The following is a 288,358-nucleotide window of genomic DNA, read 5'->3' as shown; positions in this document are numbered from 1 at the left end:
ATGCATGACTAGCTCTATTTCTTATATTTAAAACATATACTAGCAGCTTTAGGGAGTCAGTTATCCTTTCTCTGTTTTTAATTTTTAATATAGTTGAATTTTGGTATCAAAGAGATGGACAGAGAACTCTCTGGGAGTTCAGCAAAGGCAAGCACAGGGTCCTGCACCTGGGGAAGAAAAACTCCCCTGCACCAGCAGAGGCACTGACCTGCTGGAAAGCAGCTCTGCAGGGAAGGACCTGGGGCTGCTGGTGGTCACCAAGTGTCCCTGAGCCAGCAGTGTCCTTGTGCCAAGAGGGCCAGTGGTACCCTGGGGTGCACCAGGGAGAGCACTGCCAGCAGAACAAGGCTGGTGAACCTGCCCCTCTGCTCAGCCCTAGTGGAGCTCATCTGCAGTGCTGTGTCCAGCTCTGGCTCCTCAGCACAAGAGAGACATGGAGCTCCTGGAGCAGGTCCAGAGCAGGGTGACAAAGGTGCTGAAGGGGCTGGAGCATCTCTGGTACAGGACAGGCTGAGGGAGCTGGGCCTGTTCAGCCTCCAGAAGAGACAGAGAGGGGAGCTCATCAATGTCTGTCAGTGCCTGGAGGGAGGGGTCAGAGGATGGAGCCAGGCTCTGCTCTGTGCTGCTGAGCAGCAGGACAAGAGGCAGTGGGCAGAAACTGATGCACAGGAAGCTTCACCTGAATATGAGAAAGAATTTCTTTATTGACCAGGTGTCCCTGCACTGGAACAGGTCACCCAGGAAAGTTCTGGAGTCACCCTCACCAGAGATATTCAAAAACCATCTGGACACAGTCTTGTGCCATGTGCTCTAGAATGACCCTGCTTGAGCAGGAAGGTTGGACCAGATGACCCACTGTGATCCCTTCCAACTTGGCCCATTCTGTGATTTTGTGACTGTGTCACAAGGTGTTATACTTACATAATTTAATAGAAATTCTCGACATCCATTTTCTGCAGTATTCCTTAAGAGGTATCACCTTGTGTACCTAAACATAAACCCCAACCCTCTGATTTTCTGTTGTTTCATTTGGTTATTAATTCCAATTTCCAACAGAATATGCTGAGGAATACATTTAGTGCAGGTAGCTCAGTGTGATGCTGTGGTGCCTGTTGCAGGTTGAGCTCTGGGTGAGCCAGAGGCAGAGGCTGTGAACTGGCACTGATCTCTGCATTGAAAATTGTGTGAGAATTTGTGGCACCAGTCTGGTGGGCAGACACTCAGACACGGAGAAGCCAATTCCCATAGACTCTCATGAGCTTGGACTGTGAGGGTAGGAAAGCTCAGTGTTTCCTTTGTTAGGGGCAGAAACACCAGCTTGGGATGTTATTCTGTTGCTGCACCATGATAATATTGCTAAAAGGGAAATTACTTAAAATCATGTATGGGAAACCCAGTGTTGAGCTGGTAGGAAAACCTGGTTTGACTGTGCTAATGTGGTGAGGCAGGCAGTCAAGAGGGTCACTGGAACAATTTAGAACTTCAGTCCCAGGGGTTAAATCCTCAGGTGGTGGGACTGTGATTGCCAGAGTGGCTCCTGAATGGTCAGATAGGAAGTTTTCCCTAACAGATGTTCAAATGACATAACAAGACATATCTTAATTAGGTATTTCTCAATACTTCAATTATCCTTCTTATTAAAAAAATTGACCCCCTGAAACCATTTAAAAGAAAAGTGTATGTCCTTTTATTTGCTTAGTTTAAAAAATGCACTTTCTTCCTTTGAAGCCTTGGATTCTTGTACCCTATTTTTACTTTTGAAAATATCCTCCTTCAGTATTTGCATATGATTTGTCATTTCACTTTACTGCAACAATCCTGGTAACTTTTCTATTTGAGTAAAAATTTTCTGCAGTAACCATCTGAATTTGCTGCCTTTGTGCTTTCAAGTTTTCTTGTTTTAATTTGTTTTGCTTTTAAGATGTTTCTTGTCAAGATACAAAAATAAAAAAGGTGTAAACAACTGAGAGAATTATTTTATTATAATAATTATAACTTTAAAATAACAGGAGAAAAAGAATGATATTGTATATTCAGAGCAATTAAAAAATAATTTCCAAGTAGACAAATTAACTGTTCCTTTGTCTGTTCCTATGTTTTTTTTTAATTTATTGAAAGATAAAGTATTTGGTAAGAATCTCTCTCACACTGATTCCTAGAAATCTAATGTGGGCTCCAGAATGTAAATCAAGTAAAACTGATGTGCTGTGGAAGGCGTGAAGCCTGATCAAACTCATAGCACAGCTGGATCTTTTACAGGTCCTGAGAAAACTGGATGACACACTGCATGTGCACCAGATCTTGATTCCCTCCTGGCAGGGCACCAGCAAACTCTGCAGCTCTTCCCTGGATGACATCCAAGTCCAGCAGCTACTGAGGAGAGCCCAGGGGCACAGGCAGAGGGAAGCACTTCTGGGTAGGGAAGCAAGGGAGAGTACAACCAAGAAGTTGAAAAACAAATTCAAATGATTGCTAAAGGATGGTATCACAGGGAAATGACAGTTTTCTCTGCTGAGAGCACACAAACATATTTTCTACTTCTCCTTTTATTTATGCTTTGTTGGAACACAGTTAATGATTATTTTGACTATTCAGAAAAAGTCACTGCTGAAACATTTGAAGAAAGTGATGGCAGTTTTGTTTGAGCCTTTAGCTTGAAATATGCAGCCCATAAATCAGGTGATCAGTCTTCTAGGGTACATAAAAATGCATTATGCAGTGATGTAAAGAAATTCCTTCCTACAGGACAGAGGCTCAGGAAGCCTATACAGACTAGACATTGTACACCAGCTTTTACTCCTGAAAAAATGATTTTCCCATAATTACTCCCTCTCTGAATTTCTGAATCTTATCTGTGATTTTTATTCATTGAAAATATGACATTATTTCATAAAGCAGTGTTAACCCCTTATTTAGTTCTGTTTTTTTTTTTCTTTTTATATTTATTAGAAATACTAGATCAAGTCTAGAAATTTTCAAACATTTTCATAATTATCTTCTTTCCATAAGAAGGTCAACTGTGCACATATTTTTTTATATAAAACATCTACTTGAAGTATGTCAATATGATACAGATTCCCAAATGTTGTAGATATATAATGGATAAATAATATGACAAAATAATACAATTAAAAAAATTAACAGACTGAAGACAATATTGTCATCAATATACTAATTATTATTTAGTAAAAACTCAACACACTATTATCCATGTCCAGAAAAGTAAGTACTCAAAAAATATTCATAATACGCAAATTAAATACTCACATACTTTCAACATCTCTCAATACAAGTCAGACTGGGGAGAAATAAAAGAGGGGGATTTTTTTACTTTTACTTTCTTTTCAAGAAACAAAATAAATCATCTATACTGCTGCTTGTTTTGATCCTTGTATTGAATTTTTGATGATATTTACACCCTTGCAAGTTTCCTGGACATTAAGGAAGAAATCAGTGGGCTGGTAACTGGCTACAATAGAAACATGATGCTTTTGGAATAAAGCTGGTTTAACAGAAAACTAACAATCTCATCTCTATCAGTGTCAGTCTAATATTAATGGACACTGCGATGTTTCTGAGGCAAGTATTGACTTCATTTAAAATCCAGGGAACCTAGAGATAATAATCAGTGTCTAAAACTTATAATACAGAATATACTTAAAACAGAATAATAAATAATACTAAAAAGAGAGCAATGCAAGCAAAGCCTTCAGCTTTTCAAAATCTTTGAAAGTTTCTAAGTACCCCTGGAAACTCAATAGACCCTTTTATGCACTCTTGGGCTCCCACTGTTTCTTTCTCAAAGCCTCTTATTTAATATTCCTTTCTACTTTCTTTCCTTACAGCCAGAGAGTTCATCTTTGCCTACATTTCTGAATACCTGAAACAAATCTGACTTGTGAAATAAAACTGAGGACTAATTAGATTATATCCAAATGATCTGACTTTATTACAGAGTTATTACTGAGACAAAAAAAAATTGATAAGAATGAGCCTTGGGGTGAAATATCTTTTATATTATATGGAATAAAATCTGTAGCATCACTTAACAGCTCTCTGAGATGATTTTTCTTGTCTTTTTTTTTTTTTCTCTGTCTTAGCAATATTTAGGTATGTCTATAAATTTGGGTATGTAGACTAATATATAGAATTTTCTGTTAAAGAGCTAAGTTTATTATAGCTCAACATCTTCAACTTAAATTAAGATTCCAGAAGAAAAATCTAAGAGACAAAAAAGGGAGTTTCGATATGCCAAAATATAACTCAGTCCTGGAAGTCATAACAGAGGGTAGTGAATGTTATATTTCATTGGTAATAAAATGTAACCCAGCCTGTTAAATTGTGGATTGGCACTATATGTTTGCATTGTAAAGTGTGTGTTGCTGATTTTGATGGACAAAATAAGACAGACTTAAGATCAGCTGGAATGAAATGACATGTAAGTTTCTTTAAGGTCCATCAAGTTGCTAATTTAAATTAGAGGATGTATCCATCACCTGCATTTTTTAATTTAATGCTCACTTCCAGTAGGACTTTAACTCCAATTATTAGTTACTTACTGAGGGACAATTTCAGTGGACTTAATCAAGGCATATAATTTACACACATATTTAAATTCTAATGGTCTAACATTCCTAAAGAGATTGATTCACTTTCTCAAAAATAAGGATATATAGATCAAACACTTGAAACATTTACAATATTTCAATATATAAGACCGTTTCATGGGGGTATCAGATGCTGAAGACTTTTAGGGGACCCACTGATCTCAGCAGCTGGAGGACAGATAATACGCCCTTGTTACTGCCACCCATCTCAAAAGACATGAGAAAGCCATCAGTAACCTCTTTTAAAGTGGTTGGATTTGTAATTAAAGAAATGAGAGAAGTATCTTTGAAGATCAAAAGAGTACATTTCTGTTCTTGATTTAATTGCCATATCTTAGGTAAAAAATGTTGCTTTTGTGTAAACACTAAGAGACACATAACTATTGACTGTCCCAGAATGTAGAAAATCAGTAACAGAAATTAAATGGTTAGGTAATACAGAGTGGATCTCAACTTGTGCATTTAGTAGTTTACCATTTTTTGTTTTCAGTTGTGTCATTATCATCTCCAATTGCAAAACAATTGGATGTTCTTTTTTTCTCTCTCAATAACATTTTTCCTCAAATAAAGAAACATTTTATTACTTTTTACTTTTCCTTTGAGCAGGACACTTCTGCAGTCTCTTTGATGTTGTGTCTGAGGGACAATCTGTGAAGAAAATGTCAACAAAAACAAAGTAACAAGAAATTTTTCCCCAAATGTGCTAATTCTTCAAAGTTGAAAGGGGGGGTAGCTTCTCTTATTAGATTTCAGAAAAGAATGTGACATGTAAGCATTAGCATTTGGGGAGTAGCCCCTGGAAAGAATCTCAGAAAACCTCTGTTTGAATGATAAATTAAACTCTTCCAAAAAATACAATTTTGGTATTGTATTAGGAATCTTCATTATTCATTTCCCCACACACACCTGCTGTATAAATGAATTACTGAGGATACTGAAGTGCCTTGTTTCTTTTGTGCATACACACACACACACACACAAATATATATATATATATATATATATATATATATACATACATATATATATATATATACATATATGAGATGCACTAATGCATTTTTTCTTCATTTACTGCTTTCTCTTCTTTTGCAATGTGCACTTTTAATTTTGACTGCAATCTGTCCATCTGTAATAAACTCAAACAAGTATTTTTCTTTTTTTTTTTTTTTTTCCTAATGCAGCTGCTTGTAGATTGGTGTTCTTTGTGCAGCAACTTGACATTCCTTGCTAAGAAATACAGTCTATTTACCAGCTCTACATGCCTGCTTTTCTGCCTTGGTTTCAAAGACTTGTGAGTTTTGAAGATGGCAATGTTACATAAAGGCTTTTGTGCTTCAAGTTACACAACTATATATTATGCACCATAATTTAATGAAATACTGTGAATCTGCAATTCAAGAAAAGCAAGTGGTTTGTTTTGGCTTAAGAATACTTGTAGTGCTTCTGTTCTTTTTTCAGCAGTATGTTGTATAGACATGTATTCTAGCTCTAAATGAATGAGATCAAATTCTAAAGTGCAAGGAACAGAAAAATCCATATGAGTTGATTAATCCTTCCAGAAAGGGTTTTTCTTTAGTTTTTTGTTTGTTTGTTTGTTTGTTTGTTTTAATATCTAGTTTGTACTAAGAAATGGGACAGCTTCCTAGAATCATAGATTCATAGAATCATAGAATGGTTTAGGTTGGAAAGGATCTTGAAGGTTATCTATTTTCAACCCCTCTGCCATGGGCAGGTACAGCTTTCACCACCCTGGGTTGCTTAAAGCCCCATCCAACATGGTCTTGAACATTTCCAGGGATGAGGCATTTACAGTTTCTCTGGGTAACCTGTTCCAGTGCACCATCATAGTGAAAAAAATGAACCTAAATGAGCTGTGTTTATTTCACCTAAATAATCTTTTAACACACGAAGTAAATTAATTAAGGGAAATTTATGAAAGATTTGACATCATGTTGCAATCCAGATTTTCTGTAGCTATATGGGGCCAACTTTTCACAGGCATTTAATAGTCCAAATATGCAGCAAAACCAAAAAGCCCCATTCAAAAACATAATTCTCAATAGGATCTAGGAAGAACTAAGTGTATATACATGAGTTAAGAGAGTAAAGTCCTCGTGCTTCTGGGCCAAATAATTGCAAGTTTGAGGTTGTTATTTATACACTTTTAATATCCACTAGAGGCCTATCTGCAGCAGAATAAAGACCTTTGAAAACTATGCCTGTAGGAGACCAAGTTAATGCATGTATCCCTTGGAACAGGAGTTATGCCTTGAGAAAAGGTAAGATGCAATCCACCTAATGTAGTCCTCAAAGTTAGATGCCTAATCCAAGCTTGCCAATTTTTTCTTCAAAGTGAAGAAACAAAAAGAGATGACTCATGAGACTGATTCATCCATTCTTAAGACCAACATTTAAGTAAGGTAAGATAAATTGTCCTCTAGAGAAGCCTCTCTCCTTCAGTTCCAACACATAAAGGAGTTAAGTCAAGTACCTTAGACTACCTGATTAACTTCTGGCAGTGAAAAATTAGATGAATCCTACCTTTTTTTTCCCTATGACACATCTTCAGAATTGTTTATTCCTTTTCTTGCTGTTCCCTTCCCACAGGGACTGCACTATATGCATCATTGTATAGACACCAATTCTCTAAGGTACTGTAGTTTGTTACTGTGATCTTTGAAATATTTTACATTATGCTTAACTTATTGAATAAAAAATTATGCAAGACAACTTTGCCTCTTTTTTCACCTACGTCCTGTCAATGTATATGGACTTGCATCATATTTTTCTAGAATTATATAACAGCCAGAGAAAGAAACTGAGATTTTTTTTTATTTTTTTTTTTGGTGTTTTTTTTTTTTCTCAGTAATAAATGAATTTATATCTATAAACTCCTGTAGACAGAGTAAAGGATCAATATAGAAAAATATCACAAAGTAAAAGTTGAAACTCCTTGCTTAAGACTTAAGTCTTGAAATCTTGCTGGCAAAATTATATGAGAGAAAATGCCAGTCTTCAACTACAACATTAGAGACAATGATTATAGGCCAAGGCCCTGTTCCTCCTTATGCCAACAGAGGAACAATGGGATTCCATAATTATTGTAAGTAAACAATATTTTTCAGTGATAATAGAGACACCAAATAGCAGAAGCCACCCCTTTCCCTGGGGTTTATTCTGCTCTGTATTAGTGAATTTAACATCTGGAAATATGGAAATCCATCCTTTTGTTGTGCCTAGCTAAGCCTGCAGTAGCTGTGAGTCTTTATTTAAGATTTTTGTTTAAGAAGAGACAGTCCTTGCATTGGCAGTGATGGAATTTCTGTTCTATAGATTGGACTTGAAATTTGTTTTTGGAGTATATGCAGACTAAAAATAAAAAAAAAATCACAAAAAGTACACAAAAATCAATACATATTATTTACTATTTTTATATTTTAGAACAGTGATACCAAATACCCCAAGTATACTCAAATGGCCAGAGGCAAATATTTTAATTTTGTTTAGTTGCCAGTGTTAACAATGTAACTGCAAAGATTTTCCTCAACTGCTTCAGATTTTCTCAGTCAATTTTTCTGCCTGCAACCAAGCATTATATTTACTCTTAAATAACTATAAGTTTATTGATTTTTATGGGGTAGGGGTGGAACAGGTCTGAATCCAAACTGCTGGTAGCTAAAGAAAGAACAGTAGATGGTAAAACTGACATCAGATCAAGTACAATTAATGCATTTCTGTAGCTGACAGATGATCTGGTTACATTCAGCTCTGAATCACCAGCAATACCTATTCCAAAACACAAAGATGTGGCAAGTTCTCAAAACCAGAGTCTTTATTGAAAAGGTAATTTGTAATTTGTAATTCTCATAATGTGACTCCACAGATATTAATGTAACTGAGAAAGTAAATATCATACAGGATATGTGGATCTACAGAAAACTCAATGTAAAATAAACATGATTAATACAGAGTAATGAATTTGACAATTCCAAAGGGTTAAGTTTCTTCTTGTTTCCATTCATGACATGTAATTAAATGTTATCTTTATTGATTCAAAGCCAACAAAGGGAAAAGGAAGATCAGCTACTTCTGTCTGTAATGTTTGGTCAACAATATTTCCTGCCTCATTTGGAGCTCAAGGAATCCTGAAGCAAACAGAATTTTGATTAGTCAACCCCTATACTACTTTACGGTTTTATTATTCTTTCACTTCAGCAGGAAAAAAGTTTTTACAAGGTCTGGGATATTATCAAGGCATTCCAGGTGTTGAAGACAAATTCCCTGGCAGATAGCTTTATGCTGACTAGTTCTAGTCCTCCCTTTCAACTATTTCAGGTGAAAACTCTCAGAACTACCTCATTAAAATAAAACAATGTAAGATTTTCCCCAACATAATAAAATAAAACAAAAAAAAAATTAAAATTATGTGTATGTTTTCTCCTGTAATGTGAAAGTAATTCTTAACCAAAAGATGCAGTTTTTGAATTGCTGTGTCAACACCATAGACATCTCTACTACATTTGCAGTGTGGAGTGGAGAAGAATTACAATATAAGACAAGAATAACATGTTTCTCTCAAAGTGTCACCTTCATTTTCTGAAATAGCTGATATGTGATAAATGTGCAGTGCTGTTATATATATATATGCATGATAATTTTAATGAAACACATAAGACCCTGCCAGTTAATAAATGTGTGACACATGGATGGGAATCCCCAGGCTAGATTGGTGCTCCTAGACTCCCTGCTTTGTGAGGGCAATGAGCCTTAGAAGAAAAGGCCAGAGTGGAGCTGAAGATAGATCAGATTATTGGAGTGTTGTTGGGGCTGAAGGACTCTTTGATAACTTTGAGGATGGTGGATAAGTGGAAGGTGGAAGGAACCAAGGAGGGCAGTTGAACTCACCAGAACTGTGGTTGATAATATAGACTGCTGACATGGTCAATATGCATTAAAAAGGGGGATGAATGACAAGTGAATTGGTTGTTATCATATGAAATAAGAGATAAGTTATTAGAGAATAAGATATAAATTTGCTCCTTGCCTGAAGTGATCTCTTCTGCCACTGTAGCCTATGACCACTACTCTTTTACTCTAGGGGGCAAAAGCAGAACTACTAGAATATCTTTTGTAAAGCAAATTTGCTAAGGCCCTGTAAAAAAAAAAAATCACATTACTGAGTAAAAAATACATATTACCTTCATAGGTAATTTCATTTACATTTTGCAGATAGGTGGTACTTACATACATATGTATTTTCTCCCATGGAAACAGGCAAGCTAATAATTTACCTGCATGTAATTCACCTCAGGAAAATTGTTTTGATAACCATGCCTCCTTTGATTTTTATGAAAATAATAATTTCTTTTGGGATTTGGGTAGGGGACCAAAAATAGAGAATCACACCTCTCCATGCCACATGGCGAGCTACATTATTCAGTGGATTGGGAATTCATTTATTAAGCAGGATGGCTCAGATAAAGAGCAACTTCTAGTCTAATGTTTCTGTCTTTCAAATCATTCACCAGTTATAGTCCCTTTCCCTCTGGTCTGGGTTAGACTGGCTGCAGGATCCAGGCTCACAGGACACTCATGCTGGATGTGTCCTTGTCCTTGTTCTGACTGATGGCCCTGTGCAGAAGGGTTTCATCTTGGTCCCAGCCTTTGGTATTTTGTCTGAGGTCCACACATGGTGTGCTGATCTCACCTCCTATGGGGTAATTGTCTTCTCTATTACATTGTAAAGTGGATCATCAGCACAAGCTGCTAATGGCCTTGTTAATCAGGCAGCCTGAGGCCAATCACTCCAACTTTCTCTGTATCTAGGGCTGATTAGCAGTTATCACTGTTATCTCCATGGTTTCTGCCATTCACCTTCCCTGGCCCCAAATGTGTTACAAAAGGGTGAAATCAGCAATAGGCCCATTAAAATGTTCTTTGTTCTGGGCAGCATGAGAAAGACATATTCATACTCCTCAGTGTAAGGTTTTCAAAAAGTTACCAAGTCTTTCTGAATGTAGAGTGGAGAAGGAACACTTCTGTCTTTTCCTCATTTCATCCATATACATACCTCTGCATAATGCAGTGCATTTACTTCCCTCATGCTCCAAAGAACAAAATCCTCATTGTGATTTAGCCTATGGCAAAAAAATCAACTGGTATTTTTTTTCTGACTAATTGAAGTAAATGTTCCAGTTTTTTGATATTAAAATACATCTGTTTATATTTTTCAGATGTATTAAACTAGTAAGGCTTGGATTCTGAGATTTTGTAGAATAAAATAAGATCTTTGAGCCTTCACTCTTTTCAGATCTTGTGCTCACATCCTTCAAATAGGAGGCTTCTTCCAAGTCCTAAGAAAAAGTCCCCTAGATTAAAAACCCCAAACCATAAAAATTTCTCTCTGGTTAATAAGGCTGGAAAGCTCTGATGTTTCTGAGGCAGTTTTAGGTATGAGGTGAGTACTCATCTTCTCCACAGCCTGGAAACATTAACTTGCTGCTGCTGAGGAAAGGTCAAAGTATATGACCTTTCAAAGGTTGAAGTATATGAGCTGATAGCTCCTGATGGGTGTCTAGGCACCATTTATCCTTTCACCCAGTACTGGCAGGAACAAAAAGTGTGGTTCTTCATGTCTCTCCTGCCAATAACAAGAGGAACTGAGGTCTTTTGGAGGAGTTCAAGTGTCATGACACTTTATGGAAACACCATATATTCGTTTCTTTACATTTAGTACAGTATTTACTTTAGACAACAGTGAAGAAATGAAAACTGATGAAAAAATATCATCAAGGAAGTAATACAAAAGTATTGAAAACCTTCAATTTGTATTCCAGATTAATTGTCCCTTCCAGTCTTTTTAGTGGCCTAGAAATGCTAATAACAAATGAACTGACATAGGTATATGTGCGACCATTTGTTTCTACACTATTGCTAACTGAAAGTTACAGCAAAATGATGGAAAAACAGTCTGTGATCACAGAATTGTCATCATATTCCTCCATCCCCCTGGTCTCCTTTGAACCCTTTCCTTGTTAAGTCCTGATGTAGTAGGTTCAATGTATTTTTGGGCAGGTGTGCATTGCTGTCCCATGTCTCATGTACATTTTTGTACTGAATGCAATGCATCAGAAACAGAGGAAGCAGAGTTGTCAGGGCAGACTAATGTAACTGATTAACTAGTGTGACCACCTGTATTAGATGGATGTGGAGGAAGAGATGCTGAGGTTTGAAATGCCTCCTGATTCTTATAGGACAAACAAGCTGCACAATTGCAGTGGAAGGCAGGGAGGTGCAACGTTCCTCTTTCTCTTTTTTACTGTTCTCCCACGCTTTTGAATTCCCATAATAAAATGTGGCACCCTTTTAGGTGGAAAAGATTTGTGTCACCTGGCTTCTTCTTTGCCCTCTAAAAGTTGTTCTTTTCCTCCCATTACGGTCAGCTTTCCCAGTCAGAAGAATTAGTATAATTATCTCAGTACACACCTCAGTTCACAGTGAAGACAGTCCAGCTTAATGCTCTGAGACACAGACAAACTCAGATACAGTTAAAATTATTTTTCTCATAGTCTCTTTTCTAAAGTCACTGTTCCATGAAAACAATATTAGAATAAAATTTTTAGCTCTTACTTACCCACTTGGTTCTCATGTCAAACCAAAATTTTTATTATTACTATTTTATTATTTTTTCTGCCCACCATCTGATCACCTCACTGTGTTGCTGATCTCTCTCCATCAGCCAGACTCTCAGATGATCATCATCTTAGAGTCTGAAAAGCAATAGCTCTGGGCTAAATTCTCTTCTGCTATGCAGACATGCCTGTGTTAGTCTAAAGTCACTTAATTGATTTTCTGGTTAGAGAGGCATTGGAAGTGGCTAAACAAGAGGCCAAGTCTCTCTCAGCCTTTGGCTCCAGATGCTGGCTATTACTGATAAGTCATTTCATAAGTTGCTTGCCTTTTTAGATATTTTACTTGTAAGCACGAGTCTTGCTTTTAGAAAACTGTAATCAAGTAAATGCTCTTGCTGTCTAATAGAAAACAGTGATAGCTGCACAGCACAGTTAGTGTAATCTCTTTCACAGTATGTCCTCTTTTAATCTTTTATTTGGTTCAAAGGAACTGCCAGGTCATAACATACTATTGCTTTCTCTAAAGGAAAAGTTTGCTAAAGGTTTCCAAAGATGACTTAAAAAATTGTGTTAATTATTCTATGCACACGTGGTTGTTTTTCCTTCCCTCCTATGTTAAGCAGAGTGAGTTTAAGAAGAAATTTGGGACCATGAGACTCAGTGTATCTGAATTTCCTAAGACAATGGAAGGATAAGGAAAGTGGAAGTGGAAGGATAAGTGGAAGGATATGGAAAAAGAAACTAATTTTGCATTGTGAGCTTGCTCATCTGAAAGTCACAGCACCTATGCCTTTGCTACTTATAACAGAAGATTTTTGTGAACTCCCAAGCTGTTTCTGTTCTATTGTGAAACTCTGGAGTAAGAAAGGATTCAAAGCCGTTTTCCCCTTGACCTTCCAGCTGTAAACATCTGAAAGCAGAGCCCAGTTAACCTAAGCTATATGTTGTGCAAGCCCACAAGAAGTAGGGACAGTTTCATTGTATTCTATATTTTCCCAGACATTAGGGAGAATTGACTGTTTTTAAGTTAAACATTTATTCTTAAGTATGAAAACAACAGCTGAAGCAGTCACTGGTGGCTAGAAGTCTGAATTCCAGAAAGCTTCAGGGCACATTTCAACATGTTTGCATGAACAAAATTCCCATAAGAAGCCATGATAGTTTGTTAATATTTACCTATTCACATATTTCTCCATATTATTTGTAAACACAAATGATGTGACAAATTTTTACAGATGGAGGGATACACTTCACTTGTAATATAGAAGTAGCAACACATTTATTAATATAAATTAGCAATGTAACGAAGTTTGATGGCAAGTGAAACAGTGATTTAACAAGATTCTACAGCATGGTACACTAAATTATTTACTGCACAGAGGACTGAGTTAAAACTGTCAGGGTGACCTTTTGAGTCTTGAGGTTCAGAAGGGGCCACCTTGTGTTCTAAATACTTGTTTGTCCTTCTCAAAGGGGAGTTTAGGTGTATTCAGATTCAGGCGTATCCAGAGCTTGATCAATGGTTTATATCTAAAGGATTCTGTGCAGAAAATAAATTCTTTATATCACCTGGCTAACATTTCAAAATTTTGCATGAGAATTTATTGAGAATCTCTTGTGGGAAGGACTCTGTCAGCCTCAAGGAATAACTTTTAGAGGCACCACCACTCAAGGGGACGTCCTAGTCTGCATCCCACTGCTGTGCAGGAGAGCTCAAAGGGCCCTGGACTGTCCCCCATCTATGGACTAAGACACTTGCTTCATAGTCACAATTGCATACCAACTACAGAATCAGTATCTTCTAGCTTGGCTTGACTGGGCTCTTGACCAGCACCATGCTTAGGGGAGGCACATTGCTCAGATTAGCTCTTTGCTGTTGTATTTTTATCTGTCTCCCCAAATCCACTACAAGTTGGCTGCAGCCATCACGACCAGATCAGACACCTCTATCACAACTGCTACTGCTAAATATCACTTGAGTAAAGGCACCTGAAATTAAGGTCAGGTGGGGGGCTGAGCACACCATCACACAAATAGGCAGAGATATATTAGTGTAGACATATGGACAAATTAATAAAAGCGGTAAGAGAAAACATAAGTATATTTAAAGTTTCCATGTAAAAAGCGGTTAAATTCAATATTATATTTGGCAATGTAATGCTTGTGTTTTATGATGGCCTTTAACAGACAGCAATACTGATCAGTCCTGCTTTCTGTATTTGTTATGCTGACTAGAAAATATGTAGAAATGCAAAAAGCACAGCTTAGATTGGTTTTAGACTTGATGTTCCATTCCACATAACTCAAGGATTTTAAGTGTCATCAGATAGCTCTAGCTGAATATGTAACAATACAGAAAAGGAAAATTACTGAAGAAAAGTTATTTATTTAGTTTATAAAAGATTATAGACATGCAATATATATATTGCAGCTGTCTGGAATCTACTAAATTCTCAAATATTTTAATTTTCTTAAATAAATATTTATTAAAGAAACAAAACAAGACAACAAAAAATAATAATCTTTCCTGGCCTTAACAATGAAAATCACTCTGCCATCTTCAATAAATGCAGAATAAAGTCCTCTTTCATTCAGATGTATGTTAAGCATGGAACAACGTTGTTTTTCTTAGAAGTGACTAAGACCTTTGGTATTTACCTCAAAATTATTTGTGCTAAAATGCCATTATTTTATTACCTTCAATCAATGGAACTGATATCTTTTTTTGTTGTTGTTTTGGTTTTTCTTTTTTTTTTTTTTTTTTAATTTTTGTAGCAACCTTAATAAAGTCAATATTGGTATCAATATAACTGATGTCAGTATAAAGGAAAAGTGAGACCTTGGTTGATTTGCAATAACTGGGCTCAGGTCTGCAAGCTGAGAATATTACAGATTTCTATACAAGAATTGAGAAAGTCTTTTTACCTGCCTCTCCTGGTCAAGGGGATTTGATCATTAGAATGGGAAAAATTCTAGCTGAGGCTGAGAAAGTTTCATGGCTTGAGAAAAATACTTAGAACTTGAGAAAAAGGCAACTGTGAAGTCATAACCATCAAGACTAAGATCCCCAAAAGATGATCACAATTAGTGTGGCAGTGTAGGAGTAGATCCATGCTGTGACATGGTTGGTCTGGAGGACCTAACAACAACAACCTACTAATTTTGTGGGGTTTACCTCAGTCTACTGCTGTGCTTCAGCAGGTGGAATGAGTCTCCCAGGGATATGTACTCCAATGTAATCAAATTTCTGCAGTCAGAACATAAACCAGAGGATGGCAAGAGGGTAAAATTGAAAGATTCTCTTCAAAACACTCTCCAAACCTGAAATAAAAAAATTAACATGGATACCCTAATCTTAGAGATTCCTAAGTTTCTTTAATACCCAAAACCTCATTAATAAATTATATTTCCAGTCATTACCTCACAAATACTGAAGGCTGTTTAATTCTACAAGGCTTAAAAAAAATCTTTAAAACTTCAATATAAATAGCTTTTTCTGAACACACATATTTAACCAGACCATACAAACCTCAGAAATGTGGAAATCCATAGTTCTTAAGTCAGCTCCTGTATTTCAGCTGCTGGAGAACTGACCTGAGTTTCAAAGGACTTTGTAATATTGGTTTTGTCCAATTACAAGTAGATTGAAAACTCTACTTTTCAGGATATTTCCTAGTAATCAAAACTAGATTTCTTGAACCTTTTCAAATGCAGAGAATTGAAATTACTATGTTTTGCATTGAAGTATAATGAATCTAGTTGCCTATCTTGTTGTCAGGATTTTCAGAGGCATATTTTCAATAGATGAACTTGAGAGAACCTCACAGTGTATATTTAATACACGAGTTATAATTTGTCAGCACCAGAATGGATCAAATTGAATCCAGGCTCCTAACCTGAAGTGGATAAGGCAACAAAACCAAGAGAGTTAATGCCTTTCATATTCCAAATAACTTCCCATGTTGCATACCTGTGGATGAAAAGGTAAAAAGAGACTCAAAAAATTGGAGAAATGGTTTCATTACTTTTGTGAAAATTCACCACTGGGCTTCCTACTTCAAAAAGGGGGTTTTCATAGTTGAGAAAGATGAATTTAATACTTTTCTTCTCCTCTCAGTGTTTTTTTACCACTAACTACACATTTTGCAAACTGGATTTTTAGAGGACTCTATATTTGCCTGTTAACACTCTGCTTTCATTAAAGTGCCTAGACCAATTTCGGTAATTTGCTGTAGCAGAAGATTAATTTACACTGGAACATAACATTTGCCTGGAAATGTAACTGTTTTAATTATCTAGTTCAGCTTCCTAATGCTATTTTTCCTTCATGGATGCATAAGGGTGTCACATACCCAGAAAAAGTTCAGCATTTATTAATCAGCAAGCAAATATGTAATTTAGATATAATTTATTATTGTTATCATAGGTTGAGCAGCCAGAAGGTTATTAAAAAGCTCGTCAGAGTACAAGAAATGTGATTTTCAAATGACCTCAATTCTTGTAAATTTTTATTTCAAATTATTCAAAATCTACCATCATATTTCTGATGTAATACAGAATTATATAGAAAAATTAAATACTTGTGCTACAATTCTAGTATGTAATTCATATTCTTTTGTTCTAACAATTCACAGAGCTAAATAGGGAAATTGCACCCAAGAGATATTCTGCTTAGGTCAAATGTAAGTAAAAATAACCAGGCTGCTAAAAACTGTCTGTGATTACAGGACCATGATTTCATAATGAGTTCTGGTAACATGGATTTAATAATAGATATGTCCTTACATTAAAACACCTGTCTGATCTTCAATGCTTTTGAATGTTGAAGTGTTAAGATTTCTGCAAATGGAGTGTGAATTAAAATTTAAATTATGAAGCTTTTAAAACATGCCATGCCTAACAAAATGAGCAATCAAAACCCTGCAACACTTTATCTGCCACCATCATCTATAATAATCCCTTATCCCATTGCAGAATGTGAAGTTTTCCTACATGGAATTGGTCCTTTGTGTTTGGTAGCAACAGGACAGTGGAAGCAAAATAAATAACAATTCTCTATCTCGTTTTTGAGCCTGTCAGCACAAGTGAACAGAGGATAAAAGCCACCTGCAAAGGTTATCTTGGGTGACCACTGCCCAGAGCTGACCAGAAGCAAAAAACTGTGGACTAGAAATTTCCCTTGCTGTTAACATAGGAGTTGTTTTATGGCATATATCCTGGAGATGGATTTGTGAATATAACCATTAGAGGATCAGAAAGAAAAATATTTGAGATCAAAGTGATGAAATCATACCTGTGGATTTTTGACCACTGTTTGTTTTCCCTGTGTTCAAGAGGAATAAACTTTTTAATGCAAGATTACATTCCTGCCACTGACTTTTGATACTAAATATTTTATTCATACAAAAATATTCTTGAAATGTGTAAATATTGACTGTAAAAGGGTCAATATGGGGCTAAGCCTGAAGCAGTATTGGTTATCTAAGTTATTATTCCAATATTAAACTGCAAATGAACTCAAGATTTAAGATTATAGGTACTGTAGAGTATGTGGGAAATAGCTGAGATCAAGAGGAGATTAAAACTAAACATAATAAAGTTGCTATCAGTTTAGAAATTGTTAATCACAAAGAACAAATAGTCTTCAAGCAATTCATGTCAGAAAATATACTATTATATTGATGATAAAAATATGATTGCAGAGTTAAAGCACTTTTGAAAAAAAAAAAGATTATTTTTCCATCAAATAAAAATATTAGCTATTCTATACAAACTATCATAAATTTCTGGCAAATTATTAAATTTTATTCACATCTTCACCTGTGGGACCAAGACAGGAATCCAGACAGTTAACAGACAAGCCCTTGTATTTGGATAAGGATCTCACCTGTTTCCTGCAGTGCTTTCAGCTGAAATAATTTATCACTTGATAGGTCCATGTGAGCAGCAGCAAAGGCAGGTCCTGATATACCTTTGCAGCCATTTAAAATTTACACTACTCAGTTGTTTTCATTAGTTTTCTCTCAGTACTTCTGTTGTATCATACATTCACATAAAAAATGAATTCTATATTTTTGGACTGCTTTTAGAAACCTTTCAAAAAAATTCTGTGATTTCCCCTTATACTTTAAAGGAGGTATGCTTTTCTTTGTCAAAGCAATTGAAATTAAATTGTGTTATTCATATTGTCATGTTTATTTTTATACTGTTTCTAAATGGGTTCCATTCTGAGGAGCAAAACATGATAAGGCTGGTCAGTGATAACACAGTACTGTACCTATCTATAGCCTCTGTAGATATATTTGAATCTCAGCTAAAAAAGTCCAATTCTTTCTTTTGTTTTATGTATGACTGATTTAAAATCTTTGCTTAAATATTTTGTGAGCTATAATGTTATAATTATTGCCCTTACAAAACTCAGTCAAGAACAGAATTTCATTGAGCCTGTAGGAAAGACTTATAAATACTCTTAATGCATTTTCTAATATTCTATAGTTTTGGACCAAAGAAACAAAAATAGCTGGAGGATCAGATAACATGATTTCAATATTGTCTATTTACAAGCTGTCAAACAGTTATCATTTTGAGGCTGAGACGTTTTCTTCAGATGAGAATTCATTAATCCTAACTTGCTCTTAATATGTAGGCACTGTAATGGGAATTGCTGAGATTTAAGACTGTGAAAAGCACTGAACAGTAACAAATTGTGTGTCTACTCTGTAGTTGTCACCATGATTTGTGTAATGCAAAATCTGTACTAATTTTTAGCTAGATAACTTGGGTCCTCAGAACATCAAAGCCCAGTGAAGGCTGTGGACTCAAACATTGCATTTGACAGGTTTGCTTCCCTGTAACTCAGATCTGTCTAGATCTCACTGTAATGACAGCAGCTGTATTGCAGACACTGGTGATGAAGGTTCATACATATCCTTCCTGCTGTCCAGGACAATTTTGAGACTTGTCTATGTGAATCCAAGCTGTCTGGAAAAACATGGGCTCAACTGTGTGCAGCATACAGTGTGCATGCAGAAAAATCCCAGGTGGTGATGTAGTAGGTCTGATGAAGGAACAAGTCACAGCTCTGTTGAGAAGAGTTGAATTGGTAATTTGTTTCTATTGAATGAACTAGGAGGTTTTGTGGTTAAAATAGGGATTGAAAATACACCCAGAAGCCATTTTTTTTTTACCAAAATCACCAAGAGTTGAATAATTCTATTAAAGTTCTCGTGGCAGAATATAAAACATACTCTGGTTTGTAGATTGGGTTAAAGCTTTATGCTCCTGCTTTGACCCCTTCTGCCTATGGTACAATACAAATGAAAAGTACTACAGGAACTCAGGCCATACACAGACAACCTGACCATTCCAGATTAATTATTTAGGCATAAAAGTTAAGAGAAAGAAAAAAAGTTCACACAGGAATGTACAGATGGAGGTGAGCAGACTAGAATTTAGACTGTAATACAGAAAATGCTGTGTTTTATTAAGTACTCACAACATTGATAATGTTTTCAGTTATTGCTCTAAAAAGTTTACTATTTTACATTTTTTCATCTTGGGTACTGTGACTTCATTTTCTGCTGTTGTTATGCTTCAGAGTCTACAGAGAAATTGAATTCCATGAAAAAAATACAATTATAAAGTAAACACTGTGCTAAAATTTATTCATCTTTGACATTTCTATTTCATATCTTGCTCAATAAATTTATTGACTCATTTCTTGGCACTCCTAGTAAATAAAGTTTTATTAGACATTGAAACTCATTCAAAGAGGTAAGAGAAAAATGAACTACATAACTGGAAGAGTGGGTTTACTGGATGACAGTCAGGTATGGTTTTAATCTGATTTACCCATCTACCCTTCCAGAGAAAATATAATTTTGTAAGTGGATGAAATGTAAACTTGGCAGCTTATATTATTTATTATAGATTTCTCTGGCACAAAACCCAAAAGTTGAGGTTAAACTGAGACATCAGGTCCTTGCTTACACATTTTCACAATATCCGGAGGAAAAAAAAGTTACAATACTTTTTTCTGAATAAAAAAGATTTTTAAACAAAACCCTAGAGCTTTCACCTCTTTGAGTTATACATATTTTTTTCTTAACTATTTTTTTCACTCACATAGCATAAATATCACTTTTTGTCAAATTCTTGAAAATAAAACTGTGATGAATTCATTAATTCATTAACATGAATTACATAGTTGTTCTCAATCACTTATTCAAAGACTGTGCCCGTAGAAAATAAAAAAATCAAATACCCAATCTTCCCTGTTTAAACCAAAATAGGAATGGTAACAAGAGTTACAAAATTAAATGTAAAATATTCTTTATATTCATAGCAGTCTGTAATGCATAGCACATATAGTTTAAATATACAGCATGTCACATCTAGGGGTGGATAGGAATTATTGCTGGTGAATTCCTAAGTTCTGGTTCACAGATTTCTGCTGCCTGTTTCTACTGCCTTATTATAATACAGCTCAACACATCATGTGTTAGGCTCTGACATGGAGAGTTTCTTGGTGGGTTTTCTGATATAAACACTGTTATAACCATAATAAAATTGGGTGCAATGACATTTCCTTCTCCCTTTGCCATGTTGCATCTCCAAAATCCTACATTCACTTCACGGGACTAGCTGCTGGAAAGGACAGAGATTCCATAGTGTGCTTTTTCCCACCACCAAAAAGGTCCTAAAAGGAGAAGAACAGGCCAGAGCTTTTTTGTATTCATTTAAAATGGAATTATTTTTGCTGATATTTAACTTTGAAGAAAAAATTTGTTTATATTATTGACTGTGAAACTACAGACCTACTGTGAAGTCAGTGGAGTAGGTTCATTACAAAAGCAGGTCTAATTGAGCAGATTTACTAAAATTAAAATACAGTTTTAATTGTCTACATAATGCATGAAAAACAGGACTTGAAGTTTCACAAAGCTTAATTCATCACTTGTTGTCTCTGAAATTAATTCTTGACTCTACATTCTGCTTAAGGAAAAAAAAGGAAATCTATTTGCAGGTTGTGTATTAGAATATATAAATAAAATATTTTATCACTTAAAAATGTATATAAATATTGCATTTGTAAAAAAGTCATAATAACAAGATGTGTAGGCATATCAACATGCATAAAATATATCTCTATACATATATATGCACATTCATACATGGACAGATTTTCACAACATCTATTATATATTTTGTATGTCAGATATATATAGCTTTTCTTGTTATAAAAAAAAGATATCTTTAGGCATAAAAGAGAAAAAAGGCATAAAAAGGCTGATTCCAGTGGATTTTCCACAGTGATTCATTGAGTAATGCTCCTAGAGATCATAATGGTAACTGAAAAAGCAAAATATTTTTGAATAAACAAACTATTTTAGTACCTTTACATATAAAGTTACCTCATCTTGCCATAAATGTTCATTGCTATCCTTTGCAAGCTGTTCCTGTATTAGTTACCATGATTATATTCTGTTTAAGATTAAAGTTGTTAAATTGTACTCAAGGGACTTCATTCCAGTAATGCCTGCCACAATATTACCCTGACAGCTCATGGTGAAGCAGCCTTAAAAGGTGACCTCCAAATATTTTATAAGTTACTGCTTTCTATGGACAAGAATTCTTAGCTGATAGTACAGCCCATGGATCTTGCAAAGTGTATTAGTCTGTACCTGCATTTTGTTGGATTCTGACAATCTGACCAAGTGGTTTAGATTAAATTCTAACAGTAAGCTGCCCTCTTTTTTTTTTTTTTTTAGTATCCCATTAATCTTTGTGTCATATGCAAATTTAATCAGTTAAGATTTTATTTCATCATCTAGATTGTTTCTAAGAATGTACTGAATAGTGTTGGACCTGCAGTCTCTCTCAGGAGGCCTTTCTTGGACAGCCCTGCTCATTGATATCTGCCAATAAGATCTTTTTTAATTCATCTAATGTGTTTCCTCTTGATTAAAATCTCGCATTATAGAAAATTAAAATGCCATGGACAGAATTGCAACAGCCTTAGAGAAGTCTAAAATTGCTGTCTCAACACAGTTGCCAGTTTTGTTTGACAAAATATACTTTTCCATGAGACTTGAGCAGTATTCATGATAATTTTTGGTTTATGTTCTTCAGTGAAACAGACCTGAAAAGAGCTATTCTTTTGTAAAAGCAGGGTGAAGTACCTTCTGTTACTTCAGTCACTTCATTTCTTTAAAATATTTTTCATGGCCTCTTGTTTGTTTCTGAATACTCCCATGAGCTGGGACAACATGATTACGACCATTGATAATGAAAAGGTTTTCTTTTAAAATCCAAAATATTGTACATACAATACACAAGCATTTACATACATGTACAGACACATGCACTGTAAGTCTGCATCATTTTTCCTTAGACTGTGCAAAGATGAGTTTGAGCATTTCAGTTTGTTTCAAGAAGAAAGACATTAACATCCAGTGTTCAAAATGTCATTTCTTTACTTGGAATATACTCCCTTCCTTGCAATGCAACAATGAATGCAAATGCAAAAATCACTTTAGCTCTCTGTGATCATTGTTCTGCCATATTGGAGAAACATATATGTGACAATCTTGATTTCTGCCTTGACCTACAAGATTTGTGAATTATTTTTTTTCTACATCAAGGAAAGAAAGTAAACTTCAATATGTAATTCATCTTCTCCCTTTTTGAACTTAGGAAAAAACTGGCCTTTGACATGTCAATTCATTATATTTAGCATTTAATTTATTTGTAGATTATGCAGTATGATAACAAGTGAAGTTTCTGGTCCAATGTGTCCTTATCTTTTGATCTTTACTGGATTTTTACTTCTCTTTAAAATGAAGCTGCAGCTACAGCAGCCTTCATCAATCCTTTGAATACTACATTGGATCTTGAAATAAATATGTGTTCTAATGTAGAGCTCATAACAGACATAAAAATCTTTGTAACCTGTATTAAGATGCATGTTTTAATTACATTAAAGAGAAAACTAAATTTATTTACTATTTGAACAGTTGACTCCACATGAAAATCAGAAAAGTCTGAAATTGACAGTTTCTACAAAAGTTAAAAGATTTTTTAAGTTTAAAACCTACAGACTTTGTACAAATACACAGAGTAAAAACAGTGCAGATACAATTGTCATCAAGATGTAAACTCTTTACAAATAATTAAAGCTTAAAATAAGATATATTAAGAGACAAAAAGGTCAGATTAATAACAAAGCTAAGTAGTATCTTAAAGGGAAGGACAGATATATGATAATAAATAAAAACAGAGACTTAAAATCAGTTTTCACAGAATTAATGAAAAGCCTAATTAAATTAAGATGGTCACTTCTGATTATCAGGCAAAACTTATCTCCTAGTTGCAGCGATGCTGTGGAAACTTTTTGTTTTCACTTTAATTTTAATAAGCTGGTAGAACTTGGAAAAATAAATATTAAATCTGGAAGAAATCTGGAAACCTGTGCCTGCAATATTAATGGAAGCATACAGGAAAACAAGGCATAGAGCTAAAAAATAAAATAGAAATCTGTCTTTTGTTTTTCTTTCCCTTCATTCATACACTAACACATCACATGTTTAAATTAACCTCTTCAAAGGGTAAATTAAGAAGAGGGTGTCAAAGGAAAGAATGTTTCCCTCTCTGTGCACAGCAAACATACCATATGTACTGTAAAGCAAAGGGTGAAATTCAACCTTTTAGTCTTAGGGAATTATAACAAGAAAAGTTAAATACTTTTTTTTTTCTTTCCCTCTGCTTGATGGTGGTTCAGAAAGATAGGGTAGGCTTCTGCTTTGAATTTAGGAAATCTGACACTCCTACCACACTCTAAATGGGCACCACTTTGTGCATCACTGGAAGTGGCTTCCAAACCAGGAATTTGCTCAGCTCACTTCTTTCTTTCAAAGTGACATTAGCCTGTTTTAAATGAAGTCCAGTTATTGGTGAGGGACAACCATTCAAAGAGATTATTTTGAATATTTTTGTGGTAGTAGAGAAATTATTTAAAGATCCTTGAAATAACAAGTATAGAGAAAGTGTAAAAAATAGAAGGGAAATTTACTGTCTATTGCAAATGCAGCCTTTTTGGTAATTACACACCAGAAATTATGGGCTAATTATTAGAGACTCCAGACTCTGTGGGCTATGAAAAAGACCTTGCTCATACAGCCTGATGGGAGTAAATGGATGGCAATAAATGAACTGAAAGATGTATTGTAAAGAAGTTTCAGTGACACAGGATCAAGCTGCTGTTCCTACCCAGGCTAGTACAGCTCTAGCAACTGCTCAGTTTTGTATTAACATTAATTGGGGTTGGTGCAAATGAAGATGCACAGGGCTGTTATTGCAGGTTATGAACACCTGAATTTTGGAGAAGTGTCAGTCCAGAGAGCTCTGGTACTATGACATTTTCCTTCAGCAAGTTCTTCATCTTCCTGTCACACACATTTGAAGCTGCTGTTTGAGGTGTTATAAGTACTGTTGTTGGAGGTTCTTTCTCATGACAGCAAGTCCATGAAAACTACTGCAGGAAACATTGTCAAGACTGAAAATCCTGAGAAGATCTGAGATCTGGCCTTAACAAGCTTGGACAAACTGGTATAATATTAATTCCCAATCATTCAGCCAAGAGTAGGGTATCTCAGCTTCCTCCAGCATTGCTGTAGGCCCAGAAACCATATTCAAAAGCAGTAAAAGTGTTGTATAAGTTATTTACAGCAAGCCTTTGAAAGACAGACACCAAACAGTTCTGGAGACTGGTGTCATTGCTGTGAGACTCTTGAGTAATTCCCAGAGTCTGGAATTTGTTCACATTCTGCTGCCTACAAAACAATTCTCGTCTTTAATTTCATAATGTAAAATAATGGATGTTATAACCAAGCCACTCAAGTAGAAATATTAACAATGTATTCAATTTGCTATGATTAAAATAAACAAAAAACCCCCCCTGTATTAGATTAGTTTTAGATATCATTAGACATTCTAGGGAAGATTAATTTCACAATAGGTGAATCACCATCATCATCATAGGGAACTATTTCATCAGCTGGGAGAGACTGCTTGTTTGTGTTTTCCATTTTAATGAATGTCTTTTGGCATAGCACAGAGGTTCTGCTATCTTAGAGCACAACACACAGCAGCCAAAACTGTAAACACAGAGATCTATTCATCCTGGAAAATTATGCAAGAACCTACTCAGATCTGCCAAGAACTGAACAGGAGTAAAATGTGTTTTAGACTATGAATATAGGGATTTACTGTTTGGATAATAACTTTGTATGAAAAACAACAGGAATCTGAATGCATTGATATTCTGATATGCCTTCAAGCATTTCACCATTTTCACCATTTTCCTCAGAGAAGAAAGCAATAGAAAAAACACTTTTAGAGTGAAGAACAATTATAGGAAGAGCACTTCTGCAACCCTTTTGTTTCTATACCCACCTAGGCAGATATATGTATTTCATGGATTTAGAATAATTTACCACACTTGTCCCCAGTGACATGAAATAAGTATTTTTTAAAAATAGTATATACAGTCTGTGAATATTTAAGAAAAGAAGTTTTAGAAATATTCAGTATTAGAAATTTAGAAACTTTTAGAAATTTCTGAATTTTCAATTTAGAAATTTTTCTATTTAGGAATATTCAGTAGTATTTCTCTTACAGAAGAGAAAGTTTTTAAATTGGATATATTGTAAATTGCCCAGTAGTACTCTGACATAATTTGTGTCAAGCACACCGGCCTTCACTAAAAGACAATCAAACAATTTTGGAATGCAGGAAAGCTGGGTCTCTAGTCCTCAGCAAGAGCTCTGGAGTTTCTTTTCCCTTCTTCATTTTTGAGTCACCAAACCTGCTTTTTTCTGTTGGTAACTTTTAGTGTAGATGGCAAGATTTTATTTTTGTTCATTCCAAGGGAAAATATATTAAAATATTTTTCATTTATATGAATGAATTCAAAAGTTTTTTGGAAAATAGAAGAACATAGACTTGCAATTATGGTGATGTTGTGGTGACATCAGGGCATCCTTGCTTCCAGACTTGCACAGACAACCTTCTGCCTTGCCTCATAACAGAGCATTATCTCTAATTTTCTTACTTTCACTCAGTAAAGAGGCAACAACAACTTACATTTACCCCTCACACATCCTCCTCCTGAGATCTTCTTCATTATTACATTCTTTAAAGATTCAGTTTTGCAGAACTGCTCTAAGTACAGAATCTACATGAACTCCAGCTTGCAGAAAAAATCTTAATGAAATTCCAGGAGTGTTTCTGTAACAAAATTTTGCACAAAATTATTCCTCTTTCTACAAATTAGAATGGCCATGATATTTAACTTGAAAATAAAACATGGGTGGAATAATGAAAGAAAAAGTGTGGTCAAAGGCCTTTTACAATGTGTTCCATTTCATAACTGCAAGTGAATTCCTGCAGTTGCATCTTAAGGCTTTACAATCCACTTGAGTTGCCCAGCTGATGTTTTTATGCTTTCAGTGTAATTGATCCTCAGGTGGTCTAGACTCCCTGTTTTGGAAGCCTACCTTGAGATTTAGGTACTGAATTTTAAGTTTTATCTACAAGGATTCTGCTCAGTTTCCATCCAGCTCTGGGAGGCATTTACTCAAACAGCATTTCAGTAGCTTATTCCCAGTCTTTCCCAGAGTATTTCATTTTTGGACCATTGTGGTTTAACCCTGGTAGGCAGCTAAGCACCACACAGCCTCTTGCTCAGTGTTCTCCAGTGGGATATGGGAATAATCAGAAGAGTAAAAGTAAAAAATACCCTCATGGGCTAAGGTTTAGCAAGTAAAGCAAAACTGAATGCATGGAAAGTAAAACAAAGAATTTATTCACCACTACCCATGGCAAGGGAGGTGTTCCTCCACCTCCAGGAGAGAAGGGTTCCATCAGGCCTAACAGTGACTTGGGAAGACCAAACATCCCCATTTATTCCTTCTCCCTGCAGCTGTAGGTGCTGAGCAGGATGCCTCAGGGTATGGAATATCCCTTGGGTCAGCTGGGTTCAGCGGAGCTGGCTGTGTCCTCCCCAGCCCACTGTGCACCCCCAGCCTCCTCATGGTGGCGTGGGGCTGGAGCAGAGGAGTTCCTGACTCTGTGTCAGTGTGGCTCAGCAGCAACTAACCCAACCCTGTGGAACCTGCAGGGTCATAATCATCCATCAGCACTGAGCTCTGCCTGCTCTCTGCAACCAGGGCAGTCCCAAACCCACAGAACAGCCCTGCTCAAGATACTACAAAGAAATTTAACTCTATCCCAGCCAAACCTGTCGATTATTTGTGCCACCAAGACAGCTGATGCCATAAAAGTTAATGAGTTAGCAACTCTTAACTTCTGCTAAATCAAATCTGGAGATTTAAGACAAATTTTAAAAACTTCTGTCTCACAAGTTTCTCCAGTCTTTTCAGCTTAGTTTGTGTCATGTGGAGTGGGGCTCCTCTGGAGAGTATACTCACCAGATGAACAAGAGGTATTACCTCCTCCACTGTTTCCACTGTCTGCCTTCTGCTCTGGGCTTGGCCTCAGGCTCCTCCATTCTAATGTATCCATTGAGAGAGCTTTTTCCCAGTCCCCTGCAATGTGTGACTCACTACCTACCTGCATCACCTTGATTCAAAATGTACTCTTCCCTCAACAAGGTATTGTGGGTGGTTAGATTTTTGAGAAGGTAGCATATTTCGCCTCTGATCATTTTTAAAATAAAGTAGTGGATATTTTTGGAGCTGAAAGAATTTCTGCTTTAAATTTTTCTGGCATTTTTGATAACATTGTAATTTGAAAGAGTGGAAAAATAAATCCCTCATTTAAATGTAAACCGTATCCTGATGCAAACACTCCAACAGTTCCCAGCCATCAACTAGAAATCATCCCCTCTTATGAGACAGATTTTCCATATTGTCACACAGGAGCAAGCAGTAAAAATGTTTTGTACATATGTGACAAAATGGCTGCAGTATATGGTTTTTAAAACCAGTGAAATAATTTGTTTGCATTTCACAAAAACCCAAATATCCATATGTGGAATTACCACAGACTGACATTTACTCATAAAGGAAAAATAAATCAATGATTAAAATAAAGCATCCTTCTATTTCTCAAAGGCTGCTCTCTTCCAATAATGAAACTAAGAGAAATCACAATATTAACAGGACAATCATCAATTCTGTTTTAGCTGCTTTGGGACACTTCAGCTGAAAAAACAAAAGCAATACTTAATATTGTTCAGTTTCTAGCCCTTGCATACAGGCACTTTTGGGAGAAGTGGAGAATGACCTTAGGCTCTGGTGCTTCTCAGCTGCCAGAATAGCTTCTTGGGCAGCCAGGCTGCTGTAAATTGCAGTATGGATTAGATTGCCCCTGGCTGATTCCAAAGTCAGGGGAATAAAGTATGGCTTTGTTTCCATTTTCTCAGCTGTGCCAGCTGAGGAGCCAGCCTTAAAAGTTCACTGCTTGCTGAAGGCAAAGAAGGGTGTCAGAGACAGAGCTGATAGTGGTGTGTGCCTGGAGGACTGGAGGCTGTCAGCTGGCCTGTGAACCAGCACATACACTGGTGTCCTCCCGTGTATTTCTGCTCTGCTTTCTGCAATGGATGTCTGACACTTTCTGGTGCCTTTAGGTACCCTTGGACTACAAATAAATAATGCTATTGTAAATATATAGGAGCAAGAGACAATATTCCTCAGTATTCGAGCAATAAACTCTCATTTCACAAATATTGACTATTCTGAGAATAATTGACATTCACATGAAGAGAATATCTAAGGAACTCAAGACAGAATGATTTGCTTAAAAATTTAGAAAACTATAGTCTTTAAAAATATCCTATAATTATCTTGTTTTCTAAGAAAGAAACTTTTAAATGGTCATATGATAATGTTTTGGAATGCTCTTTAAGAACTGCAAACTGATTCATTTTTCAGTAATTTATGTTCAACAAAAAGAAATCTTCTTTAAGCTAAACTCTGGGATGTTTAGTTTGATGGATTTCAGCTCAAAGATGAGCTAGCCCACAAATTCAGCTATTTCCACTCCATTTCTGTAACCATTCAAATCCAGCAGTGGAATCCCTCATGTGACCTGGCATGTGTGAACTCTGCTACATGATGAGCCTTTCCTTGGCTGTCTCAGGTCAACAGTGAACTCTACCCAGTAAACATAAATCATGGATATATCTCAGTAGTCTTTCACATTTGATTTTTTTATATCTATGTTCCCACGGAAAAGAGTATTAAAAATCTTTCTATTTAGAATTTGCACTATATGGATTCCTTGAAAGTATATAAAAGCAAATTGCTGTGAAGTATATTAAATAATACCAATGTCCCATGATATATCTATTATAGAAAAAGTAAAATAAGAGGTAAATATCTATGTATGTCTTCCTATACCCCTAGGAACTTAATCCCACAAAGAGACAGCTCAAACCTTTTTCAAGTTTTATGAGGGCTTCTTTAAATATTTAGAGTTGGGAAAGCCACTTCAGGCTGATAAAAGAGGAACTTTCCTTTAGTCTTTTTAAAACATGAAAGGGGCAAGATCCCTAACATCAGAAGCCTCCTCCCTTTTCTCTAAGAATGGTTCTTTCAAGTCTTCAAACAAGAAAATACTTTCCTCTGTAGTTCCTCATTTCCCACCAGATAGAGTGCTTTTAATCCCACTGGGCTCTGTGTGTGTGTGTGTGTGCTGGTGTGCCAGTGCCTGTGTGTAGGTTAGAGGGAAACTAACATTAGTCTACCAGTTCAGAAGCATGTACAAATGCTACAGATGCAAGTATGCACAGATACAGTGATTGAAGGAGGGAAAAAAATCCTGTTTCTGTGCCCTGTCCCAGGTTTCACATCCTCAAAATTCAAGCTCGGGGGAAGCATGCTAAGGATCTCTGTGAAATCTAAGAGTAACAGTATAGACAACAGATGGGGTTGATACTCAAGCACTTTAGACCCATTAATTCAAGTAACAAAATCTTAGTTTAGAGCTTAAATTAGGCTTCAGTTGTAATTAGCTCTTCAGGCCTTGCAATGGTCCTGCAAACTTTCTCCTTCTGTGTCCAGAGAAGTGTTTTGCTTACATAACTAAAATGAGATACTTTCATACACTTTTTAAGCATGTTGAAAAATACCTTACATAGGCTCTTAAAAGAAACAGTGGTGGCAAAGGGTGATTAACTTCAGTTACATGCACTTACTGAACTTTTCAAAGGGCTCGACACTAAAAGCTACTTATACATAATTTATGTCATACTTGCTGGCTGAACTCTGTTCTTCCTCTTCATGCCTGCCATTCTCATGAGCATAATAGCAATAATCCATCATGTATATGTATGGCATTCTGCTGCTGTTTGCAGGTTGATAAGGATAAAGATACAATGAAAATATAAATAGATGATGGTTGCACCAAACCTGGGAAGTTATTTGATTTTTAGGAGGGTAAACTTTATTCTTTCATATTTATATTAACTCTTGGGTTAATATAAAACTGCTTTATACAGCAGTGCTGTACTATAATGGTAAATGTTAACTGTCCATGTCTCTTTATAGGACATGACTGATCAATGCAAAGTCCAACTGACTTTTATTCTTATTAGGGCAATATTTCAACTGTCATTAATACATTAAATCCTCTTGGAGCCACTGGAGGCTTACATATTTTTAATAGCTATGGAGCTGGAGTTTATATGTATACTTTATTTTTCAGTAGTATTTGGGTAAATAAATAAAGATTTGTATTTAAATATCATCATCTCAAAAGGGTTTATTGGAATTTAGCTGAACTTAGCATGTGGAGCAAGTTCCATGTTTGTAGTATATAAAACTTCAAATTCATTTCTTATCAACATATTTTTGGAGGTCAGGAGGTGTGATACTTCTCAGTGAGTCTTCCTGAAAACTGTACAACACGAAGGCAACATCTGATGGTTTAAACTCTAGTTTGTTTAATGTATGCCTATCTGTCTCTTTTTACAAACAAAACCAGAACTTATGTATTAAAATAATTGAACAGGAAAAGAGTTGGTTTGGACAGAAAAATTAAAGAAGAGCTGACTAGTTTTGTGAGATATGAGCACTGAACTTGATGTTTATAGTATTCAAAAGAAAAAAGGATCATCTGAAAATTACATTCAGTAAAACATGACTGAAAGTAATAATAAAGAGTATTTATCATATGCATTAAGTTTTTTAGGGCTCTAAGTGATTATTTTTGAATGTGTTCAGAATGTGTTACTGGTGGCACTGCTTTCAGAGATTAGCTCTGAATAAAGTTAATTGGCTGTGAATAAATTTCTGTTAATAAAATTAAAAAAAGTTTTGTGAAACATAGTAGCTTCATGCAGAGACACTGACAAACTATGAATCAGCTTCCCACTGAGAGGCAACCTAATTAGACAGGTGGAGAGCTGCCCTGACACGGCTAGGCTGCTGTTTTGGGTTTGCAAGGCAAGGTTTGCCATGGGGGGTCTGCAGGGCAGGCTGCTGTGCCATGCTGCCAAAGCTGCCCCCATGTCCAGCAGAGCTAATGCCAGCCAGCTCCAGGATGGACCCACTGCTGACCAAAGCCTCTGGAATGACATACCTAGGTAGAGGGAAAAACCTGCAGTGGAACAGCAGTGAGAAGAGACATGAGGAAGATGTGACAGCAAGAGCTCTGCAGACCCAGGTCAGAGAGGAAGAGGGGGAAGGAGGTGGTTTAGACTCTGGAGCTGAGATTCCCCTGCATCCCGCGGTGAAGAGCACGGTGAGGAGCTGTGCCCCACAGCCCATGGGGTCCACAGTGGAGAGAGATCCACCTACAGCCCATGGGTGCCCAAAGGAGGCTGTGACCCTGTGGGAACCACACTGGACCAGGCTCCTGGCAGGACCTGCAGGAGCCCACATTGGAGGAGGTTTGCTGACCTCCTTGTGACCCCCTCTGGGATCCATGCCAGAGCAGCCAGTTCCTGAACAGTGACCATGGAAGGGACCCACACTGGAGGAGTTTGTGAAGAGCTGTAGTAGTGGGAAGGATTCAGGTGGAAGAAGCTGGTGAAGGACTGTTTTCTGTGTGAAGGACTACACACTGGAGCAGAGGAAGAGTGAGAGGAATATCCTCCCTCTGCTGAGGAAGGCGTGGCAGAGACAGAGTGTGTTGAACTGACCTTATTCCCTGAGCACTGCTGGTTGGGGCAGAGTTAGAGAAACCAGGAGTGAAGTTGAGATTAGGAATAAGGGAGGTATGGGTGAGGGGAAGATGCTTTAAACATTTGGGTTTATTTCTCATTACTCTACTCTGCTTTTGACTGGCAATAAATTAATCTACCTGAGTTGAGTCTCTTTTTCCTGTGACAGTAGTTGATGAGTGATCTCTCACTGTCCTTGTCCTGATCTACAAGCCTTTTTTGTTTTCCCTTCCCTATCCAGTGAGGAGAGCAGTGTGGCTTCAGTGGGCACCTGACATCCAACCATTCTCAATCCTCCACAGCTGCCTTCAGTTCTGGGGTGTGATTGGGATTTTTCTGCTCCAAGGGCTGTTGTGATTTAACCCCTGCTGGCAACTAAACTTGTCTCAGGGGCTTTGCCACTCCTCTGCAGTGGAATGGGGAGGAGAGTTGGAGAAGTGAGCAAAACTCATGGGCTGAGGCAACAGGTAAAGCAAAATCTGTGCAGGCAAGGAGAACAATAAAAGGAATTCACTGTTTCCAAATGCACACCATATGAAACTTGGGTAAAAATGAATATGAGAATGTTCCTCAAATTCATAAAAATAAAGAAAATATGAAAGAAATAAAATTTATATTATTTAAAAGAAATAAGGACCAAATAACAGATGACATAACAAAGTGCAAAATCTTCACTATATTTTTTCTTCATTTTTCACCAAAGAGGTTAATTGTGACCAGAAGCTTAACATAATTAACATTAGCAACTAAGTGCTAGAACTTTAAGCCAAAATTGGTTAACAGACAGAAAAGTTCTTAGATCACCACAACTTAACAACATTTTTCCCTAAAGTATTTATGATCTCAAATCTTCTTTGAACCATTAGCAGTCACCTTTGAGAACTTTTCAGAACAGCTAAAGGCTGAGGGGACATCTAATGGAAAATACAACTAGTAAATTAAAAAGAAAGAGAGTATTATGCACCATCCCTTGCTTACATTTAGAATGTTAAGGCAATAAATTATTAATAGGTGATTTTTCTCTCTGAGCACCTAGAAAATTAAAAGTAACCACAAGAGAGTTATTGAAATCACAACAGAGCTGCAAATCACAACAGGACAATCTGATACCATTCTGTGGCAGCACAATTAAGTGAAAAAGTATTTACGTGTTTTTTCTTTGCTGACATGTGACAATTCCATATGACACTGTCAGAAGTATGGTAATATGTTCTCATTGGAAATTACTGTAAAATCAGCTGAATCACTTAGAAATGTTTTAACATCTGTTCACTGGCAATCTGAAAGAAATAACTGGAGTGCAGCATTATGCAATATTTTTATTACAATTGAAGGACAAGTATTTGTGGACAACATTAATCAGGAAGGTTATAGAAATTCTGGAAGGTAGAAATATATTCAACGTGATTTTGATAAACTGAAGAAATGGTACAAAGCAATAAAATAGGATATAACAAAGACATGCAAACTGCCTAGGAAGGAAAATGGAAAATGCAGAATGGCTTGCTAGGCAGATATACTGCAGGAAAAGGACTCAGGATTACAATGGCTTGCAAATGGAACATTAGCCAATATTGCAAAACCAGCAGAAAAAGGATGATTTAAAATATGTAAGTCCTGAGACATACGGAGTAACTATTTCACTCTAGTCAGCATTTGTGAAGCCTTAAGAGGATTACTGAATGCAGTTTTAAGGCCTAAGGAAAGGAGGGGATGAGATAGAAGCAACAAAAGGTTAATAGATGTGGAAAATATGACCACTCTCAAAGAATGAATGAAAAATATTAAAAGCCTTTCTTATTTAGTCTTGAAAAGAGAACCTTGGTGTCATATGTTAACAGTCTTCCAATATACAAATTGTTGCAAGGCAAGCAATCATTGTCAATGCTGCCACCAGACACAAAACAAAAATAATTGGTTGCAGTAGGAGGGGTTTGTGTTGTGTGTCTGGAACAACTTTATATTACAGTTAAGAACAGCTTACTTAAGTCAGTTGTGGGCTGTCTGTCTACCTGTCCAGTCTACCTGGACTTTAATAAAGCCTTTGACAGTGTTTCCCACAACACTTTCTCAGAGAAATTAGTAAAAAACTGGCTGGATGGCTGGGCCTGGGGCATGGGGGTGAGTGGAGTTCTTCAGGAATCATACTGGGGCCAGTCCTGTTTAATATCTCTATCAGTGATCTAATGAGGGGATGGAGTGCACCCCAGCCAATTTGCAGATGACACCAGTTTGGGTGGGCATGTTGATCTGTGTGAGGGTAGAAAAGCTCTGCAGAGGGATCTCAGCAGGGTTGGTAAACCAAGAACAAACCAAGTTTGATCAGTTTAAGCTGAAGTGCTGGATCCTGCAACAGGGTCAGAACAACTGCAGGCAATGCTACAGCCTTGGGAGACAGCAGCTGGAAAGATGTATGGGAATGATGGTTGGTGCAGATCAACATGTGGACAGGTGGGGTCAGCGTCTTCTCCCAAGTAATGAGTCACAGAGCAAGAGGAAACAGCCTCAAAGTCATGCCAGTGAAGGTTTAGATTGGATATTAGGAAAAATGTCATCACAGAAAAGCTTGTCAAGCTCTGGAACAGCTACACAGGAAGAGACTGAGTCACCATTCCTGGAGATGTGGTGCTTGCAGATATGGCTTAGCAGTGAACTTGGAAGTGGTAGGTTAAAGATTGGACTCAATTATCCTAGAATTCTTATCCAGCTTAAATTATTTTATAACTATGAAAATCACAGCTACTTTCAAAATGTCTTTTAAAAAAATTTACAACCTTGATATTAGAAAATTTAATACTTGTTCTACTTGGTTTTTTAGTGTATCAATGTGTATAATGAAAGAATAATATTCTCCATATACTATAGCACAAAAGGTTTCAGTAAAAGAGTTTAGTAAACCTTTTTTTCTCACTGTGCTGAATGAAAGACACAATCTTATGGCATAGCAAATATAGTAGTAATAATTTCTCCAGAATATCTTCTGTAATATATTTATTTATATTTCAGCAGGAGAGGTTTTTTCTGGGTGACCCTGGATCTTGAGGTTTCTTGAAAAAAATCTCACATTATCTGTACTTATAACTTCTTTTCAGTCTCCAAACATATTAAAGGTCACTGAGACAGGAATTGACTTTTACTAACTTGTGTGCACATGGGAAAAAAAAATCTTTGATCAAAACCTTTAGTCACTAAATAATTAAGGTTTATCAGAATGGATAAAATCTTGGAAATACTTATCTGAAGGTCAGTGTCACCCTGATTTGGTTGAAAGGATTCAACAATGCCTTTAGAGGTGTTTTTGTTGCACTAATAAAATAAAATTGTATCTAATTGTGGGAAGGTAAAATGAATTGTATTTTGTTTTGGTGACTTAATCATGAGGAGGAAATGAACCCTTGACACGTGGGATGTCCCAGGATGAAAAAAAAAGTTCAATTTTGAGTGGTTAAAAATGTATTTCTTACATTGTATAGAACATATCAAAATGACATATATATCAAATTATTCCTAATAATGGCACTGGAATGAACAATATTCCTTACACTCAGTTGTAGTTAGCCGTGCTTTTCATTCCATCCCTGGTGTTTGTGGGATATTTAGAGTCAGACATAATTTCATTACTATTCTGACTTCTCTCAGCTACTCATTGTCAAGCTGTGCACCTGACATTGACCTGTAATGTGACACCTCCACCAGGATGTGATCTGCTCTGCCTTAATTGGGAATGTCAAGTTCCTTACAGTGAACAGAGACCACCCTACACTTTTCAGTGAACTCACAACTTGTTTCTGAGTTAAATCAAAATGAAAAATGATTGATTAAACTGCCTCACTCTCTGGGGACTCCCTTAGAAATTCTCATCATTTTAACAGGTTCTGGCATTAATCAGACACTCCAGAGTGGCCAAGTAGTACCAATGCAGCCTAATTTTGGATTTGTTTTTTATGATCATTGCTTGAACCCAGTCTGGACAGCACATAACCAATGAATATAAAACACATTCATCTACAACCCCTCACTTTTCAACAATATATTTCAAACATATAATTGAAATAAAAGAAACATTTCATAATCAAATTCCCCTCTTTCCCATGTTTTAATAAACATAAAGAAATATAAATAAGGATAAATTCAAAATTAATTTAAAATAGGTTTTCCCAACATTAACTTTATAGTTCACTTCTAAATATGTAGCTGTCTAAGAATATATTCTGAGGGGAATAAATATTGTATTTTACCCCTTTTGACACTGGAAATTATACATGTGGATTTACCATTAACCAAATGTGACTTATGTTGTGGACTAGGGTCCAAATAATGATATTATTGAGTCCCTATTCATATATATAATAACAAACATGGAGAGAATATGATATATAATTATTTATATAATATAAAACAATATTATATTATATTATATATAATATAATATATAATATAAATTACTATTAATCTAAGTGATTATTCACAAAAGAAATAGCATATTTATTAAAATAAAGTTTTCCTTTACAATACAGATGAGGAGCACAAATTTCAAACCTTCTTACTGTCCTCTTATTTAGGCAATTAAATAAGTCAGAAAGAGATTGGACTGTACATTTCTTTGTGAATACAATATTTTTAAATTAAATTAATTGCTCTGAAACATGACAAAAGCAATTAAATGATGCTGGCCAGTGTATCTTGCTGTAGCCTATTCCAAGCCTCTGGCTTATAATATTAAAGGATTGAACAGATTTAAAATTTGTTAAAATTGCCTTCGCCTTTTTATGAAACAGTGTATGATCAGGGTATAAATTTTGTATAGTCAGAGATAAAAGAGACCAAAATATAATATATTTTTGTAACAATCATTACTGATCAATATAGCCTGAATTTTTAGTGAATATTGCAAAAAAATTTATTCACTTCTATATAATGTATTCAATCAATTGAAATTACAACAGTTTTAAAAATGGTTGAAAATTAAATAGGTTGTGTAAGGATGCATTTTGTGAAATCTGTTTCTAGCCACGGAATCACAGAATTATTTAGAAATTATTTAGAAATTATTTAGAAAAGACCTTTGGGATCATTGGCTCCAACCTTTGACTAATCACCACCTTGTTAACTAGGCCATGGCACTGGGTGCCACATCCAGTCATATCTTGAGCACCTTCAGGGATGGTGACTCCTCCAGCTCCCTGGTCAGCCTGTTCCAATATTAACAACCCTTTCTGAGATGAAATTTCACCTGATGTCCAGCCTACACCTCCCCTGGTGGAGCTTGAGGCCATGTCCTCTTGTCCTGTCTCTGATTGCCTGGGAGAAAAGACCAACCTCCACTTTGCTACTACCTCTTTTCATGTGTTTGCAAAAGCAGTAGGGACACTCCTTGGTCACTCAATGGAAAAAAGGAAGAAAAAGATAATGCCTTCCTTATACTTTAAAAAGTAATTTTACAGTCTTTAAAAGTTTTTACTTGGATAGCACTTTGCACAATAATAGATGCTGGAAAATATTAAAATTAAAAATACAATTTTTGAAAGATTATATGGAGCTTTTAATTAATGATCCCAAATTTATTAAAAAAAAAAAAAAAAGACACAGTAGATTCACAAATTTTGGAATTACTTGCAGCTGGGTCTTGGGCACCACTGATAATGTATTTTGTTTAGCATCGTGTTTCTTTTGAAAAATCTCTTAGAAAAATGACACATTAGACTTTCCAGTATGGATTTCTGTTTCATGTACAGAGAGACATTTTCCTATGGTACATTGAGAACTACAATCACATAGAGAGTTGAAAAAAAATGTGTCACAAAGAAATACAAAAATATACAAAATGCAGAATATAAAATAAGACAAAAAAATAATACTATTAATACTATTAGCAATTTTTTAAGTTCTAGAAAATGTTTCCATTTATAAGACACGATTTCATTATTAAATAGTGAATGGGTAACTTTCTCCTACATGACAAAATAGGAATGTATACATAATAGAAAACATCAATGGAAGCGTGGAAGCAGTGACAAACCAGCATTTGTTGGTTGTTTGGGTGGGTGAAATGACTCCTTCATGCAGATTGTTCATCAGTCTCAGGGAGAAGTGGCCCTAAGGGAGGGTGGTTCCAGAAGGATCTCACAGATATTTCTGGCACCCATTCTAGGGCCAGCAGATGTTTCTATACCCTGGTTCAACCCAAAGACAAGTCAGGCAGGGTGGCTGCCTGGCAGAGTAAAGCATTGTCAGGGCACTAATTCAGATGCTAAAGTCAATGCAGGTTTAATACCAGTGCTGACTGCACAGAGGGAGCCTTAAGGAGGCACTTTGGGACTGGTGCTGCTGTCTCTGCCAGCTTTGGTGCTTGTGTGTGCCATGTGGGACCCTGTGCACAGACTGCTTGTTCACAGGGGATTTCTTTTGAATCTGTGGAAATGTCAAGTGTTATCTCTTTCTTCAACATTAAAACTCGATTTATGGGAATAAAGAGTACTGGAAATAACAAAATAAAACTGTTATCAGGGCATATATGACTTGAATTATAAAAAATAATTGTGAAATAAATTTTAAAAATTGATGGAATAAAAATAATGTATTTTATTCATATCAGCTTAATAAGATGAACCATTTTCCCTATATCCTCTCTAGTCTCAGCATCATTTTAATTTTTAACATCAATATACATTTTACTCAGAAAAATGTTTCAGATATTACTTTGATCAACTGTAATTATAGTATAATCATATAGGATTTTTAAAAACAATCACACTGACCAGTCAGCAAGGTCAAAATTGTTATTGACTTTGCCTATGGCAAAGCCTGATAATAAGTTGATCTTCCACAAAGTGTTTTCAAACCAAGTTTCTGAGAAATTCAAAACAATAAGGCTTGAAAATTTCTTTTATATATACACTTCTGCTGAATTTTTAATCCTTTTATTGTAATTACTAATCATTATTTATTGATATCTATATACTGCTAATGTTGTCTTTGAGGTCTTTTATTTAGTTTCAAGCCAACTACTGCAATCTGTTTGTTTAGCATCCTATGCTGAAAATATGCAACAGGAACAACATGTGTTATTTTGTGTTAGATTAGATTTCAGGCAATAGGTATTTTTAATCACCAAGTTTTTATATGTTACAAAATAGAAAAAAAAAATCTTAATTCCTTTCCTGATTATCTGAGACACTGGAGTGCAGCTGCAAATGTTGTGTCCATGTAGTAGAAAACACATAAAAATGCTACCTTAAAAATGCTATCGTGTTTTTTTTTTTTTAGAAGCACTTATATGTTTAAAGACTACCAAATGTTGAAGTCTGCACTTTTTGTATTAGAGCTGGCTTTGTCACATCACCACAGCCTGGAATGTATTTAGCACTAAGGGAGGCTGACACAGGGCTCTGCTTCAGGGATTTTTGAGGCTCAATTTCATACTGTATGAGTTATAATTACACTTCTTGAGAGTAGGAAGATGCTTTGTCAAAATCTTTGGAATGTGTAAGATATTTCAAGACCTATTTGTAGCTCTGGAAAAGCAGACAAACAGATATATTGAAAATATAGTCAGGTTCTGTTTGCTGTACACTACCCTGAGACAGCTCTTTTTATCACAGTATCTATAGTTTTGTGGGATTTCTATTGTCTGCTTCTATTTATAGAAGTTTTCATGATGTTCTATCATAATGCTTTGCAGCCTAAATAAAATTTGTACTAAATATATTTTAAAATGAGATACCCCCAAAATTGTTTTAGGGCCTTCCTTCATGCCCTGGTAATTGCCAGAAGGTGGAAAAATAAAAGGATATTATGTAGCCTTACTGCAGTCAGTGAGCATTCATGATTGAATTACCCCTAAATTCAAGCTTTTGCACATGTGGCAGAATAAGACAAGAAAGGCTATAGTTTGATAAACATTCCTTTCAACACCTGTGCTGTCTCAGGCAGTCCCTACATTTCTGATGTTTCTTATCTTCACTTCCCTTTGTTAAAAATAACTAGGAAAAATGGCTTATTTTTCCTCTGGATCAATTTCTCAATCTCACAGTCCAGACCTGCAAACAGTTGTGCTAGCTTAGCTGAGAAAATGGCATAAGGACTACACTGATAGCTGAGAACTCCTTAAGACAAACTAATGCTGAAAGAAGTGTTCTTCAAAATAAAGGTAAAGACAGTCATTAAATAAAATTACTTTTTCTGTTGTGTGTACATACGAAAAAGTCAAAAGGAAAATCTGTTTGGAAACAAATATTCAATGATTTTTCTATTGTGCATTACTAACTTTTTTGCAGGCCTCACACTTGTCTTGTAGTACATATCCCATTTTATTTTGTTTTGTTTTGGTTTTTTATAATAATAAATATATTAATTGTGTTTTATTTGTTTTTTAGGTGCAAAACCCCAGTTAAGAAAAAACCTCCTATTTTAACACCAGCTACTTGTCCTATCTGGGAAAACCATGCTTTATTAAACTGTCTTTTCCATGTTTAAAAAAATAGATAGGAACTAGCTTAATTCAATTTCAATTTTTTTTTTTTGTGTATGTGTCTTCTGAGGGCTTATTATTTTTTTCTTTTTGAATTCCTGTGGCATGATTTAACATGATCCTTCATAACCCCAATAAATCTTTAATAGACTTTCTTACATGTAAAAGGACTTCGTTGATAGCTTATCAGTTACAGAACATACTCAGAAACTGGATAATAGATTCACCAGGAGCCTCTGTTCTCACAAGAAAATGTGACCTGAAAACTTCTTTTACTAATGGCTAAACCCAACAGATTCCAGAAGTTAATTCTCAACTACATTCTGGGTTATTCTGCATTATTTAATTTATATCAAGATATGTTAGGTTAATGCAGCAGGGTATATAGGCAAAATATAAGATCTTTACAATGTGTGGTCTTACTTCAGACCCTGAAGAAGTAAAGCAATGAAACCTCCTGCAGGCTGCCACATATTGGATGAAGGAAGTGTTTGGTTAAAGCCAACACAAATTCACCAAGGATGAATTACACTGATTGCTTTCTGTGACAAAGTGACTTGCTTGGCTGCTGTGGGACAAGCACTGAACATTGCCTACATAGATTTCTTTAAGACCTTCAATGTGGTTTTCCCGTTGCCTTTTCCTAAAGAAACTGATGAACTGTGGTCTAATGGTCTGTGCTGTGGGTGGGAAACTGATCATACACATCCACAGTGTGCTGGAAAACATCTTTTCAAACTTTCAACCTGTCACAAATGTTGCCCCCCAGGAGTCAATATTGGGCCCTGAAGTGTTTAATCTGTTCATTTTGGATGGGATTAAGTGTACCATGGTGAAATCTGCTGACAAATTGAATGGGGAAGTGAACACTTCAGATGGGAGAGTCACCCTGTGAGAAGACCTGGATAGGTTGAAAGAGTGAACCTTATGAAGTACAGGGACAGGTCTTTCACATAGGGTAGCATAATCCAGGAGTGAAACACAGGTAGTGATCTACCTGGCTGGAGAGAGGTTTTATGGAAAGACACCTGAAGGACGTGGAGGACAGCAAGCTCCATATGAGTAGACAGTGTGCTGCTGCATCAAAGAAAGGCAACAGGATGCTGGATTGCATCAATGTGGGTATCACCAGCAGAGTTAAAGAATTCATTATCCCACTCTACTTAACGCTTGTCAGGTCACATCTGGAGTACTGTGTTCAGCTTTGGTCCCCACCTGTACAATAGAGGATGTGAACAGGCTGGAGAGGGTCCAGAGAAAGGCCAGAAATAGAGAAAAAGTTTATATATGAGGAACAATCAGCCATTGGAAAAATCATCCCAGGGAAGAAGTGGATTTCCCACAATTGGACACCTAGGATTTTGTGGGATATGAGGCTAGACTTTCTTGTCTAGACCATGCTTTTGCCAAGAAAGGTTGGAGCAGATGAACCGAGAAGTTCCTTCCAACCTGGTCTTCCATGATTCTATGATCCTATGAAAATAAGATGGATGCAGCTATTTATTTAAAGTCTAATCCAAGTACTCTAAGGGCTTAGTTTCAGGATCTTATCCTATTCAAAGAAAAACAGATAAAAGTGTTATTGGTTCTTTTAATTAAAATTTAGTCACTGAATGCTTTACAAGAGAAATACAATAACAAATATAGTTGTGTACAAAGGAGTCTGCAGATTGCAAAAATACTATGTCAAATATCTTCTTTTTTAATCTTGATAACACAAGCTATTTATTTATTTTTGTTTGAGTTCTTCAGCATTTCCAGTCAAAGTTGGATACATCTCTTTTTCAGTTATTTTTTTCTTCAGTAGGCTCCTTTTTCTTCATCTGCAGGGCATCTTGATTTTTTGAAAATATGATCAGACAAGACCTATATCTAATTTTCTATATAGTAATGCCCTATTCTTTCACAAGTTGGGGTTTTGTTAGCTTGTTTCTTTTTTAATGTAAAATTAATTTTATATCAAAATATCAGAAAATTAACACATTTAATTATGAGCCTCAGCACACATGCAACTTAAGAAATAGAGTCCCATTGAAAAAAAAACAACATCAATAGGACCAGGGCCACAGGAAGAATTTTAAAATAAAACTGGTTTTTGCAGGCATTTACCATTTACCTACTTCCTTTTCTTTTGTAACTTGGAGAAATGTTCTGACAACTGTTTTTAATTTACGTAAATATAAATTTTCACTGTTAAATGAGCAGAATTAAGGCATATTCCCTTGTTAAAGGACATTTATTTTCCTCTGTATTGTTTTAATTACCACTTCAAGAGACTATGTACCATCTCAAGTACTTAAAAAAAGGCTTCATGATGACTCTGGAACAGAACTGCTCATGTATTTATTCCAATGTCAGGGTTGAAAGTCATTATTCCATTGCTGAGCTAGTTACCTCTTTTCCTTCCAGGAAACTAGTTGATTTTAAGAATTATTTTGAATAGTCAGTGTTGTACATGGTCTAGATGAGATAAATCTAAGAGAAGGAGGAGGAAAGGGGAGCATTTCTTATCTACAGTTGCCTCCCAGAGAAACTGCTCTGTGTGTTGAAGCCTTGCTTCCCAGGAAGGGGCAGAACATCACTTGCAGATGGGAAGGAGAGAATAAATTTTTTATTTCTCTTTGCTTGTGCATGCACAACCTTTCACCTTTGCTTTAGCAAACTGTCCTATTTCAACCTATGAATGGTTTTCCATTTTATTTTCTCTCTGTCCAGATAAGTAACAAAGCACCTTGGTAGGCACCTGGCGTCCAGCCAAGATCAGCTCATCACAGTGCTATCCCTTTTTGCACCTTGTCAAGATATATTTACCCCCTCAGCTCTAATCTTAGCAATTTTTATTTTCATCCTGTCAGACTTAGGTTTTTTTGTGTATGACAAGCATTTGTCTCTGTGTAAGCTACAATGTATGTGCTTTTAAACACCAAATTAAGAAATACTTAGATGATATTCCATGTAACAATTCCATGTAACAGATAACAATTCCATTGTTCTCTTAATTCATAGCCGGTAATTTAAAAGAAAATCACTTTAAAGAAACAAGGGAGTGTATAGAGGGCAATAATAATGAGTCTGGGTTTCTCCAGTGGATCACACTTTAGGAGTCTGAATCACAAATATGGTAACATCCATGAGTTGCTGCAGAAAGTCTTGAACTCATTGTGGGGCCTGCCTTACTCTGTCTGCTTTATGAATAAACAGATCAATCAACAAAAGATGATGAAACATCTTAACTCAAGAGTTTGATGTGTTCAGGGAAAACAGCTCCAGTGAAAATTTCCTTCTTTCTAGGAGTTTGTAGTTTGCTCTCATTGCAAAGGATTACAAACCTCCAAATTAGGAGCTGAGTATACAGCTGTGGATAATGTTTTCTCTAGCTATTGATAAATCTGTTCATTCATATATACAAGGGCTAGTACAATTCACAGTTCAAATATTTTTAATGGTCACTTACTACTTTCTTCTCTGCAATGACTTTAAATTTGCTGTGGGGTTTTGCTGGACTCCATCTCTTCAAAGACCAGTCTTGTATATATAGCACACTTTAAAAAAGTTTATTAGTGATCTAGTTATATTTTTGTAAAAAATAATAACCACTACATGCTGCTTGTTTTTGTTTTCTAGTTAGTCAAATATTTTACTTGCTGTAGGCTATAATATCTGTCATTTATTGTAAGAAATGGGGTGGAGCAGAGTTCTTCCAGCTGATGACACATAATTATACACCAGAAAATAGAACTCCCTGAAGAAAAAAAATAATTCAGATCATGCTCAAGTGAAATTGTTTAAGGCTATTTTGGGTGGCATGGGTATTTATGAGCTCTATTAATAATAAATGAACTAATGTTGTAGTTCTACAATTTGGAGACAACCTCATCTGACTGTTGAGAAGATGCTGGCTTTCTGGCAATAATGAAAGTGCATAAATATTCATATCTTAAGAAAATAAAACCTCCTATCATTCTATAATGGTTAAAAGTACAAATGTAATGGTAAAAGTAAAATATAATGAAAACATGAAAAGCATTGGGTACTGAAATTTGTAATAGCTAGGCCTCTACATCTACCATTTAAAACCACATTAGATATTCTTTCAGTAGCAGAAACTATTAACCCTTCAACCAGTTATTTAGCCAAGAGTATTAATTACTTGTGGAATTGCAGTGCTCTAGAAATATGCAGATGCACAGAAATTTTGTAAGCCTTTGCAGATAACTTTTTGATATGCTTTTTATACCTGTCCAGAAGATAAATGAATGCTGCCTTATTCCAGGTAAGTTAAAAAAAAAAGGAAATAACACCATTTAAAAGACCCAGTAAATGTCTTCTCAGCACTTTTCTGTTTTAAAATTTTTGTAGTTACAAAGCTAGTTAGTATTCTTTGGGAGGTGATTCTTGCTTTAAAACACAGTTAATTCCACAAAAATTGTATCATATGTATCAGGAAAGTAATTCCTTCATGTTCTCTATTTTTGTGATCATCATTAAAATTACTACAGACCAGACAAAATATTAAACTAGGATTTGCCTATGTTTATTAAAATCTGAGGACATGCATTTTCCTACACTGATCAAATTAAGGATCAACACTTGTAGCATAATGCATAATTAGGGAAATAAGAAGCACCCTCTGATTTGGGAGTCAGGATAGTTCTATTCCTACCACTTGGTTTTACAGCAGACAAAGTTTATTCCTGCTGAGGGATTTCTATGCTGGTGTGTGATGTAGGTGCATCCTGGGAGTCCTAAACATCCTGGGAACTGGATCAAGGGGGGAGAGAAGACAAAAAATGTTAGAAATCTTGTGCAACTCTGCAGGTCACATAACTTTATGTGAGTCCAGCATATCCCTGGTGAGTCCAGAAATACTGTGCAAGTTTTATTTATTCTTTTTCCTACATTTAGGATGTCAGTTGTATCAAGCATGGAAAGAATGTTTTAATGTCTGGGTTTGAACAACATAACCAGGAATGGTAAAGAATTAAAAAAGCAAATAAACAAGAGAAATGAGTTGCTAATTTCTCCTGTCAATGAACTTAGTAATTCTCTTCAGTCACCTAAATATGTGTCTGTATCATTATATAATTTCACATGAATACTCACATATTTATTTATCTCGAATATATATATATATAAGTGATTTAAATTAAATAATTGAAAGATCCCCTAGGAGGACAGGACAGGCATAAAATAATGAGGTTATGGACAATTTTGTAACATTGATGCCAAAAAATAAAGCAGTACCAATGTTACAGCTACAGATCAAAGTCTGAAGTAGCAGCTACAAAACAGATCTGGCTTTTCCCACAGCTTGATACCACTCTTTATATCAAGCCACTTCATGAACAGCACTTCAACCAAAAAATACAGCTTGGAGAATGATAGCCTGATAGAATTAGAATATTAGGAGAATCAAACACAAAAATTGCTCAGGATCTAGGAAAGAATATTTTATTGCAAATTACCACAATGCACATAAAATGTGAACAAACTTGCCTGTGTTGTGGGCCTGCTGTGTGCCTGGGATTTTGCTGGTTATACCCAAGCTAACAGAATTAGGCAGTTGATAATTCAGGAATAGTGTAAAAAGTGACACCTGGCAGCAAGTTATAAGGTCCTTCAACAAGGAGGACATTATTTCTTTTCCAACACATAACAAACAATAGTCTCTTTTTGTATTGTCTTGGTACTGAATAGAATCTCCTGATCTTGTTTTGTGTGGTGTTCTTTAAACCTCTCTTCTGTTATATGCATGGACATGTGTACATCCACATATAGACACACACAAAGGCTATTTCAAAATTTCTGTTTAGTACCAGTAAAAGTTCCTAATGTTAAGTGGTTCTAACAATTAAATAACACTTGCTGCCTAAGTACTCTTGTATAGCTGCTGTAATAGAACTGTATGATTCCCAAAATTCTAGATATCCATCTCATTTCTAACAAGGCATTAATAGGGTCAAAGATTCACCCTCATTCACTGAGCAACATTAAACATGAATAATTGGAGATGCTTGTGCTATTTTTAAACAGCTAAGGGAATCTCTATACCAATAATTTATTTAAACCATTAGCAGTATGATGGCAATCTTGAATCCATTAATAATTTCAATTTTATGAATTTCTGTTTTACTTTTCTGGATCAGAAGTATAAACCTATCCTAATTATAACAATTTCTAGAAATCTGAAGGACTTTTCTACTTTCTGTTAATTATGATAAAACATGGGTACCATTGCAGTTGACCAGTACATGTTGGAGAGGGCAGGGTGTACTTTTTTTGAGATATTCCTAATAGGATGAACAAGAAAACTATAAAATCTGTAGGTAAGTGTTGGTAACACCAAGTTCTACTAAATGCACCATTCTTCATGAAAAAGTCATTCTCAGGGCTAAATGTAGATGTTCTTGTCCATGAAGAACTGAGTCTTATACCTCTGAAGCTGATGATCCAAATCTTCTCAGTCTAGCAATCTCAGTCCCACATCTTCCTGAGGTTAAAAGAATTTCCTTCACTTGTGGGAATTTCCTTCACTTTCTTTGTGGGGCAGGATACTCTTGGGGCAGGATACACACAAAAAGGAATTATATCTGCCCAAGTTTTCTATCATCTTTATTAATACATAATGAAACATTTTCCTGATTTTAAAATGCTACACACTATAGTGTGTTCCCCCCAAACCTTGTAACCAAATACTCTAATTTTGTTTCAAATCACTGCTTGCTATAGCAAATAATGTACTAGAGATTAAATATAGAAGTATAACTGTCATCTAGATAGATAATATCTGTGTGTAATATGCAGATATTATTTTAAACATGTTTTTTCTGAGATATTGAAATCTTTCCTGTTTTCCAGATGCCACTTACCTCCATAAAATATTTTTGGTTTTTAATCACTTACTGTCTAAAAGTATGACAAATAAGTCACAATTTGAAGTCAGGTCCTGAATATAAAGCATTTTTTTTTTCGGTATTAGGAGAGTCAAGCATTTGGAGCAACCAGACAAGTTATGAAATACCCATCCTTAAGAGTTTTCCAGACCCCTCTGGATAGCCTGGTCTGATCTTCCAGCTGACCCTGGTTTGAGAAGGAGGTTGGATTAGAAAACTCATCAGGTTCCTCCCAGACTGAATTTTCTGAATTGTCCTATTAACCTATGCTGCCAATTCAAGTAATTATTGAGTGTTAGGTGTATTAAACTTTTCACTTATTGACTCGATCCTAAACTCTCTCCAGAGTTTTGTTCAGGCATACATACAAAAACAGGACTGGCAAAGTCTATCAGTGGCAGGTACTGTGGAACTTAGCACCAGTGTACTTTCTTAGAGAACAGAAAGTATGTTCCTCCTTTCTTAGTGCCTAGACCTTTTGCATCCTAGGTAAACTCAAGTAAAAAAAAAGTTTTCTATCATACCCCATCTCACCATATCCAGGTGGTTATAGACAGCTGCAGGTTTAATCATATTTTGGTCTACTTTGGCTTAAAAAGAAAAGAGATTTCACCATGACAGTTTTACTTCATGGCCTAAGGATAAAATGGGGATTGACAATCAGGCATAACTTTATGTGAAAAAATAATATCTCTGGCTTTCCACAGTTTTCCCACCTTTATCCTTAGTCTCTATGACAGTTGAAACTCACGATCAGATTTAAGTTGAAACCTAAGATTGGAAGTTTTCTTCTCATGCTACCTGTTCCACTGCTAACTTTATATTTTTATTTCCATTCTATTCTCTTATTTACACTTTCTGGTCTGTACTGGACTCTATTTCACTTGAACTGGCCAGTTTATTTCTGTCACATCTCCAGAAGAATACAATCTATAATTGCTATTTAGCAATGTCCTGGAGCTTCAAATTAAAAGGAAGTCCACCTTTATACTAGAACAGAGAATGTTCTACATAAAAAAAGACATATGTGTTGTTAATCATCTTTATATTGTATATTAACGTTGGGTTTGAAAATTTTTAGCGTGGCAGATTTTCATAAAGAAGACGAAGGAGCTATCTTTAAAACAAAGGCCCCTCCCAACCAATTTCTAAGTACCTGTTCCAAAGTGTGATGTTTTCTGATGTTTTCTAAAAAAGTCTGGCAATTATTTAACATTGGCAAACAATATATTATTTTCTGCTTTAATTCTCAGAAATAAATGGGCTGTGTTATATGACATTAAAGCTGAAACAACAAAGGAAAACCACAATGAAAATCAATCTGAAGCAATCACTTGCAATGGAAAAATGTACACCCAAATAGATGAAGTTTATTGATGTTTGGAACAAATGAAAGTAGAACCTTATAATGAAAAAATCACACTACCTTAAAAAAATGGGTATTACCATCATCTAGGAAAATATATGTTCAGATATATTTGGAGAAATTATTGCTTGCCATTACTAAAGTACAGTGTGGTTCAGAAACTAAGCCAAATTAGACACCCATTCCCTCTGCCTCTAAATATTATTGTATTGCAATTGTACATTTATTGAAAATTGGTACTGAAATCCTAGCAGTGTCCTGCAGTAACCATCTCTGGAGTATTCTGTGCACACACACTATGGCCATTTTGCTTTCAGTGGCTTTCAGTCACTGTCAGCCATGGATCATTAAGTGCTGAGCATAGCATGCCATGAGAACAGATCCACTCTCAAGGTCTAGTTCTGGACGAGACCAGTTAGTATGCATGGATGAAATATTGTAGGATTTGAGATGATGGGTAACAAGAATAGTTTCAGCTTCTCTGTATGCAAGAAAAATTCAGGAATATATGTAAAATCTGGCCCCTTTTCTAGATCTCAGTTTGTTATCTCTGGGTGAAGAGTTTCTGTTTCTGTGCCCAATGAGTTCATATGATCAATATGTATGTCACCCAAAGCATACAGAAATCCAAAAGTTATGATCTGTCCATAGCTGAAAACTTTCTAGATTTTTATAGAACCATTGCAGTTGAACTGAAGCTATTTTCATGACTTACTGGAAAATAAATATGACTCCCACTTCCATTCAGTGTACTCCTGCATCTAATTTAAAAGACTATCAGGTTGTAAACCAGGAGGAATATTTTCCATGCACAAACTTCAAGCTCTCTGGTCGAGGGAATGAATCTTGTGTGCTCAGGAAACTTGTACCATCTACAGTTTATTCATGTCCTGCTGGGGATCTTATAAAAATTCAATAACTGAACATGGCTTAGGCTGGCATAAACAATTTGGACTATAATTTCTATTGTCCTCCTTGCTTTCTCTGTTCCTCTGTAGTTTGACACTCTTTAAAACAAGAAGAGAAACAGAGTCCTATCTGAACACTGTGAACTATATCTCACTGATCCTTAACATTCAGATGCTTTCTAAATGAGTGGCGTCCTACAGTTTCCATTTGTTGCTATCTCTTTCCCATGGTTAGCTTCCTTGACAGGGAATGCCAGCTTCTTCATTCCTTCATTATCACTGTCCCTCTGACCTACTACAGCAGAGAGAAAGCCCTTTCCTGAGCAAAGGAGTTAGAAAGGAACTCTGTCTTTTCACTCTGTGACCTAACACCAGCTTATATATGTGCAAGTGGGAAGAGGGTTTGGTGTCTAGACCTGAGTGGATATCAGCTGAGGGAGTATTTAAACATTTGCAGCATTAATTTGAATTAAGCCAGATCCTAGGCTTTCTGTATTTTCAGTTTCCCTTTTGCTTTCCAACCCCTGGCAGAGAGGCAGATTTTTTAGCATAATTCTTGGTCTGTTTTCCAATCTGTAGATATCTATTTGTGATTTCCCAGATGTGGTGGTGTACATATAGCAAGTGAAATGGCTCTATAAAGACATAGGAGAAAAAGATCTTTGTGATGATAAAGATCTGCACTATTCCTCTGTCATTCGATAAAACCAAAATCAGTTTTTCAAGAAATTTAAGAAATGGTACACGTTTTCTTCTTCAAATATTAACTATTAAATTCAGACTAATAGAAATAAAAAATACTTTCAAACTATTTCAGCTCACTAGTAGTAGAATAAGAACTGAGTAAATTCTACCACTCTCCCAATAGCTTCTTCAGCTGCAACTTAAAATGCCCTGATTAGATAGTGGCTCAGACTATCTCCCTAGAAGGAAATAATTTTTCTGTCCTTTTTCTGAGCTTTCAGCTTCTGCTGCATACACATGAACTCCAAATACTGCTCTCCATAAAACAGTCCCTTTAGAATGCAAATGCCTTCTATCTAAATAATTCTGCCATACTAAATCTGGCTCCCCTGAGCCCCACCCTGTAAAAGAATTTATTTGTCATTTATATGAAATAGATATGAAAAATACCTTGAAAAAATGCCAAACTAAGAGCTTTATTCTTAAATGCTATTAACTCATTAACTTCCACCAACTCTATAAAATGTCTGCAAAAAATGTGTTGCACAGCTTGCTAATTCTTTGCCCAGTCATCCTTTATTTTGAGTACTAACCTAAACTAATTAGAGTAAATAATGGTACTGGAATCTCTGGATATCATCTGGTCAAATCCCAAAATGTAACACAGATTGTTTAGGACCTTAAAGAGCTAGACTATGTCACATCTATCTATTTCTGGTAAAACTGAACAAAAAAAAGGAAATCCTCTGTAGTCTGGTATGATTGTGATATTAACATTCTGATAAAATTGCTAAGACATATATTATCACAGAACCCTGAAAACTGCAGCATATTTCTATGAGTTTTCATAGAATTACAAAGCCAGTGCAAACTTAAGGTTTTTCAGCTGCATTTCCCAGCCCTTATTTAAACAAAATATAAATCTTGCACAATTTCTCCTGCTTTAAAGCAGTAAAAAAAATCAGGACCAAACTTTTATGATTGCTAACAAAGACTGTGGAGCCATGGCAATTTACATTACACAAATTACAGCCATTTGGCTTCTGAGAGTGAAAAGAGTCAAACAAGTGATTGCAATGTTATTAACTGTTATTCGAGTCCACAAAAAGAGTTTGATGTCAGTGTCTCAGTCAAAGTGAGTGAGCAGATTGCAATAAAGCAGAGGAGAGTCAAGACCACCTCCTCTCCCCAGTGCAGCGTGGAGAGAAGCATCTTCCTATACACAGTCAACACAGCTTGTCTTCTGGAAACCTCCCTCATGAATTCCAAGCAGGGGAACAAAACATATTGAGAAACTTTCTGACTGATGTAATAAATTTTATCATCAGGGAGAAAATAACCAATGACTAATAGAAATATGAAGTTAGGAGAGGCATGGGAACATTTAGTATGTGTGAAAACCCCAGATGAATTTGAATCTTGATAGTAGGTTAAGGAAAAATTATTTCTGGAAGTTACTTGTCTGGTTAATTGTTATAATCTGTATGACTTTCAGCTTCTGGTTAAAATGTGACTATCAACTATTTTTGAGTGGTTAGATAGGTGATACAGCCAGCATACTTTTCGTCTCAATTTAGTCAGAATTTTAGAATCTTATCTTTCAAATTGTCAAGGAAATGTGTCAAGTTGTTAAAGGAATATTTCTACCCTCTAGCCTTAAATCAAGGTACACTTCTTCCTGCTGACTTGCAGTACTTAAACTCATTCATTCCTACTTACAGACAATCCACATTAATAGTAATAATTTAAAACTGTCACTCAGCAAGTCCCAAGCATCTCCCTTTTTCAAAGAATTGCAGAATTGTGGAAGGGCAAAGGCATAAGGGGACCTACATCATCGACCTTAACCCCTCTGCACAAAGGTATGCTAGAGTGGATTGATTAGTGCCACATTTTCCTAGGCTTTTAATATCTCCATGGATGGAGACTCCAAACCCTCTCTTGGCAACTGTCCAAGTACTTTATCACTCTCAGGGTGATTTTTTATTTTTAAAAGTTTAAAGAGAATTCCTGTGTTTCAGTTGATAACTATTGTCTCTTGTTCCTTCACTGGGCACCACTGAGAAGTCTGCTTCTGTCTCCTTTGCCCTCTCTCATCAGGTATTTATACACACTCATAAGACCCCTTCTTGAACCCTCTCTAGGCTGGAGTCCCAACTCTCTCAGCCTCTCCTTATGTGACAAGTTCTCCTATCCCTTAATCATCTTTCTGATTCTCCACTGGATTCACTACTTCCAAGTTTCCCTTGCAGAACTGGACCACAGCACTGCAGATGGAGGCTTGCCCAGGATGAATAGAGGGATTAAACGTGTCTCAATCTGCTGTCTTTCCAGTTGCTAATACTTAGAACTCTTACACATATATACACTCCTTATAAATCAATTATTTTCTTCCAGCTTCATTGCTTCTACTGAGTGTGTTAAAATTAGATGTTTTGCACATTTTCTCATTGTTACTACTGAACAGGTAAAGGGATGGAATTGGACAAGAGCCCTTGGGATTCTGAGAATTAAAACAGCCTCATAAAGTCCAGTGCCCTGTAAGAGTATAATCAATGTTGACAAAAGAAATAAGAAAAATTTTTACTCAGCAAATGGAACAAAACTGCAATCCTTCTAATCTGCAAAACCTATGTGGTCTAAAGCTGACTTCCCTCACGACTTTTCTAAATTGACAAGAAGAAAATTCCCTGGTTTTGCTTGCAGTGCAACACTATTTTTCACACTGCTAAGCTGTAGCCAACATACTATCAAAGCTTCAAGAGGAAGTCAGTGTGCCAGGTCTTTCTTCTCAGTTTAATATCCCTGACAGTAGAGTGAATATCGATGACAGCATTAAACGTCTTCTGGCAGGGCTTTGCTAAATCTGAAAGCAAAAAAATTGAAAAAATATATAACCACTCAGTAAAAGCATGCATGAATCTTTAAAGTCAGTATCTCCTTATGTGCAAATTGAAACATGAAATAATTTAAAACTCTGTACTTTTTTTAAAAAATTTAACTCTTTCTGGAATGACTAGTGTTGAAGCAACTGTGGATAAAATATACAGTGGTGGAAAGGGGCAAAGAAGAAGGTGATATGCCAATTTTATCACAGTTCTGAATTTTTAGTAGATACTTTTTATAGTGTTTAAGGGATACTGAATAGAATGACAGTAAGAAAGTGGCAGGTATTGCTCTAATAACTCCCTTAACAGTTTTCTGAGGAGCACATTGAAAAACACATTAAATTTTCAACACGATGGTTAAAACTCCTCCCGCTTGAAAATGTGTGAGTTTTTTATATATGGGTTTTAATAAACACAACAGAATACTGAGTATGAGAAAGTCATATTCCCTGGTTACTATATCTTGTGTAGAGGTAATAATTTTTCCAGTACTGGCAATCTGGACAGGATTATAAAGATAGGCAATATGACTCCTAGTGCCCTATTGGGCCATAATCTAACACATAGAAAAAAACTCACATACTCTACCTATGACCATCCCTTTGGTTTTTTGTCTCTCTTTATTCCTCTGACAGTCTGAGTAACTTCAGGAATAAATTGTGGCCCAGATCTGAGAAATCTATATATTTTGCTTTTATATTAAAGCTCAGTGGATGGTTGCTTTTGTACTGTTGGAAGTCACTTAAGCAATAATACAAAAGCAGTATGGGAAAATGCCCCTGCATGCATTCATTTTTGAATCAGAAAATATAGTGACTCTTGAGTACAAATGCTGTCATGTATTTAAATTACTCATCTCAAATATTTATTCAAAGCTCATTTTCACAGAGCAGGTGAGGATATAGTTACTAGACACTAGGCAAAGCCAGAATAATAAGAACAGTTTTACAGGCAAAGAGAAAGATCTTTTCAGTCTCAAAGTTGCTATTGTTGATTGGGGCTGTTGCTGGTGATACAGATTTATGATCAAGGCACAGGTTATTTATAGCATTATTGTAAAATAACATTGAAGATTTCCCATGATTTACCGTGTAGTTTGTGCCAGGTACCAGGTGGTATTTTACAGTAGCTGGGGAAATAATGTTACTGCTCACTGCAGCCTTCTGACAGTGACAAAGATTTATTATGTCACCTGAAGATGAGAGGTTATGGAGTGAAAAGAAGGCCTTTAGTCTTGTATCTGCTCCTGGCAACCTACTACCACTTTACATGTTTTGACATTCTGAATTAAAGCACAAAATAAAATGGCCTTGCATGGCACAGACACCATTTTGCTTTAAGACCAGTTACATTTCACCCATGGGAAATTTTTTATTAGAAACTCATTGGCATGATCCTTCATGATTTCTTAAAGGACTAATGATTATTGGCATACACATTTTTACATGCCTAACCTAGCACCCCTTTCAGAAAGAAAACTCTTTACAAAATTAGGAACATTTTTGGTGTTTTTCTTTAACAGCCTAGTAGTGCTGTGAATCTTTCTTATTAATACAAATTTTCAAAGGCTGTTTGAAATATGTTATCTAGAAATAAAAGGGGTGTCAATAAAAACTTAGGTATAAATTATATTAGAAGGAACTCTTTCAAATGATAAAGTAGCTGCAGGTAAAAGTAAAATCCTTCTGTATTTATAGGGATTCAAGCTCATAGAGTACAGAAAGACCCAATACTTAAATTTTCAGGAATTTCAGAAGTAGTCCACAGAAACAAATATTGCTAAAATGATATCTAGAAAATAAAAATAACCTAGTATTTTCTACTAGGAAAGCAATCTTTTTTAAAAAGATGTGAGTGAAGGTAATAGTGTTTAGGCCATGTTTCTTATCTGAGTACCTACAGCAGGCTCACAAATGGAGCTGTTTGTTAATTTCAATAGAAATGTCAGATGCAAACAATGTCTTTATGTACTAAATCTTGTATATGTACCTTTGGATCACTCACAATAAGTAAGTCAAGTACAGTTTGTGTTGATCTCAGAAGATAAATTAAGGCTCAATAGTTCTGAAAATCAAAACACTAACTCAGAAATTTGACCTACTCTGATTTTTTCTTCTAGTATTTTTCCTTGACTGTCTTACACAGCAATGAAAACATTACAAGTTTGCCTGCTCTGTGTTCACAGAAACTCACAAGGTGGCACTTGCATTCACATCAAACTTTCTTCCTTCTACCTGTTCCTGTTCTCTAGCTCCCCCCCACAAACAGAAGAGCAAGTGAAAATTCTTCTTGAGGTAAAAAGATTTTACTTTAATTTTTAGAAAAGGACAAAGCAAGAAAAATGTAAGAATAAAACGGGAAGTATCACAAACTAACCAGCTTGAACGACAGAGATGAAAGAATAGTTTGATAGTGTGATCACATCTGTGAGTGTTCCTCTCCTCATTGGCATCTTGATGCTTGAGGTTTAAGTTTGTTTCTGAAACTCATGTCTTTCTCCCCCATGAGACTTTTCCTTAGGTTTGGTCTAAGTGCAGAACTGGGCTGTATGATATATATGTAGGTTCCTAAGAGGTAACTTGTAGATTTAATATTCTGTGGCTTTGACATTAAGAGGGTTCTGTTTCCTTTGAATATGAACTGTAGAATCTGCTGGTGTTACATCCTATGAAAAGAGGCTTTGCAGAGGTGCTAATTTTCCTCAAGATGTATCTGGGATAACTAAAGTGGCAAGCAGTCCTTTTTACCTTGACTATATCACAAATTTTATTTTTCCAAGCCTAAAGGCATCCTGAATCAATCCTGAGTAGATATTTGAATGTATCCTGAGTGGGATACTTGTTCACTCCTGACATGTTTACAGTCTAGAATATTAATTAATATAAGCTACTTATGAAAAATTAAGAAGCTGACATAAATCTGCTGGTGGACTAAGAAGGACCAATGGTACTTTAATATTCTGCCTGCATAGTGTGATGACCCAGGAGTGAGCACACATTCTGCTGAGCCATGTCTGTGGCCAGGGTGGTGCTTTGTAAATGGAGATGGGCTCAGGGCTGTATTCACTTCTACTGATTTACTTAGCACATTACCAACTATGTCAATGTCCCTGTATTCAAATGCATTCCAGGTAGCTTCTTTAACAGATACACAGGGTTTATGTCTAAATTAGAGGGACAAATCCCCAAATATCGAAATATTAACAGTCATGACATGGAAAATGTTGAAATAAATTGAAATGGATTTAATAAATAAAATAATTTAAAATAAACCTCTTTAAAGTATTTATTTTAACACTAGAAATTATTTGAATATGTTTCTTTACAGTGCATTAAATTGTATAATGAACATGAACTTTGTTCCAGAAATAGAGGTCTTTTCTTTTCTTTAGGAATATATATTAAACTCAGTCTGCTTTTCTGCAGTTATTCAGATAACTTAGGTTATAATAGACATGATTTTATGGAAATGATTAATACTATAATCTGAAGAAAAGCTATTAAGTGTAGAAAAGATAGGGAGGAGCTACAGAAATGTCATTTCCCACTGAATAATCCTCCTGAAGGAAAGTAAAATTAATCTGATACCTTTGTGTTAATGGCTCAGAGTGGATCAGAGAACTGAGATCTGTGAACTGGGAGATTACCACTAGAACTGTAGAAGTATGGAATCCTCTACAACAGACCAGACATTTGAATTCCTGTTTTAGGAGAAGTTGTTTTACTTTCAATATAGGCTCTAAAGCATAGGTTTGACAGTGTTATGATAATTCCATTTTATTGCCTCAATATTTTTTTCAATACAACCATTTTTCCACAATCCAGATCACCTTTGATCCAAGTTATACAGACCCCATCCATTAGCAAAAGTGAACAAACTAATTAATTTGTTGTCTCAGTTAATATTTCTTATAAATCAAAACATTTCTTATTTCTTTGAATTTGAGCAATAATCTCCATTCCATTCTTCTGATCACCATCACCAGTTTAACTGATCTAACTGTGTAAGTGGAGTGAAGCTGTTCAGCTCTCAAGAGACTGGCTGAGAAAAGGATTTTGACTAAAGATATTTTAATTAAATCACTTCATTGACTGAGTAAGTGAGAGGAAAAATTCTGCTTTCATTTTCTTATAAGTTTATTGTTTCTACAGTTCTAATAGAAATAAAAGCAATCTAAATCTTATTGCTAATAATAAAATGCATAGATACATTTCACAATTAGATCAAGGTGAATATTGGTGAATTGCTAACTAACTAAAAATACTAGCTGAAGGATTTTGCTGAAATGTTTCAAAATTCACTGAGTAATGTTTTCAGTTATATAAATATTTGTCTAGAATAGTTCCTCCAGAGTAAAAATAAATATCATACTGCAAGAATGAAATTCTTCCATTACACAATTCCACTACTAACTATACAAGTACATTAACCTTTGATTACAGAACAAAGATTGTATTAAAGACATTAATAGAGTATGGCAGGTGACTATTGATGGTGTTTAGTCTAATATGTGCACTGCAAAGAACAAAAGTGGGCAAAAATGAGTAAGGACATTATCTTTTTATTTCATGTAGTGAAAATCTGATAATAACTTAATTATTAATATGTTCTTGCCAATACAAATGCATTGAATCATTATTGATTCTACCTGAAATATATGCTTAAAATCAGAATGATCTAACAATTTTAGTTAAAGAAAAATTCTGTTTAATCAAAAAATATTGTCTTTTTTTTTTTTTTAATCTGGTCTGTGTATATTTTAAGTCAATCTATTAAATACTTTTTCTACCTCAAACACTAATATCAGTAGATAACATATAATTTCTTCATGCAAGATATGCCAGAGAAATTGAATTTTCTTCTGGTTTTTTCATTTACTTTTCTCCCCACTGAATGCAATCTTTTGTTCCTGTGCCTGTATTTTAATGCAGTAAACAGATTTCTTGTTTAATGAATCAGCATTGCCAAACTTCACATAGTTTAATGCCCAAAATTATTGGAGCAATAATAAGAAATGCCACTTCCTAAACGGTGATTTGCTAATCACAGTGAAGAAAGGAATCTTGCATATGTATTTTTCTGGTTTGGGTCAAAATATATTCATATAATATCCATGCCAGTTATAGCTGAATAAATTATTTCTTTCCTTATTTTCCTATCTATGCTATGAATTATGGGACAAAAGAACAAATCTTTAATTACAATTTCCTCAAAGCATCTTAATCATTAACTGTGAAGAGTCAGCTAATAAAAAACTTTTGCTGGGTGGTCTCTACATATCATGGGCAATATAAGGTTTTCTACCCTTACACTAAGGCTGAGGCTAGTACTCTATTCCTTTGTCCTTTTTTATTTCCCCCCAGTTTATGCATGTGTCCAGAGTTGTTATTTTAATGACACTACCAGGAGAAGACGATCAGAGGGCTTGAGCACCTCTTTTATGCAGACAGGCTGAGAGAGTTGGGGCTGCTCAGCAGAAGAGAAGGTGTCAGGGAGATATAACAGCAGCTTTCCAGTACCTAAAGGAAAGCTGGAGAGGGACTTTTTACAAGATCATATAGAGATAGGGTGAGGGGAGATAGCTTTAAACTCAAAGAGATAGATTTAGATTAGACATTAGGAAGAAATTACTTGCTAAGAGTTTCTTAGGGTGGTGAGAGGGTGAGATACTGAAATAGGTAGCCCAGGGAAGTAGTGGATGTCATTTGGAGTGTTCAAGGCCAGGTAGGATGGTGCTTTGAGCAACCAGGTCTAGTAGAAAGAATCCCTGCCTATGGGGTCTGGACAGGATTCCAGCCCAAATCATTATATGGTTCTATTTCTAATTTAGTACATTACTTGATACTTTTTTCATTACTATTAATTTATATGCCTTGAAAGCCATCTACCACCTTTTCAAGCTGTATTATAAGATTCTTCTCCATCATCTTTCCCTTTTAGTGGCATTTAACCAACAGAAAGATGCTACATGAATACAATTCTTCCTAAATGGGACTTTGATTGATTTGCTCTGTGTTATTATCTCTCTAGGTCATGTTACCCTGTGACCTGAACAATTTTTTAACCTCAGATTTAACTGTTCAGGTGATTTAACCCAGAATATCTCCATGTAGTTGCTATTTGTTCTTGTTAGCATAGTTCTCAAAACACAGTTGTGCTATTTTTTAGTCCCTTGTAGTTAAAACTGCCTGTGGCAGGGTGATAATGGGTATGATGCCTTGATGTTTTATTCACAGTTCAGTGTCACTCTATACACAACCTGGTTTGTTCCTGCTACGCTTTATGAGACTTTCCTCAAGCTCTCTCTGTGACCTCCTTCAGCTCTGTCAGCCTGCAGTGCCTTCACCTAAGTGGTGGTAGCATGTCTTCCCAATGCTCTCTCCACACTTCTAAGGCTATCCCTTAAATAAGGTTGGCTACTTTCCTATTTCCTGTATACTGATTAAAACCATTCCTAGCTTTATTCCTATCTTGCTGCTAGAGTTGGCCTATTGCTTTTTGTCAGCTGGTCCATTCCAATCTGATCTAGAGCTCACATGGAAAAAGCCTTTTGCATTCTCAAAGAGTTCTTGCCCACTATTTGCTGACTCAGCAGATCAAATAAACCTGTGTGAGACCAGTAGATTTATAAATCTTGTGTGAACCTTTTAACTTTTGCAGCAGCCTCACTCCTAACCTACTAAGCTGGATCAGGAAGGGTCAGTAATGACTAAGACCACAGCTGAAAATAGAATACTTTACTCTTGGAGTTATAATAATCATTCACAGAAAAAAAAGAAAAAGGAAAAAAAAAGTTAGAGGAGAATCCTGTAAGGTGATCTTGCCTCAAACCAGATCCAATTGATAAGTCAAGACAGCTTGTTCAGGGCTTTGGCCAGTTGAGTTCTGAACATCTCCAAGGATAAATATTCCTTAATGTCTCTGAACAACATGGTTCAGCATTTTATCCCTTCACTGTGATCTTTTTCCACCTAATACCTACTCAGAATTTTTTTTTGTTGTTTTTTGCAATTGTTGTCTATTGCTCAAAAAATCAATTTCTTTGTGCCTCTGACAAGAAGCTGATTTTATTTTTGCTGTAACCTCCCACTAGGTAACCAAAGAGACCCAGAAGATCCCCTCTTAACCTTTCTTACTTAAGCCAGCTCCCCTAGCACCTTCTCACTCTTTATGTAGCCCAGTTCCTTTTATCATCTTGTCTAACTTCTGAAGGGCTGTCTCCAGGATGTGATTTTATTTTAAACTGAGGAGCCAAAAAACAAACGCAGTACTCTAGGCATGGCCTCCCAACTGCACAATAGAGAGGAATAATCACTTCTCTTGAAGATCTGTCTTCACTCTTGTTGATAGAGCCCCATATGGCCTCGTCCTCCATTGTCAAAAGGTTGCACTGCCAACTTGATATCTCTTGAAAATAAGCACTGCATTACAATATTGACTGGGAATAGGTGAGAGCCCTGGTTACTTAATTGACTTATGCTGTCCAAGCAGAGAAGATCTTTATATACAAAATTCACAGCTTTACTGGGTTCCTTGATGCTTAATCTATGCAGGATCATGTGAGATGAGGCAAGATAAAAAATGCAGAGATGCTAATCTAGGGTAAGTTAGCCTCAGATTTGAATAATTTTTAATAGAAGTTACGTAACTAATCCTTTCTCACTTCTTCACATATGAAGAAAACCTGTAAAATTGCTTGTCTTATTTCTCATCTCAGACAAGTTTTGAGGTAATGTAGACACATTTTTGTGGTAATGATGTGTCTGTGAACCAAGTATTTGCATGGGGCCCATTGGCACCATGCAGATAAAGCTTGTTGTCTTTAAGGAGAGTGACAATCGTGCTGCTTTCCTAATTATGCAGTATCTCACTTGCTACCCTGACAAAAAATGTAGTTGTAGCACATTATGTTACATTTTCTAGCTCACAGATAGCTTATCTAATTGGGCTGGCTTGCTGGAAATCCACGAAGAAAAAAGCCCAACAACCTTCTACTCAAATATTATTACTCTTGTTGCATCATTGTTTAATTATGTCAATAAAATTGCATTAGAAATAAAACACAGTCTCTGGTTCCTCCACTAAAAAAGTAACCCTAACTGTGAAAGGAAGCATTAGATAAACAGAATTTTGAATAATTATTAATACATTCTTTTCCAGGTCATTTGAAACCTCTTTCTTGAAATGTCACTATAAAACCTTTTTCTCTCATTGTCGTAGGGATAAATTACATGTAATATCTTTCCTGCCCTTTCCTTCTTTAGTGCTCTCAACAAAAGCAAATATAAAATCTCAGATATATACTGGGGAGAAAGGAGAAACTTCCTCATCAGAATCAGAGCATAGCCTGGGTCAGAAAGGACCTTAAAAATAATCTACTTCCAGCCCCTCTGCTGTGGTGAGGGACACCTTGCACTAGTCCAGGGTGCTCAAAGCTCATCCAGCCCATCCAGCCTGGCCGTGAACACTGCCAGGGGCGGACAGGGAGGCAGACTGCTCTGCTGGGGAGGCTGTGCAGCCTCCATCCCTGCAGGTTTACACTGTGACTGCACACTGATCTGACCTGCTCTGACCCTCTTTTGAGCCTGAGGCTGGACTGGATGAATTCCTGAGGTATTTTCCAGCTCTATGACATACAGACTAACTTAGAATGGTAAAATATAAAATGAAAGAAAGATGGGGATTAATCAAGCCTGTTCCATAACTCCTCAATTCAGTTGGACCATATATCAACCCAATGCCCAACATATAATTTTATATACCAAATAAAAGAAAATTGGGAAATCGAAAAGTTTCAAGCAAACTAGGTTTGAGGATATTTGTTTGGAGATTTAGATTCAGTTTATAACTGTGTATATCTAGGGACTATTTTGAAATTATTTCCTAGTGTTATCCCATCAGCCCATCAAGTTAAGACAATGGACTCTCTTCTAAAACAGCAACAAAGGGAAGCACTTGAAAAATATCCGTAATTTATGAGCCAATGTCTACTAAGTCAGAAAGGTAGTAGTCTGAACATTCTAAGCATATGGGACTTTTTAATTCAGCATAACCTAACAATAGATTATTTGAAAGATGATTCCTTCCTCTTGTACATGGCCAAGGACAGCAACTAATTAAAACTCACTTGTTATAAAAGATTCATAGTTATGGAAATTAAACTGACTACATCAAGATTTTTTTAAGAGATTGAATTTTCCTTTGTATAAGGGGATTAATATTATAAGAAATTGAATTCACTATAAAATGCAGTGCTTTTGAATACATGCAACATTATTGAAATAGAAGGGAAGTGTTTTAATGAGGTGAATTAAATTTCATTTTAATAGCAGGAACAAATGTGTGTGCATTTTTCCTAATGATACAATTTTTGAGTTCTTATAATGTTTCACTGTGCAATACATATAGATATAGCTAATTCTTTCCATAATGCTAAAAAAATACCTTTTCAGGAAATGACCTAATGCTTTATTATTTTATGTATCATGATGATTTCAGTTTGCTCACTGATTCAGATCCTGTGCAACTGTTAAATTAGTTTCAATTCCTTGACAGTGAGATGTGTAAGCATCCAGCTGAAGGTATGGTTAACTTGAACACTTATTTTTGAACTTATTGGTAACATTAGAGATGTTGTTTAAGATTCTAATGGAATGCATATTAAGGAAAGTGTGCTCCCCAAAGCATTCAGCAACTAGGACAGACAAATTGCAGCCCCAAAGATTAAAATTCTTTGTCCAGTGATTTTTCTCTTAAATCACTTAATTTAAATATACCTTTCATATATTTAGATGGAAATCAGATGCAAATGCTAATAATACCACCACCAACACAACTAACTTTAAAGAATAAAAATAGGTGTGTTTAATAGATTCTGTAGCTAGCAATGTTTATTCAGAAGCATATGTACCTTATAGAATAGCTTTGTCTTTCACATGGGTGCTTGTGATTGTACTGACATTTTCTCTTTCATCACTGTTTGGCTGCCCACAGTGTCACTACATGCAATTCAGTGAAAATCATTAGTTTTACACAGCTTTAGGTACCTCTGGATTGTATTCCTAAAGCAACACTCACTTCATTAAAAGTATTACTGCATATGTGAATAGTAACATAGAAATGAAAAGAGAAAGGCTGCCTCAGGAAGTTAATTTTTTTCTTCTGCTATTAAGACTTAACACAAATCTTGATAAGAAGCAAGAATAGACTACAAAGTACAAACTGAATCCTTATAAATATAAAGCATGCTTGAACCAAATCATAGGAGTACAGAATATTTCTAATTAAAACCAATTGTAGCTAAAAAGATTTTCATGTATTTTAAACAGGTGCAGGGTTTTTAAAGCATCAGAAATACACAGCAGAGATATAGCAAAAATTAAGTAAAATAAATTCTTAATTGCCTATTTTAACCACAAATGAACATCATCCTATGATAATTTTTGCACCTTAAAATAATTATGCTGAAATTGCCATCTTCATTTATTATTAATTCTACTGAAAATAAAAGCTTCTGGTTACTACAGGAAAGAATGGCACAAAGTGTTTAGCTGCAACCATACTATGCTAGAAGGAAAAAATGCAGCACCACAGTAACTAAAAAATGAGATTTCCTCTGAGTTCACATACCCTCCAAGCTAAAATGTGGTTTGATGTCTCCTGGTCAACTCATGTACTGGGGATTAAATTAATTAAGAGTTGCCCTAGTCTATTAAAGCTCCCTGTAGACTAATTATTAAAATGCCTTGGACCATTACAAACCTACAGCAAAAGAAAGCCAAGAAAAGGGTTGCTTATATTATGAGAACTCCAGTACCCAGTAGATTATCTTTTGCACTAAAGAAATTTTGCAACAGAAGGAGATTGCCTTCCCCTTTCCTTTTCTGCCATGTAAGGAATAGAAAAATGTAGCAATAGGAAATATGCATATTCATTAATGTTTACTTTTTATATATTCATATGCATATGCTTTTTTCAGTTGTCATATTTTTATAGATAGGAAAAGTCTGCTTTCTGATTTTTCTTTTCCTAGATTAAGTTAGCACATATGCAATGCTAAGGGATTCTAAAAACTCTAATTATGAAATTAAAAAAAATTATAAATCATTAAACAGAATTTCTTACAGAAGTGCTGAAGCTGTCAACAAGGTCACTACTTACAAACAGCAGGACATGTTCCCATACATTACAACTACCTAATTTTTTTCTGTCCTTCCTTTTAAGAAATCAGAAAAACACAAGGGGTCTGGGCAAGTGATTCTATTATCTCAACTCAGCTTCACACCCGTGTAGCTCTGCTCATTTCACATTATCAAAACCATGGTGCAGAGAGAGCAATAAAACCAATGAAGTGATAGAAGTGATCACATGGACTATGTTCTCAAAATCTAATTTTGTTTCCTCCTAATTTCCCTCTTAATTCTTAACTAAACTGAATATCTCCCTAGCATAGACGCATTACATCTCTGACAAATGATTTTCCCTGAAGGGCTTTACTGTATCTGCCTGCTTGTCACCTGAGTTCATCAGATATCTCAGGAGAAGCATGTAGGACAATTTTGTGTGGTTTGCAAATCCATTTTTTGATTTCACATAAAATCACTAGCCATAGGTACATCTTGTGATGCCACTCAGCACAAAAGAAACTTGAGGGAGCAATTATGTGGTCTTTCTTAGGCAGAATATTCATCTTCAAGTATTTTACCAGAACAGAGAGATGTAAGGTCATATGCAAGAAGTAAAATATGTTGTTCAGTATGACTGAGTTATTCCTGTGTTTTGCTGTTGTACTGTGTCGTTTAATAGCTCTGTTTACTTGATAAATATGGACCATTTAGGTTTGTACTAAATGGGTGAGAATGTTGTCTCTCTCACATACACATGTAGTGAACAAGCCTGACTTTGATTGCAGACACACAGAAAGAGCTTTCTGTATTTAAAATACTAATTAATCTTCTGATCTTTCTAAAATATCATCCTATATTTAAATTATTAATAATTTTTCAATAATAAATTATGTATTAAAAGATACCTTTACAGTTTAAAACAGATATTTTTGCAAAAAGAATACTCTTACCTTTGTTTATGGATTTGCATAGGTTTGCAGTGGAGAAATATTTTGCAGTAAGTCATTAATCAATGGTGGAGACAAAAACTGCAATAGTATAGCTGAATGATAAGACTAAATTTAGTACATATTTAGTCTATATGCAAAGGTGTTTCTTATCTAAACTATTTCCTTCAGGTTAAGAATTGTTGAAAGACTCACTTAAGAAATTCATATAATTGATCTGTGTGGTTTTATATATGCAGATCAAAAGTTGACCAATCCAGTTCACAAGCATGGCTACTTGATCAAATCACACAAAGCCACAACAACTTTAAAGAGAAAAAAACTAATTCAATAGGAGAAGCAGAGGAAAACAACAAAGGGGAGAGCACTTGCCTACTGTTTGTGACAGCAGTCTACTTCAGTATTTAAACTGGTCTGAAATCCCTGGTTTTAAAACTTTTCCTTTTCTGAACAAGCTGTACCTCTCAATCCAGTGATCTAATTGGTTACCATAGGAACAGGTGAAGACTTTAGGGCTGTGAAAGTTGAACCTCTAATAGTTTCTATATATGCCTCCAGGTCTAGCCTGATCCTGTAAAGGAATATTTAGGATTTTTAAACCCCTTCTGAAACCCTGTAAAGCTACCTATAAAGCTACCTATATGCCTAGTAATTAATATAAAAAGAGATGTGACAGAAAAACCCAGTAATTACAGAAGGAAGGGTCTCTAGTTAAAAGACTGGGGTGGATCAGCAAAGCTAATAAACCAAAAATGTCCTAGGACAGATTCAGAAGAACATGCAACCTCCTAAGCATACTAATTGTAGATCCTTCTGTTTTCTTAATTTCTAGTAAATTTTATATATTTTTTAGAACCTTTTAGCTCTATTTCAGTGGCACAATATTTATAGTTGGATAACAGTGCATAATCTGTTGTATTCACTGGCAGCCGCAATTTTTTGCTTTTAGCACTTTTTAAATCTTGGGAAACAAAGCACATAAAGATCAGAAAAACACAAATGTGCATTTCTCTTCCAAGAATTATTCCAATATTTAGGAAACTGTTGGAATTAAGATTAATGGATTTTTCATCCTCCTAAGGTAGTCTTTGCTGTCCTGACTGAGACCATTTGAGAGCAGCATCATCAGCCTTTGCAAACTCCAGACCAATACTTCAATACTGCTCAGCTGGCATCACCCACTATCTCTGTTAACACTGATAACTTGACCCCAGCCATCATTTCTGCACTAGCTCCACTACCCTTCCTTTCTTTAACATTTTATAACCTTCTGTGCAGGTGTTTTCTCTCCTGAATCCTTCTGCACCTAATAATTCCATTTTAACAATCCTAACTCTGTAATCTTACATTCCTTATGTCCCTAGACTTTCTCACAGCTCTTCCTGTGTGTATCAAGGGGGGGCATCTGTGTCTTATCCAAATTCATCCTTGGAGTCCTGGATCCACAGCCACTAAAAGGGAGAAAGGGGAAGCTTAGAATGGGTAGTTGCAAAACTCCTTTCCAAATTTTTTTATTAAGGTGCTGATGGAATGAATAAGTGAGCAAACAAAGAAGTCAGTTCCCTTAGAGTGGGCAGATGAAAAATGTCAGTGTCCACTGCCAGCTGCAGAAGTGCTTGTTCCCTTAGGACATAACCAATTGTTAACAAAAGGGTATTGTTCTCAAGAGGAAGATAGGACAGAGTGTTATGAGAAAGTAAGAGTCACCAAGGAAAAAAAAGAAAGGAAAACTAATATTTATTTTTTTTAGTTATTTGAGTTATATGTAGATTTTAGGAATATAAAATATTAAAGAAATAAACAAATAAGCCAAACTTAAAAACAAAGTGCTAATGATTTATGTCAACAGATCCTGAGACAGGTTAACACCATAGTTTTATGTGACTGCTTATCTATTATTCTGTTTATTCTTATTAAAAACTGATGCTTTGTGTGTTTGTCTTCTGTATATGAGTCCAGGAGAAAACTAGGGAGATGGGTTTGAAAGGATGTGAAATACTAAAATATTCTTTTTTAACTGTTTTATTAAAATATTTAATATGTGAAAAATAAAACCATATGTCAGGAGGTACAAGCTACGATTAGTTTGCCAAAACTAAAAGAATTCTTGATTTTTTTAGCTTGAGGCAGCATTCTGTTGCCCACCTTGCCCTATGTTTCTGTTTCTTTGTTGTACTGTGGCTTATACAGTCAGCACAAATAACATTTCACCTCCATGGTCAAATCTTCACAAACAGCACCTTCTTGTCTTACTAAAAAAGAAAAAAAAAAGTATTGGACATATTGCTCAACTCAGTTTGAATTTCTAATTGTTCAAATTATTTCAGGCCTTCAAGCAATGTAGACATTCTAAAGAGGCAGCAGGGCTTCACAGAGAACTTCCTGAATGCTAATGTTAACTTTTACCTTGACAAGAGAATTATTGAACTCTAACGTTGCCCATTTTCTTATTAGAGAAGTCTTTAAACTCTTATATGTGTTTTCCACTGTCTATTAAAATCTGATTAATTTCCATCTATAGAGAAACTATAAAATTTCGAGGTTTAGTTTATCTACAACAGAATTCCTTTTTCAATTTTAAGAGCCACAATTTCAGATAGTGTAGGCAATCATCACTGGTGTAGGAGCATGTCACTCTTCTGGTCACATAAGCATACAAGGAAAATAAGGGTACTTCTCAGGGCAATAATGGATCCATTTTTCATGGATCAAAGCAGCAGCTTTTGAAGCAGCTATTGCTCTTTAACTCCTGTTATAAACTCCTACCTACTGCTGTTACTTCTCCAATCAGCTAATACAGTGAGAATCTCAATGAAAAAAATGTCTTTCATTATATTTTCTCACAAAGTGACTCTTGATACAATTTCTGATAGAGGACAGGATCACTGGGGACTGTATAATATTAGCACACTGAACATCTCTAGCAGTAACTTTGCAAGGCTTTTCATGCTTTTCTCCTTCATTCTGACAGTTCTCAGCAGTAACATCTAGGAATTTTTGAAAATATAAGCAAAAACAAAAAAAAATTACAAGCAAAGGCACCAAAGAAATAGTTTTTTATATATAATTTTAGCTAATACAAAGTCAGCCAAAGCAATTTCCCTTAAAGAGAGATTGTTGGCCTAGGCTGGGGAGATGGGCATCTGAGAAAGAGGTAAAATTAATAAAAAGACAAACACTTGTTAGCATTTTATCAATGATCTGAATTCAACATATTTCTCACAAATATACAGATTTTACTATTTTAAAATATGAATATTGTTTATACATATCTGTATGCAGAACCATCATTTGAGGTCAAATTCTGACAAGTTCATCTAAAGCAGTGGCTGGTGAGATTTTCTCTCACGTAACTTAATGTTGAGTCTGTGCTACACATCTGGAATCTCCCTGTGGACAGTAAAGACAGAGAGGCAGTTCTGGAAACTGAGTCATTCAACCTACCTTAACCCTCTCTTCATATGGAGCTAAGTATTTATCTCTCTCCTCTGTTGAGGAGATCTCAATGATTAGCCTACTCTAGTTATCCAAATTCTTTTTGGTCACCCTTAAGATGAATCCTATTGTCAGTATAATTGCAAGAATTGTACATTCACTGCATATATCTGAGGTGGATGCACTTCTATCTTCCACAAAAATCTCTACCTCTCCATTAATGTTGAAAGATCTGTGATGGTTTACTTAGAGTTAACTTTCAGTTCAATTAGGTAATTACTAACACTGATAACAAACCACCAAAAAACCTCAACAAAAATCTGATTTTGCATCTGACATTGTCCCTTTGACTAATTTTACTACTGTATTCACATTAAGAAGAACAATTTTAATTAAAGATATAAGTCCTAATGTTTAACAGCCCATGCAAGTCCATATCTTGCTAGTATTTTTTAATGAATAATATTTGCTAAAAATTTTTTTTTCATATTTTCTCTGCCTGATGTTTTTTTTCCAGTGTTACCTGTGTTTTTGTTTGCATGACTGGCTGTTTTTATTAATTAGAACTAGGGTAGAATCAAGGCAGTTCTGAAAGACAAAGGTAACTCTGAATATAGAGGATTGTGTGGCATCTCTTTTCATATCTGGATGGTATCTGCTGCCTAGAATTGGGTTAAAGGTGCTGGTAAATCACCTTCACAATAGTTGTGCTGTTATTAGTTGAAAGCTTAGTAAAATCTTTTTTCTGAGGTGGCTTTATTCAAATTAATTAAGTGCAGGATTACAAGTACAGACTTTATTCATGACAAAATATATTATGCTTTGATTCAAATGGAGCCTAATTCTCCATAAAAGACTTTGATCTTGACATGAGACAAATGATTTTTTTCACTGTAAAATAAATTCCATTCTAAAGCACTATGAAATCTAAAACAAGCAAACAAACAAGCAAGCAAAATTCCAATTTCTTTTCCTATTACTATGGCTAAGCAACACTAGCTAGGTTTTTGTCTATATGGACAAACCTCCTTTCTGATCATAATCTTCTGATCAACACATCATGCTTAGCCATAGCCCCCATGCACAAAACTTGGCAAGGAGAAGTGGTTGTTACATCAATGGCATTAGCAGTAAATCAATATCTAAGTACTTACACATAAACAATGAAACGTTTTGTCCATGGCACAAAAGAAATAAAATGTAGAGTTTTTTATTTCTAAAGAAAGAGCTTTGTTTCTTCAGGAGTGAGGCCTGAGGAAATATTCTGTGCACAATGGTTATAGAATCAGACTATATTTTGTACTTAAGGTCAGTTAACCCTCGAAACAATTGCCAAGCTAGTAATATAAAATTTTCCTCTTTTATATTTAATTATCAAACCAGTAAGAAACCTTGTTTAGTTACATCTTCTGGATTAGCTGTTATATCATATCTTCTTTCTTAAATGACTGTCTCAAAAGACTTAAATGACTTCAATGGTTCTTTCTCAAGGTATATTACAAGGAAGAATATATTAGATATATGTAAAGATATATTTTTAAATTCACATATAAGCATCAGCATCTCAGAAGTACTTTCTATGCAAAGGGTCACCACAACTTAAGGAGTTACTTGGTAAGGAATACCCAAGTAACTTTTTTTCCTTTTTTCATGTTCATGCTAATTTTAGTTTAACAAGAGCATAACATAATGGATATGATGATGGCACATTTTTCTGTTTGACAAATTTATTCTGTTTGCATCCATCACCTGCTGACTCTCCCATCTCATTTATGGTGCTATTATTGGCAATGGGATTTTATGTTCCTGATCTCAATGTCATCTTTTTAATCAGATTTGCTCTTTATGAGCCACTCCATACTTGTAGTTGAGATTTCACTGCTCCTTTTCCAAAATTTAGAAAAAATATTATCTTGGGTCTCCTAGAGAAGAGCTGAATATATACAGATTCAGGTAGCAATCAAACCTAAACATGTGGTGCCTCCTGTGCAGATTTCTCTTGAAGGACAATCTGTGGTCAATGAGACTTTGAAAACCAGCTTGCCCTTATATTCAAGGAGCTGAAAAATTGATTACTGAAACTTATAAAAGTACTTCAAAATATGTTTTAAAGTATATATATATTTTTTTGTTTCTAATCGTTCAAGAGAATTTTTAATTTTTTATTACTTATATGTGAAATCTGAACTTATTAGTAAATTATTTGTGATTGTTTTTGGCAAAAAAAGAAAAATTAATAATACATTTTAAAATTTTATTCTCTGTTTCTCAGGAAGACATAAAAAAAGATTTAAAAGTCTATTGTTCTAAATTTCTTTATTAAATTTCAGCATTACATTACTTCTATAAAATGATGGAAATCAAAATATTTTGAGATTAGAGACTCTGGACGAAGATTAGCATACAGTATAAATCCACAATGCAAACACCATGTTGGACATAGCAGAAAAAAACTTGCAATGTAGTCTAAGTAATCCACAGATTTATTTCTTCATATAGGTCTAGAAAGGAATAACATCTCTTCATATTGACATATAAGACCTTAACTTTCCTTTTAATTAGCTTTGACTTCAATTAATACCTGAACAAAAGGTATTAGTTGGTAGGGCCTATAATTTAGAGTAGAGGCATACATAGAAGTATTCATACCACAGTTTTGGCTTGCATTACTGTTTTTTTCAATATTTTATTTTCTTGTTGATCACTTTCTTTCCTATCCCCCCAGAACTGGGAAGGGAATGAATAATCTCAAGAATCTCTCGAGAATCTCTCAGTCTCTATAGATAATTAAAAACAAAATGCCAAATTAATTTTATAGTAAAATACGTATGCTTATGTTCTGAATTATAAAAAAACCCTACCAAAGTGTTTTTGCAGCTGTTTATTTGTGTAATATGAACTAACTTCAAAACTTTTTGAACTAAGTTTTCTAAGTCATGAATATTTTAATATAAAAGCAATTTTTGTAAATTTTTCCTTTTTTTCCCTTTTTTTAAACATGAATTGACTGACTGATCAATATCTAGTTTGAAGATTATTTTATAGAGCACATATGTACTTAACTGCAAGTGTTATGACTTCCCGAGAGAAAACATAAATCTCAAAATGGAGCAGTACAGAGCCAAAGAGTTTCTGAAGAAATATAAACCAATCTCTACTCTGCCCTTAATATCCCCTCTGAGAGCCATTCTTTATGTGCTGCTTAGCTTGCCTCTTTGCTATATTTCTGTTTAGTTAGTGCACAATATTTTATTTTCTTAGTACAGAAACTGATGAACAGTAGAGGGTGATAAGCCTGGACGTGTGCCAAAGAGAGTCTCAGGAGAAATAAAAGTAATATATCAATAAAAACCTCAGTTAAACATCATAACCCCGTCCCAATCTACGTTCCCATCCTCAGAGTAAAAAGCCCAAACTCAGAATGCATGCACAGACTGATCCAAGCACTGTGTCTGTTTTATAACCAGATATAATGGGTCATTCAACCTCAAATCCTCAAATGTTCCTCTATTTTGTTTTTTAAAATATCACCATGGTACTATTTCTAGGACTCTTGCTTCAATGACAGAAAAGTTAGTTGTTTCTTTTTTGAAGTAGCTTCTGAACATTCCCTCCAATCCAACCCACGACTGAAAGTGCATATCTATGCCCATGATTAGTATGTCTGGAGGCACAACTCACCTAAGGATATACAAAAGTTAATTAATCATTGAAATTGTAGACAAATCTTGAGTTTCCTCAGTGGCAAATGTGGGTTTTAATTAGTATTTTATTGCATTGCTTGTAAAGGAATAAAGAGAATGAAAATACTAAATAATGCAAATTTAATATACCATAGAGCATATATACTATTGCTACAGTTCAGTGAAGACTATTAACGGTTCATGAATTTTTAAATATTTTTTTCTTTGTTTGTTAAACTGTCAGAAAGTATGATGGATTTGCTCCATAAATTCAACTGATCTTGGTAGGAATTCAAACTCCCTTTCTGAATTTTGAAACCTACATAAGACAATAATCAGTCTGAAGACTTCATATCATATTACCATTCTATGCAGCATCGCGAAGCCACTTTTGAATATGTCCTATTTTTTTCAAAATTGATAGCTCCAAAGGAGGGATGCCACAATTCCCAAACAGAAATATGCACAAATATGCTTTCCTCAAAAGGTATAGAAGTTCTTGCAAAAAATGGTACCAATAAGCTCTGCAATTCCTGCATCACTTAGAAGCTGTGGTAAAGCCTAGACCTCTCTGATGGAATTTAAAAACATGATCAGGCAGAAAGTTATGATAACTTCTAAAAAGTAATCCTGTGATTCCCATGAGAGAAGAGGCAGAAAAATTTAATGTCATCCTAATTTGGATGCCACTGAAGTACAAAAAGTTGAAGAACACACAATTATAAATAATCCATATAATAAAAAAATAATTTATTGGAAACAAACTTTTATATGTTGCAGCTGAAGTGTTACAGCTAGCAGATGGCTATGACAAAAATTTAAGCTGCTGCCTTTTAGATGAGCTATAAACCACAAATGCCAAGATATGAAATGTGTGATAATCTCCCCCTGAAGTAACAAGTCTATTTACCAGTCTTTCCAAGCCATTCACATCAAACAAGGATGTCAACCTGACAATATTTCTTAGGTAATAAGAAATATACCATTAACAGATTGAAAAAAAATTTCATTGGTGAAGAAGGGTACAGTATAGGTAGATCTTCTTGTCAGACAAAGTGTTTGAAAGTGAAATGCAAATGTTTGAAAGTGAAAGCAAGCAAACTCTAATTTAATTTTGGATGATTTTTGTGTAATTTTTTTGTAGTTAAGTTTTCAATCAATGTCATAAATAATTGAAGTCTAGCTTGATACCTTTGTACAAATCATAGCCAAATAATAATGGAGATTTAGCAATTTAACAATAAATGGCATCTGTACAGTCACAAAATCAGAGGATACCATTTAAAAAATTAATAGACTGTGCTTCACCAGAAAGGACTATTTCTTTCTATAATTTCTCATTCCATGTCCATTAATATACTCTGATATCTAGGTTAAACATTGTGGGAAGATTCTTTTCTCTTTTAAGGTACACACAATTTTGAACTATAAAAAAAGAATCTAAAATTTTCAATTTCAAGACATTTTAAATATTCTATTTATTTTAATTAGCAAATAAAATACACACAGATATTCCTTAAATATTCTTTAAACATATTATCATTTTACATTCTTCTGCATCTGTTTGGATTCTCCTTTAAATGCTTAGATATATAATGATATCCATTCAGTGCTTCAGGAACAAACCCACTTTGATTGGAGTTGATCAGGATGCTCAGCTGTGACAGTACTTGGACACTGAGGCTACACATTAATCCTTAGAAATGTGACAAAGGCAAATGTCAGAAAAAGAGTTCTAACTAGTATTTATGGAGATTTTGAGAAAGGTGATATATTATTTTTCACTTTTACATGTATTCTTTCTGCTTTGGGGCTTTTTCTCCTAATAATCTGGTTAACCATTCTATTGCAAAAGACCATTAGAGTGCCATCATCTTCAGGTTATGTTATTTTCTATTTGAGTTCATTTAAGTCTTTTGAGAATTGTATGTGACACAGCTATTTTAAGATCTATGTTGATGTGAGAGTGAAAAACCACACAGATAAAATTCTGTAGAAAATATTCCTATGATGCCAGTGTTGAACTGTCTACAGAACTTTATTGTGTTTTTACTCTACAGGTCATAGATGCAAATTAATATTCTGAAGCAAAAAAAAATTAAATGTTTTGAGTACCAACATCCTATATGGAGCTAATGGTATATGTCACACAAACACACCAAGAATTAAATTGATAGCTGGAATTTGTCTGGTTTCATTTGTTTCAAAACTCATTTCAGTATGTGGTACCTACCAATCTGCCTGATTCCATTGAATCTATTCATTACACACGGTTGATTTTCTAATGTTGTCTATTCAATCAGAATCTGTGTCCCTGAAATGTTTTACATTCCTCAAGACAAATGAGATTTAATGCCTGTAAAACATATTTCTTTACTCACTTAGTCAAAGCTGTCTGTTTAGTTGAATACAATTTTGTAAGGGTTTCTTTTCTACCTCTCTTTCCATCACAGCCTCTCCCCTTAAGCAGTGAAAGTCCATCAACTTAATTCTTTTCTACAACATATCTCTACTTTCCATTATTGTATGTGTTCTTAATGATTTGCTTTTTACAGTGCAGCGTGTTCAAGATCTTCCTGCTGCTTGTTAAGTGAGAAATAAATTTGTGTAATAACTGGTAAGGTCAACTTAAGGAGGTAGAAAATGAATAAATAAATAAATAACATTTATATTATGTTTGACTAGTATCAGATCTAATTACTCAGTGCAATTCATCTCTATGTCTATTTTGATTATTATGAGTTATACAGCACAGTAAAATACCAACCATCTTACAAGGTTCAACTAAATACATACAAATATTATTCTTGTTAGTGGATGATCCTAGCATTTTTATTTTTATCCATTGCTATCCAATTTTTATATTTATTTCTAAGGGAATTAAAATGATTATTTTTCTTAGCCAAAAAAAAAAAAAGAAAAAACAAAAAAAAATAGGTGTTTTTGTTCAAGATCCAGTTGTGATGTTCAATGCCAAATTAATCAAGAGCGATGCCTAAAAGAGAGTTCATGCACCTATATTTTTTCACATTTTATATTGGAAGGTCTCTCTGGAGATCATCTAGTTTGACCTTATGCTCAAAGCAGTGCTGATTTGAAAGTAAGAGCAGGTTGCTTATGGTCATATCCATTTGATTTCTGAAAATCTCTAAGATGAAGGTTCTCCAGCCTCTTTGGACAAGCTGCCTCACCATCACTCTGAAGTGTTTTTTCCTTCAATCAGGATTTCCCTTGCTGCAGCCTTTTACCATTATTCCTTACCCTTATGCCATTGCACTTAAGTGTCTGGTTCCAGCTTTTTGGACCACTATAATTAGTTTGTCTGCCTTTAATTATCCTTGCAGGATAAATAAAATCACCTCCTTCATCTTTTCCCTACATTACATGTGATCCAGACTCCTGACAAACTTAATAACACTCCACTGGACTGCAGTTTGTTTATGTTTTCTACAGGGAGCCACAAAACTGGACAGTGCTTCAGATTTGACCTCATGAATGCTGAGTAGAAGGAAAAAAGCACTTCACTTCAGCTGTTGTTTATGCTCTTGTTAACACAGCCCAGTAGGCAATTATCTTATGCACGCATTGCTGACTTTTTCACTTTCTAGTCTACCAGGACTCATAGGCCCTTTTCTGAAGAGCTATTTTCCAGCCAGTCTGCAGCCTGCACTAGTGGAGAGAGTTGTTCTGTCTCAGATGCAAGATTTTCACTTCTGCTAAATCCATGAGGAACCTCTGGATTCATCCCTCCATCTTACTGACGTTCTCCTGCATGACAACCTTGACCTTCCATGTATAATCACAAGGTTGGGCTAAGTGGGCATTCTGACCCATGAACCAAATGCTCAATGCAGAAGTGAATACATCTGGTAAAATTATTTTTTTCCCCTAGGTTTTAAAAAATAGAATCTTTCTCTATTATTGCTAAAATAGCTTTTTGTACATTTCCAACACTTCAAGTGTATACCCTGCAATCACTGTTGAAGGTAGACTTCCTAAATCCTGAAAGATGATCCTGCTAATAAAACAACTGCACTTTCTTTATCTGAGCAGAAATACTCCTTGCCCAGTGAGGGAACATCTGCCATACTGAGTATGTAACATCCAAGTGACCCCAAATCAATCTCTTCATCTATTAGTTTTTGGCACAACAGCTTAATTCTCCTAGCAACAAAAAAATAACCAGGGAACATTGCCTTAGCATTTTGGATCAGATTCTCTCTTGCCTATGCATTTGTAGCTACTATTTTCTCAACCTAATATTGCTGTGAGTAGTTGGTCTTGGGAGTGTGCTGGCCCTATCCACTCTTGCTACTGTATCTTATGAACCATAAATAAGTGTTTTTCCTAGTTTAAAAAAAATATTTTTGATAAAGTTAAGAAATGTACTGAATTATTTCAGAACCATAGGACTACAGTCAACATTCAAAGAGAAGCTGGGCAAAGGTGCCAAGGTGGCTGCATGGGTGAACACAGCTCCTGGAAAAACACAGCACAAAAAGGAAGCCTACAGAGATTGGCAGCAAGTACAAGCAGCCTGGAGGAATTTTCCAAGCAGACAGGAAAGCTGAAAACCTGGTGGAATTAATTTTGGCCATGGACATCAAGGGGAGCAAGAAAAGCTTCCATAGGTGTCAGTAATAAATGGAAGACTATAGGAAATGCAGGCCCCCTCTGGAAGGAAATGGGAGCCCTGGTTACACAGGGTATGGAGAAGGATCAGCCACTGAATTTTTTTTTATTTTCACTGGCAATTGTCCCAGCCACACCTCCCAAGTCACAGAAGGCAAAGGCAGGGACTGGGAGAATGAAGAATCACCCACTTAAGAGAAAATCAGATTAGAGACCATGAGCCTGAAAGTCCCATGAAAGCTCATGGGATCTGACAAGCTGCATCTGTGGGTTTTGTGGGAGCTGGTGGAATGACTAGCTAACTTCTGAAACATGCAGCTTTTACAACTATCATTCACTGTCTGAAATTCATAACAATTTTTAAAAATTAGTGATTATTATTACATCTGTAAGTATTTTCATAACTATTTTAGCATATTTTAATGAGAAAGTGAAATATTTTGAATATAATAAAATAAGAAATTATTAGTTTTTTCAAATGTTTTATATTTTAAGGTGTTTTATAATTTAAATTCCAGATTGCTAGAATTATAAATAAATGTGTGAATGACACTATTTTTCCAAACCATGGGCAGAGTCTTTAATACATGAAAGTATTAAGTCAGTATTGCCCTAACCTAAGAGCAATATATTAAAATCTTCCTATTTTACACTTTATTTTCCTTAGTGAGGTTAGAAGGTTCAGCACAACCCATCAAATCAAAGGGGAAAGTGATTTTTAAATTAAGACGTTAAAAAACTTTTCTATCACACACATATTATGAAATATCTGAACATTTTGGGGCAAAACCACTGCATCTGATGGAAAAGGGAGAGTCAAAAAGTCAAACCAGGCAGAACATAAACAGCTAAGCTTAATTTAACACCATATGTGAACTGAGAAATACTGACATGTCATGAAAAGAAAATGCCTGAGGAAGTCTCTTTGAATAGAAGTCACTTTACTTCCCAGTAGTGACTCACCCACTAGAGTTTCATGAGGTTTTTACCTCATTATCTCTACAGTGAAGGATTTTAAAAAAAGATTGTTGGTCTTAATATACTAGGTACCTAGTATAGTAGAATTTCTAATTTATGAAGACTCTAGACTCTGAATTCTTCATGTCCCACTATAAAATGAACTCCAGTGAAATCCTTATCCTCCTTTTGTGTAGGTAAAGTGAAATCAAAATACCTTTTTTTTTTCAAAATATGACTGAATTGTCATATTGGAATTTTTCTATGCTTATTATCCTTTGCAACTCTCACATAAAAGTGGGAAGAAATGGTCAGAAATTACTAGAACATCATGGTGACTTACAGGCATGTGTTGTATTAGCTGATTACTATGCCTCTTCCTTAAAGTTCTTTTGAGGAAGACAGAGGTATGTGGCTAAGATACTTACACTGTTCTCTTTTCTGATTTGTATATTTACTTTAGTTCTGCTAATGTCCAAGGTCCTGGCTTTTAATTTTTTTTAAAGTTTTGCTATTATCAAGAGAGGAAAATATCAGAATAAAATATGCAAATTACCAATGTCTCCTTTTTTTAATCTCTTCTTGTCAATCCTGATGCCTCCACAAAATTACTAGAAAAAAACTTACTTCTAGGAGATATTCTGTGCAGCTTCACATCTACAGTTTTATTCACTGGAGAATTTCCTGATGGCTATTGTATATTTTGCTTTTAATATATTATTTTGTTGGTATTCCCCTAAGTGAAAAATTCTGAATCTTCTGTGCAGTTCAAGCCACATATTATCTCAATTAAGAAACACGTTTTCTTGAAGATCTTTTTAAGATATATATATATCTATGTTTATGTATTCCATACTTATTATTTGTATATTTTATATATTTATATAGTAATATTTTTATTTTAATATTTGCCTGGAGTCTGGCATTTAAATTGTAGTCACTAGATTTATTTTATTTGCTTTGCAGAAGTCAGATAACCATATGATTAAATACATACCCTATTCCAGTGTGATCTACAGTAAAGGACTTGGCTTGACAATGCTTAACCAAAGAAAGGGACATCCAACTAGAAAGTTGAAAGACATGCTGGACAGTAAAAAATTAATTATCTATCTTAAAAGATAAATATTGTTAGCATAAAAAACTTAGAGAAATCAATGAAAATGTCATAAAATGATGTGTTCATTAAGCGTTATGAATATTATATAACTCTTTCTATAGTGTTGTTTTAAAATGAAAATATGGAGAACTTTAGGGGACAAAACATTCACATTCAACATGTCAACAAACAGACTATTATCACAACAGATTTCTGATAAGAAAAAATATAAATCTGATTTTTATTAAGTTAAAACTTGGAGAATAATCCTTACTGCATCCTGACACATTTCTCTTTCCAGCCACTTCTGACTGTTTGTAAAACATCATCTATTTATTAGTTTCTCCACATACATAGCCAAACTTTATTTTTCAGTACTTTACATATTCAACACCAATTTTGCAGAAGATTCTACAAAAAACTAAAATAAACCCCACCAAACTTTATCATTCTTACATGCTAAATTTAAATATATTCTTTCCTATTACATTTTGTAAATGGCAAATTATCAGTAAAGAAGTAAAGCTTGTAGAGAAAAAAACCAGGCAGGATGTTTCAGGTTTTAGTGTTCTAGAGCTACTACTAATCACATACCAGCAAACATATCCAGCAGTCAGTACTAGAGAAAATGTATCTGAGCAATGGATAGTGCTATTAATTTACCTACTCATATTCTACTCCATTTGTAGTAGACAACCAGAAAACCAAATTATGCTACCTGTTTGCTTCAACTTTCTGCAAACCTTGAAATATTACACAATAAATTTTAACCAATGTAAGATTGTTGTCTGATCACAGTTTCACTTTGCAGATCTTGCAAGATGCACTTGTTTGGCAGGAAAGTGCAATTCTATGATGTAGGAACTAAGTTTCAGAGTAGGGTTCCAGGATAGACAGGAAGAGATTTACATAATTTTTTCAAAGTTTTGGTGTCCTTTTCTGTTATGGTTTTTTGAAACCATCTGGAGCAATTATTATTTAATTTCCTAGGAAAATGAAATCTTTAGGAATAGAACAGTGATAAGAAATTATGAAAAATTACCAGACGTACTGAAAAAACTTTCCAGTATGAGGATGCATTAATAAATGACTGAATACTGACTGACTAACTAACTAAATAAATAGTTCCTCTTTAGTTTAAGCACTTTATGAAAACAATATTATGTGATAGTGGTATAAAAGGATGAAAGAACCAAACCAAATAACCTGGAATATATTCCACTTCTGTAGTCCTGTGTCCATAAATTTTATTAGGCTCTTTGAGCACCACTTTTGCTATCTTCAACTCTACCTGAAAAAAAAAAAAACCCAAACCAAAAAAACCAAAACAAACAAGCTGTGATTCTTTAAAAACTTTTGAAAAAATCACAAAAGCAAACATATGAAATACTGTTCTAGTAACCTCCATGATAACTCTGTTGACATCATGTTACATGACATCTATAAAACATACAATATTTTTTATTTGTATCTTTTCTATAATGTATGCATAAATAAATATCATGCACATATTAAATATATACACACACAAATAATGATATATCAGTATAGGTGCAACTCTAGATGCTTTTAACTTCTCTTGCTCAGCCTGCTGGAAAGTTTTTCAAAGCAGTAAAGAATCTTGATTCATTATGCAGTAGTTTCAGTGTGAAAAAACGATGTCCATGTGCTTCTTCAAATCCTTCTCATAATCCTATTCGTAAATAAAAGTTTTCTTTAATTAACTTCTTTAACTGTTATATTTCTACTAAAAGACCTGTCCCATCAGAGTAAAAATAATGTTTTACCACTTCAGTTGAAGGCAAGAGTCTACATACTTTATTCAGATACAATCTAGGTGTTTTGCCATCATAGATTTTTCACATGGGATGGTGTTCAAGATGCCTTTCACATTTTCAAACACTTTAATGTTGCAATTTTAGCAATGTAGAGAAACAAGAACGTTATTTTCTTCTGCAGAGAGCAGAAGAAATTTATTCTTGTAGAAAAACATATCAAGATCTAATTTGTGCCATGTTCCCTGGTGTTCTTGCAGTTGATGATCTGTCAGTATTTTCATGTATCATACTAATTTTATTTTCAGATATTTAGAAAACAGGTCAAAATATTTACTACAGGCTGAAATTAAAAAAAAAAAAAAAAAAAGACAATTCAGGAAAAAGCCTTAATGAAGCAATTGAGATAAAATATCTTTAAAAAAGACCACCCAGACAATTTTGCATGGGCATAACTCTCCTCATGCATGTGGCACATAAAACAAATAGATCTTCTCTCTGCTCTTTTAAAAGCCCTTTTATCAATATGTAAGTTTTAGTTGAATCTTTCAGATCATAATGCAAGTACAATTACCCTTCACAAAGAAAGTCATTGCAAATTGTAACTATGGAGTGGTCCACCAAAACAAAAGATGTACTGTTAGAAATAAGTGCAGATAATTAAAACTGCATTTTGAAGGAAACTACATGCCTAGAAGAATATGTAAAATTCATGTAATTTAAACTGTTAGAAACAACACTTCTGAATTAGAGACTGAGTATAGCAAACTAGAAATCTAAAGAATGAGATTTGCTCAATGGAGTGGACTGAGGATTTTGCAGATTTCATAATGTCCAGAGGCACCTGAATTACCATCTTCAGAGTGGATTCTCACAAAGCTCTTAAATGTGCAATCCAGGTTTCCCTTTCCCATTAAAAAGTCCAGCATGAGCTCTCTTAAGCTCTTTAATTCCTTCAAAGAAAAATAATCAATCATCATGATTTTTTTTTAAATAAAAATTGGAAAAACTTCACAGAAGAGATTGAAAATGATTCACTGCAGTATGTCCACACAATATGTGCTGCTGTCACTGCCTATGGGGGTATATCCAGTTGTTTTTAATTCCCAGGAATCACTGCTGTTGCTGCTGTATTGTATATAATTAGTACTGTCACTACTACAATATCATTCCAATTTCTTTTCCACACAGACTAATTTATTGAAATGCACCCTAGATTGGAAAAAAGGAAAAAAAGAAGACACAGTATGAGGGACTCAGAATCATTTAGATGGGGCTGAGCTAAGGCTCAACACCCAGAATAAGAATTCTTGGGTGCTCTATTAGATACTCAGAAATTTTAAACCACCAGGTAGATTTTGGTGAGCAAAATATTTCCAGCAAAGCCTAATTAACTTTGTAATTAGTTCTCAATAAAATTATTATCTTTGAAATTCTGAACAATCCATCAAGTCAAACAGCAGCATTCTGAACAATTTCGAAGGTATTAAAAGGACAAAATAGCAGTTAGACATTTGTACAGAATTAGCCCTAGCCTTTCCCATCAATAACAGAATCAAACACAGGTAAAATCCCTCTTCTCCATTTTCAGATGAAGATTTCCTATGAAGTCTGTGAGCTAAAACAGTCCAGAAGACAGGAATGGGAGGGAGAAGACAGCAGTGAACTGCAAAATGCCCCTGCAGGAGGAACACTGCACTGGGGCTGCAGAGCAACAGGGTGATGTGAAAAGAGAAAGATGATAAAATGTGATGGGCAGGGCTCTCTGTAGGCTCTTGTGGTTGCCAGGGGAGCTCGAACGTTCAGAGCTCCCTCGGGAACATTTTAGTCACTCATTTAAGGTAAGCTGTGGATAGTGTGATGAGTAACAGTGTCACAGCTGTGCTGGTTTGTTCTCTCACCTATAATATCACTCCTCCTGCCTCTGCCAGTAGTCTGGCCTCCACAATCTAATAAAACAGTAAGTGGAGGAAAATACTTCTATTTTAAAGAATACATTTTTTTACAGGATGTTAGTGATTTCCTGTATTGATCATTGGTAAACTGAAATAATGTATACTCCTGAAGGTATTCCTTTGAAAATAATTTACCTATTCATCAGTGAGTAGTTAAAGCATCAAAAATAAATAAATTACAAATATTTTTGTGTCATTTACAGTAGGACATGCTAAAACAACTATGAAAAAAATAGAATTATCCAATCTAAAACACCTATAAAACGAATTAGATTCTGTATAACAACATATGCATTCATTTGATTTAGATATATTTTTTAATAACACACAATTCAAAACTAAGATAGGAAATAATTAATGTAAGCTGAGAATTTTAGGTTTCAAAATGATGAGTGATTGAATTAGCTTGTAGGTTAAAGTTTTGTTTATTTTCTCACCTTTTATCTCTAAATCAACAAATAACTTCTGACAATAACACAACACATAGAAGTTCTAAAGGATCTTAGAGCTACCAATCCCAAAGCATTTGGGGGAACAAAATACTATTAACAATTAAAATAAAGAAAAATTTCTATTTTTTTCTTTACATCAAAGAATATTTCTGTAGGTAGATATAGTTATAAATCATATTAATAAAAGATAAGTGTCTCACAACAGGGTTCCTGTGCAATTATTTAGCTTCCCAGGTGTTAGAAAGTAAATACAATTTTATTGTATTAGAAGAAGAGACCTCTAAGGATGTCCCCAAAAACCCACCTGGTCAATCTCTGTTCACTGAAGTGAGATTGCTTATATTCAGAACCAAACTTGAGAGCATCCAACTAATCTGGCCTTAAAGTCCTATTTAAAAATATTTCTCTGCAATGTCATGCAGCTTACTGCACTCTGGGCCAACATTACACTTAGACCATTTCCTCTTACTATCAAACAGAAATATGTTTTTTTCATTTAGCAAGCTGCTATCTTTTTCTGCAAAGACATTTTTGTAAGGACAGTTTACACTACAAACAAGGCCAAGTGAGAGACCCAAGATCTGTGTTGGGGTAACCCCTGGTATCAGTAGAAGCTGGGGAATGAGCAGGCTGAGAGCAGCCCTGCCTTGAGGGTGCTGGTGCATGAGAGGCTGGGCAGGAGCTGGCAGTGCTGGTGCAGCCCAGAAAGCCAATTGTGTCCAACTGCATCAAAACAAATGTGACCTGCAGGCAGGGAAGTGATTCTGCCTCTCTGCTGCTCTCAGGTGAGACCAGCTCTGGGGTCCCAAGCACAGGAAGGACATCAGTCTTTGCAGCAAGTGCAGAGGAGGGTCACCAAATTGATTAGAGGCAGGGAGAGACCATGTTTCCTGTGATATCAGGCTAAAATGTTGAGGTTGTTGAACCTGGTGAAGGATTCAGGGTGATGTGTTTGAAACCTTCCTAAAGGAAGTCTGCAAGAAATCTGGAGTGGGACTGCTTACAAGGGCATGCAGGAATAGGACAGGAGGGAATGGCTTTAAACTGAGTAGGTTGAGACTATATTTTAAAAAGAAATTCTTTACTGTGTGCTTGGTAAGACGCTGAAAGGGTTTGCCCAGAGCAACTGGATGTCTCATCCCTGGAAGTGTTCAAGGCTGGATGGAGCTTTGAGAAACCTGGTCTAATGGAAGATGTCCTGGATCTTCACAGGGGGTTGGAACTAGATGATCTTTAAGGTCCCTTCCAGGCCAAACTGTTCTATGAATCTCTGATTTTTGAAGGTTATTCTTATGCTTTCATTTTTATCTTTACTTGCACATCCTCTTTTCTTCCAGACAGTCCCAGACATGAGAATGCATGTCCCATTTGCTTATTTAGAACACATGTGATATGCCCAACACAAATAATAATTTTTTTTTTGGACAGTGCCAGTGACCAAAAGCAAACCTCCTCCAAATGTGATGCAAAATACTTTTCAAGTCTAAGTGAATCTTGGAATGTAATTGTATAGTTTTTTTGCCTCAGCAATACATAAAATCTTGTCTAATTTGTGCCCCCACTGCAGTTGTACATTATTTTTAACAGCATTATTTCCTAGACAATTTCATTTCATATTTGTATACATTTTATTTATGCTTCTTAATTGTGACATTTATCCTTTGTTTTTATTGATGATTTCAGGCCAGTTTTCCATTTTCACCAAATCACACTGAATTCTGATCTTCCAAAGCACTCATAACCCTTCCTATCTAACACCTTTTGTACACATTAATATATATCAACATCTAAATAATGAACTAAAATATTAAATAAAATCAGTTATAGAAAAAAGTGCCTCGCTTGAAATTCTTCCAACAGATAGTGAATCAATAATACTAAATACTAAATGTGGGTTTTCAACCAATTTTGCACCAATAAAATGTGAACCATAATTTGTGAAGTTGCTTATAAAAGTGTGTTATATAGTCTCCAAATCTTTCTATGGCCTTGGTAAATATTGTAGTCTTTTATTTCCCCTTGTTCACTGGACTATTAGCATAACAGAAAAGAAACTAGATTGATATGACATATGATTGATCAATATAAGGTGTTTTTTACAATTTCTAGTTGTTGTTAATATTATTAATAAATTTAATTGTTAATAATGAAATACTGCTCTGCTTCACAGACAGAAAACACCACTCTATTTTTTTTCTTTTTGTCTTCTCTTGTATTTATTTTTGTCTCCTTCCAATTTTAAGTGTTTTTTTCCTTTCTTTCTGAATGAGAGGCTCAAGCATGACTAGAAGTTCAGATTACTTCAACAGTTTTGAAGTAGTGTGGGTTCTTTTAGTTCCTCAGTTCATCAAACACTGAAGACTTGAAATAAAGTATTCCTCAGTGTCTTCTCTCCATATTCTGGCCTACAGTCCTATTTTTGTGCAAAGATTAGCCTTGTAATGTGTTTGGACACAATTAAATTCATAAAGACTGAAGCAAATTCTACTTAAACTTCCTTTGTTTAAATCATAATTTGTTCTCTTTCCCATAAGTAATTAACCTATATATTTTACTTTGTTCTATAATACATTCATAAAAGATTCTTTTTATCTTTTCCTTCCATTACAAAAACTCATTTTGTCTCTTAGTTTTTCTAATTTTATCCCTTTTTTGTAGAGATACATTACATAATGAAGGCTATCCACTAAGGAACAATGAGTTATGAAGAGCCACATAGTGTAAATGTAATTAAAACCAAACTATTTAACCGGACATTCCATTTGAGTAGGATGATGGAAGATGTGTCTGTGAGAACAAAGAATAGATACAGAGAGAATAGAAAGAAAAAATTATATTTGTAGAAGAATCCACATCCAAGAAAATCTCTTATGTACAATAGGAAGCAGCATTCTGAAATCTTATTACTGCTCTGCTGTGAACACGTATCTGTGAATTTTCTGAGCAAATATCATCAAGTTCATTCTTCCTTTTTTCCTTGTAAGTGATGAATATGCCCTGCTGCTACATTCTTTTAAAGAACAGATGTCTGTGGCTGATGGAGAGCTTCCAAGGAGTAATAACATGTAGTGGTGGTAGCTGTTAAATTTCATAGGCAGATAGGGTCGTGTTCAGCCCATGCTCCACATATGTGTGAAAAATTGTTAACACAGTGCTTACCACTAACCCCTATGTTAGCAAATAATGCCAAGGTTGGACTCATTTGCTTCTGCTCAGTGCTTTGCTGACTCTGCTCTTTGTTCTTGGAGAGTAAACACACATGGAGCTCACATGTAAGGACATGTAAAGACATATGTGACAATTGTTAAAGGAAATAAGGCTAGTGAAACTGTCCTAGTGTATTAGGTAATCCTTGAAGGGTATGCTACTTTAAGACTTCTTATCTTCCCCTTCTTCTTTAGCTAGACTTTAAAACAAACAGGTTGCATCATAGAAAGTAATTCAGAAATGTATTCAAATTAAATTGTTGGACAAGAAGTTCATTCTTGCATGAAAATGTGTCTCTATATGTGCACCCCTTTATTAACTGCGTGGGATTTATTTTGTATGGTCAATGGAATATCCTTATGGTTATAGATATATTAAGCCATCCATATTACAGGCATCAATATATTCTTGAGTGAATGAATCCAAAACCATTCAAAATCAGACTTAATAGGGTGTAAAAATGCTCACAGAGAGCTTTCTTTAATCAGCATGAAATCCTGAAAGAGAAAGCAGACCAAACTAATGAAAGAATCTGTGAAATATGAATACAAAACACGGATCAAATACTGAATTTCCTAATCCAGTGCAGAAAATTTCTGCTGGGAAAGATAAGAATAGAAACAATGTTTGAAATTAAACTCCTCCAGTTCTTTATACTTTTTGAAAGGAAATGAGTATATTTTTAACCACTACTTTCAGTGAACCATGAATTTTTAAAATTATTTGACTTGATGCATCTTTCTTGGGATAACCTGTTGTTACACACCATTAAAAAAGAACATTGTGTTTCCTTGCATAATGCCCCATGCTGACATAACAGTGAACAATTTATCATTCTGATGAACCTTCCCGATAGAGAATTTTGAGAAACCGTGGTTCACTGAAAACCAGGATTTATAGAATATTAATTAATTTTGTTAACATTTGCAGTGCCATGGTTTTGTGGTATTTAATATAGTTTAAACATGCTACATGAATTTCACATATTTCTTCTCAGAAGGTTATTCTTTACTTAAGAATACAATTAATGAAACAGTATAATATATAATTCATACTTTAACTGTTGTGCCTACTTTGAAGAGGTACTCAGGAAACACTTTTCAGATTATTTAGGTCTAAAAGATATTCAATAGAATTGGTATTTCCATGATTGCCACAACACATTATCATTTCCAGTCCATTCTGGGATAGATCAGGGGAATGGTGTTGTCAAACCTCTAAGTATAAAATGTACTGCTCCTGTGACACTCAAAGCCAGCTTACAACAAATTTGTTGTTTGTGAGCTTTGTAAATGTTGGCTCACAGGCTCCTCAACATTTGCATTCTCTGCATGGGGAAGTACATGGGAGTTTAATGGCATTAAAACCTCAGTGTCAACTGCACTGAGTACCATAAGACTAACCTCTGCAGTGTGTGTTTTAAACCTGATAAAGATGATAATCTAATTAAAAAGTTATTGGGAGAAAAGATTGTGGAAGACCTAAACATTATGTTGCTAAATATCTTTCTAGATTTTTCAAAATCCAAACTTATAGCATCTAATTTTCTTAATTCTAGACTGGAATTTGTTAGTCATATTTTTTTCTTGGAAACAACTAACTTGCTAATGCTGATTGTCAGGCAGCCATAACATTTTAGAATTTAACAATTTCTCTACAAGTTCATTTTAAAAGGGAAACTCAAACAAATGTGTGTCAGCTGGTAGTACATAAGAAACTTAAAAATAAAATCTTGCATCAGCCCAAAAAAATCTTGCTAATCAGAAATGTTCACATTGAGTAATTTCTCACATATTAGAGATTCACTTAAATACTTAAATTAGGAACTAGGATCAGTAATGCCAGTTAACTGAACACCTTATTGTATTTAATTTAGGACTAGAAATAGGGGTTGATTTTTTTTCATTTTCTTCCTCCACATCCTACTGAGAAGGGGGGCAATAGAGGAATTTGATGGCATCTGGTGGTCACCCAAAGTTAATCCACCACACTGGCTCAGACCAGTCCTCATTCAAATGCATTCTATTTTATCTATATTATCTGTTCATATTTCATTACCGACTTTAACATATTGATGTTCTTACTTGTCTAATTTATAGACACAAAATACACTTTAATATGGGTTTTCAGTCATGATGTTTTGCTAAATGCAATGTTCAAATGCTCATGGTTCTGTTGGCCCTGCAATGAATAAATACTTACATTTGCTCCTTTTTTTTCTTTTTTTTCTTTTTTTTTTTTTTTTTTTTTTCACTGAATACTCTCAATTTAATAAATGTTTTTATGAGCTGTTCCTCTCCCAATAGTCTGTCTCCTGGGCATAGTTTTTTACACAGCCCTATCTTACTCAAACTGACATTAGTATTAGCATTTTCTCTATTTTATCCTTATACATTTTCCTTTCTCTGAGCCAAAGCAAATCTATTCTGCTGATTCTCACTTTTTATTTAAATTAGTTATTTAAACTAAATTAATTATTCACTAGTTTTGGGAGTCCCAGGGTCATTTCTGGTTTTGTTCAGTGGCTATTAATATAAAATGCATGAATAGTCTTGACAGCAAGACTGACTCCAGATATTTTAGAACAGCAGGTAAGTAGATGCTGAAGAGCTCAGTGATATTTAAAAGCTGGAATAAGAAACTGAAATAGAGAATTTGTTACTGTTTTACACAAGAGTGGAATTAAGAAATATATACCCTCTGCAAAATGTTATGAAGCATCTAATCTTCTAATCTAATACTTCAGATGTGGCCTCATTAGGGCAGAGAAGATGGGGAGGATAACCTTCCCCAACCTGCTGCACATAGTCACCACTATAACTGCATATTGGCTGTATAATAACTATATGTAATTTAATAAAAAAACACAATATATACTAGTTTAAGAAATAGCTTGAATCTGTAAAATACACAAGTGGTCTATATATATACTATCTGGATAATTAGACTCATTATTCATGGAAAAGTAAGTGCAGCAATAAAATATCACTATATTCTGAAATTAAAGAACTGACCATTTTATTATTGTAAAGAGCTGGCAATACACAAGTTAATATATAAAGAGAAAATACTACAGCACTAAACCTGTGGTGGAACCATCCTTGAATAATGGCAAATTTATCTGTATTTATCCATTTATCTATTCAGATTTTTGTCCTATTTTAGAGAGGAACCTGTTATTTCCAATTTAGCTACTCAATTTTTCACCTAGATTTTATTACTTTGTGCTCTCTGAACATTGCAATTATGCTGTAACTAAAGAAAACTGATAGATGAAAAGAAAGACATTTGTCAAAATTTAGAAATTAATGTTTTACATTATAATCTATTTATGGAGAATGATAGGGGAGGAAAATCTGTGTTAAAAAGGAGTTAAACACTGAAAACTCACTTACCAACTTTTCTCCTGAGAACTCCTATTTGCAGATAAATATTTGCCTGACTGTGACATGCATATCTACTATAGTACTGCCAAGTGGATACTCCATGAAATTTTTTCAACTTCAGTTAAAATCAATATGTATCTAATTTGTATTATCACTCACTTTTAAGTGTGGATTTTACAAAAAGTGAAATGAATGTGGATAAAATATTGTTGACACTGTGTAACAGATTTTTAAAAAGAGATATGTAATACATTGCACTTGTCTCACAGTCACAGGGTCTTGAGAAATCATCCACTGAAGCCAATCCTTGAAGTCTCTGACTTTAATAGGACTGGAGCACATGGATTCTTTTCTTGGAGAACTTTATACAGCAGGTCTTGTAGCTTGGTGTCACAGCACACAGGATAACACACATGAACAGTAATTTCAGTGCATCTGGGAACTTCTGCATTGGAGACTTGGCCCAAGCCAGGACATGTCCTGAGAGAGAACACATAATTCGTAAATTATCTCAAATATAAAATAGAAATAAAATGAAAAATATGTAAGACTGACAAATTACAAAGCAACAAACAAAAGTACCCAGTAACTGCACATTTGCAGTAGTCTTTTAATATAAGGCAGATCTAATGATAGCCATGAAACACAAACAAACATTTAAATGGAATTTTTCTTTTAAGCTTTGCTATGGATTTTTCCTTTCTTTTAATAGAAATGAAATTTGTCTTGTATTTTTTATTATGTATGTTACATTTAACAAAGTTATTATAAATATAATTTATTTGCCTAGAGAGATCAGAAAAAGGAAATAAATGTCGTTTCAATGAAGGATTAAAATTTACTTTAAAGACTTAAGTTTGTTGTTGTCAAATTACCTTTCATTATGCTAGTAGGCATTCCATTAATCTTTTAGTTTCATATTCTTTTTTTTGCTCCTATACATAAGTTTTATCAGTGTTAAATGTAGGTAGCTGGGAGGTACTCAGACTGACAAGAGTACCATACTTCATTGGTTCTTTTTTAATTCACCTTTGAAAGATTATATTTAGTCATCAGCTTTTATATATTCTATATATTTTATATATTTTATATATTTTTATATATTTTTTACTCACATTTTAAATTTATACACATTTGACATTTTGTTTTCAAATTCACTGTCATAAGGATCATCCAAACTATTTCATAAATTCTGGAAGTACAGCCTTAGATATTAGACAAGATTCTGTTATTTGGAATGGAAGGAAATGTTACATCACCTGTCTCTTACCTTATTAATTTCCTCTATCACATCATTGGGATTTGGGATGGCTTACTGTATCAAGCATGTCAGCTAAGAAATCAAAATTTACAAATTTTAGGCTGAAATATTAAAAAAAGCCATTTACTGATATAAAGCCAAAACCCAAATATTTTGGCTGTTTGTGTACATTTCCAGCAAATAATTAGACAGGTGAATGTCAAGGGTAGTGCATCCCAGCAGTGCAGCACCCTGTTTTGAATAAATAACTGAAAATAGCAATTTTTAACATAAAAATCATCATTTATTTATGAGGTTTCATTAGTGAGAGCCACATTTATTAGACAGAAAGAGGAGGTCCTAGCTTTTGGCTGCTTACTGCTTTAATATTAGTGACATGAATGCTTATTTTCATAATTGTATCACTTCAAAGGTTTCAAACTAAAGTACTGAAGATATAGTTTTCTAATTCACAGTTTAAAATATTAATCAATTATCAATTGACTTAAAAAAGGAAATTCCAGGCTCTTCTGTATTTTGCAGGCATTCTGTTTCAGTCAACACATTCCTTAACCAGGTGTGTCAATCTTCCTTTTATATCATGTTGACTTGCTTCAAAGTTCATTCAAAAATAACCCTGTTATTTTTAAGGAATACTGATGAATTTTAAAGATTGTTTGTACTGAACGAATATTTCTACAGTATTGCCCAAGAAAAATTAATTTTTAAATGCAGGCTCATAAAATAGAGGTTTAAGAGCTTTTTTGATATAATTAGGCAATTATGCATAATGTTTACACTACTTTACAGATAATATGCTATTAACATTAGTCAAGAAAATTCAAAGTTGTCCTCAAAAGAAAAATAGCAGCCTTTTTTTTGATAGCTTTTTTAGAAATAAATGAGAAAAGAAAATAAATCCTTGTATAGTAAATGTAAAAAATTTCCAAAATGTCATTTAAAATGTATGAAAGTATAGTACTGAAAATATTAACTTTGCACACCCATGGCCTGTGGTGAGGTCGTTGTTCAACAAAAATGGGTAAAAGAAGCTCAATCACCTTCTAATTCTAGACTGAGATGGGGAGAGCTCTGATGTAGGCTGCAGAGACACAGGAGGCAGATTTCCCTATTGTTACACAAGGGCACCAGTGTAGTCTTTCTTTTTTTTTTTTTTTTTTTTTAAAGGAAATGAACTGAACCAACTTTTCAGTTTCTATGAATAACTCAGCAACTAAACCCTAGAATGCTTTGTACTTGGAGCTATAATCTCATGGGTCTTGTTTGGAGCTACAGGTAGGTGCTTACCTTTGGGAAACAAATGCTTTATTTCTCCCTTCACTTTTTAGTTAGCTCAAAAAGAGATACTGCCTGCTTAACCATTCATAAAGGACTTTGAAAATACTTTGTCTGTGGCATCAAAATGCTTCCCTCTATCATATGACATGTCAGTATTTTATCTTGGACATGAGGTACTCAATAACATGAATTCCTTTTGGGAGAAAGGGAAACTTGGAGCAGGATATGCTGAGCCTCTTCTTGTTTTGATTGTGTCCCAAGCTACAGGGGGAAAGATAACAACACTTTTGAGAAATGAGAGCATAACTATATCTCTTCCTGACTGGAAATTCCCAAGCAGGAGCACATAAAAGTATTTTTGTCCCTATGGATAAAATCACACAGTACTTTACAAATAACTTAAATCTTGCAATGTGACTATTTTACTCATGAATTATCTTTTAAATTTGAACACAGAATAAGGCTTTTATTTATTGCTTTGAAATGCCTCTATACTTCATGGAGCACTACATGAGTTATATTAGACATGCTTTCATGATATGTCTTAGTTAAAAGGTTGCAGCTTTCTTTAAAAAGTGATACATGTTCACTTATTCCAATACATGAGGCATCTGATTCAAGAATGAGATTTTTATTTCGTGCTATAAACTAGGAATGTTTAGTGGCAATATGCAGCAAGGTGCTGGCAGCTGGAGCAGAGGGACACCTGGGGGAGGAGAGGATGGATCTGCCCATCCAGACACAGCCAGCTCCAGCCCATTCCAGTGGGCACACTGCAGGGCTCAGACAAGCTGATGGCACCTCAGTGGAAACACGTCTGAGACAGGGCAGAAAATGCCAGACAGGCAGAAGCAGAGAGAACAGAAAGGCTGAGAAGCAGCAGAGGGAACACCTCAGTCAGAGAAGGAGAAGGACGTGCTCCATGTGCCCGAGCAGGTATTCCTCTGCAGCCTGAGCTCAAGTGGGGTCTCCTACACAACACTTAGTCCACCTTGAAGTTCACATACCCACACACAGAATAGTGCACTAAGCCACAGAGAAAATAGGGGCTAAATCACATAGAAAATAGGAAGAGTTTAATAACTATCACACAACTTGAAAGTTCAATACTACTGGCACAGTGCTTGGCCAAAAAAATGTACTGCCAGCATCCTGCTTAAATGTGATATTTTATTCCTCACTCCCCACTTCTCTATTGCTCCTCCCTGATCCAAATTTTTCCCTCCACTCCCCTACTTACAGTTCTTCATCTAAGCACCCCACAGTTGTTTTGCACATTCCTTTTAAAACATTCCCTACCAAGTTTTGGATAATCTACCAAGCCTCTGATATATCCCAAAAATAGTTCATTCATACCCATGAGCCCCTGATATACCCCAAAAAAGTTTATTCCTTCCCATGAGTCCCATGGTAATCTAGCTTCCCCCTTCCTATCAGTTCCAAAGTTGTGTTTGAGTTTCTTCATGGTGCACTTGAGTGACTGTGGCAGTGGCTCAGCCATTGGTGCCATGGGAGCTCTTATCTTTGTTATGCTCCCTGTTATCTCCTGACTCATTATGTGTATTTACTCATTACTTTTCCTATCTCTTGTTTCTGTTTACTAGTGAGTAAATTACTCACCCAATACTCTCACTCAAACCAGATATCCCTGAAACCCAGGGATTCACATACCCTTTGAGTTTCCAACTTCTTTACAAAGCTGACACAATTACTTTAATCTTATGCATATAAACCAGCCAGGACAAATAAAATGTTAGCACACATAAAATAAAATATAAAGTGAATGTAAAGTAATGTAATAATGAACTAAGAAACTGGTTAAATTCAAACTATATGGAGGATATTGTCTAGCAACCTAGATAATTTTCCCCACTTATTTATTTTGGATTTAATTTAATCAGATTCAGCATTGGCTTTTCTCTTCAATACAGAAAAAGAAAAAAAAAATGGGTTTTAGTCAGTTAATATGTTATGATTTTGATAGGAAAAGGAAGACTATAAGCTTAAACAACATTACATGTCAATCTAGAATAAAAGTATCAGAATTTTTATCCATTAAAACAATGGAATGAGGAAGTAATAGACAAAAGTATTTCCCAGAACAAAGAGTTTCTTAACAGCTATTGTTTTTTTCTCATGTGTTGTATGCTAATATACATAACATTTAATACTTTTCATTTTTTAATATTTTGCATGATATCAACAGAGACTTATAGTTCACGACCTGCATGTTTGTTTTCTCTAACACAATATAAACCATGGTAGAGGTATAGACATAAGGTGACATTCATAGGACTTTTAAATAGTTTCTTTGTTTTTTTATTTATTTCTTGGATAAAAACATCACTCTATCTCATTATGTAGTTCACACACTTATTAAACCTGCTTTCAGAACATGTGTGATGAAGACATCAAAAGTTGAATGTTGTTTTGGCTATGTAGGTCCAAACAAATCTCCCTTCTACTTAACTGGATAATAGTGCCAATTCTGTGGGGAGAAAGCCTAACCTCACTCAGAATGTCTTGAATTTCTAATTAGCACACTTACACAGTTTTGTCCTTGGTATGCAGTGATTGCAGCTAGCATATTTACCAGCAGTAGTATACTTCTGAGATTTAAAAAAGAAATAAAATATGCAAATACTGGGAAAGGATATTAGTAGTAGATGTTTTATTATGACAGGGAGGAGACCTGGGAGCAGACACTATGCTTTGTTATTGTGTGCCCCAAAAGAGCATATTACAACTACTCAGGCAGAGGAAACTTCATGATGAAAACCAAACTCTGCCTCAGATCATTTACACTGCTATTCATCTTCCCTAGCTGCTCCTGTGTCAGCAGACCCAAACTCTTTCCAGACCAACAAATACAGTCTCCAATGTTTCGAGTTTTCAAGCACAAAGTTTGCAATGCAGCTTGAATGTCTGTATCCGACATTATTTATTTCTCTTCTATGAACTCACAGCTGACTGCATTTGCTCAGTGCCTGGATCCACCAAGACTCACAAGCATGTGTTAAAGCTGTGCTACTTCTTCCACACTCTGCAAACTCAAGAGAGGGACAGTGATGAAGGTGTGGAGACCAGATGAAGAACTGAAGTGAACATATGCTGAGACAAGGTTAGATGCATTGTTTCCAATCTACCTGTAAAATCAGAATGTTGAGATAAATTAGGAAATGCAAGAAATTCCATCAGGATATACCTCTAAATAGAAAACTCAAACATATGGGCTTCTTAGCTTCTGGGTATTTAAATTTATTGTAGTGTGCCAACATTCACAATATTGAGTTCCCAATAATTATGAAACAGACCATTAACTGTTCTAAACTGTCATATCTCTTGGGATCCAGGGTGATATGTGAAATCATAACATAGCTATAGATGTAGGAAAAAAATGATAAAAAATGATAGAATTATTTTAAAAGGATAATTTAGGTATACTAATTAACAAGATGTATTTACACCACGTGAGTAGGTAAAGATAAAATTTGGAAGAAATTCTCTGGTTAGAAAAAAGTAAGAATTGCTTTGAAAGAAGGGTGAGTCAGTGCCAAAGCATAATTTTCCATTAGTGTTCATTCCCAAAGTCTCTTTTCAGGGGGCATTCACTAAGCAAAATGAATGTAGATATAAAATGTTGGCATCATTCCTGAATTTTAACCCCAAACAGACAAGCAAGTATAAATTAATAATGAACCAGTAAAACAATTGCATTAGGGCATTATCTCTTGTGTCTTTCCCACTAGCAGATTTTGCATGGCCAAAAACTCTTGGAGAAATAAACAACTCTGCTGGGCATCCAAGAGTAAAGCTGGTCAGAAACTTTCTGTGGATTTTTAAATTTTTGCTCCTTATTATTTGAATCATAAACCTTTCTCAAAACATTTTAGACTTGATTAATTTTAAGCAACCCCACAGCAGAATTCCAGATGAAACTAGGCAAGCCCTGGTTAAGGATGTTCTTAGGAAGTACAAAGGATTTTATAGTAATTTTTTTTTTCACAAACAAATTATTCTGTGCTTTGCTTCTGCTTCTGACATTCATAAGCAGAGTTAGGCTTTGTATTCCTCAGAGAAGGTTTAATTTTTCCTAAACCTAGAAAAGCATATTTCTTTTTAGAACTAAAGAAGGGTGGACACACTGCACAGAGTCTGCCCTGATCTACAAATCACTTTGTGTTCCATCCTGAGTCACATTGACCATGCTGCATGTGGGAATTAACCAACCAACCTTGCCAACAACCTGGACTTTGCTTCCACTCACCAGCAGGACAATATTTTTAATTCATCTACCACCAGGTTAGATGAGATAGCTGGGTATGAACACTGTCTTGCTTATCCATTCCTCTATTTTTATACAGAAAACATCTTCTGGTATCTGCTGGAAAAAATAAAGCAATGGCAACAATAAATAAAAGGATCTAAGAGTATTTTTTCGCTACAAGTAACAAAATACTGGAACTATGAGGTGAAAAAAGTAAGAACAATATAAATTGCTGTAGAAAAGACAGTAATTTTGTTTTAGGCACTAACATGAATGAAACACACAAGATCACTGACAGGACTCTTCTGCTACCTGTCAGAGCCAATGCAGCTTAGAATGTGGGGAGGAAGTAATATAAAGTCCATCTAATAGGGTAGCCAGTTGTGAAAAATCCCTTTCACTTTCTGCAAAAACTTGACAGTACAATAGTTTCTGATGAAAACTTATGAAAACAAGTCCATTATTTTGGCATAAGTATCCAAACAAAAAGTTGTAACTGGTAGATACCATATTTTACTAGTTAGTTTTGTACTCTCATGTAAAGCACTGGCTCAAATTTGTTAAAAGTTCTCTTTTCCTATAAGTTAGTGAAATTAAAGTTTTTCCTTGGTGGAAAAGAATAAATAGAGAAAAAGAAGTAAATAGACCCTGTACTAAGTGAGGAGGGTCCAGTTCTCAGGTATACTTTTATTCTACTCAAAACCAAATTTCACCCTCAAAATTGTGACTGATGCTCAGAAGGGGTGAGGACATAGACTATATTATTATTGCTCTTTAAATTATACTTGTAGTGTTGACATTGTCTCTTAAATTCTTTGGAGCCTATAAAGTTATTTCTTCAGGTATAAAGGATGTATAGCAGACAGAACAAGCAATGAAATGAGAGCTAAAAGAAATTGTGTTAAAACAATTCAGTGTCTCTTAGAAAGAAAAATAATTATGGTGTGAAAATATCTGGAGAATATAGGTTCCTCAATGAATGCTTCAAGAATAATAAAGGAAAATATTAAATTTTGTGGGATACTGTATACCAGTTTTGAGGTTGGAAAAAATTCTTTCCAAGTACTTATTACTTTAAAGGTATAAGCATTCCATTTGAAACTCTTTTGTCAATTAAAGGCAAAAAACCATTTAATTTACAGCCTGAAAATATATTTATTTAAATAAATAATATGCTGTTTTTTTTAAAATGACTCCTTTGTTTAATTTTCTTGTTATGCATGAGCTTACTTGAGACTTAACTTTTCTTAGTTTAAAATGGTCATCATTAAATAAAAGTGCCAGGTATTCTGTCATCAACCATGTTTCAGCATTACATTGTGAGACATTGATTTGTGTATTAAAGATGCTGAACTTGTAAGCATATTCAGGAGATTTTGATCATGAGTAAATGACATAAAATCTAGTTTGTAACACACCTCTCTAATCTATCATATATATTTGCAAAACTGCAATATAATTTCAATTTCCTGAATCAGTGAAAAGCTGTATATTTAAAATAATTAGAGTAAACTGGAATCAGACCCTATATACTTCTCCTGGTAAAAATGTCAGGGAGGACAGAAATAGTTCTGACAGGTCTTTCACAATAATTTTGCCTGAACAACTGAGTCCTAAAGCATGTTGTGACTACCCTAGAAGTGAGTATCACTGTGGAAATGATAAGCCAGGAGAAAATGTGCCATGTGAATTGTAGGGTAACTCTTCATATTAAAGAACATAAACATATTAGCATTGCAAGCATCACCATTTCAATCTTATTCAGCAGTTTTATCTATTAATTATTCTGCTTTTCTGGTTTTTTCACTTTCATATATATTTTTCCCTTGTAACCTTCTTCCAGAACTCTTGGAAACACCTGAGAAACTAATGCAAAATCATTGCAGTCTGTGTTGGGTAACAAAATGAACGTTGATGAGCTAGGTGTGAGATAAAAACTGCTATGGTACCAATTCTGCTGCTGAGGACACCTTGCCCTGCTGACCATGTTGATGTTACCTTGTTTGTTTTTTATTTTATTTTAATGGTTAATGTCTTAAGGAGTATGTAATAAAGAAGGGACTTTGTAAAGTTATGATGAATACAAGTTTATGTAAACCATATAACCTAATATTTATATGAAATTTTACTACGAGATGTGAAACTAGAAATTTTTTGACTTGTTCAATGGGTATGTATCAGTAATAGCTCAGAACCAGAAAAAACTGGAGACTTCACTAGCAATGACACAGAATCATCAAAATTTTCAGTTAGATATTTTCTGGTTTTTATCTCTGTTATAAAAGAGTATAATAACTCTGTGGGTCTCTTTTTCTGGATCTTTCACTTTTACACTATACTGATGACAATCAGGAAATTGATAACTAGAAATCTAATACAACAGCTTATCTTAGCCCAGATGAACAGTAAACTTTCTTTTAAATGTCCCAAAATTTACAACCTCAATCTTCCCTCATAAGTGAACCAGCAAGAAAATCCATCTGAATATGAAACATATCCATCCAGATGTTATCTAATTGAAATGATGTTAAAAACATGAACTCATTATTTTATGTTCACCATGTCCTGAGAATGCTAAAATGTAGAAGTGCTTAAAATAGGCTGTTTATTACACAACGATTCTGTTGATCTAGTTTATGCAATAAACCATTTTTCTTTGTGCACAAGGTAACTGTCATTCCATAAATTAAAAAGTTGCTTCCTAGTCCTATCAGATGTCACATTCTTTAATGTTACATGAACAGAAAAAATTAGTTTGATATCCAAGCAAAATATTCTGAACAGGTGTGATGGTTTGACATCAGCTGGATGCTGTTGCCTACCTAATTTACTTTAGCTGGACAAGGAAATATGACAGGGTCATGGGTTAAGGACAGAGGGAAATAACTCACTGATTATTGACATGGGCAAAACACACTCAGCTTGGGGAAATATTTTGAATTTATTGCCAATCAGTAATGAGAAATAAAATCAAATCTTAGAACTCCTCCCCTCTGAACTTAATTGTTTTCCTCCTCTCCCCAGCAGCAAAGGGGGATGGGGAATGGTGATTTTGGTTAGCTCATCACATGCTGCCACTCTTTTTTCTTCAGCTCCTGCCCCTCCTGCTTCAGTCACCTCGGTGTCTTTGGAGATGTTTCTCTCCATATTCTCACTCCTCTCTCCAGGTGCTGTTTTGCATCTGTTTGCTCTCTTTTTGAACATGTTGCTGTCCAGACACTGCTGTCATTGCTGGGCTTGGCCTTGCCCAGTGGTGGGTCCCTCTTGGGCTGGCTGGTGCTGGCTCTGCTGGACTTGGGGAAGCTTCTGGCAGCTTCTCACAGAAGCCACCCCTGGATCCTCACCACCAAATTCTTGCCACACAAACACAGTATCATGGGAAATCTCTTGTATTTGCCTGACTGTCTGAACCATACTTTCTATAAATTGAGCTATAAATAATACAAGTGCCTCCTAAACAATTACAGAAAAATTGACACAATCGCCTTATATATTGCAAAACCTAGTAATCTATTTTACATCATTCCAAAGTCATATACATATCAAAGAGCAATTTTGTTACATATTAAACCTTAACTATCATTATAGAGAAAAAGTTTGAAACTGTGAATATGAATGTGAGTGGTTAATATACTAGAAATATTGAAGATTTGCAAATAATTGTTTAGCTATGACTGAGCTATTTAGCAGCATTACAGTATTAAGTCTTTAATACTCATTTGTAGTAGGACAGAGATATCTACAGCCTGACAATTCACTCTACTTAATGTGTCAGGTAACTTTCTTGTTACACCTGCCTTGACAAAAAGGATATTTGTTAGGTCATGTTATCATTTGTTTTACATTCATTTTCAGACAATCCACACTGACATCCTAAATATCAGGACCCATCATTTCATTTTATGATGATGTTTGGAAGTGTGTGAGAAGCTTTAATGTTCAACAGATTTCATTTAGCCCTGTAACAACCTAACAGATTAATGTGGGATCATTCATTAGTGTGACAGAATTGAAGACTGAAATCACAGATAAGAGGATAAGTGAGCTGGGGTTGTTTAGCCTGGAGGAAAGGAAGCTCAGGGAAGATCTTATCAGTCTCTACAACTATCAGAAAGGAGAGTGTTGACAAGTGGGAGTTGGCTTCTTCTCCCAGGCAACCAGTGACAGGACAAGAGGAAATGGCTTGAAGCTTCACCAGAAGAAATTCAGGTTGGACACCAGGGAGAATTTCTTCATTGTATGGGTAGTTAAGCATTGGAACAGGCTGACCAGAGAAGTGGTGGAGTCACCATTCCTGGAAGTATTCAAGGAAGTATTCATTAAATGACTGACATTGGGCTCAATGACCTTGGAGATCCTTCCCAACCTTAATGATTCTATAACTCTTTGATTTCATAAAGGATTTACTTTTCCTTTATCTCTTCTTCAATTCAATCAGATAATATCAGGATATAAGATCAAAACTGCTAATATTTTTATTACTGCTGTTACATCTGTGGTATTAGTTACCTAATAATAGTCTTGAACTGACATAGAATAGTGACATAACCTGTGCAGATATAAACTAATATTCCCTCAATTACTTCAACAGAGCTATGAGATATTTCCTTATTGTTTTAGCAGGCCAATGAGGGTTCTTATGATAGTCTTATCTCTGAAATCAGTCCTTAAATATGCCAAGGCACATGATGCTTTCAGACACCATAATCATTCTTTGCTATTATTTATGAAAGCTTTTCAGCTTTCACTTTATATGATTACTATTGCATTTTATTTTTTTTTATGAACCTTACAACACCAAAGAATTAGGTTCTTAGCAGGTATCACTTCCTTTACTGGGAACATTAACAGACAAAATCTACTTGTGCCCCCTTTGCACGTTTTTTGGCACATAGGCTAATCATCTTTGTCATCTTTTAACATCATCAATCATATCTTAATGCAGGAAGATATTGTTTCAGACCTTAATCTCTTGCTGATACAGTAACAGAGTGGCATGAGATAAGTTTGCAAGATCAGAATTACCTAGAATCCAGTCTGTACTCTATTGCACTGCAGAAATTATTTCATATTCACACTTGTGGCACCCAGGTTTACTCAGCCTTGGTTGTCATAATATCACTGTATTTTCATGGCTTGTTCTATCATTCTATGCTCATACTCAGGAATCCTTGCCCCACATTATTGCTAGTTAATATGAAACCTAACAATGTGTTGGAATTTTTGAAAACTTTCTGTGGTATGAATCTGAAAGAACAGATTATACAAAGGAATTTGCAGTATAGTTAAATTTTTAAACTTTGTCCTTGAATCTATGTGGATAAGTTTGTAAGTGTCATGATATTTTGAATTACTAGAAAATGCTCTGGTTTAGAATTTACCAGCAGGGAAAATGCTTTTTGTTGTTTCTATTTACCATATAATAGCCTATTTTTATGTAGTTATGTGCAGCAATCTGAAAGAAGTGTTCAATGATGTCTTATTCAAGTCTTATCAATTTGTGACCCAGTAATACTTTGAAATACTTTTCAAGTTATTTTTGACTTTCTGAAGTCTGTAATACTGAAACTTCCTTAGCATAGCAGATCACTAAGATTACATTAATATATAAATTTATAAAAAACATATGTACAACTATGTATTCTATATTTCAAACAAATATCTCAACATTTATAGTGCATATAATACACTATAAATAATGTTTAAATATACATAGATATATGTTGTGTGTATACACATATGCATATTGATTACAGGCCTTCTGCTCCACTTACAGGAACAGGACAAGAGCAGTTAAGCAAAGAATTTCTAAACTGTGTTACCCATTAAATCATACTGACTGCAATTACTGATACTCCCAGCAACTTTCTGTTGTCACATAGTTTGTTCTAGTTAGCCTTGGGGAGAGACCATTGTAGCATGTTTTATGAACCAACAACACTATTTGACATAAGAGAGGTTTGGAAACTAATCATCAAATGACAGGTTTTCCACGCCAAAACTTTGGAATCAGTCAGACTCTAGCATATTTCCCTCTGGGCTGCAAAGATCCATTTCTTCTGTCTCCCAATTCCCATGACCTAATTACTGAGAATATTACAAACTTTCTGCCAGGCAACTCTGAACACTGTCTTAAACAATAACAAATATATGGTCCTTAGTAGAGCTTTATGAAGAGAGGAAAGAGAAAGGTCACAAAATGGAGGGAAAAATTAAAGATTCAAAAAATATAGTTTATATTGTGACCAGAGATAAATTTTTTCAAGTCGAAGGGGAGTAGGTGGCAGGTAAAATCTGAGGCATCTCAGTTACTTTTCCTCAAGAGGGGAAGAAAAAGAGAGTTTTATCATTTCCATTAAGAAAACTTAAATACCAGTCAGTATTCTGTATAATTGTGTTTCAAATTATTTTATGAAATTAAATCAAGAAGCATGATGAAGAGAAAAACCCACAGTGAGAAAATATTAAGTAAAAGAAATAATTCCAGAATTAGATTGTGTTTTTACCTGAAAACAGACAAGTTTTAAAATAAGCATGTTGGCATGTAAAACTACTTATGCTTAAACCATATTGGAGAAATATAAACAGAATTACAATTGACAGGGTGGCATCATTGTAAAAAGGACTTGACAGATCTAGAATTTAAATGTGAGCCTAGCACAGCTGGATTCCCATTTCTTAAAATTGTACATGCATTCCATTGTTTGGGTAAGTAAATGGTCAATTATGTGACATGAATTGGCAGAAAATACTTTCATCCTTCATGGACATGGAGTTCTTGGCCATTTTTGCTACATCATATCCTTTCATTTATTTAGTTAGGCATAATTTTGTTGAGTAGGCAGAATGAATATAACTCACATTATCAGGTGATGCAAATTTTTCAAGGAGTCACAGAATGTACCTACAGTAATTCCATATTTGCAGTAGTACAGTCTCATTAAGGAACTTTTTTTAAAGTACATGTTTAAGGCAATATTACACTGTGGTGGGTGGATACTGCCAGGGGAACAGTCTTTAAAATTAGGCAATGCTTCTGGATGATACATGATTGTTTCTTTTCTATCCTACTATGTTGGAACAAAATCACTTTCAAAACTTCACATTTGAAAAGAAGGAAAAAGACAAAAGAACAACTTCTGGAGTTTTCCATCATTTGTTTGTAAAATTATATATTAATGATGTCACAGATGCATATACACAGCCAAGCAGTGAGACGAATTTATTGACCATTGCTAGCTATCTATTTACAAAATGAATTCCAGCCATCACTTCCTTAATGTGGTACACAATGAGGCACGAAAGAGAAGTTGTGCATCTCAAGAACCACCACATTTAATGAAATCTCTATGAATGTTATGATATTCATTTTTTCCTTAATTTCTTCACATTGCTATTTTCTCACACATGCATAAAAATAATCCAGTCCAGTTCCTATAATGTTCAACAATTATACTAAAATAGCAGTTCTGAAGTCCTTGAACTGGATTTGCCCTGCAACAGGATTTAACACCTGGATCATACATGATTTTCTTACTGAATATTAGTAAACAATTTGAACTAAATGATATTTTTCAGCAGTGCAGCTCTACAGGACCACCACAATACCTCATTCTGTCCATCCCAATGATTCCACTTCTCCTTTTCTAGGTAATTTTAACCTCTGTTCTTAAAATCCCTACCTTTTTCTTTTTAATTTCTAATATCTTTTAAATAAATTGTGTTATCTTCCTTTTTTTGCAGTCACTCTTTCTTCTTTTTGTGCACCCATGCCACTCTAGCACTAATTCTTCACTCTGTTTACTATTTCTAATGTCTTAAGTTCATTTTATCCCTTTTCATCCTATTCTATCAATGACCTTATCAATGTGACAGCTTTGACCTTAATGTGACAACTTCTTGGTTGTCCTAACTTTTTTGGTTCTTTTTCTTTGATTGGTATGGTTTTATATAGGTTTGCAAAATTTCTTTTTTCCTTTTGTGAACTCTTCCTGTTAACTGGCACTTATCACTTATGCTACCATCTTTGTCTTATCACAGATTTTTCATATCAAGTCTTTTCCCAGTAAAAAAAAAGTTTGGATGTGTGAGGGCAACAGCTGCTTGTGAAATTCTTAGAATAGGTCTTATTTCTGGAGGACACATTGCATCTTCTGTAGATTCTCTTGTATCTTCTATCTGGAGTCTTCCATGTGAATAAAGTCTCAGATGACCCATGGAGATGGAGAGGATGATTAGTATATCATTAATGATTCTAATTTAGGAGATCATAGGACAGTAAATCATATTTTATCTAGATTTGAAATGTGTTGATCTCATTTTCAAAAGTCGAATGTTACATGTCACTTGATAAGGAACTAGAAAGTGTTTATGACGTTTTACAGAGTTTTATTCCCACATTGTCGAGTTTCAGGCAAATAACTAGATATGATTATAAATGAGGCATACCTTTGTGGCAAGTAATATAGAAAAATAGGATGGCTACACTAGTTTAGCTCAAAGGTACATCTAATCCAAGCTTTTCCCCAATAATAGCCAAAAGCAGACACAGAGAAGAAAGCACAAGACTATAAAAATATGTAGCAATATTTCCCCGGGATACTTTCTTAGTCTCACTGGATCACAGACTCTGAGCTGGAAGTGCTGTATGCATATTTAAACACTTTCTCTTATCCATCACCATCTGAAGCTAAAAACTTTTGAATCCACACGTGATTCTTAACAAATTCTAATATTCGACATATTCTACAAGGAATGACTGCTTTTTACTTTTTTTTGTATGCATGCGAATTATAAAGAAGAATATTCTGATATGAAAAGGAGTGATTTTTATGATGTTTTTTATAGAAATGAGCAAACTCTTGGTTTTAGGTAGGTTTGGATCGAATAACTGGCTTTAAAGATTTGCCATTATTGTTTCAACACAGTGGAACAATAGGTCCTAAACAGAATCACAGATACAGAAAAAGGTTTTATGAAGCCTTTGTGGGTCTGTGACATATTTATTAAAAGTAAATATTGAAAAATTTAAAAGATCAGGCAAATACCCTTCATGTATGCTATCAATGATAAACAATGTTAATGATTCATACAAGTCCTAGATATAGCACAGAACTACTTCAAGACAAGTGGAATTTCCCTATTTCCAATCTATCATAGACATATTACTGCATAATTAATCTTTATTTAACAAAGTTAATAATTCATTTATCTGCTTCCATTCTGGTCCTGTTTTCAACAACCACAAACACTTCAAAAAAAGAAACATATTCAACATGCACTACTTACTGTGTACGTTGTTACATTCACATTTGTTGGTTTTGAGTTTAGGTGATGTCATGGTACTAAGACATGTCCTAGAAAACCAGAAGTATTAAAACTATAACCTTGACATCAACTTCTCAGAAGTTAAATGACAGGTTAAATGATTGTATTTAAACTTTGAAAGTATGAGCAAGACTGCTAACTTTTAAATGTAACTTTTTAGTTTAAAAAGCAGCATACAAATTCAGTATTGGTAAAAAGAGTTTTTACTAACTTTGCAGAGCCTCAGGCTGGGCTGTGAGGCTTACCTTTTCTGGACTTGACTTGCTTGGAGCTTTGTTTTAATCAGTTAAGCTGAAAGAGCAATTATCTAATGACCAAGTGGCTATTAATTAATTTTTGTTTACTTTGGCTTTACATGAGTGTCACAAATTTGTTAACAAATTCTACATAGATAGGAACATCACTTAGTTATTCTGTGGAGAATATGCTATCCATGGCTCTATAATAATCACAAAACATCTAAGAGTACAGCACTGAGATGACAACAGAGGCTTTTAGAGTAATATCATATTAGACTTAATATCAACAGCACTTCTGTTGATAATACAAACTCAGGAGCCAAGCAAAACAGATTTTAGTTTTAACAGAAAGAAGCAAGTGTATCCAACATATGCACTGGACACAGAGTTACAGAAAAGTAAAGAAAGTGCAAAGGAAAAGTCTGTTAGAAAACAGAAAATAATGGTCCCAAGTAGACCCTAGAGCAAGGACAAAAACTGTCTCTTTCAAGAATGTGTTTTTCTTGACAAAGAGGGAGAGGACAGCCCCTTGACTGACATCCCATTCCTCGGATCCTGAGAGAACGCCAGCAGCTTATCAAGACACTTCAGAGCCCATGCTTAAAGAATTGGCCTGGGGTCTCTGAGAATACTGGGAATGGCCAAGAAAACATCCTTCCTCTGGTGGATTTGGCTGCTGAGGCTCATGGCCAGCTTAGAGATGGTGCAGGGGTGATTTTGAAAGAGCAGTCTAGCAGAGGAGCCAGTGGAAGGTCCAAAAGAACCAGCAGGGAGACTCTGGCTGGTCTTTCTGTCTGTCCCTACTACTTTCATTTGAGACCAGTCCTGGGCCCTTAACAGCATGACTGGGCCACTTATCTCATTTATCCAGACAGAGATTCTGAGCTGACCTCACCCTGCCTTGGCACCAACAACCTGGCACAGTCACGGGGCTGAATCTGATGCTGGTCATTGCCTCTGAAAGGCAAAGGAGGATCAAGTTTACCTTTCACAGGGGTTTGGTTATTTTTGTTCTTTTTTTTTTTTTTTTTTTTTTTTTTTTTTTTTTTTTTTTGTTTGTTTGTTTGTTTTATTTGTTTTTGTTTTTAATTTTTTGTTTCTGTTTCTGGGTTTTTTTGGTATTTTTTTGTTTGTTTTTTTTTTTTTCAAGATATAACAGATGCTAACTGTAGCTTTCCTAATGAGGTTTCTTTTGTATTTGGATAGTGAGTATATGCACCAATGTGAATGAATCAACTGTAATAGCCATTTGTGTTTGCTCATACTATCAAAATTTGACTAATTTATTTTTTTCACTTATAGAACATTTTCTCTTTCTGCCTAGAACTGTCCTAGTGTTGCCAGATTCCTATTTCATTCAAGCACCAGCTGTTCAGAGGTTTTCAGGAGTAACACTTGTTGACATGAGACTGCTTCTTATCAAGTGTCTGATACTGACAAAACATATTTACATTGTAATAAAATAATGTCTGAGACTTTTAGGTAAACCTAGTTCTACCTGACTTACCTAAGGCACACTCTTCTACTATCTTATTCCTGGTTTTTTCATGTCTAAAGCAAAAAACTTTAGTATTCATTTAAAAAGAAATCTTATCCTAAATTACTGTTTGTTTTTCCTTTTAGCTACAAAGAAGATAATGATATAGAGGCTGCATATTAGCTTTGCCAATGCTTACTCTTTTCAACTTTATAAGTGGCATCTTTCACAATAGTTCTGGGGAAACTCACACACAAGAATTATTTACTCTGGTTTCTAAATCTCAAAACAATGCTCATTTTGCCAGACTTCTGCTACTATTACACAGATTTCTTGACTGAACTACTGTTACCTTGATTATATACTCATAAAGGCATTAGCAAAACGAAGGTATATTTAACTATTCATAATACAATCATGAATAATACAGTTAAAATAACCATGTCATTTGTTACTGCATGACATGCTTCCCCCTCATGGTCTCATTGTTAGCAGTCATACTGAAATATACACACAGACAAGGGTAATCCTTAGCAATAAATTTTCAGGTGATTTTAAGAAAAATGTATGGTAAGAAAGAAACTGAGCTGAAATGAGCTATAGTTTTCATCTATAGCAATCTCTTTAAATACATACTTTGACTTTACCAGCTCCACATTGGTTGTTGTTTTCCTTAGCTGATATGAGGAATTCTTAGTCCCCATACTTAGTCACTTGGCCTTCTTACTCAGCAGGATCCCCTTTCTTCCTATTAATCCTCACCTCCAAATTTTGTATGCATCATAGTAATGAAAACAATTACATTTATTTTTCATTGCAGAAGAGCTTTAAAATTGCAGAACTTGTATCTAGAAATAAGCTATTCAATACTTGAAATTTAAAACAATTTAATTGTTTCTTAATCATCTCATTGTTTTTTTATTTTAATGAAAAAGCAAAGAGAAAATTTTTGTTGCTGCTGTTCAGAGGACACCCCTCTAGAAATACAGTCTTCCTAGCTAAAAATATGTGGGGAAAGCACAACTAACATATTCATTATGAGTACATCTCCCCCTGCTGCAAATCAAACTGCAAGATCATTTTTTCTGTAGATGCCAGTTAAACTTAATGAGCTGCATAAATTAATAAGGAAATGTAGTAGTGAAATTAACTAGCATCATGCATTTAGAAAACAACACTATATTGTTTCAATTGCAAACTAAATATGTTTTTCCTGTTCTTTGCTTTATTGCAAATAAATGTATTTAGAAATAAATATTTTATAACAATAGAATTTCTAGCCTACTTATTAAAAATGTTATTGCATAGTTTTGCACAAAACACTGTCTTATCATTCCAGTTCACTGCCAGCTATGAGTAGAGAAAACAGGGAGAGGAAAACACAAAAGCAAAGAGGGATGGCAATAAAAAATTTCCTGCAACTCCTGTTCCACCTTTCCTGAGTGGGCAATGGATTTTCATACAAAGTATTCCAAGAATAAACTATATAAGTTAAGAGATATACAGCAAACTCCCAGCATTGCACTTGTGCTACTTTGGCCTCCATTTATTTGTTAGCATGAAAAATGACATTCTTTTTCCTGATTACCAAAATCTATGAATAAACAAAGGTAGGCTGTGAAGTCATATCTATTTAGTGAAATCATTGTCACTTGAGTTCAACTATTTTTGATTGATGTCATCAGATATTTTTATTAATGTCAGCCTTGATAGTCTCTTATTTTGGGCTATTTTCCTAACTCTATTTCCATCTTTGAATTATCTACCCAACTTTTATCATTAACTGAAAGTTCATTTTGTGTAGTATTCAGTGTCTATGAGCTCTAAGAATGGTCATAAGAGCAGTGTCTAAAGATGCTATTTAAATCCATCTAGCAAAATGGTGTGGAGCAAAGAGAAAAGGTAACACTTTTTCCAAGAGCTTAAATGGGTGGACACCTGAGAGGGATGTCAGCTCACTCTGAAATAGTTGCTGAATTATTACTTTGCTGCTTCAAACTCTTACAGATGCACAGCCTCTCACAGGTATAACAACTTTGTACAATCTAACTGATGCTAACCTAAATTATAGGTTGTAAATTCTGCAGTATTTGTATTATCTGCATAAAATATCCATTGGTTTATTTTGATTATGAAGAGGAAAACCAAAAAGAAGAAACCAGAAAAGACTTTATTCAAAACAATATTTTTTCTCCCTAGGTTAGATTTAGTATCAATATTTCAGGAGGGCTGAAAAACTTCAGCTGAAGTTTTCTCAAATGTATAAAGAGTATTTTCATATCTCTATTTCAGTGGTCCAGGAGATCCAAGGAGATCTAGAGCTTCCAGGTAAACTTAAGACTTTTAGATATAATTGTCTGCAGTGGAAATTATATTCTCTCATTATTTATTTTTCTTTCAGAATCATGTAGAAACTTATGTAGAGATGAGTTGCAGCTGGTAGTTGCTACTATCCAAGTATATAGAAAGCAGAAACCTGAATTAAAAAATAAATATAAATACAGGTGGGTTTGACAAATGAAAAAATTATTACATCCATGAAACAAATTAGGAGCTTAGGCAGAAAGGATGAAGAAGGAACCCAAGAGGTTGAAGAATGTGCATAACAGAACTTGAAAGATAATTTAATATTTTCTTAATATCAGTTATTACTAATTCACAAAACCTTTAGAAGATAATGATTAGGTTACATATTTGAGAAGTTTTTAGTTTATGGTTGTATGTTTATGTTACTGAAATGTGAAGAACTTCTATGTTATGACATAGATTACATAATACTGCTTTATAGCAACACAATTTATTGTGTGATTTTGAGTCTTAACCTCTTTGCACAACGAAATTAACAGACTGTAACTTTTTGACTACCCTTAAAATTTACAGCTTCTAGCAAGATGTACCTTTATCTATCTCATTAAGGCTATTTAATTACTTTCAGCTGGAAATATTTACAAGAAAAAAATTATGACTCTGCAAATAAACAGAGAGCTAATTTCATTATCCGATGAAATATAGAAAAAATATTTTTCTGTCAGGGTTCCCTAATCTGGAATAATAATCCTTGGAGTTTTTTCCTGCCAAATATTATAAAATGCTTTAGTTTGCCTCCTATTGCAAGTTCATGAAATTATCATAGTGGAAAACATTGCTTTCTTTTTGCCAATGTCTATTTGACCTTGAGCAGTATGTACTTTTCCTTACTTGGGCAAGTACAAATAAAGGTAATTTTTAATCACATAATTGTCCTGCCATTTGCTTCCCTGTATTTATGTAATGATTACATCATTATTCATGTCATGGTCTTAGGTTCAGAAGGAAGCAAATAAACATGAAAATGACAGCAAGATATTTTGACTCATTCTTTCTAGGGAGAGTACATTTTGTTTTATTTGGTCGTGTGCAGCAAATTTGTAGTTAGTAGACTTACTGATTATGTTGAATTTACAGGAAATGTGTTTACCTCCAAATCTCCTCTACTGAGCAAGAAATTTCACTTTCTACTACACTCCAGAGTTTGGCCTGTATTACCTAACTAGGAAAAAAACCAGTTGCTTCAGCAACAGCTTTTTCACAATGCAATGTAAGAGTCATTACTTACTGTTGTATTAGTGATGACCTTTTGGAATGCTCAAAATTTATAGTGCATTTTCCAACATATCATATTTTTATATTTTTCTTTCATTGTAAAAACTATGCCCTTTTAATAGTCTCAAGGAAATCTCAAAGCAAAACAGTGGAGTAAAAGTAAACATACTTCCTGAAGTTTAAAGGGCAAAGGTAAAAAAAAATTAAAATAGAAATACACCAAATAAATGGGGCTGCATTCTCAACCTCTCCAAAATGGTGTCAAAATGCCTAATACTTGCCATTTCAAAGAAAATGGCTCAATTCCATTAAGAAGGAAATATCCTAATTCACAAATATACACAGTGGGTAACGTGTTAATAACACCATTATCAGCTGATAACATGGCGCAGTTAATGTAGCTCAGCATGAGTTGATTTTACCACAAACCATTGTTTCCTTTTAAAACAGCATGAGATCTTGGGAAAAATCTCTCAGCATCTCACTATGGGGACTTAATAAACATTAGTCACCACAGTGCAGAAACAGGGAGGAAAAAAGGTACTTTATATTTCTTCTGTTTCATGCTGTTATATTCAACCTTGCTTAATTAATTAGTTCCTTTAAGCAATGTATCTGATCCTGGGCTCACTGACTCTTACATTATTACGATGGACAATATTCTTCAAAAAATCCTGAAAACTCACCTTAGCAAGTATTAGAACACTTTATATGATAGAAAGTTGCATTCTGCAAATATAAAACTATCAAATAGTACCATCTGCTTTGCATCTTAGTAGCAAGATGTCAGTAAGAATGGATGAGAAGAGGAAATCCTTTTTGTGGAGCTGCATCCTGGAATCCAGAGTTTGCACATCCAAGTCATCCCTGGGTTGGATGTACAAACAACCATCCTTGGTGGTGTTCTAGGTATCCTTGAGTCCTAGTTAAGTTCATATACTTGAAATTGAGATGTATTTTAAGACAAAAATAAATCTTTCTTGCTAAATAAATCCAAGAAAAGCAGTTTGGTACAATGAATTTTCATTACATGTCAGAGTGAAAGCAAATGCATCTTCCAGTGCATGTTAAAGATGAGTAAGTCTTGTTCCATGATCCACTAAGCAATTGATTCCACTGGAAAATAGGGCTGTGTTTGTGTAAATATTAGTTGTGGTCCAGATATATATTTTCATAATAAAAATAATGAGAAGCATAATGCTGTGCCTTCATTAATTCAATGGTTAACACAGAAGTATAAAATGAGGCATGTATTCATAGTTTGTAATTGAACTTTATTTTATCAGAAATTTGTTTAAGTTTGTATTAGGATTTAATTCTACATACCATATTTCTTATTAGATGCAAGAGACCATGAAAAGATTCTGAAATTAATCTAGTGATCTCTATCTATGCTGGCTGAATCTTTATTCTATTCCTTTATCATTCTATATTCATCTTCCTCTAGATTATTTCTCTTCTTATGAAATTGGTAGCTATTTTTGCAATTGATCTAACTGAACAATAAGAAAGGATTTTGCTAAGTAGTTGATATCTCTTTATCTTTTTTTTAATTACTGAAAATTCTTTTTTTTTGTAAATAACCATTGCTGTCTTTCATTACCCTGCAGGGGAAAATAAAAGGAGAAAACTTTTTTGAATCTTTTTGAAAACTACTTTATGGAAAAGTGGTGAAAACTTTCCAGCCTTTAAGATATGATCAGAACAATTAATTGTCCTAAGATCAATCCACTCTTTGCTGAAAGGAGGCACAGTTCAAGATATTTCAGTTGTTTCTATACAGGGTTAATTGCTTTGAGTAAGGATTGAATGCAGTATGTTCCTCTGCCTCAACAGAATTTTCTAATGGGTTAAAATTGCAAAATTGCTAGAGAATATTTATTAGCTTTAGATGAGAAGTTATTTCATTTACGCATTGTGACCATATGTGAACTCAAAACAGTTCTAAGGATGTTTGTTCATCTGTGTATGTGCAAAAGATGATGGATATAGAAAACAAATGACCCTTAAAAAACACACTGCAACACCTAAAGTAAAATTTACGTAGATTTTTTTTGATTGAGAGTTGAGGAGAACAAATAGGTCTTTACCTCACTAACTGGGCTTCTAATAGATTGAAATTTTAAGATTTACCAAAATAAAATGTTGCTCGAGAGCATTTTTTTCCACACAGCTAAACTTTACATTTCAGCAACAAACCCATGCCCTTCATTTGGGTTTACATACAAAGTATCAAATATTTTAAAGACAACTTCATGGATAAATATTTAATTACCATTCAATCAGAGATTATCCCGGCTAAACTCTGGATATCAACAGTACATGTATTACTAAAAGAATATAACTTGCTAATCTAACAGGCACTAACTGGTGATAAGTGTGTACAAGCATGATTTACCCTGGTTAAGACAGAGAAGAGGAATCTGAGCTGTATGACACTCTGCAGCTGTTTCAGAATGTTCTGGCTAAAAGAATATCCATGTATTTCTAGAAAACCTGGCAATAATTTTACTGAATCTAGGTATGTGAGGAGCTTGATCCCTCATCTCTTTCAAAAGTGTCATATTCACATTTAATGATTGAACTTTTTATGTATTTTTTTTAATGTAGTTACACAAAGCCTATTCCCTCCACTTCCACATGTCTTTCCATATTTCAGGACTATTCATCCTGGGCAAGAAACAGCTGCATCAATGCTTGTTTGCAGTGAAATTCAAGATCATCAAATGATGAGAATGTGTTTGCCTTTGGACAGACAGCTGATCTAAACAGTATGCAGACAGATTTCTGACCTCTCTCTTTCACGGATGCTGATCTTGGGTCTTTATAGGTAAGTAGTCATTTTCTAGCACATTTTGTTGCAATTTTTTTTTTTTTTTAATTAGTTGAAATTGACCAATTAGCTCAGAAAGTTATTAAAAACAGACATTAAATAAAATTCTTTAGTAAGCAGGCTAAGAAAATGCCTTCTGTTTTGCACTGGATGTCACATCCCTGTGAAGCTGGGAATGATGTTCACAAGTGATACACATAAGAATAAAAGTTTTTGAGGATATGGGAAACTATGAAAGATGTTTAGGCATATTGGCAGCGGTAGGTGACATTATAATAAAGATTAAAGCCGTATCTGTTTTACAAAAAAAGTGAATTGTGAAATATTTTTCACTGCTGTCATTATTGTTGTTTTGAAATGCTAATACATCATGATTCATAGCAGTCTTTAGAGTCAGGATTTTATTCAGTTGGAAAAAATAAGATGTTTGAATTACTATAGTAGTTTTAATCATTTACAGTTGCTATATGGCTGTATTAGTTTAATATTTAATACAAGTTTTGAGAAAAGTAAAAGCTCCAGACAGACTCAATTGCATTTGCTATCAGTAAAAAAATAACTTACAAAAAGTATAACTTATGGATGATCTGCAAGTTAAAAATTGCTCTACTCCTCCATCAGATTATAAACTTTGATTCTCATCTCAGGCACTGCAGGAGAACAGCTTCCTGTGCAAAGGGATCATGGAGGAGAGGAATGTTCACCATTAGGAAAAGCCCACTGAAAAATAGAATTGGGGTCATATGACATATAAATACACAGAGATTTCTTAGTCCATTGTGCTGTGTATGCTATATGTCACTTTCCTTATTAAGGCTACTCTGCCTTTTCACTCATATATCTGTTTTCAACATGGGCAAACTAATCTTCAATAATAAGTTCTGGGAATGATGCTATCACTTGTTCTATGAATCCACTCCAGAAGTAAATGTACACTTATGGTACAAGCAGTTTTCCAAGATGAGACAATGCACAGCATCTAACAGCATTGAACAGCATTCTTCTTATGCAGAAACACATATTTCAAAACCAATATTAGTAAAGTTATTTTTGAACCTCCTTTTATAAATTGCTCTTGCTAGTAATAAGACAAAATGCAAAAAGGGTTATATGTAAACTACAGTTTTTTCCAAATTCTCAGATTTTTTCTAATAATCTTTTTCTTTAGTTTGAGCAGAAGGTATGTGGTTTCATTCCTATTTTGATTATTCTAATAATCTTTCACAGAACAGTTAGGTACCATAAACTATATTTTTGCCCAAGATTTATAAAATATTTACATTTTCCAGAGGAATAAATATAAAAATATGAACCATAATATATAACTACAATTAATAAGCATTTTATCTTAATACTTGCTTTGCTAAGTGTGAAGATATCCTCCATGATGCATTGAACACAAAAAAGTAAGGCTGTCACCCAAAAAATTGCTCTTTGAATGTGTGGTAACTGTGGCTCTTTGTTTTCTGTCCTGTCAATAGATCAAGATGATGATATAATGTTAGCCTGTTAAAATTAATTACTATGAGCTGTGGATGTGCCCCAAAGACATTATTATTTTCCTTAATTATTTCTAAAATATCATTTTTTTTTTTCACTATGGTTAAATAAGAATTAAGAACCTTTTAGCTTAAAATAGATAATCAACACAGTTAGAACCTTAAATGAAGAGAAATTAATAATCTTTGAAAGAAAAACAACAAAAATCTATATGGGCTAAGAAATACCAAGTACAAAAGACTCTTTATTTTGCTTTGTTTTTAACTACTTTTTGATAGATTTTTAGAAAATGTCAAAATTGTGGAGAAAATACTGTCACAAGCCTAAGGATTATCTGAAGTAAGTTCTACATCATTACAGTTCTATGAGATGAATGTGAAAGTTACACATTTAGGGATTTTTCTGTCTACAGTTGTATCAATGGAAGATGTATGTAGTGGCTCTGTGATTGCACAGGAGGATCCTTAGAGCATTAGGATGAACTGATTGAATAGAATAATGCTTCAATTGGAACCTCTTTTCTCATATAGATCTACTACAGTTTTTAAAAAATGTTGCATGTAAAAATAAAATTACCACATAAAGGAGAAACAGTGTCATGACCCATCAAGATCATCAATGCATCACCAAGTTTTATGTTACTGGATTTCCAAGCTGTCAAGATGGACTCCATGGTTTTTATCCTGAAATATCTTGATCTATCAGAACTGTGAACACATATTGATCTGTGAGTGGGCTGGGTAACCTTGTTTGAACCAGTTTCGTTGTTGTTTTTTATTTTTTTGGTTTTTTGGTTTGTTTATTCATGTTGGATAGGAGATACCTAGCCAAGTACTGATTCTACTGGTTGCCTCCCTTTGTAAGTAATATATCACTGTAATATTTTTATTAAATATGTACATTCTGATTAGATCTGCAGATACAAACAAAGACATTGCTGAGTCAGGTCTCTTCAAGGGCAAATCTATTTAAGGTTTTATTATACAAAACCAGCAAGAAAATTTATCACATAGATATTTTTTTTTTCCTTTAACTTAATTATTGCTGAAATTATATATATATTATGTATTCAACTTGTAACAAAACATATATTTAATAATTTTATTATAACATAGTTAACAAAATGTACCAATCGTTCTGTGATTATCTTTGATGATGGAAAGGATTGATTCATTCTTATGCTAAATACTTGACACCTTCATAAATACTGAGCTATTTTCTGACAACAGCAAGTAGTAAGGCAGACTTTCATATAATGACACACTGTAGGCAAGTCTAAGCTGCAGTGCACTAATTTTGAAGTAAACACTCTTTTGGCATGAAGGAAATATTTGACTTAGTGATCAGGTTCAAATTATAGAAATCTGGTGCCTTTCTTGCTTATATTTGCCCTAGCCATGATATAGGTACAATGAAAAGTACAGACTTGCAGGCTTTAAGCATTATTACAATTACCATTACAAAAATCCAGGGTAATTGTGAAGATAGTAGGATGTCCTTAGTTTCACACTTCTTGTCCAAACAATCTCATAATTTCCAGAAAATTCCACCAACTGGCTTTTAGTGATCTGCCTTAGAACAAACCCAGTCTCAAGGAGTAACCTAACTTATATTGACATATGAGTTAGAAGCAGACAAACCAAAATAATTTGGGAAATATCTGTCTGTAAAAGATTCCAATGAAATAAAAAAGTTGCTAATAGCATTTTAGCAGGATAGTTACTAAGCCAAACATGTTACAAAATTTTTGTCAACAGCCTCCATAACCAAAAACTTGTCTACAGAAAACCATATTGGTAATTGATAAGAAAATAATAACTATAGAATCATATAACACAGACTGGTTCTTTGATAAGTTAGGTCTGTTAAGCAAATGTAGCTATATGTCAAAAAGCAAAGAAGTCATTCTGCATCACTCACCAAAAAAGAGTCAGTCTTTGATAACTATTTGTGATTTGATAAAATGGGGTTTATTTGAATAAAATACCACTTTCTTAAAATAAGAAATTAATATGAGTTTGCTAGGAATATTAGTTTTTACAGAGAAACAAAGAGCAGAACTCCATCTACCTCTCTCTTCCTTTGCAATCATAGAAAACGACAAATTTAGACATATGCATTCAGATTTCAGTGGAGATGGCCTCTGTCTTTAGTGAACACTAAAAAGGAAATTTAAAAAATTCCTTTAACTAACCTGGAAGCAATTTCTTATTTTCAGTAATTTTCTGGTTTCCCTTTTTGTTTAAAATATACACTTGCTTTTGCCAAAAATAAAAATAAAAAATATATTTTTTAATCCTCATGGGGAACAAAATATATGATTACTATTGGTTGATAAGTTAATTATTTTGCTTTACCCTCCAGGTGTCTAGATGCTCCATGGTTGTTTTAGCTTTAGAGTTGTATGAGCCATTGTGCCTTCAGAAGTAACACATATGAACTGTGAACATGTTTTTGAATAGGGCAGTGCAACGTGAAAATTTATGATCCAGAAATACTTCCCTGAGATAATTTTCCTGCTTTTTGACATTTCTTATTCGGAGAGGTGAGAACACAAATAAAAACTATCTTCTGACCTCTAGTATTAGGTTGAATTTCTTCTTATATGCTTGCGTTTCATTGAGTTAATTGTTTTCTGCTAATATGAGTGATATGAAGTTACTTTAACATTCCCCAAAATAAAATGTCTTGTACATAAAAGAAAACTTGCATGGTGAATGAAAGTTCTGTTACATTTCTGTAGAGTTACAAAGATCAGCAGAAACTATTCACTGAGTTTGCAGAAAGAGAATAATCATTCCTACAGCTGCAAGTTTCTGAAGTAAAAACTTTTCAGCAAATAGTGAGAACCAAGACTGCAAGAACAAACAAGCAGATTGCTAAACTTGTAACCATGTTATTTAATAAATCTGTTAAAGCAACTTGTTACTTCAGACAGCTGGTTATGTGGAGTAGGATTGCATATGTGGATGAGATCACATGATTCACACTACCTAAAATCTCCTCAGTTCACACTACCTAAAATCTCCAGAGCATAGTGAAATGATTGAGTTATGTAGCACTTTCACTTCTCTAAGAGGGGCTATATTTATCAAAGCAGCTCAGCTTTAGTAACTGAGAGAGCAGTGTGGTCCAAGATAGTGCCACTAAAATTCTGATGCTTGGAACCACCTCCCTATCTCATACACTCACTGCCTGTCCTCAGAGACACTCGTTTATTCTGATCTGACATGCCATACTAGGTGAAGGGTAGGCTGATAAACTTCAGGAAGGACTATTTATCTTATAAGGCAGTGCTGCCACAGTACTATTCTGAAGCTTAATAAGACCATATTGTTCCTCATTTATCCCAGAGTGGCTACCATATCCTCTTTCACACATTATTTATTAGCTTCATGAAATGAGTATTTTTACTCTTTTGCATGATAGACTATCCATTCTCCTGGGCACCTTATTAATATAGCTCATGGTATCTAGCTTGAGTTTGCCTGTCTTAAACATTAAAAATATCTGGCTGATGTTCCAAGCCCCTGTCTGTTACAACTTCTCATTTGACTAGATCCAGCTGCTTCAGGTACTTTTTCCAAGAAAAGAACAGACTACTACATTTCCTTCTTTCTTCTGCATGTGTTGGGCTGGAAAGAAAATGAAGCAAAATTATAAATTAGAAACTACAGTAAGCAATCAAGAAACACAACATACACTTAACATCAAAACAGTTTTTATTACCTCTATTTTGATAAAGAAAAAAAAGAATAAAAACAATAAAAGTCTTATGGAATTATTCACCACATAATTTGTAGGTCAAACATCTAACTAACAAAAACTATAAGAAAGAATAAGCTACTATCTGTAGCTGTTAGAAAAATTAGATACACAAATATGAACTACAGATAGGGTTGCATCTTTGTGGTGTGCTTAACTGGGTAGATGATACCTTTAGATAAATACTTAGAGTGAAAGTGTTTTTCCATATATTATCGTGTGAGGAAAAAAGCACCTGGCTTTTTTTTTTTTTTCTTTCCCTGAGATTGTCTATAGAATTTGTCTAGTTGAATTTGACTAAAGCATCAGTTTGGTATTAAAAATTAGGCTGTCTGTACTTTAGTTTCATTTTAGTTGATAGCCCAATTACCTGTGGCTGCTATCAACTCCTGTATTTCCATTTCTACAGTAGCACTATCTGTATCTCTTTTTTGCAAGGTGCTTTATGATAGCCTTTGACAATTCCCCTGGCAGCTATAGTTCCCCATGTGACAGGCACAACATGTTCTGCAGGTCTGACTGGCTTCTGTTCATCTTTGGGTCTAAACAATTGAGAAGCCAATCAAGGAAGGGGGGTCATGTTATGCATTTCAGAATGTCTACAAAAACATGCTGTGAATGTTTTATGAATGAAACAGTCATATTTTATTTATAGAAAAGCACTGATTTAATATACTAAATACTGTGTTTAAAAAGTCTACTATTTAAGGGTGCAGAAAATTTTAAAAAAAAATGTGTTGTGCTTTCATTTTTCTCATGGACTTGCAAGACAAAAGGAGCTTTTGGTTCTAATGGAGTTTTTGATGTGAATTTTTCTTTAGATTAATTCCAACTTGTTTTTTTCTTTCTTTGCAGTGAATATGCTAATAGAATTTACTGAATACAGCTCTTTTTGTAAGTTTCTGCATTTTTCCTTTACTGTAAGCTGTAAATCAATAGTAACTGATTCCTGGGGCCAAATATGTTGACAGCAGCTTAATCAACTTGTGTCCATGTTAGTTTCAATGTCACCTCTAGCCACAAGGCAGTAAATTCCTTCCGAGCGTTTTGCTTTGAACTGTTCCGCTATATTTTCTCTTTGTTTGTTTTAGAACATAATTCTGGCTCTTTCCCTCACAAAGTGCTTTTAGTCAGCAATTTTAGAGAGTGCCTCTTTCCTCCCAGCCCTGGTTGTCTTCTTTTATTTCCTTTATACTTTCCCTCCTAAGAATTTGTATGAGTCCTTTTTGGCAAGATTAGTATGTTTGATATTAACAGACAATTTATGATTCCAAAAACTGTACTAAGGCTGAAGTAAAGTACTCCCTATTTGTTCTGTCGGAGTCAGATATCAGTCTAAATTCCACTTACAATTTCTCAAAAAATACAACATGAAGTAAATTTTGCAAAATCATCAATGGAAAGATTACTTTGGAGAAGAAGTTATTAAAGAAGAGAAATAAATAAATAGGAATATTCTGTTCACAAAGATAAACATCTAGTAAGTCTTTCCTTTGTTAAGTCATATTGTTGTATATAATGAATAGTCTAAAATTCTTTTGGGCAACAGGTCATCAGTAGCAACTTTTGAACATCTTAATTTGAAAGCTTAACTGCAACAGGTTGATGAACAAAATAAAAAAAAACCATTTTCCTAACAAAAATCTTTAATCAGTCATCTAAACAACTGGAGCGCCACTATCTTAAATCTATCAAATTATTTATTAATATTATTGCAGAATATGAATGTGATACAATTATAATGGTTTCATAAAACCCTAGATGTACCCAGGCCAGCCAAAAGTCAGCTTTACGGTCACTTTGTTAGGTTTAGTCCCTAAAACTCAGTACAAAAAAATATTTTTTTCCTGTCAATTCTATAGAAGTGTCTGTCTTAGAAAAGAATGTGTAAGGAGGAGCCACTCATACATCAAACATAAAGTCTACCTTTGATATTATTGTTAAAGAAGATCCATGATATGTGGCTTAGCCTTTTTTTTTTTTAAACCTTCCTTCTTTTTAAAACAGAACTAGATACTTGTCATGGGTGGGACAAAGTAAAAAAACTGTATATATAAGAGATATATAACTGATATATAAGAGAGTACATTCTGAAACTAGGCTATTCTACTTGGCTGTTCACCTTCCTAGATGGGATCTAGACTTACATTCCTTACAACTAGCCTTCTCCTCCCCAAATGAAGAGACTGTTTTCAGTCAGGCAAAAAGTCATGTTGGCTTCTGCTGTGGCACCTGTTTGCATTTACTAGTCCCAGGTGTTACTAGTTAAGCTCCAGGACATATCCAGACAAGTATCCCTGACTGTGCAGATCTGCCACTTCCCAGACCCCTCTCTTGAACAGAGATATTCACCTCCTTTCCAGGACGTTAAGATCAATGTTGTCTCTGTCTAAATAGTGCATGTGCAGAACCTATAAACAGCCTTCTAATTGACAATTCTCTCTCATTTTTTGATATTTGAAGGATTAAGGACTTGTTTCCTTAGCTCATATTTTACCCAAAATGTATAGCCAGCCTAAACCAATTGTAGCTAGCAAGCAGGTTTCTGCTTGAGAAATCAGAAATTCTATTTTGAACATTTACACACACAGTTCCCTGGCCCCTGTCATTGTTCACAATTTATTTTTTGCCTACTGTAACTTTCAAGCAATTTTTAAATTTTGAATATGAGGTTCAGGTATATGCAGTTACTAAATTAATCTAACATTTAGACAGATATAATTTTCTGATTTGACTTAAAGTGTCAAGTATTAAGAATTTATTTTAAGTAGTAGCCTACTTCCTTTTTTGATCACTCCAGCTTACAATCTCAGCAGGTAACCTACGTCATCTTAAAATAGAAGCTGAAAGCAAACAAGTAAAATTAGCAGTTCAGGAATCAAGACATTTTCCTGAAAAGTGCCTTCTCTCCAGTTCAGTTTATTTAATTTAAACCTGTTTCTTACACACCTAACACAAGAACAGGGGGCATGTGTTCTCTGCCAATGCTTCCTGAAGATTGCTTTAAAGATGTTTTTCTGACTAGATTTCCATTTCAATGCACTGAGAAAGCAAATATTTCTCAAGGAAAATATAACACTCCTGAATATTGCCTGGAAAAAACTGCTGCAATACACAGTAATTCTAGATATTGTCACACAGGTGCTGTACTTGGGAAGGCATAGAAGAATTGTGTGTATAGAAAATAATATGTAAACAAAAAAGTTCTCCTGCGCAAGGGAAAGCCAATTTCATTTTGCTCAAAGAGAAAGTCCTTGAGGTCAGAGCTCTTGCTTATCCTTTCTGAAAGTTTAATCTTTTTAATCTTAACCCACAAGAAATTGCTGGTTTAATTTCTTTAATTCAGCCTGAAGAAGAGAAGGCTCAGGGGACCATATCAATATATACAAATGTCAGAAGGGAGGATGTAGATTGTGGTGGGTGCTTGGCTATGAGAACCTCAACCAGCTGCTCTCTTGCTACCCCTTTTTAATGGGACAGAGGCAGAAAATAAGATGGAATAGATGAAGACATTGAGATAAAGACAATTTAAAAGGAGAAACAAAACATTGAACATAGAAACAAATATAAAAATTAATTTTATTCACTATTTTCAATCAACACCAAGATGCTCATCCTCTTGTTATGAAAGAAAGTTTTTTACATGAGTAGCAGTTTCTTGGGAGGACAAAATCATAACCACAAAAATCTCTGTATCCTCGCCTTTTCCCTTCAACCTTTATGATGATGTTGTAGGCTATTATATAGTATGTGGAATCCCACTTTGATTTGTTTGGGTCAGCTCTGTCCCCTCCCAGCCTCTTACCCATCCCCAGCCTAGTAGCTTTTGTGGGAAGGAGAGGTTGGAAAGATGCTGAAGTGAAAAGTCTTGATTCTGTCCATTTAAGTATTCAGCAACAGACAAAACATTGTTATCAACACTGGTTTAGCCACAAATGCAAAAGCCAGCACCCTATGGGCTGCCAATTCCCTTTCAAATGAAACTAAACTCAAGGAAGTCTCTAGAACTGAATTTAATGTACAGCAAACTGCTAAAGACATTTCAGTCCATGACACCACAGTGGAAATACTCAGGGTAAAGATGGCATAACACTTATAATGTGATGTCCACACAGCCTGTTAAAGGTAGATGATACCTTATATTTCAGAAATCAATTTGTTTTGTAGATCATGGAGTGCAACATGAGATGCTTCACAGGAGTTAAAATGGATTCTGAAATAAAGTATGTAAACTTCCCTTCTTGATTTTTGCTGAAACAGAGCTACAATTTTATGTAGTGAATTTAATTGATCATAATCATGCAGAAAAGATATGAAAATTTTAAAAGGAACCCTGCTTATTACAGCTCAGTGTAATGAATATGGGCTTCTCACTGCAGTAAAAGGCATTTACTTTGACTATTCTGTAGTACATGGAATCTCTACAGTATCTATGCAGGAGGAATGTAGTATCTATGTAGGAGGAACCATCTGGAGTGTGTGGTATTCAGCTATTCTAACATTTTTTATTGATGAAAATATACATGCAACATAATGAAGTTGAAATAAAAAATATTGTTTGGCAGAATTTATGATAAGTCATAGAAAAAATTCAGTTTTGAATAATTTATCATTAGAAAATATTGGAAACAGTAGTAATTAACTAAGTTTTAAACTGTAACTTCAGTTTTGTGAGGATTCATTACTGTATTTGTGTTAAATGTTTGTGCAGCTCAAAAGAGTTTCTTCATGTTTGACCAGGCAAAGACCTGATGTTGTCCAGAAAGTACCAGTACTTTGAAGTTAAGGCTCCTGTCTCTTTGTATTTTGTTCTCAGAAAGTATCAAGCACTTGTGAAAACAATGAGTAACCTCGATTTAATACTCATATTCTGCTGCTCTCAAATACAGATATGGCAGTGAATGTCACCACAGAAGCAGAAGACAACTTCTTCTCCTGGGTGATTATTTTATAATGGAGATCATAATTTCTATAACTTTTTCATTATATCTTGACTGTTCTGTCTTGCTTGGCTGCGTCCAAACACTTAATGAAAGCTGCAGCTGTTTTTACATAAAAGAGCCTCACTACAAAGAAGGTTGGTTGCATGCCAGAGTTCTATGTATTCCAGCCATTCAAAGACTGAATTCAAGGTCTTTAGGCTAATCTAAAAGTGCAGCTATGGAGTACTTAATTAGTCAATAGACAGACAACAATGACTTTTTTCTTCCCCCTCCCCCCCTTATTATTATGTACATTAATAAGCAAGTCATAGAAGACCTGGGAATAAAAAAAAAAAAAAAAAAAAGAAAAAGACATTCCTTTCTAAGCTTCTAGGCTTCTTCTTTTGAAGTATCTCATTGACATTGCATTTGATCTGAATTCACAACCAACTCACACTGACCCCTGGATCAGTCTCCTTAACAATTTTTATCTCAAAACATGTTATTCATAGCAAGAGAGACAAAGAAAAAAAAATGCACATAAACCAAAGGAAAAAGAATGAGACAAGACAAGTTGAAAAACCTTGAAAATTTGAAGGAGAGCTCTAGGAGGTTTTTTTTTCCTAATTCTGCTTATTTGCTCAATGTAAAAATGTAAGCCTAAAAGACAGTGCATTGCAGCTTCAATAATCAGGTGTTTGTTTGTTGGTTTATTAAGGATCATACTTATGATTTCCCTATTAAGTAGGTGGTTTGCAAACACATTAACAAACACACAGAAGTTGTGAAAATCTGATTTTATAATAAGACCTACATTTGCATAAATCCCTAATGGATTGACAAAAGTTCATTATGAAGTATTTCAGTTGAAAAAGAACTTGAAACATAGTGAAAAGCATATTTTTCCCCCTAAAATCAATATTACCTGATTCATGTTTTTAACTATCTTTTAAAAACTCTTACGTATAAGTGAACCTTTTGTCTAAGTACAGACATTCATATGTATGAATCTCTCCCTTGTCCAGAAAATATTTCAGACTAATTTTCAGTATTCTTGAATCAGCTTCCGAAATTCATAATTTTTAATTTTTTTTTTTTTTGTTTGTTTGCTTTGGACTGATTTCAGGTGAAAAAGGATCCACACTATGTCTTCACCTGAAACTGAGCTACAGTTTTAGATAGCAGTGCATAGATATTTCTGCACAACTAATACTGACAATACTTAGAGCATTATACCTGCACAGACAAATCAAGACCATCACCACATTATACTCCAGGGTGCCTGGTTTGTTGACTTTAGGGTGTTATACTCTAGAGTGGCTGATTTGTTGACTTTAGACTGTATATGGGCCAAATAACTCTTTGGTATCTAAAAGTAGATGAGATGAATTCCTGCCACAGTAATTAATAGAATGGGACATATGGGTATATATTGTGTACATGCACTTTGAATTAAAGCAGTAGGGAGCACTATGAATCAAGAGGAATACAACTATTCCTTTGTTAATGGCAGGTGTACTAGGAGACTAATGACCATTCCCCAGGCTTTTGAAACTGAGCTGTGAAAACAGGGCTGCTTCATGTAAACAGAAAAGATTTTTGGGCATTCTAGACCTTTAAACCTGCCAGCAATTAATTTTAGAGAGGGCTCTGAGCCATAGCTATATGATGAATTGAATTTTGGTGTCTAGGATCATGCCTTGTCAAGGTTTTCACTGCTAATGGATGTAATGGCTGCAGTCATTAAGTCTTTTCCTTCAGCCAACATGCACAAGCTCCACTGAAATGATCATAGTCACCTTCAAAACAGGTAGGGAGCTTGCCACAGTTATTTTATCCTCCCACAACCCTATAAGAATGCTGTGGTTTGTCCATAATGAACTAATTCTTAAATTGTTAAATAGTCAATGAATCTTCAACTTAAAAAATTGCTGCCGTCCTTAAAATTAAATGTATATATATAAAATATATTGCCACAGAGAAGTTCTTCAGGTTATTGATCTGCATCATTAACTGCCTGGCTATCAAATACTAACCCCTTTTTCAGTCAAAAAATATAATAACTATTATAGTAAATAGTAAAAGAAACAGTAAATATTATTTATACAATTTTTTCAAATATTATTTTTTTGATAAAACATAATCATTTATTATTTAATAATTATTTATATTTATTTATTTAATTAAGTAATTATAATGAAGAAATATGTAATGTGAATAAGTGTTTCTACTCCAATCTGCTTGCTCTTTTCTTCTCCAATTAAAATTTATTCCTCCTATGTGTACTTAAACCCCCCCAAAACATAAAGAACTGCTGTGGGAACTCTAGCATCATCACTAATTATTCCCAGGTAAGATTGCTTTTTATCTGTTGTAGGTTTTTTAAGTTTCTCCAATTTAATTATTTATCATCTCATTAGCCTGCTTGTTGATATTAAATACTAAATGTGCAAGCTATTTTTGTTACTTGATGGTGATTTTCCCATCTTTTGATCATTTTTATTCCCCTTTGCTTATTATCACAAGTTTGTAAGGCCCCAATTATCTTAAATTCAATGTCTCAAAACCAGATCTTTTATTTCAGTATTTTTAGAACATGAAAAAGACAAGACACAAGAAAGCAAAACACATTAGTCTATATTTCCACATCTATATGAGAAATTAAAAAAAGGAACATCACTTTGAAATCTCTGTTTTTGGCATTATCACCAAATAAATACAAAGTTATAATTTTTACTGTGTTGTGGAGTTGGTTTGGCTTTTCTTTTTTGTTTGGCTTTTGGTAGTAGTTTGTTTTTTTATCTCTGAAAAAGAGACTTTCCAGAAACTTTAATGTATTATATAAATATATATATATATGTATATATATAATACAGAAATTTTAATTATGATACCTAATTGATTCAAAATAATCCATTCATTATTTAACTATGTTTACTATTTAATTATTTAATTTTGTGATTTTTAATTATATGCAGCTATTTCCATTTTTCTCTCTATGGCTTTTCCCAAAATGCTGCAGGTTGCCTGAAGCTATTCCAATCTTCAGTGTAAGATTTTGACGTTTTTAGGATGTGCTTATTAGACATTCAGGTGAGAGACTGCATTGCAACACATTCTGTCAATCTCAGAAGTATTTTATGAACATTGTTGTTATGCATCTTCTCTCTCCAGAATAAAAATTACCAAACTTGATAAGCCTACTAAAGACTTAAGCTGCATCTGAAAACAAGAGCTAAAAAAGAATTAAACATTTCACAGGTCAATAAACCAACATTTACATGTACAATATTTTATTAATGTAGGTATTCAATTCATATTACTAGTTATAAGGCTGGATTGCTAAGGATTCCCTTCCCACCTGAGTTAGTTTCCTTCCAGATTTAAAGTGACATTAGATGATCTCTGAGCCCAGTGAAATGGAAGCTGATGGAGCCTTCCCAGCAGTGTCTGTCTTTAGATCATAAAGTGGAAGAACAATGCAATCCAGTTCTTAAGGTGATCTTTAGAGAGAGTGTATTTCAAAAATCAACCCTGTGACGTTGCAATGCTAATCAAGCACCATGTAGGGACTGGATAAATCTGTAAAAACTTCGGCATTTAAGTAGGGCAATAACAAATTGCTTCTTCTTTCACCCACTTCCTTGCTTCTGTAATTAAAGGATAAGCCAATACTTACCTTGTGTTCAGTATTTATGATCATTATTCAGGATTCAAACAAAACAAACTTGCAACTTTGAGACTCATTTAGCAACAAATTCTGGTTCTTCCAGTAGTGAACTGCTGGAATGTCCATCTGTGCAATGGGACACCATTCCAAGAAAAGATCTTATGCCATAACAGCAGAGGTAGAAGGCAGGCATTTCATTGGATTCACTTACAGTGTCTCCCAGTAATCACCTTGAACCACACAATTCATTAATACGGCTATACTGCTACTTGTAGCTGGTGTTGTATCTTCAAATTTTGCCAAAGAATAGATGTAATGTCATTCAAGTAAGAAATTTCATTTATTAAGGAATATTCTGAATAATATTAGAAAATTGATATTGTAACTTAGGAAGAATTTTAATATGTGCAATGCCTTTAAGGTATTATAAAGATGTTTTGTATTTTCATTATATTCTATAGACATGAGTCCTTTTTCTGCCTGCATTGTATAGATCCCTCAAGTCCCTTTTTCATTCTGCTGCCAATCCATTCTCCTCAGAAAAAAAACCTCAACATTCAGCAGTTCTGCCTGTTGCATATGAAAACTGTTCATCTCTTCTATTTCATCTGAGTTGTCAGTTATGGCAAAGCTTACACAAAACCTCTAAACTTTTCAAAATATCTGAAAATCTGAACAAAGACAAGACTTTTACATACAATGAAGAAGTGCAGCATTTAATGTAAATCTACTGCTGAATGAATTTTATTCAGAAACCATTAATTTGGCGAAGTTGATACACTTTCTTTCACAGTTTTCACTTTCTCTCAAAAATAAAGGCTCACTGATAGAAGGTAATCTATCACCATATATTTGTGTGATAAATGTACTTTCTGAAATAGTTTCTTCTTATTCTGTTTTTTTTTTTTAAAAAAAAAAAAACAACTCTGTGGAAAATAAAAATAAAATAATTCTCTAAATGTGCTAAGTGTTAAAAGCTTTATCTTGCACCATCTACTTGTTAGAGTAACTTAGAATTAGTAGTGTAAACTAATATATTTTAAAAGTTTAAGTGCCTTTTGAACAGTGATAACTGTTTCTGTTTTCAGAGAGAAGATCCCAAGATTCTGAATTGTAAGGATGCAGTAAATTGTTGACAGTGGAAATCAGCTCCTGACGCTGAAAACCCTGGAAGAGCTCCAACAATATAACCCATTTTTCTAATTGCTACAAAGCAACAGAGCTCCACTGAAATCAGTTTAGTGCAATGTTTGGCAGGAACTGAGAAAAACAGGAAACACAATTCCATATGCAAAGCCAATTCTTTTGTTGAAACCTTAAGACTAGCCAATGATTATTGGCCAACATTTAGTTTTTACATAAGAAGAAGAAAATATTAAAAAATAGTATTAAAACCTTTGCACTTTGCTTTTTTTTTTGGACTGAATTTCTACTTTATAGCCAAATATATGAAGTATATTACATTTATTGGGTAATTATTTTAATTTTTCTTTATTGATCTAAAAAATTGCTTTTGCCCAGCAATCAACTTTACATTTTCTTATATGAGCATTGGTGAATTATTTATAGCTGTGGGATCTCCTTTATAATCCTGTGCCTTCCTTTTGGTATCATATCATATGTCTTCAGCCTTTTACACTGCAGTTTCCCTGTTCAAGACTGCTGTTGTATGATAACTGTATTTATATTGCTACTACTACAGTTAGTACATTACAGCACAATTAATTTCTACTATCATCTCTAGAAGAAATAAGCCACCTAATTATATAAATTTAAATTAAAATTAAGAAATTGAGTAATAATTAATAAACTGTTAATAAACTTAGTAATAATTAGTAAACTGATGATTCGGTTAAACAGACTAATTTTATTCAGGCAGGCTAAGATTAAGACAGAAAAAGCTGGACAAGTCTTCAAGTCTTGAAAAGTTGAGCGAAGCTTCTTATTTCTTGATAACACTGGTTCCTGCCTGGTATTTTATTCTTCATATCTGAAGATAGACTACAGAATTCTTGATAGTTCACAAGTTTGAAGAACACATTTTCTAAGGTGTAGCCCATCACATCAGCTTGTGGATAGCTTACCTACTTAGTAATTTTTCAACTAAAAGTTATGACCTTGTATCTCATAACTGCCGTCTGTGGTTCTGTGATGGGTTGGCCATGGTTGAATGCTAGTTTTGTACCACACTGCTCTAGCCCTCTGATCCTCTGCAGGACAAGGAAGAAGAAAATAGATTAAAATAAACACTTGTGGAGCAAGATAAAAACAGTTTTGTAAAGCACAAGCAAGGTTGAGTGCACAAAGCAAAGAAAAAAATAAAAATATTTTATTCTCTACTTCCCATCATCAAACAATGTCCAGCCCTTCCAGAGAAGCAGGGTTTAGCATGCATAGCAGTTGCTTTAGAAGACAAGGGTCATAATAATGAATTATTTCCTTCCTCCTCTTTTTTCTTAACTTTTATGCCTGACCAGAGGTTATACAGTGTGGAATATCCCTTTTTGTCAGTTTGGTTCAACGATGTCCCCCCAGACTCTACTGGTGGGAGGTGGAATATTGGAGACAGGACTGATGCTGTTGGAACACTGCTCTGGAGTACCCAAAATATTGTTGTGTTACCAACATCTTTCTAGTACTAATGCACAGCACAGAGCTATGAGGGTGCTGTGGAAAAAATTAACTCCATCTCAGCTAGACTAGATACAGCTTCACATACCCAAGCTCTGCAGTAGTAAGAATTTCAACAGTTACAGGTGAGTAATTATCATGCTAAGTTCAGAAAAAAAAAAAAAAAAAAAAAAAAAAAATCTAGTAATTTGGGATACTGCAGAAGTTTGTAACTCACTTCCACTTCATGGATTCACATAGTGCAAACTGTATTTCAAAGCCTATCAGACTTCCAGAAATAACTAGGTCCTGACCCACAATTGTTGAACAGAAGAGCAGTGATTTCATGAAGTGATTTTTAAAAGCAATTACTGGAGGAAAGTTCCCTGGGTCAGGCTGGCTCTATAAAATCTAAAGGAAATAAAACATAAGAATTCCCTCAAATCTTCTGCATTCCTGGTACTATCCCATAAGTTCAGTGGCCAAGCTGCAGGCTTTTTTCATCTATCCCAAATTCAAATTTGTTTTATGTTAGCTTTACACTCTCATTAAGCAGTCACCTCTTCATAAGTGGTGCTACACAGAAGTAAATGAATATCTTCCCTGAAAACTAAAATGGTAAATTAACCATCCTACAGAACTTCCAGTCAAGCACACCTAACAAGACCAGGATCTATATTCAGGCCCAAATATGTAAGAACATGATCAGTTTGAAATACCTGCTCCAAAAATGTTCAAAGACCCTTGTTTGTATTCCATCTTTAATTGAAACTATCTCAGAATTGGAACAAATCACAATTCCTGTTGTGAATACTATGTCAACTAAGTGGGAATAACACTACTTCAACACTTCTAATTAAGGTAATGCTATTGACATAGTGTTTAGGGACTGGTATTATAATGCTGATAATTTTGCTTTTATGTTGCTTGCAATAGTAAAGCTACTACTGACAGAAGTATAAAATATATCTTCTTCATAAGAAGAGAGAAAGAAGAAAATCTAAATCAATCTAGAGCTGTGACTCTGGCCTTAAAGTAGAACCCAAGTCAGGGTATGCACTATGACTCTGTAAAATCAAGATACTCATAAGAATGTTAAGACAACTGAAAACTAAAGACTGGGTCTCAAGGAGATTCATTTCTACACGCTTGGGTTCCTCACAGAAGCAGATGACTACACAGGAGTACTTCTAGAACACTTCTGTATTGACAGCCTTTTGTAAAATTGAGTTATACAAAAATAAAGATTAAAGCTTTTAAATCTGCTGAAGAATATTCCAACACAAAATGTGTACTTTTCTGGATAATTGCCATAAGAATAAATATGCTATTTGAATAGAATAAGAGAAAGTCATTCTCCATTTTCTTCCTGTAAAGATTTGCAGTGTTATATAAGGAAAACAATCTAGATTCATAGAGCAAGTAAAGAATGAATGTGTCTAACTATACCGTTCTGACTCTGACACTTATTTAAAATAATTCCTTGTATAATGCATGGACAATACAGGATAAAATGGGAATGAAAAGGATGCTATTAGGTCCATAAATAAATTTTCATCATCACAAAGGCTTTCCTACACAGTGGATCATATGGTTCTGTTTCACTGGCTTGAAGGAGAGACTTCCTTTTCTTCTGAATCCATTTTTCCTATTCCAGGTACAGTAAATATAATCTGTATTTAAGCTGAATTTCTTTATGAAGACTATTCTCTAAGCGGTTCAGAAAAGTCTGTTCTCTAAGCAGCAAGAACCATTTCAACTGTGTTTTTGAAATGATTACTGGACTAATCAGTTCCATTCAAGAGTGAAAGGAACCAAATGGCCTGCAACAACATGAGCCCAGCTACTCACACATTTAAGAGGACAATATATACACATGCTAAACCACACTTCTTTAGGACCTTTGAAATTGCAGGGTATAAAGACAGATGTTTGCTAGGCTTAGATGCAGCAATAGGCAGAAATAGCAACCAGGAGGAGGTTTTCCTGTTTGTTTCTGTAAATGTTCTACTTCAGCTGTTCATTTTCAAATTTATCGATGGTCTTTTGTTCTTGTTTTTGTTTTTGTTTCATCACAGTAAGGCTACTTTATTATGTATATAAATACTGCAAAAAAAAAACCCAAACAAACAAACAAAAACAAGTAAAAAAATTAATTTTCAGAGATTTATCTACAGAGCCTCATAGTTTTCTATCCCAAATCTCACAAAAATGTATTTTCTAAAACTACTGAAAGAGAATTTCCATGATTTCCCAGTATCTATTCTTTATAGATGACAAATTATTTTATATATTTTTGTAGCTCATAATTTATAAAACAAACATAACAAACATAAACAACTAGTAGACTTGCATAACATTTTACAGAACAATTTCTCTATTTTCCTATTGAAAAAAAAAACACCCTTTTAGTGAAGATTGCATTTTGTAACAAAAATGGTACTAGAAGAACAAAATGATTGAGTTATTTATATTTCAACATGACATTCTCCTAAAGGAGAAATGGGCTAAAAACCATCACAACAGGAAATTTTGTGTGAAAAAAATGTGTAGTGCAAAGTGTAAAGAGGCCAGACACAGTAGGTAAGTACCTTTACAGGAATCCCTTAGGAAAAACAATCTTATTGCTAAGTGCAAAATAAAACAAAAGTTAAGCTAATGGAACAACTTACAGAATTTTTTTTCCCTAGAACTGCAATATGAATTAATCAACATACAAGAAATTTCTTGTCAAAATGACTTCCACATATGAAAGGAAAACTAGGCAGATAAACTGCTCAAAAGTATTTCTACTTATTCAATAGAGTACTTTAATTCCATCCCATACTACCACAATGCTTTGGTCTCCTAAGTATCATAGAACAAGCATTTTTTCTATATCAAAGACCTGAGAAAAAAACAAGGCTCTGACAGTGGCATTACATTAGAACTTGAAAAGTTTTCCTTGTACCATCAAACTCCTCTGCCTTTGAAACCTTGAGAAAAGCATGGCAACTCCCCCTGCCTCCAAAAATTAAAAAAACATAAGTAAAAAAACAGAAGAAATTGAATAATTTTTAAGTATCAAGTTCCATTCATAGGTAAAAGCCTAGAAATTACAAAATACACTATTGCAGAGTATCATTCTATCACTGTTTATTATAAAGAAACATGACAAAATTAGCTGGAAATCCATTTCAAACAGATGAGTTATTTTTCATCATTTTAGTTTTGTTCAGAAAACATAGTAAAGCCTGCTAGAAAGTTGTAGAAATAGTAGTTTAAGGAACTGGAGTTCAAAACAAAATGTTAAATTGCTTTAAAGCATATTTGTAGTTCTCATGAATAAAGTATCAGCTCTAAAGAGCAAAGCAAAAAATAGCAGAGCAGAAAGGCAAGTGCTTGATGGTAGAAAAAAATGTATTTCCATCTGAACAGATGTTTCTTTGAAAGCTTGTTGCTTTTTCTCAACATTTTGAGAATTTCAGTCAATGAAAATATGGGTTTTGCTTCATCAGGTGAATTTTGTCAGAGAAATATAAAATTAAGAAAACAGCCTGCAGCTGAATTATGTGTAGCTAGATTTATAAAAAGGTTTGCTCACTAAAAGCACAAGAATATACAATGAAGTTAAAAGTTTCAAACATGAAAAATGCTTTCAGGGACAGTTTTATTTTCAAGTGTTAATAAACTGAGGCCATGGAGACGCCTACTCTAAAATAAACCAGGCAGAGAAATTTGTTTAAAATAAGGCAGGAAAGGTACATGGCCAAAGATCTCTGAACAAGGGTCTACATTTAAGATCATAGAATTCATATAATCACGTAATTATTAAGTTAGAAGGAACTTCTGGAGATTATCTTCAGCTCAAGCATTGTTTCCTAGAGCCAGGAACATGTCCAGGTGCCTTTTGAAAACCTGCAGGGGTGGACACTCCAAACCTCCCTGGCAAACTGGCCGTGCTCAGTCACCCCGTAACAAAAAACTGTTTTCTGATGTTCAGACAGAGCCTCCCGTGGTTCATCTTGTGTCCATGGCCTCTTGTTGCAGTTCACCACTCAGAAGAGCCTGTCTCTGTCCTGTTTGTACCCTCCCTTCACATATTGATATGTATTGATGACACTTTCTCCTCTCCAGGCTGAGCAGCTCCCCTTCTCTCAGCCTTTCCTCGGGGGAGAGATGCTCCAGGCCCTTCAGTATCCCAGTGGTCCAGACCTGGACCCAGCACTCTGGATGCATCTCACAGGGCTTCTCTCCCACCACCCTTGATCTGCTGGACACTCCAAATGCAGAGCAGGACACTGTTTGCCTCCTTTGTAGCAAGGACACTTTTTTATTTTTTTTTTTTTTTTTTTTTTTTTTTTTTTTTTTTCTGGCATAACATTCCATTTGGTGAAACTAAATGAAATCTAGACATAGTTGCAGCAGAAGTTATTCTTGGAAAATTTGCTGGAAATAACCTCTGAAAGATCTTATAGATTTATCATGTAGAAAGAGAGATTTTGACTACAGGAAGTATTCTGATACAACCTAGGATAAATAGATTTTTCTTTTAACAGCTCCATCACATCATTATCCTATAGTCTTGATACAACTTCCCAGATATTTTGTCTCTTCTGTTTCCAGATGATGATCCCCAGTGTATAGCAAACTTTTTTTTGAAACTAATTTTTAAGTCTGTGGACAAAGGGGAATGGTTTTAAACTAAAAGAAGCTATATTTAGATATGGTGTTAGAAGGAAATTCTTTAGTGTGAGAGCAGTGAGACACTGGAACAGGCTTTCCCAGAGATGGTGAGAATGCTGCTTCCTGGAACTGTTAAAAGCCAGGTTTGGTAGGGCCCTGGGCAACTTGATCTAATGGGTGGCATCCCTTCCCATGGCAGGGGATGGAAATTGGAAGATCTTTAAGATCCCTTCTAACCCAAACCATTCTGTGATATATGGTGAGTCTTGTTAAGCTAAATATGGTTCTAGATATACTAGAGAAATTATGTCCTGTAAATTGATTCTGCCTCTTCATAATGCTGATAGTATTTGATAATTTTAATGAATCAATCCTGCTTGTGGGAAACAATTTACTTGTAAGTGCCAATATTTTCCATTTGTTGGAGATTTGGTAGTCCATTGAACACTGCTTTTGGTGTAATTTATGTATGTACTATTGGTATGCATTACCATCCACAGAAATATTTAGGAGACTTTCCAAGGATTGTAATGGGAACTTGATCCATCCTTTTGTATCTAGAATAACAACATAGTGGTAGGTATTCATCAGTTAAAAATAGGATTATGAGCTCTGGGAAACAATCCTCTGTCTCATCTCAGTGTTATTAACACAGGGGTTCTAGGTCAACATTAGACTGAAGATGGTTATCTTGCTGTGATCTGAAATTCTCTAGGTAAAGGTTAATAATAGAGGGGAGTAACAACTCTGCCCGAGCCACACTTCCCCACACCTATCTTTCTGTTCACATTTTTACCTGGCTGATGACTGACCAAGGAAAGGGACAATGGAAAGGCTCAGATCTGAGTCTCTGTGGCTCAGGTGGGGATCAAACCACCTGGGAGCTGAATGAAGAGGCACACATCTTTGCAGACAGGCTTATAGAAAATTCCAGGAGCTTCTAGTCTACTTCACAGGAATATTTAGGCCAAAGGCTTTGGAGATTCAATGTTTCCAAAGACATTTTTGGCAGCAGCAGCTTCAAGTAATTTTTCAGCTGTTTACATGTAAGTTAGAACTGTCTAGTCTACTGTTTTCCCTGTAGGTTTGTCCTACAAGGAAGCTTAATAAATCCAGTTTTCCTCCCCTCCAATGTTATGCTTCAGAGGCTATCCTGCCCTTCTTCAGTTCTCAGACAATATAAAGGAAAAACTGGCAAACAATTTTACCCTTTTTATTTTACTCTTCTAATGCATTAGTTATGGTTTTCCATTTTGTTGCAGATGATTATTTATAAGGTCTTGCAATTCTGCTTTCCTGATCTTAAAAATTTCCTTTGAAAAACATTCAGTCATTTCTTTCAAAAATAATGTGTACAAATAGGAAATACAATACAAGGTAATTACCTTGAATAATAACTCTACCAATATCCAAGATTTTTTTTTTTTTTGTTTTGGCCTGAGAGAAAACTCATATCTCTAAGTATGATAATTAATTTACAATATCTCTGGGTGACTGATCATGACTTTTTGCTTCAGAAAACAAATGAACTTAAATAAAAATATAAGAGCATTCATTTCTCAAAAATCATGGTCTATAGATTTATATGAGGCCTTTAATAGCTATTACCATCCACTTAGCACCATAACTGGCCATTTATAAGGTGCTGTAGAAGACAGACATCAAGTAAAAAGCCCAGCACCATCATGTATAACTTTTAGGTTTTTAAGCTATTTTTTTAGTCCCATCTTTGTTTTGAGAATTTTGGAGGACAGAGAAAAGAAAAATGTTTTCAACTCTATGTTTCATCACAGTTATATATAATAAAAGAATTATTTGAGTAATTGCTTCTTTAATTACTTTCAAAACTTTTCTGAAAACTATGGAAAATGAGTGAATATGAAATATGAAATAGAATACTTTTAAAATCACTATTTCAAGTAAGAAATCAGGACTAACATGATTGTGAAAAAAACCATAGAATTGCAAATACTGTTTCTAGATTCCTGTTTGATGTTTTTTATTTCTTAAAAAAGACAATTAAAAATGAAACAGAAAGGAGACATATTTTAAAATAATTTGCCGAAATTTTATTTTAAAAATTATTTTAGAGATTTAAAATTAAAGCAAACAGTACTATTTGGCAGACATTAGTGTAATGAACTACAAAATAACAAAAGTCTCCTAGAAAACTTTGGAACATTTCTTTTTGTTATTCCATACAATGTGTTCCATCATAAAAAAACTTGGTGAAAATACCTCTCAATAAATGAATTCTTAGACTCATAAATTGAAGGCTTCAAAGTTCCATAGCATGTAGTCTGCAAAAGTGTGTTTGAATAAAGTTCTAAAACAAAATTATGAATACAGACTTCTACATCCAGGATTTCTTCATTTGCTTTAGAGGAAATGTGTAGGAGTATAAAGATCCACACTGTGCACTGATGAATTGAGTAGGGCTTAAGAAACCACAGAATAAAATCAATATGAACACAAGTTCAGAAAAAATGAAATATTAATAATAGAGAAATAGATTCTAAATTTGATTCATGTACATACTATATGATCATTACAGAGCTTTAGCAGCTTTCTTGACTTTTTTCTTTTAAACCCAGTGAAGCAGGCAAAATCTGCTTTCCATAGGAAGATAGGAAAACAGGATTCACTGTCTTGAATAATAACATATGCTTCAGTAATAATTTATTTTTTACTCTGTCTCAAATAATTCACAGAAGCTGTTGGGGAGGGGGAATAGTCACTAATGGAATGTACATCATATACCAGCAACACTGCAGGCATTTCCAAAATAAACAGTGCATTTGACATCAAAGTCATAGGGAACAATTTGTGACTAAAAGCTATTTAATAAACTCAGTTAAAGAAGAATGTAAAGAATACTTTCAAGAAAATGTGAAGATTCTGAAAACTCTTTCAGAAAACCTTTGCCTGATAATTCAGTTATCATTGTGGGCTTTTAAAAGGACTGAAATAGGTTCATTGCTTTTTCTTTTAAATAAACCCAGTCCATGCAGGCTTCCAGAACAACAAAATGTAGAAAAGAAACCCAAAGTTAAGAAATAGAGAAGTGTTCCCTGATTCACTCTCCATCTTTTGTAAGATTTAACAATTTAAAAAAAATAAAATCCTAATCTCGTAGCATCTTGGAAGTTCATGTACATCTCTTTCACAGTCTTGTGAAAATAAGAAAATAAGAATTGAACAGATTTTTGTAGGATTTTGTCTTAGATGTGGGCTAGTATGTTAAATTCTAGAAGACTGATAGATTCTATGCCTGCTGTCTAGGTCCCAGTACTTTGTTTGAAACAATGAGTTTTAGCCCTTTGGTTTTTTTTGTAGTTTTTTTTTTTGTTTTGTTTTGTTTTGTTTTGTTTTGTTTTTGTTTTGTTTTGTTTTGTTTTGTTTTTTTTGGGTTTTTTTTTTTGGTTTTTTATTTATTATTTATTTTTATTTATTTTTTTTTGGGGGGGGCAGAAGCAGGATTTTATTTGTTTTGTGGGTTTTCTGTTTGTTTGTGGTTATTTTCAAACTCTAATGCTCCACGTTCACTTGAAGAGAAGAATCATGACTTATAAACAGTTGGACAGTAAAACACTTTTACCAGGACTTTTTCTATTTAAAGAGGAATTAACTCTTGTAATGAGGTAATTGGTTGCAGTGCCTCTGAGAACAGAACCACCTCATCATTCTGACATAACCTAGAGTTATTTATTAAATATTTTTAGTGTAGTGATGTGTAGCAATATCTAGGCAGGTGGGTTAATCCTACATAGCACATATGGTATCCTACAGCCACATCCCTGCTCTTCCAGTCCAGGTTAGACTGGCAGTGCAGATCCAGGGCTCAGGGCACTGATGCTGACTGCAGGATTCCTATCTGGTGGCCTGGTCTCTGTGTGAAACTGTTCCATGCTGGCTCAGCCTTTGCCTTATGGTGTCCGAGGGCCACACATGGTGTGTTGAACTCAGCCCATATCAAGCAGCTGTCCCTATTGCATTATGAACAAGAACATCAGTGCAAATGATATCACTCTTGCTAATCAAGTAGCCTGAGGCCAATCTCTTACTTGCTTTATATCCAACAACAATTAGCAGCTGTCATAGTTTTCATCAGGCTTTCTCTCACCCACTAGTTTTCAGCCTCAAATATGTTACAAATATGTGAAGTCAGCAAAAATTACATAACATAAACTGTGTATCCATTACTTCTTTTTATTCCAACTCATCTTGAATTCATCTGTTCAGACCTGAAATCCTTTATTTGATAAGTGATTTAGGGTAGTGTTTATTTTATGTCAATGTTTAAAATAAAATTCTCTACAGCTTTTCTAATGAAAATAAGCCAGATAACTAGTCAAGACATTACACATATGGGTAGTTGTGTATTTTTATGCAGCTGGTTTCATAAGAAACTTTTGCAGCCTAGTCCAATTAAATCACTGCAGATAAAATCAGGCAGAAAGGTTCACCCTGGTTTGTCCCAAAACTGTCAGCTATGAGGTAAAATAAGAAATTACATGTGTAAACAAAAATCAGTGTAGGCAAAGATAACCTTTGATTGTTTGTGATCAGTTCTTCCGTTTGGCTGGAGCCTTCACCACATCACTTCATGTCTATTTACCCTTCATGTACTTTCACAGTGTCCCACTACCTGAATGTGACAAATATTCAATGCTGCATTTCTAGGCTGTCTAAGTTTTGAACACTTCCCAACATTAAATGCTTTCATGTTTAAGACCATTCAGAAAAAACCCCAAACAAATTAGCATATCAGTTATGCATTAGTTAGCTTATATATTTTGAAACAAAGGGAAATACTAGGTATGAGGTGTGATGGGTGGTCCATGTGATACTGAAGGAAGAAATAATATCAGTTCTTTAAGCCTCAGCCTGAATGAATGGGAAGTAAGAAAATGCAGGACTATTTCTCAGCATTAAATAACAGATTTTATAACAGAAGCGTCCCCAATATGGGAAAATTTTGGTCTTGATGGTTTTGAATAGTTGGTTCACTGGTCTAGTTTTATATATATAGTTTTCCAATTTCATAGCAGCTTCATTTTCAAATAAATTATTTCAAAGTTCTATAGAGTTATATTTAGTTCCATAGAGTAAGTTATGAAAGTGCTGATCTGACTCAAATTCTGCAATAAATTTACATGTAATTTTGAAAATTTTTATATATATAAAAAAACTTAGTTAACTATGACAGCCAAGAGATATCTTCCCCTAAAACTAAAAATTTCATTCATATTTGTGACTCATTTATTTTAAGGTTTTACCCACAGAATAGCTGTCAGATCTGTTTTGTTTTCATGAGCCTACAGGCTAATTGAGATTTCTCTTAACTTTCCCTTTGTTAAACTCAACATGTAGTTTGACTTCTCAAAGGGTCATTATCATATCTTATGTTTCCATATATGTTTGAATATTCACTCAATTCAGCTACATCCTATAATCTATATCAGAGCCATTTCAATTATCTCTTCTGCATAAATTTTCAAAATGCATCTAAGGTATTTCCCAGCTCTTTGATTCATACTTGTGTCCAATTATGTTAAAAAAAAAAAAATATTTATATTAATATTACTGATTCAACTATAATAGTAATTAAATTCTAAAAAATCTGTAGCACTAAAGTGTAGGTTTTTGAGAACAGAATTAAAAGTCATATTTAGTTCTATTAGAAAATGTATTCTCACCTATATTAAATCTCATTTTAATAGTTCATTATATTTAATATAGCAAACACGATTTAAAAAAAGTTCCAGACATCTTTAATATTAGTGCAAGTCAATTTTACAGACATAATGAGATTTGCTTGTGTCCTCCTCCTAAAAGAAAGAAGTTTTATCTTGCAATATCTAATAACATAAAAGAGGTGCAGTCACCATGTTTACAATGTGCTCATGGCCATTGTAGCAAATAACCAGTTTTTTTGCTCTTTTTTATAGGATAATGAAGAATGATTTAAGAATTATTTAAACATCACTTCCTTCAAAGATTATTAAGTATGTGGGCTGTCAGAAATTCAAAAGCAAACAAAAACCCCCCAGGTAATCCTACCTTTGGCAGCATGGTGCTCCAGCTCCTGTTCAACCCATGCAGGCTCCCTAAATAAGTCAGCAAAGTAATTTTTACATCTTAAATATGCTAAATCTTCCCAAAAGCTTTCCAATTCTCAGCTTCTCCTTTTTATAATCCACACTTCTGGCAGTGTGCAGATTTTAAATGACTTTGTGATATTGCTTGTATTCCCAGTAATAACTCTTCACATCCGCTTTAAGCATTATGGGATTTCAGCACTTATTTATGTGTAAAATCTCTTGCAAAAGAGAAAAAATATGAAGCTCTCTGAAACTTTGTTACCTTGGAGGTCTCTGCCTGCTGGCTGTAAGTTTTATCTGCTACCATGAGCTATCTTGAAGTCATCCACTGTAAACTGCAGACAAAAGTAAAATCTCTTTGCCAAGTACCTTGAGACTTGTTATAACATGAAAGTAACTTTCCTGGTACAGGATCAGTCCATTCACTCCAGCTGATTCTGGATTAAACTAAAAGTATATCACAATCATTTCTATGGGCTCTACTGTGTTTTGTTTACACTAACAACTGCATAGCATGTCAATTTATGCTTTTATCTAGAGAGTTACTCTGATTATTATTGCTTAAGTGCTGTTACAGTGAAGAAAAAATTCCTCATTTTAAAGTCACCACTGAGAAGCTGCTCACTGAAAGACACATTGAACAGACACTCAGATTTATTGGTAAAGATACTCATCTGCTTTCTCTGCATCAGAAGTGTCACTGAGACAAATATCAGAAACAGAATGGTTTGTACTTTTTTATAAATGCAAATATTCTTTTATAAACATCTATTAAATTCATTGAGGAACAGATCAATCACGATAAATTCCAATGACTATATAGATTTGTTTGGACTAAAAATGTCAAATAAAACACTGATGAGATTACTGAAATTAAATAAAATATTTATTTAAATATTTAATGGCTGGTTTTACTCATTTTTGTACATAGAATGTTCTTAGTCAAAAATATTATGATATACACCACTGAATGGAAAAACAAATACTTTTAGTGAATGCACATAATATTGAGAATGGATAGTTGTATAAAGAAGGCAAAGAGGATCTTAATTACTAGAAACTAGTGTTGAATCCCATCAAGGAGTCTTGAAAGCAGAATAATATGCTTTTAAGTTCAAGGACAAGTAGTAACAAATTATGTCAATCCAAATACTGATCTACTTCAGCCCCTTGGCATCTTGTGTTTTACTTTGGTTTCTAAATGAAGACACAAACACCTGTTCTTGCAGCAGGTGGTATTTGTTTATTATAGCTTTTCCTGCTGAGTTTTAATCAGCCTGCAGCTGCAGAATCCAGACTACGAAATGGTTATAATACTAGATTTTCATATGCAAGCAGTATTGATCCAGAGAAAATTTTTCATCCTTTATTTTCATCATATGTTACCAATCATATAATTTCCTTCTCACACTCCAAGTTTTTAATTAAAGAGTAAATTCATGTATAATGCTAGCAAAAGAAGTTTTGAACATTGTACCCTGAGGGTGCTATTTGATTATATTCTCTTATTGCAAAACCTCCAATTTTTGGAAGAAGATACTCAAACTTCTGCCAATTTGTACCCCTGCCATTCTTTACTGGGAGAAACAAGAAGCTTAAAAAAAATAGTCAAGGGATAAATTAACAACATGTAAATCCCTCTATTCAAATGCAATTGAAATAAGAAAAAGGTACTTATGAGACAGGAGAAATAGTGTAAAACTTTCTATTCCAAACTATAAGGTAAGAACACTGAAGTAATTATGTGGAGACATTATTTAGAAAGTCTTCCTATGTATTGAGATATGCTTTAATGTTTTCATCCTTATTAAACAGTGCCTTCTATTCACAATGAGCATGCAATATAACTGAGTTATATTTACTATATTTATGTCATTAATAGAATGGAATCATGGGCTTCAGACTGCCAGACATTTTGCAAAAATATTATATTCATTTTGCTCTAGTATTCAAGCAACAACTATTCAATGAGGCTTATAGAATGCAACGACTTGTTTAAAAATACAGGAAGTGTCAAAAAAGGTGAGATTTTACTGTGTGAAATGACAGAGTTGCTTTGGGATGAAGCCAAATTGGGGGGTGAAACACTGGAACATGCTGCCCAGAGAGGTGGTAGAGGCCCCATCCCTGGGAACATTCAGGATCTGGTTGGATGGGGCTCTAAACCACCTGGTTTGGAGGAAGGAGTCATTCAGAGAATTTGACTGCAGGTTAGTTTAAAGTCCCTATAGGGTCACAGTTCATCCCAGGAGCAGAGACTCCCCATGGGGTCACAGCTTCCTTTGGGACAAATCTGCCTCCAGGAGAACAACTTATGTCACTATCATCTGCACTGCTCCAGTGCTGGGAGCACCTCCTCCCCCTCCAATGCAAGGGATGTATGGCACAGTGCGTGCCAAGTATTTGACCTGAAACAAATTTTGAAAATCAAATTTTCTAATGGAAGTACTGGGTCTTTTTTTTAAAGTTTGTGTTAATGCAGCATCATGATTGCAGCATCTTGGAACATAGCAATATAAATATCTTTATTAGGTTGAAGTTCTGTTGCTTCCTGAGATTTCCACTCCTATTTTGTCAGCATGTTTTCTCTGAAGGCAAGAGTTGGGGGTTTTGTTTTGTTGCGACTTTTTTTAAAAGTAATTTTTCTTTTTTTATTTTATATCTATGTCATGAAGAACTGTAATATCCTGAGCCCCTGACCACCAGAACTACTGTAGAAGAGAGCAAGTAAGGAATAGCTTTGTGGCCCTTAATTAGACAGAAAATTAGGACAAGTGCTCTCAAGGACTCAGTCATTTCAAGCATCTCTTGAGAGAAGAATTTCAATGATCAATACAGTTTCCTTTGTGAAGGAAAGGGGAACAGGAGAAAAGAGAATAAAATTATCTTAGTATTTTCCTTTTTTTCTTTTCTTTTTCATTTAGTCAATTTTTTGTACTTCCTACTGGTAAAAACTGCCATTGTTCAAATTTAAAGTACTAAAAATAGACATTTGTAAGGTGTTTTCAATACATACAACATACTCACAGCATTTCTTAAAACCATGAAGTTAGGTCCTTATCTTTATAAAAAAAATGTCATTCTTTTCCATGGTATCACCATGCTGAAAGGTTATGTGTGAAGGGAATATTGCATAGAGCCACAGAAAGCATGGCAAATTAATTCGTTGTTACTTAGCTTTGCTGCTGCTTTTCATCACAGATGAACCAGACACAGTGGAAATTTTTTATCCTTTCTTCTAGCTTTAAGGCATTACAAGAACTGCACACAATAAAGGGTCCCATGAAGGGGCTTTAACAGAAACAATATTTGTCCTGAGAGAGTTTGCCTTCCTAAGCTGAAATTTATGCTTCATTTTTCTATTGAACTTACAATGATAAATATTAACCCCTAATATTAGATGGTCAATATTCTTTCTGTTTTGTCTGGGATAGAGTTAATTTTCTTCATGGTAGCTGGTGTGGAGTTGTGATTTGGTTTTGAGCTGGAAACGTTGATATTTTATTATTGTTGAGCCTTGCTTGCACAGAGTCAGGGCCCTTTTTGCAACCCATTCCACCAGCAAGGAGTCAGAAACACAACAAACTGGGAGGGGACACAGAGGAGACAGCCAAACACCACCAACCCAAGGGATATCCCACTCCACATGACAGCAGGAGCAGCATCTAAAGCTGGGGCAAGAAAAAAGAAGGGGAGATGTTTGGAGTGATGGAGTTTGTCTTCCCATGTCACTGTTACATGTGATGGAGCTGTGCTTTCTGGGCATGGCTGAACACCTGCCTGCCCACACAAAGCTGTGTCTGAATCCCTTCTTTGCTTTGTTTCCTTGCACAGTTTCTGCTTTACTTTTTAAACCTTTGTCTCAACCCATGTGTTTTCTGAATTTTCTGATTCTGGAGGTGGAGTCAAGATCTCTGGAAGAGTTAAAAAACGTGTATATTGGGGATGTGATTCAATGGTGAACATGGTCGTCATCAACAAAGTTGGTGGTTGAACTCGTTGATTTTACAGATCTTTTCCAACCTTAATAATTCTATTATTTTACTATTCTCGCCCCCATTTCCTCAGGAATCTATATGGGTGTGTTCGTGTCTGTCCATGTGTGAGTGACCAGCTTTGTGGGGTTTAGTTGCTGACTGGAGTTATTCCCTGTGCTGCAAAAAAAGGCTGGCTGGATTAAACAACTCCCAAAAAAGTTAGTGCTAGTCCTGGTCCAAAAGTCTGGCCCAGAAATTGTTAGAAATTGTGAAAGGATCATGGGAAAAACTTCAGTAAATTTATTCTGTGAAGATTTGTCCTAGAAAATTCCTATTGATTATTACTGAAAATATGGTATTGGGCCACTGACACTTCAGATATTCTTAGGACTTCCCTGAGTTCCTGAAAAAAAAAAAAATCCAACAGTGTAAGTGGTTTTTTCCAAATAACTGCTTGTCTGTTAAACCCTATAAATGTTAAGAATGCTAGAACACTTGGAAATGTAGCCTTGAAAGCACCTGGGAAAATTGGGTGGCTGCAATGAAAAGCTGGGATCAAAGTTCTCAGCCAACAGAATTCTGGCAATTACACCACTTCCCAAGCACATGTGTGTGGCACTCAGAAGATTACACAGCAGAGCTGTCAGCAGTCTGACAGACAAAAGTACAGCTGTCTATTATTAGGCCCTTAACAGATTGTTTTTTGGAAGTGTGGCTTCAGAAAACCAATCAACATAAAAATTCAAAGTGAATGCATACAAATGTATATATAATTATATACATATACAGATAAATATGTACCATTACATATAAAGAAATATGTATAACACTACAAACATATTCTTACTGTAGTAAACACTTCCCTAGTACTTGTTTTGTTTGAGTAACCTTGACTAGATTCACAACTTTTGAGGCACTGGTCATATCTACTGAACAGCATGCACAAATGCATCCAAGTATATCCTCTTCAGTAACCCAGATTTTATAACACAAGTCCATCACACTTGAACTAAATCCAGGTCATCATGCATTGTCTTTTCCATGTTAATTAGTACCAGTTCAAAGTTCTAATTTAACTTCATTAACTTAGGAAATAATGATTTCCTTAAAGGATAGTATGAGCTACAAATGATTAAATAAATCCTTCAGAAGTTCAGATCCTTTTGAAAGTTTTATAGAAATTCTGAGCCCCAGTTTTAAAAAAACGTAAAATATCTGACTCTAAATAAGTGATATTCATCAAAGTGAAATTACAAGAATTTTTGCTGAAATTATGACAGATCACTAGGTGTAGAACTATCTTATTTTGTAGTCCTATGAGACACAGCAAATTAAAATGAGTCCAAGGAAATGTAGATTTTAAAGATCATTCAAAAGATGTTTAATCTGCATTTTAAAAATCTATGGCACTTTTATTTTTCTTAAGCTGGATGCATTCTACATTTCAAATTTGGGAAAAATAAAGCATCTTTAGCACATTATAGCAATCAAGTCTGTTCTCCTTTATAAACCATAGAACCTCATCTTGTGCTGCTCGATTAAATCAGAATTTGCTTGAACAACAAGCCATCTCTCAGAAAGATTTAAGCCATAGATTTATAATTAAACTATCAAAGTGGCACACAGCTCAGACTAGACGGCAATTTTATGAACAGTACCATATTCCAAATCACCTACCTATCTCAAGCCCAAACAACTATATATCAAGACCAATTTTAGTTCAGTCTCAAGAGGGGTTTTAAATCAGTCATCCAGAGGCATCCTGTAATAATTCAGCTGTTCTACAACTGTGCATCTAAAAGGCTGCAATACCTAAAAACTATGCTTTTCAGTTTTGTTTGAAAGTTAAATATTTCAGTGTCCTTTAAACTTCTGTTTTCTTACCTTCAGTCCTGCAATCTTGCATGTGCAAGAGGACTCAGTATGTTTTTTGTATAAACCCCAAAAATTATCTTCATAGGTGTCTTCTGCATTTAATGGGAGTTCACTGGATGCTAAGCTGAACAATGAACAACAAGAGAAATAATACTGCATAAAAATTGCATGCCCAAGATAATAATTATGCCATATGTTATATCCTTAATGAGAAAGTGGCTTACAGTATTTAGCACTTCCTAGCTTTGTCTTATGCGCCCACATCAACAAATAAATTCCACTTTTTTTCACATCACACAGTTTAGAAACTTGCAAAAAAGAAGCCCATGAGATTGATTTATTTAACACCAGCCAACAGAATTTCCCAAAATATAGGATGTGATTGCTGGCAAGATGTGGATTGGCACAGTATTATTGATCTTTCCCTAAATTTCAGACCTTTTCAGACTTTTAGAAACTTCTAAAGGTTTTGGACACAAAATCTTCGGGGTGCTTTATGGCACTCTGATACACCTCATGTGTACACTCATATACCTCACATATATGCTTGAAAATTATGCTGTGGTAATATAGCATGAATGAGTAAAAGATCAGGACTAAAGTACAAACCAGACCTTAATCCATTTGCAAGGTAATGGACACATGGCTAGGGTGAGCTAGAAGAACTTTGGGCTAACATGAACTTCCAGAATCTAGTGAGCAAGAAAAGAAAATATTGTTAAAATTATGCAACTAAAAAGTCACAGATGTATTCTGAGCTCAGAGAAAGCATCATATAGATTCTGGTCTAGCATTTTTAGAAAACTTCTGTGCTAAAATAGTTTTTCAGAGGTGGAGTGACATTGTGCTCCACCACTCCCATTCCACCTATAAAATTATCACACGGCATTTAATAGAAGTCTAGAGTTTATATTGAGAAAAAAAAACCTCAATTTTATAAGTCATTGTTTCTTCATTCTGAATGAGTACAATGTAATCCATAGTCTACAAATATTTCAAAACTTAATATGTTTTAAAGCTTAAAGGATATTACTTGTAAGATGGAGAGAAATATTTAATTCTGAAAACAAATGTCTCTAATCTAACTTGGCTGGAATGGATTCTTTTAGTCTAGGGTTTAGTCTAGGGTTTGTTTTTCTTTCTTCTTCAAGGAGCATAAATACACTTATATCAACCAAGAATTGTGACATGAGGTTCTGAAGCATTTTTTGAAGCTATTTGATCTGTAGAGCACCAAGAAAATTATAGTGAAAGTTTAAAACATAGTGTCAATGACATTGTACCAGAGAGGAATAACAGCATAATGAGTTTGTTAAGAAGGCTAATACTGACTCTGTAAGAACCATGGCAGTGAGCAATGAAGAAATATATGTTGATGTGTCCTTGCTCGCTTGAGACTTCATCCCAAAGATACTGGGATGAAATTAATCCATTTGAAAACAACATTAAAGTCCCTCTAAATAAAAGCTGAAATAAAGCAGCTTTTACATTCTTTATTTACTTTCAGCACAAGTCTATTCAGTATCAGTTATGTTACCGTGGGGTTTTTTCATACCAGGCATATAGGAAAGCATCATGTGTGTTTAAGTCAAGAATAAATCGTAATGGCTTTCCACATGGTTAAGTGTCAGACAATTTCTTTTTATTTTTGCTTTTAATTAACTGGAATTAACAGCTTCTATCAGGTTTAAAGACCATTGACCAATTACATTAGTTTTCTTTAACCACAACAGACATTTATATTAAGTGGTTTAAGTATTGTTAATTAGTTTCAGTATTTCCATGTGAAAATAAAAATAACAGTTGACATTTCTAGAGCACTGCCTCACTGAGGTTTCAGACTGATCCAACAAGAAATTTCTGTAGAATATGAAGTTCTGAAATTGCTTAGTACAACAGGTCAGATTTTTCCTATTTGTCACAGTGAAAGCTATCATAGATTAATCTCAGCAAAATTAGTATTGTTTTTATCTTAAGAGCTTCCTAGCTAAGCAAAAAAGTAGAGCAAAAAGTCTATCAACTTTTACATACCTACATCAGCTGTGCTCTGAGCCAGCACCAGTCCATATTGACCTCAATACCAAACTGAACACCAGATGTAGCATGCATCAGCTCACCTAATATATTTCCTTAAAACATTTTTAGTATTTTCCACTGCAGTTGGATTACATAACCAACTTAGAATATACCAAGGAGGGAAGCAGTTATCATAGAATCAGAATAATTAATGTTGGAAAAAGACTCCATGGGAAAAAGACTAGGGGTAAAATTACATTTTAATAGATGAAGATTGAGATCAATATGTCCAACTGACCACACAAAATGTATGCTAAGGGGGAGAATGTGGTTGCTACTCCCTGGCTGGAATGCAGTTACCATGCCCAACTTCCCACACACAGTCCAAGGAGGACTGAAGGGAGGGTGGAGTGCGCTGGAGTCAGGAGACATGGCAGTCAGGCTCTGTTGGAATACTTGCAGAGCAGGGAACTTGGTGGTACTTTTCAGCTGACAAGTCACATAGCAGCTAAAAACCAAGGGAGATAAAGGAAGATATCCTATTGATGTTGTTGAGCCAGCAACTGAGGCAAAATCACTCTTCTTGAACTCATATATCACCATTCTAAGGCCAGCTCAGAGGAGTGTCCCTGTCTCAGCCAAAAGCAGCCAGGTTCTCCAGGACTGGAGCTGTGGGTGACTGTGCCAAAGGCTTTGCTTACAAACAGCACAGACAGCAACCACAGCATTTCCCTCATCCACTAAACAGGTCACTTTTATAGAAGGAGCTCAGGTTGATCAAGCAGGAGGTGCCTTTCATAAGCCTGTGCTGGCTGGGCCTGATCCCAAGGCTGTCCACACATGCTGCTTGGCTCACCTCAGGATGACCTGCTCCATGTCCTTCCCAGAACTCATGAGAGACCCTCCCTGCACCCTCCTCGTGGCCATCCTTGTAGCTGGCACTCACATTTACTAACCACCAGCCAGCAGGGACTTCCCTGCATGGCCAGGGCTGCTGCTAAATGATTGGTGAGCACTTGCCAGATCCCTCAGTGTCTCCAGGTGGATCTCATCCAGCCCCATAAACCTGTGGGTGTTCAAGTGCTGCAGCAAGTCACTGATCCTTTCCCCTTGGATTATGTGGGTTTAGTTGTGCTCCTCTTCCCTGTCTTCCAGCTCAGGGCAGAGAACAACTGTTCATACTACTAAAGACTTAGGCAAAGAAACCATTAATTACCTCATTATCTTAATAATTACCTTAGTTTTCCTCATCCTTTTTTACTGTGTTTGCATGTGCAATATCCAATAAAAGGTGGAGATTTTCCATAACTTTCCTTTTGTTTTTATTGTATTAAAAGAAATAATTTTTCAAGGTCTTTTAAGACAGAAGCCAGGTTATTATTTCTTTTTAATATCTTTAATCTTTAATCCTCTGCTTTGCTTGACAAGGCTGTCCCACAATTTCTATGAACTTTTATACTGGGAAAATCTTGCTTTTTACCATTATCTTTATTTTAATCCCATTCTTCCTGGATAAGAGCTGTTTGTACTTGACTGATGAATGACACATGACTTCAGGATGAAGTGGTGTTGGAAAAAAAGAGATGAAAACTTCTTGATAGCTTTCCATGTATAGAGACTTAGAGTAACTTCATTCATTAATGAAAGGAAATCAATTAAATGCTTTGTAAAGTCAGATCTAGAAACATATCACTATGGTGAAGATGATTTTGGCATGCATATGAGCTGTCATTATAGACTAACAAATTATGAGTGTGTAACGTATTTTCTGGTTGAGTCAGTAAATAAAGAAGTCAAAAAGCATTAAACCATACATACATTGCAGTTAATAGGAAAATGCAAAATGAGGCTAGTAGAGGGTATTATATTAAGAGGGGATGTGTATAAATCCTAGGAGAAGACTACCCTATTTATATCAGCTATGGTATGAAGCAGAATGACACAGCAAGTGTCAGAAAATCCAAGATGTAGGATTAAGCTATGACATGGGGATTTTCCAGTATCTACTTTTATTTTTCTTTTTAAAAGCACTAGAAAAACTGAAGTACTGTGGTACTGCAAGACTAGAAAACTTCTAAAAATAAAATCCTTGTTTAGTGATGCAAAGACTATTAAAGTACATGGATTATTAAATTTTTAAAGGCTGAAGAGACCTGCTATGGTTGTTGAATAGTGACCTTCTGAATAATGCAAATTTCTGACACATCTAGGGATTTTTTCATTTTCCCTTTTAATAATATGGGCCTCAACTACATATGTCTTGATCTTCAAATAACATATATCATTAAGTCTTCACAACTTCCTGCTTAAGCTGTTTCTGTAATTGGACCATTTGGTCTTATTGAGCTGATGCAGCTGAAATTTATTTATCTTCTCCATGGGTTTGTCATGTTCAGTTCTTCTAGATTATGCTGTCAGCAATCTGATTCTTGTGGATTCTTGTGGATTCTTGTGGACATCCACATATAGGAAAAGTCTTTCTTGCTATAAAACATGGTTTTCTTAATTTCAAATTATGGCTGAAACTCTCTGATTTCTCAAACTCATAATGGTCTCATTAATGACAGAAGTAATACAACCCCAAAATTCCTACTTTGTTATTTTTATAAAAGGGACTTAAATATAATTAATGAATATAATTTATAAATAGTCTTGGCCTCCAGTGTTACAGCACCAGAAAGAGATCAAATGGTCAGCTGCTTATCAACCATTACCTTAAGTCCTTTATCATACTTTAGCTTTGCTAAGTCAATTAAAAAATACCTTTAAGGAAGAGCTATACTTAAAAACTAGTCCACCTGCCATTGTCAGTTTAATTCTAAACTATGTGGTGATACTGCATTTTTGTGACAATATGTGATTCCATGTAGTAAACCAAGTAGTCTAAGTGTTATTCCTTTTCTGATCAAAACCTCCACATCTTAAAAAAAAAAAAAAAAAGTGAAATTCTTAATTGCTTTAACTGTAATTAGAGAATTGACCCAATTTTGTAACACTTTGATGGAAGCACTCATTTTTATGAGAGTTATCACTAAGTTGCCCTAGAAAATTGCTACTCAAAGAAAAGTCTCGGTTTTAGTTTTTCCTAAATAGTAATAACGATTTTTTACTTTTCTGGTTAATCTAAATTGCAAATTAGCTCTTATGAGAAGATTTCTGTTTAAATTCAGCTGGTTCAGGGCTCTGAAAAATCGCTTCAACATAACACAGACTGTCTATCCCTCAAATGAAGTACAGAGTTCAGTGGAAATAACACTGCAAATATAAGTTTCTCTATGGGACAGTTGCAAAGACTGTGATTTCTTCTCATTACTGCAGCAATAACTTTGACTGATTCTTTTTCACTCAAAAATACTCTGGTAAAAAAAAGAATTAGCACTTTCCGGACCTTAAATCCATTTAAAAAAATTGAAAGACAGTGTTTAATCCCTACGTTATATAAACAGCTTTTCAAAATTTGGAAATTCTTCTCATAAATTAGGAATGTAGACAGGAATCCATTCAGTTTTAATTTTTTACATATAGTCTTACTGAATTTATAGGTGCCACTGTGAGTAGGAAGCCTCCAGACTATATAATCCAGAACAAAGATTTTTTCTATTGAAAGTGCTCTAGAAGAAATGTTATAAAAGAACAAGTACAGGATTGAAAAAATAATTTAAAAACCAGCAAATAACAACAACAACAAAAAAGGAAAAGCTCAAATTTTTGTTCATGTTGTCCTCATTATTTCTTTGATTTTTATTACTAACCTTATAAAGCATATTTGAGAAATTTTCTTCTGTTACCATTAGTGTCAACAAAAGTTGAGTCAAGTAAATGGACTAAAGATTTAAGTTTGACCTATCACTACAAAACAAATTTGGAGAAATTCCTTTCTTTTATTATCTTTTTCACCTAACACCAGCATATCACCGTTTCAGGACTACCAGCTTGCAAATCACTGAATCACAAAATTAAGTGACTGAAGGGAACCCACAAGGATCACTGAGTTCGACTCCTGGCCCTGCACAGCACCATCTCCAAGAGTCACAGCCTGTTCCTGAGAGCATTGTCCAAACACTTCCTGACCTCTGTCAGGCCGGTGCTGTGGCCACTTCCCTGGGGAGCCTGTTCCACTGCCCAACCTCCCTCTGGGTGAAGAACCTTTTCCTAATATCCAACCTAAACCTCCCCTGGCACAGTTTCAGCCCATTTCCTTGGGTCCTGTCACTGCTCACCACAGAGATCAGCGCCTGCCCCTCCTCTTCCCCCCACAAGGAAGTTGTAACTGCAATGGGGTTTCCCCTCAGTCTCCTCTGTTTATGCATACACACAGAGCAGAGTTTGAATCAGTACTTGACATGGGACTTATATGTAGGCTTGTGAACAAGCCAATGTTTTTATTCCTCCTTAACAGTTACATGTAAATTTAACGTTCATCCTCCCATGTATTCCAAATTAATCAAAATGAGAACCACTTATGACAAGTTCAAACTTGAGGAACAGAGCCAGAAAAAAGAAGACAGGAAAAACACTGAACAGCTCCCATTTCAACTGAAAAATCTTAAAAAGGCAAGGAAAGACAAACTTCCTTTAATTTTGAAGTTTCCATGTACATTCTTGCTATAAGAAGTCCCTTTTCTCCCTCATGCAAACATACACACATTTTGTGTAGACAAGCATTAACATACACTCATGTTCTCTGCTTGGAAGGAAAGCTCATGAAAAGAAATTACTTTAAACTTCAGAAACACTTGACTTTGGTTCTGTGTTTAAACACAAATTCAGGTCTTAAATGTGTTTTCTACATTCCTGTTAATCTTGGGGAGGGAGATTTGTTGAAATTTTGCTTACCTAGTGCTTATGGCATAAATTTATAGTCCATAAATTTTGCCTAAGATTTGCTCCATGTAAGTCCTGATTTGCATATAAAGTGTGAAAACATATGAACATTCATGTTGGAAACCTAAAGTGTTACATTTCTCACAATTCTATTTTAATAACTTCTTTTCAATCATGAACATTAGCCATATTCTAATAGATACAGCTCTTATGATGTATTGTCAAGTATGCTTGATCCTTACTCTTTGGGTCACTGTCAGCATCTTTGTGTCTCTCACTCTCATATTCTCTGGCATAGCTTGGTGCCATCTTTGTTATTGGCATCTCTGTCTTGGCTTTTAGAACATGAAGACCTAATCTGCAATTACAGTTTTGAACACATTCTTAAATCCCTTGTGAATTTCAACTTAGGAAATATGTGGATCAAATAATCAGTACTTTGAGGAAAGGAAAAAAAAAAAAAAACAAAACTTTGTTGAAGCTTCCGTGAAGAGTTTGTGTATGGTTGGGTACATTTTGCCTTTGTTGATTTTTTAAAAAGTTATTTATTTCTTTTTTGTCAGGAGTTCATAGAATTATTTCTTCCTATCAGAAAACTTTTGAAAAATAACCTTGTTTGCTCTCAATATGATTTAAAATATTTAATGATGGCAGATTCTATTATTCCAAATGTGCTTGACTTGATCATTTATTTAATTTAATAATGACTTGTATAATTTTGAAATAACACTCTAAGGATTTTTTTTTTTTGAGGGAACATAATCCCTGGATGTCCAAAATAGCATAGCACTTCTAGTCATGTATCTTATTGTTCACTGTATTGGGTCTGGCTGGGGTGAAGTTATAAAATCTTCACAGTAAGCTCTGACCGAAGGAGAGCCCTTGCTGGAGCAGGCTCCTGGCAGGATTTATGACAAACTGACCACAACCCCCATTCCCAGTCCCCCTGCCCCACCAGAGAGGAGAAAGTAGAGAAATTGGGAGTGAGGCTGAGCCTGTGAGGGATGGGGAGAAGGTTTTTTTAGATACAGACTAATCTACCCATGAACGTAATTGCTTAGTGAGTTCTTTGTCATTATCTCAAGCCATGAGCTTTTCTTATATTTTCTCTCCTCTGTTTTGTTTGTGGAGAGGATTGCTAGAACATCTTGCTGTGTACCTGGCAGTCCACCAAGGTCAACCACCTCAGGTTACTGGTGAAGGTCAGTCAACCACATTTATAAAAGAAAAGATTTAGGTATCACAGGTTTGTTCTCTGGAATTGTATCAGGGTGTAACAGTCAGAAAATTTAAGGTGAAGCCAGACTTCAGTATACAGGCCATAATGACTGAGTACTCAAGGTTTTCCTTAACAAGTTAGAATGATACACAGAGAGAGCAGTAAATATGTTAACAACTGACCAATCAACAGAAAGATCCAGTTGTTAAAATCACATAGAAAGATAAAAATCTGTCATGGCCTCAAGACCAATCAAGTAATCTAAAATGGAACCTTTACAATTTGTAGCTGTGATACCATTTTCTGGATGAATAATCAATTCCACCTAAAAAAAGGTCTTTCTCAGTAAGGCAGAGCAAACAAAACCACGGGGTAGAGACAATGATCTGTGCAACTGACAGTTGGAAGAATCAATAAAAGCATTGGAATGAGACCATCATGGAGACTAATTCTCAGCGTGACTGAGTTTGTCAAAGGCTTGTGCAGTTTTTTAACTGCAGTGAGCATTTCAGCTCACAAATAGGATATGGTGAAAACTCATATAGTACCATGCAAAAGCAGAACCTCCTGAATAAAATAATAATTTTATATTTAGGGTAAACCTTCAACACTGAGCAGAAATCCCTATTAGAGTTATGCATTGGCTGGTGAAGATAATGAGAAACAGTATACAGCTGCACCACTTTCTTAATATTTATTACATTCCTTATTATATTTGTACAGAAACCATGCTTTTTTCACTTTACTGGTGTCTATAAACACAGGCAAATAGTAGTATGTGTATATGTCTACAAATTTTACATATATACATATATATGTATAAAAATAAATATATAAGCATCCACAAGTGCTCCTTTTTCCTTTGGCACACATAGCATGACTGTGCATTTAGTATATCTTCCATAGATAATGGTCAATCAGCTTTTCACCCGAATCCAAAATACAAAAAAAACAACTCAAAATTTCTAATGAAGTCTATTGTCAAACACATAAATTGAACAAACAAACAAACACAAACCTGCCTTATTGGGGAGTTGGACTACATGATTTCCAGAGGACATTTTCAAACTTCAGAATTCTCTGATTTTGTGATGAAATGCCTGAAAAGTTCATGCAAAGCTTAAGAAGCAGAGATTTCTGAACAGATTTTCTTGTTTTTGTCTCAGTGTTTGAACTTGCCACAGCAGTGTGGTTCAAATTTTATTATCACACATCTGCTATCATCCTGAAAATATTGCAAAGAGAGGCAGGCATGACTGTAAATAACAATCCAGGTAAAATGGGCTTTCATCTTTCAACCTGAATGGTTTAAAATCAAACTCTATGAGTTAAATCTGAACATCTGGGCTATCTTTCTATAATCATCTGGTGGAAGCACTCTCTGAGTAGGGAGTCATCTCTCAAACAATATATTTTGAGGCAAGACTGTTTCAATGTCCTGGTTTATTTCAGCTTATTACTTCTCCAAACCCTACAGCTGTCATACAGGAGAAAAAAACAATATCAAGATGCACACGTAGAAGTCAATATTCATAGAATCATAGAGTGGCTTGGGTTGGAAGGGACATTAAAGATCATCTAGTTCCAACCACCCTGACATGGGCAGTAGCATCTTTTACCAGGTTGCTCAGAGCTCCATCCAATCTGGCCTTGAACACCTCCAGGGATGGGTCATTCACTTCTCTGGGCAACCTTTTCCAGTGCTTTCCTACCCTCCCAGTAAAGAATTTTCCCTAATAGCTAATCTAAACCTGCTTTTTTTTTTTTTTTTCAGTTTGAAATCGTTCCCCTTGGCTTTGAAATAATACTGATTGGCTTCTATAAATGGAGCCTAGTCTTGTTTACAGAATTAAAAATAAACCACGTGATATATTCTCTTAGTATGTATGGAGGGCTGATAGTCTTCTTTTACATGGGTACAAGTGTGAATCCCTTTTGGAAATAAGATTCAATTCTATCTGTCTGTGATGCTTCTGTGAATCACTATTGTCTAACCTCACAAGTGAGAATAATTTTTCTCTGGTTTTCTCTCCCATATTGATTACATTATGGCCTGTTGAAACAAAGATTATTTCTTAATGTTTATTTTGAGTTTATGTAGAATAGTAGGGTTGTGATCTGGATCAGAATTTTTAGAAAACAATAATAAGAAAAGTATTTGCCTTTTGCTCCATTTTATGAAGATATCCAGGTATGTATGTATTTTACTCAAAAAATCTAAATTATCAGTCATTAACACCGACTGTTTCTGATTTGCCTCAAACATATTCTTAACCTACTATGTCAAATGTATTGCTTTGGTGAGCTCCTTTATTATGACTTTTGTTGTTTTTCTTAATGAAAAGAGTGGTTTTGCTATTGCAAATAATAGAAAAGAAAAATAATCGTTGAAGTGCAACCTGCAATAGCAGATATACAATATCTGCATTAGTTTGTCAAGGATTTTTTGCATATTTATATATGACTGTGTGTAGTTTCTCCTTTGGGAAGAATAAGCTATGTTAACTGAGAAAGATTTCAGATATGTCCTTATGTCTTATAAGTATATAACAAGCATTCTTGCACAATTATTTTGATAATGAAATTGTGCCAAATTACATTCTGGAAACAGCTTCTGTTATTGTTTCTATGAGCAACCCAATAAGCTGGAACAATTGGCATTATTAGGGAAGATTACAAGACCTCAGGTGTGCTTCAAGAGAGAAGAACATGACTGAGAGAAACAAAACTTATACAGAAGCAGTTCTTCTGGTTACTTCTTCCATTCCTATTAAAAAATAGAAAGATTTTCTACTTCATTCAACTTTGTTAAAGATAGGAAAATTTGTAGCTAAGAAAGGCTTTGGTATAGAATTCTACATGTCTGCAAAACTAATCAGTAGTCTTCATGGTATTGTATGACAGCCACAGCTGACATCAAGCCTCTTTATAGCTTAGCCTCAGATTTGGGATATATTTGACCTAAAGAGCAGAAAACTCTTTTAAGAGACATAGACCCTTAAGAGAAACAAAGGAAAGTACTGGGATGCTAAAGTGATAAAAATATTGGGATGTTAAAGTAGCACAAAAAGGAGTTTCCTAAGAATAAAGGTCTTAGGAAAACTGTCAAATATCTAGGAAGAAAACCAGGCAGAACACATATTTTAAAAAGTTGTGAAAAATTTACAAAATAAGTGAAGGTAAGGATTAGGATGAAAAATCAGAGCAGTGTGTCACTGAGGAGAAGAACTCACTAGAAAATTATCCCAAATGTGAAAATGCACATTTAGGATCTATCTTAGATAGATCTGTGCAGCATGCTGCTAGTTTGTAATTTATAAATAAGCTGGAAGTGAGGTAAGTTTCACAGCCAATAGCTATGTTGCTAAATAATTATTGCTTAAATGGAATCCAGATCTCAAAAATAAACATCAAAACAATAAATGTTGCAGCCAGAATGTTAAGAGAAAAACATTAACACCATTGATTTGTACTAACATCCTAAAACATTCTATATAAATAACAATGATAATTTGTCATTCAAATCATCCATTGATGATTTCCAGCTGTGGAAAAGATGGCAAACAAATTCTTAGTTGGTAATAATAGGAAGATATTTTAAACAAAATTTGAAAACATTATAACAGAGCACACTGTGATCTTTTTCAGGAAAAACAAAGCAATGCTAACTAGAATAAAGATTGTAGGAGGAATTTATGGAGAAATAAATACACATTTTCCTATTTTATGGATATGAAGTTTGGATCCAGTGGGGTGTGTTTGCAAACAAAGCTGAAGTATGTGTATGAGTGGATGGGAGTGTTGCAAGAGGAACAAGACACAGGCTCATAAATTCATAGTAATACTATTACCAAAGGTTCCAGTGCTAGACCTTGGACTACAGTTTATTTTTTCTGCTGTTTAGCATGTACATGCCTCTGTGTCCTTTTGTTGTCTTCGTTTCTCTCCCAAATTTCTGTTGTCAGCTTCGCATTTCTCTAAAGTTTTTTTCCTTCTACCTTTCCCCACAAAAGCATGTTTCTATTGTCTTCCACCAGTCTAAGCAATCTTTTTTGCTCCTTCAAGCTTATCCTCTCGTTCTCTTTCAGACACTTTCTCTGTTTTTTTGTTTGTTTTGGGCTCCTTTCCATTTCTTGCAGACAAAACATAGATGCTGTCTGGGTGAGTGAGGATGGATAGGATAGGATAGGATAGGATAGGATAGGATAGGATAGGATAGGATAGGATAGGATAGGATAGGATAGGATAGGATAGAATAGAATAGAATAGAATAGAATAGAATAGAATAGAATAGAATAGAATAGAATAGAATAGAATAGAATAGAATAGAATAGAATAGAATAGAATAGAATAGAATAGAATAGAATAGAATAGAATAGAATAGAATAGAATAGAATAGAATAGAATACTTGGAAGTATCTAGTCCAACTGCTTGATCATTTCAGGGCTGACCAAAAGTTAAAGTATGCTATTAAGATCTAATTGCATCTTAAACAATGACAAGTTTGGGGCATCAGCAACCTGTCTAGTAAGGCTGATCCAAGGTTTGACTGTACTCTGAGTAAAGAAATGATTCCGAATATTCAGTCTGAACCTTCTCTGCCACAGCTTTGAACAACACACGTGTGTGCTATCCGTGGGTACCAGGAAGCAGAGCTCAGCACCTCCCTCTCCCCTTCCCCTTTTCAGGAAGAGGCAGAGAGTAATGGCATTACCCCTCAGCTCCTCCATTAGGAGGAACAGACCTGTCCCTAGAGCTGAACCCTGCAGAACACCACTAATGACCGGTCACCAGCCACCTGTAGCCCCACCCCTTACAAGCCTTTGGGACTTGTCCTTCAGTACTGGCCAGCACACCATTAACCTGCTCATCCCACAGTTGGACAGTTTTCCAGAAGGATACTTTGAGGGTCAGTATCAAAAGCATTACTAAAATACACAAAAATTCTTTTCTGAAGTAAATCTCTCTGTCGTTTTGTAATTTTGAAGTAATTCTTTGTGCAATCAGCTTAGTTCTTCACTTTTCTGTGATGTGGACAGATAGAGGCTATAAATCCTTTGCACAAAAAGGACTTGTGATTCTGATTAGCTGAGAAGCAGAAAAAAAAGGCATTTGGAGCTCTATCTGTAGCTGCTTCTTCCCTTAAGCAAGGAATATTCTAAATTAACTTGTATAGAGCTGAGCATTTATACTGATAAAACACACCTACACAGCATCTGATCTGGCTTGGGTATTCCAGCTCTGCACTACATTATAAACTGTGGATATTTAATAAGAAGCCTCAGGGCTCAGACAAATTATCAAGTCATCCAAGTCATCCGAGCTAATTAAGTGGCTATGTTCTTAGTTTGCCTCCGACAAACTGAAATAAAATGACATATTACTAAATGAGGATGTTGTGGGTTAGTCATGCTCTCTCTCTTTGGGGCAGCGAGACACCAGAGGTTTTAATTCAGCCTATCTCATCAGCCAATATAAACTCGATTTAAGCCTGAGTCTTCAGGCTCCCCTTCATGTTGGCACATTTATCCCTTAGGTGCAGTGGCAGTGGTACAAGTGTCACTATCCTTCTGCATGGGCTTCAGTTGCCTTATAGAATATCTGTGGATTTGGGTTAGAAGCCCAAGTTACTTTTCCAAAATCAGTTTTTAAAGTAAACCCACAAATTTAAATACAGTCCCACAATTCTAATGACACTGATGAGATTTTGTGACATATGGAAACCTTTTGCAACAAGTTTTGCTGTCATTGCCTATACATCTAATTTACTAAAAAAAAAAATAAAATAAAATAAAAGCAAAATTTCTGCGTAACTTCCAGAAGAAAAAAATGAACATCAGTAAGGGTTTCAGCTTTTTCAGGTAAATAATTTTTAAAATCAAAAGAACTATGTTGAGAGATGTGATGAGAATATCTAAGTGAAAAGTCTCATCAAGCAACAGAGAATCCTTCTCAAGGAGTAGGGGCTAATAGATCTGCATATGTAAGGAAAACTCCTTTTTCACATGAGGCATTCTGTATTCCAAGACAGTAACTAAAAAGGGACTAAACACTGCATATGGAAATACTATTAAAGCTTCTCATTATGTGTAAGACAGGAAATGGCACTTGAATGCACTTTTTTCATTTTGCAACATTTCCATAATAGTTTAATTGAATGACTTCACTATTTGAATGCTCCTGTCTTTTGGGTTAAAAAATGTGCATATTGAATCTGAGATCATAACTAGAGGACATGATTTCAAACCCAATTCCTTTTTCATTAGTACAGAAAGTAGAGAGAGATGTTGAGTCTCGAAAAAAGAAATTCTTTATCAAACAGCAGGGGGCAATGAAACATAAATCAAAATAAAAAAAAAGCTGCTTTACAAAGTACAGGAAACATAAAATAGAATATTACTACCTGAATATTATGTTTGCTTTAGTGAATGTTTTATGAGGAGATAAAAATACAATGGGGATTTTTTGGAGAGGAAAATAAGAAGAATTTTTCATGTAACCTACAAAAGTATATGAGCAGATGTATTTTGTGATATGTCAAAAACTCAATAAATTTTTTTCTGTAGAAATTTTTAAACATTTTTAAGTATCTACCAGTTCCAAGTCGATAAACACCTTTATATATCTGTAAGTTGAAGGGTATAAAATCTAGGCAAAAATAAGATTCCACTGAGAGGAAAGCTTGATTTCCTCTACAAAATATACTATACAAAATACTACCTTATGACTCTTTGATTGTAGCATAATTTTAGTGAATGTAATTTTGGTAATTTTTATTATTTTTGAAAAGACACATAATTCTTAAATAATTGTAAGACTTATTTATTATCAAAAATGCTAACTGGTTTCAAATTTAAATGCAATAATCAATATATGCTACAACTCCTTTCCTTAGCATCCTAAGAGTTAAATATGTAATTTTACATTTTGCCATTCAAATTAAAGAATACTAAATTTCTCATTTTACTGGTATGCGAAGTATATAGCATACACTTTTATGTCATACAGTATTTTGTGTGAATAAAAAGGAGGTGTTAAAGCCCCCTACAAACAACAAAGGATGTAAAGTGTCTGCCACAGGGCCCATTTTAGAAGCTGCATTCCAAGGGAGTGAATTTCATTACAATGCCTGAGAGCCAAAGCTGATCTATGCCAATTGCCAAAGCAGTGTGGGAGATGATCTATGTGAGAGTCTCCTCAAAAACAAGCTTTTGCAGAGGCTGTAAAGCTTTCCATTAGACCTAGCACTTAGTTTGTACCACCTTTTTCTGTGTATCAGAAAGGAGAATGCTTCCCTCAGTCCCTCTACAGGATAATGAAAGTATACTGTTCCATGGATAAATCAAATAAAAAATTTAGTCAGCTCATGCCATTTACTAACCAAACTATGCAAGCCTGACAACTGTGTGAAAATTAAAATAACTTTTTTATTTCAGTGGGAAAATTGGCACAAATATTTATGTTTGATAATAGGAAAAAAAATCTTTTAAAATAATCTTGGATCTTCTGAATTTGTCACGTGATCATCTCTAAGGTAGAGTCTTTCTAACCTACCTGCTAAACAACTGGCCTTTTGGTGCATTTTTACTATCTGAACCTATTAGCTTTAGTAGAAAGGACCCATTGCCACTCTGGACACTTTTAATGTTCTTATCTATACTACTAGCAACCACTTCATACCATTTCCAGCATTCTCTTTTCTCTCACTAGGTTTTCCTCTTTCATCTGCTCTGGTAAATCATTTAGGTTTTCCAGAGGGTTCCAACAAGACCAGCACCAGCAGTAGCACCAACCAGACACATCAGTGACTCCTGGCAGCTCTGCCACATGCAGGATTGTTTTGCTGCCACTCCTGGAGCAAGAGAGATGGCAAACTGCAGGGTAGATTCTTTTATGTGAACTCACAATCTTCCCTCAACCATCAGGAGACTATTAGGTATATTTCTTTCTGTCACTGTATTTTCAAAAAAAAACTGAACCCTGGACATTTAAAAGAAAACATAAAGCAAAACTGGGAGATGTTATGCTGTTATGTATCACTACATAAATAAACTTTAAAGTTATAAAATGGACAGTTTTTACTAAAAAGTAAATCTCATATAGATAACTATACTGTATTCTGACAATCCTGTATGTTTTTGTTCTTTAATTACAATGATCACATATGCCATTCTTTTTCTCTGACATTGTCAAATAGAAAACACTGAGATGTTGAAGTAATATTGTGTGAAGAAGTACAAATCTGTCATCTTCTAAGTGCTTAATTTACTTTGCAAATTTAAATACAAATTCAAAGTATTTTCTAGGATTTCAATTATAAACTTTTTTACAGTGTTACTTCATATAGATATTTAATGCAATTATCATATTAATGTGTTGACATTTCTGTTGCTTTATTATTCTAGACTTATGTAAATATTATTTGTTGTCTGAAAGAAAATTATCTAAATATGTTAACCCGTGAGGCAACAAACAATAATTTAAAATCCCTCGAAGGCTAAGCTAACACTGTTATAACAACAAGAAATGTATTAATTTCCAATGAATTTGGATTATTTATTACAAATACAAGGTTTTAAAAACTGCTAGTCTCTATGATGCCTAAGGTTTTATGTGTATTTATGTTATTAATATGTAGGAACACAGCTTGCAAAGCATAATGTCATAAATAAAGGAAGGAGAAGAAGAGAACATAAGTGTTGCACAAAATAGAAGTTTGAGAAGGAATTAGAGCAGTGATTGTGTCTGGACATGCACCTAGCAGCACTCAAAATCTGCTCCCAGTTGTAGTCCTTCTGTGTAGTAATGTGTAATTACATGTTTATGAAGATATATCTGTTATAACCAACAGTAAGCTACAACTTTTATGATGTTCAAGATATAGCAAATATGTTTCTAAGTAGTGTCTATGAAATGTCACAAACATTTTATGTTGCATTTTGTATTCCACTGCAAAACTCTTCTGTTGTCATATTACATATTTAGCTTCTAAAGTTGATTGATTGCTTCAGAGAAAAGCGTATATGGTATTCCACTTCTTATCTGAGTCAATGTTTTTCTCAATACTGTGAAGTAAATTAAAATAGAGTGTTTAAATCTACTGCTTATGATAAAGAAGACCAAATCTTATTCTAAAAAATGTGAAATACAACTTGTCATGTTCCTTTCACTTTGTAGAAATGCTACCACAAGGCTTAGCCAGTTAAGTCTAATATGTTGACATTTATTTTTGCTGCAATAAATGTTAGGATTATATTTTTGCATTAAATTCTGGCATTTTTAAAGATCACGATGACAAGTGATTTATTCTTCAAATCACTCTGGTTTGTTTTTACTTTTTGAATATGGATTTGGCCATGTGTCTCCCAGGCACAGTACAAAGCATTTTTCGTATGTTTTGCAACCTATTAGTTTGATTTAAATCCACTTTTTCTGTCAGGATTTATGCAAGGCTTTCTTGATGTTATTTGCTCTGAATTATTGCCCAGGAATAATCACATGGAATCCAATTTCACACAGGCTGTGTGGCCTATGAGGTCTGTCTCTGTAAAGCTCTAAAGCTTTTAAAACTTTCTCAATTGAGGTAATTCTTCAAATTTTTTAATATATAGCACTGTCTTTCTTTACTTTCATATTTGTCCCTTCCCCTCAAAGTATGCAGAGTTTGATTGGGGTCAGTAAGTACTGTGTGGTGTTTGACCCTGGCTGGACATAAGGGTGTACATGAGGACAGGGAGAGGTCACTCACCAAATACCATCACAGGCAGAACTGGCTTAGCTTAGGAAAATTAGTTTAATTTTTTACTGCACAAATCAGAGTAGGGCAATAAATCCAAATGTTAAAATGCTTTCACCCTGTCTGTCCTCTTCACTCTTGATTTTTGTCTAGCTCATCCCTCTCTGCAGTGCAGGGGCACAGGGGAATGGGAGTTTTAATCAGTAATGTTGTCTCTGCCACTCCTTTCCCTTCAGGGAGAGGATTTCTCATACTTCCTCTGCTCCAGACAGTCCCCCACAACCTTCTGCAATAGAAGTCCTTCCCAGAGATCTTTACAAACTTCTCCACTGTGGGTCTGTTCCATGGCATCACAAGTCCTGGCAGCAAATCTGCTCCAGCATGGGCTCCTATCCCCAAATGTCCACTATGGGCTTCCCACAGGGTCACAGGATGCTCCTTTGGCATCCCCCTGCTCCAAGCTGGAGTCCTCCAGGGGCTGCAGGTGGATCTTTGCTCCCCCATGGGCTGCAGGGGTACAGCTCCTTCACCATGGTTTTCACCACTCTGCTCTAGTGTCTAGAGCATCTGCTTCTCCCCACTTTTCACTGAACTTGGTGCCTGCAGGGCTGTTTCACCCACACATTCTCACTCTTCTCTTTGCAGTTTCACTGCAGCTTTCTCCATCCCTTCTTAAATATGTCTTTAGAGAACTATATTATTTAAGAATATAAAAATGAATTAATATTGTTAAAATACTAAGTACTGTTAAATACTGTTAAAGCTGCAGCCACACAAACAGAACTGTAACATACCACGTTGGAAAGGACCTCAAGGATCATCTGGTCCAAACTTCCTTGGAAAAAGCACAGTCTAGACAAGATGGTCCAGCACCCTTTCCAGCCAAATTCTAGGTTGTGTTGGCTTTTTTAATATATGTACAATATTTCCACCCACTTTTTTCATATTTCCTTCCAAAGAATGCACATCAATTTTTTACATATTTGCATGTCGTATTTCAATGGTTAAAAATTGATGTGCATTCTTTGGAAGGAAGTATGAAAAAAGGGGGTCTTGAGTTTTGGGAATGTACTAAACTTGTGTGCTCAAATGCGTCATTCAGAACTGACCCTTACAAAATAGTCCACAAGATCTCGTTTTCCAAAACACTTAGCAAAAGCCCTTGAAATATTCTATTGCTTAATTTGCATATATAAACATGCCTAGAGGCAGACTTAATTTCATCCTGTGTATTTCTGATTACTCCTTTTCACCTCACCTTCATTTAGTATAGGTACATATGCTGGCAGAACTTCACTGCAGGAAAAGCTTATTTACCCTCAACATTAAAACAAACAAAGTAACAACTCCCTGAAGCAGTTAAAGCTAGCAAAGTGGGTTCTTTAGGAGGTTTTTCTTTCTTTTTCTGTGTTTTCTTTAATGTTTCTCTGTTTTCTCTTCAGAAACATTTTAACTGAATACCGAGAAGTTGCTTAATTATATTTGCCATAAATCGGTAAAGTCATCAACCAGCAGAGCACTAGAAGTATGAGCTAGTTCAAAGGAGAACTACAGTACTTGTTTATTCTCTGTAAAGGTAGTCTGATATCATGCTGTTTATACATTTCCCAAAGCCTTGATATTAGAATCTGACTTCATGAAGTCTAACCACCTTCACCATAAACAAGCAATCAACCAAAAACCACAAACTCAAACATCATTTCTTGCCTTCACGGCAGCAGATGGAAAAGCTATGGAAAAAAAAGGCAGTCTAGAGACACTGGCAGCAGAAGACAAGTATCAAGTGTCCTGAATCAAATTAGTTGGCTAAGTCTGTGTCTACATTTGCAGTCTGGATGGGAGCAGTAATGAGCTTTGAAGAAAATCACTCCACTAATTATATGCTGAGTTAGTTCTCAAAGCTGCTTCAGACCACGTATTCCACCCACACACCCCACCCACACACCCACCCCCTTCCAGAGGAAAGCAAACCAATAAATGCCTGCACTCAGGGAATATCACAGTACTTCTCATCCATCATGCAAGTGTACTTGAGTCTTCGAAAACTGGACTTCAAAAACTGCTTTTTGTGGTATGTATGGAGAAAATGCCCTCATACATGCTTCCAGCCCTCAAGTCTTTGAGGTGCCACTAATCCTTCCTCATCTACCTATTTTAATCACAGCTCATTTTCAACCATCCCTCACAGGAACTGATCATGTTTATGATCTGCAGAAACCGTGCTCTTCAGTATCTGTGATCTACGGAAAAGATGACATTAGACTGAAAGTTAATGTGCTGTGTCTTCAAAGATACTTAAGGACTGACAGGCTTACTCTTCTGTTCTCCTCTGATGAAGAGGTTTTGCAGCATCCATGTGCTCCCTGCTGATTTGCCCCATGCTACCAGAAAAGGAAGGCAGCTTGGACCAGAAAAGCCATCCTGAGTCCCTTGTAGTGCCCCAGTACCCAGGTGGTGACTCGGGCAGGGGAGAAGACAGAGAGGAGGGAGACAGCTGAGCTTGTCAACACAGGTGTTATCCAGGATGTTCAGCAGGATTAATAGTTTGGGGTCCACATAGAGGCCAGAGGGAAACTCAGGGGCCGGATGTACTGGATAGGTGACAATGGTCGTAAGAGCATGCCAAACCATGCTCCCAGGTAACAATAATAAGACCACAACAGGAGGAAGTGAAGATCAACCTGATCTAGAGCTAATATGCAGTCCCAGACTACAGAGCCTTACAGGTCCTTTGGGTGTTCAGGTCTCCCAGAGGAGAGGGGACTGCTGGATCTGAAAAATGTGGCAGTTGCTAAGATTCTCTCGTTCTTAGCACTACTGCAAGTATGTTGTTTGTCTCTTTAGTTAGAGCATATGGGGAAGATTTTCCACAGTTAAATTTCTAGGGAATCATGTTGGCTAACATCATGATGGTGGTGATGGTTTTGGCCATCACATTTTTCTCCCAGATTTCTGCTTCTGTTCCTGATTTTTATTAATTTAAGGCCATGTTGACCCTTTTATTAATTTAATGCCATGTTAGCGCATGTTAGCCCTCTACCATTCATATATTTATTCTTGTCAGATGACAGTCTCAGGACCCATTGGCACATACCATAATGCTGAACAGCACCACCAAAATGTCACAGATGTTGTTGTAGCCCAGGAAGAAAGCACCAGTTTCTCATTTAAGTCACCTTGCTTATACCATCCATCTCCTCTGTTCTGGGAAAGAGGGTGTCCTGTGACCTGGGTGTTCAGATTAAATCTCCCACAGCCTTGTCAAGGGTGCCTTGTGCTGAGTACCACCAAACTTAGTGGGAAGATGGGGGAGACAGCAGGCACACTTGAAATCACACTTGCATCACTTGAAAATTTCACAGGATCCAATTTCAAGATTTGGCACATTAGTGTTTGTATAAGCAATGATGGTGGTGATGTGCTGCCATCAACTTCATGAGACAGGACAAAATAGAAAGTGAGGCATCCAGAGAGATTCTCCAAAGAGCCCACACTCAAAGAAGCTCTTCTGAAAGCTTTGAATCTCATGTATAGTTGGGACTTACCACAAAGGAGACCAAATTAAAACTAATGTGAAATCTTCCAACAGGATATGATGGAGATGAAATGAGACCCAACACCAGCATTTACTTACCAATACATTTTTTTGGTGCCAAAAAATTTTTTTAAACAGATATAGCCCATACCAATCATGGTTTTCTTCCACCAATTCATTTTGCATAATGATTACACTAATTTTGTTAGTACTTCAAGAGTAAATCTTCAATTCTGTGCTTCTTTCTACAGCCCTCTCTTAATTTTGCCACATCATTCTTGCATATTAACTACAAATAATCTATCATATTCAATGCTAACAAATATGCAGATTATATAACCACTGTATTGATTTTCAGAATTGCCCTGTTCATACAATGCATTAATACCTTTGGTTAGTGTCACACTGGGAATATTCTGTTAACTTTTTCCTGTCACTTCCAAGTTCTTTTGTGAAAAAATGTGTGGAGTTCCCTGTCATGAACTATAGCTTACGCTTTATTAGATATATACTGTATAATTTCCTTTCCTAATTAATTAATTGGTATAGATCAATGTACATGAATCAGCAGCCTGCTTCAAATCTCTGGAATAATAACTTCTATCATGCAACTAAAAGGCCAAAACTCATTCATATAAGGAACTCAGAAGAAATATTTCCACTAAAATTCATGTGTTTACTAAGTTTGTTTTGAGATGCTGTATAGATGTAATTTGACTGTTCTGATTTCATATCATAATTCCTCAGTAAATGTCTGATCATGTTCCTCCTTGTGCATATTAATGTATATATATATTCCTTTTTTGCTACTGCTACAGATTACTGACCATGTATATAAACAATGAACTGACATTAATATGGAATATAATTCACTCCAATTCCTTGTATGCTGCTTTCAGAGGCCTTTGAATCAGACTACTGGCATCAGAGATTTACTGAAGGAATCTACAATTTAATAAGAATTTTGTGAAATTCCCCCCAAGCCCATCTTAGAATAGTGCCTCTTCTAACCAGTGATAGGAATGGATATGATTAGTTGGGATATCATATATATTTTTGTCCAGAGCCCAGTTCTTCTCTTGGAAGTCTGTTACAGCCTTTTCCAGAAGGCTGACACAAAGATTACACAGCTGGTTGACATAGTCTCTAAATTTCAAGTAACTGGAGATAGGGAGATGATAAGACAGAATCATGCCTCTGTGCATGGTACATTGTTATTTAGCTGCTTGGTAAACAAGCCTATACTGAGGTACAGTCTCCTTGCTGAAACTTAATAGATTTCTTTTGGGTCAGTCCCTCAAGGACGTCAGCTCTGACATTTGGTATATCAGTCACTCCCCTTATACAGTAACATTCACACATTTGCTAGGAGTGAATTCTTTGTTGCCATCCAGATCATTAAGATACTGAACACTTAAAAAACCCAGCATTTCCTCTATTTGACCCTTGAGGTATTCCATTTGTTACAGGTCACTGCTGATGTCAAACCAGTGATGACTTTGATTCTGGTTTGCATGATCATTTATCTTTAGTTGTTAATGAATTTGTCTAATTTTATGAATATATATTGTAGTTTTGTAGATCCTAGGGTTACCCAGATCAATTCTATGGAAACTTCTCACATCCACTGCTTTCTTGTCCTCAGTCTATTCTAAGCATCAATATTCTGTTGAAGCACTACTGCCAGAGCCTCTGCAACTGAAACCTCACATGGAGTTTCACTGTTGTGAGGTCTGGTGGAGAGATTTTTCTTTAGGGGGTACAAATAGAAGGACAGATATATTACTTTTATATGAGTAGAGCACTGTAGATCTTAAATATGTATGAAAAGGGCAATATCATGATATCCTGAATAAGAACTACAAAGTGATCCTTACAGCCTTGAGTGGAGTGCAACGACTCTCCCCCTCAAGCACCCTCCCTTGGCAAATTAGCAGAGAAAGAGAGCTAGATGTGGATAAAAAAAGCACATATCCTCTTGTCAAATGATAAAAACATGCACCTTCCTTCATGTCATTACAATTCTCTAAATCTGCATTCTTTCTCATCTCTGTACTGCTTTTCTTCTCTTCTTGTGTAAAGGACATTCCTGTCATTATCAGCACACCACCCAGCCTTAGGCAGTTATGATTACCATATACTCAAGAAGAAGAATCTTCACTAATTACCAATACATATGACTTTCTCACTGTTCATCAAGGGCAAATTGTGATACTACCCTTGAATCCTTATAAAACATAACATGCACTAATGTTGAGGTATTTATTAGATTAGGTCTCCACATCAAAACGTGAAAAAGAGGACTGAAAAGGGAAAATATATAAACTGAACTGTATAAAGAAGTATAATTGTTGGGTTTTTTTTTTTTTTTTTTTTGTGAAACAGGAAAATCCTTGCTGTTTTGGAAATTATTAATAATTTTTCATTTTAAAATGACAAAATATAAGAATAGGGCTCCTATTTCTTTCCTTTTTCTTCTACTGCTACTTCCTTCCAAATTTTGACCCTAAGAACTAGGCCTAGGGAGGATGTTGTTTTAGTTTCTACATGCCAGAATGCCACAGTTCCTTCTTTACTTTGACTTCTTCAGAGTCAATAAATTCATATTTTTTCCTTCCTGAATGTGAGCACATTTGTATACAAGGAAGATCAGTGAATTTCAAAGGTGGTTTACATCTAAGCTTTCTGAAACACTTTTCCTCTAGCTCTTTGTTAAATTCACATTAAGTGCAAAGGAAACTGCTAGAACAAATAAACCAATCAGTGAAAAATTGTTTCATCATAGCTTCCAAAGAAGAGACAACAAAACCCTCCCAAGTATATGATTCAAATATGTTGTACCTCAATTTACAGAAGAAAATCATGGCTCTTGCACAGTAATAAACTAAACTAATAGTAGAGTGCAGTTACAATAACCTGCATACAGGAGAGATTTCACTTAGACTACTGAGATACAAGAAGAGAAGGAGCAATAAAAAGAGAGACAATGACTGTATGTAAATTAAACACAGAAAAGAATGAAAAAAACAGCTGAGGAAATATCTGAAAGAAAATGAAAATATTCTTTCAAGTAAAAATCCTAATGACATTTATGAGAGTGGATACAATACAAATCTAGCATCAGGACAAGACAAAAAACAATGTGCATTGTATAACAAGAATTCAATGGATTCAGAAGTTTTCTGCTAATATTCTAATATAATTGAAGCAACCCTGTTTCAGAATTATTCAGATTCTCTATTATTTTTCAAGTTTTGCTTTTTTCAGGTCGGTTTTTTAAATTTTTTTTTCAATATTTTTTCAATATTAAGTATTATTTGAGTATGGAAATTTTAAGTGTTTTAAGTGTTCCTGTTACTTCAGAGCTTAAACTTTTTTATTTTCATGTGCTTGTTGGCAGGAAAAATTGTGAACAGCTTTTGGGAGAACATGTTAAAGTTGCTCTAGTTTTGTAGAGTTTCAGGAAAAAAAATCTCACCCTGACCTGTTTTCCTAGATTTTTTTTTTTTTAATCTTTGCCTCTCCAATACAGAAGGTTTTGGACTCGTTCATAGACAGAAAATCAAACAGTGGAATTCTTGGGAGATAACCCAGGTAAATTAGGGTGAACAAAGTTACAAAATACTTTTTTCCTTGTAATTAATCTCATTCTTGCAATAACAGTCTTGGGAAGATTTTTTTTTTAATCTAGAATTCCTTCATCAGTACTGCTCTTAAATATCGTTTTGCAAGAAGGGATTGACTACACCACATCATGTCCCATAATGAATTATGGGACAAAAAAACTGGGGGGGAAAAAGGAAATTTTTGGTTTAACTTTTATTTGGTCTTTTCCAAATAGGACACTATAGACTTCTCAAAAAATCCTGAAATATTTTATCTTTAGCACCTAATTCTTCTACTATAAAAGCCACTTTATTATTTCTTTTTGCTTCCAGAACACAATATCTGATGCTTTGGATTAAAGATTAATAAAATAAAAATACAGCTCTTCTACAATTTGAGGTTTATGTTGAAAAAAAATTTCCCTACATGTTAAACCTAGCAGTTCCATTTTCATTTGAACTCACTTCATTAAATCTTTCATTAACACTTACAGCTGGTTCTGAAGTTTGTGTATAGTGAACAGCAGAATTAACTTTGCTCTTCGTCCATAATCTAACCACTCTGACATCAGGTAAAAGAGAGTATATGGAAAGACACTCTTCCTCTTCTTCACTTGAACAAATTTAGTTCAAGTACATGTTACTCAAATTTTTTTTATGTCTTTAATTTCTTAGCAAATCATATAGCACAAAGAGAGACTGTCTCAACAATAGCTTGATAATGAGCTATTAATGGAAGAAAATTTATTTGAGATAAAATAACTTTGAAGCTTCTTTAGTAAATATCACTGGTGCTAACCTAAAGCCAAATAAATCAACAGTTAACTGTCATTAAATGTAAAAATAATACTCACATTTTTAAGCATTATATATAATTAAAAATGGGAAAGAGAAGTTTAACATTAAAAAGAGTCCTACATCCTCCCTCTTTAATGTGCATTGGTATTTGCTGTTCAAACTGGCAAACTAATTTTCAGACCATGCAAACACCAAATGCATCATAAACACTCAATTTAAAAAAAAAAAAAAAAAAAAAACAGGCTCAAGGAAAGGCAGTTAGTAAGAAGGATCCATCTTTTTTCTCAGGCAAAACAACCTTCTAATACCCAACTGAAAAGGCTCTTCATAGCATTGAAAATTATAATGACTGGCTTGTGAAATTAATGACAGAATTTAAAATAGATTTCTTCAAGGTTAATGAATTTAAATTCCCATATCCAAAAGCTTCCAGGCTGTAAAATTCTCCCACTTCGAACCATTATTGTTGTGATATTTCTAAATGTTCACCTCAGCACAAAATGCTGCATTATACATTTAAAAAAATATATATTTTTTTTTCCTGTGGTATGTAATATACAAAGAACAGTCTCTGTAGCAGCCTGCAGGCAAAATTTCAAGGTTTAAAAGCAGCCTCTAAAGAAGTTTAAAAAGATGACAAAGTCAATTAAGTTATAAAAAATCCTTTATTTTTATGAAGAGGCAGCATATTAGGAACTTTATTAAGTCAATGCTGTAGTGCATGGTTCTTCTTTGCAATTTAGAAATTCTGATTTCTGTTTCAAATTAACCACTGCAGTTCAAACAACTAAGATGCTCCTTAGAGGAACACTCTATATGGCTTTCAGTCTCTGTTGGAAAAGGACACATATCTTAATTTAGAGACTGAAGGCTACTCCAAACTGTTTTATTACTTAGACCTGGATGAATATCTTACACAAAGATTTTATTATTAGCATGAAGCAAGACATTTCAGACAATGCAAAAAATTGTCTACTGAAGTAGAAGTAGGCTGCATCTCTGAAACAATCAGTTCCAAATGCAGAACAGAATGTACAGTGATAAATGAAGCAGTCAGAGACTGTCACTAGTGCCTCTAACTGAATGACAAAGCACAAGAAACCTTCCACAGATGTTGAAATTATGAGGGAGCAAAGCAGGTGCTTAAATTCTTTTTACTAAAAGTAGAAACAATCATCAAGTAAGAAAAGGAGCCTACATTTCACATGTCAAGCTCAACCTGTGCTGTGCAGCATTGTTTTATGATGAGCCTAGTTCTTCACATTTTGGTCCATAAAGATGCATGTGCTCTAGATTTTACAAGTGCAATGTTCACACTACATTAAATAAGTCTTCCTAAAGGCTTTTTGAAAAAAATAAGCATTATATTAAAATATTTTTAATATGCTGAAAAATATTGAATTTTTTACCCTATTAATATTCCATATATTTTTGTTTGCTAAACATTAGTAATATCTAGGAATAAAAAAAATTTACTAATTCTGACAGGATAAAATCAGCATTTAAATATTAACCAGTAAGACATTATAGTCACAATCATAATTGTTGTACTGGTCTTTTAGCATCAGGGAGAGCACTGCCAGCAGAACAAGGCTGGTGATCCTGCCCCTCTGCTCAGCCCTAGTGGAGCTCATCTGCAGTGCTGTGTCCAGCTCTGGCTCCTCAGCACAAGAGGGACATGGAGCTCCTGGAGCAGGTCCAGAGCAGGGTGACAAAGGTGCTGAAGGGGCTGGAGCATCTCTGGTACAGGACAGGCTGAGGGAGCTGGGCCTGTTCAGCCTCCAGAAGAGACAGAGAGGGGAGCTCATCAATGTCTGTCAGTGCCTGGAGGGAGGGGTCAGAGGATGGAGCCAGGCTCTGCTCTGTGCTGCTGAGCAGCAGGACAAGAGGCAGTGGGCAGAAACTGATGCCCAGGAAGCTTCACCTGAATATGAAGAAAAACTTCCTTACTGTGGGAGTCCAGAGTGTTCCTCTGGCTTCCCTGGAAGGTTTAAGACCACCCTGGTGGGGTCCCCAAAGACCCTTGAATGAGACCCAGGTGTCTCAGGGGCTGGATTTAGCTCCTTGGAACAATTTACCAACATTGAGAGAAGAAATGCAAGCCACAAAAATAAATAGAGTGTAAATTAGACTGTTAGAATGTAGAATTAGCAGATTTCTAGAATGTTTGTGATAAGGGACACGTGGCCAAGATGGAGAATTGGGGGTGTGGATACCTCTTCCTCCTTCTTCTCCGTGTCATCCATGCTGGGTGACACGCTGGCACTTTTAGATTGGATGAGAACAGATCTGGACCATGTAACAAGATTGTATTGTATTGGGGGTCATTTGTAAATACCTAGTACGTAGTTTAGACTATAAAAGATCAGTCCTGCCTCTGCCAGGCAGATTCTGCCATGGACGTCTGGCGAGCAGACTGCTGTTCGCTGGACAAAGCATTCCTGAGATAAGCAACAATAAACAACCATGAAAACCTCTAAGAACAGCCTCCTGCAGTCTCTCATCGGCGGGCATTGGAAAGAGCTGGGGTCCAGACCACCTGCATGTCCACCAGAGGTGATCTCAGGTCTAAGGAGACACCTCAGGATGTGACACTTACTTCCAAACATGGAACAGGTTGCCCAGAGCCTCCATCAATGGAAATATTTGAGAACCATCTGGACACAGTCCTGTGCCATGTGCTGTAGGATGGCCCTGCTTGAGCAGGGAGGTTGGACCAGATGACACACTGCAGACCTTCCCAATCTTACCCGTGGTTCTGAGATACTGTACATTTGAAGTGATAAATATAAAAATATGAAAACGTTGCTATGCTTTAATAATTGAATAAATATATTGTTATATCTGGGCTTTCTTAGCTTAAAATTGTATTAATTGTTTTATAAGAAGCAAAGCTACTGAGCCAGAAGTTAATTGGACTTGTCTAAGAAATGAGTTAAACTCAGTAAATAATTTCAGCTGACCTCCTTTAAAAATTAGGGCAATATTCTGAAAATATCAAAATATTTTACTTTCTCAATAGAGTGACTCCATTTGGAAATTCCAGCATGTTTTATTTTCACATCCTAAAAATGAATCTTTTTATGTTTATACTTTATTCTCTACAGAAATAAAACAAACCAAAACACAGGAAGAAAAATAATGGGCTAAATAATTTCTGAATGCGTTTTTCTATAGAAAAAAAAGATTTTAGAATACACAATTATTGTTAAAAATAAATTCATTCATGCAGAACGTGATTTGTGTCTGAAGTAGCTAGGAGTTTATTTAGAAATGTATTGCTTAGTAATGGCTTCTTAGAATTATTCTGACCTGGACTGTGATCAATAACCCCTTATATTTTACACTACAGCTGATCATAGGATTGGAATGGTTTACCATTGTTATCAAAGCAATTATCACTGGTGGAAACAAAAAATTTTAAACTCCTTTAGATCTTTGCTTATTATTGTTTTATCAATAAAAGTTAAAAAAATAGAGGCAAACTACAAAATCAAATCCTAAACACAGTTTAGCAGATATTTTTATTTGGATTTATAAACTTCTTTATTATCTCCTCAGCTGTAACATGAAAATACACAATCAAATTCCCACAGGTTAATTGGTGCTTTGACAGCACGAGCACAATAACCACACATCTGTGGAAGCCAAACACTTGCTTATTATCCAGCTTCTTCAGTAATTCCCTCCCTACTAGTGAAATAATTTCTCCTTTCTTATGAATACCAACTCCCACTCTTCTATTAGAAATCTTCCACCATGCTCCTTCCTATGAAACAGACCTGTCCCCTATTCTTACACTGGAGGCAAACTTGTTGTCTTTCCCTTTTTTTTCTAAAGATAATGGCTCAACAAAAGCAACCCTCAGGAGAGAAGTATACTTTTGTTACAAAAAAGCTACTGCATATTATTCAGAAAGCTCTACTAGATTACCAGCTCAGGAGAAAGAAAAGTTTATATAAAGCTCCTGAAAGTGTCTCTTTGTCTAGATTTACATGTCAGGAACTTCCAGGGACTGAGAATTTGAGCTTCCACCCCCATAAACTTAAGGAAGTGTTAACTAAACTAAAAAGATACTGATTTCTCTTTGGAATTGAATTTTTATAAAATAAGGCGGTTTTTTTTTGTTTTTTGTTTTTGTTTTGTTTTGGTTTGGTTTGGTTTTTTTGTTTTTGTTTTTGTTTTTGTTTTTGTTTTTGTTTTTGTTTTTTTTTGTTATGGACATGCCCTGGGCTCCATTTGTGCCATTAAATAATTCAGCGAAGTTTCCTTAAAGATCTTCTGTAAAATTTCTGTTTCTTCAGTTACCTACATCACAGTTGTCATTTCTCTTTCCCCCTGAAGGATGAGATTGCCCTCATCAATATAACAAAAGTGCACTTTGCATGTCAAATAACCTTGCATCTGGATGGGTCAAACTGGCACAGAGACACCACCTGCTGCTTTTTTATAGACTTGCTCAGTACAGAAGGTCACAACTTTTCAGGTGAATTGAACCCTAAGGACTCAGTAAGAATTTGTACTTTTACTCTGCCTTGAAAGGAGATGAGATGCAGATAATGGGGGAGCAATTTCAATTTGTGCAGGACTGTTTCAGGAAAAAAAATAGAGACCCTCAGCGATGATTATTTCTGCAGCATTAATTAACCAATTTGAATCCTATTTCACATTTCTGATTTAACATTAGGCAGGGTTTCCAACTTTTGTTTCAAAAACTACTCTGAATTTAATTTGCTTCAGGCATTCCTTTTCCATAGTTTAACTGCCCTTCCTGAACTATAAGTACCTTGTGAACAGATATTTACATATGTTTAAAGAGACCTTAATAACATTCTACTTCACCTACCCATTTTACAATGTTGTAAACTGTACATTGCTATGAAATTCAGTATTTGAGAAAGCAAAAATTGAAACAAATTATTGATGAACTACAACCTGACAATGACAAAAAGAAATATATTGTGACTTCTATAGCTGGCTATAAAATGCCTGAACACACTGTCCCACACCTCACTCTAATCTGTTTGTCTCATCTATTTGAAAAGTATTATGTGATAGATGGCAATTCCTTTGGGAAGAATTGCTGTTATACCAGCTTTCTTAAAATTCTGCAATATTTTCTCACTAAGATATCTTTAGAAGATATTTAATATACTGTTGTTGGAAACTATGCAAATTTTAAATTATTTTATTTAACTTTAGTCCTGGCTTAGTTTGCCTTTGCCCAGGAGGTGGGGAATTGAAGTTTCTCTTCAAAAGACTGTTTACTGAGGGTTTGAGTTTCCTTGGGTGAGGCTTCATGGGCCTCAATCAACAAAAAAAAGATTCCAATAGTCTGAGAATTTAACATCTACAGATTGCCAGTAGCCAGAAGACAGGGAGGAGATAAACAGACACTAGAAATCCCCCTGGTGCAGTCAGAGACACCTGGTCTGGGAAAAGATCGATAAGAGAACCAAAGAATGAGGACCAAATTTGCACTGAAGGTGAAGAGATCAGTAACCAGTAGGAGATGGAACACTAAGGACTGTGCAACAGAGAACCAATGAATGAGGGTTCTCTGGGGTTTTTTATGTGTAAAGCTGAGAAAAGTTTGGTAAAGAGCCATATATGATGGAATGATTTCCACTGCACAACATAGGCTTGTGTGGATGGAATGATTTCCTTTCCCCATGTGGGCCAGAATAAAGTAATGGCTAATTTTCTAACACTTAAAAGATGTTGTTGCAGAATTTCTGTTTCTCCTGCAGATTCAGTGGCACTATCTTATTGCATGTTTTATGACATGAATGAAACCTCACATTCTTCTATTTGTCCTTTCCATTCCTTTTCCCCTCAATATGAACTTAGAGGTCACAGAATCATGGAATGGTAGAACAAAGTCATGGTTACAAAGAACCAGCTGCAGTTTACCCTGGAGGACCCTGAATCTGAATGGATTAAAAAAATACAGCCTGTGAAATATGTTAGGGAGGAGAGAACTTCATATATCAGATATTAGATATATCAAAATCAAAGATATAATAAATATCAAAGATATTTAATCTTATAAGTTTAGATTTTGGAGAGAAGTCACTGTGTGACTTGCTCAAATTACATTGAAAAGGTTCTTCTGCTTGCCTGTTTTTGGCATGATGAAGAAATATCAAAAAAAAAGGGACCAAGAAGCCTCAAATTTTGAAACTTTTGGTATGCAAAAGCATGTCTCCAAAATGGATGTGACACAGAAATTTAAAGCTCTCATAAAGGTCCATAAAACTCAGTCATCATACTCACTGGTATATTAGAAAGCCTTAAAAGCATTTGGTACTTCTTTCATAATCAGGCTTTTATATATGAAGAGTAATTTAACTGTCTTCACAGCAGTTCTCCCTCTGAAAATGATGACGGAAAGAATACATTAGATATACTTTTACAATATTCTTTCTTTAGCAAAATTCACTAAGAGCTGCAACTCTTTAAGACCTCCAAAGAACAGCTTATTAAAGCATACAGTGCCACAATATATTAAAACTAATTAACATATTGGAAAGTGCTCAAAGATATGAAAAAATAAAGATGCTACCTAGTTTAAAAACAAACAAACAAACAAAACACAAAAACACAAAAAAAAACCTCCAACAAAAAACAAAAACCAAACAAATAATATGATGATATGCTAAAGAATAAAAGTATTTTGGTTTTTAAAATGGGAGAATAACACCATGCAGTAGAAAAATAAGACATATTTTTAGATTGATCAGTTTGAAAAAGACCTGCTATAATTTCACATTAAAACCTTGCTGTATGCATTAAAAGAGAGTGAATTTCCCAAGAACTGAGAAAACAATTTCCAATGTTCTTCTCACCAGTTGAAACCATCCAGTGAAATTTTAGATAAACAAATTTTTAAATTTCTTTTTGATATGGAGACATTTGAAAGTTTTCCTAATTTTTCATATTTCCTTGAGATATTTCTTTAAAACATTATTGGAACAGTTGCTACTTCAAAACGGTAACAAGAATAAGAAGGTCCACCATCCCCTCTGTATCTGATTTCTTCTAAATTTTCATGGATTATGAATCAACAAATGACCAAATGTTTAAAGAAACATTTAGCTTGTGCCCTTGTCCCACACTCAGACTGACACATCTGCACACTCTCCATACACCAGTTCAGAAATTCTGCACTAGTTCTTACATTATTACTGAAAATTAACTGCTATTATGATGCAGTAAAAAACAATACCATGCATATCAGATGTTATTTCCATTCTAATATTATTGCTTAAAAAAACTAGTCTTGTTGAGACTATTAAGTTGCATGTAGATTTAAATTACTTTGCTGCATAAATAGGTGTAGTATAAAAGAAGCAGATGATCTATCACCCTTTCTTGGTTTCTTTTTCTTTCTTTGTTTGCTTTTTTTCTAATTTTTTTTTTTTTTTTACTTCCTAAATTACCCTATTCTCATCTTTTGATAAGCCAGATGCTCCAAAAGGTCTTTTCTCCTACAATATAATAAATTAAAATGTCATTTGCTTTGCGATTAACTACTGTTAAAAACTCAAAGTTGTTAACTCTGATGTCTGTTTCTTACACTCTGCTCCATCATGAGGCCATTTGGATTCCAAATAATTAATTCAGAATTCAGATTTAAGAATAAGAATGTACATCACATCGTGGTAGCACTTCAGCCAAGTATTAAATGGCAAATGTGCAGAATTACAAATATGGCTTATAATAACATTCAATATCACCAAAGTTATTCAGATTCCTATTGGTGGTAAAAATAAGCCCTTTTGTTTGTTTGTTTGTTTGTTTGTCTTTAACTGATGAGGATCACCTCCTGGAGCACAAATAAAATTGAAAGGTTCATTTTTACCTGCAGAAGTATGGAGTGTTTACCCTCACTGGAACACTTGACTACACAGAATTATTATAATATTTTTTGGAAAGTTTTTTTTACCTTTTAACCCTAATTTTAAACGAAGATTAAATTGCATGGAAGAGAAACATACAGTAACAGAGTTCATGAAAGGGTGCCAAAGAGAAAACTGTAGCTGAGATCCACCTGCAGCCCTGGAGAACACTCACTCTGGAGCAGGTGAGAGGAGACTGTGAATCTGTGGGAGACCTGTGCTGGAGCAGGGTCCTGGCAGACCAGAAGTTCAACAGAAGCAGATTTCCTGGTAGGACTTTTGTTAGATTTTTTTTTTCTCCCCTATCAATATGAGAAGGCTTTGGTAAGTGACTGGCATCCAAGGAGAGTCAGCACACTGCATCAATATTTTACACAATCATTCTTTAGTGAGAAAGTAGAAAATAAAATCTGTTAAAAAAAAAAAAAAGAAAGAATAATGGGTCAAATTACAATTATTGTTTTTTATTTGTCAATTACCATTGACAGTAAAAATATCAGAAATGTCCTTTGTAACTCAAGATGGAATTGAAATTGTCAAGTGAAGTTGAAGGTCAGAGTGAAGAGTGAAGAGAAGGTTAGATACAAGTTATCATGGAGCAGATTTCAGCAACTTATTTTGGAAACAGCATTGAATACAGTGCTTCAAAGAGGACAGATCATCAGATGAATAATTTATAATTTAAATACAGTCTCTGCTCAACAAGTGGCTAGGCAAAAATAAAGCTTTAGATTAAATACATTAATTAGTGTGCTTAAAGGTCCTGATAAAAATCATAGATTTTCTACACTATAGAAACTTCACAGTCTGCTAAGTTCTCTATATCATATATGCAGCACAAAGGCTAAAGTCATAACTTCAAATTAATTTCTTCAGTGTAAGGGACACATAAATCATCTAGAAGCATGTTATCTCTAACATGACATGACACACATTTTATTTTCTCTTTTGAGCTAGATATATGGTTTCTATATGGTTTTTAGTCTTTGATCTTAAAAGTTTGAGGGTTTAATAAAATTATGAGGATTTCATTATAACTGATGGTCTAGGAGCATTTGAAACATGCCAATATATCTTCTTAAAATAATGCTAAATTCGTCTAGCACTAGGAAGGGATCAGTCTTAAAGATTCACAAAATCAGACATGAAGAGGAAATCACCAGGGGTGGCATGGCCAATTTTTTGTAAAAAATATTTCTAAGTAGAATTCTTTGTTTCAGACTCTTCCAATTCAAAACTTCACTCACTTCTACCTATTGTAAATAAAGCCACTCTAACTGGGAAGAATTTTCTTCCCACATGGAAAAAACTTTAGTTTTTTACTTTTATCATGTCTGAAAAATCTACTTTGAGAGAAGTGAGATATCTATACAGTGTTAATATTTTTTTTAATATATATAATTCCAGATGAACTATGCTGGCTGTTTTTTATTCTGTTTTGTTTTGGTCCCCCAAAACATTTTATTCAAATTGAGCCATTCAAACGGGATACATTTCTCTACCAAAAATTGTATGTTAGCAGAGACATCAATGATATCCAGATAGTCTAATATTTAAAGTATTGGGAAAGTTTAATTAATTGAAAAGGCATTTTATTATCCTGATGGCTTGATTTCATACTTTTAACAATTGAACAGTCCCATGTAATTTTCCAAAGAAGCAGTAAGAAAAACACAAAAAGCCTGAACTGTTAACCTCCCATAAATAAAAGAAAAAAATTGCAAGTTATTATCACAAACCTGGTTAAAGAATAGTGCTAGTTAAACAATAATTTAATTGATAATGCAAAATTTGAGATAGATCTGTGAAGTCAGGTAACCTCATTAAGGTCACCTAATAGAGTCAATGTGAAGGATACAGTTCAGAGCAGCAGCCTTGACAAAGTCATATTTAGGAACCTTTCTAAAAGAACATATCTTTGTGGGGCTTTTTTTCAGATATCTTTTAATTTGAATACTTATGAATAGAATTGTGAAATTTTGCAGGAAGGTGTTGATTTTTTTGGATCTTTGTCAGAAGCCAGGCAGATTTCCCAAGATAATGTTTCTTGCCAGCAAGCCTATCTCTCTGGCAGTCTGAAAATGTCAATTATCTGCCATGAAGCTGGATACCTCATCACCTGCTAGGTCTATCTTTAGCCAGGATACTCCATGGAGGGAGGGTTCCTTTTTAGGATATGCAGGGAATCTGAATCCTGAAGCTGAGTTGGCAGGAAGTTTTTAATTTCTGATGTTCTGGCAGCATCTGTTTGAGTAAGATGTCTTTGGGCATAGACTCATTCAGCTTTGTGTTGGTAGTTGGGAAGCTGAGATTTCAGATCTGCAGCACGAGTTTTATTTCCAAGTTAAAACCCCTAAATATCAGTTTTTTTAGAACTATTATAAAAAAAATTACTTAGCTACAATGTGAGAATTTCATGAAGAAATATATACTCTTCTATGAAATTTGTGGAATTATGAAGTTTTAAAAGGGACAACACAAATAATAATAAAGATGACATCAATCTAAATCATCATATTGAAATTGTGTTTTGCCTTAGAAAATTTGAACTTTTGCTCCTTTCCCATTGGCACACATAACTTTGTCCTTTCCACATACTCTGAGTACACTTCAAAATATCTCCTCTTTGTGTTAACAAGATCAGATTTCAACAGATCAGATGTACATTAACTTCAATAGAAGAATTGAGCAGTCTCATTGTTTATCAGCTTGGAAAGAACACCAGGTTTAATTTTTACTCTTTTCTAGTAATATACTAATCTATATTTATGTATTTTAATATTTTCTCTAAAAAAACTACTGTGCTTCAAGAATAAGACTTCATAATGACTAGTTATTTTGTAAAAATATATAATATAAATACTTTAAAAATCTAGTGGTTGAGGCAGAAAAAAATGCATTCGTTTTCTAAAAAAAATTTAAAATAAAAGTCTCACAAAGCTTTCAAACTACTTGCTTTTACCTCAGAAAATGTTTTAAATTTTATGTAAGCCAAATCATGGCTTACAGGTTATGGGTTGTGGGTGGAGGTTTTTTGGTTTGTTTGTCCGTGTGTTTGTTTTTCTGGTTAGTAAGTTCAATATTGCTTTAAAATTGGTTTTCTTCCATGTGCTTAAAATAAAATGTCCCAGCAAATTCATATTCCTATAATCTTTGCTTTGGCATTCAAAAATATGCATATCACTCAAAAATATGCAACCTTGACAGGTTGTGCAAGTGCTGTACTGTGTTGGCTTTGGCTGGGATAGCATTAATGTTCTTCTCAGTAGCTGGTATGGGGCTATGTTTTGAATTTGTGCTGAAAACAGTGCCCACAACAAACAAAAATGGTTTCATTATTTCTGAATAATGACTACACTTTCACAGAGTTAAGCCATTTTCTGCTGCTCTTGCCATGACACCAGTGAGGAGACAGGGGATGCAAAGAAATTAGGAGGGGACATAGACAGGACAACTAATCCCAAGTGTCCCTAGGGATATTTTTTACCATATGTGCTCTGTACATAAAGCTGGGTGCCAAAGAATGCTTAAAGAGCATTGAGAACATGCTCAAAATGATGGTGTTTGTCCTCCCAGGTCACCATTATGTGTGATGGAGCCCTGCTTTCCTGGAAATGGCGGATCACCTGTCTGACCCTGGGAAGTGGGGAATGAATTCCTTGTTTTGCTTTGCTAATTATTTGTTTTTCTTTGTTTCCATGTGCAACTTTTGCTTTACCTTTTAAACTGTTTTTATCTCAACCCAAAAGTTTTCTCACTTTTATTCTTCTGATTCCCTCTCCTCACCAGAAGGAAGTGACAGAGTGGTTGTGTGGTACTTAGTTGAAGGCTGGGGTTAAACCACAACATGTCTTTTCATATATGGGAACTTACAGGAACTATACAATGACTGTCCCACAAACAAAATATATTTTGTTTACTTTCAGTGCAAAAGACATGCCACTGAAATAGCTGTGATAAGATACTGAATATAGTATATTTGGTATATTCAGTTTTCTAGTGCACTAGAAAGTGGGGACACACACACCCACACCCCCAAACGCAATGTCTCAAAAAGTGGGAATAAATTTGAAAAAGAAGCATAGTACAATGCTAATCTTGAATAATTTGTATGATTTTTTTTTTGTATAAATGCTTTGCAAATGCATGAGGGTTGTGTCTTGAAAATAAAAGAGACCATGAATCATCTGTGGGGTGAATCAGAATTTATGGGATGGATTTTAGGACAGATATGTAGTTCTTTATTTTAAAGAAGTTTCTGCTACCCTTCAGACATAATTAATCTTAGTGCCCAAGGGATTTTATTCTCCATCTCATCTTGGATTGGGAATTTGGATATTTTGGTATAAATTCATTCCTAGGGTGACTATACCCTTCAAAGACTGTTTATGTGTCAATTATGCAATCCATCTATTTCCAGACTCCCCATCATTTCTACATACCCAAAAAATCACAAATAGGTAAATCCAGTGAAGAGTTTCTCCTGTCTCAGTCTGTAATAATGTTTGCAGTGATTCTAACAGGGAGGGTAAACACATCCACCTGTAAAAGAAATGCAGTTTGATATTGCATAGCCCTTGGTAATCCATTAGTCTACCAGGCTTAAAAATCATGCTTCTTCACAATTGACTACAGCAAGAGGAGAAAGGAAAAGAAAAAAATCTTCACTTAAAATTTGGGAGAAGAAAATATACTTTTGCTACCATTTCTTTTTCCAAGGAGATCTGCCTTGTCAGGCTTCCTGTCTCACCAATAGGCTTCTAATATTGCACCTTTGCAGCAGGTCAGTATTTAGAGCTGAATGGTCTGTGCTGAACTATACCTGCTTAGTGTGATGGAACTCTTTTGTCTCTTTACACCTCTTACATTTTTAATCACAAACTATTGCACAAAAAATCCAGAACTCAGAAACAGAAAATATGGTTGGAAAGTTATTCATTGTTGTAATAGGATTGGTTGTAATTAAGAAAAGAATGAAAAGTTGAAGCAGAGCCTAGAATTTTTATAGTTGAAGTTAAATAAATAGAGGAAATTGTACCTCTTGTGTCCATACTAAGATTGACATGTATCTTGGCTAGTGGAGTGGAGAAGGGCTACAGATTTTATCAGTAGCTGGAGTGACAACTCATTGCTTTGCTTCTGTTTTATTATGTATTGGAATTTTTTTTTTTTTTGTCTTAAAGGTGGTAACTGTGAAGAGACATTTTATGTTTTATTTATTAGGAATTAATTGGGTTTTTGTGTTTGCCCTGCTCCAAGATGTAGTCAATAACCCTACGTGTTTCTTCCCTGAAGTAATGGGGGAGAAATGGAAAAAAGGACTTGCTTGGCAATACTGAAGGGAAACAAAAAAAAAAAATTAAAGTGACCTGAACAGCTAAAAACTGTTAAGGGTGTTCAAAGCTATGTATTTAAACACTATTAAAGAGTAATGTACTTCAATATATTTTAGATGTGTATTAAATGCACACATATTAGCATTTTCAATTAGCATAATCTTCAATTAAGGAAGCAATTATTACAGGTAAATCTGAGTTCTGACAAAAGAAATAATTATTTTACAATGAAGATAGGTATAGGTTGACCTTTTGGTACTGCTATGAAATACAGATGTTATAAAGCAAGAAGGAAAAGCAAAAAACATACTTCAAAGTAAAACTATTACACTAAACATATTGTTAAATTGTTAAACTCCTATTTCTATGGAAATGGTAATTCACTTCTGAAATTCTTTCCTTTATGCGAGACAAGAAATTGCAATCCTTCATTACAGCTCTGCAAACATTGATTTCTCTGAAAATTTATAAGATTTCTACTACCTGAAAAATTATTTTCCATAGATTTACAATTTTTTTCTCTACTATATGTTCCTACTTAACAAACCCCTAGAGATGTACACCTTTCAGCATAAGTAACTACTCTTTTCCTTTTTTGCTGAAGATTCCTATCATAAAATAGACTACAATTAGATTACCTGTTTAAAGAATATATATGATTTTTAAGTTCAGCTGCTAGTTCTAACATTTTTTTGCTTACTTAAACTAAGTTTCAAAAAGCAAATATATTATCCTACTTCAAAGCATTCAGAAATTATCTACAGAACATATCCTGAAAATTATAAATAATTTCAAATTTTATCTGTTTAGACCACACTTGTTTTATAAAATTAAGAATACATTTCCAACATATTTGTTTTTCTGATAAATGTTTTATAAGTCCTGAGTAACATGTCAGCATTTTAATAAATTATCTAATTTTTTAAAACTTTAAGGAAAGAAAAAATGCATTTTATTGGTAAATCTCAGTATCTATATTGTTACTGGTACTACTATACTGGCTATGATTGCAATACAAATTTTGGTTATCTTTTTTGGCCATTCAAAAGTAGATAAATAGGGACATTCCTCTGTGTTTCCTTTCCTCCTAGAACATTTTATTGTTGTTGGTCTTTATAATAAACATAATTCTTTTATTTTAGCATATCTTGGAATAAGAGGAGAATTCAAATAGCATGATCTCTTATGTTTAGGTTCTTCAGACATCCATCTTATTATTTCTTTACACTTTTAAGGCCTTTATTAATCATAGTAATTTCTGCCTCTGAAAGGTGTTTTCTGAATGTGTTTATTTTGGTCTCTGCAAGCTTGCATGCATTCATATCAATTCTCAGCATGGTTTATGAACCAGCTCTTGCACCTGTCTCTTTCTGATCCAGCAACAGAAGGGCTTGGAATCTGACTTCCATCTTCTTTATTATTAGTTGGAATAAAACCAGGTAGGGTAAGGTATGTTCTTACATAAACAGACTCTTCATATTTCCTTTATGAATAACTCATAGGTTTTCTGACATTCCTGCTTAATCACTTAAAAATTACTTTGGCTTAGCTTAAGCAGGAAAAAATGACACAGGCAATACAACTTGGACATTAAATTTATTAAAATGACACCATGACATGACACATTCTCATGTTCTGTATCAATCAGAGTCAATTAATCACAGTTACGAGTTGTTGAACTAAAAATACAGTTTTGGTGTTAGCCATAGGCTAAAATTTAAAAGCTTTAAAAAAATCAAAATCCAAAAAACAAAACAAACCAGTAACCAAACCAAACATTTGAGGTTAGCATATGTGGTAAAAAGAGACAAATAATGTCATTAAACTATCTCTGTATTTCACTAGCTGACAAAGACTCTGCTCCTGAAAATTATCATTTAGGCCTCTAAAATCTTATCATCTAAGAGGTTAGACAGAGAGAGAAAAGGACATAAGCATATGACTATCACGCTTGCAAATTTGGAACACGATTTATTCAAAGACTCAGTACTGAATAGTCTTTATTTTAGGCAGCTTTTTATTGTCCAGCTCAGTGTATCAGGGTGTGTCTTTAGACTGTGTTAAACCTTGAGGTGAGAAGAATAAAAAAAAAAAAAAAGAACACCTGATCATTTACAATAATCAAAACATATTTTCTCAAGAATGAAATTATTCCAATTCTAAGAAAAAGATTGCCTGTCAAGAAAAATGGGCTTTGGAAGCCCAGAAATACTGTTTAATGGAGCAGTATTTTTCCCACTGACTGCTCATTGCCCCTTGGCATGGACTAATCAGATGTAGAGACAGGATGCTTGAATTTTAACATGATTCTGAGCCTTTTAAATTCACAATTAGTCACTGAACTGACACCAAGTATATCAATACAGACAATTTATTTTGTTATAAAACTGTCTGGAGACTTTCTTTCTAAAAGAACTATGACTTGTAGCACAGTTAAATGTTCAAGTGGAAAGTGCATGTACTAAGAAAAGGAAGGATATGGTTTTTACTTTCAGTGATCTGTAAAGAATAAGTTAAGGTTTTTATACTTTATGTATGTGCACACTGAACTAACATCACCATAAAATGCCAAGGAAGGAGACTTTGGAGCATCTTTTTTTTTTTTTTTTTTTTTTTTTGAGTTTTGGGTTTTTTGTTTGTTTGTTCATCATTATGTTTTTTGGTTTTGTTTGTATATAGAAGAAAGGCCAGAAAATTGACTACACCAATGGTAAAGATTTCAGGAGTCTCTATTCTGTTCTTGGCTTTATCACTCATTTTGTCGGGGTCTTAGGAGTGATTTGTTTCCACTTAGTACATCTCTGTGCCTACACCTGTAAATTGTGGGGAAAGTAGAGAAGATTGTATAGGGTTAGGAAACCTGGACAAGATGTCAATGGAGTCAAGTCTGGTTCTAAATAAAGTGAAGTAGGTACAGGAGACATAATGAACCTTAATTCTGCTGTACTAGTCCTGCATTTTGATAATGAAATAGTATGAAGTGGAAGATTGAGTTCTATGAATATTCTAAAAAATTTAGTTTTGTTTGGTTGTTAAAATATTTGTTGGTTTTTTAAAATATTTTTCAATTTTTTCCCCCCACCATTATATCTATGGTTTTCTTTTCTGCTGTTATTTCATTGTATATATGCCATAAAAACAATCTGGCATCACTATATTAAGCACCAGCTTCAGCTCCTGTAGGAGGCAATCTTTATCTTTCCATTTAACTGAGAATGCAAACTTTGGCAAGGCCATAAGGCTGCAAAAACATTTATTAAATTAATACATTGGTCTCTGAATACTGCATGATGCTGCAGCATCTGTCACAGATTCCTTCATGCACCAATAGGTGAAGAAAGGAGGGAGTTTTGGCTGCAGTCTCTAATATGACATCCACCAGAGAGTAGATATAATAGAGGAAGAAGAAAGCTGGCAAAAGGCTTATGGTGATAACTTTCACACAGAGGAAATGAGGCTGTACTTGCTGACTCTGTTACACAGTTCTGCACTATTCCTTGCCCCATTTGGGGCTGTTTCTTGATGGGAAATGCTATATTAAATATTGATACTGTACTTCAAAATAACAATGGCTTGTTTCTAACTAGCATTAAATTCAAAGCAGATGTGAAGTTATTTCTGTTTATGGCTTGAAGAAGACTGGCAATTTGTAATTCACTAACAACTCAGAAGATATTTCACTTTCCTGTTCCTGCATTACTATTCTTCAAGGTAGTTTAATCCTACCTGATTAATAAGGAAAAAAAAAGGCAAGTGTAAAATGTTATTTTAATAAAATATAATAAAACACCTTCATTAAGGTTTATTTGAAATACAGAAAAATTAATAAAAATTATTCAAAGTGTTCCTTTTGTTCCTCAGCTGTTGAAATGTTAAACGTATTAAAGAAAGAAAAACATTTACTTTATGCTGTTGGAGGAAAATGCTAACAGAAAAAATACTTCTTTTTATGCTAATTTTGTTACAAAATGTTCTGTATTTGGAGGTGTCTGAACTGGCAACAAATCTGGAAAGGGAATAGCTTTTTCTAGTCTTCTAAGGAAATTATTATTAAGCCAATATTGCAAAACAAGGAGTAATCCATGTGCCTTCTTCATACTAATACTCTAGATTTCCTCTGCAGTCACAAAGATCAATAGAATCCTACAAAATTTATCATCTGACTTTAGATGTCTGTTGCAGAGTTAAATAAAACCTGATAAATATTTGTTTATCACCACCAATTAAAAGGAAGCCTAAAACACTTGTTCAGTTTTTTACTTCTAAATTTTAGGTGTATAAAAGCTATAAAAGATGAATCTCATGATATTTTATGCATCTTCAATCTTTTTAAGGAAAAAGAAACAACATTTTATAAGAAATACAAGATGAACACTGAATTAGAATTATTTTTATTAGAATGTTAAAAAGATTTTTATATATCCAAAAACTAACAAGTTATGTCAAATGTGACATTAAGAGAAATTATGGAGTTTCATTGTTCTCAAGCACAGTTCTTCAGGCTCTCTCATCTTCAAAACTGTATTTGTATACAAACAAACCCAATAGTTCATGTGAGACTTTGATTTTAACTTCCACCTCACCTTAATTACCTAATCACACTCTGGAATGCACATTCCTTGCACGCAATAAAAACACTTTCAAGTATCAAAATACAGCTCCTATATTTAGCATGCAGTCAACACTTAATCAAAAAACAATAAATATCATCGTGACAATATAATAATGTTTTAGAATAACATACATAAGCACAGGAGACAGTAAGTTCTATGAGTGGGATAATTATTTTACATTTCCTTTCTCATACAACTGGAATGAGATGACATTTTATAGTAAAATCTCCTGCCCTTCACATTTTTATCTTCCTGGTATTTTTTCAGCTACTCTGAAGTCTGAAAAATTTAAACCTTTTGGGGTCATATTTTCATTTAATTTCAATGACAAAGTGTTGTGAGTTTATTAAAAAAAGGGAATATCTAATGTATCCAGCCAGAAAATGCTTAGATGTGAACCTGTAAATGTCAAGGGACTGAGCATTGCTCCTGCTCATCAGGAAAACCCTGCAAGAGAAGGATTAAAAGATTTGATTATGAGACCTGATAGAAGAAGAAAATACTAAGGTTAGTATGCTGGTGGTGCTGGGATAACTTTCTTCACACAGCTGGTGTGGGGATGTGCTCTGGATTTGTGCTGAACTCTGCTGATGGGATGTTTTTTCACTTATGATGGGCAGGGATGTTTTAACTGCTGCTGAGCAGGGCTGACATAGAGCCAAGGCCTTGGCTTCTCCTCACCCCACCAGCAGGCAGTTTGTTGGGAACAAGAGGTTTGTTGGGACATCTGATTCCCATTGACCTAAGGGATATTCCATACTGTATGTTCATGTTCAGCATATAAATCTGGGGGTAGAAGGAAAGAGACATTCAGAGGGATGGGATTTGCCTTCCTGAGTCAACACTGTGTGTGATGGGGATGGCTGGACACCTGTCTGCCTAGGAAGTCATGAACTTCAGTGAGGTGTTCTTATAAACCACAGAACTGAAGAAATGTAAATAAGAGGGTCCACTGTATTTTGCTCTTTAACAAGGGAATCTTTATTGGTTTAAAAGAATTCATATCCTGGCTGATCTGGTTATACAGATAGGCTTTCAGTAGGACTCTTTGCATCAGTCTCCATACCAATTTACCTTTGCAAATTCATTTATTATCAACCTTGTTCAAGCACATATAGTTTTAGAAGTATTATGTATCAATATCATGTAACAATATTTCCTAGAAAAATTAATTGTAGCAAAGAAGCCTGAAGGTGAACAGCAGAATTCTCTGTACATAGTCAGGGTCATGAAAATTGCTGACCTGAAATTGTACCTGTTGTGTCAATCTGTTTCCCATCTGTCATGATTTTTTTCATGGTGGAAAAAGTATATTTATTATTGAAATTTACCTGTGTCATGAGCATAGAGAAGAGAGAATTAAATTTAATAGAATTGAAAAAAAAGATGACTAGGATTCTGAGAAATGCAGCAGAAATAATTTCCACCACAGTCTTGAAACCAACTTGTTTTGCCACAGGGAGCTGTTTGGAATTCAAAAGCACAAAGCTCAGCATTTACATGGTTTTATTTGCTGGTTTGTTGCAAAATTCATCTATGATGTTGGTGAAATCACCTGTCATCTGGTGGCACATGGCTTGCCATCCATCCCTTTTTTTATCTGTCATATGTCGATAATAACAATGATTTATTTAACAGGAATGCAGTGTTGATTAATTAGATACCCCAGAAAACAAGTACTTATGAAATATGAACTATCATCTGCATACAATACAGACATTTTTTTTCTTTAACACAGACTGGTAATTATCTGCAAAACTGCTTGGCAAACATTTGACCTGAAATTTTGTAGAAAAGCTTTTGTGAGCTTTATACAGTTCTTCTCTTTCTTTTCTCTTTCCCCTCTTTACAGAAATACTGTAAAGCAAGACAGTTTGTAATGCTAACCTTGCATTTTTACATAACTTGAGATTAACTTTTAATTAGATTAGATATTGACCTGGCAGGTATGTTGTACCTTAATAATCTTTACATGTAATCCATTAAACATTTATAAACTTCATGTAGGTGATTCAACTGAGATTGATTCACAGTGTTTTATGAGTGAGGTGGTAAAAGTTCAGATGTTTATAATATGTTTAATTATGAAAATATGCTGGGAGTTTGTACAAGCATATTGTTGTATGCAAAGGAAAATGGGTATAGTGTGAAGTATTGTTCAGTGTCTGAATATTTTCTTATCAAGCTGGTTTAGTATCTGAAATACTTTAGATATATCCCAATTTTTTAACTTTTTTTTTTTTTTTTTTTTTTTTAATATAGTAGAACCTCACCTAGCAATGATAATTGAAGTAGGAGACAGCTTCTCAACTACAGCTAAAAGCATATAATTAAACTGGAGTACATCTGGTGCCCTGTGCAGGTAGAGTTATCAAGTTCCCCAGCTTTAGTAATAGGATGGCTAGATGAAGTAACAGATGTACTATAACAGATGTACTATAACAGATGCAATAACAGCAAGTAATTATTCATTTGTTGAATATCTCTAATCAGGTTAGGACCTGTTTTTTTGTTTTTTTGTTTGTTTTTTTTTTTTCCAGAAGTTAGAACAGTCAGCCTTTGCCTGTAAAATACATGTTACTTAATTAAAGTATTTAGTAATTTCTTCAAGTTTTCAATTGTGAGTTACCCAAAAATAAGTTTAAAGCTTTCTGGAAAACAAGGTCCAAGATGTTCTACTAATAACAAATTTTATGAAAAAAATCCTCTCTCTTGCATAAAACCAAATTTTAGACATGCCTAATCTATTTCTAATAAGCCTATAACTTTGCTAAAGCTTAGATTATACATCACAAGAAAGTTTCTCTGGGTGACCTCTGAGAATTCTAGGTTGAATATAGGAAATAAACCAGTATGTAATTTTTAATGAGTTTTATCTATTATTACATCTCTAACTGAGTTTTTGATCTTTTTTACAATACTTTTTTTCCTATCTATTACCTTTGGCATTTCCATCCTAAATGGCTTGATTACATTAATTAGCTGCAACCTGAAAAGAAAGACGCAGCAAATTCTGTAACATTACTCTTTTCATTTTGCTTCAGTAAAATGAAAAATATAACTCCTTGTTTACTTATGAATGGAGATAAATTTAGACAACTTCAGACTGACAGATGACATTTTCAGAAAGTTATGTGACTGAAGAATTAGTCTATGTTAGCTCCAGTTTCTTAAGGTCAGCAATTAATAAGCAGTGTTTATACAGTATGCATCCAGTCAAAGTTTCCTCATTGTGCTCTGACCTGACTCTGGCATAAGACATATTGACATAACTGGTGTACTTCAGAATAAATGCAGGTTTATCCACTTTGCATTTGAACAGTTCAATGTTCACCTGCTTCCTATATGCACTGAACAATAGTTTACTCATTCTTCAATTTCCTAAGTCACTGGCTACTCCTAATTATGTCAGTGACTAGTAGGTATATTCAACAAACTGCTCCAGAGACACCATCCAGAGTTACATCTTATTTCTACCACACCTTACTGTATGGTAAAAGTGGAAAAGTCTGGTTCTCCTGAAGAAGTTCTTGGAATTCACCTCTAGAAGTGTTATTCTTCATCCTCAGTCAAATAAGATTCAAGTCCTTATCTACACTGAAAAGAGAGAAAGAAGAATTATTATGATTATATAATGATTATATGATAAATTATAATGATGGAAGATGTAAATAGCTCAAACCCTGATGTAGCAGTGAGTTTAGACAGATAGAGGAACAATCCACATCAGGTATTAAACACCATCATGTCCCTAAGCACTTCTTTGAACATCTCAAGGTAGAAAAAAAAATTATAATCTTCTTTTAGAAAACTCATTTAAATATGTAATATATGTAAATATGTAGTTTTTCATAGGAAGGGTGATGAAACACTAGAGCAACTTGCCCAGAGAGGTGGTAGATGCTTCATCTCTGCAAACATTCAAGGTCAGATTGGATGGAGCTCTAAGAAACCTTATCCATTTGATGATGTCCCTTGCCTAAGGCAGAGAGTTGGACCAGATGACCTTTCAAAGTCCCTTCTAACCCAAACTATTCTATTGATTCTTCAATTTTATTGATTCTCAATAGATCTGAGTTAAAGAGGTCTCTAACAGCACATTAAAATTCTCCTCAGTTTATCATCACTTGGGATGACCTAAGAATATTATTCTTATATTTCCTTATATTCCATTCTGAATCAAAATGTACAAAGACCCTTTTGTTGCTCAGCACCACTGGTATATCCAGAACATGTGGTTGCAGCTACACACAAGGGTATAAAGGTACTTAGAGAAGCAAGTGCTGAAAACATTGTCCCTCTGTGATGGGTGTACTCAAGTCATTAATCTACATTATTCTGTACCATCTCTGAAGAGAAAGAGGCCTAAGCCAATATTGGGTGAAGAGCATGTCTAATTCCAATTTGTTCTCTGATACCCATGAAGAAACAATCACACAGTGAGTTTGGAGCACCAACCATGTGACTGATAAGTGAATGGTTTTTCAAGGCTCATTGATCAAGGAAAAAAATTGAGTCTCATGCATATCTTTCTTATTGCATGTAATTTATCTATCACTTTTTTTTTCATAAATACAACAGCCAGGGATGCTTTCTTTGAGCTCTTCCTGCTCAGGAGCTGGCTGCATCTGAGCTGGGAGATGTCTCTGAGCTGGCTGCTGCCTCCTGAGCTGGGACACCTCTCAAGGTTGCTCATTAATGGAAATACCTCTTACAAACTGTGGATCTTTGCTCAGTGGCTGGCATCACATAGACCCTTACATTATAGTGTGCTAAGATTCTGTATTGATAACTTTGATTTTGTCCTGATAACTTTGATTTGCACTTGGTAGTTTTGTATCATTTTTACATTATCTGTGAAGTAATACAGTGAATATAGTAATCAAACTCTCTTAAATCACACTTTTATAATATCATATTTCAATATAAATAATATTGCTGATGCTTTTTTGATATTTCTTTGAGTCATCTAAATCACTCATTTGTGAAACTGTCTACATGACTGTAGAATTTTTTGTCTTTTAGTCTTTCTAATGAAGCATATTCAGTCTCACTGTTATAAGCTACAATGATAGATCTTGATTGTATAACAACACCTTGCTATCACAAATTAACTTCTACAGTAGGAAAACAGACAACTATTTGGATCTGTTTGTTTTGATTTGATTAAGTTGTTCTACCAATTTACATTAATTTAAAATTTTGATGGTGGGTAACAAATATATAAACACTTCTGGCATCTATTCTCAGTGCATGAGCTGAGACAGTGGTCAGTGGAGAGATCCTAGGCAATTTCATCCTTTGATAGAAATTCTGGCAAAGCCCAGACTTCCCTTGCAAGCTTGGTGCTAATGCTGTATTTTTCTCTTACATTTAACTCTGCCAAAACCCAGCATCTGCTCCCATATAGGGTGTTGACAGTTGAAGCATTTTTCCATTGTGTTGTAACTCTGCCGAGACCTGGCGTCTGCTCACACATGGAGGTGTTGACAGTTGGAGCTCCAGCACTTTCCCTTTGTGCATCAACTCTGTGGAAATCTGGCATCTGCTCACACACACATGTTTTGACAGCACAAGCTACAGTCTAACACTAACTTAGTCCAATGTAAGGGAACATGGGTAGTCATAATTTTGGAGGGAGACTACTTTCACATGACATCAAATCCAAGAGATCAGAAGATAAAATAGGTTTAAGGCTTGGAGCATCTTTTAGCAACTGGAAGTCTTCACAGGATCAACATACTACAATTTATGTGGAGAATTTTTCCTTCATAATAGGTACCAGGAGAAAGTGAGCCAGCACTCCAAAGACTCAGCTTTACACCCTTTCTCCAGGACTTAGGCAGTTCCTCTGTGAGTCCTTGATACTTGAGTAAGATTATTTCTGTTTCTTGCTATGCAGAACTACAGTGCTCTTGTTACCTTCTGTTGGAGCTTTGTCTTGAATCCTCACATTTTTTAATGTCTTAGTAACCTTTCCTGTACATTTTAATGGCATCTTCATGAGAAACAGACTGAATTGTAGTTCAGTAACTTTAACATATCATTTTTCTGAGCTATGATGTGAAAGCAGAGTCCCTATACTCTATTTTAAGAAAAACAGATGACTAAGGAAGTCACTGCTCCCAGACGTATTTTGCTCAATTTTCTTTTTAATTTTGATTGTTTTTACAGCTAGGTGTGCAGAGATTTATTTTTATGATAAAGTTTATAATTTGTTATAGAAAACAGTCCAAAAGGATTCATAGATTTATTAGTCTTAAGGTACTAATTATAAACCAAAAATGCTAAGAGAAACTATATTTTTTTCTTTAGATTACTTCCTTTGAAACAAATCTGCAAAGTGAACAAGAAAATCAAACAGTTCTTAAGAAAACAAACACAAGTTTTTTTGTGTGACATCATTACTTTAACAGTACATAAGTACCATATTGGGAATATGATGCTTTTTAGCTATTCCTATCCTTATTTCAGATTTTAAAAAGCCTTCAAGTATATTGTGGACACAAAAATAAAATTCATTTAAGTAAATACATAAAACCAGAAAAAATGTAGCAAACAGACCCTCTCTGAAAAACAAAGGTTTGACAAAGGGACAGAGGGTCAACAAAAGGGTCTTTATATACAAAATTAAACTTAGACATGCTTATATTCACAGATTTTGACTTGAACCTTGGACTACTCCATTAGTATTTCTCTACTTGAGATTCAGTATTAATTTCTACATGAAAACAGAAAACTCAGGATGAATAAGTAGGGATTAGGGATATTAAATATGTCATGCTTTGAAAGGTTTATAATAGGTATTTTTAAATGGTAATATGAATTGATTAGCTCCTGAACTAGTTTCACAGTCTTTATGATGTAACATATAAAAAATAAATGCCAGAGTTATACCTTGGAACCTTGCTGCCCTAAGTTATATTCTACTATTTTGATGTATTTACCCACAGAACTATATCTGTAGCTATGCATAAATATATAAACATACATGTATATTTATATCCTATGCACATGATATACATACATATGTGCATGTCCAATTCTAAATATTTTCCATTTTTAGAACTCAGTAAGTTTTGCATATGAATTTTTAAACACAATACCATGTAAGACTCCTTCCACCATGTTTTTTCATCAGCACATGTTGTCCTGGATAATGTTAACACAGGCCAAGATGGAACCATTTAGTTTCAACCAGAAAATCTATGCCTCTTTCATTGCTGTAATTTCAATCCATGACTTACATCAGACAGTTGTTTGTTAACTGCTACATACAGAGAGATGATTCAAGTGGTGTCTAGCCAGCCACCCAAGAGCTGGATGGTTGCCTGGAGACTAAATTTCAGTGTTCAGAATCTGCCTCTTTTAACAGCAAAGAACAAAAAATTGCAGCTCACTCTAAAGAAGATGCTAAGCAACCATACAGACAGTGTCGTTTTTAAGTGCTATTATTAAGGTATGCTGCATCCTGAAATTACAGACAAGCAAAACGCAGAGCACAAGAGTTTGTGCATGTTCACCACACCTCTCCCCATGCTAATAAGTCAAGAGATTCAGAGCTCAAATGAGATATTTTAATGACTGAGCCACATTTTGCCTTCATCATTTTCAGCTTTCCACTATCACCATAATCTTAACTTCTTATTGCATGTCATAAGATCATAGAGTATTTCAGGTTGGAAGAAACCTGAGGAAGCTGTGTATTACAATTCCCTGCCCTAAGCAATGCTAAGTAGTTTTGTTCCTATTCACCACATCACATCACAGAGGCATTCATCCTTGTTACATGCCTGGACATTTATTTCAAACCAAAAATCACACCAATTGTGTTTATAAAACTTACCAAATGTAGTTCCTAAGGATGCTATACTGTGACAATTCTGATGAACAGCATGACACCACAGAATATATGTTTTCTGCAGATGTTCTCTGATACTACAGACAAACCACAAACTACCCTTTCCAAACTTTTTCACCAAATAAAGTGCCCAATTTATATGATTTAAGCCTAGCCAAATGTCCTTTTAAAGCAAAATACATTTTGATTATTTATGCAAATAGAACAAGTGTTTTGAAAATGTACTAAATTAATTGTTAAATAAAATCAGCCCAAATCAACCCCCAGAATTGTCAGTGTCGAATCACAGAGCATTTTATGAAGATTAGAGAAAAAAACATCATGTTCCAAATTTGGGCATTTCCTCATACTCCTATTCCAGTGATTCTGCCTTTTTTTAAGGTTTTGATTTTGGTTTTTCTTTGTTTTGAGAGGAAGGTGCTGTCTGTTTTCAATGAGGATTCTGCTCAGGTATTTCAGCACAGCTACTTTTGGTTTGCTATAGGACAGGAAAATATTGGTCATCTTTTTTTAATACGAATGAAAAAAAATGTTTCTCAAAGCTATGACTAAGTGCCCCTTGCTCACCACTTCAAAGCAAGCTGGTCTTACAGAATACCCAGCTGCCATCACTTCCTCTCTTAAGACCACAAAACTGGCTGTTTGTCTTTGCACAGAAGTACATCTGCAGAATATGAGTGACTGGAACATACCTGACACTTCTGTAGACCTGCCAGGCTGGTGACAGTGTCTCCTTGGCTGACCTAAATCAGATGTTTGGAGTCCCTCTGCAGGGACATTGCAAAAAGTGAGGAAAACCATTATTCTCCCAGTTAGAGATATATTTGAGATTGTAGTTAAAGCTGAGAAACTGCATTATTCCCAGGAAATAGGAGACCCTGTCACAAAGCATTTAAAAATCAGACGATATCATTAGTTATGATCAAAAAGCACAGTCTACCTTGTTAAAGATGCAATATTTTAACAGAAGAAAGATGCTAGAATTCACATGACTACTTGTTCCATGTCACACTTTTCAGTTTCATTAATATACATCTTCTAAATGTCCTCTCTACTGACATTCTCCTTACTGATTTAAGGGAATCATTGCAGTAGTACAAAAAATCGTATTTCTTTATGTGTTGTTCTAAGAGATATAGAACAGGTGGATGTTAGAGTAGAAAACAAAATTCAGAAGATCAGCCATACAAAACAATTTAACATTAAAATAACCTAAATATATATATAAATATAAATTATATTCTTATAGACTTCATTTTTTAGAAGTTTCATTCATACTTTCTATAGTTTTGTGGCTGCTATATTATAGCAGCTGCTATATTCTAGACTGCTAAATATTATTTTTGCCGTGACTGAAAAATCAACTAGTAGGCTTCTTATTGAATTGTCACATTTTAAGGACTCTGGTGGAACCTCAGCACAATTTTATTTGTTTTATGTGTTTTTAACAATGGCTAGTATTTAAGTTACTATTCCAACTGGCTAGGTGAAGCTCTGTGAGTGGATTACATGTGAAGACCTGACAAACCTAGTAATGATTTTAAAACTAACAGCAGCCCTTTATACGAGCTGAAGTTGGGGAAGGCCAATATACAACTTTCAAAATTCAGATGGGAATCAGGAAGAAGGAAGTAAGCTGTGATGAAGAAATGTAAAAACTAAAAAGATCCCAAGGCTCAAGCTGAGACAAGACCAAGAGCTTTAAAATACCTCTTTGCATAAAATATGCTACACAGTTGAGCAGCTAGACATCCCACCATTTCCCCCCTACAAAGAAAACTGATGCTGCTGACCACAGGAATCTGGACAATGAAAACATGAGGCTAAAACCAAAGAAGAAGGGCAGAAAAGCTGAAATTATTTGTATAAACATTTAAAGCGTATTATTGATGAAACTTTCATGTGTTGATCTGGGCCATGAGAACTGTTGTAACTTTACTAATTAATGCATTTTGATATGATTGCTAAGTTGTTACTAGATAAATAGCAAATTCTTGGCTGTGTATATATATGCAAATATGCAATTTTCTTGTCTAAAGGATAGATATTTTATTTCTTTGTAAAAGCTATCAGATATTTAAAATTTCAGGTGCATCTATTTTTTAAAACTATTTTCACATTTGGGAATAAGGTTTTTTCACATAAATTTATTTCCCTGACAAAAGTACATCACTTAAAACATATATGTATATATTTAGTTTATTAAACACGTTTCCTTTGACTTCCTTTTTCTCAGGAAGACACACAGGCATCTCTTTAATATAGGAATTATCTGTGTGAAAATTTATAAATTACAGAAATATGAGACAATATTGTCTATGGATGGATAGTGTTCTTTGGAAGACGATCTCATTTTTTTGGATATGTGCCAAGTCATATGTGAAATAAGACTACCAAATACATAGAGAAAAGACTGAGTCATAGTTAAAGCAGTTGAAATCTGTATGAGAGCTTGGATTTGATCTACTGCTTTCTTATGATTTCTTGCATTCAGTTTTCTTCTTTACTAAGTTTTACAACTCAATGGTGGTAACATTTTAACTATTGAATTTGAGATATCAAGACACAACAATCAAAACCTTCTGGTTTTCTGGGCTCTAATTGGAATTGGTAGATGTTATAAATTTCTCACCACAATTGGGTGGGTCAATCAATCAGGCAATTTATTAGCTCGTTGATGAGGAGCGGGCAAGGCAGCGCTGGGGACGTGGGGAGTCTGCTCTCCACCAACACATCCATCCTACTCCTGGTCACTGTCCCTTTATGGGCAGTTTCTTGTTATGCTGTGCTGGGGTACAAGTCCAAGCAAGCCCAAACATGTTGGCTAGCACTCCAGCAGCAGTGGCCACAAGCCCCCACCAGGTCTGGACAAGGCTTGAACGTGTTCTCAGGTTGCGCTCCAAGCCAGCAGGTAACAGCAGGGACAAGTCTATTCATGCTCACACAAGCTTGCATTTTCCTTATGCATAAAAAATGGGTACAATTCATAATTATAGTGGCAAAAAATACATAACAGCACAAAGCCAGTAATTTACACCAAAGTGTTTTTAACAAATATAATGAAATTATTATATTTTCCTTTGTCTCATGCACACGCTTTACTTTAAGTTCAGTATTCTTGTTTATACTGATCCCATGGTGTGTTTCTGTAATGACACTAATCACTATGCATCATCTCACAAAGACAATAAGAGACAAACAATAAAGCAAAAGGTTATAATGGCTGGGTGCTTGGCATTCAGCCAAGAGCACTCCTGCTGTTTTGGAGACACCCCTTAAATTCATCAGCCTGTTGCATATTCATAGACCTATCATACATTTTCAAACTTTTCTATAAACTATTTTCCATATTCCAGGAACTGTTTTACATGGCCACTCCTTGAGTCTGCCTTTTTAGCGCATGTGTGCTTCTTGGCTGTGGTTTTAATTTATTTTTTTATCAGTCTTAATTTGCACTGTGGTCTTCAATTTCTACAGATGGTCAGTGCTGGTAACTGATGTGTCAGTACAGGTGTCTTCACTGGTGTTATCCAACCAAGCAGGCAGTTCACTTACTACAAAGACACTCTATCAGCCTATGTTAATCCTAAAGAAAACTATATCTTAAAAACCATTTCAACACCACACATATAGTATCCACCCTAATATTTGTCAAAAGTTAATATCATTATATGTATTTATAATACAGGGTCTGATGGGCTGTGCCATGGAAAATGAGATGATCAAAATGATATGCAACACCTTTTATTTCTGATGTGAATGAATGACTTATGAAATCATATTATTATGGTATTACACTTGTGTCACAAACCTATGAATTTTATTTCTAAAAAATACTAAATTGACATCTTTGCTACTCTGCACTGAGGTACTTTTCATGGAAAGGAGCCATGTCATCTTCCAGCTGCTGTTCGCTGAAATAATTTTAATAATTCTAGAATTCTAGTTCTCTTTGAACTTTCCTGAATTCTGTCAACTTCTTTTCTAATTTCTCTCCCTTACAAATCACCTTGTCCTTTTTTTTTTTTCTGAAATCCTTGATATATTCAGAATAGCAGATTAGTATGTATTTATTTCTTTGTCTTTACTATCAAAGTGTATTCAGATTTTTATCAGCAGTATATTATATTTCATTTTCTGAGCTATTTTTGAAAATGCATCTTTTCTTACACTCTAGTCTGCCAGACCTTTATTTCCCTGTTTTTATGAAAATTGTTCCCTTTTCTCCTGTGCATCCTGTGTGTTTTCAACCTCCAGTTTCCTGAAATTTTAAATCTGCTTTCATATACCATATTCTAGCTTTTACATCTTTTTTCAGTAAATTTCTGTAGAGTCTTCTACTGAAAAAGCATATCTCAAATGTTATATTTCTTGAGTATTTCTCCTTGGTTTTATCTCTTACTTTCTGGTTTTATATATATTGTATTTCCCAAAGATTTTCATCCTATATTTTGCTTCCTTTGAATCTGTATAATTTGCTACCATACTCCTTGAATAAATGACTTATTTTCTTTTTCAAATTCACAATGGCATTTCTTCTATAGTCCTATGTGATTTCAATTTTGATTACAGATAGTATGATCTCCATAAATGTTTGTTAGATTGTTTCTTTGGGTCTTTCTATGTTTACTACTATCAAAGCTTTATGAGTGGAATGTCTCTTCCAGTGTAGATTATCTGCTTCAGCTTCTGTAAATATCTCAATATCCACACAATTTTATGAGGTTTGGCTTTCTTGGAATATGGTCTCATTTCCTTTTGGTGTGCTAATAAATTGCACATCAGTTTTCCTGTGTTGAGTCTGTGTCTCTGCCGGTATCACTACTCATTTAGTGTTCAAAAATCTGTCAGCCATGAGTTTTGGCTTGCAGAAAGCTTGCTCAGAGCCTGGATAATAAGTAATGACACATGATTTACATTTTGATTGAAAGATCCAGCTCAATACACTCCATATGCATGCCAATTGGTATGATCTGGCAGGAAAGCTGGTCAGCTTTTAATTTCCTTTTGTCTTCCTTGGCTGAAGACAAATGTTTCATAAACCATATTACTTCCTAGAGAGGGAAGGTCAGTTAAAATACTAAGGACATTTTCAAGGACATCTTCATCTCTGCCACTTATTTTTAGTCAGTGAATCATGTCTTCTATATCACTGCCTAAGCAGTGAAGATGAAATGCAACTTCTAATGTACTTTCAGTTTTTGTGCATCCAACTTTTATGTGCTTCCTTATTTCCATTGTTGAACAACATCTCTGTCCTAGTGAGAACATTGTGCTTGAAATAGAGCTATTGCAAATATCAGATCACTTTATATCCCTTTTTGTTCTGGTTCTGCCTCTGATTTTTTTCTTCCTTAATCTTTATTTCACTGTAATGTGTTAAAAATTTGTTCTTGCTCAATTGTTATGATTTTGTTGCTGCTGATTTCATGGTCTACTCTCTTTTGTTAACAATCTCTCAAATTGTTAAATGTTTGAATCTCTGTATTAATGACCACATCCAAGTAAACAAAGGTTTCATACTATGAGATGGTTGCCCTTGCACAAAGTACCATTGAAGAGGTGTCTGCTAACAACTGTAGTCCCACAACTGGAAGATAAAAAAATCTTCTTTTAATCATATAATCATAGAAGGGTCTGTATTGGAAGGGAGCTTACAGATCATTAAATGCCAGCTCCCCTGCCATGGGCAGGGACACCTTCCACTACATCAGGTTACTAGGGGGCCCATCCAACCTGGCCTTGACATCACCTGGGACAGGGCACCCACAGCATCTCTGGGCAGCACTTTTGAGTGCCTCACCACCCATGGAAGTGGAGATTTTCTTCCTAATATCTGATCTAAACCTGTCAGTTTAAAGCCATTTCCCCATTCACGCTTGTCTTGCACGTTTGTCTTGGGGCAGTTTACAGTGATGGTCTATTTTCTGATCCTCTGCTTTATGCCCAAAATGGTTTCTGTATCTTTAATGTGTGTCTGGGGGACTGGGGAGCCTTGGGCTCATTGGTGTGAGGGGGTGCAGTATGGTCTGGTGTTTTTCACTTGTTTTTTGTTAGCCCAGGCAAGAAGCTTTTCCCTCCCTTGCCCTTGGAGAAGCTGCAGCAGCAATCCTTTGGCAACTTTTCAAGGTTAACTGGACAGCTTGTTCAGTCTGAGATCAGGGAAAGCAGGACCTGTGGGAGCAGGGCTGGTCAGGATGGGTGGGAGAGGGGCCCTTTGTCCCAGCCCCAGTCTCTGGGAGGCTGTGCAGGGGAGAGAGGGCAAGCCAGAGGCTCTGACCCACCTGCTTCACTGCTGTGGAGAGAGAATCAATGCCAGAGAGTCCCCAGGTTTCATCTCTTTGCCTGAGCAGCTGCACAAATCTCCTGTTCGTTTTTCCCTGAGAGGAAAATCCCCACCATCTTCTACTATCTGGTGTGAGCCAGAGTTTTCTTCCCTGGCATTTTGGGTTTTTATTCCTCTGTGTGTGTGTGTGAGGGGGGTAAGGTCTGACAATTTAATATCTAGCATTTATTCACTTTTTTCCCATGCCTTGTGGACATTCTGTTTGTCAATATAGTGTTGGGGTTTTTTTCACTTTCATCCACTAGTATTCACTTTCTATTGGTGGAAAGGAATTCTTGGATCCCTTATAGAGGGGACAACAAATTCCGGAGTGTTTTCTCCTAAATTTGTCCCTTAACTGAGACAATGTTCTTGTAAATAGTCTCTCCCCAGTCAGCCAGTTTATTCTTTTGGGTGCCACATTGATGACTACTTTGGAGTGAAACTTCACTAAATTACATATACTTCATTCTTCTTCTTCTTTCTTCTTTTTTTTTTTTTTTTTTTTTTTTCATTTTCTTTGATTTCATTTTTTTTTGACAGGTAAAGAGATCATGATCATTGTAATTTTGACAAAAATTTAATGGTACCTTATACCACTCTGTGGTTTATGAATGTCAATATTGGATAGGCATGAAGCATCTAGGATGAGAAGAAATTTCCTCAAGTTTATCTAGGAGAGGTTTAAATTGGAAATTAGGAAAAACTATTTACTGAAAGTTTTATCAAGCATTGGGACAGGCTGCCAAGGAAAGTGGTCAAGTCACCACTGTTGGAGATTTTAAAAGGTTTTAGAGACATGGCATTTAGGGACATGGTTTAGTGGTAGAGTTATCCATGTTAGGTTTACAGTTGGACTCAATAATTTTAAAAGTCTTTTCCAAGCTAGATGATTCTATGACTGTATGTTTCTTGATTATACTGGTCATTGGATGTAGAGTTTTCAAGAATGAATATCACAAGTATGTGGCTGACTGCTCTATTAGGAAATAGTTTGGTGTAAGGATTTTAACCATATACGTTCTGGCAGCAGAATGTTTATGTAGTATATTATTTTTCATCTTCTGGTATTTTCATTTTTGTACGGATTGTAAGAGATACTTCAGGATGCTTGTTCAAGTGTCCCCACACAAATTTCTTATTAAGGGAAGTGACAAATTAAATGAGCCATTTCTTTCAGAATAAATGTATTTTAATGACACCTTACTCAATTCTCTATTAAGAACCCTCTATTAAGTGTATAATGAAGAAAATCTGCTCATTTTAATGACTACAAAATAACCTCAACTATTTTATTTCAGTCAGAACTGCAGAGTTAGAGAGTGCAAATCTAATACAGATTTTATTTCCAAACCATACAGTTGGATATTATTTTAATTTTTCTTTGTGCATTGGCAACACAGTCATCGTGAATACCACAAAATGAGAGATAAGGGAGTAGTGATAGCTAGTAAATTAATTAAACTATTACTATCTTAGGTGGACATTATTTTTTTTCTGGAAGTAATTTATCTAGAACATGGACATTATATTTTTTTCTGGCAGTAATTTATCTAGAACAGAGTATATGTATTTTAATCATGCTATTTGAAACAAATATACCATCTCCTTGCTCTTCATTTTTGTCCATCAAATACAAGAAAAATACAAGCCCTTTTCCTCTTTGATTGCTGTTGTTTCTTCAGGTATTCTCTTATTTTCTGTGAAGAACATATACTGTGGAAATACAGTGTACCTCCAGGTCTGTGGATGGCACTGTTCTGCAGTTCTCCATCCCATCCCAGCCCCATGACTAGTGGCCAAATGGCCAGAACTGGAAGAGGAGTTTACATGTCCAAACAGTAGACTTGATTTCTGTACACCACATTTCAGGAACCCACTGCAGCTGTAACACTTTTCAATGATTATGTACACTGGGTAATTGCTAAGTTGGTAAAATAAAGTTTTTAAACCCAAGGTCACAGTCTCCCTTCACCAATGAACAAAAATTGAAATACTTTTCCTCCACAAGGTTAATCTAATAAGGAGGGTAAAATTCTTCCTAAAGCTAAAATATGACTAAAATAAATTCTGGAAATAAAGTGCCTAAAGACTGCTTAGTTTTAGTCACAAAGATACTGTGGGGCTTTGGGAGAAGAAAAATGCATGCATACATGATGCTACAAAAGTTATTGAAGGAAAGACTCACATTTCCTATAGGTTCCCTAAGCAGTGAGATGATGAATATTTTTTTTTCTTGTGCTGTAAGTTTTTAATTATTTATGCTAATAAAAGAAACACTGGGAAAATACCCTGGGAGGGGTGCTCTACATGGAAAATACAGCACTCAGTCTGCAGTAAAATTCTGCACAGCATCAGAGTAAAAATTTTGAAATAGGCTTCTTGATTCCTTAGCAAAATATTAAACAATTAGCCCACTGGGAATCCAAAATGAATAAACAGGTGCAGCTGGCCACATACTAGTGCTTATCTCAGCAAGCCAGCTATTTGTGCCACTTGACATTTCAGTACCATCCAAATTAGTTGAGTTCCTGTTTGAGTAGGGAATCCATTTTAAGCTTGCAAATCTTTGTGCAATGCAAAGGAACAAGCTGTTGACAGTGAATGTTCTAGGGCTGGTTACAAAAAAAAATCTTTCCTTTTCTTTGGGGCCAGGAGTGATGAACAAAATCCTTAATTCTTTTTGATGAGTCTTTCTGACAAGTGGTAGTGCTTTAAAAAAGGAGAAGGGAAAAAGGAGTAAATCTGCAACTTACTGTTTTCCTGTCCTGTATATTTCTTTGTAATTGATTTCAATAAGTTTTACGTTTTACACAAATGTATTGTTATAGTAGTATTTCCTCCTCTTCTAAATGAATAATGGCTATTATGCACTAAGTTTCTCAAGATGATAGTTTTGAAATAAATCTTTTAGTCAGAGTATTATCATTATATGATTCCTAAATACATATATCAAGTTATGATGTTTGTTGGAGGAGCTGGGAGTAGGCACATATGTTGAAAAGTCAATCAATAGGCGTGTTTGATCTCTGCTGGATTACTAATAACTCCCTCTCTAATAGAAATAAATTTTAGATGACAGTTACATATGTTCTGTTTTAAAAACTAAATTTTGTATGGTATATACTAAAGAAGTTTAAAAGTGTGGTAAGTACTCATAACTGCATACATAGAAATTAAATTAGTTTCTAATTTATATTTTTACTATTCAAATTATATATATTAGTAAAATTCTCCATCCAATGAATATAACTCCCCTTTCACTTCACAGAGAGATAGGAAACCTCTAAAGGCAGGGACTAAAGTGGTGTTCCTAGGCAATACTAATCACTGAACTTTGCTGGAGTAAAATGGGACTACCCCAAGAAAACAGAGGGAAAAAGGAAGTGTTTTAAGACCCTTTTTAATTATTTTCTTTACTTAGAAAATCTGAGTTTATTTCAAACATTATCTTCTTGAAGCTCATTTTCCAAAAAGGGCTAATGTCAGAGCTCACTAGCCTTTCTAGAATTTGTAGAAGACTTGCAGATTCAGTTGTTTCATTTCTGTTGGCTAGCTGACTTAGAAACCTGCTAATTTGTGACATTCTCAGAAAAGCCACTAAGACTGACATTCACTAAGTGATTAAAGTGCATAAGCATGCTTCAGGCAGTCTGCAGGTATTTTACTCAAACAGAATGTCTGAAGAAAAATCACTTAGCTGCTTAAGTACCTCTTCTTTTGCAAGTCTCATGGCTTTCATCAAAATATATTCTATATTATTCAAAGCTCTAATATAATGAGTTACTACTTTAGAAAAATATTATATAATAGAGAGTGCAGACTGGTGCCAACATCCATAAAAAAGGAAGACCAGCGATTCATTAATTTCATCTGTTCCCTACTGGATTCTCTGGCTATTTGTGACCAGTCAACTACAATGAGAGAAAATTCAGAGATGATGGGCAAGGGCAATATGCTTTTGAAGCTTAGGGAAGAATGAGTGAACTGACTCCTCCTGCTGCAAAGAAAGGCAGACTAACAGAAAGGGAACTACAGGGTGTCCTTCACCATGTATGGATAGCTACATTAGTTGATAGGAACACCTGGTTGTGTAAATTTTTATTCTAAATTGTTTCAATAAAAAACAATCAACAAAAAGAATTGGAAAAGAGCACTAGACATGAGCTTGCTTCAAGCCATGTATTTCTTCCTTGAGACAGGGGACATCCAGCATCATGACAGTGAGCATATTATAGAGATCTATACTAAGAATCACATTTATATTTGAACTGATATGCTCTGCCAAGTGTAATTTTTACTTTTGGTGTGATTTCAGTACACAGCAGTATCACTCTTATAAATGAAAATACTGTGTTAATGTCAAATAATTTGAAAGAAGTAAATTTAGTATTTAAATGAAGCCATCTACCTTAAACAGTGAGCTTACCACCCTTTTGCTCTAAAATAGCCTTCTCCCCCCATGCCTTTCCAAACTGGCCATATTCTGAATCATCTTTTTCATGTTATTCTGAATTTTCTTCATAAGATGCCTATGGAGTCCATGATCTGTGAATACCTGTTCTAGGAAGAGATCACCATATTCTACTTACTGAAATATTTAGCACAGCACAATTTTATATTTCCTTAAAACTCTGAGAGTTCAGAGCCTTTGCCAGTTCTCATATCAGCAGGTTAAAGCAGTCAGGTTATGCCATTGAAATCCCATAGATCCAGACTCCATAGCTGTATTGCCAACCTCGGATTTTTCTTCATCTTGAAGCCAGTGTGTTTCCTCAAGTTTTAGGTTCTGAGGTAATTTCAGTGTGTAGAAAGTTCAATTTACACTTCTAAAAGCCTAATCATATGATTAAGAGCAAAAGCTTGAGGCCAGTAATACTAAAGCCTGATTACCCAGAAGGTAAATGAAAGGACCACAACATCTGCTATTTTCTAAATATAATAAAAATAATGAAATAATTTTTTATAAAAGTCATGAGCTTTCCTATCTGCCCAATTACTCTCTGAACATGTGAAAAAGGTCAACCCATTATTAGTTCTTCCTTTAATTATTTCACTTTTATTAAAAAAAGACCCTCAACTGCATTGACTTTGTGCAGTACAAGAACAAATTTGAGATTTAACTAAGAATATTCAACACAGTTCTGTACCATCATTTTAGCCACTAAAGACCATGTCAAAATGGTAGAAATAACAGACTCCTGAATTTGTGAAGCTATTGCTTCCATGGGTGTTCCCATACCTTAAAAAGGCATTAAGAAACATCACAAGCATGCTAAAGTGCTGAAATAAGAATTTACATGAAGATATGCAATTTGGATACATATATTAATCTCAACTTTTGCATATTGATTAATGAAGGTAATAAATAAATTTTTTACCATACTACAACCTAACTGGTAAACCTAGGAATGTATTCTGCTTAGTACACTGTACTGAAATGTGTAAAACTTTTTCTGTTTTACCTATTTCTTAGAGTAAGCCAGCCTAAGACGGTTATACCAGCTCAAACTCTTCTTGAACTTTATTTTGTGTAGACATGCATAATTTTTGTGTCCATCTGTCTTGTCTGTCTGTCTGTCTATCTATCTATCTATCTATCCATCCATCCATCCATCCATCCATCCTCAGGAGAGTTTCATTTTATCTAACTATAGATAAATGCAATAAGCCTCAGTGCCTGTTCTTTTACAGTTTCTGGAAATCTAGCAATTAAAATCAAAGGAAAATAAAAGTAATTCATGTAATTTTATTATAGATCCTGCATTTAATCAAATAAATTACATCAAAAACTGCACAAATTCTATTGATTAACTCTCCAGAGATTATAATTAGAGTACAGTGACAATGTTTTCATGTAGAGAACTATGATAAATTTAGGAAAAAGAAATTCTACTTACATTTATTTCCATATGTTACAGACTTTCCCGTATAAAATGCAACTGTTTTCTATACAGTATCTATTTAGAAATGGCTCTTTTCTGTCTGCATAGTTTGATAAAGTTCTTCTGAGTCACAGAACCATAAAATCATTAATGTGGGGATAAAACCCCAAGATAATTGAGTCCAACCTTTGATCAAACATCTTATCAACTAATCCATAGCACAATGGCTTATTTAAGTGCCACACCAATTTTCTTGAACACTTTGGTGAGTCCATCACTTCTCTGGACAGCTTTTTCCAGTGCTTGACCACACTTTCAGCAAAGAAATTCTTCTTGATATTCCACCTGAACCTCTCCTGGTTCAGCTTGAGGCCATTTCCTCTTGTCATTACTGAGGGAAGAGTCCAACCCTCACCTGGCTACAACCTCCTTTAAGCTCTTGTAGAGTGTGATAAGGTTTCTCTTTGAGCATCCTTTTCTCCAGGCTAAACACCCCCATCTCCCTCAGCCACTCCTCATGAGTTACCCTCTAGAGCCTTCACCAGCTTTGTTGCCCTACTGGGGACATGCTCAAACCACTCAATGTCTTTCTTGTACCGAGGGGCCCAGAACTGTACGTGGGGCTGGTGGTGTGGCCTCACCAGAGTCAAGTACAGAGAGAAAATAATTTCCCTAGTCCTGCTGGCCACATTATTGTTGATACAAGCCAGGATGCCACTGTCCTTGGCCACCTGGGCATGTCCTGGTTCATTTTGAGGTGCCTGTTGACCAGCAAACCCTTCTAGGTTCCTTTCCACCCACTCTTTGCCTGTAGCTCTGCAGGGGTTGCTGGCTGAAGGACAGGACACAGCATTTTGTGTTACTGAACCTCATACAACCAGCCTTGGCCCATCAGTGCAGCCTCTCCAGGTCCATCTGCAGCTCTCTCCTACCCTCCAGCAGGTCAGCAATCCCACCCAGCTTGGTGCCACCAGGAAATATGTGGGTCATCTTGTCATAGAAGGATATCAGGCTGGTCAATTAAGATCTGGCTTTCCTATATCCATGATGGCTGGGCCTGATGCCCTGGTTGTCCTGTAGGTGCTGTGTGATAAGTAATGAAGTGTGGCTTGGCAACTCTTCCACCAGGACCCTCAGTAGCCTCAAGTAATTCCCATTTGGCCCCACAGGCTTGTGAGTGTCTAAATGACACAGCAGCTCATTATCTACTTTCACCTGGATTGCAGTGGGTCTGCTCTCTCTCCCTGTCTACCAGCTCAGGCAACTGAGGACAGCTGGTCTTTCTGTTAAAAACTGAGACAAAGGAGGCATTAAGTGCCTAAGTCTTTTCAAGATCCTTGTTACAATTCTTCCCCCTGAGGCCAACAAAGAATGAAGATTTTCTTTGGCCTTCTTTTTGTTGTTACTGTATTTATAAAAACACATAACATTTTGTAGTAGTGCCATGATAGAATTCTAGCTGTGCTTTCATCTTTCTTCTTTTCTCTCTATGTGTCCTACCAACATATTTTTACTGTTCTTGAGTTGACTGCCCCTTTTTTCAAATATCAAAAACTCTCTTTTTTTCCTGAGTTCCAGCAAAGCCTCTCTGTTCAACCAGCTTGGTCTTCTTCCCTGACAGCTTGTCTTTTGACACAAAAGGAAGGTCTGTTCCTGCACCTTTAAGATTTTCTTCTTAATGTCTGTCCAGATTTCCTTGACTACCTTTTTAATTAAGTACAGTTTCCCAAGGGATTCTCCTGAACAGGCCAGTGTGCCCTCTGCAAGACCAAGGTATAACTTTTGTTGATGCCCTTCCTTATTCCATCAAGAATCAAAAACTATCATTTCTTGGTCACTGTGCTCAAGTTGGCATCTGACCACAACATCTTCCACCAGCCTTTTTCTATTCATAAAGAGCAAATCCAGCTGGACACTGCCCTGGGTAAGCTCTCTCAGCAGCTGTGTCAGGAAGTTATCTTCCACACACTTCAGGAAACTTTTAGGCTGTCTACCCTCTGCTGTGTTAAGAGGCCATTGGGCATCTGGCAAGTTAAAGCCTCTCACAAGAGCAAGAGCTTGCAATCATGAAATTTCAGCCAGCCACCTATAGAATTCTTCATCTTCCTCTTCATTCTGGTTTTTGTTACCTATAACAGGCTACCTCCAATTCTGTCTGCTTAGTAAGCCTGAAACTGTTCTTTGTTTACTTTGAAGCTATGCATCAATATTCTTTGAGTTGCAGACCTAATATTTGTTTTCAGTGCATAAAATAAGGAATAGTGAGACTGAAAGTAAAGTAGATGAAAAGAAATGCTGTACAACAGGCAAAAATGATCAGTTTTGAAGTCCAGGATATTTGACAGAAATGGATGAAGACATAATGTTCATAACTAAGTAATTATGCAAATATACCTGTATTTGAATATTTAACTTGTAAGTAGATGAAAGCATCTTGGCTGTTTGTTTGGCAGCTCAGTTATCTCTATCACTTTTATAGCACCTCACATTGAAAGAGAATATCAGAACTATTTGTTGGTATCTGTGTTTAATAGCACAAACAGCAAAAGTTCTCTCTACAGAAAACCCAGAGCTGGCACTAGAGTCACTGCTCAGCTGTTATTTAGATGGCTCATTAATGTGTCCATATTTTAATTGAAAAGCCTGCGGGGTTTTCATTGCTTTAATTTGAATTTAGAGAATTTAAAAAGTTTTCATATTTTTTCCAAATATTTCCATCGTTATTGGAGTAAAAAGGCATTTAATAAATTTTTGTTCCCTCTTATACTTTGCTCTTGTTGAATCCATCTACACATCTTAAAGGTTTTTCCAAAAAAAGAAACTGCTTACAGTTAGGGGAAGAAATAAAGCCCTCAGCACAACCCCATCTTGCTGTGTTTCAAGTTTATGTATATTAATTTGTACATTTTCCCATGTTCCTCCTCTACTATTACATGCCTCCTCCCCACCAAAACAAAGACTGTGAGAAATAATCTTTCTAAGACATTGTTATAGTAAAAGATTCAGCTGTGAAGGACATTGGAGGTCCCTTTTGGAGTCTTCTATGCTACTGTTCATGTCCTGTGAGGGAACATACATTCCAAAATCCATTTTAGAAACAAGTATTTAATCAAAATTTTATTTTTATTTTAATCCTGCAATAAGGTGTTTTTTTTCTTTTTCCCTTCAAAGTATATTCAGGTATGTATCATTATGATGATATTAGTAATTTGATTTTCTCAGGAATTGGATGTCAAAAGAAAAATTCTTTTAAAGTTTTGGGTAGCACTGAAAGGCCCCTGTAACTGCTCTTTTAACAAAGCTTGTTTCTAACACTGCCTTCAAACATAGATCCAAGATGCCTTTGCTGGATGTGTGATGTCAGGTTTGAGAGTAACTGCAATCAGACCTTTTCCTCAACATCAAAATCAATAAAGAGAATGCAGTCTACTTCTTCAGTTTGAGTAATTTTGAATTTTTTTTTATGATCTGCTAACAACTGAAACTAAGCCTAACCAACTGTGATGCTTAATTTGATGCTCCTAAGTTTTAGGTTGACATTACAACAGGGTAACTTTTAGGGTTCCCTAAGTGTAGTGGTAAAAATACATTTATCTTCACATGTAAGTGTGAATGTTAATGTTCAGGTGCAAGGGTTTGGTCCCTAAAAAACTATAGAAAAAAATGTTGGAAATTTTGTTTTCTGATGTAAAGATCTAGCTTGTTGTCCATCAGTCAGACAGTAAATAGTATAATGCTGCCTTTTTTTTTGCCTTAAAGTCTAAGAGGTACCAAAGAATAAAAATGGGAAGGTAGAGAGGGGAAAAGAGAATGAGAGAGAGAGAGATAGAGAGATTGAGATCAGAATGTAATGATCAATTTACTTCTCCAAATATCTGTAATGGAATTTTATTTATCAGTTGATGGAGTTTCAGAGGAAGGTCAGTACTTATGATTTATGTTTTATTGCACATATAAATGTACAGTCTTCAAGAAGCTATACTTTACTCTGAAAAGATTTAAACATTTGCCTAAAAAATTTATTTCTGTGCAGTCTTGATCAGGCTTTCATTTATCTGTTATTGGCATAGAGTAGGTAGGTAAGTAGAGTGGGTGGAATTCTAGCAGCCTAAATCTTATTGGACACCAGTGCCTCAGGGAACACCATGAAGATTTTGTTAATTATTCTGATTACTTTTATCTTTATTTTGTGGTAACAGCCAGTATTCTGAGCTGCTGAAATGTAGAAAAGTGTTAGGACTTTTAGTCTATTAAATGGAATAGCATTCATTTGACATTAATACCTTGCTTTTTTTAGTAGGAAACAGAAATGAGTAGAACAAAATACGATCTCTTCACAATTTTATTGAACTAAACCCTCATGTTCATTATCTCGTTTTTATTGTACAGCACTTATTACAAAAAACATACAGGCAGACAAACATATACAGTAAGGAAAAAGACAAAGAAAAATAAAGAGCAATAATATAAATTTTTCCTCACCCTGTAGACAAGCTTTTACATCCTCTATCCAGCTTCTCTTTCTTTTCAGTATCACTCTAGGAAATAATTCTTACAGATATTAACAGACTGGGAAAGTCCATGCAGTGCTTTGAATCTACTCATGTATATTTTTTCAACAGAAATTCTAGGCAATTATTAAAGTTGTTCATAATATTTTATGAATAGTTCATGAAAAAAAATCTAGCAGAATTAATTTAAATATTTCCTGTGGGACAAGCTCACTGCAGATTTAAGTCAATGCAGCCTCTTTGTGCATATCTTCTTCCAGTGCAGGGGAGTCAAACCCTACATGTGTGGCAATGACTGCAAGAAATTTTGTTTCCTTTCCTATGTCTAGATCCAAAACCTCTAAACTCATAGTTTTAAGGAACAATCAAAGGATATGTATTTAAAGCCAGGAATTTATTGATGGTACAATAGAAATCATAGCAGTCTCACCAACTTAGTCTGGATCTAATTATTGCAGGTGTTCTGGTTCTGGCCAGGAGATGGTTAATTTTTGCAAAAGTCAGGAGAGCCCCGGCTAGGACCCAGAGGTCATTCTATACAAACTCACATAATTTTTTAAGGATGTGGGAAGAACTGGCTTCTAGGTTGGTGCAGCATGGCTGAAGGAGAGGTCAGGTAATGTCTATTCCTGTGGCATTTCTGTCGGAGTAATTTGCCTCTCTCTTGTACACTCTGTCGTTAGTATTGTTGCTGTTACTGTTTGTTTTCTTGTCTCATTGCTGTTTCCAGTAAACTGCTTTTATCTCGACCTGTGATCTCTACCTTCCTTGCCTCCACCTCTCCTCTTCATCCCAACGCAGCAGGGGTGAAGAAGGTGAGGGGGAAGTGAGCAATCAGCACATGGTTTGGAGTCTCAGTGTGAGCACTAAATGGGAGAGTACCCTTCCTAAACCACGACAACAGGAAAAGAAACAATATTTTTAGGCAGAAATCTTTCAGTGCTAACAGAGGTGGTACTGATATGTGTGCCCTTCCTAGCTTCCACTCTGATGTCTGGTGGTGGGCTTCTTCTTTGCCTTCTGTTTCCAGGTCTCAAGACTGGTGCTCTCATTCCCATGATGTAGGGATGTTATAGTTGGGTTTCAGCCTTTGGCATTCTTCACTGGAGATAAAATGGTGTTGATATATATAGCTGATAATTTCTTCTTCCTTTATCTACTCATGCTCATTTTTACAGGTCTGCTGACATACTTTTACACCTTGTGTTGGTCTACAGCTTCACACTGCACCCTGTTTTACTTTGTAAGTTGGCTTTTACTGGTGTTTAGCCAAGAATTTCTTTAGCTCTGTGTTTGGTATTCTTTAGCTGACACCTGCTGAGTTGTTGACAGCTGTGAGTCTCTCATTCCAGAGCCTGTGTTCCATCCTGTGTCCTCAGGAGGCTGTGCTCCTCTACGACCCCTCTCTTTCTCTACTTCTCAAGGCCTGTGCTGTCACACCACGTCTATTTTTCCATGTAGATTTTAAAAATCACGCTAATTGCAAACCAACAAATTAGCCATAGCCTCCCAGTTAGTTACAAAATTGGTCTTACAACTAAACCAAGCCACCAAGGTAGGTCGAGAAAAGCTAAGAGAAAACAAACTTGACAAGCCTGAGTCCTCAGGCAGCACAAATTCAGTCCTTCCCCATGCTGCTAGGCATGACAATACCATGCAACAGTGTAGCAAAGAGGACATAAAAGTACCCGAAATCATGAGAGAATAGAAAGCTAATGAAGAGAATGAAAAGTCACTGAGCAAGCAGAAGAAGCTGCCATGAAACCCCTACAAAGTGTTCACTATGTCCCTCAAAATTTCCCATTGGCCTCTGACATTTAATGACTATGCCACATCCTTTACAGTAATAAAAGAAGAAAAACGTCAGGGTAATTTGTGGCAAAAGAAGACATTGAACAGATTGGATTCATCCAAAAGTATTTCATAATTACCTTCCTTTCTTTATCAAGGACTGGAGAGCATCTCTTTCAATGCCTTATCTATGTCAAGACAGAGCCTTGCCAAATCATTTTTGGAGATCCTTTGTTTTCCAGATTAAGTCAATATTTGAAAAGTGTTCATTTTACGGAGAACAAAAAAATGTATTGTTTCTGAACAGTCTGGTCATCAAACTAGAAATCTCTTATATCCATAAAAATTCTGTCAAGTTTTCTGCATTATTCTATAATGTGAATTTTCAAATCCCTGAGGAAAAATAAAAGTAATTTGGGATGTGGGTGGCAGTTGAAAAAGATACCTATCAGTGCCTTTTGCCACAGTTTTCTTTGATATGATAATTTGGTCATTAGGATTGTATCACAGAATATTTATTGTAGGAAAAAAAAAAGTAAAAAATAGGGAAGAAACATATTTCAATCAAAAACTGTCAATGGCATATGATTTGCACATTTGGAAAATGTTGTGGTTGAGCTTAAAAATTGAATTTATGGAAGACAATAAAGGTAAATATATATACTGATTACAAGATATTCTATATTTGTAAAATAAAGAAAATTAGGAGAAAACTAGTGGGTGCCCATTTCAGAGGTATAAAATCTAGTATCTTCTTTTTATTTAGGGGTCAAAAAAAAAAAAAAAAAAAAAAAAAGGGATTTTGAGGGTTTTCCAAAATACATATAACTTCATGGATAGGTCCTTATAATGGAAGAGACAGATCCTGATCCTCTGAGATAAAGAAAGTAATTGAACCTGTCTCTTTAGACAAGCAGTGTAATCACTGAAATGCAAAGGAACTGATGAAAGAGGATATGAGGGGATTAGGAAGAAAATTATACCCCCTCCTCTTTGGACTGAATTCATAAGATATGTCCATCAATTTTGAAAGAGAAAGTTAGTTAACTGAAATCTGGAAAAGGGTCATGTGTCTTCTAGGGCTAAAAAGATCAGAGGTACACTACTGCTGCCTCTACCTAAGACTGATGCTTTCACTTCTACTCTTGTTTCCTCAAGAGTAGATCCATCAATTCCTTTCTTGGTATATTTGATGTCACTGCTACCTGAATATGTTTCTCTGTGCCTCTCTATAGAATCTAAATTAATAACATGATTTTAATGAAAAAACATGAATTACCAGCAACAGACTTAATAAAATAAATGCTTAAAATATGTTCTTGTTCATGGCTGGATAAATCTGACTTAAAATTTCAGCTCAGAATTTTGTGCATAATCATTTATGAACTTTGCTCTGCTGGCACCATAGAATCCAGCATGCCAATTATGGTAATCAATGGAAAAAAAGCCATTGACTCATAGGTTCATAGAATATCCTGAACTGGAAGGGAACCACAAGGGTCATGAAATCCTGTTCCTGGCTGAGCACAGGACAGCCCCAAAAATCACAGCCTGTGCCTGAGTGCATTTCCCAAATTTTTCTTGAACTCTGTTAAGACTGGTGGTGTGACCACTTCCTGGGGAGCCTGTTCCAGTGCTCCGTCACTCTCCAGGTGAAGAACTCTCTCTTAATATCTAATCTAAACTTTGCCTGACTGAACTTCATGCAGTTCCCTCATGGTCTGTCACTGTTCACAGTAGAAAAGAGATCAGCATCTGCCCCTCCTCTTCCCTATGTGAGGAAGCTATAGACATAGGATCTTGTTTCAGTCTCCTCCAGGCTTAACCAACCAGGTACTCCTTGTATCATTTCCCCTTGCCATCCTCATATCCCTCTTTTGGATGCACTCTAATAAATTTATATCCTTTCTACACTGTAGGGCCCAAAAGTGCCCCCAGCACTTGAGGTGAGGCTGCCCCAGGGCAGAGCAGAGTGGAACAATCTGCCCTCTTGCCCAGTGGGCAATGCCTGATGCACCCCAGGACACAGCTGGCCCTCCTGCCTGCCAGGACACATTCAGTCTGACATCAACAAGGACCCTCAGGAACCTTTCCATGGCACTGCTTTCCAGCATATCACCACCCAATCTATGCAGACACCCAGGAATGCCCCATTCCAGGTAGAGGATCTGGCAGAATCTTTGTCAAACATCATGCAGTTTCTGGTTGCCCAGACCGCTAATTTGTCAAGGTCTCTCTACAGGACCTCTCAGCTTTCAAGGGAGTCAACAGCTACTCCCAATTTAGTATTACCAGAAAATTTGCTTAGTATCTCTTCCAGTTCTGGAAGATCTGCATCCAGATCATTTACAAAGATGATGAAGAGCAGAGGGCTGAGGATGGAGTCCTGTGGAACCCCACTAGGGATAGGTTACCAATGATAATTTAAATGCAAGGACTTAAATTTGTTTCATATTATTGTATTCAGGAGTAAAATATGCTCCATTTTATTGCCAGCTATTTGACTATGCAGAGAAAATAGCACTTGCCCAGCTACTAATTCTGTTGGAGAACTATTACTACTGCTTACAGTGAGTAAAAGCACGAACATTCTAAAGAAATTACCTGAAAAGAGCTGGGGGAAAAAAAAAAAGAGCTTGAAAGCTGAAAAGGAAGAAGATTTAAATAAACTCAGAAAAATTAGTTTGTGTAATAGTGCTATGGCAGTGCTTTCTTATTCTTGTTAAACAGTAAGAACAAGAAAACCCTTTGGAGCTCCAAGCTGGCATTCTTAATGATGAGACTTGATGCATTCCAGAGAGGTTTGATGTCTTCCTAGTTCCTTGGGCAATTTACTATTGGTTTGAAAACTGTCAGTCAACAGATACTCTCAAAGTATAGTACTTGACTGGCACTCAAGATTTTGTATTACTAGAGAAAAATTGTAGCTTTGTTCAAAATTGTAATGAAAATCTCTGTCAATTTAAAACTCCACAGAAGAAAATCTAGCTAATGTGTTTTTCTTTATAGTCCTGTGATGAGAGGGATATATGTTTTCATGTGAATGAAAGCTTGCTTCAGAATAACAGCTGACAGCTCCTCCCTGCCATTAAATGCTTTCTGGAAGGAGTTTCATCCTTACATCATCACCAGGTAGATGAAACTATGACTTATACATTGTTGCTGTCATTAGATATCCTTTTACTTTCAGGAAGTTTTCACAGTGCCCTCTTTTTTTATTGTTGTTAATAATTTACTTTAAACAACTGTTCAAGTTGTTTCAGCTTCTCTTATACCCTTCACTTCACACTTTGGAACTATGTGATGTCTGAGAGCCTCATTGCCAAAAACATTTAAAAAAGAAATTATTTTAATTTCTTAAAACTTTATTGAGCTTGTACTTTGACATTTATATTTCTACATCTAATTATGACACACAAATTCCTCTATATGGAACTCTGATATGCAGATTGCTAGAAATCTGTTTCAGTTTTAATTCTTTATAAACAATTAAAAAATTTTCAAAATTTGTTTTTGCTTATGTAACTCGCCTTTCAAAATGTAGTTTTAGACATTTGTCCCATAGGCTCATGTTGTACTACAAGATTTTTATTGTAAGTGTGATACCACACTTCCATTACAGAATACACTTTTATCTAGACTGGGTTAAAGCCATTATTCAGTACCTATTTGGTAAAGCACAAATTATAATTAAATTCTCTTGAACAGAATCTAATCAATCAATTAATTAAATAATTCAGTTAGTTTAAATAAGACTAATTTAAACCTGTAAAATCAACCACAATGAGGAGGTGAAAACATGAGAAATAGGTACATAGATGGCTCATTCCAGTCCCCCAGTTTCAGAATTTAGGCAATGTCATCTCATTATGTTATATGTCTTAAAATTCAAATGGTCACTGCCAACTTCTGTGTTGGCCTCTGATATCTCCATGTTCCTTGAGAGTTATCCTTTCAGGCAGAGTTCAATATTAAAATGCTTCTTTTTCAAACTTATGTGTTGTAAATATTCATGCACAAGTTTTATTTCATTGATTGAATAATCCTACTAATGTTATTAAGACTAATACCTAAATATGTTAAAACATAAGTACAAGACTCTGCAGGACCAGGGCATTCATTGCTGCACATTTTGAGTAGAGAATAAAATAAACTCTAAAGAGCAACATCACAATACAGTATTTGTTATTGTACAAAACAGTAACATAAAACATAACAAAAGCATACAAATTGCTTTGGAGCTCAGTTTGATAAATTCTAAACAATTTACTTTTAATCAGCTCTGAAATACTGATGTGATATGTTGCATGGGAATTATAATTTGATAAATGGGCATATTTTAAGTTCCATATTGAGTCCAGATGGTTACAGATTCCTTAATATATCCATCCATGTGGCATTTGCACATTTGTGTATCTCAGTCTTTTTCTCATTTATGTTTAATGATGGATTGAATTCAAACAATGCAAGATGTTCTTCAGCATGCTAAGCTTCTGTTAAGTGGACTAGTAGTCAGATTGCTCTGCACAGGATCCTCTTTCATTCAGTGTACTCTGCTCCAAGATAACCAGTCTCTATTTTATTGATGTTTGATGTATAAGGAAATGATAGCACAAAGAGCTTCCACAACTATCCATGGAGGAGTCTAACTTGATAGTTGTGTGCAACATCATGAATGCTATTATTTTTGCATATACTATGATTTGCAGGTCTGTATGTGATTGTTAAAACAAGCTGCAAATTTAAATTTATTTGGGACACTCAGATTACTCAGGGCTTTGTGGTTGGTTTGGTTTTGGTTTGGTTTTGTTTGTTTGTTTGTTTTGTTGGGTTTTTGTTGTTGGTTTTGGGTTTTTATTTTGTTTTTGTTTTGTTCTGTTTTTTGTTTTGTTTTAGTATGGGGTTTTTTGTTTGTTTGGTTCAGCTTTTTGAGGGAAGGATGAAGACTTCCAGATTATTCTACCACTTTTTTGTGTCCCATCCTCTCACCTCCATTGCCCCCTATTTCTCATCCACTGATAGAAGAGCTGTTTTTCTTTTGCTGAAGAAATAGAAGACTAATTAGCTGGATTCCCACCACAGAATTCAATTAGCTGAGATAACAACTTCTTCCCTCAGGTCAGGGAGTCCTGTGAGACATCAGCTGAACTTTACTCTTCTAATGGAAGAAACATCATGTTCACTTGCACTCAGTTCTGAATTTGTTGGTACCCACAAAAAAAGAATTAGCAAACAATAGCACTTTTTTTGGTGTGTGTTTTATTGCCTTTATAAATCAATGCTTCAGTGCTGTGGATTCTCAATATGTTATCATTTTCACTGCTCATTAGACTTCTGTGCAAACACATGTAGACTCTGTACCCTTGAGTGGTGGAGGAATAATTTGTTATGCATTCACTTTAAACACTATTTGAGCTCAGAGTTCCTCTCTTCAAATGTGTCTTAGTTGGTTTCTCATTGGAAACATATGACACTGCCATCTCACACATCTGTCATTAGTTATTAGTCCGATCTTAATTATATTATATGGATGAAAACAATTTATCAAATACTACTTTAATAGTGTCTATAGGAAAATTAAGCTGCAATAATAAAACAGGTCTATTTTTAAGTGTTTTGTCTCCATAATATATTTAATTGTTTTTCATTTGGAAAGCAAACATTTCTTTGTTCTTTTTTAGGTCAAACAATCCCAGTACTAGATCATTAGTTCCTGTATTTGACATTATTCATTAAATTTGTGAATTTTGAGTGAAGCTCAGTGCAAATTTCTGTGACTTTGGAGGAAGTTCAATGTGTGTGATTTAGCTATTTTTTACCAGTTTTATATCTAAATATTCTGGATCCTACTAATGTCAGATATGTGGACTACTTCTAGAGAACAGCTTGGCTGGCAGAATTTTTCAGTTCTTCTATTGGAAATTTCCTTTAAGCCTGAAAATATGTCAGATACTTTTGTTAGATAAAATTAAATTAAATCACAGAAATAAATATTGGTTAATACTAGAGGAGGCTTTCATTATGGGTAAGTAAACATCTTACCTATTATAATACTATTTTCTTCTGGTTTACTATTATCCAACTTACAAATACACTTGGCAGATCCTATCAATATTGTTCCTGGCACTTGTCATGAATTTCATCTGTTTTGCATAAAACATCCCAAATCAAAATTTTAAGGTATAGAATCTGATGTAAAATATTAAAAGCCATATTAGATAGTTTTGTCCTGAATTTTCTGTAGGGTTTTTCAAAGTCCTGTATTTTGCATCGTATGATATTTTAATTTGTTTCCTGATTAGGAAAATATGGAACTCATACTTCCACAGGATTATTTTCATTCCCTATTAGCTGAATTCAAGATGCTGTCTTCACTTAGATGCACAAGACAAGGATAAAGATTCATATAGTGCTAGTTTAAACAAATGAGTTTAGAAATCATCTTAATAACTAGGTCTATCTTCTTAAAGGACAAAAAGCACATTATCTTACATCTTTCCAAGAATGGTGCTCTGAGTTATTCATCTATATGAATCATAATTTGGAATAAATTTTATAAATTTATATTGTGTATTTATGGTTTCCTCTTAAACTGATTTCAATTGTGTATTTTTAACTAGCTGTTATCTTTTTTTCTAACAATCCATCATTTTCTATATTTTACATATCTTCTAAGTTGCCTTCTTGTTTCTTCTTTTGTTGTTTTACATTTATTATTTGGAAGACCTTCCTTCTGTTTATTTGTGACTTCATGCTCCTCTTCCCAGTGATTATTTATTAATAGACAAAATGAAATTTTCCTTAAAAAAGAGAAATCCTGTTTCGTGAAAATTTTTTTGACAATGACCCTGGTATCTTTAAACTGTTAATATCAATTGAATTGATAAATTAAAATTAAGTATAAAAATCTATTGTTTACATTATGAAATGCAGCACAACAGGCTTGCAAATCTCAAATTATTGGAATCTTTTTTTGAAATCATGATCAAGACCCTCAGAGTCTAGCTGCACCTAAGGATGTATGGGAAAGAAAAAAATAATTATCTGTAAGATAATTTTGCATACTGAAGAAAAAACAAAACTAGAAAACTTTGTGCAGTGGCAGAAGGATTTTAGAATGGAAGAGGCATTAGGGTTTGACTTTGTCCAGGAGCTTACTCAGTTTTCAATAATGTGCAGTCTGAAAAATCAGAAGTGAGAATATTTCAGTGCAAATATTTTTCAAGGACTAGTTTACCCTCACATTTTCTTTCTGGAAAGGATGAACAAGAAAGGTTTCCATAGGAACCAAGTGAAAACTTAAATGTTCTGGTGTTATTTAAATTGTACATATAGATGTCTTACTATGTCAAAAGAAGGAAGTTAATAATGTTAGAAAACCACTCAGAGAAAAGGTTGCATAACATTAGAAAACAGAATTAATAAGCTAAAGAAGTACAAAATATAAGGTTCAAAGACTGAGACTTATTTACTCTGCCATGTGTTTGGTTTTTTTATTTAGTTGCACACTTTTATTATATTTTACGTCCTTTTAAAATCTCTTCTTTTGATGTAATACAAGCTTGGGGTCAACAGAAATTATTTCAGCTATTCTGAAGTTGCTAACCTTCTCCAAAGGAAGCAAAACTCTTTGACCTCTAAGGAATGCAGAGAGAGATGCAGGGTATTTTGAGCATTCCCCCACTTGAAGTTGCCATTCAAAAGGACAAATCAAAAGATTTTTCTCCCTGAAGAGTTGCTATGTAGAAGGCTGTGTCAAAATGATATATGCAAAAAATCCCACAGGAATCAAGAAGGCATGGATTTTAAAGGGAAAAACGACCACAATATTAATTGCATCCCCATTATGATACTTGATAGTTAACAAATTCTTTTGTATGAGTGAATACTCACATATTTGAGAAATATGCCTGTCATATACTTTCTTAGATGATGAGAATCAATTTATTTTTAAAAGATTGTTTTCATTCAGTGGAAAATTGCATTATATCAACAATTCTTGTGATTATTAGCAAAAATGAGTACCTGAATGTCTTTTTTTTTATACCTACAGAGACAAACAATAATGTAATAACTAATAATATACAAATATTTCCACACTCCTGGATAATTCAGGAAGATAATGTTTCCTAAACTGCTGAGCTCATGGTCTCATGCTTAACCTGGCACTTCATTTTCATACTCAACAAGTTTTAAATAAAATTCTATAAAACTATTCATTAAATCTGGGAATACCAACTCTCTCTCTATCCACAGAAATAGAGGCATCAGCTTTACTTTAATCCTTTCTCTTACCAACAGAAATACATCCAAAATGCATTTATGTACCTTAACCATACAAGGTTAAGGGGATATTTTTTCAACCCAATATGGAATTTTTCTTGTTCTTTTTGTCCAGGCCATTAATCCTTTCTTCAGATTATTTCTTATAATGGAACAATAGAAGTGTTTTTTCAATAGCATGAGGTTTGCAAGTAAAGTCATATAGTATGAATCAAAGGATTTTTCTATCTTGTTCGGTGACCAAGTCAAATTTCTATGTTCAGAAGGATCAGTCAAGCCTATCAGAATTCTACTGAGATTGAAGAATCTGAAGAGAAGCATTTTGCTCTTAGAGCCTCTGCCTGTGACATTAGAATTTTTTTCCTAATTCCTTTAGGAACTGTCAGCTATGAAGAATGGTCTGATTGACATACAGTCTATAAGTAACTTTTAGTTTTACACAGAGAACTTTGTTTCCCTGTTATACAAGGTCTTTTATCCTATCAATCTAAGACATGAGATTTTATTCTTTTCTTTACCAAGACTGACACCCTATCTACACTTCTTATTCTCCCACTCAACTGGAAGTTGCCTGCATCTCATCACTTAGTATTCTGTTTCATGGATCTGTTTCACAAGGACAATTCTTCCTGCTAGTTAACCTCATGTCATTGATTGATACAGAAATTGAAATTTCTGAATAGGTCATTAAAAGGAGGAGAAACTTTGGTGAACAGACTATTTGCTGTCCTAGAGTGTTTAGTTGTGGTTTTTTTTAAAAGCGACCCTACCATTTCCTTATAGTAAAAAAGAGACCAAATGCAATTCAGACCAACATGTACTTTTTACAGTGAAATTAAAAGATTCAAAAAGGTTATTTTTAAGTGGCCAAAGCATATTTTGTTTAGTGGGCACAGAAAACGAATTATTCTCTCTAATATTATTTTTGCTCTTAAGTCAGTTCTCATATTACAGAAACAAAATTATTTACATTTGGGGTAGACATTGTTGAAGAAGGTATCACAGACTATTGCACCAGGGAGTTTCTGCTTATTGAAGAGCACAAGAAAGCATCAGTTCACACCAAGAGTCTGTTTAAACTGATGTCTTGCCTGTGTCTGGTAAGGACCATCATTGGATTTGCAGTCAAACATGTGTGATGAGGTTAGAGAAAACATTGTATTTTCCCAGTGTAGCATTATCATCTAAATCTAGGAAGAAAAAAAAAAAGAGAAAAAATATATTCTTGAGGTCTGTTTTAACCTTCTGTTGGGGAGCAGCAAGAGCAGGGCAGGGCAGTGCCCTCCCCAGCTGAGCATGGTCCTACAGCTCTGGGTGGGATAAGAACAGCAGGATGGTGGCAGCTGCTGGTCCTATTGACAGTTCATTTCATCACAAAAAATGCAAGGTAGCAGGGAGAGTTTGAGGTTCATTTAGGAAAATCCAGTCTATTCAGGATCTGCAGAGGGTAGAGCTAAGCACAGGGCTGAGCTACAGAACAGCCCAAGTAGAGATTGGATGCTTCTTGGTAAAGGGGCAATGGGGTTGGGATGTTTCAGAATTATATATTTTATGTCCCAAAAATACCTTTTTTCTTCTTTCTGATTGTAAAGATATTCCAACTAACTCAAATTTAGTTGTCTAAATTTTTACTGATATGTTTTATTTGGCTTGGTGCATTTTATGCACCTTCTTTCCTAATTTTTTTGCCACTCATAATCTTTGTATGATGCAACAAAGTTCAACAGTTAAACTGTGCATCTGTCTTTATATGTTTCAAATGTGACACCTACTAGTATACTTTTATTATTTTATTATTTGTTTTGAAGAAAACAAACAAAAATTTTTCTGCATTCATCTTTATTAATGCAACTTATACATATCACTTTTCAGTAATGTGTTTTTTGGTCTAAAGTATTATTTTCTATTTAATTATTCCCTGCACTGAAGCCAATCAAAGCTTTTATTTTTCCTGTTATCCTTCTCATGATCTTCTCTAGTTCTTAATGTTTCCTGTCTGCTATTAAGGGATCAGTATTGGGTTAATAGAGATATTAGGAACATAAAGTTCATCATATCTGGCATTCATTAATTGCCTGTCTACACCAAACTTAGAGTTTTAACACTTGGCACCAGAGTATCTATGTCTGTTGTAAAGTAAGTTAGTGCCACATTGCTACTTCAGGTATTTTTTCTCAGAAAAAACAAAATAAACCATAAATCATAAAAAAATCCTGTTACTAGCAGACAGACTAGAATGTTTTAGATAAATCGAGGTTCTTGAATAAGAAGATTTCAAAGAAAAAAAAAGTTACATCCTTTTTTCAGTGTGTTTTTTTTTTTCTTTGGTTTGAGTTTTTTATCTTGCTTTTTTCATTAAATTTGCAGAAAATTAGTAAGAAACTAACTGCCAACAGCTATTCATTCAGTCAACAAAATACCTTGTATTTCCAGCAGGAATGCAGATTTCTCCTCCAATTTTATGATTATGTGTTGCACATGCCTGATGTCAGTCACCAGAATGTCATCAAAAACAACTGTGAGGTAGGTGAACAAGTGTATCCTGGCTATTCTTGCTGGGACAGAAAGCAAGGCAAATTATTTATCTGTCATTTCACATTTTGCTGTGGCTACATTATCTGCTCTAAGGCAAACAACAAATTCCAAAACATTACAGAAGAAAAGATGTCTTGCCATCAATCACTGTGACATTTGAGATAACAAAAGCAGGTGCAGAAATCACAGGGCTTTAATCATTTCCCAGTAGACAAGAGAAGTTTTAAAATGCCCACTTACTTAAAGATCCTCAGCTGGTTACAATACTGAACACAAAACACACAAATAGTTTCAATTTAAAGAAAAGGCACTAAGCTTTAACATTATGGCAGCCAAGAACCATTCCATAAACAACACACATTCTGGTGCCAAATATTGCAGTACTGGTGTGAGGAAATTTTTTTTTTTTATAGAAGTTAATCATAGGGAGGTAAAATGCAACAGCTAGGATTATGGTCTAGCAATATCTTTTCTTCTTTGTTCTTTGTATCTACACCACTAAATGATCATGAAAATTTCTAATTAGTTTGCCTTAAATAGAACTAACACACCTGAGGAAAACAATAGTATATTTTCCCAGTATTTGAGGATTATAATGTCCAGAATTTCCATGAGATGGACTGATGTGATACAGGAGACACACTTTGCTCCAAAAGTTACTGTGAAAATAAATTGACATGACTCCAGAGGTGGCTTTCTTCCAGAGCAAAAGTAGTTTTCACATGAAAACTAACCTGAAACTATAAAATTCCTGAACTGTAAATATTTTTTCCTTCATCGTATGGAACTGTAATAAAAGACTACTCAAACTGGAATGTATAAAAATTTATCAAAATGCATCTTTAACATCTCTTTATATAGATTTGGATGAGTATTTAGACTAAAGAAGACTAAACCATCAACAGTTTTCATTGCTAATGAAAAATATTTTCCCCTTATGATGAGAGGGAAGTTCCATTATTATCTCACTTTCAGAAGAGGTACCTTCCAATAATTGATTCCTTACCATTTTAAAATATTAAAGAATAGATAGAAGAAAGACAGCTAAGAAAGCTAAGTGCTTTTTTCTTAAGGAGATTTAAATAACTTGTTATGACTTTTTTCGCAAGAAAAGTTGGTGTTTCATATTTTTTGTAAAGTTAACCCAATATCCTAGTATTTAAAAGAACTTTGTCTGATGCTTCACTACACACTTTTGTCTTGGTAATATCCACTGAGCACATGATATGTAGCATTTTCTAGCTTAAGTGATGTGATTTAGGAAAACATATGCAAAATAGTCTTTAAAAATCAATTGTACAGGAGTATAATACCAATTTTGCAATATTAATAAAGGTCCTAAGAGACAGCTCAGTTAATTTTGTTCCAAATATAGTAAATTTATCCTCATGTATTATACATTGCTTAAATTTGTGTAATATAAATAATACATAGTAGCTAATAATTTATTTATAAGAAATAAACATAATTTCCTTTTCTTTTGTAGTTTTAAGCCACATTGTTATTCATGTACTTCAGTTATGCCAATTAGCTATGCTTGCTAAGTGTAATAATATGTGCAAAATGCAAAAATTATTTCAAGTAATCTTTAAGATATGTCAGACATATTCAGAACCACAATGTTTTTTTAATAAAAACAATTATGTATGTCTATGTTTTTCAAGCTCAGATTCTGTGTTCACCTCTAGTGTCTTTACATTTCAATTAAAGTAAATATATGCATACACACACATGCATATACATTCATACAGAATTGACCAATTAAAAAACCTCATCTCAGTGCGATGAAATGGAGCAGATAGGAAAATAATTTAAGTTACCTTTGATAAAGAATTTTGTTTTAAGATCCTGTCAGAGCAGTGCATAAAGTACTCATGTATGGATGAATGTCCTAAAAACCTTTTTGTTCTGGTTTAAATACCAGTGGGTAACTTTTAAATGGTATATTTTTAAGTTGGGCTTCTGCCTGGGGAGAAAAGTAGGGTGTCTAGAAGAGATTGTACAAGTTAAGAATTTTGAACAAAAGGGCTTGAAATGTTATACATACTTGCATATTTGCTCTACTTTTGCTTTTCTCTAGATTTATTGGAACTCCATGACTATATAGAATTTGGACAATTATCATCATAAATTCTATATAGAAAAAAATATTGGGAATATTTTTTCTAGATTAAACTTACAGTAGAAGAATTAAGGATATAAACAGGTCTTTGAGCAAGTAGCTGAGACAGGTAATATGAAAAAAAACCAGTGAAGCATGCCTTTAACATTACCAATTACTTTCAGCACTTTACCCTCATATTTGGTTAGAGTTTTCTGCAGCTCCTGCTGGGGAATTTGTAGTTTGCGGCCAAATCTTAATTTTTTCTGATACTCCCAGGGGTACCTTCATCATTTTGTAATACGGTATTCCCATTGAGCATGCAGAAAAATAACAGAAAAGGGGGTAAAACAAAAATAAGCATAACATTAAGAGAACAATTATCTTCAGAAAAGAGTGAGAATATTTGAGGAGGCATAATACCTGCTTTTATGGTAAGCTGTCTAATGAAAAAAAAAAAAAGAAAACTTGATTAGTTATGTAATAGAAATTTCATGAGAAATCCACACCCCATCTTGTCATATTATTCATTAAAAATGATGGCTCAACATGTCCTTTAGAAGGATCAAAAAAGTTTCCTACTTGCACAAGCATATTTTTAAGTGTTATACCAAATTATTTCATTTCCTCCACACCAGATGTTGTTTGGCTTGCTATTATTAGACCTAACACTGTCAAGCTTAAATCATTTAAAATATCTGCTTAACACTCTGTTTAGTAACAGGGGAAAAAAGCAAGCACAGATGTTCAATACAGGTCCCATTTGCCCTCAGCCTATTTTTGCCTACAGCCTCCTTTTGCATGTCTTCCTTAAAAAGAGCAAAAATGTGCTCAGAACATCAGTCTCCATTGACAGCAGCCGTTTTTTAGTTTAACCTCATTATAGCAGTAGTTCAAAAGGTGCTTCCTTCTCCAGTTTGCAATGTGACAACTGGACAAGCTGTATTATGCTCTCTGAATCTAGACCTATAAATCTTACACTTTCAAATTCCAACCAGATTCTTTTCAGCACTGTAAGACAGTGTCAGTACAACTCACAAGACTGAAATGCTAATGCATGCAATATACATGCAGGAAACAACTGGGCTGGCTGCTCCACTGTCATGGGTTATGTTTCACAGAACAGCAAGGGAAAAGGACATTGTTGTTAGAGGTAATATCATGTGGCATGGAATAAGAAACGTGTTAGAGGATTAAGTCTAATTTTAACTCCTATTTGAAGTCTGGCTGTGACAGCCATCAGTCTTAAAAATCTGAGAAAGATTTTTTAAATTATTTATAATGGTAGTGATTTAGTGGTAGATATGTCTGATTGATAGCTTTTTATTTGAACTTTTTTCAAAAGTAGAAAAAGTATCTTCTCTTTTTTAATGGCAGTAGTTGTAGAAACAGCTGTAGTTTTTCTTAGAAAATGTTAGAAATAGAGCACTTGAAAAAGTTGAATGTGTAAAAGAGTGAAATTATTCTCATAGTATTTTGGGTAAATTACAGGGCACATTGTGTCTGGAATTATACATATATGAGAGAAGAAAGATGGTGCAAGGAGACTTTTGTGTTGTTCAGGTATGCAGACAGGTTATGCCCATGCTCTAAAGACAGGTGACAGAATGGAAGTTAAGCAAATACTGAACGAGGGGTGAGGGATTTCTGAACAAAATAAATAAGAGTGAGAAGCTCAAAAAAACCTGTTTTCAATATAAGAATGATACCATGAGGGTGAGGCAAAGCTGGATCGGTCAAATATTACAGGTAATTAGAGTAGTTCATTTTAGATTTACACAGCACCCAGGTAAACACACCAGAAATATCATCTATATATGAAATGTGTAGGTAACTTTATCAGAAATAGCAAATTTGGATACAGAAGGAACAAAGTTGTAACCAATAGGGACAAAGTATTAGGGCTGTTTTCTGTTTTATTATCTGGGAGAAGATAAGGACAAAGAAACAGAGAGACAGTGGTAAATGGGGAAGTAGCATGAGAAAATGGAGACAAGTGAGGTTAAAAGGGATTGTTTGAATGTAAACAAGATGGTACCAGCACACCTGGATGTGTGTGACATGCAAGTCACCTGATTACTGCCAAGTTTCCTACCTCCTACAGAGGTCTGTTCCCAAAAGGTGCATGTGTATGTCTACATGTGTGCAACCCCCAGAAAACTACAGACTAGCTAACAGAAGAAATAGGAGATGCAATGTTTCATTCATATGGAGAAAGTTTTTAGAGATATATATTTTTTAAGATTTCACATTCATGTATTTCTGTTTTCTCCTTTTGCAAAAGGGTTTGTACACATTCTGCTTATTTAAAACATACTCTACAGCACTAAGCACAAGAATACATATTTTGAAAGTTGCTGTAGGAAGTAAATTGAGCTGAAATATGATTTCTTACATGCATGCTCAGCTGTTTTTCAGAATCAGTGTTCACAAAAACAAAAAAATGGGAAACTGCAAAAATTTATACTTTGACATTTTATTTTAAGCTCTTTTCTACTTTGAAGAGTGGATTAGAATGCCTGCAATTAGATGAGGGCCTGCCTTTCATGGAATTCTCAAACACCTTTGGAATTTTAATTAGCCCATATATCTAAAGTACCTGCTGGAATCAGTAAATAGAAGTCAAAATACATATTCTTGCTGTAAATATAGTAAGAGAACAGACTTAATGTGAACAGTGGGTAATGATGAAGACAGATCCATGTTATATTTCTCTCATGACACAAATAAGCAATGTCTTGCTGGAGAGAGCAAGGTCTAATATTTGGATTTGTTTTGGCAAATGCAGTGTCATTTTGGCATTTCACATCCTGGGTGAATGCTATGGCATTAACATAGAACAGTTTTGAATATGGTCACTGCATTTTATGAAGGAAACACCTCACATATTTAACAGGGAGAAATGGTTTATGTTTGCACGTTTCATCTGGAAATAACACCTATTTGAACCAAGAAAGGAAGGCACTTTGCACATAAGGAAAAGATCCTTAGGACTCTTAATTGACTTAAGGGTCTGTTAAGACCCATCCTATTCCCTGTGTCCATTGATTTATTTATGCATGTCAGAAGGCTGGGTCTGTGATTCTTATATTTTATATAGCAAAATTGAGGGTAATCATTAAGAATTTTTTAGAAGAAGCAAAGTATAAAGGTGGATCTCAAATACTTAGCACTCCACTGTAGACATAGGCTGTTGATCAGCAGTGTTTAAACTGAAGTACTTAAAATTCATGAGCTATACATAAAATACCTATTGTGAAAAGCCTAGAAGAATACCAATATGACAGGATTTAAAGGGAAAGTAAACTCATTAGGTAGAAGTCTCAAAAACTACCTCTTGCTAGCTGTCAATCACAACCACTACAAGTTGTATGACTGAACACCCTGCACTTGTAGATTTTTTCAGAGTTCGATTTTCTCTTAAAAAACTTTAATCCACTCAGATTCTACATTACAGACCATAGTCTACATAAAAGAATTAGGAGGATGAAAGAGAAAACTCGTGGGAAGGATGAAATAAATAGTGTGTTTCTCAGAGGTTATGCCTGACATAAGTCTTACAAGTTTCTGTTGCCCCTCAACAGTTCTAGCTATAACTAGATCTCTTATTCTTCTCAGTGTGCCCCTTGGTATCTTTGTGTCTCCATTCCAGTTACACGTGCCAGTCTCTGTTTCTCCCTCTCTCTTTATCATCCTTTTCATGTGTGTCAGGGTTCACAGAAGCTTCAAAAATAGCCTTCCATCCCAGTCCCTTCAGGATGGGAGTGTGTGCAAAGGAGATGAAGGGAGAGATTACTGAGAACTCAGTGAGGCTGCTTCATTGGAGAGACCCAGAGGAGAAGGAACTAGTGGAAACAGGATCTATCTGAGATAGGGAGTCTCTCTTTTATTTCCCTAGCATATTGAAAAATTGACAAAAAGAAGAAAAAAAAATAAAAAAAATGGTAGCACTGCCAGGGTCCCTTAACAGAGTTTGAAGCTGATATTTTATTCATGTTAATCAGAAACAGAGTACTGTGCTATTATATTTATAAAATCGGGATAAATTGAAATGCTATGTCTTTCATGGTGCCTTGAAATGAAATATTCCATGCTTGGGAAACAGAGATGACAGTGCCCATAAAAGAAATAATGTTTTTGGGGGAGATGTAACCTAAGTACGGCACAAAGCAGAGCAAAGAAAATGAATTGCAGAAAGCCTTTGGTCATCTGTGTGGGTGTACAGCATACCTTGTCTGTTTTTTCAGCAATCATTGAGAGTTTTAGAAGTAGTCAGTCAAGTAAACTACCTGGAGGCAACTCTAGTGTCTCATAAATCCTAAAGAACCTGAAAGACCATTATTATTTCTTAGGTGCTTCAGACTCTTGAGATTTTTTTGTAGAGATGCAGAAACATTTTGAGTCTGTATCTTTCATGTTTTCAAAAGATAGATATTATTTTACAGTACCTTTTTTTTAAAACTTTTTTTTTTTTTTTTTTTACTTTTCCCCTGTGGAAAATAAAAGCCTGGTGTTGGTTGTTATTGGCTTAATATAACTATTTCTTCTAAAACAACCTTTCTGTATGACCACATTATGGACTTAGAGTAATTGCATCTCAATTTATACTGATAAAATGAGGAAAATATTCCATGTGTTTTTTTCTTTCCCTCTCCCTTTTATATACTCAGAATAAAAATTTGTGCATCACTGTATTTTATACTTACTTTAATGGCAAATTGAAACATTAGTTTCAATTTCCATTTTTATAGTAAAAACAGAAAAAAAAAAAAAAAAAAAAAAAAAAAATAGGCTTTTTATGACCTGACTATTGTTTCAGAAAATTCAGCTGGTATACGGCTATTTTTTCAAGAAGAGATCTAAACTTCTGAAGGTCTCATTTCAATGTAAAACTTTATGTTTCTTTGCCTGATCCTGTTGAAAAGTTTCATTTTTGCAATTACACAACTTTTCAGATAAAATTACCAAGCAAGAAATGCCTTTTTCATCTTGGGAGACCTTTTATGACAAACCTCAGGAGAAAGCTCATAACTACAAATACTGCATTCATCTGAAGGGTAGAAGGAGGACAGACAATTGAAGGTGAAGTCACTGAAATTTTTAGCACAAACATATGAATTAAATATTACAAGGACAAGAAATGTTAGAAGATGCTTGTGAAGAAAAAGTACCTAATTTTACTTCTTCATTAAATTACAATATCAAAACTTCAAAGATTTCATATTGGGTTTTGTAGCTAGATACATTATCTTAAATTCTGCATCTGTTGCTTAAAACTTGACTTTTTTTTCCTGTATGCATTATATGCTTTTGCAGTTTTCAGTGTTACTTCCTAGAGATTTAAACTTACTGCCCAAAATTTACAGTCTACCCTACCTCATTATAAACAGGGGACCACATTGCTGAATTACCTTATTTGAAGCTGGGCCAAGCTCATATTAAAGATTTGCAAAACCAATTAAAACTTTTATCCAACACTAGATATTTTTTCTCCTGTTATACTTCAGTATGTCCCCACACATAACATATCTTTGTGGGCAAGACAGTAATCCATACAGGTAATTTATCTCATTTACTCCCCCATGTCTAGCACTACCAGAGACAGTTTCTGCTGGGTGAAATTACTCCTTATAATCTCTGACTGCTTTACTTTCTTACATGGCTATATTCATGGAATATTCCAACATTTTTTCACTGAAATAATCAACATTTAGAGACAAATCCTTTTCCTTTCTATTTTCTAGTATAACTGAAGGGTACACAGATCATGCAATGTCTGTTGAGGGTATCTCCAAACCAATCACCTTTTCTGCCATGCCAGTATCACCCAACAGAGATAGGGGTATGAAGAGAACTAAAGCTACTTCCCTGCTACTACATGTACAGAAGTTATTTCAATTAAAATGAATTATCTGTGATGCATGCCAGTTTGTTATAACACTCTTTTCTCCATACCAAATCTCTGCTAAATCAGGGACTTCTGCAACACAGCCTATGTTTTAGCATCCCTTTTTGCTTCTCTAGAATCCTGCTTTTACATCAGTTTTCACCCTTTTCTCAAGAAAGGCAGGGGTATTGGCTTGAGGAGGGAATGAGCCCCTTCAGTGGTTGACCTGTGGCTGACCTCAGCCAAGTCATGGCTCAAGTTTCAGCCCTGCAATGCTGACCAGACCCTGAGTGTGCATCACATCTGCTAGGGGACTATTGTGGCTATTGTGTGGCAGAAACTCAGATCCCCCAGCCAAAGAGGCTTAATGTGAACATATTTGACCACAGAAGACATCTTAAATACCATCTAGTTCCAAAATCCCCGCATTGGACAGGATCATCTTCCTGTAGACCAGAGCCCAATTCAAATTTGCCTTAAATGCTTCCATGGATAGGGCATCCACAACTTCTCTGGACAAACTGTTCCAGTACCTAAATCTAAACCTCTTTGTGTTATAAGCCATTCCCCCTTGTCCTACATGCTCTTGTAAGTAGTTTCTCTTCATCTTTCTTGTAGGCACATTTCAGGTACTGAGAGGCCACAATTAGGGCACCAAAAAACAGCTTTTCCAGCCTGAACATACCAAATTGTCTCAGCCTTTCCCTATAGGAGAGGTACTCCACCCCTCTAATCAACTTGGTGGCTTCCTCTGGACTTGCTCCAACAGGTCTATGTCTTCCTGACCTGGGGACCTGGGTGCAGCATGAAGAGGGTCTGCAGCTAGGGAGGGTTTATCCACCTTAAATTGGCTGACTCCCAAGTTGAATTCTAGGGTTTGAGAGCCCTCACCTTTTTGGTGATTACATTTAGAGATTACATTTTCTGGGTTACCCTTCCTAAAATGTTGAGAAGACTTGTGTCAGTTTTATAGGACCATTTCCATATGACATTACAAATCAGTATTCAAATGGATAATTGGTTTATCTGGTTTAACTGGTTTATCAAATAATACTCACTTGAATACATAGTTTCTCTCAGCTTTATAAGCCTCTGAGAAAGCATCCTCTGTGGGTTACATTATCTTGTGAACTATATAACCTCAGCCTTATCATTTTTCCACATAAGTTGTTCTTATTAGAAGCACTTACTAATATTCTTTCAGTGTCATTCAGTGGCATTATTCAGTGGCATTCTTTCTCACTTTTTATCCAGTTTTCAAAGAATCATAGAATGTTCTGAGTTGGAAGGGACCCACAAGGGTCAGCAAACTTCAGCTCCTGGTCCTGAACAGGGCAGCCCCGAGTGTCACACCGTGTGCCTGGGACTTTTGTCCAGATGCTTCTTGAGCTCTCAGGCTTGGTGCTGTGACCACTTCCCTGGGGAGCCCATTCCTGTGTCCAGCCTCTCTCTGGGTGCAAAAACCTTTCTGTGTTATCCAGCTTAAATCTCCTCTGGCACAGCTTCCTACCATTCCATCAGGTCCTGTCAGTGGTCACCTGTCAGAGATCAGAGCCTGCCCCTCCCTTGCCCTCATGAGAAAACTGAAGCCTGCAATGAGGTCCTGCCTCAGTCTCCTCCTCCCCAGGCTGAACAGACCAAGTGAACTCAGACACTCATACAGCTTCCCCTCTGGACTCTTCACTGTCTTCATTGCCCTCTTTTACATGCTCTCTTAATAATTTTATGTCTTCTTTATAATGCTTTGCCCCAAACTGCACGCAATATTCAAGGTGAGGCTGTACCAGTGTAGAGCAGTGTGGAACAATCACCTTCCTTGACCAGCTGGCAAATCATTCATGAATAATCTTTATTTAGAAATAGACCTGCAAGGCAGCATGCTGAAGTGATATCTCTTCAAAGAAGGATCTGCTATTGCAGCAGTGACCTGCAATAAAAGTGTGGCTTGATAAGGTAGACTGCACAGGAAATAATTTGTTATTATACATACAGTATTCTGAACTGTAGGATTTGGGAAACTAAATGTTATACCTGTGGAGTATTATTCATAGATTTCAAGTTGAGAATTTAAGTAAATAAAGAAATAAGAAAGTCTTCAGGCTGACTGTGCTGGCAAAATACTCTACACATCTCCACTTCCAATTTACCTGGACCAGAGCCTGGGAGCAAATAAACAATTGTGGACAATTTTCAGTCTGCAGTTTTCTGAAGGGAAACAGAGAGTTGAATCCAGCTGACAGTGTAGAAAAATATAACCTGATGGTCACTAAAGAAGTCCAAGATGAAGGAAAGAGAACATACTTTGCATGATAGACCATACCTTGATGAAGTCTCAGAAAAATCATCCAACTTGTCCCTATTTTCTCTAAGAAGAGAGAAAAGATGTAGATCTGCCTACATCTTTGCACCAGGATACCTGGGAAGCTCTGAAAATATCCTTGTAACTTATCTCACATGTTCAAATACTTGTATGTGCAAACAGACCTTACTCAGGTATTATTGTCATAGCTTTTCAGTCTCTTAGCAATAATTTTAGTTACTAATTGTGGAAAATATAAAATAATTATTTTCAATAGCAGAAATAAAACAAACTTCGAAAAATAATGTAGAGGACACCCTGGAAATATAAGCCACATATTCTATATATTTAGACTTTGTTCTGGAAGTTGATTACTATACAACTGTGTAATCAATTTTTTAAAAAATAAGATCATTTTTCTAAATAATATATCATAGTTTAGGGAACATGTTTCATACCTGTGAAATAATGTGATGTGGTGCATTTATAGTGAAACATTATTAACCACATTTTTTGCATAATCCCATTACTACATGTTAAGTGACTGACAAGACTTAGATTTTTCTCACATCTTGATTTCAAGTGCATGGATGTTCTGCAGTCTTTATGCTCTTTCAGATTCTTTTTGTATGCTTCCCACTGTGCCACATGAGTTTCATACACCATTACTCAATTAAAAGCTAGCATAAGAAAAAAAAATTATATTTAGCCCTGAATCAAAGAGATGGAGCATTGGAACCCCTGCATAAATGTCTGTGAATTTCATGAACACAATGGATGTTTTCTTCTTCAGCCAGAGATTATTTCTAAAAAATTCAGAAAACCAGTAAACTCAGTTAATTATATGAACCAATAGTATAGAGTTTAACCAAAGAATGTAGAGATGTTTGTTGTCTCTAGTAAAGTGAGTCTGACAAAGAGTTTCCTGAGATAAAAAAAAGTCAGCAAAGGAAACTGTTTTTCTGAAAGAAGGCAGCCACAGAGAAAACCGAGAACTGTAGCAGCAAAATCATTTTATTACATCAGATTGGTGGTCTAAATACCATATAGGAGTTATGTCCCATTTTCTGCAGTGCTGTCACAGATGTCAAGGACATGAGAAAAATGAGGGTGAGAATACTTTATCCTGCAGTTAAAAGAAAATAATTCAGATGAGGAATTTCTCCTCATGTTAGCCACTATGCATTTTCATATTCATAGATGAGATTTAAATCAGCATAGATTAGGAAAACTATGACTGAAAAAAGCTCTATGAAAGTAAACTTTAATTTTTTTTTTTGTTAGATTAATTTTCTACTACCCTCATTCCAGCATAATTACTATATGTCTGAAAGAAACATATTTGAGTTTTTAGTATGCATGAAACCAACAATATGAGATAAATGAATTCCCCTGTAAAAAGAAAGTGCTATCAAATAAAGGAAATCTCTTCTAAAAAGAAAAAATATTAGATTGTTCTTTCTAGCTTCTTCAGTTTATAATAAGCAATTATGCTTTTCATGTTGTAAAACTACAAATCAAACTACACCAGCAGGGGAGTGAAAGTTGGAGGCGTTAACATGGAAGAAAGATAGGATTTCAGCTGAGATTTCAAATTAAATTAAAAGGAGAAATAGAGGTATGCTGTTTCAGATGCCAAAAAAGCATCTGAAGAAGAGAAGGTTTTTGCACCAGATTGTGCAGAAGGTGAGGGAGGCCAAAACTGGATGATTAGGGGATAAAAGAATGAGGAGAAGTTAAGTATTTTAAAATATTTGTAAGCTAGCAAGTGTCAGTAATGAATGTTTTTCTTCAAAAGTCTCATTTTAAAGACTTAAAAATGAAATAATAAAAAATATTTTTTAAAAGCTGAGAAAATAACCAAAACATACACATCAGTTTAAAAAAAACAACAAACCAAATGGTAGCATGATATATCTATATGTATTTTTCCAATTTAAATATGTAATAATTCTTTTAGGGCCATAAAATTGTTAGATGGGAAAATATGCCAAAGTGCATAGAAAAATCAACATCTCATATGAACAGAAATTCATATTAAATAGATACTAATGTCATATCTCTGAACTAGGACATATGTGAAAAACATATATTCTGCATAAGTAGTCTCCCAATAGCCTTGGTATATTATCTTTCACTTTTGATAATTTCCCATTGGCCTTTTCCTGATAGAACTCTTGTCTTGAACTGAGCATTTACTTCCAAAATATTTTTGATTTACGTGATTATTCTCTTAAACACGGCTAACAAAGCAGAAAGTTGACTTTCACAGTACCTCAGCAGAACTGTTTCTTGTCTCTCTAGGATCTGATTTAGCTGTCTATAGCTGGATCAGTAAATGCAAGTAAAATTAAGTTCCTGAGTGTCATGCTAACTATTGTAAAATATGATAATTTTTCCCCTTGGTGCTTTTTTACTTCTAAAGCTATGCCATTAGCAGTGTCACTTTTGAGTGCAAAATGGTGTGTTGATGGTTTATATATGAATATTCAAGGAGCCCTGAAGTAACAGTGAAGCATGAGACTAGCAGGAGTGTTTAGGATGTCTGTTATGGGAGCAGATACCTACTTGGCTCCCAGCTCTTACCTGGGTTCAGAAAGAAAATGTACACCAAAAAACTTAAAATCTTTTTCTCTGGATTTCTTCCCCTTCTCCTCCCCTCAGTTTTAATATTTTCTAGGCTCCTTATCATAGTCAATATATAATTTGGCCAACCAATGACTGTACTAGCTACTGGTAGAGTTATGTGTCTCTCTGCCTTATAGATGTTAATGAAATTAACATTGAAAACTCCAATGGTCACACACACATTTTCTCACATTAACACATTTCTTCTCTCTTCTTCAAAATAATCTCATAAAAATATTAGATTTGCTTCTATTGGCCTCTGATCTCCATTGTTCAATGAATGTGCAGGAGCTTTGATTTTTACCATGGGAAATCCAAGTTATTCTGTGATTGCTGAAGCATCAAGAAACAACACTATTTCTTACACATTTTGCAGGTAGCTTAAAAGAAAATCTTATATCTAAAGACTTAATAAAAAACAATCCAATATGCATGAGTATATGCAAATGTATACTCACAATGTAAGGAAACTTGTAACTGTTTAAGAGAAATAAGGAACTGAATCAATGTCCAGAAGGTAAAGAGGAACTGATATTAATAATTAACATATTAAATTATAAATTCTTACAAATTCTATAAGAAATGTAATGTTTTGTACTAAAAGTGGAAAGACAGATTTACTGAAAGAAAGGAAGTCTCAGGCTCAGTATATGTCAGATTTATAAAGAAAATTACTTAAAAGTACATCTGAAAATAAAATGGAAACTTGAAAATATTTATACAAATACCTTTTCTAAATAGAACTCTTTTTTCTAGAGAAGGCATTGCAATGTCTTCCTTGTGCTTTCAGCAGGTGTCTTGCATAGAAGAGGTAGGTTGAGATGGGTGGATTTAAAATTACTGAAAGTCTAGTTCCAATATGGAGTAATGTCCTCGTGGTTGCAAATGTTTGAACAAACACGAGTTTGGATGGCAGATTATATAAAAAAGATAGCTCACTCTTTTTCCAAACTGGAGAAGAGAAGTAGGTGTTGTATTGGTCTAGAGAAAGCACCAAAATACCCAGATTAACATTCTGAGTGAGCTAATATCACATTTGAAATATTTTAAGCATCTCTGCTGATTAAAATATGCAAGGCTGTTAAGACCTTGTATATGGTTGGAACAGTTTCCTCCAGCATCAGTGTATCATGTTTTTAAAAATAAATGAACCTCCCTGTCTTTAATATCTTAGGCATAAAACTTATGTTTTAAAAGATTCCCAAGTGATCATCTAGTTCAGCTCTCTGAACTAATCAGGATCAAATTTTTATATTAATTCCTTGAATAAAAATTTGTAATTTTTGTAGCTCATTCCCTTACAACAGCATCAACAACAACAAAATAGAAAGAAGAATAGTACCCACTCAAATGATTGTTAATAAGAACATGAGAATGGCCTGAACAGGTTACACTGAAGGCACACCTGGCCCCAAATAGTAATTCAATCGGAACCAATAGCCATGTGTTTAATTAAAAGGAGATGTTCAAGGCCAGGTTGGATGGAACTCTGAGCAACCTGGTCTAGTGAAAGGTATCTCTGCCCATGGCAGTGGGGTTGGAACTCGATGATCTTTAAGGTCTCTTCCAACCCAAACCATTCTGTGATTCTATGAAAAAGTAAGAATGTGGAAAATATACATGATCCACTTTAACTTTTTCCCAGAGCCCTACAAGCTTAAGTTCAGGAATTTTTATGCATGTATTTTAAATAAATATTTCTGCAACATCCTCCATATACAAAATCTTTTATTTTATTTTATAAAAGTGGTTGGTTTTTAAAACCTGAGTTTTTTCAGTTTCATTTGTTATCCTTTAGTTCTTGTACATGAAGAGACAGTAAACTATCTTTCCCTATAGATTTTTGCCAAGGCATTCATGATTTGCAAATTTTTAACTTATTTTTCTTGGTTTTTCTGTTTATAGCTTGTAGATCCCAGTTTATCTATCATTCCCAGTATAGAAGACATTCCATAACTTTGTTCATCATATTTTGTAAATGTTTGTGAAGCATTCAGTACGGCAGGGTTGATCACTATTAAAAAAAAAACAAAACAACAAAACAACATAAAAAAGATATGAAGAAATAAATAATTCTGTCTTCAGGGCAAGATTTGAATAATCTTTAGTGAGTAAGTCTGGGTACAGACTGTTAAACAAGATAAAGACTAAAAGAGGGAAAACTTATTATTAACAAGAACTGTCTGCTACTAGACTGAATGAGGCAGGGATTTGGAGGACAGAAAAAGTATATCCTCGTGTCATAGACCTAAAAAATGTAATATGGCATTGACCAAAAAGGGATACAAAAAAATCTTGATTCCAGTATTTGTATGCTTCTGTGAGTTTGCCATTATGAGGTAAATCATAGTCTGTAAACTCTTTTTCACTATATGCAAAAGATTAGGAAAGAATAGAATGATGTGACTTTGACATAAACAGAAAGAAATGCAGATGAGCAGTGAACTTCACCTGATGGAATTGCAGAACAATTGCCCTTTATATCAGACCTCCAGAGAGTGACATATATTTATTGCAGGTTATGTTGCTATTTAGAGGATGGCAAGAGGAGATTTCCTTTCACATTGACAATTCTCTTTTTGTTCGTGTTTCTCACCCCATTAGTTATGCATTTCAGTGTGAGAGGGACAGATAGGCAGACAGGAGAAAAGGATGAGGATGATATGCCTGCCTTTGGATGGAGAAGTGCCAGCAGAGTTAAAGAACTGTCAGAGGTATGTGATAAAAGTTGTTCTTGTTCCTCAAATGTAGGCACAGAGAGTATGAGAATGTCTACTGAAAGAAAAGAATGTTCTTAGGACCCTTTTAGATATGAATAGGAAAATAAAGCAATAACAAGGACAGGTATATCTGCAGTTCCTAAGTTTCATAATATCAAGATTTTCAGGTAGATTTTCAAAATTGGGTGTCATGATTTAATTTTTACTTTCACATACAATTTTTTCAGATTTTACAGACACATATTGACATCTTGATAATGAAATAGTATACGAGTTATACACACAGATTGTGTTTTAAAGGCTTCTAGAAGAGATTAATCATATTGATCCACTGTACCTGCAAATCACTTCAACAAAGGCCAAATCATATTTCTTCCTTATGGAAAACATTAGATTTTTTTCAAAGGCTTTTTGTTTGTTTGGGTTTTTTTGTTTGTTTGTTCAGTTGGGATTTTTTGTTCAGGGTGTGTGTGCATGGTTTTTGGTTGGTTGGTTGGTTGACTTTTTTGTTGTTTGTTTTTTTTTAATAAAGAAAAACAACTTGCCCCATTTATTCTAGTCGGGGCTAAAATGGAATTTTTCTAATATTTAATTTTTCTGCATTTTTTACTGTGGCAGTTTTGTTCTTTTGTGTCTCTCTCATCGAAGGAATGACACTTTTTAATTTTCAACTTTGTGGAGTTATTTTGTAATTAAAATAAACAAGTACCTTTTCTACTTGCTTGTTTGCTTGGGTTCTTTTGCTTCAGAAAAGAGATTGGAGAGTTTTAGTCATTTCTACTTTCTGACACTTTAGGCAAACATTATTATTTTCTGGAAGTCTCATTGCTTAAATTATTTTGGAGTAGGTATCTAAAAAAAGACATATCATGCTGTACTCTACTACTAACCATTTATTTACCACATGACATGTAAATCACACTAATGTGTCAATCAGTAATAGCAGTTACCTCTAAGTACAGATATAATGTCTGCATCATCAACAGTGCGGTGAATAACAACAGAAAATGAAATTTTTTTCTGTCCTAAAAATAACTGTTAAAGCCTTCATCTTTCTGTATTCCATAAAGTCAGCAAAAACTATATTTCCAGCCATCCATGAAAATTCAAGTGTCATCTGTAGACTGAGTACCTGAAAGTAGCCTGTGACTGAGGAGGATATTGGGAAGTAAGAAGAAGCTATAGTATAATTTAAATTTAGCTGTCTTATCTGAAATAATATGAAGTCTTGTTTCTAGGTCTTCCTAGGAATCTAAATTTTCTAAACTACACTTTTGACACCTCAATTCACTGAGTGTTTTAAAAGCAAAATAATATTTTTATTTCTATTTTTATTATTTTCTTCCAATCTGAAAATTAGTCTGCAATGGCTATCAGATGTGAGTCTGAAAAGGCAAAGTAGAAGCAGCAGAAACCGTGTCAACCAAGCATAGATTATTTTAAAATTATTTCTTTACCTTTTAAAAATTTTTTTTCTTTACCTTTTTTTCAAAAAACTAGAGATACAGATGAAATTATATGTTTTGTGCATGTTTCATTAAATGCAGTTTTCAAACTCTTTTCCATCATCTTTACAAACTCTTTTTCTGGCTACTATTCAACAACGTTTTCTATCAAATCAATATTTTTCAGTTTTCGCTTGTCCTCACTGAATGCATGAAAGAAATGCCTGAATGCTATTCTTCTACAATGGTTGCTGATTTTAAGGTATTCATGATCAGGGATGATAAGAGATAGAATTGTTGAAAGTGAACAGGAACATGTCCATTCACTTGGAACAGAGACAAAAAAAAAAATAAAATAAAAATTAAAAAAAAAAAAAAAATCCCTAGTACAAAGTATCAAAATAATTGATGTATTGTCAACATTCACTTCAGTTGAATGTAAAAGGCTGAAATTTCTGTGCTGGGGAGATGTTATCCAGGGGATCTTCAAACAAAATGCATTGCCTTTCACAGAGATGTGTTAGATTTTGTTGGAGTAATTTTAACACCACAAATTTATAACCAATTTGTAACACAACGTGTAGACAGTGAGATTAAAAAATATTGCCCTCGGTAGGACTGTGAAAATTCTTTGTTGCTCCTTATGCTGTCCTGCATTCAACATGCAGCTGTTGTATGTGGTTACAGAAACCAAGGTCTCCACAAAACTGCTAATGAGGAAAATCCATTCTTGCACAAAAAGATCACACTTTTTTTAATTACAAAAGGGGTGAAAAAAGCAGTTGAATATCAGTTGTAAAAATACGTTTATTGGTGTTCGGATTTAAAATTCTGAAGCACTAATCAGAATGCTTAGAACCCCTGCTGTTTCTTCTTTATTCAGTTTGACAATCACCCTTATGCATCTGCTCATAATTGTAAATGCACAGATTACAGATCAACTTATTTTTTTCCAACTATCAATGTCATTGTTTGAAAATGTGAAATCATTATTTTTATTTTAAAAGTGAAATACTGATGTAGTGTTTCAAGGAGATATATAAATCCTATCTCAGCCTTAAAGAAAGCATCTAGGGATCAGTGGGAAGGTGGACATTAGCTATATCAACTCCAGCCACAACTCTGTTCTTTGCATCCCTGTTTTTGGTGGAGGGAGTGCATGCCAAGAATCCTATAGAAAAGATCTCTGTACATTTGCAGTACTCCCTGTATTTATCAGAAGATCACCAGACAATCCCACCAGTTATAATGACCTTTGATATGTCCCCTGTTTCCCAGCTAGTTCCAGGTCCAGACACTATACACATCTTCAGGAAAATTACAGTATGTAGAAATATGCAAATACAAATATTTTGAACATATATATGGTTTACCTACTTTAATCATATTAAAATAGAAATGAACTAAAAATACTTTCTTAAAGTGGAAGTGGATTTTCAAGTACATAAAAAATTTCAAATATATATTTAATTATACAGGTATCAACAAAGAGAGTGGAAAAATCTTTCTAAAAATTATTGGGAAATTGAATAGACACTTTCCTTTGTTTTCCTTTGTTTTAAAATCTGGATATCTAGAAAGCCTCCAAGGCCATAATCTCTAATTAGCAGCCCCTCCTCCTTGCAGGTTTAACTTATATCACTCTAACTATTCATTTTAGTGGCCTTTGTTCTCTGATTCTAAAACCAAAGCAAATACTATAAGAAATGAAATTGGATTATAATCTTATTTGCATGTAATCTGAATATTTTAATCCTTTTAAGTGACAGAATGGGAACATACAATATACAAGGTGTTGTTTCCCTGAAAGAACAGAAATATTTGGAGCTGCATAAGAGCTTGGATTTTGTAATACAATACAATAAAGTGAAATTTTAATTACTTGAAGAGGCAACAGTTTTTCTGGGATCACTATGAAAATAAGTCAAATTATAACACAGGGAGCTTTTGACTTAGTGTACAACAAAAAGTAAAATATAAAGAAGAAGAGGCCAAAGATCTTTTACCATTTTGTATCTTGTACTTTTCATGTTTTTACCACTGAGTACGTGCCTGATATGAAAGTTGAATCAATGGCAGATGAACTACTTACAGATTTTACTCTAGCATATGCAGTGGCACTAAGATCACATATATAAATCACATCCTTAAAGTTCAAATAATGATAAAAAGTCTGAGAAACTGAGAAAATAAAGCTCTTTTACACTGGATTTGCACTGACAATTCTATTTGTATGTATCACGTTTAAAAGTGATTTTTTAAGAGGAAGCCTTATTGCACATATTTGGCACTTTTTGTTATCTACCCTTTGTTTATGCAAACAGCCTGCATGACTAAAAAGAATTATGAGGTTATGAAAAACTTCTAAAACTTTTTTTTTTTTTTTTTTTTTTTTTTTTTTTTTTTTTTTTTGATGGCAAACACAGTGATCAGTAAGATTTAAATATCTAAGCTCTGTTTAATGAAACTCTTCATGGAATTAATTTTGGAAATGTCTCAGTGAAAGTTTGAAATGTCATGGACAAATGATGAATTTGATTTTGACAGCCAGTGTTCCTGCTGGAAGTGCAGACTCTGTTCTATGCATGGGAGGAAGGTCTGCAGGAGGTGTCTACTGTGGCAAAGTACTTTGATGTAGACCACTGCTTCCAGTTAAATATGGGCCTAACCATTACTGGCTTTGGTTAAAAATATGTTTAAAACATGAACGTTTTCCTTAATATTCTTTGCTTTTTAGACAAAACATGAGATTTAAATATGTTATCAAAGATACAACTTATTGTCAAAACAGGCTGTGAATTTCCTTTTTTTTTCAAGGGTTCAGGGTTATTTATCTAGTAAGTAAATTGGCCATGGCTTCCTATATGTCTCACATTTTTCTGAAAAGGGGATATATGTGGCATTATGAATAGCCAACCAATAGTTGGATTCTGATTTTAAAATTTGTATTGTAGTTCTATCATCAAGGTCCATAGCCAAATATCTAGTTAGTAAGTTAGACATTTCTGGCTAATAATATCTCATTAGTAAGTACTTAGTTAGTAAGTGTAGTAACTTAGTAGTCACTTTTTATAGTAATTGAATTAATGGTGTATAAATGTTATTTATATATTTATATGTATATCATGTATATGAAATGATGCCTTGGGTTTCAGTTTTTATATTTTTCAGATTCTCTGCTGCTTAGTGTGTAACTGTGAAACTTCATATTTGGTGTTAGCAAGTTCTCTTCACAGGGCAGTTAGACAAAGCAATCCTTTCCTAGCTAGAGAATCAAGGACAGCAGGTACCCAAAAATCATTAACAATGGCTAAGGGCAGGGGCAAGGCAGGGGGCTGAGACCTCATAGCCTGGGGCTGTGGCTGGACAATTGACCCCAATATGCAGATGAAACAAAAGTTATAAAAGTGTAAAACTTGTGATTTGAATCCATCTTGGGATGGGTGACTGGGATTTGATTTGGGTGTAGCCCTGGCCAGACTCTTGTGCTTCCTAAGGTGCATCCTTTCAGTGAATACTTTATTAAATTTATTTTATTTATATTTTATTTATTTATATTTTATATATTATTTATATATAATATTTATATAATATTTATATTATTATTTATTAAATATTTTATTCCTTTTTCTCTCTTTAGTCTCTGTTCCAAGTCAGACTTTCCAGGCATCATCATGAGTTTTCAAATTAAGTTAGACTTTGATACTATCACTCTGTATATCTTTTACAGATCAGCTAAAGTGAAATTGCATCAAAATTCCATTTGTATTTTTTTGTATAAGATTCACTGAGCAATCTCCAACCATAAAACATTGTTTGTTGTTTTCACATCAGTTTTATTACTTAGGTAAAAGATTTTTGAGAAAGTTTCTATTAGTGAGCTTTTATTATTACAAGAATGTTCATATTTCAAAGTCATGATTCCACTATGAGGAAAACAATTTTTTAAAATCAAAATCTCCCCTTAAAAATGGTCCATCTAAACTTTTTAAGTGTTGATGTAGGAGATGAACTATTCTCAAGAATTCTTTATATCAGAACACAGATATTCACAGATATTCAAGCTTCAATTCTAATTAATGCTTCCACCTTTGTCAAGGCTATTTATCAGGAATGTTGAGGAGCTAATGTCTTTAAATGGGGCAATGTTTGATGCACGACTATACTGGCATCTTTTTGGCATAACACATGTATTTTATCACTCAGGAACAGTATCTTCATTTCTAATTAATGCCTAAAGAAAAAAAAAAAATAAAAAGTGTCAGGGTTCTCAATGCCCATAGCAGTTTCTAGGTATTTTGCTTTTAAATTGAAAAAGCATTTATCAAACCACATGAAAAATATTTTTTTTTTTTTTTTTTTTTTTTTGTCAGTAAAGCTCTAAGATTTCATTTCTGCTGATAGAATGACATGAGTGCTAGTAATAGTATTGTTTATGGCCATTGCCTGAAGCCAGGCCCCAGAAATCATGTGGCTTGTATTCTCAGACTTGTTTTGGTTATATGACAGTCTGGATTCTAGGTGAGGCACTCTGCTTTAATAAAGGTGACTTCCATGTGCTGCACAGCCTGCTTCCCCATGCTTCCCACTCTGAGTTTGCAGGCTTGGCTTTCAACACATTTGTTCTTCTGGTCCCAAATTTTTCAAGAACAAAGCCTGTTAATCAAGCCAGATTGTCATAACTATGTAATTAGAAAAAAATGAGTATCAAAAACTAGGATAAAGCCTCAAAATTTGCTTGAATTCATATATCATTTGAACACTTGTTTACAAGGGAGGAAAGCAATTGCATTTAATATATTGTTCCACTAGTTCTTGCTTTGTTACAATACACTATAAAATGCAGCAAGTAAATATGAGTAAGTTTCAGATGTCATTTTAATGGGTAAAAATGTAATGTAAGATTTTTTTATCAGTCCATCAACCAGTAAATTGACTTGATGGGCAAGAAACAAGCCAGTTTGTTGCTAATATAGGACTTTCCTCATCAAGTCTTTGACCTACTTTAGAATTTTTAAAGCTATTTCAACATTTCAGACATTTTAAATATTATTCACTAGACAGAAGTTTAATTCCCCTATTCTCTACAGCTTGTTTGATCAATAAACTGATGCAAATTATTCCTAACAAATTGTAAATAACTCCCAATAAATGATTCTTCTAGGCTTCACTCTGCATTATATCAAAAAGCTTCTTATTTTCTTTTTCATTTATGGTTCTCTCAAAATCCAATTTCTTTAATACTCAAAAGTCAAATCGATTTTTACTAATTTACTTTTTTTTTGTCAATTGCATTTTGTACACTATATTAAATAGTCTGCTTTCAATAATCTATAGTCCCCTAACCCTACTACAATATTGATCTTATGCAGCACTTCGTTCCAGAAAATTTCACTTATCTAAGATTTGTACTTTCTCACACCAGCAGGTCTGTAGGCCATGCTTTGAAAACTATATAGTTAATTGATTCACACATAAATTAGAACAGAAACTTAAAATAATTGGTAAGAGTAGGTAGACTTGTTTTTTTTTTATTTAATTCATCATCTTTATATTTTAATTGATTCTCTAAGTTACACATCTATACAGTTTTTTTATGGTGTCATGGAGTGATATACACAAATAAAGTGAGATAATGCAATTATAAATAATAAATTTGTTATGTATTTCAGCTTTCTAGGTGGCAAAACTCATTGAAATCCTCCAAGATCAGAAAAATCTCTGATCATCTAGCCTTGCTATGTTACTTGTAAGGTATGAATTTACATGGCCCCACTAAAAGAAAAAAAAATACCCCAAATTTTAGAGTGATCATTGAATAAGAAATTCTTGCTATTGTGAATGAGGGCATATTGTAAATTTTTTGGGCTCTACAGGTAAGTTTTTTCTACTTGAAGGTGGGCTCATTCCTCTTTGCCTTGTGAATGGAAATGCAACATTCACTTAGAATACCAGTGCTCTGTTAGAACTGCTTTGGAATATGTCTGCTAATCACTAATATTCTTGGAGTGGACCAGACTGAGAACTGCTGTCTTGTATAATGTTTTTGCATGTATATATAATGTATTGATTTATTGGACAAATATTTATTTTATTGAGCAGAAAATGTTTATTTTTTAAAAAACTAACTAGTTTATTAAAGACTCATATAAGAAGTACACAGCAGTTTACAAGCTGCAAATTTGCAAAGTTCAGGTATACTTTTGTCTGATTATTGTAGTAGAGTCTGTTTCTCCCAAATCACTACACTGGATTTCTAATACAGTTTGTTGAGGAACATTTCAGCATCTTCTATCCTTTAACCCTGAATTGCTCTGTTCCATGGTACAAGGGAATCTAATGTTACTGGAATCGACTTTTTTTATTCGGTAACAACTCTGAGAATCAGGTAACTATTAAAGATTAATTTATATGCTACAATCCAAATATCATTATGAACTTTAGAAACTCGAGAGAATGAAATTAAGCCATGCTTATTACTGCTGAAAGTTAAATTAACTCCCAAGAGGTTTCCTCTCTCATTCAAAAATGTTTCCAGAAAGCTTATACAGATTCTGTAGTTGGAATGTAATTCTTTGGCAAGACTCTTTTCTTGACTTTTACTTCCACGAGCAAGAATGAAAATTCCTCTTTCTGATAAGCATTCAATTTAGTTTAAAAACCTTTTGTCAAGGGTTTTCCTAATATAGAGACATAGTATTTGAACAAGTAAGATTTCAAAACTTAGTGCATAAAACTATTCAATGCACAGATACATTATTTTAGAAAAAATCTTGCCACAAAAGTCTTCATAACACATATATTTTTATATTGTAGAAGTACATTTAGAAGACATGCAGATTAGCCTAAGAAATTACACTAAGCAGAATGCCCTCCAGGACAGTTACTAAATCTTAATCTGAAAAATCTTGCAGTATCTTAACTAACCTCATAATGATTAAAAGCTCAAACTTCTGAGGAAATTGCAAAATCAGAACTTCTGCCTCCAATTTTAGAATTTGTGTGTGCTGCAGTAAGCAGAACTATAAAAAAATTTCTTGTCTTTACAATTTCAATGACAGAATTTAGATATTATTTACAATAAAAGCTAGAAAGCTTTATTCATTTATATTTCAATACTAGAGATGTTTGGGATCTTTTTAGAAACCTGAAATAAAAGGAATTCAGTGAGTTTTGTTTTGTTTTATGCTAGTAAATTGATGTTTAGAGAAATAGGGAGCAGAGGAATGATTGCATGTAAAAGTTTGAAGGGAAAAATATCAATGCCAGAAAAAGTAACTTTCTAGGTTGCAAAGTAACTTTCTAGGTATTGATGCTGTACCAACAGCACTCAGTGTATTTGAAAAGTCACAACAAATCTACAAAAAAGGGACATTGTTTCAAACTGCATGCTAGTCCAAAGCAAGCATGGTCTACAGTAAATAACAGCATATTTTTGTCAAGATGTAGGAGAAACTCTCTTGTTTAAGTATCTCTGGTCTACATAGCTTTCCTATGAATAGCTTTCTTACAAATCATAGAACAGGGTTGGAAGACAAATGTCTAATGGAAGCAGTCCTCAGGAGGCAGCTTTTGTTCATACAAAAGGCCAGCAGAAAAGACCTCAGAAAGCCCACTACCTCTAGGATCTTTATTTATTTTCATAGTGTGTCATGTCTAAGTTTAGAGTCACTGAACTACAATACTGGCATTCTTGAAAGCTTTTGCTGAAAAAAAAATCCTTATCATAATTGAAGGATATGGCTTAAGCTAAATGAGTCATCTCGATTCTGTAAAGCATTAGTATTAAATGTCTCACAAAAGTAATTATTCTGTGTTACACTCTTCAAGGTTCTGTCACTCTTAGTATTGATTGCTAAAAGCATACTTTGAGACAATGAATTATCCTCCAGGAACAATATCAAACAATGAGCCATACAGACGTATTTAAGCAACAAAAAGTCATCTACATGAGAAAATAATCCCATTCTTAAAACAGATTTGTGAGCTAATAGAACATTTTGAGACAAAAGAATGAGTTTGTGCTTTCTTCTCTCTTATTTTAATAATTCTGCTGTTTGAATCTGCTGGTTTAATTATTTAATTTTCATAATATAACATTTTACTTTGCATTATAAAATGTTTATTCAATGTTCAAAGATTCCAATTATAAAATGATTAAATGTAATCTGAATATTGCTAACATGACTGTAAAAATATGTGACAATTAGTAAAAGATATTGCAAACTGCAAAGCATCATCAGATACTTCTCTTTCCAAAATATCTCTGAAACTATGGGAGCAGAACAATTTTTGCAAAAGAATAACATTCTTGTTTGCTCTGGGAGAAAAAAAAAACAAAAAAACAAAAAAAAGGAATAATCAGGTCATTCAGTAGCAATTTAAGGCTTCAGTAGTCTCTGAAATCATCCTTGGGAGTCCTACACCAGTTGAAAAGTAGCTCTGAGTCTGATTGCACCTCTGCATGCCATTGCATAGATCTATTGCAAAACCAAAATACCTTGTTTCCAGCTTTTCCTGCCACCCACTTAGCATCAGGAATCAAAGACAAGGATGAATAGTTGTTAATAGAGCACTGTATTCTGTAGGCATGTATATTCTATAAACTACATTAACAAAATACTGGGTAACAGAACCTGCACTCTGCTGGAGTGAGTGTCAAAATTCACTAGGATTTCACAAAGAGAATTTCACAAGAGCGGGGATTTCAACTGTTATGCTTCTCCAAAAATAAAGAAATCATTTAATGACTTTTAGTTATTTCACACTTATATTAATGTTACACAAAATGAAGATGGGCAAAATAAATTTATTTATTTATTAATCTGTTGAGAGTATTGCTGCATCTCTCTGCATTATTGATTGAGGGGATGGGGACTGCGTATATAGGAAAACTGAGGGAATTTTGTGAGACAATGTGTTCATAAGTATTCAGAAGATAGTAGACAATGTCATTCCTAAAATAAGTCTGACAACTGTGAAAAACTCAAGTTGTCTTTAATATATAAAATAAAACAGGGTATGGAAATTTACCTCGTGCTTCACTATGTGCAGGCATACATATTACATGGGTGCAAATGAAGAATTAATCCAATCCTTAAGTATAATAAAAAAAGATCTTAGCAGTGTATAATGTGAGACAGAAAAAAAGATTTAATGCATGGTTGCTTTTTTTTTCCTGTTAAATTTTCAAATGTAATTAAAATTCTTTTTGTACAGTACAGTACCTATCAAACCTGCTATTAGACACACTTGAAAAAAATTTACTGACTATTTCTACAAGTATGAAAGTGCCAAAAAGTGTCATTATTTTAAAATTTAATACTAGGGCGTCTGAGAAGGAATAAATGCTGTGCTCACAAATGTGGTACAGCTGCTGCTGTTAGCAGGTGGCAGGTGCTGATCTCCTCTCTCGGTGACCAGAGACAGGACATGAGAAAATGGAATGAATTTGTGTTAGAGGAAGTTTAAGTTGGATATTAGGAAAAGGTTTTTCACTGAGAGGTTGGTTGGTCACTGGAAGAGATTATTCAGGGAAGTGATCACAGCACCAAGCCTGGCAGAGTTCAAGGAGTATCTGGAGAATGCTCTTAGTCTTATGGCTTCAGGCAGAGCAGGGAGTTGGACTTGATGATCCTTGTAGGTCCTGTCCAACCTGAGATATTCCACACTCTATGATTCCATGCCATTTAGGGCATGATGCGTATTCATGATTGCTATGAACTATTTCCTCTTGCACGAAGTTTTCTGGTTTGATTTTCCCTATTATACTTGAAAATGTAATATAGGAAATGGAACTTGGAAAATGTGAAATCACCGCTCCTGGAAGGGTGTAAAAGGCATGTGCATGTGTAAAAGGCATGTGCTGCTCACAGTTTTATGGAGAGCATGGTGGTGCTAGCTAAATAGGTGGATTTCTTAGAGTCTTTTCCAACCTTAATGATCCTGTGATTCTACATATGATTCTATATATTGATACAGAACAGTGTTATCTAATGAAAAGAGTAAATAATTATTTTTTACTTTGTAGTGATTAAGCGATACTGGTATCTGTTTATCAGGGCTTAATCCCAAATTCAAAGTTTGGGTATATATAGTATATCTATAATTTTTCCTGTGCATTATTAGTAAACCTAAGATTTTTAGCTAGCTGGAAAAAATAATTCCACTGGACATCTGTGGCCATAGAGTGAATGTAACTAAGTCAGAAATGATAACAGTTTGGAAATTTATTTTTTTTTTTAGGAAATAGTTTTCAGTTTTGTAGAAGTTATTAATAGAATATATGGATTGAATTAATCTGACCTAGCATAAAAGTTGACACAATTTTATCATGCAATTTGCTTTTAAAGAAAATAGAATATCACAGGTATGGCTGGTGATGCAGTTTAGCATACTGTACTATACATATCTAAAATAGACTAAATGAATCAAAAGTTAAAAATCTGGATTAATTATAAAAAGCTCCTCATTAGTTAGCTGCAATATTTTTTTACCAGATGTTTAAAGTTAAGTGAGATTAATCCTGTCTCTTTGGTCTGTTTTGCTTTAAGTCTTAATCACATTAACTTTTCCTATATGTATTTCTACATGAAAAACACTGCAAAGATTCTGTCAATTTTTCAGAATACCAATAGTACTGAAATGTCCTCTGGCCAGGCACTCTTTACTGAAAAAAAAAACAAACAAAAACAACAAACCAAAGATACAATAATAAAAATAAAAGTAACATGATTAGGAAAGCCTAGATAATCTGTGGAAATTCTACTTTAGCACTTGTCAAAAAATGCTTTTCAGAAGGAGAATATGGTAAATAATAAGAAATGTACAGCAGGAGAAAGGTTTTATATAAAGTTGCTTTTTAAGTGCATGCATCAGTTTCTCATTTATAACTCCAGGGCCTCTACTGCAAGAGCATTTCTAATTCATTCCCATTTGTGGAGCCCTTGTTTTTTCTGCTTCCTCAAAATGCAATGTTATCTAATGTTATTTCATGCTGAGATGAAACACTGACTGTATCAGTAAGGGTAACTGCTGAGAAAGAAGAACAAAAGAATTGTATACATCTAATAGTCTAACATCTTCACTGAGGGTATGCTGAGCTAGTAAATATGCATCATCTGTCCCTAATGAATTATCTCATGCAGTATTGGTTCCAGCAAATTGTTGTATATGGAAAGATGCTAAGACTGTGCAAAAACTTTTATCAATAAAATAGACCTGGAAATACATTCTTGCTAGCAAAAAATACACAAAAAACAAATAAACTCATAGTTGAGTTAGTTTTTCCTTGAGTTTGAAATATGCTCTTGATTTCAGCTATTGGGGAATCAGTCTACTGATCTTACAGAAGCTGGTTAATATTTTATATGTTTTCCTGGTGTAGGCCAGAATAAAACTAAATTACACTGAAGATGCAGATGAGATTTTTGCACATCACAGATCCACACAATCCATTGACAGGGGCATTTGACCCAGACTTTAACTTTGTGACCATGGGAGTCATGAGAATATTTGCTATTCAAGTGTTAGAGAATTGCAGAAGTATTAGTATTTGAATTATGAATGGGTGCTCTGGATCATAGTTAAAAATTAGCCAATAGAAGCTATATTTCATCTGGCTTTACATTCAGCTTGTACAGAGAAAGCTGTACTAAAAGAACTTGTTCCTGCTTTAGAGCCTTGCAGAAGATGAGAGAAAGTGAGGATAAATTTGCATAAACTTCTGGTAATTCACACAAGTGTCACAAATATACTGTGAATAGGACACCAGGAATAGGTTCATTGTTCTGCCATTCTCTTGAAAAGAGAAGAGTGGCTGGAAAGCAACCCAACAGAATAGAACCTGGTGTTGTTGGTGGACAGGTGGTGGAACATGAGCCACCTCTGTTGGCCAGGAGGGCCAATGTCATCCTGGATTTTTAGTGTGGCCACGGGGAGCAGGGCAGTCATGGTCCTTCCACACTCAGAACTGGGGAGGCTGCACTCACATCCTGTGTCCAGTTCTGGACCCCACACTTCAAAACAGACATTGGGGTCCTAGAGAGAGTCCAGAGAAGGGCTGTTTATCCTAAGGAAAAGGAGGCTCAGTCTTTTTACTGCACTTTAAACTCCCTGAAAGGAGCTTGTAGTCAGGTGGGGACCAGACTCTTCTCCCAGGTCACTAGTGACAGGACAAGAGGAAACAGCCCCAAGCTGCCCCAGGGAAGGTTCAGACTGGACACCAGAAAACTTTTTTTCACTGAAAGGATGGTTAAGAATTGGAATGGATTGCTCAGGGAGGTGTTGGAATCACCATGTCTGGAAGTGTTCAAGAAACAGCTGAATGTGGCACTTAGTGGAGAACTACACTTTGAAAATTAGGTGCTTTATATTTGGATGAATAAAGGAAATAAGGAATGTTTAAATTTTTAATTTCAGTTATTAAAACCTACTATGAATATCTTCTGATATAATTCCCAGTGATCTTGAAGTTATTATATATTTCTATATTAGGGTTTTCTCCTCCTATATGGCATATAGGGCAAATAAACAAGTAAAAATATACCAGAAAAAAGGGAGGTTCAAATTTGCAAAATAATGGAATCTCAAAACCATCCAGTGAACTAGAACATAGAACTAAAAAATAAATCTTGAATCAAACAATAGGATTTAAAAGAAGCCTGCTTTAGCTGAGCTTTTAAATAAATATGGCTCCTTTAAAACTCTTCCTTTCCACATGACCACACACTATTAAAATGAATTGTTGATAAGAGTCTGTACAATACACCATTCTTGTGCATGTTTAATGTTGGATATGGGAAAGTAAAAAATCGACCTTTGGGACAGATTTTAAAAACAATAATTCTGTAATGTGTGATATTATCTTTATCCACTGCACAACAAGTGAACACCAACAGTAGATGGTACATAGCTATAGGAGAAAAGTGAAGTTGGAAGAATGTGTGGAAGAATTGTCTTAATTATACACCAGTCCTCTTGGAGATTTTTTTCCCCTTATTTCTTACACTAAGAAAATAACTTGAGTATCAGCAGCTCTTATAGTTAACTGTCCCATTTGTTATTCAAATAATTTGTAAGGACAATAGATGAAACAAAAGAAATGGTAACCCATTTTTAACCCTGAAAATTATCAGACCTTTATTTTTTTTAGCTGAAAGGTCCTCTTTGAGTCTGGAGATCTATTATCTCTCAGCCAGAGAGGTCACAGGTGAATGGCACAAGAGACTTGCTCATCCTCCAGGCAATGAACATGTTACCTTTCCTTGTCTTTTAGACTCTACACAGCAGAAAGCAGATTACTAAACTGTTTTAAAATGAAATTTTTTTCTTGATTTTCTTAATTATTTTCAGTGTAATTAATCCTACATTCTATCAGTATATCCTAGCAGAAACTCACCAAGAACTGCAAAGTCACAGGATATAGGAGTATCATGTATATACTAAATGTAAAATGATGGCTGGAAATTTTCAGCTTCTTGTTAGAGAGATTTTTCCAATCATTTAATCATCTCTGCTTTTCAGATGGGTACATAACAAAAGTCTATTCATACAGGGCAAACAAAACATTGAATTATCCTCTTGTCTCTCCCTGAACAAGTATAATAAAACCCTTTAGGATCATTCTTTCAAAAACTATTAGGCATATTCAGAATTTGTATAGTCCCAATGCTCTCATAGTCAATCTCTTATAAATAGAGAAATTTGTAGTAATTTAAGATATATTTAAGCAGATCAATTGCTAATGTGAAGACTGATAAATTTTATTTGGTTTTGTTTTTTAAAAGAACTTTAGTGGAAAAAAAATGAATTAAACTAAACTACCTTCTCCAGAATTAAATAAAAGGAACATAATTCATTAAAAAAAAGCCCAACAACCAAAAGAAAAAACGTGATAGAGTTTCTGATTCTGTAAATATGTAGTTTTGATTTATGATACTCACCAACATATATGTGTCAATGTGTAACAATGCCTATTCATGGGATGATTTGTGGTCTTTTGCAGGGGAATGCAAAGCTAGCACACACTTCATGCCCATATATTGTACAGCAGACAGCAATAATTTCAACTTGACATCAAAAGACTTCAGTGTTTGTCTTTAAATGCTCAGATTTATCCAAGAACTAGAGAGGCTTTCATCACATTTCTCCAAGTTGGACAAATAGGTAAATGAGACATCTTTATTTTAAAGTGGAAGAACTAAAGTAAGGAAATGTGGAATAGATCCTTTCACATAACAGAAGCTATGTCTTCTATTACCTCAATTTCATGAGGAGGAAGTGTGAGAACCTGACAGAAAGGCAGCACTCTGATCATGCTCCTAATGTCCTCTCTGACCATATCACCAGGACTGTGGTGTTCCCAACAAAACATAGCAAGCTTTGTAGCCTATCCACTGCCAAAGCAAGGTGATGTCCTTGGTCTCTTCAGATTCTTGTGTTCAGCTTAGAAAACCTCTTCCTTACATGAATGAAGACACTCAATATTTTTCACCATGTGGAGCCCATAACCACAGGCTCATACCGTGCATCATCATGAATAAAGTATTTCTGAAACACAAATTAGCTTGTTGAGAGATTGTGTAGCTGACTGTATGCTGTTGTGCAGACACTCCCAGGAACCAAGTCCTGGCTCATGCCATGAAGGACTGGAAAAAACATTTTCAGTGTCCCTGAATTCATGTAGACTTGTCACAGTCATGCATTAATAGTCAGGCATTAATAGTTGACAGTAACTATAATAGTTGACAGTAACTATTTTTAACTGTTTAGAAATATCACTGTTATGTGTTGATAGACACTGAATTCATATTGCCACTGTCTAAAAGCACTGCACACATAAGCTGATCTTATTTTTGTTACTTTAAATATGCTTAAATAAATATTGCTATAAATCCTAGAAGTCCTTTGATTAGACTTAGATGATTTGTAATATTATACAGAAGGTTATTTAGTAGGTTCAATTCATTTATGATAAAGATATATTCTAAGCACATGTATTATTTTTTAGATGGTGAAATTGTCTCAATAATACTGTATGGAAAATGCTGATAGCAAAGACATTCCATGAATGGTTAGAATCAGATATGTTTTCATGCAATGGGTGAGGGATATTATAAATTTAATTATCATGTCTTGCAGATACGCTTAATAAAAACACTTTGGGATAAAATGCAGTATAGCATTTAAATATAGTTGCCAGTATGCTATGTTGTCAAAAGAAAAATATGAAAATTTCCTGCTTGTGCAAAATAAGTTTGACATATATACTCCCTCTTTAAGCAAAATCTTTAACCAAAAATGAATAGCACATACTTTATTGTGGGTTGTAAATATGTAAATATTATTATTTTTTCAGCAAACTTACTGGGCAATTATATATTCAAAATCTTCTAAAAAGTTTTTTTTCCCTAAAAAGCATTTTTTTCTATACTCGGATATTTTTTTCTTTATTCATGTAAGTCTTATTTCAGGTCTCAAATGAATATATAGGAGACTTTAGGCCTAAAATTACCTATAATTTATAGCTTATCTGTCTTATAGACCTGCTTTCCATGAGAGATTATCTTCTCATGAAACTGATTCCTATCATCCATCTATCATTGACTTCAATCTTCCAATGAAATAGAGTAATTCATCTCTAGTATTTTGATGACATTCATCTCTGTATTTACCCTCCTGATTCTACTGGGGCCAATATGCTTCTTGAGTATTCATATTTGTAAAATGTCTCAAAAGGAGCATCTCCTGCATGGAGCTTCTGTTGATTGATTCTAGAAGTTCCACTGCTGCTGCTGCTACTACTACTACTACTACTACTACAGAGCTCCTTGTATGATACATAACCACCCATTAGGTGTTAAACTCTTAGCTACAAATACTGATCAGGGCTGTGAGAACTCATCCAAAGTTCAGTGAAATCAAATTACCAGTGTATTTTGGGAAACAAATTTTCCTCAGTTTTATCTGAATCATTTCATACCTCTAAGTGAAGTCTAAGCTTGGTGGAATCCAAACATTAAATATAAATTTATAAATATAAATTTCAATTAGGTCTACGCTCATGTCTCAAAAAAAGTTTGCTTAAATTCTGAAAGAAGAATGATAGAGTAACAGTAAAATTTCATAGGAAATCTGTTTTCCTATCTCTCTCCAGATTTACACAGGAAATTAGTATTAAATTTCATTGAAAATCAAGAGTTCTGGCAGCTTCAGTTTTTCATCAGTTTTTGTTTGCATATATTTGTAAGATACATTGCCATTTTTGTTGCTGTCTTGTTAATGCTGTAAATATGAAGCTATTATATTATTTAATATAATATTCAGAATGTTAAATTACTTCTTTATTTTTCTATGTCATGCAAAAATACCAATGAATTGAAGAGAGGGATAGTTTCATGTATACAAAAATACTACTAAAACATAATTGCAAAGAATTATATTTGACATTCTTAGGTAGTTGCTGTTCTTAATCATCTTCCATGGCAGTTTAATCAGTTTCTTTAATTAGTTATAATTCTACAAGCTTGAAAATTATATTCTTTTCATTTTTCATCATAGTTTTACTGTTGTATAATACATAGGAGTCTTACTTTGCATTACATTATAATTTTAAAACTTCATCATTCTTTTAGCTAGGGACAACATTCTTAAATAGTTTAGAATAAGGAATAATAATGTAGCAATAAGTACTGGTGTAGATGCTGAATTATATGAAAATGTTAATTTTTCACTCTTCTGATACATTATTTAAACAAAAAAACAGAAAAAGTGAAACAATTAAAATATATTTTAACTAAAGGCACAATTAACATCAATGATTAGATAAAGAAGATTGACTTCCTTTTGATTGGGACAGAAATGATTCTGAGAAACATTTTTTTTTTAATAAGTGGACAAAATGAACTCTGTAGAGAATATAAACCCAGAAAATTAGCCTCCAAATTAGTCATCAAAATAAACTGATCAGCCTCATATAATCACAGAATCATAGAATATTATTAGTTGGAAGAGACTTACATGCTTCTTATTTAATGTAATTTTAATCTTGATTATGAGAATTAGAAGATCAGCTAAATCATATAAAGCACATACTAGGGAAATATTTAGATATTTTTATGAAGATTTTACTTCTGTCTTGCTCCAAAGACTTCCAATAATATATAATATTATCTTCTGTTTTTATCCCTGACAATTTTTTTGCAAATTAATCTTCTGACATAAAAAAGTGCATCTTAAATATTACATGATGAAAACCAGAGAAATTTTTATATAGCTGCCATAGTATAGTGTGTTTTCAATGTATTTTATATGTAAATTAGAGATGAGTCTTCAAGTTTTAGAAAATAAAGTGGAGATAATCGTGTAAATTTAAATTCTACAGAAGCAATTGATTAATATAACTTTAAAGAAAGTATTTTTTAAATGGATTTGGAATCTGACAGGACAGAATAGAAATTCAGACCTCTCATTGCAATTAATAAAAAAATCTTTTAAAAAACTTGAAGGAAAAACATATCTCTGGTCCCAGTAAGAATTTCCTTCATATCTCATCATATGACTTCTTATAGTTTTACATGGTTCCTCTATTCTTCCCTAAATTTTTTGCCTTCTTCATCCTAACACACTGAAAGAACAAGGAATAAAAGCCAAAAAATGGAGAGATTAATTATTCCCGTTATGAGGGATGGAAAACTAATGTCTCAGGAGAGACAAGAAGAATCCTAAAATGTTCCTTTGCAGTCAGAGAAAGCTTTTAGGGCTAACACAATTAAATATACAACTTTAGAAATTTTGACCCATATTTATCTTTAATAGTGATAGCTGAAAATATATATTTGGTGTTATATATTTGGTATTATATATTCCATCTGAGGCTGATCAGAGATTTCAGTTTAAGAATCAGTTCTAGCTCATGAAAAAAAAACAACAAAAAAAACAAAAAACAAAACCAAAAAGTCTTCAGCAAAACAATTTTTTAGGTGATTAAAGCTTTTACATTTCAATTTTTAATTTTGCTTCATGGTTGCTGTCAGCTATCATTGGGCACTATTGCAGCCTGTGCATTGTTTGAAGCTGGGTCAGATGTTGGCTCTTTAGAACCTAATTCTGAAGCACCTATATCTCTTCATCAAGAGGGTACAAAAACCTAGCACAATTCCTTAACAACTAGATGTAAAAGTGAAGATTCTCAGTCCCCCTTTCCTAAGCCATTTTTGGGAATTATCTTCAAGCTTTCACTGGAAGATACAGCTGATCAAATAAATCAGTCATGACACCACAGTTCTGCATAATAAATAGGTTTTCAGACAGGTCCTTTCTCCTCACTCCCACTGAATTATCATCTTTGAAATATTTTGATTGAACCTAAGAGAACAATAATAAGCTTTTCTGTCCTTGAGTGAATGAAAGAACCACAGTACTCAAAGGATCTGGGAAACACAGATATTCTTGAGTTTGCTGTATTGCTGGCACTTGGTCTTCTTTGTTCCTTTATATGAAGAAATTCTGTGATCTGAGGATAAATGCTCTCTGCTTTCAGATATGACTGGTAAAACTGGATAATAACTAGTTACATCATATAAGGTTTCTATTGCTGATAGGGAAAGAAAAGGACATTAAGAAGTTAATGTATGTTACATTATTAAATACACCAGAGCTCAAGCTCTAGTTCTGATGGTCTTTTGGATGAGTTATGAAAAATGTTGAACAGGTGACTGGGCTGAGAAGTTCCTCTTTTCTTTTTACTAAATTAATGCTTGTTCTTCACAAATTCTTTCTTTAGTATTAAAGTACAGAAATCCAAGCAAATGTTCTAAAAGCAAGAAAGCACTCCCAATTTATTGTTCTTCTCTATCTTAAGATCAATTAAATTGCCCTAAGACTCTACACAGTTACTAGAGAAAATTAATTTACAAAGAGATGGAGTTAATATTTTTAGACTGAGATATTATTAGAGGTTGTGTGTTAGCATGCAGGTTATTTGTGATAAGTTCAGGAAGCAATTTTATTTCTCCGTGGCACTCATAATCTGGAATTCAAATCTTAATTCCCTACATATTCTATGTACAAGCAAAATAAGCTATAAATCAGAATTTGAAGTGTATGAGCAAGCAAGTAAAAGGACCTGGAACTTGAGGGCACAAAAAAGAAGACAGAGTAGAGGAAGTAAGCATGAACAAGAACAGCACAATGGTGATAGAAGCACCTATAAATGGAGGGGAGATCACTTACCCCAGTGAGAAATGAAAATTACTCCCACGCAATATGAACCTGCCACAGATACCTGCAAATCACAGGTTTTCTCAGGGTGCTTTCATGATGTAAAGCTGTTTGACAAATGGATGCAGCTATTCAGAGGATTGAGAGCACAGGACAGAATGACCAGAACGACCAGGAGAAGTGAGGGTTGAGTGGAAAGATACAGTAAGAAGGTAAACTGGGAGCTGAGCATGGTAGCAGGGTAGGAAGGAACAAGAAGTGGGGACGCTGAGCAGCAAGTCTGGGTTAGGACCAGGTTCAGAAACAGGGATCAGAGCAGACGCACGCTCACCATTAAGACTGCAGTGAAGAGGCAAATCTGAAGGCAAGCTGGGAAGTCAAACCAGAGTCACAGTCACCGCTAGGGAGGCAAACCTGGAACAGTTGTAGCTCCACTGCAGCACAGGTGGGGACCAGGAGTACTATCCCACTTTAAATGCAACTCCCAAGGAAAGCTGGCTCTGCCTTCCAGCTCCATAAACAGCAGCTGCTGCCAGTGAAGGAGCTGACCTTGTTCATCCAGCTCAACTCCATACCTTCCCTTCTGGAGGTAGGATATCCCCAAGGTCCTTGAATCTTTTTAGTACTCCCTGAAAAGAGCTATAGTTTAAATAATAGCTTACATAGTTTAGTAACAGTCTAAATAATCAAGGAGTTGGATGTGGCTTTTCTATAAATTATTTAAGCACATTAAAAAAAAAAAAAAAAAACCCAAATCCAAACCTCAAAACAAGTACAAAAAACGGGTCATCAGAAGGCAGATTACGTATCTCTTGTTAAATGATATTCAGGCAATGTTTGGTATGTCCATTTCTGATATACATTTGCTACATTTGTATCATGACTTTAAACATAAACCCTATTTTGTTTAGTAGAAGTTGGTGAGAATCTTACACACAAAACATCAAAACTGAGACTGAGTTAATCTTCCATCAGCAAGGGTCAAGAAGTCGTTGACTCCCTGTATTTATGTGTGAAAGTGAATGTCATTAAAGTGAGAAGACAGCAGTGTGGAATCTAAATTGTGATTTTACATAGCTAGAGAGGTTATAGGAGTGTTTCAGTTCCCATTTTCATTCATCCCAAGATGAGCATAACCTAAGGTACCTGTGCCAGCATGGGTCCTCTCTTGGGAGTCAATTTCAGCTGGCTGAAATAAGATGTGAACTAGCTGTCATTCTCTGTACACCTCTTCTCACTAACATGCATATCATAATATACAGAATGTCATTTAATCAAAACATCCTGTTGGTCACAAACTCAATTTAATACACAAGCAGTAAAAAAATGTAAATAACCTATATCTAAACATTAAGTAACATCTTAGCATTATAACCATGTGTCTACCTTACTCTACTGTGCTAAAGCATTTGTGACCTTAAAACATTGTGTTAATACCTTAATTGTAATTAACAAGGAAATTTCCTGTCTGGTGTTGTGTAAAAAATACAGAGCACCAGCCATAAACTTTTAATTGCCACTAATTCTAATTATAAGTGGCAGCATAATTAGCTAGAGTATTGCCCCACAAATGTGTCTTGTACTATTTTATTTTTTCCACCATGGTAAGAGTTGGGTTTTTCTCATTCAATTTAATAAGTAAAAAATTCTTGAAGCTTCTGACATCATGCAAGTATTTTAAGCCTGTTTTATGATAATCCAATATGATGTAATCCAATATCAAAAATTCCCCATTGTTGTATTTTTGAAAACTGAAAGTTTTAGAACCAAGAATCAGCTAACATAAGCATCCAAATTCAATACCAGCTTTAATAGAAGAATAAATAAAAGAATACTGTCTGGCTTAGCCTTTATGCTAATTACATTATAACTCATTCCATCAATCAGAAAAAGACATTGGAATTAATAAATTTAAGTATTTTAAATTTTGTTTTAAGGACAGGTGCAAGTTAACTCTAATTAACTTTAGTAATTAAAAGTCCTTATTGCCTTGACTGAGTAGCTTGTCTATGTGATGTACAGACAGGAGAGTTATCCCCTAGGACAGTGATTGCTGTGATTTTTTTTGTTCACAAAGCGCTAGATTTAGATTTAGCAGTCTCCATAGTTACAGTATACCTGAAGAGTTCTTGTCTCTTTCCCAACTTCCTTTCCCTTCTGGAGTTTCATCATCCTTTCTAGCAGGATTAACTTCACTATAAGTTCAGCCACCATATCTGCCAATATATGAACTAAGTTTAGCATTTGTCCTTCATATAATCCAGAACAATAATAAAAATATGTCTATATTTTTATATTTTTAAATTCTTACTCAATTTTCCCTCATCCTTTCTTCAGTCAATCTCCTGTAAGTTTGTAATCACTCTAGGACTTGGCCAAATGTGCAAATAATGTAAGTTGGTTTGATTCTTTTCTTCAAAGGTTTACCCATCTTGATTAAAAATTGATCTTACAGCACATAGTAAGCCTTAGACTTTAGAAATCTCCTTCTCACTATGAACAATATTTGAACTTCTATTTCAGAACAGTTTTGAAGAATGAAGGATTTTAATAAAAATTATTTCTGATTGAGGTTTAAGAAGAGATATTTTATTTTTGAAATTTTAGTAGACTGACATATAAACTTGATTTCTGCCAAGATAAATGTGATTTTAAAAAGAAAGTCACTTATTTTGATTTTTGGACTTAAACCTCTTTCTTTTCTTTCTTTCTTTCTTTCTTTCTTTCTTTCTTTCTTTCTTTCTTTCTTTCTTTCTTTTTTTTTCTTTCTTTCTTCTTTTTTTTTTTCTTCCTTCCTTCCTTCCTTCCTTCCTTCCTTCCTTCCTTCCTTCCTTCCTTCCTTCCTTCCTTCCTTCCTTCCTTCCTTCCTTCCTTCTCTTTCTCACTTTTTCCATTAGTGTTCACTGCATAATTCACGACAATTTTTAAAGTCTGCTGGCATAAATCAAATGTTCAATTGTCACAAGAGCACATTGATCTGATTGTATAAATTCTTGATTTCAGAAATGTTTCATAACCATTAAGTCCCAATGAAGTAGTCAATAAATGCAGGTGGTAGCTACCAACCATCTGCATTTTGTCTAAATGATTCCAGGAATGACCTTAGAAGGTAACAACAGCTAAAGTGCACATTCTTTCCTTTCTTTTTGTTTTCTTTAATTTTTTCTCTTGTTAATCCCTGAATAAATCACCTATCAGACTTTTGTCAAGTTGTCAGTATATTCCTGTTCTTTCATTTGAGAAAGTATCTATACCTAGAAAATAAACTATCAGATTGCCTGAAAATAATTAATTTAGCTATAATTTCTAATGGTAAATGATCACTTATTTGTATTGGACAACACTTTTTTTATTATTTAATCTTCCACTTGTAAGCAGTATCTTTTCTATTTGATGCTTTTCTGAGTCATCTGTGATGCTGTGCATTTCATGCATAGCATTATTTCTTATAGTATTAGAGGATTATAAATCAACTTATCCTAAAGACAGGAGATGTCTTTTACAAAAATACGGTGTTAACCACTGAAATTCAACTTTTTGGGTAGAAAAATGCTAAGGGACAGGTGGAAATATTAAAATGTCATGACAGTATATGTGCCATTGTATTATGTGAGAAATAAATAAAATATAATAAATTTGGAAATTAATTCCTTTGGAAACCCTTTTCATGCCTTTTTTTAAAGAAAATAAAAACCATTTTTCTTCTTTTTTATAAATATGCAAATTTTTTATTTCCATATTTTATTGACGTAGTGACCAAACTGGAAGCATTAGTGTAAAATTATTGGATAGATTGTTTTTCTAATGATATTAAAGAAAAAGAAGTATCCAATATAAAAACTTGTTTCAGTTAAATAGAAAACAATATTAGAACTGAATTCTGCAGAAATTATTTCTCTTGAACATAAAAATGCATGTTTGCAAAATAATGCACAAATTTTAATTGTATTTACTGAATGATTGGGAAATAGGTCAGAGCTCAAGCATAGTGAAAACAATTGAACAATTGTAAATAAGTTTTGCAATAAAAGATAATTGCACAGAAAAAAAATTACACAGAAAAAAGTGTATTACAGAAAAGTTTTCTCTATCTACTAATTATCTACTTCATTAAACTTTCTGGACTGGGAATTGCCTGTAGAGATGAGCAGAGAAGATAAAGTCTGCTCTTATTATTTTATTTATTTATATTTCCTAGGGACATAAACACTTTTGAAAGGATTTCCCATGGCTTGCAAGACTCCTTTTTTATAACAAGTGTGAGGTCAGCCAGAGGACCTTTTCTACTTCCAAGATTTTTCTGTTTCTTGATAGAAGTTGTGAACTAGATTTACTAACAAAAGTGATGGCATCTACAGCTCTACACAACTTGTCTATGATTTCCAGATAAACCCCGCTAAAAATAATCTGATTATAGTGTGAAGCTCTTCATGCAGAATATCTTTTAAAATGTTTAAAGAAATAAATATTAAGTACTCTTTGTTTACTTATGATTTCTGACAGTTCAAATTTCACAATATGAACACTTGAAAAATGAAATAAAGACAGTCCTTTTTATATTTGGAATTATTTTTCTCCATGTTGTAAGAAAAGTTTTACAGATTTTCAAATGTAGCACTATCCAGAATATTTTACAATAGACTACAGTAAGCTGAAAAACATTTGCAAGTAGAAAATTTATTTTTCTGAGTGTAATTTTTTGCCTGTTTCATTAAATACTTTTTATTTATTTATTTAGCTGCAAACTAAACACAAAACTACACAGATAATCTAATTTTTCCTGCCTCTGAATAATTAGCAGTAGTAATGGCTAGTTGAATTTTATTTATCTACCCACAACCACCTGTTCTGTTACAGGTATCCTGCTTGCTATTATCATTTACTAGTCTTTAATAAGAAAACAACTTAAGAATGGACTTTGACATTTCCAAGATTGTTTCTTTAAGCAACACTGTCAAGATCCAATAATGAATTTGAACAGTATAAGTAATCTGAGGAAGAACTCCAGTGGAAAAAGATTACTGAGAATACTGAATCCATTTCCTAGTAGTTAGTAATTTATTTTCACGGAAAATTGAGTTCAAATATATCTACAAATATATAATGTTATCAGGTAAATTGCTAAGTGACTAGATGTCTCAGATAGAGATGATAGCATTCACAAGGAGAAAAGAATAAGACTGTTTAAGATAACTGGAGGACTTTTTTAAATCAGAAGGAAATACCAAATTGCACAGAGTTCAAAAATGCTTGACAGGAGAAAGAATGTACAGCTATGTCTATTTCTGTGAAAGATGTCAAATTTCCAGATGTTTATCACACCAAGTGGTTTTTAGCAGCGCTGCTCTCGGTGACTTCTTCTCACAGTTTATTCTTATGTCTGGAATTTCCCCAGCCCAGATGCAGAATCTGCATGCTGACTTGTTAAGCTTCATGTGGATCTCAGGTTTGTCTCACTTCTCAGGTTTGTCCAGGTCCCTCTGGATGCCATTCCTTCCCCCTGTTGTGTCCACAGCACTGTTCAGCTTGTGCCACCTGCAGTCTTGCTGAGGGTCCACACCATCTCACTCTCTGTGTCACTGATGAAGACATTGAAGAGCAGCAGTCCCAAAACAGAACCTGAGGACACCACACAATCCTGGTCCCCACCTGGACACAGAGCCATTGACCACTTTGACTTTCTGCTGCATCCACCCAGCTCAATAGCAAACCAGCCCTTCATAATGGCTCAGGGCCCCTAAAAGCACCAAGGAAACGTCAATGCCAATTCATCTTGTCAAACAAATGCTTTACAGGTCAGCTCTGGGGGTTAATTGCAGACATCTAGGTGAAATGAATGTTACTTCCATCAATGACCAGAACTATTCCATGAACTCCAATGGGAGGCATTGTGAGTAACTAATGTTTATCTAAATAAATATATGAGTTTGCTATAAAGATTAAGGTTCTGATGTGGACTAGAAATTTATTCCAAGAGTAATTACACTAAATCAATAGAAATTGGACACCTGTTTTCAACATCAAAAACTGACCTCTGCAATTCATAATCTAGCACACTTTTTGTTCCCTTTCTACAGTGTCTCAGTGTTCTCATTATGGAAATTAACTACCTGATTATGTAGGTATTCTTGAGAAGGAAATTAGTCCAATTGTTTAAAAAATTAGTGATTACATTTTGTTCTATCAAATATTTTCCAGCGTTTGCTGACCATTTTTCAAACCTATTTGATTCTTCCGTTCCTGTTCTGGAATTTACTTTATTTTTTTTTCTGTCTACACTTTCCCTGCAACTGTGGCTCTTGTTTTATTGTTTCTTTTGACTCTGTTGATTTTATTTTGACAAAAATAATATATCAGACTTACTTGGTATGCTTATGAGTTAAGGGAAGACACAACTTGTGTACTGCCTAGGGCCTGTCAGCTAACAAAAAAATAAATAAAAAAGCCTCAAATGATAAGTGAGATAAGTGTGAAGGTATTGCAACATTTTAGTCTCTAGTAGATATTTTTGATGCTGATAGCAACTGTCATTTGAGTTTGGGAGCATGACAGAAAAGGTCTTATGTTTTCTTTCTCTGCCAGTAAAGAAGGAAAAATGGTGTTTCCTTGAACACATTAAAACTTGCTGTTTGACATGCAGATGTGTTTACACACAAAGGAGTCAGCAGCCACCTTTGGATCCTCGGGCTGGGAATGTTTGGTTCAGCCGCTTGGGCAGGCTGTGCCTTTGTCTGGCAGGGTTCCAAGTGTGGCTCTCCCTGACAGTGACAGTGAAGCTGAGCCACTGTCACCTCAGCCCACAGCACTCACTGCTGCCTCTGTAATTTGTTCTGCTGGTGGAGCTGGCATTTCTGTTCTGATCTATTCTGATCTAAGCTATTTTTAATCTCCTTAAGAAAGGCAATATTATAGTTAATGAGGTTTTTCTCATAAAGAATGATAAAGATATTATTTATTAATTACTGTGTTTTTAAAAGGATTATAACAATTAATGCATTATAACATAAAAATCATTTAAGGTTCTTCTAAATTATGTGGAAAATTAAATTATGTGAAAAGAGATCTACCATCCATGTTTTGCATTGTAGCACTAATACTTACATCTAGATATAAAATATTTTATTAATAACAACAATAATTTTATTGTTGCTATTCTTATTATAATAATTTTTCTACGTCGTGAAACTGAGATGACAAAGTAAAACCACTTCTGTGTGGTGAGGGTACAAGATGTAGAACAACATCTGCTTCAAGGATATCCAATTTCTTTGAATTCAGAACAAAAAAGTATGGGAAGTCGTCTCAAAGGTCTTGTGCAGCTTCACCTAGAACACACAGCTACAGCAAATGGTAGCTGTGGGTTGGCTTCCAAGCACTTGCCTGTGACTTTATTTTTTTTACTTGCCATTTTGTTCGAAATCTATGTCACATCCCTTGCTATTCCACCATCTGCTTCCTAAAAATCTACAAAGATTGTCAGTAATGAACATATTTTACATAGATATTTACCAGATCCAAGGTTTATTCCACTCACAGATCCTCAGACCACCAGATTTAACTTTGGAGCCTCTTGTAGTGACTAAAGTAAACTACATGGGCTTTAGACACAGCATTTAAGGTTATGCCTTGAGGAAAACAATTTAAGATAAGGGGAAATCCAGCACAGATTTTTTCCTAATTTCTTTCACAGGTGAAAACTCACACTAGTTCCATTTTTATTAGGGAAAATATTCAGTTTGCCTTTGAATGAAATACAGAAATGAAATAATATGGTGAAAAGCTAGACTTGAGAGCACTGACCCAAAGAACGAGTAGTTAATCAACTTCCATAATATTTTTTTTTTTAATATGAATAGTTGAGGATCCTCTTCTGCTTTACTTTAAAGAAAATGAACAGATCCTTCTTTTCCTCAGTCAAAGGATTCTGTAGAGTCATAACAAAGGTTGTCAGCATGTTAATTCTGGAGGAACAAGGTAATTCAAACATTTTTTGGGGACAACCCAAGACAATGGTGCTCAGCTGATTGGATAATGATATTTATGAGGAAAAAGGCAACAATCCAGACAATTATTTTCACTATCTGTATAAAAGTGCTTGCAACAATGGCAGTTGATGTTGAAAATTGAACACATCCATGTAGATATTTAGAAGTGCAGTACAGTAAAATGTGTGCACATTTCCAAAGTACGTGTCTTTATCATAACTGTGTGAAAGATAAGCTGAGCAGTCTTCATCATCTCACAATTTGTACTTACTGAAGCTGTAAATACATTGACTGTCACTAATCATGACAGGTTTTCATAGACTTCATTTCAGGTACACCAGTGAAGAGTATCATTAGATAGTTTGATTTACAGAAGCTTGGTTTTATTAATGTTCTGGGCACGCTTCTCAATCCCACCCCAACCTCCCCTGCCACTTATTTCCCTGTTTTTTTCAGATTGTTGGTTATGTGAGTAGATTCTGCTACATTTATAGGTAAAAATTTATTTATGTTTGGGACTACGTATTTTAATTTATGAGGAAAGGAGCTAAAGTCTCAGATCAACACCTACAATTCCCAGCTTTGAAGAAATAAGTGTAAATAAATATTAAAACTGGAATAAGACCAAATTCAGTTCTTGATTGCCAAAGAAATATTAGAAGATAATAATTTTCAGTCAATTAAAACTGTAAATCTACTTCACAGTAAGCTGCATTAGCATGTAAGATTGAGATGCCTTCTGCATCTTGCACTTTGATACAGTATTACAGTATTCAATTTCAGTACTACATATTATTAAATATTGGGTATTCTCAACTCAAAAATATTCTTTTTCCATAAAACACAATAAGTATAACAAACCAGAAGTCATTACAGCAAGATGAGCAAGACTATTATACTTAACAGTGAACACAAGTGCTAAAATGAAGTCATGATAATCTTCAGAGTTCTGGTCTTGATTCTCTTGAATTACAAACTCTCTTCTCACTTGAAGATGAACTTCAGGTCATTCAAAAGTACAGGACCAAATTTGATTATTTTATCAGAAATTTAGTGACAACGGTGAAAAAAAAATTAACCAATGTTGAATTTGAAGACTGACACATTGATAAATCAAGGCATGGTAGCATCACCTTTAGAAAGAAAACCTCACTCTCTTCATTAAGCTTTGCTTCAAATAATGAAAACCTCTCCAAAATTTATTGTAAGGATAGTAGAATATTGCTTCTGTGGCAGTTTTGGCTGGGATAGAAATATTTTTTTTTCAAAATTGCTGATATGGAGCTGTATTTTGGATTTGTAGTGAAAACAGTGTAGATGACTCAGGGATGATTTAGCCATTGCTGAGCTATACTTGCACAGATTCAAGGACTTTTTGCTGCTCACCCCATCCCGCTAGAGAGTAGACCAAGGGTGCACAGGAATCTGGGAGCTGACCCTAGCTGACCAGAGGCCATACTGTATGACATTGTATTGGTATATAAAACTGGGAAAAGAAGTAAAAAGATGGGAATGTTCAGAGTGATAGCACCTGTCTTCACAAGACACTATTTTGCATGACATAACTGGTTTCCTGGAGATGGCTGAACACCTGCCTGCCTACCCATGGAAGTGGTGAATGTATTCTGTTTCACTTTGCTTGTGTGTGCAGCTTTTTCTTTACCTATTAAACTGTCTCAATCTTAGACCATGAATTCTCTCACTTTTACCCTTCCAATTCTTTCCCTGATGTCAGTATGGATGGAGTGAGCAAGTGACTGCCTAGGCCTTAGTTTCATCAAAATAAATCAGGAAAAGTACAATTCAAGCTGCATAAATTTCTCTAGTCAGTCAGCACTGTGTATTCTGGATCAGCTCAAACAGAGGCTTCAGTTTTAGAAACCATAACTGATTGTAAAGGGCACAGGAAGTGAATGGCCAATTGAGAAACATTAACTCTTAAATGAAAAATACTCACTAAGCCAAATATTTTTAGAGAGGGAGGCAGGAGTTAAATGTGAATTTCTTTCTGTGAGGAAAAATGGTGGGATTTTCAAGGAGCCTTACTCATCTACTGCTTCCATAAATATTCAGTACATTATAGTGGCTAGTAATGCATCCGTGGTGTTAAACTCAACATTTGCTCAACTCTTTTTTCCTCTATTCTTTAGCTTTCTCACTTCTCATTAATAGTATTTGAATACCTCTCTTAACATTTTCTTTTGCAAACAGCATGGCACAATGTAGAGCTTTCTTGGCATTCTAATCAATGAGAGGAAGTGTATTTTCCCAGCACGAAGAAAACCTACTTTAATTGAGAATTATTGTTAGCCTCTTCATCCTTACTGTTGAACTATGCAGGCCCTTATCACATTAGTATTGCATGGCCTAGAAGAAGGGTAATTGCATCATCATTCTCTCTTGGTTTCTGTCACAACCCTTTTAAAATGCTCATTCTTTCCATTACTACATGTTTTCATTTAATATTCACCTGGGTTAGAATCATATCAGCAGCAAGAACTTTCTGAATTAGCAGTTGCTGTATGCTCTACTCTAGATTTCTTTCTCATTAATTAAGGGGAAATAGATTTTTTTTTTTTAAATAAAAAGTGTCCCTTTGAATTTTTATGTCCACATAAATGGATACTGAATTTCTATTTTGGAGTTTGAATTTGAAATACAAACAAGTAATCTAAGTCTGCCTTTATTAAAGTTACAGAGCATGTCTTTCTATACAGTATAATCCTCTAGGTACCTACTGCACTTTCATTAGCTTCAGACAGTTGAAACCATTTCAAGGCCCCAACATTGTGGAAATTGCATGTATGCATGTTATATTTTTTCTATTAATTTTTTTGAGACAACAGATAATACAGTTGCTGAAAATAAGAAAAGCTGAATCTTACTTCTGAATTTACATTGGCAATATGGAATCCTTGCACTTCATATTTTCAAGGGACACAATATAGTGAAATGTAGGAAGCTTACTATTAATTAATTCAAATCTTCCTTTTTAATTATATCATATATTTTCAGGTATCTATTTTTGTCATAATAATAAAAAATAGGTACACAAATAAAAGTGAAAAAAACTTATAAAAATTACTTATGAGAGCTGATAGAGATAGAAAGACATTTGCCTTTTTTATCCCAAATATCTTTGATTTCCTAATGGCATGTAAGCACCTATAGACAGACATAGATATTACATAAAATACAAAAGTTCTCTTTTTAGGTCCAAAGCCTTATGCAGATACAGGCTCCTTGATAATTATAAGCAAGGAAATGAACATCTGGATGTTAATGATACAAATAATACTTTCATTCAAATCCTCTCAAAGGTCAAGATTTTGTCCTTAGCATTCATAAAAAGTGTTTGAAAATTCTTATTTCAATAATTGGATTACTTACAGAAGTGAGTACTGTCTGCAAGAGAGGAAGAAAAAGATCTAGCTAAAAGACACTTTAAAATGTTTGCTCGTGGGATTTCCTCATTTCAAGCCATTTTTCTGAACTTGGCATTCAGATAAGGTGAAACAGATTCCTAAAGGGCCTGAACAATGCCCTAGGAAACAGTTCAGATTCCAACTTTGCCTGGAATATTACTTATTTCTTTGACTCCTGTGATGCTGTTCTTCCATGTTATATCTAGTAGTTGCAGCATTATTTCTTCAGAGAGTGATGGAGGAGCAGGATGGAATTAGGAACCAGACATGGTTTGCTGCATGAGTCTTATGGGAACATGTTACTTCAGGGATGAATCCCAAAAGACCTGATGCTTCTGTAGCCAGCCTGACTTTTCTTCTTTAGCTTCAGAATTTGTCTTTTGGGAGAAAGAGGGAGTACATGAAAGGAAGAAGTCAGACAATACTCTAGGGAGTCATGTCACCAAGGAGAAAGCCAAGGGAAGCATAAATATATTGTGAATTGAGGCTGCTAGTAACTGATACCAATTACTTTCAAATCCACTTACTGGCAACCTCAATATCTTTAAAGAGGAATGTATATTGCATAGGGAAGACAAATATATAGAAAAAAAAATTATACTCACATTCACAAAGTAGTAATTTTTATTTTGAGAGAAGGACTGTAAAGTATCCAATTTAACATCATTGCAGCTACTTTGTGTTCACCTGAACGTTTCTAAGAATATAATAGATTCAGAATTTAAAAATGTATTTTCATTGTTTTTCTCAGCCATGTCTTTCACTTTACACTATTTCACTTGGATATATTGTTTCTAGCCTTAACTGTGCAATTTTTAAATGGCTTGAAGACTACACAGAAAGAAGTCTCCTCAAAACTAAATTTTGATGATATTCTGCACATCAAATTGTCAACTGAACTCAAATACTTTAGTTTAGTAAGTAAAATCAATTTATATGTTACAAAGCTTCCTTCCAGCTGTTCTACCAAGTAACAAGGTAAAACTATGAATTCTGTATCAAAGACCAATAGAAGTAATTAATGCAAGAAACTGTACTAACTATAAGCTCATATAATCACTTCAAAATTTATGATTAATTTAACAAGGTAAAATAATTAGATATGACCCAGCAATCTGCACGTGTGGGCCAAAAGATTAGCAGTATCCCAGGCTGTGCATAAAGAATTGTGACCAGCAGATGAAGGGAGTTTATTCTCCCCTCTTTTCCTTGCTCTTATGAGACTCCACTGGGAGTACCATGTCCATCTCTGCAGTCCTCAGTACAGGAAATGTATGGATCTCTCACAATAAACACAGAGAACAGCTACAGAATTTATCAGAAGGCTGTAAACCCTGTCCTATGAAGAAGACAGGCTGAGAGAAGTGGTGCTGCTCATCCTGAAGAAGAGAAAGCTCTGGGGAAAGCTTGGTGGTTCCAAGAAATATGGAGAGACAGTTTTTACAAGGGCCTATAGTTATGTGAAAAAGGGTAATGGCTTTAAACTAAAAGAAGGGAAATTTAGATTTTATATAAGAAATTACTTACTGTGAAGGTGACAAGACACTATAATAGCTTGCCTAGAGAAGTTGTGTAAGTGTTTAAATCCTTTTAAGTGTTCAAAATCAGATTGGATGGGGCTCTGAGCAACCTGGTCCCGTGGAAAGTGTCCCTATCCATGGCAGAGAAGTTGGAACTAGACAATCTTTAAAGGTTCAGTCTAACCAAAACACTTCTATTTTCTATGACTGCAGAATTATTATTATCTTTGGATTCCATGCCAGAAGATAAACTTCAACCTTTATAGGTCTTTAACTGTATTTCTTTGTCATATTGTGAGGACAACAGAAATTAGTGGAAGATTTTTTTAAAAATATATTAAAAATGAGAGAAAAAAAAAGAACTGATGAACATCTGTTATTCCATAATGATTTAAGCTCCAAGTGTTTATGTGACAGAAGAAAGTTCTGTCTTTTGGATGAACTACAAGACAAGAAAGATTAAACAATATGTGATCAACAAATGCCACTGGGTCAGTCAGAGCTGGTTTGAGCTTTATGTTATTTCACTTATTTTTTGCTTGGCAGTACCCTAACAAATTAATCAACATGTAATAGCCTCTTGGAATAAACACTTTGGTTGATACATTAAAAAAATCACAGAATTGTTGGGATTGGGACCTCTGTAGACCATCTAGTCCAACTCTCCTGCTAAAGAAGTTCACCTGGAGCAGGTTGCAAAGGATTGCAGCCAGGCATGTTTTGAATATCTCCAGAGAAGAAGACTCCACAATCTTTCTGGGCAGCCTGTTAAATGCTCTGTCACCCACAACATAAAAAAGTTTTTTGTCATATTCAGATGGAACTTCCTGTATTTCAGTTTTTATCCCTTGCCTGTTGTCCTGTTACTGGGCACCACAAAAGAGAGTCTGGCCCCATTCTCTTGGCATCCACCCTCAGGATATTTGTATGTGTTCCATACCTCAAGGAACAGGAAAAATATGAAAAACATACTTGAGGCACTATTAAAAAGAAAGAAATTGCTAATGCTGTCCACTTTAAGTTTTCTATTATTTTTTCTGGTCCATTCTGACCATTACATATTTGAAATATTATTTAAATTACTATCAATTAATCTCACATGCCAAGGGAGTAATAAAAAACTAATTTTCTCCATAAAGAAAAATAAATCAAATAAACCATCTGAACAGCAGAAGTAAGTTTTATTTTCATTATACCTTTCCACAGCAGAATTGCACTGAATAAATCATGGATGCACTGCCAATGTGAAATCCATTCCTTTCTACCTGTTATTTTGTACAGTCTCTAATTCCCTTAGTTATTATAAATAATTTCTCACCAATAACCTGTCTGAGGTTGTAGAAAACTGAAAATGTAATGCCATTTATTCTTTTCCCCTTGAATAAACATCTGCTGACACTATATTAGGAACTGCTGGTTTTGTCATCGAAGGAATATTTCATTAGCAAACTTAAAAATCACTCAATTTAATAATAATAATAAAATGTCAGTTTTTGACAAGCCTAAAATAATATATTTAACAGTAACATTGTAATTTTCAGTGACATATCCAGAAGTTTAAAAATATTCCAGTTATTGTAGGCTTTGAGTTTACTAAGATGTTTGGTGATATTAATTTAAACTATGCGTGTTTCATCATCAGCTTAGACCATGTGAATTTGAAACTAAACTTGGAGGTAAAAGATCTTACATCTGGTTTGAAGCAATCCCAATCACAAATACAGGCTGGTTGTAGAATGGATTGAAACCAGCCCTGAGGAAAAGGACTTGGGCATGCTGGTGTACTGGTTTGAAAGTGAGCAAGCGGGAGAAATTAACCCCCACACAAACTCCTTGCAGGAGACTTCAAGTTGGAGTTACAATTTAATAGAAAGATTACAATAAATGCAATGATACAGAAAAAGGAGCTTAAACCCACAAAGTCAGAGTAAAACCTGGGCCCTGTTGGTCATGATGATGGTCACAGTCTGACTTTGCACTTGCAGTGCTGTTGAACTGATGGTTGCTGTCAAAAGCAGTGGTCCTGTAGAAGGTCCAGTCCTCTTCTGGATGTCCAGTTCTGATGGTAGTGATCCCATGATCCCAAACCCCAAAAAATCCTGATAATATACAGGCAGGAATGTTCAGGACTTCCCCTAGACTGGGGAGTTTCAAAGCAGGATGATATAGTCCTATGAGTCACAGATATTTTTGGGGTCCCTGATGGTCATTGCAGCCATCTATCCTGCTAGCACCTACCCAGCTCATTATGGCCCATGAGCAGAGATGACCCCCTCAGGATGGGTGGGAGTGTGCTGCTGCTTCCCTGGAGGGAGTTATCAGGGCTGAGTCATTGGTGGGAAGAAAAATAAACATTACCCTGCCTCCCAGGGTTGCTTCTTTTTCCTTATCTCATTTAACACTCAGCCTGCCTGAAGGTTGTGGTGTGCACTGGCACCTATTGCATGTGACCCACTACTAATAGTTCTTGAGGAGTAATGCAGGTGGTTGTAGGATATGTAGTTTGGTTACACCCATATTGCACTCTTCCTCCTGTAACCACAACAGCTGGTTAACAAGACTCACCACTTCCTAGCAGTGCGTTTTTCAGCCCAGAAAGCCAGCTGCTCCCTGGGCAGCATCCAAAGACTTGTGACCAGAAGTTCGAGGGAAGTGGTTCTGCCCTGCTCCTCTGCTGTCAAGAGATCCCACATGGAGTACTGTGTTCAGTTCTCTGCTCCCAACACAAACACATGGACACATTGGGGCGAGTCCTGAGGCAGGGTACAAAGATGAGCAGAGGGCTGGAGCACCTCTCCTGTGAAGACAAACTGAGGGAGTTGGGATTGTTCAGCCTGGAGGAGACTTCAGGGAGATCTCATAGCAGCCTTCTGGTGCCTAGAGGGGACCTGTGAGAAAGTTGGACTGTCTGCAATGGCACATACTTATAGGACAGGGGCTTATGACCTTAAACTCAGAGAGGTCTAGATTACATATCATAAATCAAGTATTTATTGTGATGGATAAGACACAGAAATAGATTTCCCAGAGATGTTGCGGTTGCCCCATTCCTGTAAGCATTCAAGAAGAGGTTGTATGTGTTTTTGAGCAACCTGGTCTGTGATTTTGAAAAGTGTAGCTTCCCAGAGGCTATAAAAATCCCTGCCACACTTGTACAAGGCATAGGACACCATTTATCAATTTTTACACAAGAAAAATCTTATTTAGTACAATTTTTCAGTAAATACTGGAAGATATAAAGCATTATTAAAAACCCCATGGAGAATGTAAGCATTTTAGCAGAAATCTGTTGGTTTGCCAAGGGCATAGAACTGCCAGCAGAAGTCTGCACCTTTAAAAACATCTCTCAGATGCAGACATTTAAATATCAGAAAAACAGTTTTAAAATCTGAGGATCAGATCTCTTCAGTCAAGTAATAAATGCATGTCAGTACATGAGGTACAGATAAGGAGGTCTAGATGAAACACATTTAGCTGAAATTGTCAAGTGAGCAGGATTAAAAAAATAAAATCCAGAAGTACTTTTGGTCAGCAGAAAGTACAGCTAGGAAAAAAGCCAAATTTCAAAGAATTGCATCTGATAGAACAATCCTAATGATGCGATTGGGAGAAACAAAGCATGCATTTTATAAGTACATACATATACAGTATATATGTCTATACATAAGTGTATACTGCTGAGGGTAATATCTGTCAATCACAGTGCAATAGCACCAACACAGCCAATATCATGCACTGAAATTTCACATTGTGACTCTGAGTTAAGATGATGACACTGCAACAAAAGTACTTTCCTTGCTGTACTACATATGTCCTTTTAGATTTACATTTACTCTTTTCTTTAAAAAACTTTAGGCTCTTCCTTGAAAGGGTACCTTGCAAACATGGAAAAGAAACAAAAGCAGGTATCAGCCATCTTCTGATGCTCACACAGATGGGAAGAACTGTTCTGATGTACTGCTGAGTATGCTGTTGTACTGAACTTTGTATTAGATATTTCTGGGCTTACTATTTCTCATTTAGAACTGCACTTGAGTTTTTCAGGGAGTACATGTATTTTTATCTTTAGTAACAATATCTTCACTTTACACGTATTTACTCTATATATGTTCAATACTCTATGTATATTCAATAGTCTATCAATACAAACTCCAAGTAACAAAGCCTGTGTGTTAATTAAGTTATTTTAATAAATGTATAGGATCAATTTTTATATTGTAGAATTTCACAGTTTATGCAATCTCATTTTTCATAATTACATTTGCATGACATAACAGATGAACTAACTTCAGCTTACTTCTGGAAGAACTTAGGTTGGGTTGGTGTCAACTGCACTGCTCAGTTTTGTGTCATCTGCAAACTTGCTGAGGGGCTACTCAATCTGGGTGTCTACATCATTGATTAAATATCAAAGCACCAGCCCCAGGTGGAGCCCTGATGGGTACCCCTCATCATCAGCCTTCATCTGGACATAGAGACATAGACCACAGCTCTCCCTCCAGCCAATTCCTTTTCCACTAGATAGCCCACTGTTCAAATCCATATCTTCTGAATTTGGAGATAAGGATGTTGGATGGGACCATGCCAAAGATCTTATGAAAGTCCATGTAGATAACACTGGCTGGTCTTCCCTCATCAACCATTGCAGTCCCTCCATCATAGAAGGCGACCAAATTAGTGAGAAATTACTTGCCCTTGATAAAGTTGTACTGAATGTCTCAAATCACCTCTTTGTCTTGCATTTTCCTGAACACTGCTTACATAAGGATCTGTTCTGTGTTCTTCCCAGGCATAAAGATAAGGTTCATGAGTCTATAGATCCCTGGACCTTCCTTTCTCCACTTTTTAAAATATCAGTGGCATTTCCTGCTTTCCTGTGTGTGTTGGTGGATATTCACTCCCTCCAGGTCTCCAACCTCCCCAATTACAGTGGGAGGGACTTTGCTATCCCAACCCCCATCTAGAGGTTCAGGGACTTCAGAGATATGGGAAGCCTGACTGACAGTGAAGACTGAAGTCAAGAACTTGTTAAATGCCTCAGTACTCTGAATGTCTTTTTACCAGCTCTGCCTTTTTTGTGCACTCTCTTTGGCCTTACTTTTCTGACTTATTTACATAGAGAATCCCTTGGTCATGGACCTACTCTGCCAGCGTTCAGGAAGCATTTGGACTATGCTCTCAGGCACATGGTGTGATGCTTGGGGCTGTCCTGTGCAGGGCCTAGAGCTGGACCTGATTCTTGTGGGTCCCTTTCCAACTCAGGAAATTCTATGACCCCTTTTGCTATTTCTCACATCCCCTACTGAGTCATATTTGATTTGTAATGTAACTTTCCTCATCACAACCCTACACATCCACTGTACTCTTCCCAGGCCAGATATCCCTGTTTCCACTGGCTGTGCATTTCCTTTTTACTCACCATTTTGAGGAGCAAGTCCTTGCCTATCCATGCCAGTTTCTAGGCTGCCCTGTTTAATCTCCTACAAACCAGGAGGGAGAGTTATTGTACTCTAAGAGATATATCCTTAAATAACTGACATTTCTTGTCAGCTCCACTACCCTAAGAACAATTTTCAAGGGTATCTCATCCATTAATTTTTTAAACAGCTGGAATTTTATTCTTCTGAAGTTCAGAGTCCTGCTTTTGTTTTTTGCCAGGCATATGTTCCTCAAGATCACAAACACAAACAGGCCATGGTCACTACAGCTCACTTTGCTTCCCATCTTAACTCCTTTCCTGAGCCCATTTGCTTTGGTGAGCACCAACAGAAGTATGAGTAGATGTATACATATAAACTTGAGCATGTGTAACATGCAAAGTACACATCAAAAGTCCATTTTAACACAAAATAGAGCATCATAAGTTCAAGTTGGATTTTGCATTTCTTTCAAGTGCCCTTTAAAGTGAAGTTAAATGCTAATTAAACTCCCATTTTTCCTATCAATTATTCTTCAACTCACTAGTAAAGATTAGTAGAAATATTTGGGATTAAGAAGCCAAAGACCTACAAATATTTTATAAATATCTTACGTTTCCATTTAATTTTTTCTGCTTTTCCAGTGTTAGTAATTCAAATCTCCTTTGCTCTTTAGAGTAATTTCTATTTATGCAACGTAGAAAGATAAAGCAAGAATTATCACCCTTGGGTTTTTTTACACTAGTAGCACATCATTGTCTTTATCTGAAAGTGCAGCAAGAAGCTCTCACAGGTGCATAGTTTCTGCTTTGACTGTAAAAACTATTGACAGGGTTGTTTCTTCATGAAAGTATCCTTTAAATGCCTGAATGATGGAAGGGAGGATCTCTGCTATGGATGGGGTCTATATGACATGGTGAGCATGGGTTAGAGTCCTGTTCAGTGCTACAAGAATTTTAAATTGTTTCAACATCTAAATGGATAAAAAAAATCTATGATTTTTCTTCTTATAACATTATCTCTAATAAATTGCATTTTAAATGGTACTCTAGAGTCCAAGGACATTTCTTACTGGCACCTCCTGGTGCTAATCACCTCTCCATAGGTGTTGGGTGGTCTTCACAAAGCCATCCCATCTCCAGGCTGAACAAATCCAGGTCCCTCAGCCTCTCCTTACAGAATAGACGTTCCAGCTCCTACCCAGTTCAGGGGTCTCTGCAGAAATAACCCAAATTTATCAGAATCTTTCCCAGACTCATTTGTCCAAAACTGGATATTGCACTTTAAATGTGCTCTCACAGATGCCAGGCACAAGGCCTGAGAGTGTTTGCTGAAGACTGGGGAAAAAAAAGCATTGAATACCTCAGCCATCCACTGTCACTAAATGACTTACCTCATTTAGGAACTGGCTTAGAATGCTGCCTGCTTGGCCTTTTACTGCAAACATCACAGCCAAGGCTCTTGTTTCCTTGATGTTCTCTGCACACTTTAAATTGCAGCATGTTATGTAAGGCAATAAAGAAACAGTCCAATAATATTAAATACTGAAGGATTTGATTCCAAATATTTTAAGGCTTGTTTAAAAAATATTAAATAAATAAAACTGATTTGCAGAAGAATTCAATTACCACCACTGAAGTCAGTGAGAATTTTAACAGTCATTTAAAAGATTATTTGTTCTGTCATTGTGTTAAGAAAAAAATTATAGTAGTATATCCTCCTATTAGGTTGCTATTAAGGAAAGATAATGTCCTAACCAGACAATACAGGAGACATTTTTCTGCTAATAGGTTTAATCTCACCAATATTTACCCCATTAATTTAACCCCCAAGACTATGATAGGCCTCCCCCACAGTGCAGAGAGAAAAAGGCATCTTTCAAGGAAGTATCAAATGCATAAGATGAACTGCTGCTCTTGCTCTTTCTCGTAATGACAGAGGGAGCCTGAACAACTAATTTACACTCAGCAATAAAATTTTAGGTAGGAAAAGTTATGTGAGGTGGATCTACTTTCAATGTATGACTTAGTCTAGTAAAATTCAATCACAACACCATTCTAGTCACAGATAAGCATCTTCTTGTTTTTCATGGTTTTTTTATGGTTTTTTGTCCTAATATTATTACCTCCAGTACTGATAGGATGTGAGTTGGAAAACTACAGAAAACCAGAAAAAAATATTTCTGATTTTTCTTCAACAAATACTAAAACTGTTTCTAACTCTAAAACAAATTAATAAAGCAACTATATGCTTTCTCCTTTCTGTTTGAAAAGAGAGGTTTGAAAGTATTGGGAAAAGCAGAGTGACTTAGTGTGAATATTAACTGTGCCAGGAATTGTTCTAACTTTGTGCTTAAAATATAAAAATATTTGCAGGAATAAAAAAAGTCAGGTTTTATTTAGTCTTTTGATTTTTTTTCACTTCCTTCTAGTTGAATGTTTCATTTTCTGATCTCTTTAAAGTGGTCCAGGAGTTACAAGATAGTATCAGCTGATAAAGAATGTAAGTCTATTACTCTATGTATATCTATGTCTGCTAGCAACAAGATGACAAATGGACAGGAATTTAGTATCTGGAAGTTCAATAAGCTGGTATTGTCCTGACATTGCAAACTGTTTACCACAAGAATCCTCTACATCTATCACCCAGACCCAGCCTTTGCCTGATTCTAATTCTACTGATGTTGAAATCTGAAGCCTTTGTGAGTCATTTATCACACTTATTAAAATGTTCCATTGTGGATTAGAATAGCAATTCACTATTACTTCAGAATGCTGCCCAGGGCTATTCTATGCAGGAAATTCTAATGCTTTATTGAAACAGTGGTTTGGTATTAATAAATGATTCTTTGCAAAGGCACTGTGCTTTCAATTGTGAAAAATGATGCTGGCATTTCAAAGCTGCCATCACTGCCCAGTATTATGCAAATCCCCTTACTTATTACTGCATTTAAATCTGGCCTAAATACTTCACAGTTAATGTTTTAACAAGTATATTTCAATGGGATTATATAGAAAATGGTAAGTAAGGAATGACTTTCTCCTCACCAAACTATAAAGAGGAGTTCAGTCCTTTGGAACATAAGATAAATGATACAAACTTATCCAAGGGGATATCCTTTTCCTGTGAAAATGACATAATTAGAAAAAATTTCATTATTATTTTCCTAAAAATTTAATCTTGTTTTTTCCAAAGCCAAAAACTCAGTGGGAGTAAAATAAGCCTATGGAAAAGATTTTGAATCATGTCTTAAGTGATTGATTAACTCTACAAATACGTTATGGTAACAGTAGATATAAGGTTGACAAAATATTACTATTTAGACATTTGTTTCATCTAAAATATGCTGTGTAGCCTGATCTTCATTCATGTACAAAATGTATGTTCATTCAGCACAATGAATGTATTCATGTCCTTAACTGCTTCTTTTTGCAGACTGTCCTGGGGTGACTTTATGGTGCTGCATAGTATTTATATCCCCATCCGTCTGTTTAGCCCAGAAATAAGATGTGCATCTTTAAAACTAGATCTGGGAGTGAAGTGGGGGAGAAGGAGAAGTAGTGGAACGTTTGAGGAGGCTGTATTAAAAACAGAGATACCAGCTTCAGCTCTCTCTCAGTGCATTTTTGCAGCATGGGAAACGTGCAAGAGAGAGATGTCCTTTGCTCTTGGTTAGGTTTTGGTGGCGTTTTTTTTTTTTTTTTTTAATTTGTTTGTTTGTTTGGTGTTATTTTTGTTTTTGTTTTTGTTTTTGTTTTTGTTTTTTTGTTTGTTTTTGTTTTTGTTTTTGTTTTTTGCTTTTTTAAATCTAGCTGAGGCAGAGAAGTTCCCCGGGCTGTGGCTTTTCCTTTTCTTGGGGCTGTTAAGCCCTGCTCTGGACTGAAAACCCAGAAAACATTGGGAGCTCACACCTGTGTCCCACCAGGGCCAGGATGCAGGATTTCCCAGAGCAGGAGAGACTGATAAGGGACTGAGCCAGCCGAGCTACACCCATGACAAGGGACTCTTTGTGAGTTTTCCAGCTCTTCAGAACAGAGAGAAGTTCCACTGTTTAGTACAATCAATTTTCTCATGTTTGTGAATACTTTGCTTTTTAAATAAAGATTTTTTTCCCACTTTTCTCCAAGGACAAATTCTCCCAAACCAGCTGGGGACTCCTTTTTAGAGGAGATCACTTCAGAAATTTCCTCCCAAAATTTGCTCTAAACCAGGACACAGACTTAAAGTCCCCTGATACTGCTTGCTGACTTTGCTTGTGAAAGGTGTTCAAAAGGAGTTGTGACTCTTTAAAAGATTACTCCTGTATATTTAATACTTTATTTACAAAAATACTTCAGCAGGTAGGGTATAAAATCCAGCTTTCAAACTCTGAAACTATTTTTTTTTCAGCAGTCTTTCACTGCATACATGACTGAATCATTTATATAAAGATTTTCAAAACCACTTTTATAACTTTCATGTTCCACACAATGTCACCTTTGTGTCTTGCTCTTCTCATTTTTAAAATGAGATCAGTAGCACTTCTCTATCTCACAAGTTCTTCAAGAATAAATATTGTAGGTGTTCTAAAGATTTCAAATACTACATGTAAGAAGTATGAAAAATACCTAGGATCAATAGAATCATAGTAACTTAAATGAGATTGCAATTACTTAAACTCCTTCAAAAACCTGTGAAAAATTATTCATTGTAGCCCTCATTCATCACAAGTGCTTTCAAAAAGTGAGATCATGGAATATGCCACTACAATGTGTTCTTTGATATGAATTACAACAAAAATTGTCTTGAGGAATTTTCATATGCAAATGACAGCATTTTGATGACTGAAACACAGAAGTCAAACCCTCAATATAGGCATTCTAAATCATTATTTTAATCCAAAAATACAAGTAGTATGCATATACCTCATAATCAAGATACCCTATGCATAAATATATCTGATTTATGTGATTCACTTTTTTACATCAAATGACAAATACTATTTTTCTCAATCAGAAATGCATACCTGCAATGAAAATATGTAATTGCTAAAGTGTAAAGGTAGAATAAGAGAAAATCCCATTAGTTGCTAGAAGGTTGTCTTTATAAGACGATATGCATTTAGAAATATGGATGTGTAAGGTGAGAAAAGTTAATAAGCTGAGAAAACAAGGCTCCTAAATTTATGAATAAAATTATATTTAAATAACAGGAATGAAAAGTTAAGAAATCATATTTAGGACTTTAGCATTCAATTCTTTCCCCTTTCAGTAGATATGCCTTTTTTAAATTTAAGAAAATATATATAACTTTAA

The sequence above is a fragment of the Oenanthe melanoleuca genome, chromosome 4 (assembly GCF_029582105.1).
Source record: "Oenanthe melanoleuca isolate GR-GAL-2019-014 chromosome 4, OMel1.0, whole genome shotgun sequence".
In the NCBI taxonomy this organism is placed as follows: domain Eukaryota; kingdom Metazoa; phylum Chordata; class Aves; order Passeriformes; family Muscicapidae; genus Oenanthe; species Oenanthe melanoleuca.
The sequence above is the reverse complement of the archived record's forward strand: the minus strand, read 5'-3'. Positions refer to the sequence as shown.